The sequence below is a fragment of the Lynx rufus genome, unplaced genomic scaffold, assembly GCF_022079265.1.
Source record: "Lynx rufus isolate CCGP_SWC_20201006 ecotype Redwood Valley unplaced genomic scaffold, mLynRuf1.p SCAF_4, whole genome shotgun sequence".
Lineage (NCBI taxonomy): Eukaryota > Metazoa > Chordata > Mammalia > Carnivora > Felidae > Lynx > Lynx rufus.
The window spans coordinates 64791497-65038558 of record NW_025814856.1 but is presented as its reverse complement, the minus strand read 5'-3'; the positions used below and the strand labels follow the sequence as shown (position 1 = coordinate 65038558).

General features: G+C 45.1%; 1 protein-coding gene across 1 annotated transcript; it reads right to left on the bottom strand.

Moving 5' to 3' along the window:
- Positions 1-4270: 4270 nt before the first annotated feature.
- On the bottom strand, positions 4271-127948 carry VWC2 (von Willebrand factor C domain containing 2). The gene is made up of 3 exons (XM_047094608.1): positions 127238-127948; positions 104450-104579; positions 4271-4422 (listed from the first exon to the last, which is right to left on the bottom strand). Exons 1-3 carry the CDS (start codon positions 127946-127948, stop codon positions 4271-4273), a joined length of 993 nt encoding a protein of 330 aa, XP_046950564.1.
- Positions 127949-247062: the final 119114 nt, after the last annotated feature.

The following is a 247062-nucleotide window of genomic DNA, read 5'->3' as shown; positions in this document are numbered from 1 at the left end:
CTAGCACTTCTGGGAAATTATCCAAAGGCTACAGGAATGCTGATTCATAGGGCCACATGTACCACAATGTTTACAGCAGTGCTATCAACAATAGTCAAATTATGGAAAGAGCCCAAATGGCCATCAACTGATGAATGGATAGAGAAGATGTGGTTTATATATACAATGGAATACTACTCGGCGATGAAAAAGAATGAAATCTTGCCATTTTTAACAATGTGGATAGAGCTGGAGTGTATTATGCTAAGTGAAATAAGTCAGAGAAAGACAAATATCATATGATTTCACTCCTATATGAATTTGAGAAACTTAACAGATGAACAGAGGGGAAGGGAAGGAAAAATAAGTTACAAACAGAGAGGGAGGCAAACCATAAAAGACTCTTGAATACAGAGAACAAACTGAGAGTTTATGAGGGGTGGGGGTTTGAGGGGTGGGAGGTGGGTGATGGGCATTGAGGAGGGCACTAGTGGGGATGAGCACTGGGTGTTGTATGTAAGTGATAAGTCACGTTAATCTGCTCCTGACACCAAGACTACACTGTATGTTATTAACTTGACAATACATTTTTAAAAAATGGCTTGTGTCTTTAATTCTGTTTTCTAAATAGTTAAACTATATTTTAAACTAACAGGCATAGTTTTCAACAAGTCTCGGCTGTTGTGTGCATTGTGCACATTCCAAATAATGGACACATTAAACACAGTTCACTGCTCAAAATCAAAACAAAACCCAAAATATGAAAACACCTGAATTCCCTGAAATTTTTGGATTTTTTTAAACATTGTATATACATATAATGTTTGTATTAGGGGACTAGAGAGTTTCTATTTATTTATTTATTTATTTATTTATTCATTCATTCATTTAAGTTTATTTTTATTTTGAGAGAGAGAGAGAGTGTGCAAGCAGGGGAGGGGCAGAGAGAGAGGGAGAGAGAGAATCCCAAGCAGGCCCACACTGTCAGCGCAAAGCCCAACGAGGGGCTCGATTTCATGAACTGTGAGATCATGACCTGAGCTGAAGTCAAGAGTCAGAGCTTAACCGACTGAGCCACCCAGGTGCCCCAAAAGGAGATTTTCTTAAACATGTTCATGATGCTACAAATTTTAAAATGGGTAAGAAGTCGTCTCTTAAACATGTTCGACCACACAAAGGAGATGAAGAAATTGAAAGTCTCAAAAAGTCGAAAGAAAAATACTGAACCAAAAGATAGTTTTGAGGCATATCAACCCCTTGAGGTCAAGGATGCTCTCGCCTCCGCATTTGCTCTAGCCTCTGGCCCAGTACAGATGCATCTAAAGTGTGCTGTGTGCAAGAATAAAAGGCAAGGTTTTAAAATTACGCAAGCTTCTGTGGAATGTGGAAATATTGACATCCATCAATGGCACAGGAGGGATTCTGTGACTGAAAGAATGAATCTCAACAGAAAGTCAGATTAGATCACTTCCAGAATCATCCCGTTGTTTACATAGGTCACTTCCCTTTTGCAGACACGCAAGTTGGGTAATTTGGAACAAATTCATGTAATACATTTTAAGCACAGTTTCTTCTTTCAACGTGAATAAGTCCCCTAACAATTAACGGGACTCGTGGGGCAGGCTGATTGGAATACTAAGAATGACGGCTCTCCAAAAATGTCTGCACTTGAGCTTGGAGGCTCCTTGTTCAGGACTATGTCCAAACCAGAATATTTTGCAATCAGATAACTTGGACTTGTATTTCCCTCTTTATAATGCACGTATTAAGGTTATTAAACTCATTGAATAGTTTCATTGTTAAAATCTCTGTAAAATGTTCTATGGGAAAAAAGAAGAGGAAAATAAAATTTTGACCTGCTATAGCTTTATAGATGTGGAAGTCTATGCTAATGGCAAGAAATAACCTAAGCGTAATAAGCTTCTCTTAGACAAAAATGCAAATCATATCATTCCATATTAAGGATATGCAGTGTCGTCAACCCAGGTTCTGCCATGTTTGGTTTCCATATTGTTCTTACGTGGAAAAAGGACCGTGGTGTTGAAACCAGAGACAGAGTTACTCTAACAACAGCCACTGCCCTCCAGCTCTCCCAACTGTGCCGGGGACAAGGGTGGGTCACATGCCTTTACAGCAAGTGAGAGCCAGTTTCCCAAGATGGTCTCCTGTTCACTCTCTCTGCAACAAAGTACCAGGTTTCCTGAAATTCTCACAGCACTCAAGGTCCCCTTGCCATCACTTCAGAGCTCACCGCCCATCCGGGTAGGGGCTGCATCAACAAAGGAGGCAGGGAGGCTCTGGGCCTCATCCACTGAGTCTCTAACGGCTGCATGCCTGATGGGGAGAGAAGAGGCTGTTTGTGTAGCATTAGCGATAGCTAATGACCCACCTCCTCATGGGGACTGGTGCCCATTTGGCAAAACCATCACTTGTAGGACCCTGTCTCAAAAAAAAAAAAAATCTACCTTTGGATAATAGAATGCTGATGGCCAATGCCTAGTAGGCTTTAGTGGCAAAGGTTAGGTTTTGGAAAGCAACTAGCTAATACTTCCCCTGAGTATTTTCTTGAAAATCTATGTGTGTGGAGCCCATATGGCCCACGATGTTCTTGATAGACAAGATTAAAATTAAGTGTAAGCATACGGAAAGTTCTTGAGGCTTCGTTTAGGGCTGGCTTTGCATTTATTAAGGTGCACAGTGGCTCACGTTTTCACTAATGACAAATATATCAATTTTTCTTGATTATTCAACCTTTAATGATTGAATGATTTCTTAAGACACTGGATGATATTTTGGTATTCTCTGCTCTTTTTAGGAAAGCTTTCCAACCTCCCTTTGCTGACCTCTAACTGGGCTCCTGCCACAATGCAGTATAATTTCTTACTCATGTCATGCCAAGGGCCAAAAGCCCAGGAAGGCGAGAAGCCATGCTTTATTTCCTGTTTTTGTCATCAAATAATTTATACTATTAATATGTGCTTAATTCAAGCTCTGGGGGTAAATAAAAGTATGGGGGGAAAACTTTACAGATTTCAAATCGTGATTATAATTTTCCTTTTTCACCTTACACCTTTTCAGACTGACAACCTTTTCACTAGTGTGCCAAGTGTCAATGCTAATGGCAGAAATATTCTCTAATAGGCCCTGCACAAGGGTCAGGATTTGCGGCGGCAATTGAAGAGAAATCAAATTGGTTTTGAATTACATGTTAACAACACAAAAGTCACAGAGTGGACATAGCCTTTAGCACTGTTTGTTTTCACATCCTGGATGGGACTCCTTTCACTCTGCTTTCGAAATACAGGGCTATCTTCTGATTTTACTCTGTCTTGTATGGAGGGTAGCTGATCATTCCAGTGAGAAACATGTGTCCATCTAGTGGAGAGCTGGGATCCCTGCACCAGGTGTAGACTTGTCTGGGGTCTGTTTTCCTCCACTCTGCCCCAATCAAGAAATCCCCCTCTCTCCCTGCATGCTTCAGCTTTACAGAACAATGCAAACTGTCCAGCCTACCCTGTTGCTTAAGTTATGAGATGACTAAAGGGCACGCTCAGAAGAGAAAGTAATGAACAGAGGATGAACCGTATGTGTGTGTCCAAGTACGGTCCCCAACGCGGAGGCATCGAAAACATAGGAAAAGTGCATGCCTGTTGTCTTGGTATAATGATTCATCAGTGACTGAAAACGGAGGTGGTAAAACCTATAAGTCATCAGAAGAAGGAAATATATTTATGTGAAGTAGACTGGATCTCCTAAGGACACTAGATTGATCTCTGTGATGAAACAGAATGGGGGCAGGATTTCCGGATTTCATCATCGTATGGGCCATCGACGGGTGCAGTGTTCCGAGAGGTGAGGCAGAATCAGCCACCACAAACAACCTCGTGTGATGGAATCAGAAAGGAAGCAGATATGCAGGTACGCAGTGAAGGCGGTTGACAACACAGCATTTTTAATCTGTATCTATAGAAAACATTTATATAAGCTCTCTAATAGAGGGATTATAGAAATACATTTAATATATAATAGTGTACTTCGGTGTACTTACTGTGAAAATAGCACATTTATTTAGAGAGGGGGTTTTGTGCCCAAAGTTCTTGTGGACGTTTTGAAATAGACCCATTTCCTTCTTCTGCAGGAAACGGTTACCAAGAAGCGCAAAAGGTACGCACAACTTTGCACACTCCTCATCAAAAGTCTTCTCCTTTTGGATGACATTCCCCAGAGTCATCTAGAGTGTTCACGTCTGTAAAATATTCTAGAAAAACGTCTGTTTTTTATGGCCCCGTGTCTACACCTGCCGGCATTCGTGCCTCGTGCACATGGCCTGTCTTTCAATTCTCCACGTCCCTTCCTCGTAAGTACAGTGACATATGGTACACTCGTCCGTCTTCACTTCTCTTCCAGCTGGGATGACAGCAGTTTCTGCAAAGCAGTTTGGACCTGGAATGCAGAAAAACGTGTTATACTCGCAGCGAGCGTTAATCTATAATGTATTTGATTAGGCAGTCAGCTTCACAGGATATGTTGTGTTCACTGTCCCACGGATGACAGTGGGAAAGCTATGCTTTAAATAATACGAAGTACCCCCACCTTTTTTGTGTGTGAAATGAAACTGGCATTATTTACATGTTTTTACGAGTGGCAATACTGTGATTTTCACGAACGGTTCCGTTTTGGGGCCTTATATGTAAGTCACACCGGCTTACATATATTTTGTAATGGATGTAATTTTTGTAATATTTTGTAATATATGTATTATATGTAATCACACCATTTGATTTAATTCTAAGTAATCACAGGAAAAAGTTAGTGAAATGTAACTTTCAAAGAGCCAGGCTGAGTCTGATTCTCCAAGGCACCTTTACAAGAGAGAGCTTAAATAAGCAAGCGGCAGGTTTCTAGATGTCACCATACGAATCAATGACCTGAGGGGCTCCTGAAACACTGGCTGCTGGTCCCACCCCCAGAGTGTCTGACTCACGAAGTGTGGGATGGGGCCAGAGGATCTGCTTTGATGACAAGTTCTCAGGTGCTGCTGCCACGAATGGTGGTCTGGGGCCCACGCTTTTGAAAAGCACCGTCTTAGCGTTTACCAGCCTGTGCGTCTTCCCCAGGCTTCCACGCGGGCCAAAGATCCCTACAAATCTCAGCGTCAGCCGTAAGCTTCTCTGCCACCTGCATCATGCTCTATGGAAGGTCAGGGATATGAAGGAATGGTTGCCAACGTGAGTTGACACGAACCGTTTTTATGTTACGCTTCACGCAGCTGATCTGGATCTGAACAGCTGCCTCCAAACCTCCCTCCAGAGTGGAAATGTCAGGAGTTACCATGGCCTCAACAAGGGCTCCCAGCACTGAACTTCAGCAGCGAGTCACATTCTCATTCTCCCTTCCTTTGCTTCCACGGTCTTTGATAATATGCCCGCTACCAAAGTAGGCTGAACTGTGATGTGTGAAGTCATAAAAGAGACGAAAGACATTCATTCACCGACACCATTTGTAAAAATAAACTAATCCAAACAAGCTCCACGATGAAAACAGAATAATTCTAGGGGTTCCTGGGTGGCTCAGTTAAGTGGCTGTTGATTTCAGCTCAGGTCATGACCTCATGGTTCGTGAGTTCAAGCCCCACGTCAGGCTCCCTGCTGATGGTGTAGAGCCTGCTTGGGACTCTCTCCCTTCTCTCTCTCTTAAAATAAATAAACTTAAAAAAAAGAAAAAGAAAGTTGTAAAAAAAAACACACAACAGAATAATTCTAGGCAGAAAAACTCATGTTTTTATGGCTACTGTTTTTCACATTAGCCAAGCTGCAAAGTGTACTAGCTCCTAACTGTCACACACTGGAACCCGTGTCCCAGTGCACACAACCCCTTCTCCCTCCAGGGACTCTGCTCTCTTCTTGCCCTCAGCCTCCCCACCCAGTCCTAGGATTCATCTCTTGACTTCATTTTTTCTCCCGTGGAGACCTTGAAATGTTAGCAATCATCCATCTGGGGAGGAAGCCGTGTTGCAGCTCCAACCCTCTCTCTGCTGAGCGCTGGTCCTGTGTCTCCAGCCTGCTGGTGCTTCAGTCTTGCCAGGGGTGGTCAAGTCCCTCCCCTCTGTCAGCTCTGGTGAACTGCCATATTTTACTTTATTTTTATTTTTAAAAATTTTTTTAGTGTCTATTTTTGAGAGAGAGAGAGAGAGGATGAACAGGGGAAGGGCAGAGAGAGAGGGAGACACAGAATCTGAAGCAGGCTCCAGGCTCTGAGCTGTCAGCAGAGAGCTTGATGTGGGGCCCGAACTCATGAACCGCGAGATCATGACCTGAGCCGAAGCCAGACGCCCAACCGACTGAGCCACCCAGGTGCCCCTCTGTTTCTTTATTTTTAAAGTTTACTTATTTATTTTGAGAGAAAGAGAGATAGAACATGAGTGGGGAAGGGCAGAGAGAGGGGGAGAGAGAGAATCCCAAGCAGGCTCTGCACTGTCAGTGCAGAACCCGATGATGATCTCACAAACTGTGAGCTCGTGACCTGAGCTGAGATCAAGAGTTGGACGCTTAACCAACTGAGCCACCCAGGTGCCCCAAACTGCAATATTTTAAACACATACATACCCTTGCCCACCCAGTAGGCCATTGTCTCCGCACATTCCCACTAAACCCACTCAGGGCTGCCTTCCAAGCTCCTCAGGAAGGGATGGCTTCCTCAGCTCTGTGAGGTCAGAGCCGGCCAGTGCCATGGCCATGCTCTGGGAAGGACTCACTTTGTCAATACCTGCCCTACTCGGCAAGTGAAACACCCATGAATCTTATATTCTCACTCTCTTTGGCATGCTTTCTTTCCATTTGTCTCCTTTGCAGAGTTTAAGGACACCATCTCCTAATTTGTCCTAAACTCTGTCAGTGTGCTTTGCACATAGAAGACACACCATAATTGCCCAGAAAACCCGTACTCATAGGTATAGGTATTTACAGGTCTCTACTCCAGAAAAATCTGGATTCAAAGTCTGATACCACTGCTTGATAGTTATGTGATCTTGGAATAAGCAATATAGTTGTTTTGAGCTTTAATAGCCTGAATTACAGATGGGCAGAAGACCTGAATAGATACTTCTAATGAAGACAACAGACACATACAAAGATCCTCAACATCAACCATCATCAGTGCATATCAAAACCACAATGAGATATCACCTCACACCTCTCAGAATGGCCAAAATCAAAAAGACAAGAAATAACAAATGTTGGCAAAGATGTAGAGAAATGGGAACCCTTGTGCACTATTGGTGGGAATGCAAATTGGTGTAACCACTGTGGAAAACAGTATAGAGATTCCTCAGAAAATTAAAAATAGAACTACTGTACTGGGTATTCTGCTACTGGGTATTCACCCAAAAAAACAAAAACACTAATTTGAAAAGATATGTGCAGGGGCACCTGGGTGGCTCAGTTGGTTAAGCATCCAACTTCGGCTCAGGTCATGATCTTGTGGTCCATGACTTTGAGCCCCACATCGGGCTCTGTGCTGACAGCTCAGAGCCTGGAGCCCAGTTCAGATTCTGTGTCTGCCTCTCTCTCTCTCCCTCCCCAACTCATGCTCTGTCTCTGTCTCTGTCTCTCTCTCTCAAAAACTAAATGAACATTTAAAAAAAAGATATGTGAACCCCTATGTTGTTGCACCATTATTTCTAATCACCAAGATATGGAAGCTCTCTGAAAGTCCATTGATAGGTGAATGGATAAAAAAAGATGTGGAATATATACACAATGGAATACTACTCAGCCATCAAAAAGAATGAGATCTTGCTATTCGCAGCCACCTGGATGGACCTAAAAAGTATTAATTCTAAGTGAAATAAGTCATTCAGAGAAAGACAAATACTGTATGGTTATATATTTTTGCGTATGGATGCCTAATAGTTCTACCGCCATTTATTAAAAAGATAATCTTCATTGTCCTGTGTTGACTCCTTTGTCAAAGATCGGGTCACTATATGTGTGCAGGTTTATTTCTGGGTTCCCAATTCTGTTTATTGATCTAGTCATCATACCACACTGTCAGTTCATGTAGATTGTCTAATTTGTAGGCACAGAATTGTTCATTGTATCCCTTTATTATCTTTTTAATATCTGTGGGGTCTGGAGTGAGGTCTCCTATTTCACAATATTACTAATTTGTGTCCTCTCTCTTTTCTCTAAGCCTGGCTAGAGGCTTCTCAACTGTATTGACTTTTTTCAAAGAACCAAATCCTGATTTCTTTGACTTTCTCTATTAATTTCCCATTTTCAATTTAATTGATTTCTCCTCAAATTTTTATTAATTTTTTTCCTTCTGCTTATTTGGATTTAATTAGCTCGTCTCTTTCTAGTTTCCTTAGATGAAGTTTAGACTGATTTTAGTACTTTCTTATTTTCTAATATATGCATTCAATGCCATAAGTACTCCTCTAAGCACTGCTTTTGCTGCACCCCACAAATTCTGATTAAGTTGTGTTTTCATTTTAATGAAGTTCAAAATTCAGTTTTCAAATTTCTCTTGGGACTTCTTTTTTGATCCAGGTGTTATTTAGAAGTCTGTTGTCCATTGCCAAGTATCTGGATTTTCCAGGCATCTTTCTGTTGCTGATTCCTGCTTTAATTCCACTGTGGTCTGAGGGCAGACACCATAGGATTTCTATTCTTTTAAATGTATCACAGTGTGTTTTGTGGACTAGACTGTGGTTTATCTTGGCAAATAATCCATGTGAACTTGAGAAGAATGTGTATTGTGCCACTGTTGGATAAAATACTCAATAGATGTCAATTGTAACCAGTTGATTGAAGGTATTGAGTTCAACTATGTCCTTACTGATTTTCTGTCTGCTGGATCTGTCCACTTCTAATAGCAGATGTTGAAGTCTCCAACGTAATAGTGAATTCATGTGTTTCTTCTTGCATTTCTATTGGTTATTTTCCCTCATGTATTCTGACACTCTGTTGCTGGTGAATATCACATGTAGGATTATTATGTCTTCTTGGAGAACTGACCTGTTTATCTTTATGTTAATTACCTTCTTTTTTTAAGAAAAAAATTCATGGTTATTTATTTTTGAGAGAGAGAGAGAGACAGAGCATGAGCAGGGGAGGGGCAGAGAGAGAGGGAGACACAGAATCCGAAGCAGGCTCCAGGTTCTGAGATGTCAGCATAGAGCCTGATGCAGGGCTCGAACCCATGAACTGCAAGATCATGACTTGAGCTGAAGTTGGACAACCAACCGACTGAGCCACCCAGGCACCCCAGACCTTCTTTATCTGTGATATCTTTCTTTCCTCTGAAGTCTACTTTGAAATTAATATAGCTACTCCTGCTTTCTTTTAATTAGTGTTAAAATAATATATTTTTCTCCATCCACTTCCTTTAAATATATATGTGTTTTATGTTTAAATTGGGTTTCTCATGAACAATAGATAGCTGGGTCTTAAAGTTCTGATTCACTCTACTTCTATCTTTTAGGCCATTAATATTTAAAGTGGTTACTGAGGGGTGCCTGGGTGGCTCAGTTGGTTGAGCATCTTATTCTTGATTTTGGTTCAGATCATAATCTCACAGTCATGGGATTGAGGCCTGCATCTGGCTCTGTACTGTGTGTGCAGCCTGCTTGAGATTCTCTCTCTCTCTCTCTCTCTCTCTCTCTCTCTCTCTCTGTTCCTCTCCTCTGCTTGTGCATGCTGTCTCTCTGAAAAATAAAATTAAAGTGTTTATTGATATAATTAGATTTCTATCTACCAGATTTGTTGTTTTCTGTTCCCCTTATTCTTTGTTCTTACTCTTGTTTCCTTATCTTCTTGCCTTTTCTGGATTTAACTGAGCATTTATTATGATTACATTTTCTCCCTTTTTAAAACACATTTTATACTTCTTTTGTATTTTTTTAAACTTTTTTTTAACTGTTAATCCTAGAGTTTGCACTATACATTTACAAATGATCCAAGTCTGCTTTCAAATAATGCTATTGTGTCTCCAGAGTGGTGTGAATAATGACAAATAATAACAAATAATCCTAATTCCTCGCTCCCAGCCACTGCATCACTATTATTAATTTCACTTCTCCATAAACATAAATAAAGATAGCTATCCAACTACATACATCAGCATACATACCCGAACACATTGCCTCCTGAATCATTTGGAATGGACTATTATCTGGTAGATCATTTAAGAATATGAAAAATAGAAGTTTTTGTTTTGCCTTTACTTATTCATTCTCTGGTGCTCTTCCTTTATGTAGATCCAAGTTTCTGCATTTCCCTTCTCTCTAAAGAGCTTCTTTTAACATTTCTTGCCAGGGAGGTCCCTTGGCAGAAAGGCCCCTTAATTTTTGTTTGCCGGAGAAAGTCTTTATTTCTCTTTCACTTGTCAAGGATAATTTTGCAGGGCGCAGAATTCTCTCAACACCAACTATTTTTCTCTACTTGCTTGGATGGTTTCCTAGGAGAAGTCGAATGCAGTCCCTGTATTTGCTCCTCTGTAGGAAAGGTGCTTTTACCTCTGAATTCTTTCAAGATTCTTTGCTTATCTTTGATATTCTGAAGTTTGAATATGGTATGCCTAGGTGTAGGCAGTTTTCTGGTATTTATTCTGCATGGTATTCTCTAGGCTTCCTGGATCTGTGCTTGGTGTGTAACATTAATTTGGGGGAAATTCTTAGTCATTGTCTCAAATTTTGCTTCTGTTTTTTTTTAGGCATCTTCCCCTTCTGATGTCCCCGTCATGCATGTATTACACCTTATGTAGATGGTCTATGGATCTTGGATATTCTGCTTATGAGCCCATCAAAGGAATTCTTCATTTATGTTACTGTTTTTGATCTCTAGCATTCTTCTAGCATCCTGGCATTTCTTTTTGATTTTCAGAGCTTCCATCACTCAACTTACATTACCCATCCATTCTTGTGCATTGTCTGCTATTTCCATTAGAACCCTTAGCATACTAATCACAGTTATTTTAAAATCCTGGTTTGATAATTCTAACATGCCATGCCTGACTTGGATTCTGAGGGTTGCTCATCTCTGTGTTTTTGACCTTTGAGTATGCCTTGTAATTTTTTTTTTTTTTGACAGTTAAATACATAGTATATTGGGTAAAAGGAAGTGCTGTAAATAGAACTTTAGTAAGATGATGGTAAGGTAAGGGGTGGAGGGAGGGGAAGCATTCTGTATCCTATGACCAGGTCTCGGTCTTTCCATGAGCCTTTGCCTCTGGACTGTGAACTTTACAAGTGCTTCTTAGTCCCCACCCCCACTTTGGTTGTCCAGGATGGCTAGAATGGGCTGCACTTGGGTGCTTCCCTTCTCCCATGTGGAAGGCTGAAGTGAGGAGTTGGGTATTTCCCTTACTCTGGGTCAGTTATGTCCTGATAAAACTCCAGAGGGTTAAGCTGGCTCTGGTCAAATATTTTCCCTGGACGGCAGACCTTGTTAAAAAGAATAGAATGACCTGAAAGATTTCAAAATGGATACTTGGTCCCTCTACCTTCCATAAGACATCAGAGCGCATAAAATTATGGGAACCCTCTCCCAGGACCGGGTCCTGCTGGCATTTTTGACTGTCAGACTCATCCACACTGAACCTCCAGCAATTTGTCAGTTACAGGCTGTGACCTCAGATCTCTGGCGGGTCTAAGAAGAGTTACTGACTTTTCAGTTTGTTGAACTTTTTACGTTTTTAGGATAGAAAGGCACCTGGAAACAGCAATGATTGATTTTTGAAGACTGAACCAGTTTTACATACCTGGAATAAATCTCACTTGGTCACAGTGTAAACTTCTTTATATATATTAGAGTATTTTGTTTAATATTGTAGTAAGCAATTTTGTTTATATTTATGCGGGATATAACACGGACTTCATTGAATGGGTTCGAAAGTGTTCCCTCCTCTATTGTTGGAAGACATTGTGTTGAGGTGGTATCAATTTTTTAAATATTTGGTATTATTCTCCAATGAAACCACATAAGTGGTTTTGAGGGGAGTTTTAAAAATGATGAATTCAGGGGCGCCTGGGTGGCGCAGTCGGTTAAGCGTCCGACTTCAGCCAGGTCACGATCTCGCGGTCCGTGAGTTTGAGCCCCGCGTCGGGCTCTGGGCTGATGGCTCAGAGCCTGGAGCCTGTTTCCGATTCTGTGTCTCCCTCTCTCTCTGCCCCTCGCCCATTCATGGTCTGTCTCTCTCTGTCCCAAAAATAAGTAAACGTTGAAAAAAAAATGATGAATTCAATTTCCTGAATAGTTTTCATATAAGTTATCAATTTCCTATTCAGATGATTTGGGGTAGTTTTTATTTTTCAAGGAATTGGTTCATACCTTTTAATTTGTGAAATTCATGTACGTAGAGCTACTGACAGTATTCCTTTTAATGTCTGTTGAGTGTAGAGTGGAATCTCTTGTTTTCTTTCTTTTATTAGTAATTTGTCTTTTCTCCACCCCTAAAATCTTTTGTTTTGCTGGAGGCGTTTATCAATTTTGTGAATCTTTTCAAGGAATCAGTTTTTGTTTCACTGATTTTTCTCTAGTGATTTTCTGTTTTCAATTTTATTGATTTTTGTTCTCATCTTCATTATTTTTTCTTTCTACTACTTTCGGTTTATTTTGCCTTTCTTTTTCTAGCTTCTTGAAGTGACTTAATTGACTTGAGAATTTTCCTCTTTTTTTTTTTTAATTTTTTTTCAACGTTTATTTATTTTTGGGACAGAGAGAGACAGAGCATGAACGGGGGAGGGGCAGAGAGAGAGGGAGACACAGAATCGGAAACAGGCTCCAGGCTCTGAGCCATCAGCCCAGAGCCTGACGCGGGGCTCGAACTCACGGACCGCGAGATCGTGACCTGGCTGAAGTCGGACGCTTAACTGACTGCGCCACCCAGGCGCCCCAAGAATTTTCCTCTTTTTTAAAGTCAGCATTTAGTTTGATAAGTTTTCCTTCTAGAACTGCTTCAGCTGGTGTCTCGCAGGTGTGGATGGGTTGCATTTTTATTTTCATGAGACATTTAATTTTACAGACTTGTAACTCAAGAACTATTAAGGATCTTGAGGGGGAAAAATGCTCATGATAAGTTGGTACACTAAAATACAAATTACTGCAGAGAATCCTGATGACTAAAAATAGATTCTGGCCACTATCATCATTCACGGGCAAATAAACCTCCATATAGTTTACCTCCTTAGTAACTAGGGGAATAGAGAGAAACAGTTTTTAATCTTTATCAATTAATCTAATTATAAATTTAACTTTCATATTTATATGCTACTTTAACAGAAACATGAAGCACACTGAAAAATTTCACAAACATGGAAAACAAGATTTAGACCAAGTATGAGTCAAGTTACATGGCTCATGTTAATTACTGATACATTACATTATGTTCACCTGGCCTGGTTGTTATTAGAGGCCGCTGGCTAAAGATGGCTAATTTCATAATGAACACAGTACATAATGCTTTTCTTACCTCTGGGACAGCCATTTAAGTTAACAGCTGATAGACATTGATAAACTCAACCTCTCTGTGTTAATTTGATGTCAGGGCAAAGGATTTGCAATTGTGAAAGCTGTTGTTTATACCATCTGGACGCCATGAACAGGTGCACCCCCTTCTCTGTGGCTGATGCACAGAATCGGAATAGCTCAGAGCCAACGGGCATGGTGCCTGCTCATGGAGGGCCGTCCATGGGAAGGAGCGTCTCATTCCCTTCAGGGCCTCCACACTCCATCTCTTCAAGTGCAGTCTGTGTTGAGTTCCCCGTTTTACCCTGGTTACCAGCACAATTAGCCCATGACGGGTGTTCATTTAGGGTGTACCGAACTCACGATACTTTAGGCTGAAGCTCACAAATTCTAAATCAAGCTTGAACCTGCTGGGACATTTGTCATATGAAGGATCCCTCCTGGCTGCTCCTGGGTCTCCCACAGAACCGCCTTCCCCAGTGACAGCCTCAGTGCCCAGCGATGGGCTGGGAGCCCCTGGGGACAGGAGCCACAACTACGCTGCCATTTCATCCCAGGGTCAAGGACTTTAGGCAGCAGAGGGCTGGAGCTCAGGAAATACACAATCAGGTTACAGTTTTAGAATTAAATAATGAACGGACATGACTAAAATAAAACTAATACAGCCCTGCTGATGGGTAAGTTGCCAATATGCTTCAGATTTTGACAGCAAGCAATGGAAAGCAGCAATTAGACATGGAATTAATGAAGAAAGGTCTCCACAGGTGCCTGGAGGCATATCTCCTTCTCTTCCATCAAAGACCAAGCATTGAGGAACAGCCCAGCACACGAGAATGACAGGGCAACGGAGCAGAAATCCATGCGGTGTAGGAGCCCAGCGGGGCCAGCACTGGCTCAAGGCAGCTCATTTTATTTCATGCACTAGACTATTGGCATTCTTTCCTTTGGAGCCATGCATTAAAATAAGATTAATTCCCAAGTATACCAAACTCCACATCAGTTTCCCATCTTGAAACAGCTACGTCTTCCCTACCCTGTTGTAAATCGTGTTCCCTACCCCACAAATCTGACTTCTGAAGATGAAATCTCCCGCTGTTATTTGCACAGAGGAAGCAACATCTAACGCATTTCAATTTCCCTCTCATATATCTGGTGTATGTTAGATTCGTAGGGCATTGGTCTCAAAAAGCCAGGAAATACCGTTTTCCTAACATGCATTTTCATCTCCCCGCCAAGTCAAATGAAATAACCAAGTATATGTTCACGTGTTTGTGTGTGCATACATGATCACGGGCACATGCATGCTCTTCTGGGAAGGGTCTAGTACAAAATCATTTTTTAACCAGAAAGTGGGGAAAAAAAGAGCAATTAAAACAAGGAAAAAATTTAAATGGCACTAAATTATGCATGAAAACTAAACAGACTTGGTCTCTGTAGAAAACCTTCTTCTTCAAAAGAAACAGTTCTGGAAAATTAATATCCTGCCCTCGGGGTGGCTCCGGGCGCATGCTGTGAGGACACACAATGTTCCACACAGTTTATGCTTCCTTTCGGCTTCCTGGGAACCCGCCCTTATTCTGATTCCCGGACCTTAGGGGATAACTGCTGGGTCATCTTTCTCCTGTTCTTCCAAGTGGATCCAATTTATCATATACCACCCACTCTGCATTGAAATTCAAGAAACAAAATAGTTCTTCAATTTTTTTTTTTTTTTGAGAGAGCGAGCGAGCACACAATCGGGGGAGGGGACTTCAGGGGAGCGGCAGAGGGAGAGAGAGAATCCCAAGCAGGCTCCACGCTCAGCACAGACCTGGACGTGGGGCTCGATCCCACGACCCTGGGATCATGACCTGAGCTGAAATCATGAGTCAGACACTCAACCAACTGAGCCACCCAGGTGCCCCATTCCTTCATTTTTAAGTGAAGCAAAAGTTCTCAGAAAACGCTTTGGGGGAAATAATACGGCAGGCTCGAAGGAACGAGAGAAGTATCTTCCAAAGTTCTGAGAAATGGCGAAAGATTTGCTGTTTAAAAAAAGTCCCCACTGTTAAATAAATTGGGGTCAGGTTTCATTAAACAACTCAGATGGGGTTCCTCTCCTGAAGATCTTTCCGGAGGCTTCACTCTGCTAATAGGTGCTGATAAGCTCGGAGGAAGGGCTTGCGTGTGCCTGTTCTAAACTCACTTAACCATGAAGGCCTTTATGCACAGTTATTAATACCATGATGGCCATTTCTATTCTGCAGATCGGTGTCTGGAACGGGAGGCAATAAAATACGTGTGGAAAGGATGGCTGATCCCTTCGCATGGTGCATGCAGAGCCCCCAGGTGGACACTGGGGGGCACCACAGGACAATGTACCCATAAGGATGCCCCCCACAGGCCCATCTCCCAGCCCACACCGCCCCAAATGTCTCTAACACATTTTTACTGAACTTAGTTACAGAATTATAAATCGCATTAGCAACTGGTAAGAATCCATTAAAACCAGGAGAAGAAAACAGTTGACCTCAGTACTGGACATGTGTTTAAGGCTGTGTTAAAAGCAAGAGATTGGGGGGCACCTGGGTGGCTCAGTCGGTTAAGCGTCCCACTTCGGTTCAGGTCATGATCTAGCAGTCTGTGGGTTTGAGCCCCGCGTCGGGCTCTGTGCTGACAGCTCGGAGCCTGGACCCTGCTTCAGATTCTGTGACTCCCTCTCTCTCTGCCCCTCCCCCACTCATGCTCTACCTCTCTCTCTCTGTCAAAAATAAATAAACATTAAAAAATATTTAAGGGGCGCCTGGGTGGCGCAGTCGGTTAAGCGTCCGACTTCAGCCAGGTCACGATCTCGCGGTCCGTGAGTTCGAGCCCCGTGTCAGGCTCTGGGCTGATGGCTCAGAGCCTGGGGCCTGTTTCCGATTCTGTGTCTCCCTCTCTCTCTGCCCCTCCCCCGTTCATGCTCTGTCTCTCTCTGTCCCAAAAATAAATAAACGTTGAAAAAAAAAATTTAAAAAAAATATTTAAAAAAAAAAGCAAGAGATTGGGAATGTCCTGTCGCTGGTGAGCGTGTGAGGGGGACAGTCTACGGTGCATGCTGGAGGAGGACCTGCAGAGGAAAGGCCTCAGCGAAATCATACACGGCAGGTGCACAAGCAGGAGAGGGAGGGACAGAGCCTGTGCACCAGCGATCCAGCAAGCAGTAAAACGCTGATTAATTTTTTTTTAATGTTTTATTATCCATTTTTGAGAAACAGAATGTGAGCAGGGAAGGGGCAGCGAGAGAGGGAGTCACAGAACCCAAAGCAGGTTCCAGGCTCCAAAGCAGGCTCCAGGCTCTGAGCTGTCAGCACAGAGCCCAACGCAGGGCTCGAACCCATAAACTGTGAAATCATGACCTGAGCTGAAGTCTGACGCTTTACCGACTGAGCCACCCAGGTGCCCCTAATAAAACGCCGACTGCAGTGAAAAGAACACTCTACGTGCCTGTGAAGAAAAACGTGTCCCCAACACACACACAGACGACAGCAGGTAACCATTACTTGTTGAACATCGATACAGACCCACTGTTGTGTGAGAAGCTTGCTGGACCCTCACCTGGTAAGCTCCGGAAGGTACTGTCTTGTTGACCTTTTTACATACTTTTCATTGTCCAGAAAAATGCACACTTAGTTGTAGCGAACACAAGTCAACACACCCTGAACCTGCCACGCCAACCAAGGATCAGGACAGGACACTGCTGGGACCTGAGAAGCCCCTGGTGCCCGGGGCCTCGAGGCTCAGCAGAAGTTGTAAGGGTGTCCATGTCTGCACGTGGTAGGCTCAGAATCATTGCGTGCACACCCGTCCAGAGCATGCTGTCCCCAGTGCAATGCTCATGTGATTCACCCAGGCTGCTGCATGCAGCTGTATTTAGTTCATTCTGGTTTTTTTATTTTTTATTTTTGAGAGAGAGAGCACGAGTGGGAGGGGGGCAGACAGAGAAGGGGAGAGAGAGAATCTAAAGCAGGCTCTGTGCTCAGCATGGGGCCCGACTCGGGGCTCCATCCGGTGACGGTGAGATCATGAACTGAGCAGAAATCAAGGGTCGGAGGCTCAACTGTCTGAGCCACCCCGTCCATTGTACCGTGTTCCATTTTGTGAATATTCTATAGTTCATTTATCCTTTCTATTATTGATAGGTGTTTGCCTTCCAAATTTGTGTCAATAGTAGAGGCTAGAGTAGCATAGTGGTAGCTGTCATGGGACTATAAGCTGGTGTAAACATTCTTTTTTTCTTTTTAAACTATTTTACTTTAAGTTTATTTATTTTGAGAGAGAGAGAGAGAGAGAGAATCTCAAGCAGGATCCGTGTTGTCAGCACAGAGCCTGACACGGGGCTCGACCCCACAAACCATGTGATCATGGTCTGAGCTGAAGTCGGACACTTAACCGACTGAGCCACCCAGGCGCCCCTGCTGTCAACATTCTTAGACATGATGTTGGTAGTGCTCCCACCTCAGGAGTGGGGTGGTCAGGTATGTGACCTTTTAGTCGTAGCAGAAACGCATACATACACATTTTCCCAAAGCACCTGTGCCATTCAGACTCCCAGAATCAGCACGTGGTAATTCCCGTTCATCCGGATTCTTGGCAACATCTTTTACTGTTGGTTTTTATTCTATTTGATCAGGTCTGGTGGATGTGTCATAATATTGGATTGTGGTTTTAATTTGCATTTCCCTGATCACGGATGACTTCGATCTTCCCTTTCGAAGTGCACCATCCAAATCTTTTGTCATCAGTGTCCACTGGGTTGTCAAGATTTTCTTCTTCATTTGTAAGAGATCTTCACATCCCACGGGAGGGTCCTTTGTCTGATATGTGACTGCGAGTCAGATTTCCAGTTATAATTATGAAATTGCTGTCTTCCTTTCGGCTCTTCCAAATTTTGCTTCACATACTTTAAGGGTATGCAATTAGGTACATATACATTTAGATTCGTGACGTGTTCTTATTATAGTGATCCTTTTAGCGCTGGTCTCTCGTGACGGATCTTGCCTTAAAATCTAAGTCAGGGGCACCTGCGTGGCTCAGTCGGTTAAGCATCCCACTCCTGATTTCGGCTCGGTCATTATCTCACAGTTCGTGGGATTGAGCCCTGCATCGGGCTCCAAGCTGACAGTGTGGTGCCTGCTTGGGATTCTCTCTCTCTCCCTATCTCTTTGCCCCTCCCTTGCTCATGCATGCACGCTATCTCCCTTTCTCAAAAATAAATAAAGTTTTTAAAAAATGATACATTATCAGACATCAACGTAGCACCAACTGCTTCCACTGGTTAGCTTACAGGGTCCGTCTACATTCAACATTCAAAAAATTTTTAAGTTTATTTATTTTGAGAGAGAGAGAGAGAGAGACAGCATGGACAGGAGAGGGGTAGACAGAGAGAGAGTCCTAAGCAAGCTCTACACTGTCAGTGAAGAGCCCAAAGGCTTGAACTCGCAACTGTGAGATCATGACCTGAGCCAAAATCATGAGTTAGACACTTAACTGACTGAGCCACTCAGGTGCCCCAACATTTATTTTTTGTCTTATAGTTAAAATATCTTTTGAAAGCAGAAGATAGAGTTAAAAGAAAAAAAAAACACCTCTGTGAAAATCTTTATCTTTTAATCATACTGAATTTTTATTTGACACAATGCTGAATATATTTGGGCTGAAACGTATGGCCTTGGGACTTACTTTCATTTGTCCCATCTGTTTTGATTGCTTTTTCTTCCTCTGTTGTCTTCTTGGGGATTAATCCCACACTTCTCTTCCCTTTGATCTCCTCTCTTAGCTTGGATATTTTTCTGCCTGAAATGCTCCTTCGAGTAGCCTCTGTCGTGTGGGGCCCGCTGGCCACACCCCACGATTTCTCTTCTGCTGTGTTTTCAGGAGGACTAGAAGTATTTTTGTGGAGCCTTCATTTCCGGAGGATACTTCTGTGGCTCGTGGAGTTCTAGGTGTAAATTATTTTCGTACTTCAAGCCCCTGCTACACTTCCCTGCCCTCTAGAACCCTCGCTGAGCCATTGGTGCTGGATAGGGCTTTGTTCCCTCAAAGATAAAATGTCCCTCCTTCAGTTCGCTCCCAAGACTTCTGGGCTCTTTGGTTTTCGGTGGGTTTTTACTCTTTGTGTTGCTGCTGGATTTCTCTGGGTTTATTCTACTCCAGGTGAGTAAAGTTTCTGGACTTGTGACTTCTGTTGGACTTCCTTGACCAGCTTTTTTTCAGGGTTGCTTTTTTTTTTCCCCATTCCATTCTGTCCCTTTATTCCTTCTGCGATGAAAACAGTAGTACGTCAGACCTTCTGTCTTTCTATGAACCCTTTACATTACTTTTGTCCCCACTCTCTTTCCTCTGTCTACCTCATCTGGGTATTTTCTATGGTTGGACTTTCTTTCTTTCTTTCTTTCTTTCTTTCTTTCTTTCTTTCCTCTCTCTCCTTTTTTCTTTCTTTATTTTCTTTCTCTCTTTCTCTTTCTTTCTTTCTTTCTTTCTTTCTTTCTTTCTTTCTTTCTCTCTTTCTTTTCTTCAATGTTTATTTTTACGGGGAGAGGGGTCAGAGAGAGACAGAAAATCCCAAGCAGGTTCCATGGTGCTGTCTGCACACAGCCTGATTCAGGGCTCAAACTCACAAACCACGAGATCCTGACCGGAGCCAAAGTCAAGACACTTACTTAACCAGCTGAGCCACCCAGGTGCCCCGACGGATGCACGTTCTAGAGCATCTGCTCTCTGCTCTGCCTCCTCTTTTTAGTAAACCTTCTACTGAATTCGGAGTTTCTTTTTGCATTTTTCAATTTTACAACTTTTTCAATGCGATCCGGTTCTCAGGGACATTCTCCAGCTTTTCCTCTGTCTCCTTGAGCATTAACAGAGTTCTTCAAAAACCCCGTGTGATATTTAATATTTCTTGATAAACTGTGAGTCTGTTTCTTATTTCCTATTCTGTGGTGCTCTTCATCTGGGTCATTTGGTCTTTTTTCTTGGCCTGCCTGGCCATTTTTTATTAGATGTTAGGGCAACATTGTGAAGGCTGTGGGCGATGCCTTTGGCACGGGTGGCAGGGGACGGGAGTGGTGCCTTGATCCAGCTGACAGCAGACTGTCGGCATTGTTGGGGCTGGTTTGCTGGTCTCCCCGTCACTCCCTGGGATGTCTCAGTTGAAAGCCACTGCTGTCTGTGGGGGCTCCTCTGCCTTGGAGGGCCCTCGATGCCATCCCCATCTTCAGCCCTGCGATCCCCAGAAAGATCTCTGCCCAAGTCCCAGGCACCCGCCGCTGCTTTCTGCTTGGGTTCTGCTGGCCTGGCCTTGCACATGTGCGGCTCAGGAGTCTGGGAATGCTTAGGAGTCGGATGCTTATCCGACTGAGCTACCCAGGCACCCCTGTTTTGTTTTTGTTTTAAATGTGTGTATACTCAATCCAGCCTTAGAGCTGACCTCAGTGGGACTTTTCTGCATACACCCTGTTTCATCATGGCTAAGAACAGAGCACGGGTTTAGAATTTTGTTGTCCACGTGTATCTGACTCACCATTCTCAAAGGAGAAAGGAACAGATCATAGGTAGCCCGGGAAGGGGGCACGTTCACCTGCAGAGGCCGGTAAGGTGTTACCATCGTATAGGCCAGAGAAAGGAAACCCAGAAATATCAAGAGAGTAGAGCTGAGGTTAGATATTAGACTTTCTTTTGCAAAATGTATACTTGTCTCTGGAGTTTTCTGGAGGCCATCTACCTACCGTGCCAGATAGCCTCCCTGTTTCAAAATCTCAAGTAAGAATGAGTGATGGTGACACACAGGGACATGGGTGGGCTGTTGCTGAAGACCCTCAGAGGCTTCGGGAATTCAGTGGGCTATTTACAAGCCATGTTGATTGAGTCTGTCATTCCTTTCCAATTTGCACTTTTCCTTCCAGTAAAGGTTCAGCGGTCAACGTCAAAAGCCACGTGTGGGATCCCCGAGGAGGAGTTCCAGGTCCGCAGGGATGCCCTTGTGTGTTCAGAATTCTGCCCACCCCCGGGACCGGGGCTGCACTGAGACAGGGCTCCCAGCTTCAACCTGGCCTTCAAAGTCCCAGCGGTGCGTCCCTCCCTCCCCACTGCGGATGCCCCCCACCGAGCCCGCACAAAGGCTGAGGGACTTCACCAAATCTGAGCATCAAGCCTGGGATCAATCATAATGTTGTGAAATAGGAAAAAAAAAAAAACAACCCACTATAGTCCTAACAGAATAGCACATACCAGAACCGTAACTTTATAGCCTGATACCACACCTAAATTGTTATCTGAACAGGATCTCAATTTTGGAGGGGTGCCTGGGTAGCTCAGTTGAGCATCTGACTTCACAGTTCGTGAGTTCAAGCCCCGGGGTCAGGCTCTGTGATGACGGCTCAGAGCCTGGAGCCTGCTTTGGATTCTGTGTCTCCCTCCCTCTGTTTCTCCCCTGCTCACTCTCCGTGTCTCTCTCTCTCTCAAAAATAAACATTAATTTTTTTTTTAAAACAATGCACCTGCAGACAGACTCTGCCATGGACACAGAATAGTCCTGAAATTGAGGTGAAACTCCAAAGGGAACCAAAATCAGATACTTTTTAAATCACTGAAAGGATAAAAGCAAACAAAACATGTTGAAAGCAAAGTAAAACAAAACTGAACAAAACCCACAAAAACTAACCTAAAAAAAGACCCATAAAACATAAAGCAGCAAAGTCTCATGGGGTCCCACAGTCGTTAAGATGGAGATCTCTGTGTCTACTAAAAGCTGAATCTTTTTAGTTAAAAGCAAGGAAGAAAAACCAAAAGAAGAGAACCAAAGGGTGGCCGGCAGGGAACATAAATACAAATCGACCATCAGAAAATCTAAATAGAAGGATTAATTTTAAGCAATACCTCATTCCTACAGAAAGCAATTCATCATATTATACGGAGAAATGAAGAGGGAAATCTTATAATAGAAATGAAATGAAGAAAGAACATTTTAGCCTTTACGCATGCCAAAGAGCATGCCCGTGAAATACTTGAAGAAATACCCATTTGGAATCAAAATCAGAAAGTACAGTCACATCAGTTTAAATTGCCTCTATAACACGAGGCATTTTAACTCAAGGGTTTATGGCTACAGGAAACGCCATTATTGTTGCAGAGGTCAGGCTAAAACGGCGAACCCGCACCTTCAAGCACGAACATTCTTTATGTCTGAATTCTCCAGGGCTTTTACGAAAAGTGACTCAGAGCTGCGCAGACTCAAGCCCAGTTTGCCGGGGTTTCTTCTCCCATCACCACACGGTGGTGCCCGGGATGTACTTGGCATTCACCCAGCCTGGTAGCTTCAGACACCACCCAGCTCCCCACCCTCCATCCCCTGCGGCTCCCCAGCCTCTGGGCTCCAACCTGTCACGGTCCCCTCAGACACCCCTGGGGCCTTTTCGAATTTGCATCAGAAATTTAACTCTGATCTTCCCCAAACTTCCTTATTCTGCAGCTCTCCCTTTGGCGGGAGCCTCTGGTTGCACAGAGCTGAACCCAGAGGCATCTTGGACTCCTGTCTCTTTCTCAGATGCCGCCCCCAAGCACCAGCACCCCCACCTGCTTTACCCTGCAAAGCGTGGGATGACCACTGACTCCCCACAACCTCCAAGGCCTCCCGGGGTCCCAGTACTCCAAGCCTCAGGGCCTCTGGGCTCCCCCTGGGCCACCCTGGGCTTTCCGCTTGCCCCGCCCCTGTCCTTGCAGGTGAGAAGGGCAGAGGGATGCAGCCAGCAGCCAGCCAGTCCATCCCTCCTCTGTGCTGCCTGCCTCCTGCCCCCTTCCCATCTGTCCCCAGGAGAGGGTCCTCCCGCCCCCCCTTCCCATCTGTCCCCAGGAGAAAGGCACCTCGGCAGTTCCTGTGTACCGCGTTCACGCCGCACCCCCGTCCGGACGCATGCCTGGCCCACAGCAGCTGCACAGCATTTCTTTCCTTTGCTGGACGCGTATCTTTCCTTCCCTTCCCTAAAATTCCACTTTGTATAGTGTATCTTGGATCCAAAGAAACAACCGAATTCTATTATGTATTATGTTAGCTTCCCATTAATTTATTTTGGGGGCTGTGTAATTGAATAATTTAGGTTACTCTACAAGCATCCATTTTGCCCCCAGTGTTGTAACAGATAAAAGGACGAACAGGTATTATTTTCTTAAAAAGCGTATCTTGGCGTTTCACTCTTAGCGTTAGCCTGAGTAGAAACAGACATTTCTTGTAGTTAAAAAAAAAAAGTTTTTAGAAAAAATCCTAATTATTTCGGGAGCTATTACATTTCAGAATATATTTTGCTTATATTTAGTTCACTGTCATATCTCTATCGAAATATGGGATTTTTCTGCAGTTTGTCAGAGCAATTTTCTTTTTAATTTGGTTGTGGTGTAATGATCCTAATTTTATTAAATTTATCGAGACACTTTCTCTCCTTTTATGTGTTAATTTTAACTAGATACCTATTATTTGCTTCTTGAAAACTTGCAAAAAGTCACCATAAGAACTTTTCTGAAACTAAATTAACAATTACTTCAATTTCTTACAAGCTTTTAAGACCATTCTAGTTTTCTACTTCTGCTTTTGGGACATTTTTAGTAAGCCCAGAAGTATCCCACTTCTTTGAGATTTTATTTATATATTTATTTATTTATTTTTTAACTTCTTTGAGATTTTAATATTTTATTCAATAATCAACTATGTATTAAAACTTACAATTGTACAATGGATTCCTCAGTAATACAAATTCAGCCCCACAACTCATAGCTTGTATTTTTCTCCTAATTTTATAAATTAATGTTTTTCTTCTTTTTATCTGACTTGTTAGAAGTTAGACCTTTATCTTTGGTTTGGTCAAAGAGTTTGTTTTCTGAGTATCAATTTCTTTCTTTTTTTTTTCTTTCAATGTTTTTATTTATTTTCAAGAGAGAATGACAGAGTACAAGCAGCGGAGGGATAGAGAGAGAAAGAGACACAGAATCCGAAGCAGGCTCCAGGTTCTAAGCTGGAGAGCCCGATGTAGGGCCTGAATCCACAAACTGCGAGATCATGACCTGAGCTGAAGTCAGTAGCTTAACCGACTGAGCCACCCAGACGCCTCTGAGTGCCAATCTCTGATCTTGTCTTAGTTTCTCTGTCTCAGAGGGACAGCCTGGCGCACTGGGGCAGAGAAACCCTGGGCGACAGAGCAGCGGGGGACAGGCCAGAGGACACGTGGATCCCTGCCAGTCCTGTCGAAGGGCGGACTGAGCCTTGGGCTGGCTGCTGCTTCAGTAAGCAGGGATGAGGTGCAACAGAATTCAGCCAAGAAAAATACATAATTGCTTCTTAAAAATTGCCTTAATTCCCTTTTTAGGAATTAGAGCAGAGAATCCGATTCCGTTACGATAAGTTCTTTTCCCATGCTGCTTGAACGTGACATTTCCAAGCGTTCCACATTAATCTCTCCATCTGAAATCTGGGGGTGGGGAAGCCAAACATCAGTGTGGCAACACAACGCTTGGGTCTGTCTGTCTGTCTGTCTGTTGCTCTCCCTCCCCCCCACCTCCCCCACCCTCTTTTCCTACCCACCTTACACAGTTGTATCCAACCATTAGAGTGGAAATCTGAACTACACGATGTACACGGTTAAAGAATAAAAGAGAACAGGGTGATGAACACAGTGGCAGTTCATTGATATGGAAAAATAACGTTTTCCTCTCTCTTTTTCTAATCTGCTCCTTATTGCCGCAATGTTACAAGATGAGGTGGGGAGCCAGGGGGCAGGCTTTGCAGAACAGAGAGAAATATTCAGGAGTCGATGATCCTACTCCCGTTTGAAAGCGTTCGACAAATTCCCCGTCAGGAAGGGGTTACCACTCCGTTAGTTGTGTTTTCCGTGAATTTGATAAAAGAACAGAACGAATATTAATGATACCTCCAGTTTGTTAAGTTTTACGGCATGTGTAAATCCATTCTTAAATATTTAGGCACAATCATCTTCTGTTTTGAATAATTTTTAAAATGGGAAAAACAATCTGTGTGCAACAGTTAAGCAAGCAGGTGGTGCTTGGATGCTTATCGAGAAGCTGTGTTCATTTGCTCTTAGGCATATAAAATGATGTAAAAACATAATTTATTCTCAGGACTACTTTAAACAAAGAATAGCAAAACTTTACTCAGAGATTGACTATAGTGAATAATAAACATTTTTATTTTAATGGGTGTTCATTGCTTATAAATATATCCGTAAATTCAACTATAGGGCTGTAATAGTGCTAAACTAAATTACTAAAAATTGTTCTTATTAGATAAAAAGTAGTTTCAATCACTATTTTAAAAAGAGGGATGTTCTGACTTTTTTTAAAGTTTATTTATTTATTTTGAGAGAGACAGAGACAGACAGTACGAGTGGGGGAGGGGCAGAGAGAGAGGCAGACAGAATCCCAAGCAGGCTTCACACTGTCAGCACGGATCCCAATGCAGGGCTCGAACTCATGAAACTGTGAGGTGAAACCAAGAGCTGGATGCTTACCCTACTGAGCCAGTCAGGTGCTCCACAAAAAGAAAAACTTCCTTTCAAAAGCCTATCTGTAGTTATGTTAAAAGGAATTTAACCAAATCAAAGGCATATAGGGAAAATTAATATATCCTAGAATAATATTGTGATGTGTTTCACTGATACATCAAGGCATCAAAGAAGACATCCAGATGCCAACAGACATGAAAAAATGCTCAACATCACTCATCATCACGGAAATACAAATCAAAGCCACGATGAGATACCACCTCACAGCTGGGAGAATGGCTAAAATGAATGACTCAGGAAACAACAGATGTTAGCGAGGATGCAGAGAAAGGGGAGCCCTTGCACTGTTGGTGGGAATGCAGACTGGTGCAGCCACCACGGCAAACAGTATGCAGGTTCCTCTGAAAGTTAAAAGTAGAACTACCCTACAATCCAGAAACCACACCACCGGGTATTTACCCCCCAAAATACAAAACCACTAATTCAAAGGGACACATGCACCCCAATAGCCAAGATATGGAAACACCCCAAGTGACTGATGAATGGATAAAGACGTCGTATACATACAATGCAATATTATTCAGCCATAAAAAAGAATGATGTCTTGCCATTGGCAATAATGTGTATGGAGCTAGACAATAATGCTAAGTGAAATAAGCCAGTCAGAGAAAGACAATACCATGTGTTTCACTCATATGTGGAGTTTAAGAAACAAATGAGCCAAGGGGAGAAAAAAGAGAGACAAACCAAGAAACAGACTCTTAACTATAGAGAACAAACAGATGGTTACCAGAGGGGAGGTGGGTGGGGGATCGGGAAAATAGATGATGGGGATTAAGGAGTGCACTTGTTGTGATGAAAAAAATAAAAAAATAAAATGCTTTAAAAAAAGAAGTTCTCAAAGAAACTATGGCACACATTTTGCGGGTCTAATAACACATATCTTGAGTCTCCTTCTGATTATTTCCCAAGAGGACAGAAACAACTAAATCCACAGCAAATGAAGACAAAGAGATGTTTTGCCCACGGTTAGAGGTGTAGGGATGAGCTCTTTTAATTTTTTAAGCATTTTATGAGTTCACTGTCATCCAGACTTGATGTTACCCCCAACGTAATTTCAGGCCTGGTCTTTTGAAAGTCTCCATAGGAGAAGCTATCATACCAGATGGGGTGGAGTATCTCGTAGGCAGGCGGCACGCTCAAGACCTGAGCTGAGAAACAAAAGGGGAAGCCAACTGGGAGAGTAGGGCCCAGGCAGTGGAGCCAGGCTCTCCTCCTTCTGCTCAAGCATATTTATCGTCACCTCGTCACATCCTGGGCCAGTAACTCCTGAGGACAACTGAACGCAAGTGAGACACGGAACTGGCTTCTTCAGGAAAAAGAACTGCACCGGGATGGGTCTCAGGACAAGATCTTGGCTCCCGAGGATGGAACGGAGAACCCCAGAAAGGGCGAAACACCTGAATAGGCGAGTTACCATAGAAATGATTGAAATTCGACTATTCGATAAAGACACCAAGGCCAGGTAAACTGACATTTGATTTCAATGTAACCTCCAATCCTGCTGTTCTTTAAACTCCTCCGTCTTGAGAATAAATGAAGAGCCTCCCAGGAATAGCATGAAACCAGGAGGACTGAGTACCAAAGCCTGATAAAGACGGTAACCTGAAGGAAATCCAGATCCATCCATAAATAAAAATATAAAAGTTTATTTTATTTTACTTTATTTTACCGAAAGAGAGAGCATGATCTGGGGAGGGGCAGAGGGAGAGAGAGACAGAGAATCTTAAGCAGGCTCCACACCTGGCACAGAGCCTGACACGGGACTCGATCTCGCGACTGTGAGATCATGACCTGAAACTGAATTCAAGAGTTGGACACTTAATCAACTGAGCCACCCAGGTGCCCCGGAAATACAAAATTTTAAAAGCAAATATAAATATATAGAATTCAGCATTATATATTAACCAGTATAGGATGATGGACTGAGAAATAAAAGTGTGGTTCAACAGAAAATGTATCATCATGTTTTATATCAATACTTAGAACTGAAAAACCATTTTCATATGAAATTATTTAGCAGATACTCTTAGTAAAACATTGCAAAAGCAGAAAACCTTTAAATAAGAGAACGGTTTACTGAAATCTAATGGGAGTTATTCTCCTGAATGATGAGGCATAAAATTATTTCAATTAAAACCAAGGACTAGAAAAGGATGCCCCCCCCGTCATCACTGTTTGATTTAAACTTAGAGACAATGAAACAAAGGAATAAAACAGCTGTGCCAGACACCAGAAGCCACTAGGAGTCCATGGGGATGCTGTCAGCAAGAATGATACTCAGAAAACCAAGTAACTTTCTGAGGCTTTAAAATACGTACACAGAAAAGAGAGGGAGAGAAATATTCCACTGACAATAGCAGGCACACCTAAAAATTAGCAAAGATGGTAAAAAGCTTCCTTAAAAAAAAAAAACTAGTCAAAGAAATGAATCAAGAACCAAAGAGAGGTGTCTGGGTGGCTCAGTTGGTTAAGCATCTGACTTCAACTCAGGTCACGATCGCACAGTCTGTGAGTTCAAGCCCCATGTCGGGCTCTGTGCTGACAGCTCAGAGCTTGAAGCCTGCTTCTGATTCTGTGTCTCCTTCTCTTTCTGCCCCTCTCCTGCTCATGCTGTCTCTCTTTCTCTCCCTCAAAAATAAATAAACATTAAAAAAAAAAAAAGAACCAAAGAGAAAGACCTACTGTGTACCAGGAAGGGGACATTTCAGATCACAAAGATTGCAGCCCAGGGACTTCCCAACTGGGACTGGGACAGAGCTGTTGATGAACGCCACTCCCTTTGAGTCAGGCCCCGAATTACCTACTGTACCTGCAAGCAGGAGTAAAGCAGAAGCAGATGACGTCCACGGGACTAAGCCTCTGCCTGATCGGCCTGCCGTATGTGCAATCTGTCTACGCAAATACCAACCCTCTCTGGGTATGTTAACATCATCGTTAGTCCCAAGTTATTCCTACAAACTTCTGCAAAGAGACTATCCAGCAAACAGTAAAAAATGAATAAATACCGAGACCAGACAACGAGAATGAAAGGTACAGAATAGAAACATAATTGCTTCAGACATTGGAATTATCTGACACAGAATGTAAATGAAGTTTGCTGACTATATTAATGAAGGTAAAAGACGAAAATTGAGAATTTTGGAAGCAGAGTAGAAACTATTAAGAAAGAATCAAGTGGAAATTCTAAAACTGGAAATATAATAGTCAACATTAAGAAGGAAATGGGTAAGAATGACACAGAGTAGATACATCTGAAGACAGAATGAATGAGGTGGAACGCAGTTGGTTAAGCATCCGACTCTTGACTTCAGCTCAGGTCCCCCAGTTGTGAGATCGAGCCCCAAGCTGGGCCCTGTGCTGACAGCACAGAGCCTGCTTGGGATTCTTTCTTTCCCTCTGCCCCTCCCCTACTTGCATGCATATTCCCACTTTCTCAAAGTAAATAAATAAACATAAAAAAAATACACAGAGAGTATGTAATTGACATAAAGGAAATAACAAGAAGCTGAGACACTGGGAGTTAACAGACTTTTTCTGTAAAGGGCCAAAGAGCAGACATTCTAGGCTCTGTGGACTAAACAGTCCTAGCCAACTCAGTTTTATCATGGCAGCAAGAAAGCAGCCATACACAACATGTAGATGAGTAAGTGTAGCTGTGTAGCTGGGCAACGTCATTTATAGAAAGATGCAGTGGGTTGGACTCAGCCAGTCGGCCAGCTTGCCAGGTCCTGGTCTAACCTATGTGAAATTAAAGCACCAGCAGTTGATTAGAAAATAATGCCTGAGCAATTTTTTAAGAGATCGGGAAGAGAATTTTCAAAACTTATGAAAGAAAGGCTTTATGCCAGAGATTAAAAATATCTCCATCAAAGTAAAAGAGAATAAATAAAAAACAAACTAGAATCTTGGAATATCATTATGAAACTGCAGGAGAAAGAAAACAAAAACAAAAACAAACAGCCCAAGAAAAACCAAAAAACACAAAGACAAAATCTTAACATCAAACAGAGAAAAACAGAGCAAAAAGCAGCCCGTGAATAAAGCTGAACACGGAGAGTAAAAGAAAATGAAAAATATCTTCCATTTTCAAAGGAAATGACAGTAAAAGTAGAGGTACACATTGAGCAAACGTTCTTTAAGGATTCTTTCTATAAACTGAGGAAGACTTTTTGAGATTCTATATATAAGTGAACTCAGGCTGTATTTGTGTTGTTTTTTTTTTTAATTTATTTTTGAAGGATAGAGAGACTGAGCGTGAGCAGGGGAGGAGCAGAGAGAGAGGGAGACGTAGAATTTGAAGCAGGCTCCAGGCTCCAAGCTGTCAGCCCAGAGCCCGACACGGGGCTCGAACTCACCAACTGGGAGATCATGACCTGAGCCGAAGTCGGACGCCCAGCCGACCGAGCCACCCAGGTGCCCCTCTCAGGCTGTATTTGTAAACAGTTTCAAATGCACAGTGCTGAGGACATTCATTGCCACCAGACCCTTACTAAAGGGTAGTCTTCAGAAAGACTGTTATCATCACAAACACGTGAGTTAATATACACGAGTGCTGTCCAAGGAAAAGGACAATATTAATGCATCGCTATACATAGAACAACACTGGAGGCATCATGCTGCCTGACTTCAAATTATATTTCAAACCCATAGTAGTCAAAAAAGTATGGTGCTGGCAGAAAGATTCACATCTAGACCAATGGACTCAAAGGAGCCAACACATGAATGGTCAACTCATCTTCCACACAGGTGCCAAGGATTCACAGTGGGCAAGGATAATCGCTTCGGCAAATGGTGTTGGGGAAGCTGGATAGCCACATGCAAATGGATGAAATTGGACCCCATCTCACACCACACACAAAACTCAACTCAAAATGGATGAAAGACTTAAACATAAGATCTGAAATCATAAAACTCCTAGAAGGAAAGTTAGAGAAAAAGCTCCTTGACAGTGGTCTTGGAGATGATTTCTTGGATGTGACACCAAAAGAGAAGGAAAAGAAAAGAAAAAGCAAACATAAACAAGTAGGACCATATCAAATTTAAAAGTTTCTACAGAGTAAAGGAAATAATCAACAGAATGAAACACAACCTACAGGATGGAAGAAATATTCACAAGCCATGTAATCCAATTAGGGGTTAATATCCAAAATATATAAGCAACTCAACAACTATATAAAAAGCAAATCAGGGCACCTGGGTGGCTCCATCGGTTAAGTGTCCGACTGTGGCTCAGGTCATGATCTCACAGTGGGTTCAAGCCCCGCGTCAGGCTCTGTGCTGGCAGCTCAGAGCCTGGCACCTGCTTCGGATTCTGAGTCTCCCTCTCTCTCTACACCTCCCCCACTCACGCTATGTCTCTCTCTCTCAAAAATAAACAAACATTGTCAAAAAAAAGAAACTCAACAAAATATATAAACAGCTCAACGGCAAAAACGCACAAACAAATCGCCTGAATAAAAATCTGGCAGGAGACATGAACAGACTTTTTCCTAAAGAAAACATAGAGACGGCCAACAGGTACTCCTCATCATCCAGGAAATGCAAATCAAAACCACAGTGAGGTACGACCACACACCTGTTACGATGGCCACGGTTAGAACAAAACAAAAAAGAAAAGTGTCGGCAAAGACGTGGAGGAAAGCGAGCTCTTCCCCACGGTGGGTGGGAACGTAAGTTGGAGCAGCGGCTACGGAAAACGGTATGGAAGTTGCTGAAACAACGTAAAGTAGAACTACCGTATAACCCAGTCACACAAAGGAAACAAAATCACGGTCTCAAAGAGAGATCTGCACCTTCACGTGCACTGCAACAATAGCCAAGATACGGAAACAACCTAAATGTCTCTTGATGGGTTAACGGGCAAAGAAAATGTGATACAGGGGCACCTGGGTGGCTCAGTCGGTTGAGAGTCCAAGTTTGGCTCAGGTCATGATCTCACGGTTTGTAGGATCAAGCCCCACGTTGGGCTCTGTGCTGACAGCGTGGAGCCTGCTTGGGATTCTCTCCCTCTCCCTACCTCCCTCCCTGCCCCTCCCCTGCTCATTTGCTCGCTCTCTCAAAAAAATAAATAATAAACTTAAAACATGAAAAAAATAATAAAGGCTTAAATGAAAGCAGCTAGCTGATAGTGACTCTCCAGGGTATGAAAGTCATGACTCATAGATAGGAGGATGGTAACCCCTCAGTTCCTGGCTCTCTGTGTCCACCTCCTCCCCTCCCCCATACTAACAGATAAACCATAGCCATCGCAAACCAGGACCTGTCCACCCGCGAATCTGGGCAAAGCTGGACAAGATGAGTTAATGAACACGTGACTCAGGGGACACATCTGAGCACCAGCTCCGCGCCAGGAAAGCGTCTGTGTGTGCCCACGTATTTTTCTCATTTGACTTTCGCACCACCACTGATGGATCAGGCAGCAGCAGCCTTCCCCCCAAGTTTCTTCTGGCATCGTCTCTAATTCTGGAAGGGAACTGGCCTTCAAGGAGAGAGTCCTACAACACCAGTGCATGCTAAGGAATCAATGTGGTTAAAAGCACACCTTCCAAACCTGTCAAAAGGAATTCAGCAAAGGCACCAGGAAATGAGCCCATCGAGAGCACCGCGCTGATAAATTTAGACTTTGTGTTTTAAGTTGACTTGGCAGGTTGTGTCAAATTCCTCAGACGTGAAGACTTAGCAAATAAAGCAACTCTACAACAGTAATTAAGAGAATCGTTTTCAAGCTAATTATGCTGTGTTTCTGCATGCCAAATAAAACCGCCGTGACAGGTGACGATTGAACACAGATACTGACTGTCAGAAAAAAGGCAGGAGGAAGGGGATCTTAAAATAGGATGAAATGTCAAGGCTCATGAAAAGGAAACTTCTTCCCTTGACCCCTGTGCTGGGGAGGCTCTCAGTTACACTCATATAGTTTCGTCAAGTCAGTATTTGGCCCAAAGACTACATTAAGTATGAATTATGTAAAGAACGTATCCCTGAATGCACCTGAAGACTTATACGATACTTAGATGAGAGTCTGTGGTCTTAAACGAACTTTTGCATACATTTAGTTATTTTTAGAACTCTGTGAGACAAGATGCTATTTTCCCACTTTATAGATGTGAAAACTGAGGTGCACAGGTAATCCGTGACTTGCCCAAACTCGTCAGCCACGAGGTGGCAGACAGAAAATCAAAATCCAGTCTTTTAATGATTATTTATGTTTTTGAGAGAGAGACAGAGCATGAGCAGGGGAGGGGCAGAGAGAGAGAGGGAGACACAGAATCCAAAGCAGGCTCCAGACTCTGAGCTGTCAGCACAGAACCCTACGCACAAATTGCGAGATCATGACCTGAGCCAAAGTCGGACGCTTAACCGACGGAGCCACCCAGGTGCCCCCAAAATCCGGTCTTTTAAAATGGTGACGGGTATTGAGGAGGGCACCTGTTGGGGTGAGCACTGGGTGTTGTATGGAAACCAATTTGACAATAAATTTCATATTAAAAAAAATAAAAAATAAATGGAGGGCATATGTAGTCTCTACTGAACCAGCCATAACTGTTCCTCACGTGGAAAAATTCTCTGTATTTTCCAATCTCCTTGCATGATACATTTTAGTGCCCTACCACACAGTCGTGAATGACTCAGCTGTGGAGCAGAGGTCCTCACCAATTACTTACGTATCTGAGCCAGACTTCTGTAGGTCATGGCCTACAAAGTGGATTATTGCTTCTGGATAAGCTTCTAGAAGTACAACCCCCAGGTCACAAATTCTGAACATTTTTAACACTTGATACCTGTTGTCAAGTGGTTTTCTGGAAATATTACAGGACTTGCATTCGCTATAGAGAATGAGTGCGTTAGTGAAGCACTGACGCCTTCTGTTCATTCTTCGGCCACTGCCGACCACGTGCCCGCTACGTGTCGCCTACCGTACAGACGCCAAGGATACAGTGGCGAAAAGACCAGGCATGATTCCTCTCCTGGGGGGATAGAGCCTAGTGGGAGACACAGACACTACCCAACACCAACAGTAACAAGTAGCCACCCTCTGTGTGTACTTACTAAGGCTGGGAGTTGTCTTCTGCCCTAAATATATATGAAATAACACGACTCTCAAACAGTCCCTCACATACTATCACTGCCTCCTTGCAAGAGCAAAGTGGGGTGAAGCGGCTGACCCCGGGCCGCGGAGCTAGGAAGGAAAGGGGCGTGTGGCCCCCCGCAGACCGTGACCCCTCCCACCAACAGACTAACCACTCACGTGATGTCCAACCAGAGCGGGCAGCATCGAGGACACTCCCTCTCTGGTGCATCTCGCGCTCGGCACAGGGGGGCCCCCACCTTGTGAAAGGACGGGATCCAAACACTTGTATTTCTTCCCCTGTTATTTGTCTATTACAAACTCTTTTGTAGAAACAATATCATAAACCGTCTCTAGTCCCGTCTCCGAGACTTATTTTACCCATTTGGATCGACGACGACGTTATAAGGATAAAAGTACTTTAACTACACCTTTGCATCAGTTAAAACTAATCTCCAGGGGAAACTGGAAGTCCAGGAAATTCCCTCCTACAGGGAGGGACGGGTGGAAGGCAGGAATCTTCAGTGGTGGTTGGAGATGGATGCACAAAGGAGGTGAAGATCCACGGCCGACTGACTCCTGGCCCCACGGGGCTTAGAAGGAAGGCGGCCTGGCCTGGGGCTGCCGACAGCATTTTCCCATTTTTACAGCAAAGGTGTAAGTTCCAGAAAAGAAAAGGAAGAGCACGAACGCCCCCAGGCCTGCTGCCAGACCTAGCGGCTACATTACCTTCTAACTATTTTATCTGAATGTGTGTGGATGTGGGCAGGTGTGTGGTTTGCTGTTTCCAAACCTTGGCCCTGACACGCAGGGCAAGGGCTCACCGGGCCCTCCATCGGTCTCATTCTGTCCCCTGCCCCAGAGAAAACCTCCATCAATCTCGGCTGTGTGTGCTGTGGCTGCATTAATCCGCGTGCACACACACACACACACACACCCCAATCGAAATAATGCAGATTTTAATTTGGTTGATTTTTACATTTAAATGAATTTAAATTTAAAAAAATTCAATGCTTATTTAGTTTTGAGAGAGAGAGAGAGAGAGAGAGCAAAAGCAGGGGAGGGGCACAGAGAGAGGGAGACACAGAATCCAAAGCAGGCTCCAGGCTCTGAGCTGTGAGTACAGAGCCCGACGCGGGGCTCAAACTCACGAACTGTGAGATCATGACCTGAGCCGAAGTCGGACGCTTAACCGACTGAGCCACTCAGGTGCCCCTACATGAACTTGAATTTAAATACGAATGCCTCTTGCTTATTATATCGTTACTTAGCTACCACGTCTTATGACCTTCTCTCCCTGTTGACAGCAATACAAACGCTGGGGGCACCTGGGTGGCTCAGTCCACTAAGCGTCCAACTTTGGCTCAGGTCATGATCTCACAGTTTGTGAGTTTGAGCCCCGCATCACGCGCTCTGCTGTCAGCACAGCACTGTCCACTCACATCCACTGTCCCCTCTCTCTCTGCCCCCCCCCTCAAAAATAAATAAACATTTAAGAAAACACAAATGCTGCATATCAGTACATTACAGGAGTGTGGCATAATTCACTTCTCCGTCCGGCCGATGACCACTGTTTAGACGGTTTCCATTTTTTCCCCGTTATTAACAACAGTGATTTAACAAATACACATGTTCTAGTGTCCCTGTATGAAGTCCACTAGGGATTCTCTACCTACCCAGAATCAGAAACGCATGATCTCGGCACGTTGCCTTGCTGTGCACGCTCAGAATTTAAAACACGCCACCAGACTTGTTTCCAGAGCAGCCCTTTGGATTCAGGCTCACACCCGCTGTGCACAACATGGTCTGTCCACATCCTCGCCACTCACTGTCACCCTTCTTCCTCACAGTACTGGCTGAGAGTCCGCTTTCCCCCATATTGCTTCACAGTTCCGTGAAAACCACCAAGTTTCAACATTTTTTTCACAGCGCTGTTTTCATCAATATTCCCTGTACTGTATCTGCTCCTTCCTCAAATATTAAAAAAAAAAATTTTTTTTTTTAGTTTATTTATTTTGAGAGAGAGAGAGAACACATGAGTGGGGTAGGGGCAGAGAGAGAGAGAATCCCAAGCAGGGTCCACACTGTCAGCGCAGAGCCCAACGTGGGGCTCGAACTCGCAAACTGTGAGATCATGACTGGCACCAAAATCAAGAGTCAGGCAACCGACTGAGCCGCCCAGGCATCCCTCAAATATTTTTTATTAATTCACAGTTTTAAGTCTATTTGGATGCCAAATCCTTGCCTTTGTGGTCTTTATTGTATTTTATTGTAGAAAAATCTCATGTGGTATTTTTTTTTTGTATTTTAGTTTTTTGTATCTTGATGGAGAAAATTTTCATTCTCCTTGATATAAAATTCTTACAGATTCAATGACTTACTTTTCACACGTAGAGTTCTAAACCACCTGGGACTTACATTTGCACAAGGCGCGAGGCTGTCTGGGAAGCTGGCCTAATGGGCCTTTCTCCTCCAGGGTTCTGACGGGGACCCTGCCCTCTCTCTGGGTAGGGATGGGCTAACCCCCAAAGCTCCAGCTACCGCAGCATACCTACCGCCAGGCTTTTGAAAAGGATCACCTTGTAAATCGTTTCCTCTGGGGACATTCTCGGGTACGTTCCCTTCCTGCATGAGCAATGCTGCTCTTGCTGGCATGCACCTTCCCTGTGTCTTTCAGCAATAATGGGGTGGGGAGGAGTAAGCCCTCTTCGTTCTTGTGAATGTGAAAATGTCTCTGGCCTTAAATGTGAAAACGTCTCTGGCCTTATTCTGGAATGAGACTGTGATGACCTTCGAATTCTGGTTCAGAACTGTCTGCTCTTGGCACTTTTTTTAAGTACACCATACCCCCAATGCAGAGCCCAGGGCGGAGGCTTGAACTCACGACCCTGAGATCGAGACCTGAGCTGATATCAACAGCTGGAGGAGCTTAACTGGCTGAGCCACCCAAGCACCCCACTCTGCACTTTAAAATAGGTACAGTATGGGGGCACCTGGGGGGCTCAGTCAGTTAAGCATCTGACTTTTGATTTCAGTTCGGGTCAAGATCTTACGGTTGTGAGATTTAGCCCCACATTGGGCTCTGTGCTGACAACACAGAGCCTGTGTGGGGTTCTCTCTCTCCCTTTCTCTCTGCCCCTCCCCTGTTCACACACACACCTATGTGCTTGCTCTCTCTCTCTCAAAATAAATAAAGTAAAAAAAAATTAAAAAGATACCAACAAGAGATGTTATCACTCATCTTATTTTTACCAGTAAAGTTTTCCTATAAATGGATACTATAATCCTTTATCCCTTTATTTATTTCTAATACACTTGTCCGAGGTCCATGTTGGAATGCTCTATTAGCTCTATATCCTTAGGGGTAAACTCTCCAATGCATTGGGTTCCATGGCATATTTTCCATGGTTTTGTATTCTTTTTTTTAGTATGTGTCATCAATTTTGACTATCAACTCATCCTCCAAAGGATTTTCTTCTAAGAAAGTCTGACATATATCCTGGAGCGGGTACACAGGTGTTTCGCCTGGGCTCTGTGGAATTCACCCGTTCATTAGTCAGTTTTAAAAAAAATTTTTTTAAATGTTTATCTATTTTTGAGAGAGAGAGAAAGAGAGAGAGAGAGAGAGTGAGTGGGGCAGGGGCAGGGGCAGAGAGAGACAGAGACACAGATTCTGAAGCAGGCTCCAGGCTCCGAGCTGTCAGCATGGAGCCCAAGGCTCGAACTCCATGGAGCATGAGATCATGACCTGAGCCAGTCAGACAGTCAGCTGACTGAGCCACTCAGGCACCCTCATTAATCAGTTTTTTGATAGTTTCTTGAATTAGGATCCCCCCCACAATGATCAGTATAAAATGAGAGGGAAGAGCGACATTCCTCTCCTGTGAAGGACTTGATTGGAATCATGGTGTATTATCCCAGCCCAGGTTAATGGGGGAAATTTTCTGTTATCCACTCGTGATAATATCATGGCTTCCCAGCCCTTTCTTCCGAAGGGGGAGCCTAGTTTGGCATCCCTCGTGCACAAGGCACCCGCAACCTCAGCTCACTCGGGCAGATAAGAAAATCTCACCCCTCAAGACACTCCCTGTCCATTATTACCCAGGTAGCTATCACAACTATCATTTACGCATCTTTGAAAATTTTTAGTTGAATCAACAGTAAAAAAAATAGAAATCTTACAGGTTGGATGAAGATTTTCCACATGTACATACTTGTGCAGCTACTACCCAGTCTCCAACAGAAAATTTATTTCCCCAGAGAACCTCCCCATGCCCCCCACTGGCTTGAACTTCAAATATATAACGTCGTACAGTAGGTATTCTCTTATTCAGGGCTTGTTTTCCTCAGAACCTTATTTTTGAGATTCCACCATGTCTTGCCTATAAGAAGTAGTTCATTCCTTTTGACATCTGAGTGGTTCTGTGCGGTATGAACCTGTCATAGTTTGTTAATCCATTCTCCTCCTGATGGGCACCGAGGCTATTTCTAGTTTTGAGGTCCTATGACTAAAACAGATATGTATGTTTTGGTAAATGTCTTTTGGTGGACAGGTGCAATCGGCCCCCTTGGGTGAGTAACCAAGAGCAGACGTGCTTGGCCATGGGAGGCACAGGTGTAAGTTCGCAAGTCAGTTCCTCACCATCATCTACTATTGCCAGGCTCTTTCATTTTGGCCATTCTGGTGAGGAACATCGCCATTTTTAGGGCTCTTATTTTAATTACTTTGACCAAAGTATATCAAAATAAGGATCTAAAGTTTTGCAAAAGGATCAATATAGAAAGCTATGCTATTTATTTACTTACTTATTCATTCGAGAGAGAGTGCACATGTGTGTGTGAGTGGGGGAGAGAGGCAGAGGGAGAGAGAGAGAGAATCTTAAGCATGCTCTATGCTCAGGGTGGAGCCTGACACAGGGCTTGATCCCAAGATCCTGGGATCATGACCTGAGCCAAAATCAAGAGTCAGATCTTCAACTGATGGAGCCACCAAGGCGCCTATTTATAATATATATATACACATATACATATATATGTGTGTGTGTATATATACATATACATATACGTTATATATATACATATACATACACACACACACACACACACACACACACGCAAATATATACATTATATATACATATATATACATTATATATATATACGTATATATACACACACATGTATATATTTATATTTATATATATGCTTATATTATATATGTTTATAATATGTATTTATAAATATGTATTTACAGATATATTAACATAAAGTTATAAATATTAATATATATTTATATAGTATACATTAATATTTATAAATATATAAATACTAATATATATTATATATCAATATTTATAAATATTAATATATTAATATATTTATATATTAAGATTTATAAATATATATATTTTTTGCATGGACCTGATTTTTAAAATCTTTCATCTCTTGGACTACCGCTCTTCTACCTGGACTGACACCTGGACTGGTGAGCCACACACTTTCAGACCTGCTCCATATTAATTCCTACCATTCCCTCCCCAGAGCCTGGGTGAAAGAGTTTCTCCATTCACTGTGTACTTCGCACATGCTTAACCCACAACAATTATCGCACAGAACAGAATGGTCAATCAGTGTCCACCTCTTCTTCCAAACTTCAGGATGCCATGCATTACTCAAATATAACACCACAGCCTCCTTCAGGGGTTAACCGCATAGCTGGAGTTTCTAAATATTTAGAGACTGGAGCCTGCTCCAGGGATGAGCACTGGGTGTTGTATGTAAGTGATGAATTGCTGAATTCTACTTCTGAAACCAATATTGCATTGTATATTGACTAAAATATATAAAAAAATAAAACTAGGGGCGCCTGGGTGGCTCAGTGAGGTAAGTGTCTGAATTCGGCTCAGGTCAGGATCTCATGGTTCATGGGTTCAAGCCCTGTGTCGGACTCTGTGCTGACAGCTCAGAGCCTGGAGCCTGCTCTGGATTCTGTATTTCCATCTTTCTCTACCCCTCCCCTGCTCATGCTCTCTCAAAAATAAATAAATGTTAAAAATAATTTTAAAAAACGAAGGCTATTAACAATAACAACAAAAAAGAAATTCACTTGGCCAAAGAAGACCAAATCTGGTATCTGCCTAGAAACAATAAAAAACTTTTAGGGGCATCTGGGTGGGTCAGTCAGGTAAATGTCCGACTTTGGCTCAGGTCACAATCTCACAGTCTGTGGGTTCGAGCCCCGCGTCGGGCTCTGTGCTGACAGCTCAGAGCCTGGAGCTGGCTTCGGATTCTGTGTCTCCCTCACTCTCTGCCCCTCCCCTGTTCAAGCCCTGTCTCTCTGTCGCCCAAAAATGAATAAAGACATTAAAAAATTTTAGATAAAAACAGTAAAAAATTTTTTTAAAGTAAATAAAGCAGTGTATGCGTCCTGCTAATTAAACCTAATGTTTCCATGACCTCTAGGGAGGCAGTGTCATTAGTGTTACCTCCAAAGACAAGAACTCTGTTATTGTAGGGAAAATAGACTATCAGCTGACTCTTTCTCACCTAGGATGTAATTTTCCCGGAAAAAAAAAAAAAAACAAACACAGAAACAAAAAACCATGCTGCTAATGATTCCTAATACAAGAAACTGTCAGAAAACTGATTAATGAACATGGACCACCGGCACCTGGAAAGAGTCCACTGTCCCAACAGGTGTCTGGGGTTGGGGGAGGACATTCCCACTGCCAGTGCGTGGCAGACGGACAGGTGGTCTTTGGATCTTCAGCCCAGAGTCCCTCCCGGAGCCAGAGCTGGGAAGGGCGAGCTTCTCAGGCACCACACAGAACCTTCCCCTCTGCAGAGCGTCTAGGGAAGCCACTCATCCCTTCATTTTTAACAAATGAGTGTCAGTGCGCGGGACCTACTGTATTTAGCGTGGGCCACCGCTTCCTAGGCAGGGATGTGGTCGCCCTGCTGTGCCTTCCCGTCACACTCCTGTCTGCTCCTGTCCGGGTGCAAGTAACACATTCTGACGCTAAATGAATTCAGGAGAACGCAGCCCCCCTCGTTTTCTCATTTCCCGTCCTTTCCTGCAATCTTCAGGAGTGAAAAATCTCCAACTAGATCTTTCGGGCAGATTTTGGTCAACAGAAGCTCCTGTGGAATCGGTAAGTGATGTGGACAAATGAAGCCCGAATCCCTCCACAGCACGTTGGCTGAAATGGAAAGCTTTTCCTCACGCTCGACTCTATCCATTGGACTCCAGAGAGGCCGTCCTGACATATTTGCAGGACCACTGGGTGCTGCTATTTAAATTTCATGAGCCATCTGTCTCTCGACAGTGAGTTACAGGATAATGAGGGTCATCAGTTCTGGCTTAGCCCTGCTCCTGTTTGAAGTCTCACTCATGAGTCTCTTAGCAAGAAGAGGACACAGAAGGGCTTCTGGATCCTTCTCAGAGAAACGGGGCTTCGCTTGGTTGCTGTTCCTCACTGGAACCACTCGAGGCATGTCCCCATCTCTGAGTGGGAAGGAAGGACATGTGGATCCAGTGCAACAACACAGAGGCCCGTAGACCCTGACGCAGAGCTGCTCTGCCCAGAAGTCCAGCTACAAGCCAGTGTTCACGACCATCCCTTGAGGCAGCAGCTCACATCACCCCTTCCTTCCCACAAATGGGGAAACGACGGCTCGCCAGCATTCTCCAAGGGAGGCATCTGACCACCTCTTTGTGATGAGACTCGGGGGCCCCCTTCCAGGAAGAACTGGAGTCTGTCTCTCCACCTTTTGAGCCAGGCTGTGGCCATGTGACCTGCCACGGCCAGCAGAGCATGAGCAAATGTAACATGAGTGGACTTGCCAAGGGCTCACACACTGGGCTGGCCCTGTCACCTCCTCCTGCAACCCCAAGGCCACCACGGAACAGCTCCGAGCTGTTGTGGGGCATTAGGGTTAGAGTGCAGAAACTGCCGGTCAAAGCAGGTGAAAGGACAGCCAGCATCAGGTGACGATGACACTACTGGCACATGTCACATCTGGGGCAGCTCGAAAGGGAAAAAAGGCACCTCCTTTGCTCTGGGACGTGCCTGAGAGTCGGCCGCTCTCCCAGCTGTGTACAGCAAGGGACTCACATGAGGGTGAGGCGTGAGCCCGAGGAGGAACTATTTAGCTTTATAAGCAGAATTTACAGGAAACACAGGGAGCCAGGCATTTGTGGGTTGAAAAATGATGTTGCCAACTGGAGAAAGACTCTCAGAGGAAGAAACAGCCTCAGGAAAAACATACAGCAAGAAAAACTAAGACTAGAAAGATTTCAGGCGACTCCTAATGGAGTCCCTCGACTAGTCAAAATGGCTGCCAAGCATCATGAAGTCACTGCCCTCACAAAGGCACCGTGAGATGCTGTCTGGTGCCACCAGAACATGGAGACCAGTGGGGGATGGATAAGAATGGGGTGGGGGTGCTGGGAGCCAGCAGGTGAGGAAAATGAGGGCTGAAAGGCTGCGAGTTTAAGCAATTTATCAAAGATTACCAAATGGATGGGAGAGAATTCATGATTTGATCCAAGGGAATCTGATTTCAAGCACAACTCTGATCACAACCTGTCAAGAAGCTTCCAACCTCCCTGCCTTGCCCGTGGCCCCTCTTCCTGACCTCTGTGTTCTTTTTTTTTTAATGTTTTTTTATTTTTGAGGGGCGGGGGAGGGCAGAGAGAGGGGGAGACACAGAATCCGAAGCAGGCTCCAGGCTCTGAGCTGTCAGCACAGAGTCCGACGTGGGGCTCGAACTCACGAACCACAAGATCATGGCCTGAGCCAAAGTCGGACGCTCAACTGACTGAGCCACGCAAGCGCCCTGAATTCCATGTTCTTACAAAGTCAATATGCAAAATTACATGTCCACACAAGTTTCAGTCGGAAAACATGACACTCTCCATGTACCATTTACAACAGAAAACAGGACCTTTAAGAATAAATAGAGAGGTACCAGCAAAATGGCCTGGCAGGCGGCCCCACACTCCCATCCTCCTGCAGAAATGCTGAGAAACAAGCAGGAGCTGGATAGAACTGGAAGACTGTCAAAGGTTTACAGCAACCAAGTGGATTCCGTGCCAAGAAAAAGGCGGTGGAAAAATTAAAGTACCGCTCCTCCCCCCTTCCCTTATGCGCTCCCCAGTGGGCACCTGGCCCTGGTTGTGGGGGAGGCAGAACCCTGTGTATCTGCAAATTAGTGTGTATGTCTGTTAAAAGCTGCCTGAGGCTACCAGAAGGATCCTCACCAGCCTCTGCTTCTCCTAGCTCAGAACCCGCTCGCTCAGGGTCCCCAGAGACGGAGGGGGGAGTCTGGGGACAAGTGTACTGGGGATGTGGGGGCATTCAAAAGTACCCAGGTATATGAGGCGTGGGGTGGGAGCTAGAGATCCGTGAAGGCACCCAATGCAAGAGGCACAATCAGAAAAATTCTGGAAAGACCCTAAGCCTTCATCCCAGGCTCACAGATCCCAGGCTCAGCAGAGGCTCGGCACAGACGGGGCCAATCTGCGGACACTGGGAGCCGTCTCCTTTCCCACGTCTCTCCAAATAACAGCTAGCTTACAGAGACGTCAGTGACACGACGACAAGCGACGCATTCTCTGCAAAAGCAGCGGAGAAAAGCCCCCAAACAAACCGACGCGACAGCCTTCAAACACAGCATCCCAATCAACACACCGGGGGAAGCCGGGGGATCTGATCTCTGATTTTATCACATGATGGTCACCATACGTCCAGTCCTTCAGAATAAATTAATGAGAAAGTATGAAAACATGTTGCCAAAATGTATGGGATGCAGGGAAAGCAGTGGAAGAAGGAAATTTATAGCTATAAATGTATACATTATAAGAGAAAAAAATCTTGTGTCCGTCACCTAACTTATACCTGAAAGAACTAGAAAAAACGAGTACCCTAAACTCAGTGCCAACAGGAGGAAGGAAATGATGAAGATTAGAGCTGAGATAAAACAGAGAACAGAGAGACAATCGAGAATAAACAAAACCACGAGTTGGTTCTTTGTTGGTTTTAAGTTTTTATTTATTTATTTTTGAGAGAGACAGCATGGGCAGGGGAGGGGCAGAGAGGGAGAGACAGAATCCCAAGGAGGCTCTGTGTTGCCAGGATAGAGCCCAAAGTGGGGGCTCAAACTCTAGAAACCGTAAAATCATGACCTGAGCCAAAACCAAGAGTCTGATGCTTAACTGACTGAGCCACCCAGGCACCCCCAAGAGTTGGTTCTTTGTAAAGATCAACGCTACTGACAAATTTTAGCTAGAGAGATGAAGGAAAAAAAAGACAAAAGACACAGAAACTAAAGTCAGAAATGAAACTGAGAACCTACAGAAATAAGGATTGAAAGATGCTACCATGAATACTCGGCCCCCCAAATTAGATGAAATGCACAAATTCCTACAAACTAACTACTGAAGCTGACTCCATAGAAGTAGAAAATCTCCAGAGACCTAGAACAAGTGAAGATCCTGACTCAGTCATCAAAACCCTCCCAAGAAAGAAAAGTTCAGAACCCGATGGCTTCACATTGAAAGCACAATTTGCCCAAATCCTTATCAAATCTTTCTGTATAATACAAGAGGAAGAACGATTTCCAACCTCTTGGAAGAGGCCATCCTTGTCCTGATAACTGAAGCTGGACAGAGGGACTAAAAACAATACAGACAAATATTCCCAATGACTATATATGCAGAAATTCTCAATGAAATATCATCAAACCAACTCCAGGGGTGTATTGAAAGTATTACACATCGTGGCCACGTCAGATTTATCCCTAGAACACAAGGATGGTTACACATACAAAGATCAATCTGTGCGGTATGGATCACATTAACCAATGGGGCGTGGGAACATACGTGATCATCTCGACGTAGAAAAGCATTTGACAAAATCCAACGATTCGCCATAAAAAACCATTAATTAGCTAGGAAAAGAAGGCAACTTCCTCGATGTGATAAATGGTTTAATTGAAAAACTCAGTGCTAACGTTGTGCTCAATCACGAAAGACCGGCAGCTTCTTCCCTAAATCAGGGAAAAGACAACGATGTCTGCTTTTACCATGCTATTCAACATTGCACTGGAAGTCCTAGCCAAGGCAATCAGGCAAGAAAAAGAAATAGAAGACATCCAAGCTGAAAAGGAAGAAGTGAAACTATCTATTCTCAGATAACACGATCCTGTGTATGGGAAATTCTGAAGAAATCATAAGAAAGCTACTACAGCTAAACACTGAACTCAGCAAAAGTCACAGATCAGCATGCAAAAATCAGTTGTGTTTCTACACACCAGCAGTGAACAGTCCGAAAAGACATCTAAGAGAGCGATTCCCTTTGCAAGAGCATCGGAAAGCATAAACTGTCTGAGATTAAATTTAATGAAGGTGATGAAAATCTTGTACACAGAGGACTGCAAAACACTGCTGAAAGAAATGAAAGAATATACAAATAAGTAGGAAAAAAAATCCACATCCATGGCTTGGAAGACAGTATTGTTAATAAGGCAATATGCCCAAGGAAACCTACAGACTCAACACAATCCCCATCAAAACTCTAACACCCTTTCTTATAGAAATAGAAAAGCCGATTAACTTTTAAATTCCTCGGGAATTTGCAAGAGGCTCCAGAGAGCCAAAACAATCTTGAAAAAGGAAATCATTGGAGACGCACACTTGGCAATTTCAGAACGTACACTCTAAAGTGTTAACAGTCAAAAGGCTGTGGGGTACAAGAAAAATGAAACGAAACGGAGTTCAAGAATAAACCCAAATAGCGAGTCAAAATTGCAATGAGATAACCTTACAACTGTCAGGCTAGTTAGAATCAAAAAGGCAAGAAATAAGTGTTGGCCAGGATGTGGAGAAAAAAGAAACCCTCACGCACTGTTGGTGGGATTGTGAACTGGTGTAGCCACTGCAGAAAACAGTATACAGGTTCTTCAAAAAATCAGAAACAGAGGGGCACCAGGGTGGTTCAGTAGGTTAAGAGTCTAACTCTTGATTTCGGCTCAGGTCATGATTTCACGGTTCGTGAGTTCGAGCCCCCATGTCGGACTCTGTGCTGGCAGTGAGGGGCCTGCTTGGGATTCTCTCTCTCTTTCTCTCTCTCTCTCTCTCTCTCTGCCCTTCTCTGGCTCTCACTCTCTCAAAATAAAGTAAAATAAAATAAAATAAATAAATAAATAAATAAATAAATAAATAATTTTTTAAAAATGAGAAACAGAAATACCGTATGATCCAATAATTCCGCTACTCGGCATTTACCCAAAGAAAATGAAAACGTTCATTTGAAAAACATATGCACCCCTATGTTTATTGCAGTATCATTTACAACAGCCAAGGGAAATGGAAGCAACACAAGTATGCAATAATAGATGGATGGATAAAGCAGATGTGATTTACATACACAATGGAATAGTACCGAACCATGAACAAGAATGAGATTGTGCCACTTGCAGCGACATGGGTGGAGCTAGAAGGTATTATACTAAGTGAAATAAGTCAGCAGAGAAAGACAAATACCGTCTTATTTCACTTATATGTGGAATCTAAAAAATAAAACAAACGCACAAACGAAAAGCAGAAACAGACCCATAAATACCAAGGACAAACTTAATGATTGCCAGAGGGGAGATATGGTTGCTGGGGGGATAGAAAAAATGGGTGAAGGGGAGTGTGAAGGACTGACATGCGACTGTGGAATGAATAAGTCACAGGGTAAAATCTGTAGCTGCAAAAGCTACCGCATAGGCGATAAGTCATGGTACGTCACCATCGTATGGTGACAGATGGTTGCAACACTTGTGGTGAACACCGTGTGACATACAGACTTGTCGAATCACTAGGATGTATACCTGAAACTAATGTAGCATTGTGTGTCAACCTCATCTCAACATAAAAATGTTAAAATAAAAAGAATACATTCAAAGAAACAAATCTATAGCTAACTGATTTTTGACAAGGTACTGAACCCATTCAATAGCAAAGAACTGTGTCTTCGGCAGATGGCGTTGGGACAGGTGGACAACCATATGAAAAAGAATGAAGCCGGACTCCTACTTCACACACTATACAGAAATTAATTCAAAATGGATCTTTGGCCTAAATATAAGAGCTGAAGCCATAAAATTCGTACAAGAAAAGAAAGGCATACATCTTCATGACCCAACATTTGGCAAGAGTTTCTTGGCTGTGATGCCACAACACGAGCAACAGAAGAAAAGAAAAACAGAATTCCATGAAAATTAAAAACTTTCATGACATCAAAGGCCATTGCATGAAGACCATGAAAAAACAACCCACAAATGGGAGAGAATCTTGGCGAATCATCTACCTGATGAGGGCTTGCTATCCGGAGGAAAAGTTACTCCTACAAGTCAACCATGAAAAGACAAACAACCAACTTTCAAAAATGGGCAAAATATCCGAATAATCCTGTCTCCAAAGAGAGTGGCCAAGAAGCACACGAAAAGATGCTGCAGGGGCGCCTGGGGGGCTCAGTCGGTTAGGTGTCCGACTTCCGCTCAGGTCTTGATCTCGTAGTTCGTGGGCTCAAGCCCCACACCAGGCTCTCTGCTGTCAGTGCGGAGCCCGCTTTGGATCCTCTGCCCCTCCCCCACTAGTGCTCTCTCTCAAAAATAAACATTAAAAAAAAAAAAAGAAAAGATGCTCAACATCATTAGTCATTAGGTAAATGCAAATCAAACCACAATGAGATACTTCACATGTGCTAATTTGGCTGTGATTTTTTTTTTTAATATGAAGAATAACAGGTGTTATTGGAGAGAATACAGAGAAACCAAAACCCTTGCAAACTGGGAACCTCTGTCCACTGCTGGTGGAAATACAGATTGTGTAGCTGGTGTGGAAAAGTTTGGTGGTTCCTCAAAAAGTTCATCATAAAGTTATTGTGTTGCTTTGCTAGGATGGGTGTCCTCAACACCAGAGACTGGGTGCTCTGAACAACCGACATTGATTTCCTCACAGCTTTTGCGGCAGAAAGTCCAAGCTCAAAACGTGTCGACAGGTTTGGTTTCTCCCCAGCCCCCTCTCGGTTTGCAGATGTCTGCCTTCTCGCTAGGTCCTTGCATGTGAACTTGGCGGGTAGACAGTTCAGTCTGCAACGGTTACCGTATGACCCAACAGTTCCACCTGTGTGCACACGCCCAGAAGTGAAACCAGGGATTCAGAAAGATACTAGTTTATGCCAGCGTTCACTGCAGCATTCGTCACAGCGGCCAGAAGGCGTAAGTCACCCAACTGTCCACGAACAGATGAACGGATACACAGAACGTAGTATCAGCACCCGATGGAATATTACTCAGCCACCAAAAGGAATAATAAAATATAAGATGGGCGAGCCTTGGGAAAAGAACGCTAAATTAAATGAAACACAGAAGGACAAATATCGTATGACTCCAGTCATAGGAAATAAATAGAATATGCAAATTCTAAGAGTCAGAAATTAGATGAGAATTTACCAGGGTCTTGGAGAAGAGGAAAATCAGACTTATTACTTAAGGAGTACGTTGTTTCTGTTCGGGGTGATGAAAAGATTTTGGAAATAGATAGCGGTGATAGTTGCACAACACTGTGAATGTAAAATGCCACTAAACTGTACACTTAAAAAACCATCCAGGGGGTACATAGTCAGGTAAGCATCGGACTCTTGATTTTGGCTCAGGTCACGATCTCACGGCTTGTGAGATCGAGCCCCATGTCAGGCTCTGCACTGACAGGGTGGAGCCTGTTTGGGATTCTCTCTCCCCTCCTCCCAACCCTCGTTGCCCCTCCACCACTCACACGTGCCCCCCGCCTCTCTCTCAAAATAAATAAATTAGCATTTAAAAAATAGTCCTGGACATGAACAGCATAATGATCATAGACAAAAATACTGCATTATAAACCTCAAAGTTGCTAAGAGACTAGATCATAATTGTCCCCACCACCACTAAAAAAGAAGTGATAATTATGTGATGTGATAGAGGTGTTAGTAAATGCTACAGTAGCAATCATATTGCAATACATAAATGTATCAAGATGGGGGCACCTGGGTGGCTTAGTGGGTTAAGCATCCAACTTCGGCTCAGGTCATTATCTCAGGGTTCGTGAGTTTCAGTCCTGCATTGAGCTCTGTGCTGACAGCTCAGAGCCTGAAGCCTGCTTCAGATTCTGTGTCTCCCTCTCTTTCTGACCCTCCTCTGCTCACACTCTGTCTCTCTCTGTCTCTCTGTCTCTCAAGAATAAACATAAAAAAAAATTACATAAATGTATCCAGTCAATACATTCTACACCTTAAACTTACACAATTATATCACAATAAAAATAAGCTTAAAAATGGTTAAAATAGCAATTTTTACATCATGTATTTTACTATAAAAACTCTTTTAAAAATACAGCAAAGTGGCATAAAACTCTTCTACGTATAAAATCATGAAACTTGAAGAAAGCCATTGACGATTTATTACACGTATATACGTATATATGTGATCCATAGATAGGAAGCCTCAAAAAGGTGAAGTTCCTAACTTTCCCCAAACTAACCCACACATTCAATGCAACTATAGTGCAAATCTCAACAGAGTGTGTGTGTGTGTGTGTGTGTGTGTGTGTGTTGAGACATCACAAGGACACCTGTACGGAGGAACAAAAGGAGAGAACAGTCAAGATCATCTTGAGGGGGAACGACTAGCCTCACCAATTGTCAAGACTAGTGTAAATTTACAGTCATTCAGAAAGAGTATTGACACGGCAACAGACGCACGTGTCAGTGCGACAGAATCAAAGCCCAGTGTTGACCCTCCCATATGTAGAAAGCCGCGCCCTCACCGACTCACTGCGAATCAACGAGAATCAACACGGGGCTCTCCCCAGGGACAGTAACTTGGCCAGAGACCGCCACTGTTTGCTGCTGTGCCCATTAAGATGTTGTCCGCACATTCATGGGTGATTTCTCTCTCATCATATGAATCGAGACCACGGATACTGGCTATTTCAGGTGTGGACTGACATGAGATGGAAGGGGTGCCCTGACGCATCGGGAGGAGGAATCGGAAGGTTCTGGAAGGCCTGCGTGGTCTTCCCTCTGCCTGGAGCACGATCACCACAGGCCTGTGGAAACCAGAGCTCAGATGCCCACAGCACGGCCTCCACAGACCCTGGGGCAGACCCCCGGCTGGCATGACGTGAAGTCACGGAAGCTGGGGGTCCACCTGTGTGAGTGTGGCTCGTCTCTCAGCGGGGCGGTGTTTGTGGGGACAGAAGACTGCCGGCCCTCTACGTCCAAGCCAATCAGAGGTCAGCACTGCGCAGTCAGGTCACACACGTAAGTGAAGCAGTCTCGTCCATAAGGAGCAGCTGGGTCCCTGTCAAGTCAACGAACCCACGCACGGACGATGGGGCACCTGCTGCACCTGGGCTGTCAGGGACAGTAAGAAGGAGCATGAGGTTTCACTGAGAAAGAAAATCTACTGTCAGTTAACCGCGATCCAACGTCTTCAGCCACTCATTGCAAAGCATCCCAGTGTCAAAGGTAACGGCATGCAAAAAAGGAAGAAGGGCCTTTTAGGGGCCGTGAAACATGCTCGTTGCACTCACTGTCGAGAACTTGACGTGCGTGTGCTTCTTGCCGTCCCGTCCAGTCCCGACTTCACACTCTACTGAGAAACGTACTCATTTTTCTGTTTTAAAATATAGAGTCTGAGGGGGCGCCTAGGTGGCTCAGGCAATTAGCGTGTGACTTCTGCTCAGGTCATGACCTCACCGTTCATGAGTTCGAGCCCCAGGTCAGGCTCTGTGCTGACAGCTCGGAGCCTGGAGCCTGCTTTGGATTCTGTGTCTCCCTCTCTCTCTGCCCGCCCCCCCACACTCTGTCTCTGTCTTTCAAAAATGAATAAATGTTAAAAAAATTTTTTTTAAATAAATTTAAAAATGGGCAGGGGCGCCTGGGTGGCTCAGTCAGTTAAGCATCCAACTTTGGCTCAGGTCATTAACTCGCGGTTCCTGGGTTCGAACCCTGCATCAGGCTCTGTGCTGAGAGCTCGGAGCCTGGAGCTGGCTTCAGATTTTGTGTCTCCCTCTCTCTCTGCCCCGCCCCCCACTTGCACTCTGTCTCTCTCTCTCTCCCTCTGTCTCTCTCTCTCTCTTTCTCTCAAAAATACATAAATATCAAAACAGTTAAAATACGGAATCTGAGAAGTCCTGATCCCTCCCATACAGGGCAGTGTTCGGCCTCACATCTTTACAGACTTTCTAGTTTTCTTATGACGGAGACAAGTATGTCCCCTCACTCGCCCCAGAACCAGGCAGTTTCAGCATGTGGCATTGGCCAAAATTCCTGCAGCTTTTCCCTCTGAAGACATGTGGACAGCAACAGGGACCTCGCCAGGCATGGTGGTGAATGGGACCGTGCACCTGGAGCACACAGCTGGCTCGCCATATGGCTCTGATAACAAAAAGTAGGAACATAGATGCACCTGAAAGTACTGTACGTTCTACCATGTTCTACCAGGATCAGGAAACGTCAGCACCTGTCTTCTCCCGCTGCATCCTAGAACTGCCTGACACCTGACGACGACGCCCGGGTTTCTGGTGCCTCGATGTCCTCCCAGTGCCCCAAGGAGCACCTGCCACACACTGGCCACATGGCCACCCAGCGCAGCCCACAGTCAGTCGCCCATGGGAGGCCTGGTCTGCAGAGCGCAAGGTGCCCCTCCTCCCTGGGCAGTGATCCCCACTTCCAACAGGGGTCAGAGCAGACACCGTGGCCATCGCCAGTGGCTGTCCCCATTCCGAGGTCTCCCCATCACCCCTGTGATCCCATCGAGGCTGGGGCAAGGTCTGGGCCAGGTTGAGTGCCTGGGGCTTTTGCTTCCGTCCTGTGTCCCTGTTGTTTTTAGTGAGCGTGGCGAAGAGGAAGAGGGAAGAGAGCTGGGTCAGAGCAGATGTGTGGTCACGAAGGGCTGTATTTTTATGAAAGCTGATGACCCTCCACTTATTCTGGTCACCCCTGTCCTCAGCCCGCGGTGATTTTTGCAGATGGCGGCCTGAGCCTGCAGTTCAAGGATACCGCCACCAGATGGCGCCGCCATCCAGGGCACATTTGTTTCAGAACTGAGGGCAGTCAAGTTCGGGGAAGCCCTGGAAAGCCCAGGTCCCAAATGCCTGTGCCAGACCAGGCTCTGGAGGAAGTGAATTAAGCCAGAGACACTTACACCCCCCAGACATAGGTCTGGAGGAACGAGACCCAGCCCCGTCCGCTCACTGCAGGGTGACCAGGCTCCGACGGAGGACAGATGAGCCGTGTTGCCCTCAAACCATCATTTCCTCCGAAACAAAAGCGACAACCATACAAACAGGAACAACTGCTAAATATTGTGATCTCGGGGGTCTTCAGGCCTCTGCCCCCAGAGTTTAAGAGAATGATGAAGGTTTAAGGATGGAGTGAAATCATCTCCCTTTAAAGGGCTGGGCTGGGGGCGCCTGGGTGACTCAGTGGGTTAAGAGCCCACTCTTGGTTTCAGCTCAGGTCATGATCTCATGGGTTTGTGGGTTCGAGCCCCACATCGGGCCAGATCTGCGCTGACAGCACGGAACCTGCTTGGGATTCTCCCTCCCTCCTTCTACCTCTCTCTGCGTCTCCCCCAATCCCTTTCTCTCTCTGTCTCTCTCTCAAAATCCGTAAATAAAAACTTCAAAGAGAAAAAAGGGCTGGGCTGCGTGTCAGAGTGAAGCAGAGACAGGGGCCACTGTTTCAGTCAACCAGCAAATGCCACTGACAGCTGCTTGGCCGGGCGGAAAGTGATCTGCAAAGGTCATCCTTGATCCTCCAGGATCAGAGCAGCAGGCTGCCGTGCTGCCCCAAGACCAACTGGGCAGGTGACATCCTGGCAGCTGGGTCACTCACCTGGAAAAAGGCAGAGGCTCTGAGGTTGCCATGGGGGCCCCAGACTCCGCTGGGGAGGGTTGGGGACCAGGCCGGGGCCGAGGCGTGGAGAATTCCCGCGGGCCGGATGACCGGCTCCCTCCTTGGGGACACGGCTGTGCGGCCGGCCTCTGGCTGGCTTCCCGAGACCCTGACTCCCCAGGGTACTTGTGTTTCACTGCTCCAAAGCTCACGCAAGACTCGAAGCTGGGGCAAAGATGGGACGCAGGTGACAACCTATGGGGATGAACACGTCTTCCCCACTGAGCGTCCTGCGAATGGCAGTGGGGGTGGGGGGGAGAGCCAGCCTGACCTCAGTCCCTGTGTTGTGGCTGGGAAGCTGTACAGGGACCGGTGGTGTCACTGATGGGCTTTTTACCCCAGGCTTAGGTCCCAGGTTCCGGACTGTCAGCACAGAGCCCGATGCGAAGCTCAAACTCATGAATCGTGAGATCATGGTCTGAGCTGAAATCAAGAGTCAGACGCTTAACCCACTGAGGCATCCAGGCTCCCCAAAGCCACCAGGCACTTTTTTTTTTTAAGAGTTGACATAGTTCTTTAATGTCCAAATTTCCATGCAGAAGATCTCACCAATCCGCCAGCAAGTTGGTAGTCTCTGATCCTATATTCTATTTCCTGTTACAATGAAATACATTTCTCTATTAAACGCCAAAGGTAGTGAAGAATAATATAAATTGTCATCACCTTTTAGGTAATAACATAATGACTTTTACAGTGATGTGGCATTGAACTCACAATCTTTTGGTCTCAACTTGGTTTCTTCTCCTTTCCTTTTTTTTTTTTTTTGTTTCATGCATGTTAATTACATTAAAAATTTTTTAAATTTTTATTTTACTTTTGAGAGAGAGAGAGACAGAGTGCGAGAGGGGGAGGAACAGAGAGAGAGGGAGACACAGAATCCGAAGCAGGCCCTAGGCTCTAAGCTGTCAGCACAGAACTCAACGCGGGGCTCGAACCCACGAACTGTGAGATCATGACCTGAGCCAAAGTCGGACGCTTAACTGACTGAGCCACCCAGGGGCCCCTATTTTTTAAATTTATTTTTTTAATTTACATCCAGGTTAGTTAGCACATAGTGCAATAATGATTTCAGGAGTAGAACCCAGTGACTCATCCCCTACACGGAACACCCAGTGGTCATCCCAACAAGTGTCCTCCTTAATGCCCCCTGCCCATTTAGCCCATCCCCCCACCCGCAGCCCCTCCAGCAACCCTCAGTTTGTTCTCTGTATTTAGGGTCTCTTATGTTTTGTCCCCCCCCCCCGTTTTTATATTATTTTTGCTTCCCTTCCCTTGTGTTCATCTGTTCTGTGTCTTCAAGTCCTCGGATGACTTTCATTCTTTTTGATTGCCGAGTGATACTCCACTGTATATATATGTCACATCTTCTTTATCCATTCATCCATCGATGGACATGTGCGCTCTTTCCATACTTTGGCTATTGTCAATAATGCTGCTGTGTGGCGTGGCCCTTGGAATCAGCACTCCTGTGTCCTCTGGATAAACAGCCACTGGGCACTATTAACAGCAGTGTCAGCTGTCACTGCTCTGTTCCCGTAGTCAGGCCTCCGTAAATGCTGGTCTGCTATGAGCCAGGCCCTGTGGCACCAGTTCCGCGGTGGCCCGGAAGATGTACCCGCCTAGGACCTGTCAATGTGGCCTTTGTACATGTGACTAAGTTAAAAATCTTGAGATTGTTGAGGGGCTTCGAATCCAGCGACAAGCGTCCTCATGAGAGAAGAAGACGCACAGGGGGTAGGGTCACATGGAGGAGGAGGGCGGGGCTGGGGGAGGGTGTAAACCGCAGGACTGAAGCATTACGGTGACCGCAGGATGGCAGGATCGGGTCCGGCTAGTTCTCCCTCCAAACCCTGCGAAGGCACCAGCCCTGCCTGCAGCCTGGCTGGACTCTGGTCCCCAGAACTGTGACGGCGTGAGCTGGGCTGTTGGAGGCTGCCCGCCCCTGAGCACGGCTCCGCCGGCAGGTGGTCTGGAAACGCAGCCAGAGACGGCACGTCCGAGCCTGCGCCCTGGATCCCGTGGGAGGAGCACGGCTCCGGCTTCCTGTGCTCCGCGGGGGCAGGGCCGGGGTGCACGTGGTCGCGGGGAGGCTGCGAACCCCATACTGCGGGGAGCAGGACTGCTGGGAGGGGCGGGCCGCACCTCAACCTGTACCCCCGACCTAACACTCACACGACAGGCACAGGCACCCCGCTGGGCGCGTCAAGCAGCATCAGCCTGGATGCACAGAGGATCTATATCCTGTGTTAGGGGGTGGGGGTCGGGGGGGTCTATATCCTGTGTCCTGTACCTTGTGTTGGGAGGGAGGGAGCTATATCCTGTGTTCCGGGGGGGGGGGGCGATCTATTTCCCGTGTCCTGTACCCCGTGTTGGGGGAGAGCTATACCCATGTTTTTTTGGGGGATCTATATCCCATGTCTTGTACCCCGTGTTTGAGGGGATCTATATCCCGTGTCCTATACCTTCTGGGGTAATCTATATCAGGTGTCCTATATCCCATGTTCTAGGGAATCTATATCCCGTGTTCTGAGGGTGGAGTCTATATCCCGTGTCCTGTACCCTGTATTGGCAGGGGGGGTGAATCTATATCCCGTGTTTCGGGGGGGATAATCTATATCTTGTGTCTTGTACCCTGTGTTCCGAGGGAGGATCTATCTCCCGTGTCCTATACCCCATGTTCCGGGGGATCTATATCCTGTGTTGGGGGGGTCTATATCCAGTGTTCTGGGGGGGTCTATATCCTGTGTCCTGTACCCTGTGTTGGGGGAGAGCTATATCCTGTGTTCCTGGGTGGGGGGGAGCTATATCCCGTGTCCTGTACCCTGTATTGGGGGGGATCCATATCCCATGTTCCCGGGGGTGGGGTGGGGTGGCGGTCTATATCCCGCGTCCTGTACCCTGTGTTGGCAGGGGGGTGAATCTATATCCCGTGTTTCAGGGGGGATAATCTATATCTTGTGTCTTGTACCCCGTGTTCCCTGGAAGGATCTATATCCCGTGTCCTCTACCTTCTGGGGTAATCTATATCAGATGTCCTATATCCCATGTTCCAGGGAATCTATATCCCGTGTTCTGAGGGGGGAGTCTGTATCCCGTGTCCTGTACCCCGTGTTGCAGGGGGAGCTATATCCTGTGTTCCTGGGGGGGAATCTATATCTTGTGTTATGGGGTGAGGGGGCCTATATCCCATGTCCTGTACCCCGTGTTTGAGGGGATCTATATCCCGTGTCCTATACCCTGTATGGGGGGGGAATCTATATCCCATGTTCCTGGGAGTGGGGTGGGTGGCGATCTATATCCCGTGTCCTGTACCCCGTGTTGGGGAGGAGCTATATCCTGTGTTCCTGGGGGGGAATCTATATCTTGTGTTATGGGGTGAGGGGGCCTATATCCTGTGTCCTGTACCCCATGTTGGGGGGGAACTACATCCCGTGTTTCTTTGGGGGAATCTATATCCCGTGTCCTGTACCCCGTGTTTGAGGGGGATCTATATCCCATGTCCTGTACCGTGTTGGGGGAGGGATCTATAGCCCATGTTCCCGGGGGTGGGGTGGGATGGCGGTCTATATCCCGAGTCCTGTACTCCGTGTTGGCAGGGGGGGTGAATCTATATCCCGTGTTTCGGGGGGGATAATCTATATCTTGTGTCTTGCACCCTGTGTTCCCAGGGAGGATCTATCTCCCGTGTCCTATACCCCATGTTCCGGGGGATCTATATCCTGTGTTGGGGGGGTCTATATCCCATGTTCTGGGGAGGTGTCTATCCTGTGTCCTATATCCCGGGGGGATCTATATCCCGTTGTCTGGGGCTTTGTCCCCGTGACCTGGAGAGACCACTCTCCCAGGACTACACAGCTGCCTACATAGAGGTAGCAAACAAGTCCCATGGAGTGCTTTCCAGAAGCACAGCAGCCAGTCCGGAGCCACCCTCAACCCCTCCTCCACGGGGCTTCAGGTCACCCTACCGTGACACAGATCACATTAGTCCACCAGGTTAACAGACAATATATAATTTGTCAGAGGTCACATACCTGATCCCAGTCAGATAAGGAATTTATTGCCTGACTCAGTCATGATGTTATAAAATGCTGTCACTTACCACTTCCTTGTTTAAAATTTTTTTTACGTTCATTTATTTTTGAGAGAGCGAGAGAGGAAATGTGAGTGGGGGGGGGGCAGAGAGAGAGGGAGACACAGAATCCGAAGCAGGCTCCAGGCTCCGAGCTGTCAGCGCAAAGCCCGACGGGGGTCTCGAACCCACAAACCACGAGATCGTGACCTGAGCTGAAGTCAGATGCTTAACCCACTGAACCACCCAGGCGCAGGAGTGACCCCTTTAAAATCCGTCTAATCTTACAGCAAGACCATCCCCACAGCTCGCTGTCCTTTTAAAACACTTTGCAAATAAGAAGCCAACGTTTTCAAAGGCAGCCACAATTTGTAACACAGGCCTTCTGCTCCGTGCAAGCCAGAGCTGAATCCTGCATGCAGGAAATTCACAGCCTCACACTGAATAATTCACAGATGCAATCTGTCAAACTGCTAATTATTCTTCCAAAGACAAACAATCAGATATTTGTATCATAATATTTTACCTCAGCCAGGAGAAACTGCCAAGGTGTCAGGGTGATTAGGAAATGTACTTTTCTGTCTGTCAGACACCGCTCGGGAAATCTGCATACGTATCAATACACAAGGAGGGAAGGCGTATGCGTTGCTCTGCTGTGAAATCATGAATTAAGTCGCCAGATAGGCAGCGAGGGACGAACGGGGTCGGCAACCTTTTAGGCCCTGTGCGTGCGGAGATGATAAAGTCTGTGCGGTGCTACAGCTGCGTGCAGGAAACAAGTAAGGTGGTAACAACAACGTCACGAGGATAAAAGCGGAGAGTTGTCTTAGGCGCCAAGCGTTCTAAGGAGAGGCTGCATGAGCGGAGTCCTGAAGGGCCACCGCCAAATCGGGAAGGTGGGGAAGGGCACCGCGAGCACAGGGAACAGCAGGTGCAGAGACAGAGGTGAGGAAGTAGGTGAGGCCATTCTGCAGATGGCCCACAGGCCCGGGGTGCAGCATGGCCCGGGGGCAGCAGCAGAGGCTGAGGCCACCCAGTACAAGTGCTTGAGTGAGAAGCTGGTGCCATGTGCACGTTACGGCTGATGCCCCGGACATCAGGGAAGGACGAGCACCCGGCAGTGACATACGAACATTTTCACCTTAGATACTATTTCATCTGTCAATCCTGCAGTGGAAGGCAGAGGTGGGAGGCCAGTGTGGCAAGGTCCCGATGGATGGAGAAGAAAGGAAGGACATCAGGGATGGGAGGAGATAGGACAGAGACGCCGAGGGCTGATTTGACGGCAAGGGTTTCTGGGTTGGGCTGCGGAGCCCGCTGGATGGCGATGCGTGGACACGGGGAACTGGGGATCAGGACTAGAACCAGGGTCGTGTTGTTGCGAGCCTGGTTACGATGCTCTCTGTCTTCCTCTGCCCCTCTCCCCTGCTTGTGTGCTCTCTCTCTCTCTCTCTAAAAAAAATAAATAACAATAAAAAAAGACTGAAGCAAAAGTGAGCCAATGCATGAGAGAGAGAGAGAACACAGAGAAAGAGGCAGGCCACACATCTGAATGAAACCTGTCAGATGCTAACACAAGACAGAACCTTCAGGGCCAAGGACAGGGGTCAGTCTTCACAAACAGAAATCCCTAACTTCAAGATAACAACCCTCCGTGGTACTTTAGAGACCAATTATAATTCCTAATAGAAGGTTAACATGTTAACAAGATGAAACTCAAGGACACTTTCCCAGTACAAAACACTCCTCCTCTATGCGGGACCACAGTTCCAGAAGTCTGTCAGGCTGGAGCGGTGGACAGAAGCATCTAGGAGGGAAGGACTGTGTGTGTGTGTGTGTGTGTGTGTGCGCGCGTGTGCGTGCACGCGTGCGTGCACGCTCACACACATTTCTCTTCTAGTGTATTGACCAATGAAAACTTTTTACCCTTGTGTCTGGAAAACCTGTCCCTGCGGATATTTTGATCTGAGCGCTTCCTTGTGACACTCATTATAAATCACGGCTCTACTCTGCGGAGTTGATCTGGCATCCTCATTTCCAAAACATATCTGGGGTGGCTTCCCAAAACGAGCATCGCTTTGCTTGACAACATCGCACCATCTCAGAGGGGTCCTGGTCCCCAGATCTAGGCACGCCGAACGAGCCTGCAGGGGCACTGTCCCCCAGAACACGGGCCTGGTTCCGGGACCTCCCCTCGATGCTGGTGCAGAAGCCACCACTGCCCACGACTAGTCTCCTCGGCTCACGGCTGCCGCCTCTCTGGGAATCGGGCAACAACAACAACGAATGCAGGTAAAGTGCAGCCACTTGGGATGGGAAACCTTTTCTGTACCTACTGAAATCATTCACTGAAGGGTGATTCTTAGAGACTTTTTTGTTTTTCGGTTTTTTGGTTTTTGGGTTTTTTTTTTTTTGCTTTTTTTTTTTGACACAGAGAGAGACAGAGCAGGGGAGGGGCAGAGGGAAAGAGAGAGAGAGAGAGAGAGAGAGAGAGAGAGAGAGAATCTCAAGCAGCCTCCGTGCTCAGCACAGAGCCTGATGTGGGGCTCCATCCCACGACCCCGGGATCATGACCTGAGCCGAAATCAAGAGTCTGACGGAAAGTAGGAGAGTGCTCTGGGGCCAGTGGTCTGCTCTGCATCATGGTTGACTGAATTAATTAGCAGCAGGTCCCTTATTTCCTGAATGATAACAAAGGCACATGCGCAGAACCTCCAGAAATGTGCGCCTCATCAGTCGCTGGGCCTCCCTGAGCCACACCTCTTCTTGACCCAGGACTCTGGGTCAAGTCAGGGCTCTGATGGTTTCTGATCCGCAGCCTAAGACCTTCATGGACCTGGAGTTAGCAGGTATTAAGAAAAGTGGCTCATCCATTAAGAAAATGAAGCTTAAAGCACAACTTGAATCTGAACTTTCATGGATAGGGCCCAAGACTGGAAGTCCCATGCTGGCTATCTCTTATCGGTTATAGTCGTCAAGAAATTTTAAAGCAAAAGCCCATGAATCATCTCACGGGGGGTATCTATTGTTAAGCCGGAGAAACACGACTTTCCTGTAGGGTCACACCGGCCTCCACACTCTGGTGGCAACATGGCCAAATTCACTGAGACTTTCCTCTTTCGATTGGCAGGGTGCATTCTTCCATATTTCTTCCCAACAGCGTTAGTGACAGTTCATCAGTATGAAAGTGTACAGGCTATTCTGACGAGAACTTCTCGATTAAGCTCACTAACACAGGTCCAGGGTGAGCTTTTTCTGGAAGAATCCGATAGATGAGGGTCTGCGTTCATTTCATGTCCTCAAGTACCCCCGTGTAGACCTTCCCAACATTAGTACTTTGTTCTTATGTTATCTGAGTTTTTATGTTCTCCCGTATTGTTTTGTCTGAACTAGCATCTCTAACAGGCATCCGCTTAAAATTAAAACAGAATAAAATAAAATAAAACACAGTAAAGGAAAACAAAACAAAATGAAAACAAAACAAAATACAAGTAAGTCATGGCATGTTTTTTTTTTCCTGAGTGAAAGTGGACGGATAATAGATTTTTAAATATTTTTTTCATTTCCTGAATGATAGTATTCTCATGTAAGTTATGGTGTCATGATAGCTGTTTATTCATGCATGCATATGAACTAACATTTCGTGTCTATTTACTGTTTACAGAATGCTAACAACGTCCCCTAAAAGAGTGGCCTCTAAAAGGTTCTCCTCAGGGCGCCCGAGTGGCTCAGTCGGTAAGTATCCGACTTTGGCTCAGGTCATGATCTCACCGTTGGTGAGTTCGAGCCCCACGTTGGGCTCTGTGCTGACAGCTCAGAGCCTGGAGCCCACTTTGGATATTGTGTCTCCCTCTCTCTCTGCTCCTCCCCCACTCACACTCTGTCTCTCTCTCAAAAATAAGTAAACATTAAAAAATAAATAAAAAATAAAAGGTTCTCCTCATAACAGTGGCCCATTTTCTAATCCAGCAGAATTTGACACTTGTCCTGGCAATCACTAACGCCCCACAGACAGGTTCTGGCGCTCAGAAACGTGGAGAGGCGAGCACTGATTTCCCACAGAAGCGGGCTCTGTGCAAAACGTCCCCATGAATTATGACACATTATGAGACCTGTGGACAAGGATACTGACTAGGAAGAAAGAGGGGCAGAAAAGTGAGCCACGCTAAGTAAATCGGTACTGAAAATCTTCCCCCGTGTGCCACGCAGAACATCTCACCTACTAGAAGGTCCGAGGGAAAAGGCTCCATGTCCATATCATTTCAGGAAATTTGCTCTACCGGTTCTGGGAGATTTCTAATATGCACTGCCATATTGGTGCTCTGAGACGTGAAAGTCCCAGAGAAGAGACACTTGTTCATTTGCATTTAGGCAGAACTTTTACATCCACATTTAAGTGGTGAATCCCTCACTTAAATTACACCAACACGTTTCATTGCCTTTCTCCCCTCAAATCTTTTCTTTCCACTTGCCCACAGTACCTTGAGCTCATAATTCTGCTTATTGATTTTTGCCTGATTCTCTTACTTAAAAAAAAAATGCAATGTGTAATGTCTTAGGCCACCTAGCGTTCCTAAATGGCCATGAGCCTCCTCTGTGGTTGTCCGTGTCAACAGGGAACTGTCAGGGTCCTTTGGGGAGCTTGCACATAAAGACCACTTTCTCTGGAACTCTTCCCAGGCCTGAACAGACAGCTTCACTCCCACACGTATTATGTCTCATCAGAAAAAATCCCAAACCACACTCCTCCGTTCACTCAAAATAAGACCAAGTATTTCTAATTCCTCTCCTTTCGGGGGGGCGGGGAGTGGACCCACTCAAGAAGAAAATGTTCCTTCTAGTTCTCCTGATGCCTTTCCGGTCTGTCCTCCCCCAGGCCCTCTAGTGCATTCCTCCCCACTGATGATTGGTACCAGGAGCTGACCTGCCTGCGTGCAGAGGCTACACGTTGCCTCAGCGGCCAGAGAGAAGGTGGAGAGAAACAAACTAAGTATACGAGGGGCTTGGCTCCTTGTGAACCTGAGGTCTATTGAAGCTGGAGTTGAAAACTCATGAGAGTTTTCCAGAACAGCTGATCCACAAAAATCAGCAAAACAGTGAATACATAGCTTATGATGCATAGAGCTTTCCTTGGAGCTACATTGAAGCGCATGTCTTAGCTATTTGGGAAGAAAAAAAAATCTTCCAATACCCCTTCTCTTCTCAAAATAAATAAAAGCAAAGGTATTCCCAAACATGTACTTAATTTGGGCACCTAACTCTGATCGTGCTTAGTGACCCACAGCACCCCCTCCCGCTGCTGAACATTATCACACTGCACTGGAGTTTTACGAAGTGGCCCCCCACGAAGCTGGGGGCTAACAAGCAGCAGTAGCACTTCTGCCAAGCAGGTGGATGGGTAGAGAACTAGGCACTGATAAGGTCTGATGCCCCCATTAAGCAGCTGCTTCATGATGACCATAACTTCAATGCTGCCGTATATATTCTACTATATTCTACTATATATTCTACTATATATTCTATATATTCTACTCCCTACTCCCTGGGGTCTCACCATGACCTTGACTTTAGGAAGACACGATTTGACCCTGAGGATCATTCATCTGGGAAAACAATGGTGGATACTTAGCTCAGAAAACACTACACCTGCTTTGAATGTTTGTAACTTGACGTTCTAGAAACACATGAATTCACAATGAGAAACGTGGGGTCCATGAATATTAAACTTCAGTTCCGGTCCTTTTGTCAAGTGATTCTGTCTTTAGGCAGCTCTTTTTTCTCAGGATGTTTCCAGAGATCCCCAAGACCCCCACCTGCACGGATCTGGCACGTATCATCCCGGACCTCCCAACAAGGGGCATGACACAAGGAACCTTTGGCACCAGAAAAGGAAAGTGCACCTGGTTTCCATGTTACAGCCCTGCCTTATTGAAGTGGTCTCCTCCCCAGATCACGTCCAGGTGCAAGCTGCCAGGTGTCTCAACAATTATCATGCTGGTTTCTCCGCACATCTGTCCCAAAATGTGACACATAATTTAGTTCAAACAAGAATTTTGATGGGATTCCAGGCATATCCTAACAAGCAAAGCCTTGATTCCCCTTCAGTGCTGGGGGCCTTAGACCGTATGTGCCGGATGATGTTGCTTCTTGTGAGTTATCACCTTTGCCTGCGAGAGCTCAGGGCATCAGTTCAAGACGTCATGGGACGCAGAGTCCGAATTCCCATCCTGCCTTCGGGTTGGGCCGCCCTAACAAAACATCACTGACTGGGTGGTTTAAACAACAAAAATGTATTTCTCACAGTTCAGAAGGACAGAAAGTCCCGGATCAAGGTGCCGGTGACTCAGTTTCTGGGAAGAACCCTCTTCCCAGCTTGTGGACAGCCACCTTCTCGCTGTGTTTGCATCTGCAGAGAGAGCTCTGGTGTCTCTTTCTCTTCTCATAAGGACACCAGTCCTATCAGATTAGTGTCCCACCTTTATGACCTATTTAAGTTTTAACAATCCTCACAGGCCCTGTCTCCAAAATACAGTCATATTGGGGGTCAGGACTTCAACATGTGAATTTTGAAAGGACATAATTCAGTCTGTAGCACCCCGTAATAGTTGTGTGACAATGGGCACCTTCTACACTACTTCTAAGCTTTGTTTTTTAACTTACAAAATGCACATTACATTTCTCTTGTAGAGTCACCATCAGGCTTAAATGATACGATCCTGGGGCACCTGGTAGGCTTCGTCCGTGAACCAACTCCTGATTTCGGCTCAGGTCAGGATCTCACGGTCATGGGATTGAGTCCTGTGTCGGGCTCTGTGCTTAACGTGGAAAATGCTTGAGATTCTCTCTCATTCTCTCTCTTTCTCCCTCTGCCCCTCTCCCCTGCTCGCACACTCTCTCTCACTCTCTCTCTCTCAAATAACTTAACTTATAAAATAAAATAAAGTAAAATAAAACAAGGCAAAACAAAATAAAATAAAGTAAAATAAGTAAGACAAAACGAAATAGAAGAAAATAAAGTAAAATAAAATAAAGGAAGACAAAACAAAACAAAATAAAATAAAATACAATAAGTAAAGTAAGATAAAAAATAAAGTAAAATAAAATAAGTAAAGACAAAACAAAATAAACTAAAACAAAGTAAAATAAAATAAGTAAAGGAAGACAAAACAAAACAAAATAAAACAAAATACAGTGAGTAAAGTAAGATAAAAAATGAAATAAATAAAATAAAATAAAATAAAATAAAATAAAATAAAATAAAATAAAATAAAAATCTCCCAGAAAATCCTGGAAATTTTGGGGTCTTTAAAAAAACTTCAGTTATTATTATGACCATCATGACTTTAGGAAGATGTTAGTTCATCCCTCCCTCAGACCACTGCTTGCACACGGTACGGTCTACTCAAGGAGCAGCATACAACCAACCGCACAGTTTCCAGGCCAGAGCACCCGGGGGCCCCGCTGACGCAGACCCCCTCGCCCCTCAGCCACTGGAGGGATCATGAGCATCACACCCTCAGCACCTGTCCCTGGGCTGCACTTCCCCGCGGACGAGATGCCAAGAGACAAGAGTCTGCTTCCATTCCGCCCTCGCTCAGCTTGATGGCCTCTGCCAACAGCCAGACCCCCTCAAATGTCCAACCTATCACCCTAGGAGGTGAAACAGAGGGCCAACTTGCAGACCAAGACAGGATCTGAATAAGAGATTACAGGTAAATCACACTGTCAGCCTCTCGCACAACACCGCTCAGGAGCCTCCAGTGAGAAATGTGTCACACGCAGCACCCCAACTTTCCTGGTTGTGGACCTCCAGCACTTTCTCACCAAAGATGCTAACCCCAGGCTCTGTCTCCCAGTTCTTATCACGGGCTCACGCACAGGATGGGGATACAGAACAAAACCTTCGGGAGAGTCCCGCAATCCCACATCACGTGTACATTTAATACTTGGATTAACCAGACCCATGGACTGAGACTCCACGTCTGGGCTGGAGAGCTCGGGCTTGTCTTTGATTTGCTTCCACTGAGCCGTGCTTGGTCCTGACCCATCACAGATGCGGAAGAAGGCGGTAAACAGATTCTTGAACTTTGTGCTTGCCTTTTCCATAAGGATGCTTTTCATTATGTTCTACCATAAAGACCAACAGGAAACTTTCTCCGAGGTCTCAAAAAAATGAAGACATAGGATCCTCCTAAGCAATACATTTGGTCTTACGAGCGCCACGCATCACGTAATGGACTAGATCTCTCCCCCTTGGGTACTAGAAAATGCAAAACAAAATGTGTATCTCGTGTCTAATAAGTGTGTGTGACCTCTGGAAAGCATTCAGGGTCACAGCCTTGCTATTAGATTTATCTATTTTTCTCCTTTCTCCCAGATCACATCATTTCTTACATTTTAAATCTTTCCCACTTTGCATCTTGGGTGCATGTTGCCAGGTCTTCTAGTTTTTCTCGGTTTTATTGAGATACAATTGCAAGTCTTTTCTGAGGTGAGGTGGGGTGCAGAAAACAAAGCTCCTTTTTCAATGTACCTTTCCCAACTTGAGTTTCCATGCATTCCCCACGATGCCAGTGATTGCCCTGAGTTTGGATGTCTGGCGAGGTTCCTGTTCTGAGCAGGTGGGCTGGAGACACGTTCAGGACTTTTCCACGCCCCCACCCAGCCTTCGGGACCCCCAAGGCAATGCTTTGAGAGAAGGATCTTCATTTTTAACCAAGAAGAGGGGACCCAAAAGTCCTTCACAGGTGCTCTCACCTCACACAGTAAAGCACATGATCCGGTCACTTGTTATTGATTTCCCCACGTTGAATACCAGTTTTTTGCAAAAGACAGACACAATTTTCAGCCATTATTCGAAAAAATGTCTGAATTTAATTAAGTGTGATTACACAAGGCGGTGTGAAAAACGTTTGCATGGTTCATTGAGTTTCTCAGAGCGCCGGTTATTTAAATATTCTCTCACTGAATATCACAGTTGCAATTCTTAATTTAAAATCTTCACATCTCTATGGAATATGTTTAATAAAAATGTTTGAAAAGAACTGGGTCGTTTTCGTTACGTTTCCCAACTCACTTCAATGGTTGCCACATAATATCATCTCGAAAGCCAATTTTTCATGTCACACAAACCAAATAACTTAGACTTCAAAGACTCAAACTTCAAGTAATTACTGACTATATTCTTTAGCAATTAGTTGTGTGCACATTCGCATGTCCTTTGAATTTTGTTCAAGGGCAGGGACAAATGTAGTGTGAACCCCTGACCTGACTTCTCCCTGAGCAGAATGTATGATATAGATGTACCCACAACTAAATAGGCATTTTAGGGGCGTCTGGGTGGTTCAGTTAGGCGTCCGACTTTGGCTCAGGTAACCATCTCATGGCTTGTGAGTTCGAGCCGTGCGTTGGGCTCTGGGCTGACAGCTCAGAGGCTGGAGCCTGTTTCGGATTCTGTGTCTCCCTCTCTCTGCCCCTCCCTCCCCTGCTCACACTCTGTCTCTGTCTCTCTCAAAAATAAATGAACATTTAAAAAAACTTTTTTAAATAAACATTTGACTTCTCTTTGAAAGAACAGATACCCTTTTGCATATCAAAATTCTGAAATATTTTGCCAGACCCCAAGAAAGATATTTATAAGTTTTGTGCACGCTGAAGTGTAGGTTTTGGAGGTTGGAATAGAGCCATAGGCAAAAACATTACGTGTAAAAATATTAATGAAAGCCATCAAACCTATTCATTTATCTCTTCATTTTACTTCAAAAAGTTTTGCTGGTATGTTTCATACCAGTACACCTCTTGGGTGATCTGGCTAAAATAATGTGTCCAAATTAAAGTGATGGCTTAATGCCTGTATTAGCTTAATCTGGAAATAGCATCACAGGCTTTTGTTAAACCCTGAATGAAAACAAGCCACTTAACGAAGCCTCCTCCTGCAGTTTCTATTCATTATTATCTATAAATTATCACGTAATGTCCAGGAATGGAAAGCCAAGGAAAATGTATTTTCATCTAAAGCAACTTAATTCATCTTCAACTGTTTTGTATAAGGAACTTGCTCATAAAATGGAAAAGGCTTCAGCGTCTTCTTTCTTCTGACTTAAAAAATTATGGTCATTATAACAAATAGGAAAAAAATTGTAAAGAAGGAAACAAAAAGTTATTAATAATTGTCTAAGCCAGATAGCCAATGACAATAGTTTGTGTATGTCCTTCCAGGGACAATAAATCCATAACCCATTTATTTCACTTTCAATCAGTTGTTTTTTTTGGTGCATAGGAAAACCACTGATTTTTTTTTTTTTTTGTACTGAAAATTTAGTGAACCCTCTTACTAGTTCTGATGGTTTATCTCTAGAATCTTTGGATTTTCTACATTCTGTCTTCTGCAAATAGAACTGAAACCATGCCCCATAGGCTGAACGAGTTTAAATTAACAGAAAATTGACAGTTTGTTTTTTTAGAGAATTGTTTCTCCCTATTGGTTCTTTCCAGACCCCACTAACAAACTCACTAGGCTGTCTCTGGAGAAGCCTGGACTCAAGGTCAACTGATATGGTTCCAGCTCATGCACAAGCAAGGCCCTGCATCCCTAACCCAAATGGCCTCAGACCCCAGAAGATCCCCACAGTATCTATGGGCAAACCAAGAACTAGCCAGCCAAAGGCAGCCTAAACCAGCTTGAGCTCAGCCACTGAGTCAACATCAGCACAAACGAGCCAAGAAGTATCAACAGTTGCCTTGGCTTCCTTATAAAGTCTACCTTAGGAGAAGCACAAGTTTCATTAAACATACGATGCAGGGGCTCCTGGGTGGCTCGGTTGGTTAAGCGACCCACTCTTGATTTCAGCTCAGGTCATGATCTCATGGTTCGGGGGATTGAGTCCCGTATCGGGCTCTACGCTGAAAGCACAGAGCCTGTTTGGGATTCTCTCTCTTCCTGTCTCTCTCTCTGTCCCTCCCCCACATGCGCTCTCTCTCTCTCTCTCAAAATAAATAAATAAACTTAAAAAAAAAAAACCCAACATACGATGCGTGTACAGGCATGTTTTCCAAGTAAGCCCGTGCAACCTTATGCCCTGCTTCACATATGACAAAACTCTGCTTTCTGAGTATGCATTCATCCGAACCCTCTAAATAGAAGGAACCCACTCACTCCCACTCACGGAGACACAGCTTTGGAAGTTACTCCCTGTGATCTCTTCATTTGCCGCAAATAAAGTTTCCTTTGTGTGAGACTCCCCCTGGTGTGGTCACGAGCTGCAACTCACCACAGAACGGACTCACGCTGGTCCAGTTCCAACACCTTCCTCCCTTCCTATTACAATTCTTGTCCCCTCATGTCTACCTGTCTCATTGTATTTGTCAGGATTTCCACTAAAACTCTGAATGAAAAAATGAAGATGATGGGAATTCCTTTCTTTTCCCTGAAGAGGAGTCTTAACATCTTTCACCTTTAAGCATATTTGCTTTAGGTTTCTATTTTGTCTTCATAATGTATCAGATTTTAAACTTTGTTTTTATTCCTTATTTAAGGTGGATTTTTATTTTTATTTATTTGAGGGAAAGAGAGAGAGCGTACATGCCTGAGCAGGGGAGAGGAACAGAGGGAGAGACAGAGAATTCTAAGCAGGCTCCAGCTCAGTGAGAAGCCCTAGGGAGGACTCGATCCCACGACCCTGGGATCATGACCTGAGTGGAAGAGTCTGACGCTCAACCGACTGAGCCACCCAGGTGCCTCTGGATTTTATTTTTTAGTCATGAATATGAACTGTTTTGTCAGAAACTTCTTTTAAGCATGCTGAAGCAACCCCACATTCCCTCATTTTAATCCCTTAATGTGACTGATTATCTCAACGAATTTTCTTATCCTGGCCAATCTCTGAATTCATGAGGAAATGGTACCTGATCATCAAGGGGTTTTTGTTTCATTTTGATGGATTTGGTTTGATGATATTTTCTGTAACAATTGTTTTTGTCTGTGTTCGTGGGACTGAGTTTCAGACACTACTTTTTTCAAGGATTTTTTGCCTCATGAAGAGCTGAGTCACTTTCGTATCCTTTATTCAACCACGCACTTTATAGGAGCACAATAGATACCTGCTTCTTGAGAGTCTGTAAAACAACCTGGACCTATTATTTGTGAGCCAACTTTTAAAAACAAAATCACAGATTCCATGTTCTTTAATGTCTACATGGCTGTTTAGATTTTTATTCTTTTCTTGGATCAATTTTAGAAATTTATCTTTCTCAAAAAATGTTGATTTTGGGTGCCTAGGGGGCTCAGTGGGTTAAGCGTCCGGCTTTGGCTCACATCACGATCTCACGGTTCGTGAGTTTGAGCCCCGCGTCGGGCTCTGTGCTGATGGCTCGGAGCCTGGAACCTGCTTCGGATTTGTCTCACTCTCTTTGCTCCTCTCCTGCCTGTCTGCGCACACTCTCTCTGTCTCTCAAAAATAAACTTAAAAACAATCTTTAAAAAAATGTTGACTTCACTTACTTTTTCAGTATTTTTGCCTACAATTACTCACCGCGTTTACAACCTCGATTATAGTTGGTGCTAGGTCTCCTGTCTTTTGTCCATTTTAGGCTCCATCTTGTGAGTTCATTACCACTTTTCATTGTGATTCAGTTCAGTCTTACATTTTCAGGGGTTCCTTTGTTCCTGACTTGGGACAAAGTCCCTGGAGCGGTGTGAGCTTCCTTCCACCAGGGTTCCATGTGTCTAAACGTTAATTTGTGAGTCTTGAACTCCCAAGTGGGACAGGACCTCTGAGACTGTGCAGAGACCCACCTGTCTGTGGCCGGCTTCCACCTGTGCGGCCTACTGAGGCCACCCCAGCTCCCCCAGTCTTTGTGGAGTCTCTGCTCAAGGAAACTCGAAACTGCTCAACGCTACGCCATCCAACCCACAGCCAAGCCACGCTGGCCAACTCTCTACCACCCTTCTGTCACTTCCCATTTCCCCCAGGCCCCCTGACCTCCTCTTTGCTCCTCCTTTTTCACCTCCCTACAGCCCCTTTTGTTCCTTCTGTTCTCCGCTAGAAACCCTCTTACCTGTCTTGGCCCGGAGTTGAGTTCAGTCTACACTGGTCTCTCTCCCCGAGATGCACGGGGCCGAAGACAGTCGGTCTTGCCCCTTTCACAGGTGCCCACTGCTGCTGCCCCTGACAATTCTAACCCGGTTTCTTCCTGTCCCCACCACATACACAGAAAGATCTATACCCCAAGCCCATGTGTGTGAAGGGGAGCAGAATACGCCACCCCCAAAATAATGCCTTTTTGGCTCAAGGATTATTTGGAGCTGATCATTTTTGAAAGGATAGAGGCACAAGAGAGTCTCTGCAAGCAGAAGGTGCCCTTTCAAGAGGAAAATTTATATTTATAAACCATCATTTGCATCTACAAGAGATGGAAGGCTAAATCACAAGAAACTCTTTATCATTGGGGAAGGCAGTGCCTTAAATCTCAGATCAACCTTATGCTTGTTTACTGGGTTTTCCTAGTCACCTCCCATAACTGGGTCCCCTGCACCAGCATCTCTGTCTGTAGCTGAGGATGCTATTTAAGGTGGTGGCTTGGGCCATCCTGGGGAGTTACTCAGTTTTTCTGGGTCTCTCCAGGTAGATAGGAGATGTATAGTCTTCTCTCCTTTTCAATCTTTTGTTGTTACAGGGGCCTTGGGCAAGAACTCATAAAATTAGAGGGAGAATGATGTTTTCTCCCCTACAGGTGTCACCTATAGCCAAGTGCCCTGTCCCAAGGAGGTCAATTGTTGGGGCCTCTAGGCAGTCCCAAACTGCCAGGTCACTGTGGTACTGACTATCTGATATTAATCTGGGGATGTTACTTACCTTTTCTCTTTCACCTAAGCTACGTATTTTAAAAACAAAAAACACATATTTACCCAGCATTTTTTAAATGTTTATTTTTGAGACAGAGAGATGGAGAGATGGAGCACGAGCAGGGGAGGGGTAGAGAGAGAGGGAGACACAGGATCCGAAGCAGGCTCCAGGCTCTGAACTGTCAGTACAGAGCCCGACGCGAGGCTTGAACTCACAAATTGCAAGATCACGACCTGAGCCAAAGCTAGCACGTAACCGAGCCACCCGGCCACCTCTATCCAGCATTTCTTATGTGCAATTGTGGGGGTTTCATGAGCCTCAGCTCTGTCTGCCATGTTGCCAGAAACCCTTGTATTTTCTACTAATACTTCACATACATTGACATTTAGTAGGAATAATGAATCTGCTGAATAACCAACTTGCTCGTTAACTTGTTGCATGAATATCCATTTTCTAACTGGAATCCTACTCTTAAAGCTTTGTATGAGCTTCCAGCATGAGCTTCCTAATGTGTGATGAAAGTTCTCTGCTTAGCTTCAGTCTCCATATAATTGAACTCTTTGATTCCCATGGAGTCCCTCCTGGAAATGAATTAGCCACTGGGGATGAGGAACGGAGGACAGAGCAACATACAAATGAACTGCATCAAGTCAACCTTGAAGTTTGCCCCAAGGCCCACATAACCCAAAAAATGTCATTCAGCTAATCACAACAGCCCTGCTCAAGGATCAGAGGGGATTGTCTGGCAAAATAGGAACCCTACCTCACCCCCAAATCCAGGACTCCTGGGGACCTCTGCTAGTCTTGCCCAATCAATATACTGTCCCCAAGGTGCAAGGCCAACTTTCCAGCCCCTGTATATGATCATGCAAAGGCCACTTCCACATCCTCCTCTCTGGCCTGGATGCCTCCTGTGGGTTCCAGACTCCCCATTCCCTACGGGACAAAACCACTTGGATCTCTAACTGGCTTGCCAAGCTTAACTCATCTACAACTGGACTCCTAACCCATCCCCGACCATCTTGATGCATCCACATTCTTCTCAGCATCAACAAATATCAATCCCATTCTTCCAGCTGCTCAGGCTGAACTTGTTGCAGTTCGCCTGGACGCCTTTCTTTCATGCCCCAATCCAATCCATCAGCAAATCGTGCTGGCCCCACCTTCCTGGCATGCTTTTAGTCCTGGCTCTGCTCATCCTGATTTCCTGGATTTTGTGCATTTCCAACTTAAGACATACATAGTCTATAGGTGCAATTCTGGAAATGGCTTTTTCCCTGGAGCACTTTTAGCGTGATCTCCTTGGGGCAGGGTCAATTTATGAGCCACACCTTTAACCCCAGGGCTAGTGGAACACCTGATGGGCATTTGGTAAATGGCTTAGGAAAGGAAAATGACTCCTGGGCACAGCTCATTGCCAAGAAGCTAAGAACACTTGAGAAATCTTGACAACGTTCAATTTTATCTGAAGGTCAAGGAATCCCCACACCCTTCTGCGTTCTGGAAAATGGCTGACAGCAAAGGATTACCTCTCCCCCACATGACTTCAGTGAATTTCACAGATACTCCTGGTTTACCCATGATGAAACCAGACACAGAGCCTCCAAATCCGCATTCTTGCCTCATGAAGAATTAGCCGAACTGCTTCATCCCCAGTGACCAATCAGAAGGAAATGCATATCAACCTCTCTCCAGGGTCCTGAATTTGGGGCCAGAGTCAGCCCGAGCAGCAGCAGACAGCAATGCCTCCACCCACACCACGCTGGCCATGTTCTTGGATGGACTATCCAATCATTCCTCCCCTTCATCCCATGGTCCCACACCCAGTTCTCTCTGCCTTGCTTCCTCTCCACCATCAAACAAAACCTATGTGGCCTAACTGGGGACATGTGCCGCTCTTATGGCCACAGCATTTTGGCCTATTGCAATGGTCCCGCCCCCCACCTGGCAGTAATCCTTTCGAATGAAAGTCTATTCTTCCTAAGTTGGAATTTTTAAATTTTTTTATTTTAATTCCATTACAGTTATCGTAGCGTTGTATTAGTTTCAGGTGTACAATATAATGATTCAACAATTCTGCACTCAGTGCCCATCATGACAAGTGCACTCTTAGTCGCCTTAGTCGCCTTCACCTGTTTAACCCATGCCCCCCCCCCACACCGAACAGGTTGTTGCTGTAGTCAGAATTTCTTCTCAGTGTCAGAAAGACACAGGCACCCAGTCTTTGACCACCTACTTCCAACAGTTGGAGATCACCACCCCCTCAGTGTCCATTTCAATGGGGAGCAGCTCTCATTATGACAAGTCTCACTTTACACTGAGCCCAAATCTGTCATCTGTGCATTCATTCTACCCACAAGGATCCTCTAAGCTACACGGAATAAAACCAGTTCCTTCCCCAGGAGTACTTGGTTATTACATTTCTTCCTCAAAACCTCAAAACCTTCTCCTCTCCAGATTAAATAATTACATTAAAGGAATACAACACTCATCCTCTCGTCCCTGAGTCCTGGTGTCCACGCAGTAGCAAATGGTCCTTTCTATGACTGTGGGTGACAAAATTTCAAACGTTAAAGTATCAACAATCAAAAGCACAGAGTAATATTTCACAACAGAGAATAATATTTCACTCAGAATTAATTAGAACAACTCCAAAGAACCACTACGATGAACAAGTTTGTTAAGAATAACAGGAGAAGGGGCACCTGGGTGGCTTGGTCGGTTAAGTGTCTAACTTCAGCTCAGGCCATGACCTCACGGTTCATGGGTTCAAGCCCTGTGTCCGGCTCTGTGTTGACAGCTCAGAGCCTGGAGCCCCTTTTGGATTCTGTGTCTCCCTCTCTCTCTGCTCCTCCCCACTCGTACTCTGTCTCTTTCTATCTTTCAAAAATGAATAAATATTACAAAAAAATTTTAAAAAGTAACAGAAGAGTGGGTGGCTGGGGACAGGTATCCTCCACTTGGGACCCATGGGCAGACTCCCGACACAAAAGAAGAGTCACTCCCTACAGGAGGTGACAACACATGTTATTGCATCACTCATGTTAATACATGAATTCTGGGGCACCCGGGGGTGGCTCAGTCAGTTGAGGGTCTGACTTTGGCTCAGGTCATAATCTCACAGTTGGTGAGTTTGAGCCCCAGGTTGGGCTCACTGCTATCAGCACAGAGCCCACTTCGGATCCTCTGTCTCCCTCTTTCTCTGCCCCTCCCCAGCCCGCTCTAAAAAATAAATAAATATTAAAAAAAAAAAAAAACATGGATTCAGGAGACATGGAGATTAATGAACTTTCCAGGTTAAAACCACCGACTAGAGAGGAACCATGAAAAATTAATGTTAGATATACGCTAGTCCAGGAAAACTATCACCAGGCGAATGGGCAGGAAGGCAAGAGTAACACAAAGCGAATTCACAAATTCTGCAATCGCATCCAGTGAACTCCACCTATGATGAAATCATGATGTCAGAGGTCAGAGAACTCTAACCACACGGGGCACCTAGCACCCCATGGGGGAAGCGGTTCTGATGGAAATGGCTTCACTTCTACTCTGGGACTTCTACTAGCTAAAGACATTTTCTTACACTTTAAAGAAAAAAAAAAACCACGAAGATCTACAACTTGCAAGAACAGAGAGGAAGAGAATACCTCCGATTCACTCCCAGGGACTTTGAAGAAGGGGGGCCCTGCAGGGAAGAGCTGAACACAGTCAGGAGACGGAGGAGTCCCCACTGCAAACCCCACACCCCGTTGTGTTGACTGCTCTTTCGAAGGCGGAAGAAAAACATCTCGGTAGCTGGAGGACAATCTGTAAAACACACCCCCCTGGCTGTAAAAATCATCACAAGCAGCAACAGAGATCTGAGAGCAGATTAACCGGAGGGAATAACAATAATGAAAAAGATAGCTGCCGATCTGCAAATGAGCCGCTAGAAAGCTCGGCTTCCAGTTAGCACACAAAATCTCAGGACACCACCCTTCCCACCAAAATAAGGAGCTGGATCCGCTATATAACCATAGGGGGTTTCTTGTTGTTGTTTAATGTGTTACTCATTTCAGAGGCAAGGGCCCCAGGTGACAAAAGACATGAGCCTCGATGGGAGAAAAGATGTCTTCGTGGCGGAAGAGTGACTGGCCAGGAGGGGGTGGCTTATGCGGTCACCAACTTTAATGGCCGCCAGGGACGGCCTGATTCTTTACACCAGCTCGGAAGCAGGTCTGCACCCAACACCTGCCCCTTTCCACAGGTTCGTCAGTGGCACAGGGGAAGTTTGGGGCAGGGCTGCAGAGCTAAGAGACCCTACGAGGCTGTCTGGGCCCTAACCGGGTGCTGTGTATGCCCTCCTGGGCACAGAGCAGACAGGAACCGCCAAAGCCAAGGAAGCCAGGAGCACAGCTGCAGGGGGAGGGGAGCCCCTCAGGGACCAAAAAGCCAGCAGCCAGGTTGTAAATGGAAAGAGACCCTGATGGTTCAGAAAGCTGGCCACGGGAATATAACACTTAAAAAAAAAAAAAATCTCAGGTCAAACTGGGCTAAAAGGATCACCGTGGCCAAGCCCTGAGGACGTGATGCTGGTGGGGAATTGACTCCACCGAGGAGGCACCACGGTGCAGACATCAGGGAGATACCACCGCACAGACACCAAGGAGGCTGAAGGTTCTAAGTGACAACACCAAGCCCTGGTGAAGAAGTTTAGCAACGAGGAGTCTCATACGTTGTTGGCAGGAGTGTGAAGGGGTACGAAATGCTAGAAAACCGCCCATTTCTTGTGACTTTAAAATTCTTTTTAATGTTTATTTTTGAGAGAGAGACAGACAGACAGACAGACAGAGGCAGAGTGTGAGCTGGGGAGAGGGGCAGAGAGAGAGGAAGACAGAATCGAAGCAGGCTCCAGGCTCCGAGTTGTCAGCACAGAGCCCGACACGGGGCTCCTCGAACTGTGAGATCATGACCTGAGCTGAACTCAGATGCTTCACCAACTGAGCCACCCAGGTGCCCCAATTTCTTGTGACCTTGAACACAGACCTAATGCGTGGCCCACTCCTCACTGCTCACCTAATAGCCACAGAAGTTGAATGTCCGTGCAAAGACTGGTACAAAACCGTTCATGGGACTGAATTCATTACAGCTGGAACTGGAAGAGACCCGCATGTCCGTCAGCAAAGAAATGCATCTACAGACTATAGTATACCTGTACAACAGAGCACTACTTAGCAAGAAAAAGGAGCTGATATACAAATAAGCACGGAACCATGGAAGAACGTCAGAAATACTGGTTGAGTGAAAGAAGCCAGACACAAAACATCTCACGTCTGACTCCCCTTATACGGAGTCTATAAACAGGCAAAAATTACCTACAAAGATAGACACGAGAAAGTAGGTTCCTCTGTGAATGGAGTGGGAGTTCAATGGCATGTACACGAAGGGATTTTCCGGGGTGATGGGTAGGTGGATGCCTAGGGCTCTGATTTTTGAAACTATCACTCAGAAGATACCTCCAGATCACCTAGGCGAGAGGCCAGCGGGCATTACGATTGTGGTCTCATAGGATTGAGTATGTTCGCCTACTTTATAATCTGCTGCCTGTTGGTCCTCTTACTTCCAGCCAGCCTGAAAGGGGGTGCCGAGATCCTTCCTTGTGAAACATGGACACCCTCAACACCTTGGAACTATCAAGAATCAATCAGGTCCCTTCAAAAATCACCAAGGTTAGAAAGACAACCAAGCGCTAGGGGAAGGTGGAATGATAAGATTCATCTTCTCCCCAAGGCCAATCCTTCAAGACTGGCAGCCGTTGAGTACATACCTCCCAATAATTACTTTACATTTAAATGGACTAAGTTCTTCAATCAAAAGACATAGGGTGGCTGAACAGATTTCTAAAACACAAGATCCGTCTATAAGTTTCCTACAAGAGACTCACTTCAGATGCGAGGACATCCACAGACTGTTAAGTAAAGGAATAAAAAAAGAATGCTTCATGCAAATGGAAGTGAAAGAAAGCTTGGGTAGCTATACTCGTATGAGACAAAACAGACTTTATTTTATTTTATTTTGTTAAGTTTTTTTTTTTTTAATTTTTTTTTCAACGTTTTTTATTTATTTTTGGGACAGATAGAGACAGAGCATGAACGGGGGAGGGGCAGAGAGAGAGGGAGACACAGAATCGGAAGCAGGCTCCAGGCTCTGAGCCATCAGCCCAGAGCCCGACGCGGGGCTCGAACTCACGGACCGCGAGATCGTGACCTGGCTGAAGTCGGACGCTTAACCGACTGCGCCACCCAGGCGCCTCAAGTTTTTAAGTTTATTTATTTTGAGAGGCAGGGACAGTGCGAGTGGGGGAGGGGTAGTGAGACAGGGAGACAGAGAATCCCAAGCAGGCTCCACGCTGCCAGTGCAGAGCCCGATGTGGGGCTTGAACCCACAAAACTATGAGACTGTGACCTGAGCTGAAACTAAGAGTCAGATGCTTAACCAACTGAGCCACCCAGGTGCCTTTGGATAAAACAGACTTCAAAACAAAGATCGTAATAAGAAACAAAGAAGGACTTTACAGAATGATTAAGTGGTCGATCCAACAAGGGGATATAATATTTGTAAATATTTATGGACCCTACATAGGTGCAGCTAAATATTTAAAGCAAATATTAACAGACCTAAAGAGAGAGGTTGACAGCAATACAGTAATATTGAGTTTTTAACACCTCACTTACATCAGTGGATAGATCATTCAGACAGAAAAATCAATAAGGAAACAGTGTGTCCTTGAACAACACGTTAGACCAGAGGGACTTAATAGATATATACAGAACATACCTTCTTCTCTAGGGCACAGGGATCAATCTCCAGGATAGGTCATATGTTAGGCCACAAAACAAGTCTCAATAAATTTCAGATTAAAAGCACACTGAACATCTTTTCCAACTACCATGAAAGTAGAAATCAATCAGAAGAAAAAAACTGGAAAAGTCACAAATACGTGGAGATTAAACAACATGCTAATGAACTTCTATAGGTCAACAGAGAAGTCAAAGGAGAAATCCAAAAATACACCAAGGCAAACAAAAAAGGAAATGCAACATATCAAAATCTATGGGGTGCAGCAATAGCAGTGCTATGGGAAAAGTTCACAGTGACACAAACCTACTTCAAGAAACGTGAAAAACCGAGGGGTGCCTGGGTGGCTCAATTAGTTGAGTGTCCAGCTCTTGATGTCAGCTCAGGTCCTGATCCCAAGCTCATGGGATCAGGCCCCACGTGGAGCTCTGTACTGTGCATGGAGCCTGCCCAAGATTCTCTCTCTCTCCCTCTGGTTCTTCTCCCATGCTTATTCTCTTGCCCCCCTCTCTCTGTCAAGCAAATTCCAATGGTATTTTTCACAGAAATAGAAAAAACAATCCTAAAATGTGTATGGAACCACAAAAGACCCAAAAGAGCTAAAGCAATCTTGAGAAAAAGGAACAAAGGTGGAGGTATCCTGCTCACTTATTTCCAATTATACCACAAAGCTACAGTAATCAAAACAATATGGTATTGACATAAAAATAGCCTCACAGATCAATGGAACAGAATAGAAAGCCCAGAAATGAATTCATAGACATATGGTCAATTAACTTATGAAAAAAGAATGAAGAATTCAAAATGGCAAAAGGAGAGTCTCTTCAATAAATGGTGTTGGAAAACTGGATGGCAACATACAAAAACACGAAACTAGATTACTATCTTATGCCGTTCACAAAAAGCAACTCAAAATGGATTAAAGGCTTGAATGTAAGACCTGAGACCACAGAACTTGTAGATGAAAACACAGGCAGCAAGTTCCTTGACATTGGTCTTGGTGATGATTTTTTGGATTGGAGTCCAAAAGTAAAGGCAGCAAAAGCAGAAATAAGCAAGTGGGACGACATCAAACTAAAAAGTGTCTGCACTGCAAAGGAAACCATCAACAAAGTGAAAAGGCAATCTACTTAATGGGAGAAATATTTGCAAATCATGTATCTGATAAGGGGTTAATATCCAAAATAAATAAAGAACTTACACAACTCAAGAGAAAAAATGATCTGATTAAAAATGGGCAGGGGCGCCTGGGTGGCGCAGTCGGTTAAGCGTCCGACTTCAGCCGGGTCACGATCTCGCGGTCCGTGAGTTCGAGCCCCGCGTCAGGCTCTGGGCTGACGGCTCGGAGCCTGGAGCCTGTTTCCAATTCTGTGTCTCCCTCTCTCTCTGCCCCTCCCCCGTTCATGCTCTGTCTCTCTCTGTCCCAAAATAAATAAAAAACGTTGGAAAAAAAAAATTTAAAAAAAAAAATGGGCAGAGGATCTGAATAGATATTTTTCCAAAGAATTCATCCAGATGGCCAACAGGCACATGAAAAGATGGTCAACATCACTCATCAGCAGGAAAACACAAATCAAAACCACTAAGATATATCACTTCACACCTATTTGAATGGCTGTTATCGAAAAAGACAGGAAATAACAACTATTGGCAAGAAAGAACGTGGAGGAAAGGGAACTTTTGTGCAGTGTTGGTGGGGATGTAAACTGGTACAGCCACTATGGAAAACAGTGTGGAGGTTCCTCAAATAATTAAAAATAAAACTACCATATAAGCCAGAAATTCTACTTCTGGGTATTTATCCAAAAGAGACCAAAACAATAATTTGAACAGAGATATACACTCCTATGTTTTCTCAGTAATTTTTACAAAAGCCAAGATAGAGAAACAACCTAAGTGTCTACTGATGGATGAACTAATAAAGAAGATGTGATGTATATATACAACTGAACACTACTGAGCCATAAAAAGAAGGAAATCATGCCATTTACAACAAAATGGATGGATCTGAAGTTATTATGCTAAGAAATATGTTGGACAGAGAAAGACAAAAAAAAGTATGATTTCACTTATATGTGGAGTCTAAAAAACAGAACAATTGAGCAAACACAACAGAACTCATAGAGACAGAGAAGAGAATGATGGTTGCCAGAGGGGGCAATGGTTGGGAGGTGGGTAAAATGGATGGGGGGGGGGGTCAAGAGATACAAAGTTTCAGTCATAAAATAAGTCATGGGGATGCATTATATGGAATTGTGACTATAATCAATAACATTGTGCATATTTGAAAGTCGCCAACAGAGTAAATCTTAACAGTTCTGACCCCAAGAAAAAAGTTGTAACTTTGTGTGGTGATGGATGTTACTTAGACTTATTACAAGTGATGTCTCCCAGTGTATACAAACGCTGAATTATTATGTTGTATGTCTGAAACTAGCGTGTCAATTATACCTCAATAAAAAAAAAGAGTCAATGAAAGACTAGCAACAGTGTTGAGCGTATGGGAAAATGGTATTCAGTATTAATAAAATACTAAAATGGGCTGGACTCTTGTGTAAAAAATTAGACACTGCTGCCTTTAAAATGAATAATAAAATTCAAAGCAGTTCAAACAACTTCTCAAACTATTAAAAGACACTGAAAATCAAAATACATACACTACAATTCTAGAATGTGCAAAGCTTCAACCAACCTGCATGAGTATAAATGTATGAGAACTGACTATTAAAACCCAAGAATGTTGAAAAACACATACAAATCTAAACATACAAAACTATAAGCCCTACTCAAAAACACAAGAGCAATCTGAGATATCTAATTGCATTATCAGAATATGAAACACCATGCTAAGCAAGAAATTATAAAAATAGTCGAAAATATATAATATTATATTTAAATAAGGGAAGGTTATAGGGATAACATGTACACACTTAGGTGTAAGTGTTCATAAGACAAGGAATAATTAATTGCGAATAAATTATTTTTCCCTGACTTGCTAAAGATGAAAAGCTTTGCCTAAGAAAATACACATGATTCATATAATATTAAATTTACCATAAGGCAAATAATATTTTGTACTTGCTAAAAAATACATATGGATATCTATACAGTACACCTACTATGTGCCAGACTATATTAAATATCTTAGGTCAGTTTTTGTGACAATGTTTTCCAAAGTTTCAAATATGCATTTAAATCTATCCAGATGTATAAGAGCTTTCCTAAAACTTAACACGTACCTGCTGAAAACTTCTGATGGTAGTGTACAAAAGTATTAATAATAAAAACTATCATTTTTTGGACAGGTAATATTTATTTCCACTCATTTTTTTTCATTTTCATTTTATTTTAGAGAGAGTGTGTGAGTGGGGGAGAGGGACAGATGGTGAGAGACAGAGAGAAGAGAGAGAGAGAGAGAGAGAGAGAGAAATCTTAAGCAGGTTCCATACCCAGTGGGGAACCCAATGTGGGGCTCAATCTCATGACTCTGAGATCATGACCTGAGCCGAAATCAAGAGTCAGACACTCAACCAACTGAGCCACTCAGGTGCCCCTATTTCCATTCATTTCTGAGCAGTGTTTAATTTCAGTATGATTATTTCTTTAAGCTAAAAATAATGGAGAGGATTTTTCTTTTTTAATTGGAATTGTTTAGGCCATATGTGTCTGCACCTCCAGACACACACCTGTCCGCACTTCCTTATCTGCCTACCCTATGTTTAGAACCACATCTGGTGTATTGTGGGTACACAACTGACAATCATCGATTCCCTCATTATGGGCTTTACCTTTTTGAATCCATAAATAATTTAGTAATGGCCTAGTATATGATTAATTTTTTAAAATGTCTTATGATGTTTAGCTATTTTTTTTTTTTGCTATAAGATTTTATGTGTGGATTATTGAATTTGTTAAAGAATTCTCACGTCTTCATTTTAAAAGCTAAAAGTACGGGGTGCTTGACTGGCTCAGTTGGTTAAGTGCCTGACTCTTGATTTCGGCTCAGCTCATGATTGCACAGTTTGTGGGTTCAAGCCCTGGATTGAGGTCCATGCTGGCAGTGCAGAGCCTGTTCTGGATTCTCTCTCTCTCTCTCTGTCTCTGCCCCTCTCCAGCTCATGTGAGTTCTCTCTCTTTCTCAAAATAAACAAACTTAATAAAAATAACTAAACTTAGACTCACTGTAATGGCAGCGTAGTTGAAAAACGCTCATACATTTGACAATGAGGAAAATGACATGAGAAGTAACTATTAGGAGGTACTGGAAAGCCACCCAAAGCAGGAAAAACCCCGAGTGTTTACTCTCAACAGACATGGACAACACAGCCAAAGAATGAGGACTTGTAGTTTTTTGCTTGAAGGTGCTCCAAACACCCCCTTTCTTCTCTAGTCACAGAAAGATCAGTCACTGCTCCAGGGACAGAGTCAGAGCTTGTAATTGACAGAATTGAAGTAAGAGAGCCACAAAAGGTATGCAAAATCCAAGTACAGATCTACCTGTGTTCCTAGCGAGCACATGGGCAGCACAGAGTCTGAGGAGCTAGCTAAAAGGAAGGTGCAGGTGAGGGAGAAGTCTATCCTTGAAAGACAGAGTATATCGACTACCATCTGCAAATATGCTGCTTTTGGACAACGTGCATTTCTCAGCACGTGTATAGCTCGTGCAAGAGAAAGCTGAAGCCTTATCGGCTGGAGGGATCAAAGGACACAGGTGGGATGGGCAGAGCAGCTGGAAATCTGGAGAGAAACTTGGAAGCAAGAACGCTGATAGATAGGTTGGACTTAATGGTAGTATGAAGTGAGTACGTGGTTGGCCGCTAAACTTCCCAGGCCCAGTGGGACCCAAGAGGGCCAGGCTGGAAAAGAACAGTCGTTAAGCACTAAGGACAGGGTGCGGCTACCGCACTCCTGGGGACGTCCACAGTTACGGTGTGAGTCCAGGTAAGCCTAGTGCCCACTGGAGCAGAAGAGCATCGACCCTCAGGAGAAACAACAGAACCCAGAGTTGTTGTGGCAGCATACCTACAATGTACAGGGGTTTTTTTGTTTTTGTTTTTTTTTAAGTTTTTTTATTTATCCTGAGAGACAGACAGAGCAAGAGGGGGAGGGGCAGAGAGAGAAAGAAAGAGAGAGAGAGAATCCCAAGCAGGCTCAGCACTGTCAGCACAGAGCCCAATGTGGGGCTCAAACTCACGAACCATGAGATCATGACCTGAGCTGAAACCAAGAGTCAGACGCTTAACCAACTGAGCCAGCCAGGTGCCCTTATGATGCACAGCTTTTAGACAAGAATTAGTAGCCACAGAAAGAAACAGTAACAAAAAATAGGTCTGCCCCAAGCAGAAGGAAAAACGCTCTAGAAACCAAGTCTGAGAGGATATAGGTGTTGGGTGCCACAGACAAAGTCATCAAAGGAGCTATTAAGAGATGTGCATGTTTTCTAAATATGGTCTTAATGAGTCTTAATGACTGGACACATAGAGAAACAAAATAGAGAGATGAAAACTGAAAATAATTTAGTGGAATTCCTGGAGATGAAAAGCACAATAACTAATATGAAAAAAATGCACTATGTAAACTTCTGCAGCGGACTGGAGACAGCTGAGGAAAGAACCGGTGAGCTTCAAGGCATTATCAATAGAAATTATTTAATTAAACGAAAGAAAATGAAAAACGATTATGCTCTCAAGGACTTATGGGACAATATAAGAAATTTTCATATTGAAGCTGGAATCCAAGGACAAAAGACAGAGAGAAAAAGGGGCGCCTGGGTGTCTCAGTCAGTTGAGCAACCGACTTCAGCTCAGGTCATGATCTTGCGGTCTGTGAGTTTGAGCCCCACATCGGGCTCTGTGTTGATGGCTCAGAGCCTGGAGCCTGCTTCGGAGTCTGTGTCTCCCTCTCTCTGGCCCTCCCCGCTCATGCTCTGTCTCTCTCTCTGTCTCTCTCTCTCTCAAAAATGAATAAACATTAAAAAACATTTTAAAAATAGCAGAAAAGTAACTTCAGAAATAATGGCTAAAAAACTCACAAATTTGTAGTGTATTTAGCAAGGTGGCAAGACGCAAGTGAAGAGACAAAAACCAAATTTACTTCTATACCAAAGCAACAAACAACTGGAAAATGAGATATAATAACACATTTTCATTTAATATTGGGAAAAAATAATACTAGGAACTGAGTTGTGCAAGACCTATACAATAAAGACTCTAAAACATCACTGAGGGAAATTAAAGAAGACCCAAATGGAGGGACAGACCATGTTCAAGGGCTAGAAGACTCCATCTAGCTAAGTTCTCTATTCTCCCTAATATTCACCTTTAAACTAAACACCTCTCAATCAAAATACAAATAGGCTCTTTGGACAAGCTGAAACTTGATTAAAATGCTTATGACAATGCAAAACCAAAGTAATTTAAAAGCAAAGTTGAAAATCTTGTTCCCAACTCCTGACTGTATCAGACTTAACGTTAATTCTACAGTCGTCCAGCGTCTGACATTGACATAAAGATAAACACATGGATCAGTGGAACAAAATAGATGATCCAGAATTAGGCCAAATTTCTACGAATCGGTTTTTGACCCAAAAATGTCAAGGTAATTCAACAGGGAGAAGATGTTCTTTTCAACAGATGGTGCTGGCATATCAATATGGGATTAAAGTAAGCATCACCCTTTCCCTTCCGCTATTTACTAGAAGTATGGACCACGGTCAATGAATCTGAGACCTAAAATCATAAGCCATCTGGAAGACAACACAAGAGGAACCTTCATAACCTTTAATTAGGCAAATATGTCATAGATCGGACACAGTGTAAACCATACCAGAAAAATCAATAATCAGACTGCACCAAAACTTAAAACTTCTGCTCTCTGAAAGATGCCATTAAGAAAAGAAAAAGGAAAGGCATGGACTGAGAGAAAATTTTCACTACGTATACCAATCGATGGTATCAACCTCTCTAAGCCAATTATAAAAATCAAACAGCTCCATAGAAAAATAAGCTGGAGGGGCGCCTGGGTGGCGCAGTCGGTTAAGTGTCTGACTTCAGCCAGGTCACGATCTCGTGGTCCGTGAGTTCGAGCCCCGCGTCAGGCTCTGGGCTGATGGCTCAGAGCCTGGAGCCTGTTTCCGATTCTGTGTCTCCCTCTCTCTCTGCCCCTCCCCCATTCATGCTCTGTCTCTCTCTGTCCCAAAAATAAATAAAAAACGTTGAAAAAAAAATTTTAAAAAAAAGAAAAATAAGCTGGAGATTTGAGCAGGCATTTCATGAAATAAGCAATACAAATGGGCATAAACCACGTGGAAAGATACTCAGCATCAGTCGGCCATAAGGGACAGTCACACGGAGGTCCACTAGAGACACCAGAATTTCTAAAATTAAACACTGCCCATGCCAAGTGTTGGCAAGGATGTGAAGTAAATGTATAATATATTTCACAAGTGCGCTGTTGACCCAGTTTTGAAGTCACGGCTGAGAACACTCAATCCCCCTTCGAAGGCAGTTGGCTAAGCTCCCATTCCAGCTCCTTCCCTTATCAGGCACTCACATTCTGGAGTTGGAATACGTACATTTCCAGCTGCCAAAGGCCCCAGTAACTCACACCCAGGAATGGCCACTCCTTATTTGGGACCATGGAATTATTCAAAATACCAACCCCCCAGGAAGCCCAGGTAGCTCCACCTAGCTAAGGGCATGCCACCTGCTGTCCACAAGGCACCTCCTGTGGCTCCAGTTTGCTGTCACCCTGTCCCTGGATGCAGCCTGCTGTGTGGCCCCACCCGGCAGCCTTCCCCTTTGGAGTTGTAAGAGTTCTGCCTTTCAACTATCTAAATTCCTTTGTGTTGTGTGTGACAGAAGTTAAACACTCACTCTTGGCAGTTCTGTTCCTGGGAATCTGAGAGAGCTTATATATGAATGTTTATAGCAGCACTATTCACACTAGTAAGAAACTGGAAACAACTCAAATATCCATCAAGCAGTCAATGGATAGACTGCAGTATATTTGTAACCGGAGTTCAATAAAATCTGATGTATCCATACAGTGGAATGTAATAAAATGTGGTATGTCCACACAGTGGATGCTACTCAGCAAGAAGAAGGACAGATTTGATGCGTGCAACAACAGTGTGATGAAATCTCAAAAACCTGGTAGGTGAAAGGAACCAGACACTACGACCCATACTCTATGATTCCATTCACATGAAATTCTATAAAAAGCAAGTGAAAGGAGCGCCTGGGTGGCTCAGTCGGTTGAACGTCTGACTTCGGCTCAGGTCAGGATCTCGCGGTTTGTGAGTTCGAGCCCCGCGTCGGGTCTGTGCTGACAGCTCGGAGCCTGGAGTCTGCTTGGGATTCTGTGTCTCCCTCTCTCTCTGCCCCTCCCCTGTTCACATGCTATCTCTCTCTCAAAAATAAATAAATATTTTTAAAAATATTAAAAAAAGAAAACTATTGTGACAGAAACCAGATCAACAGTTGCCTGGGAACGAGGTGTATGATGGGGACTGAGAAGTAAACTACTCAGTTAAAAAAAGGGGCTTTTAGTTACATGTAAACTAAAACCACTAAAACAATGTAAACACTAAAACTGAACTGAAAACACTACACAATCAATATGATAAAACAAAACTAATTTAACCAGGAAGGAATATCCATACAAGCCAGTATTTCTAAGCCACCATTTTCTTCCTAGTACTTTTTTTTTTTAATCTCTACATCCAACATGGGGCTTGAACTTACAACCCCGAGATCATGCTCTTTCAACTGATCGAGGCTGGTAGTACTTCTAGGACTTCTTCAACACTGACTACCCCAAGCCCAAATCTGCTTGTCAATTCTTCACAAATTTATTGTTTCATTTTTTTTAACGTTTATTTATTACTGAGAGACAGAGAGAAACCGAGCATGAGTGAGGGAGGGGCACAGAGAGAGGGGGAGACACAGAATCCGAAGCAGGCTCCAGGCTCTGAGCTGTGAGCACAGAGCCTGATGCGGGGCTCGAACTCACAAACCGTGAGATCATGACCTGAGCCATCCAGGAGACCCTATTGTTTGCTTAAAAGGTCAAAAGCTGCCTGCACTGGTCACGTCCTCAGATCTTCGTTCTCTTGTAAGACTCCCATAAATGTGTACAAATTTAATAAAATTTGTGTGCTTTTCTCTTGTTGATCGATCTCTGTTAGTTTTCATTTCAGACCCAGCCGGGGATCCTAAAAGGGGCAAGGAAAACGGTTTCCTCCCTTACACTAGGAATAATTATTTTTGGTATAGTTCACAAACTTCATTCTGTTAATGATATAATCTCGTTTGTGAGAGAATTTTTTAATAGTCTTACTATTTTAAATGTTTCCATAAAATTACCTGGAATTTTTGTCAAGTTACATTTTATGGCTTATAAATTTGGAATTATTAGCATATTGAATTGGCTCCTCTGAAGCGTATCTTTTTAGTTGAGAAAATTCTCTCCACAGATGCTGAGCTACGACACAACAAACCCAGAAAAATACGTTAAATGGAAAGACATGCTCATTTCTAATCATGGTTTGCATGGGTATGCCAAATATTTTCATAGGTACTATCTTTATAGTAACATAGAGCAACTTTCCTCAATACCTATGTTTTAAGACAAAATTCACCAAATTTTTGTTTCTCTTGACGATTTTTTTGAGTGCTCACTGAATTCAAATGTTAGAAAAATCACAGGGCTTCTTAACTTTGTGTCATTTCTGTACAGGGTATCAAGAGATCCAATTTAGCATATGAGCTCAATCAAAATAGTCTTCCCACACACTGATATATCCCAACACACAATGATTAGGTCTGAAAATTAAATCAAACACAGTGGCGGCCCCGTTGTGCAATTTGCTGTCTCTCCAGAGCCATCTAAGTACCGTCTGGATCACAGGTTTGGTTTTCACAACGGTAACTTTCTAAAGCGCCAAAAGATAAAGTTTTTTTTCTATTTTTTGAACACCGTGATTAAAGATTTTGAATGATTCTGAAAGAAATATACAGCCAAAATATAGACAATGCCGTTATTTAAAAAAAATACGTTGGGGCGCCTGGGTGGTTCAGTCAGTTAAGCGTCCGACTTCCGCTCAGGTCATGATCTCGCGGTTCGTGGGTTCGAGCCCCACGTCGGGCTCTGTGCTGACAGCTCAGAGCCCAGAGCCTGCTTTGGATTCTGTGTCTCCCTCTCTCTGCCCCTCCCCTGCTTGTGCTCTGTCTCTGTCTCTCTTTCAAAAATAAATAAACATTTAAAATATACATCAAAAAACACCATTAGGCACTTACATTGACTCTACAGATCTTCCGAGATTAAACTGTTTCTGAAGAAAATCCAACTGGTGAAAGAGGCACCAACGAATCTGCCAGGTTTTTTTTTTAATTCACAAAATGATGTGCTTAGATTATTTTTAAAATATTGGCAATTACAGCTTCCATATTTATTTCTAGGATATCACAGTTTGCTTGGACGCAATTACAAATATGTGTGCCACAACGAACTTCAAATGCATTTCGACTCTACTGGTTTATTAAGTTAACAATATTATTTTTCTTAATAATGCTCTGCTCTGCCAAGAACGTATTCATAATAGCAAACAATTATTCTACTTCCGACCTTGAACTTTTAAAAATACGTTTAGAACAGAATGAGCAATTGCTTTAGATGTTTTACCTTTGATGGAATTAATTTCCAGAAGTTTTGCTTTGATTCCAGGAACGGAATTTCAAACAAAACAAAATGAAACAAAACAAACAAACAAACAAAACCCTCACTTTGTTTTTGTTCTGAATTGATTTTCTATCTGAAGCATAGGAGAAACTGATAGAAAAGGGACGTTATTTAATTTTTTTTGGTGTGTTTTCCTTCTGCTATTGGAGACAACACATTGACAGCTGTTGGTTTACCTTTTGTACGACTATGAAAACCCTGCAATGGAAAATGGGTGGTGTTCACCCAGAGTAAGTGAGCTCTCCATGAGAATTCATGGTTCAGAGATGCACAGGTAAGCACACCTTCTATCATCACACATGTGAAATCACTGTCTTTGGACAGTCTTCTTAAACTTACTACTAACTTCTGAACTGGAAGCGATGGTTTCTTAAGCAGATTTATGTGTCCCAGTTTTTCTGTATCTGTTCAGTGAATTCACTGTGGCCCCATCAGCCAACTAGACAAAGTTTGTGAAAATTACAAGTCCATTATCAATAGTCTCGAGAAACAGAAAGTCAATACTATTTGCTAAATGCTCCCTTTCTTCATAATTTCATTCTTTTCCTTCCTCTCTCTCTCCCTCTCTCTTTTAGCTCATTGCTAATAAAATGATTAGTTGCAAAACAGGAGAGGTCCACGCTCAGCTCCAGGCTCTGGGATGGTTCATTTCTGTGCACATCAAGCACGTTCTCAGGATCTCCTATAGTGCCAGACTTCTACATGTACTTATGAGACTAGGCTTGTGTTGCTTCTTCGGGGTAGGGTTGTCAATTTTCATCTTTTTGGTAATTTCAAATTATTGATGTCTTCCAGTTGACTTAGAAACCGTAAAGGCACTGTCAGCTTAAGTCATGGAGAAGAGCTAATTCCAATGAGGTGAACTTTACTTGCATCTCAACATATGCATTAAACATACTTACATTCCTTCAGAACACAAAACAAAACCCAACTTCTCGTCAGGCTGGTTAGAATTTGTCAACATTTCACCAGTAGGTAAAAGACCCCTTTCTAACAGGCACTGGATTTCCTTTTAATTATTATTATTTTTTAAATACATTTACATTCTCTACAAAGTTCTTCTAATGTTAAGACTAGACTGGACAAAAATGGATTTCTTGAAAACAAGTATCTTTTTATTCTCCCCTGCTTATAAAATCTTAATGAATGAGCCCTTCCTTCAGGCTTTTCATTACTCATGGGGCCTGGAGGGAATAACTCAATATCTTCATTATTCTGCGGCTCTTATCTGAGATAATGAACGTCAGGCTGCCTGGGTGATAATCATTTCATGGAGCCTGGGGATTGAAGCTGTTTCATGAGAGATGTTTCTGGCATTCAAGATGGTTCAGAGCCCAGAGAAGACATGGGGTTGAGGGTCAGTAAAGTATTCACAAGAGCTAAAGAGACAAAATTTCCTCCCGGGGTTTCTAGAAGCATGGTATGGTCAGTAATTCTCTCAAAGCAAGGATGGGCAGCTGGTCTCCCTCAGTTTACTTTAGTTAGATGGGATCAAGACCTCGGGGATAATCAAGAAACGTTATATTTTACATTTTCGTCTGCCCAGCCATCCCCACCTGTGGGCACGGCAGGGGACAATGGAGTATGAAATGAGCAAGTTCTGTCCCCTAGCCCTGGGGCTGTCCACTGCCACTTGGGAAAGACCAGGCCAACAAAGGATGGCTCCTCAGGGTGGTGGATGCCGGGGGAGGGGTGCCTGAGAACAGGCCGGTAAGGAGCTTTGGCACTGGTCCTTGAAGACAGACGGGGCTTTGCTTCTTCCAGAAGGGCTGCAAGGCATTTCAGGTGAACTGAGCAACCAGGGAAAAGCAGGGGTAGGAATGTGCCCACAGGTCTGTGTACATTCACCACGGGGAAGGCAGGTAGAGGGAGACGGGGCGGGGGTGCTCTGTGGACAAGCTGGGAAGCTGTGTGGGCACTGAGCCTTTCCTTCCAAGGGGCCACTGAGAGGGCTCCAAAAATCTAACTGCTAGGAGATAAATGAATTTGCGGTTTTCAGGGGGAAATGTGCCACACTTTTTCTAAATACAGTTGACCCTTAAACAACATGGAGGTCATGGGCACGAACAATCCATACAGTCGAAAACCTGCATATAACTTTTGACTTTCCTGAAACTTGACTACAAAGAGCCTACTGTTGACCCAAAGCCTTACCAATGACATGAACAGTTGATGAATGCATATTTTGTATGTTATATGTAGTATATACTGTATTCTTATAATAAAGTAACCCAGGGAAAAGAAAACGTTTTTCAGAAAATTATAAGGAAGATGGGGCACCTGGGTGGCTGGGTCGGTTGAGCGTCCGACTTCGGCTCAGGTCACCATCTCGCGGTTTTTGTGTTCAAGCCCCGTGTCGGGCTCTGTGCTGACAGCTCAGAGCCTGGAACCTGCTTCGGATTCTGTGTCTCCCTCTCTCCCTGCCCTTCCCTTGTTCTCTCTCTGTTTCTCTCTCTCTCTCAAAAATAAACATTAAAAATTTAAAAAAAAAAGAAAATTAAAAGGAAGAGAAAAGGCATTAGAGTCCTGTACCATGTTTATTGAAAGAAAATCTCTGAAGTGTGCAGTTCAAACCCGTGTTGTTTAAGGGTCAACTGTATCAATCACATTTATTTTATGTGCTAAGGCATTTCCTCTGATTTAAATAATAGAAATTTTAAAATTTTCTAAAGGTACATGTGTGTGTATACATACCATTTGATCTGTTTCCTTTGTTAAGTTTATTTATTTGGAGAGAGACGAGACAGTGCAAGTGGGAGAGAGAGGAGCAGAGAGAGAATCTCAAGCAGGTTCCGCACTGCCAGCACAGAGCCTGATTCGGGGCTCGAGCCCATGAAGAAGCCATGAGATCGTGATCTGAGAGGAAACCAAGGGTCGGACGCTTAACCGATTCAGCCACCCAGGCACCCCTGATCTGGTTCCTTTTAGAGATGAGCAAAGTGAGGCCCAGATGTGTTCGGTGGAAACGTCAGCAGCCGCGGTGGCTGGAACCGAAGCCAGCAAGCCTGCCGAGGGCTCCAGGCTGTCTTGGGGATTCTCAGATCCCCCTGCCCGGCTTTTATGTGTCTCTCGGTCAGCATGAGTGGGAGGTGACAGGGGGCCTTCTGTCTGTGGATCTGCAAAGAATAACTGCGTACTTTTGTTTTAAGCGATTATCTTGTTAATTTACAAAATGACTTAACGCTAGAAAATGGGAAAGACAAGAAAACCTGTGAACTGACAGAGCAAAGAACACTGTTCTTTCTGTGCACCCAAGACGGACTGCTGAATAATGACCTCGGAGACATTTATGCATTAGTCCCAAAGAATAATCGAATGTTAGCCCTCTAGGGCCCTCTAAGTCACCTGGTCCGGTCCATACCTGAATTCAGCACCACGGACTCTGGATGCTTTTGAGGAACTGTTCCAACAGTCAGAAGCAACTCTGTCAGCCTTTCCGTGGCCACCCATGCACCGTAGCCTTTCTCGCAGAGGTGACCTGCATGCAAACGCAGCAGCATTTGGGGGTTCTCAAGGGTGGAATCTAAAATATACCTACCGTGGTCCGCTCCTCACGTGACCACAGAGTTGTTCAAACAATGGCTACTGTCCCCCCCCCCCCCCGACCCCGATGTTCGGAGCATTCGAGTCACAACACAGGTTAAAATACAGACCGTCTCTTCAGGGGCCTACATTTCTTATGATCTATGACATCTGATTGCTTCTCATTAAAGAATTGGTGATATTTTTCTCCCATCTGATAATGCTTTACTCCATGATGGGTGATGTGCTTTTAGTAGACTCTCCGCAAATGTGATTAAAGATAAATTCCGCACACAGCTGTCAGGGTTACCAAATTGCAACCCCTCTTAAGTGAAGGCATTTGTTTTGGAAAAGATGAGATACAATTTTCAGAACTGGTGGTTTATGGCTCCCTCCTGGGGTAATGGGCTCTTTTATACCTGAAGTTTATCTTCCTGAAAGACAAATAAAACGTGTGGGTTTTCTGTTAGCGAAAGAGCAGAATGTGTCTACTGATCAACAAAGAGAGTATTTTATATCCCCTCGTGCACCCGCTGGAAGTCCTCGCAGAGAATATTCATTGGCTCATTCTCCTGGAGACGGAGACGGATTAGGGAAGCCATCCACGGGGCTCCTTATCCTCACAATGTCAGCCTATTTCTACCAGAATGCATCCCATGTAAGCGTTCTGGATGCGGTTCAAGCTACCTCTGGTAATGGAGCCATTGATCACGCCATGGATGTGGTGAAGATATCTGCCTGCTTTGGAATGAATGGCTTTATTGTATATTGTGACAATTGATTTCCCTTTTGCTGAGGACACGGGCTGGGAATATTTTAGGCCACCGTATTAATGACCAAGCAGCTTTTAGCAGATGAATGATGGCCAAGGACTATGAATGGATCATCTTCTAGAGGGCAGAGGGCCCTGCATGTGAGGCACCACTGGAAACCTAACCTCTTCTAAGGCCGGGAAACTACCGCCGTGCTTGTGGTACAGCTTCCGGGGCTCCGTGCAAAACAATCTGGCGATGGCTTTACTTTTTAGAGTTACAACCGGACGTGGGGCTCTAGGAGGCCGCAAACAGTCCTGAGCCTTCGCTCCGCGGAACGTGTTGATGTGTTCAACCCTCACGCCAACCCTGCAGGGCACCTACGGGTTGTCCCCCCATCTGCAGGGGAAGAAACGGAAGTCGCTAAGAAAATTAAACAAGGGGACAGGGATTCACCTGGGAAGTCACATCTGCTTAGCTCCAAAGCCAGGATTTCCACACTGCGGCTTCAAAACATTTAGTCTCACTTGACCACTTGAAATGCCGAGCAAAGCCTTTGTCTTCCAATGGAGCCTACTACGTCCTTTTCCAAGGGTTCCCAGCCCCACACCCAGAATGAATGCTGCAGTTTAAATATATTTGTGCCAAATAAGTAAATAAATAAATAAATTTGTGCCACTTCCGTCCTAAAGACTCTTCTCGGGCGCCTCACTGCCTTGGGACTTAATCTGACCTCGCATGTGGCAGCAAGGTTCTTGGTGAGCTCGTGTGTGCCCCAGCTCTCTCCTACCTCCAAAGCTTGTGGGACTATCCCAGCCCCTAACCGGGTGCCTTGGCTCCTGCCCAGGACCCCAACTCTTGGTTCCCCCTGCTTCTAGAGCCCCCAGAGTGCTCCTCCCTTCTCTCCCATGTGCTTCTCAGCTCAGGAGCGGCAGGGGCGGCGGGGGGGTCCTGGTTCCCTCACAGGATCTGTGTTTCCAGAACTCTTCCCTTCTGCCAATGTATCTCCTGTAGCACACAGTGAGGATCAGTCAGTATTACGACCACTTCTAAACCCATCATGTGATGTAACTGTTACAAGATATCCACATATGTAGCCATGTGTCCATTACACAAGTACAAAAAGGGTGCAGAGAAATCAAGCTGCTTGATCAAGCTTCTACTCTGGACTCCTCACTGGATTACCGGGCAGGGCAAGAACTCCTTCTCACATCGATGACTTTCAGAACCATTTAAATCCTGTTCAAAGCGATCTTGTTAAGAAGGCAGCAAAGCATAACACGTTGCGGAAAAAAATGCCACGAGACATTTCAGGGTTTAGGTGCCCACTAATAAAAACAATAAGCAACGATTTCTATAAATTAAATTAACAAAAGGTTTAGCAAGGTTATCACAAAACCAGAAGCTTTTGCTCATGTGCACGACCTTCTGTAAAACAACGTGATGATACGCATCACAATCATAAAAATGTTCCAAACCTTTGACCTGATCATCTCACTGCTGGGAATTTATCCAAATGAAATGATTCAAAAACAAATAAGGGCCACACACACGGTCATGTTTACTGCAGTCTCACTCAGGTTTTCCCCTCTCCCTCGCCGTGGTCATCATCATAAATCCGAGCAAAGTAGCAGACGCAAGTTATTTACAGGACAACGTCCCCTCTACACTATGAGCTCATTACAGGCAGGCACCATAACTTGCCTCATCTTTGGGTCTACAGTAAAATAAATAGGAATTGACTCAAGGTTTTATAAAAGCAACACACGCAGGGGCACACACGCGCACATACACACACACACACACACACACACACACACACACGCTTCTCTCCAATAATCTGAAAGAAGAGCCAATTATTCAACAAAAGAACGTATTTAATTATGGTGTCTCCCCAATTCTTACATCAGACTTCAAGGTGATTAGGAGCTGTGGCTTTGGAAAAGCAACAGTGAAATTAACTTTCTGTAAGAAGCAGGCCAGAGAGGGGCGCCTGGGGGGGCTCAGTCGGTTAAGCATCCAACTTTGGCTCGGGTCATGGTCTCAAGGTTCTTGGGTTCATGCCCCGCGAAGAGCTCTGTGTGGACAGCTCGGAACCTGGAGCCTGTTTCAGATTCTGTGTCTCCCTCTCTCCGTCCCTCCCCTGCTCACACTCTGTCTCTCTCTCAAGAATAAATAAACATTAAAAAAAAACAAAACCAAAAATAAAAAAAGCAGGCCAGAGAAGGTTTTCCAGGTGAGGACAGTTGAACACATGTCTGCACCAAGAAGGGATACAAAAAAGGGACACCAGGTCTGGTCCTCAGCAAGATCAAAGGTCCCATGCAAAGGAGAAATGGCCAAACCTGGTGGACACTAGTTTGTGACCCGAGTCCCTGCTTTGTCTGAAACTGATGACCAAATGCAGTTCAGTCCGACTTTAGGAAACATACCAAAAATTAAAAAAATTTTTTTTAAAAATCTGCTATCACACACTTTCTGTCTAGAAGTTTACAAGTACCGCATACTTAACTCAGAAAAACAATTCTTCGTAATAATCAGGTAGCAACCACTGTGGGCCGGTCTGCGTCTGGCTTGGTTTATTCACCTTACAGATCAGATTCTGTCCCAATGTTTACAAACCAAAGTGTCCTTTTAAGCTGCTCGCAAATTTACAAAGAAGAGCTAATGCAAAGGTCTCAGGAGGAGTGGAAGCGAAGTAAGCTCCTGAAGTCAAGCACTCACCCCCTCTCCATCCCTCCTCTTTCCCTAACTTGTCAGAAAGGAGAAGACCCAGGAAGGATTGGGGTTTCTCTGATGACCCAGAGAATCTGAGCCTGGAAGGTACAACCTCAAACCCAGAGCGTTAGGTAGGGGAGTGAGGAGAAACGCCAGGGGACGTCCAAAAGCTTCCCTCCAGAATAAATAATTGATGCTCACTGGGCTTTATGAGGATTAATGGCATGCCATCCGACTCGTTATTCCCACAGCACCAGAATGTAGGCAAAACAGAAGGCATGTTGGCACTCTGTTCATTTTGATCTATGCTGGGAAATGCTGACGGAAGTTGAATGAAACTTGGACATTTGTAAAAAACAAAATTCACTTGTGGATCATTCTTTGAATGGAACTTGGACATTTGTAAAAAAAAATTCATTTATGGATCATTCTCCAGCAAATTGTTCACTAGGAAGTCACTTCCTCTGAAAAGCAGCATTGTGGCGTATCCCTCTTGGCGGTCAGATTTATTACCCTTCTCGCTCTTGCTTTGGCTGCTGGGAAGCTCAGAGTCGAACCTGCTGTCCACCTGCAGGGGCACATGTGTCGGCGGGTGGAGACCACAGATCGGGGCAGCCTTTTGACTTGCCATGCGGTCGTTTCTCTCTGCCCCGATGTTTCAATGTATAAAATATTCCTACGTGTTATATATTTCCAGAAACTCTAAAATGTCCAGAGAAACACCAAGTATAAAAGAATGCATCCGGAAATGCATCCAATTCTCCGAATGATCTCATTCGTGTCTAAAACCTCACAGGTCCTCTGTGTGCTTCTTTCTCCTTACCCTTGACCAGGAGGACATATCAAAGAAGAGAAAAGACCGTTGTGTCTGAAACAGGTGGTTCTCGAAGGGAGGTCCCCACACCGGCAGCAACAGAAACACCCAGGAGCATGGCGGCTCTTGATCTCTGGGTCGGGAGTTCAAGCCCCAGAATGGGTGTAAAGCTTTAAAAACATGCAAATTCTCACAATGCCTGGGTGGCTCAGTCGGTTAAGCATCAGACTCTTGATCTCCGCCCAGGTGGTGATGCCACGGTTTGTGAGTTTGAGCCCTGAGTCGGGCTCTGTGCTGACAGTGCAGAGGCTGCTTAGGATTCTCTCTCTCTCTGCCCCACCCTTGCTCATGCGCTCTCTCTCTCTCTCTCTCTCTCTCTCTCAAAATAAATAAAAACTTAAAAAAATTTTAAAAACAAATGCAAATTCTTAGACCCCAGGCCAAACCTTCCGGATCAGGAACTCTGGGGGTGGAGCCCAACTGGTCCATGTTTTAGCAAGTCCTGGAGGCAATTCTGATGCTCACCATGGTTTAGCTGGGTGAAAGGTGCATCCGGAGCCTGGGATCCCTGCAGAGCACGGTAGGTGCAGGAGACCCGCAGGCACCCAGTGACCTCTGTTCTCACATTCTCCCTGCATTCACAGCCCCAGGTCCCGGGAAGCTGAATCATCAAAAGGAAGAGTCTAGAATGACGAGGAGAAGCAACACTTGAAGGAGGCAGAGAGGTACCTATAGCACAAGCGAGGAAAAATCAAACGGCGGTTGTGTGTGGGGAGCTCGACTACGGACAGGGTAAGTGCATCCGAAGCCACCCGCCAGTTTCCTGGCTTTGTATTCCTCTGTTTCTCCCTGACTGCCTTTTTCGCGTTAGATAAATATTTTTAGTGGGCCATGTTGAGTTCCTTTGTTGATTTTAATTAGTGTTCGAAGAATTCAAATACGCACCCGAATTTATCACAGTCTACTGTGGATTCACACTAATTTAATTTCACTAAAACAGATCCAAGTTTTTTCCCCTCTCATGTCTGCTCTAGAAGTAGGCCCTGTCACACAGCTGCAATGTTATGGAAGTAGACGAGGGGGACAGCAGCTCAGTATGCAAGCCTCGAGGACAAGACTTGTCTCTGATCAGTGGAAGGAGGAGAAGGACACTGAGGTCCAAAGAGAGTTGCGAATCCCCATCACCTTTTTCCTCTCTTTTTTAATTCTCCACTTAGTTTCTATGTGTTGGAATTGTTTAGTTATTTATCAGAAAGATATATGCCATTTCCCCCCAAATATATGGGCTGCTTTGCCCTGGCTTAAGAAGTGTTGTTTGATGAACGGCGTTTCTTAATTTTAACAAAGTCCAATTTACCAATCCTTTCATCGTGGTGAATATTTTGAGTGTTCTCTTAAGTTAATCTTTCCCTACTCAAAATCATAAAGACGGTCTCCTATGTTTTCCTAAGAGTATTATTATTTTAACTTTCCTATCTAAATGCTATTTGGAATTTTTTTTTTCAACAGTGTGATGCGAAAGGCAAGGTACCCTCCTACCTTCTACACAATCAACCTAGCACCGTTTGTTGGAACGATTCCCCACAGTACTGCGGTATCAGCATAATCTCATGATCTTTATTTCTGGGTCTTTTCTGATTCTATCCTGCTCTCATTTGTCAGTCTTTTTATCTTTGGGATGTTCATTACATTCACAGTGTACCTGTTCCAGCTTTTGTGGTTCTCCTTCAGTATTTCCCTGGCTACTCTTTAACATTTACGTTCCCGTGTGGATTTGAGAATCGGTTTGGTAATATCCACACACGCGCACAGACACCACTGGGCCTTTTTACCGGAATTGTGCTGAACCGATAGCTAAATTTGAGGCAGGCTGACGTTTTTACATTACTGACTCTTCCAGTTATGAACATTGTACATCCTTCCACTTACTTAGGACTTTTTTCATTTCTTTCAATAAAGCTTTAAGGTTTTTAACGGTGGCGGGGTGCCTGGGGGGCTCAGTCGTTAAGCGTCTGACTCTTGATTTCAGCTCAGGTCACGGTTTCATGGTTCGTGAGATCAAGCACCATGTCAGACTCTGTGCTGTCAGCACGGAGTCAGCTGGGGATTCTCTCTCTTTGATTCTCTCCGCCCCTCCCTTGCTCTCTCTGTCTGTATCTCTCTCAAAATAAATAAAATTTTAAAAAATATTTCAAAAAAATTTTTAACATTTATTTTTGAGAGACCCAGAGAGAGACAGAACACAAGTCCGGGAGGGGCAGAGAGAGGAGGAGACACAGAATCTGAAGCAGGCTCCCAGCTCTGACCTTTCAGCACAGAGCCTGACGCGGGGCTTGAACTCATGAACCGTAGAGCCAAAGTCAGATGCTTAACCAACTGAGCCACCCAGGAGCCCCTAAAAAAATATTTTTAACCATGGCAATCTTGCCAAATTGTGTTAGATTTACTCCTAGGTATTTAATATTCATGATGTTACTTGAAAGACTACCTTTTAATTCATTTCTATTTGCTGCTGGTATATAGAAATACCACTGATTTTTACATATTTATTTTCTACAACAACTCTGTATCAAGTATTAATTCCGATATTTGTAGTTTCCTTTATATTTTTAATGGACAAAATCATTTATCTTTAAATAGTGAAACACTTTAAAAGTATTTCCGTAAGATTGGTGTTATTTTTTTGGTAAAGATTTTGGAAAGATTCAATGGTGAGGCCAAATGATAGTAGGTTTTTCCTACTTGTAAGAAGGATCTTGGTATGAGTATCTCTCTCTCTCTCTCTCTCTCTCTCTCACACACACACACACACACACACACACCATTCAGTTCTGTCCAACTCACTACATGCGGTTTAATCAAGATCTTTTCCTACTCTCTGAAATACATGGGAGAAAAAAAAAAACTAATTCTTAGTGCTTCTCACAACATTTTCACAAAAGTGCCTCCAATCATTTAAAGTCTCAGTATTTTTCTTAAAAATTTTATAAAAGTTTTCATTTCCTTCCCCCCCAAAAGCCATATTTATTTTCTCGTGGAAATACGGTTGCAAAAAACTAGTCGACCCTGGAACAGTGCAGGGGTTTAGGGCACTGACCCCTGTGCAGTCACAAATCTCTGTATGACTTTTGACTCCCCCCCAAAACTTAACCACTCACAGCCTACGGGGTTGACCAGAAGTCTTACTGATAGATCACACAAGGAGTTGATTAACACATATTTTGTATGCTGTATGTATTAAATGTCATACTCCTGAAGTTAGCTGGAGAAGAGAAAATGTTAAGAAAATCACGAGGAAGCAAAAACACATTTATAGAACTGTCCTATGTTTACTGGGAAAACATCTGTATGCAAGTGGACCCACAGTTTAAACCTGTGTCAGTCAAGGGTCAACTGTATTGTCAGAAGCACGGATACTCCAGCGAGATATACCACCTTTGTACTCAGGGCCTTATGCTCTTGTAAGTGTGTTGTACTACCTCGGATATGTTCTTCCCCTTCAGACAATCAGAGCTGATCCTAACAAGGCCCAGAGTCAAGGTCATGCCCCACTTGCATGCATGTAGGGGAGCACACAGGTGCAGAACAGAGTCTCCCCATCTCCAATGTGGCAAGTGTCTGAAACAAAGGGGTTTTACTGGAACGAGTGCTGTGAACCTCATCTGTGAAGTGCGCCTGTTACCAGAGCACACCTGACATCTTGAAAGTCCGTATAAATAATATTCACTGTTTGTATCACTGCGTAAAGGGGGGAGAAAAAAACACAGTGCCACCCAAACCATTTTATCAAAAGAAAATCCTTGGGAGATTGATCTACACAAGTCACCAAAGTGAATATATTAAGTGCACTTGATTTGTGATCATTTATTTATACCCCATGCATTCCAGGTTTCAAACTTTTGCTCCCTTGACTCAAGTGACTTTGACAGCTTGCAACTCAACTGTAATTTTCCTTCTGTCAGGAGAAGGAGGTATTTAAGGCGATAGGTCAAAACATTAGAGTATGCAGAGTAAAGGCCTGTTTACTGAGATCAAGACTTAAAACCTTCCTTATTCCATCCAAGCTATGTCTATCCAAGCATTGAATTTTTTATAAGGCGCTGTTTTTTTAATATATTTTTTTAATGTTTATTTTTGCGGGGGAGGGGCAAGCAGGGGAGGGGCAGAAAAGGAAAGGAAGAGAGGATCCTAAGTAGGCTCCGAGCTATCAGCGCAGAGCCTGATGCGGGGCTCGTACTCATAAACCATCAGATCACGACCTGAGCTGAAGTCAGATGCTGAACCAACTGAGCCACCTGGGAGCCCCACACATTGTTTTTGATGTCCTAGAATCTGGGATTCCACGTGTAATTTTTTCTTACAAAAACATTGTTTTATGTGTGTGCGTGGCAGGGATGAACTCTAAATTATTCACTAACCTCGGTCATTGATTACAGAGAACTCATGCTCACTAGAAACTCTTCATTTCTCAACTCAATTTTTTGCTAGGAATGTCAAACACCATTTGATCTGTGAAGGTCAGAATACCCTATGGCCATTGGCGGCTGAAAAACCACATTCTATCTGGAGAATATGGTGTAGCAAAATTTACTAGCGTTTATACGATCAGGCACATTTAAATTTCTTCCTACTTGTACGCCTGAAAATAAAAAAGTTGTTGATGTTCTGACATAATTGGATCAAAACCTTTTAATACAAATCCTTCTAGAATCTGTAATCCTTCTTGAATCTGGTTTTAAAAAGCATATTTCTGCTCCTTCTAAGACTCTCGAATACACCATCCCCAAATCCTGCTTTATTCCATTCCATGCTGTCTCTCAAAGTAAGAATCCTTCAAATTTTAACATACGCACACCAATAAGGAACTGGTTCAAGAACACACTGTGACTGCCACAGGGGCGGGGTGGGGAGTTGGGAGAGATAGGTGAAGGGGTTTCAAGAGGTACAAACTTTCAGTTATAAAATCCATGTCAAAGGGGCGCCTGGGGGGCTCAGTCGGTTAAGCATCCAACTTTGGCTCAGGTCATGATCTCACGGTTTGTGGGTTTGAGCCCCGTGTCGGGCTCTGTGCTGACAGCTCGGAGCCTGGAGCCTGCTTTAAATTCTGTGTCTCACTCTCTCTCTGCCCCTCCCCTGCTCATGCTCTGTCTCTCTCGGTCTCAAAAACAAAACAAACATTAAAAAAAATTAAAATCCATGTCATGGAGATGAAAAAAAAGATAATTTCTTTTGTTTAATGTGTATTTATTATTTTGAAAGAGAGAGATGCAAGCAGGGGAAGAGCAGAGAGAGAGGGACACACAGAATCCGAAACAGGCTCCAGGCTCTGAGTTGTCAGCACAGAGCCCAAGGCTGGGGCTCGAACCCACGGACTGCAAGATCACGACCTGAGGTGAAGTTCGACGCTCAACCGACTGAGCCACCCAGGCGCCCCCTGAAAAAAGATAATTTCTAAAGATAGTTCTCTGACTCTATACCTAACCGGGATAAATCCTAAGAGTAAAAAGAACTGCAAAGAAAGATCTTGAACTTTACTCAGTAGGCTTCATGCTGGTGATGGTATAAATAGAAGGTCTCCAGTGTACATTATGGGAAAGAACAAAGTAGGAGATGTATGGATGGCACGGGGTTACAGACAGACATGGGGAAAAGCAAGGATAAAGACAGAGGTCAAAAGAGATACAGCAAAATGGCAAAACGTTAGCCATAGGTAAATATCCTGAAAGGTATACACCTGTTCGTTGTGCCATTATAAATGGTTTTAAACCTTTATACAGTTTCATGGATTGGATGGAGTGTCTGGGTGGCTCAGTGGGTGAATTCAGCATCCGACTCTTGATTTCAGCTCAGGTCATGATCTCACAGTTCGTGGGATCAAGCCCCAAGTCGGGCTCTGTGCTGATAGCGCGGAGCCTGCTTGGGATTCTCTCTCTCTCTCCCTCTCTCTCTCTCTCTTTCTCTCTCTCTCTCTCTCTGCCCCTTACTCGCTCATGTGCCCATGTGTACTCTCTTTCCCTGTCAAAATAAACATTTTTTAATGTGTTTATTTTTGAGAGACAGAGAGAGAGAGCACGTGAGCAGGGGAGGATTGAAGAGAGAGGGAGACAGAGGATCTAAAGCAGGCTCTGTGCTGATGGCAGTGAGCCCGACACAGGGCTCAAATTCATGAACTGAGAGATCATGACCTGAGTTGAAGTCGGATGCCTAACTGACCCAGCCAGGCACCTTTAAATAAACTTATTTTTTTTAAGTTTCAGGGATTGAAAATTCTTCAGAGATTGAAATCACATATTCTCATCTTTCGGAAACATCCAAAGATTCCTTATCAAACTCCAAAACTTTGTTTCTGATCATGCGTGGCAAGAGAAATAACAGTATCTTAGATACTTAAGATACCAGATCTGTGGGCAACCCATATTTAAATCAATCACTAAACAGCACTGACTCAACAAGAGGTTACTTGTGCAGTACACAGCCCTGCACCCAGCCCCTGAGCTGGTGCTGCAGCCTAGAGATGAGCCGCCCTCATCTCTGACGGACCCCAGGCACCGACCCATGCCTCTGCAGGTTTCCTTCACTCCACACCCCAGCGAGGGCCGCCAGCCTCTCTAGCAGCCTCTCCTTCCCCACCCCGACTCCATTCCTGCCGGTTCTAACAGACCCTAGCAGAGAAAGCCACACTGATGCCCTTCCCACCCCACAGCTGTCCGTGTGACCTGATTTTGCAAAGAGCTTAGTCTGTGCTCAAACGCCCCCCCCCCCCCCGCTCGATCGCATGGAATCTCGTGGCATCATGCCCTGTGGTTTTCGTTCTTCACAATTAACACACGCAGAACAGCGACCCCACGGAAAGCGCGCTCTACAAGAGCTCTAACGCTGTCCGCTTATATTCAAAAGGCCGTGCAAACCACGCCTCCACAGGGTGGCCCTTTCCACCCCAAACGCAGCGAGCTTGGTCTTCCTGGACTATCCTTCTTCCCCAGAAACTCGACTCCCCCTCCTGCACGTGCATCATGGTGGTGAAGTCCGGTACCTGCGTCTACCTCTCGAAGGGCATCGCGGCGCCCCACCACCCACGCGGCTTTGACTGGCACGACTGCAGAACCTGAGCATCATCTCAAACACCGGCAACAGCCCCGTGTAACCACCGGCCACCTGCAAAGCCCGCATCGCACAGCTTCCAGCTTGGGCCTACAACCCCAGAGCGACGCCCCTCCCTTGAAACGCTCTGGCCCTGGCCGGGGAACTGCTTTCCCCTCTCTGAGCCAATATGCGGCTGTGGCCAGGAGCCCCCAGGCCACGCCCTGGGGCCCTGCAGACATCACCGGAGTCCTCTCGCAGGGGCGGGACTCGAACTCACGAAGATGTGGTCATGAAGCCAGAGTCCGCTCACTTCCAGCTCAACGGCTTTACCACGCTGTCCTCTTGAGCCATCTCTCTTCGGCCCACTCCCCCTGGGAACACCCTCCTGTCACATCCCCTCTCCCAGTGCGGCGCCCAGAACGGCGCTCAGTACTTCGGGTACAAAGTACTTGTCGTTATTCAGGATGAGGAAACGCTGTCCCTTCATAAATTATGATCAAGGACATCCTGCCGTTTCTTCTCCGTAAACCAGATGAGGCTTTTGATCTACCACAGGCTCTCACCGGAGAGGGGGTTTCTCTTCCTGCCTGATTTACTTATGAAAAATATTCAATTATGCTCCCGGTTTAATTCACTTAGTAATGAAAAGCAAATGAGCCCGGCCGGCCTGTTTGATTTGTCTTGGAAGGAGAGAAACTGCTTTGCAAGAACAAACAAAGTTAAATTAAAATGAATGACTCTCCTCACTCTGGAAATCGAAATTCTCCACAAAGCACTTCTCGATGCCCTAGAACACGGGGCCGACCCCAACTAGAGACAGCACGCCTCCTGACTGTCCCCTGGGGCCAGCGGTCACATGCTGGGCCCGCGAGGGTGCGTGGACACACATCCCAACTCATTCACGCACGCAGCTTTGTGTTTCACGGACCACGAAGCAGGCGGTAAACATGTGCAGGACGCGGCCCCGTCGACGGGCGTCTCACTTACCATTTTTGCAGATCGGGCAGCACTGGTCAGGCTCGTACACGGGGTCCACACACTCCGTCTGTGGACACGCGGACACTGTGCACAGCACCTCTCCGTTGGCTTCGCAGCGGCACCGCTCACACGGAGACACCTGGAACACAAGCCCACGGTCGGGTCAGACCTCCTGTCCTCCTTACCATACAGACTCGTGTCTTCCTTCCCCCCAGACTTCCTTGGAAGACCCCCCACCCCGCCATGGTTTAAGAATGTAAAAAATTATCCAGAGGCGCCTACGAGACTCAGTCGGTTAAGCGTCCAACTCTTGGTTTCGGCTCAGGTCGGGATCTCAAGGTTGGTGAGTTCAAGCCCCGAGCTGGGCTCTGTGATGACAGTGTGGAGCCTGCTTGGGATTCTCTCTCCCTCCCTCTCTCTCTCTCTCTCTCTTTGTTGCTGGCTCTCTGCTCCACTCCCACTTGGATGCTTTGTCTCTCTCAAAACAAATACATTTTTTTTTTAAGTTAAAAAAGAAGTATGCAGCCCAGTGGTTTGCAAAGTGGGAACAAAGCCAGAGTGCCACAGCAGAGACCGGCTCCTTCGGGGGCACCTGGCCTGTCCCTCTCAACCCTGTGCAGAGAGGCCGTGACTTAGTGACCCACACCTTGTGCCTTTTTACCAGCTTTCTTCTGAAGACAGGTCTTTCTTTCCACGTTGAACAAAAGATTCACCGTATCGAATTCTTGTCTCATCGTCATGCAGGTGAGCCGCGGTCCCCCACCCCTGCCAGGTGCCACCCGGCTAGCCTGGGACACTCCATGTTTGCACGGAGTAGACAGGAAGGGGAAGGGGCAAGGAGAGGAGGGACCTGGCCCGGCCCGGAGCTGTGTGGATATGACCTCACTTAACCCCCACGGCAGCACTAGGTGCCCGCTCCTGCACCACTGCCCCGAGTGCTGATCAGGAGGCTGAGGCTCAGGTGACAGGCAGTTGGCCAAGGACGGACCTTGTGTGAGAGTCCAGGTGCTCCCCCCTCCCCTCCCCTGCCCCGGGGCTCTCCATCCATCACCCAGGGCAGCTGCGGCCCTCTCTGTGCTGGGCTGGCGCTTGCCTCGCTGTACTTGTGGCCACTGGCCCAAATTCCTCCTTCTGGATCATTCCAATCAAGCACAACAGCATTCCTGGAAAGGCTGAACACCCCCAGCTCCCCATCCCGCCATAGCCACAGGCCACACCGTGATGGATTTTTTTCCTGGAAATCCCTGACACGGGGATCTGTCACCTGGGTTGACCCAAGACAAAGCAGAAACAGCAGATGCAGACTCAGCAGTGGGATGCAGAAACAGACGCAACGTGGAAACGTGCCTTAAAGGATCGTGGAGCGGGAAGGTGACACACACACACGGAGCGTCCCGGGGCGGGGGCCCCAGGTGACCGACCGTGCTGCACCCACCACCCAGCCGGCGCACGTGACGTGGACAATGCCAACGATGCTCACGGATGCGCCTCTGTCTATCCAATGCCAGAAATAAAAGCTCAAATCTCCACCCAATGGCCTGGTTGGTGCACAAAGCAAACACTCAGTTCGTATTTAAGGCTTTTTTAATGTTTGTTTATCTATTTATCATGCACAAGCGTGCATGAACGGGGGCAGGGCAGGGAGAGAGGGAGAGAGAGAGGATCCCAAGCAGGCTCTGTGCTGTCAGCGCAGAGCCCGATGCAGGGCTCGATCTCATGAACTGTGAGGTCGTGACCTGAGCCGAAGTCAAGAGTAGGACGCTCAACCGACTGAGCCACCCAGGTGCCCCTGTATTTCAATTTAAAGGCTTTTCTCATGTGCTAGACAGACCACAGCCAGCCTGGCTGGAAGTCACGGGACATCTGTGTGAGCAGGAGTGTAAGTATGCGTATGTGTGAGTGTGTGTGAGTGTATGAGTGAGTGTGGGTGTGGGTATGTGTGTATGTGTGTGAGTGTATGAGTGTGTGTACAAGTGAGTGTGCGGGTGTGGAGGTGTGTGTGAGTGTATGAGTGAGTGTGGGTGTATGGGCGTGAGTGTGTGTGTATACGAGTGAGTGTGGGGGTGGGTGTGGGTGAGAGTGTATGTATGAGTGTATGAGTGTGTGTACGAGTGAGTGTGTGTATATGAGTGAGTGTATACGAGTAAGTATGTGTGTGTACGAGTGTGGGGGGTGTGGAGGTGTGTGTGAGTGTATGAGTGAGCGTGGGTGTAAGAGTGCGTGTGTATATGAGTGAGTGAGTGTGGGGGTGGGTGAGAGTGTATGAGTATGTGTGAATGTATGAGTGTGTGTACGAATGAGTGTGTGTGTACGAGTGAATGTGGGGTGTGTGCGTACGAGTGTGTGTGTACGAGTATGTATGTGTGTGTGTACGAGTGTGTGTGTGTGTGCGAGTGTGTGTGGTGTGTGTGTACGGGTATGTGTGTGTATGAGTGAGTGTGTGTGTACAAGTGAGTGTGTATGTGGGGTGCGTGTGTATGAATGAGTGTGTGTGTGTACGGGTGTGTGTGTACAAGTGTGGGGTGTGTGTGTGTATGAGTGAGTGGGGGTGGATGTAGGTGAGAGTGTGTGTATGTCTGAATGTATGAGTGTGTGTATGAGTGAGTGTACAAGTGAGTGTGTATGTGGGGTGTGTGTGTACAAGTGTGTATGTGGAGGTGTGTGTACGAGTGAGTGTGTGTGTTTATGAGTGTGTGTGTATGAGTGAGTGTCGGGGGTGTGAAGGTGTGTGTGAGTGTATGAGTGAGTGTGGGTGTGAGAGTGTGTGTGTATGTGAGTGAGTGTGGGGGTGGGTGAGAGTGTGTATGAGTGTGTGTACGAATGAGTGTGTGTGCACAAGTGTGTGTGCACAAGTGAGTGTGGGGTGTATGTGTGTACCAGTGAGTGTGTGGGGGATGAAACCTCAGAGCCGCCAGGACACAATCTGACCTGGGCTGCACGACAGCCCTGAAAGCCACAACCAGTCTGGCAACAACATAAGGGCACGTTTTCCAGGAGGCTGTTGGCACCACAAGGCCCTCTTGTACGAGGACGGACTTTGCTCTTTGCTACGGCTGCTGTCCGCATGACTTTCTGTCTCCCACTAATTCCCCTTTCAGCCGGTAGCATCCTCCCATCAAGGGTAGATTTACTCAGCCAGCGGGATGAGAGAAGGGTCTGGCGTTTTAAAAGCAGAGACCATGAGTTGCAAGAGACAGGTCACGGTTCATCGCGTGTCGGAGCCGTCAGCGGGAGGGCTGGGACGAAAGCCATAAGAAAGCAAACAGGGTGGAGTAGATAGTGGGGAGCCAGGCTCCCTGCCCCCAGAAGCGGCCAGGACGGTCCCATCTTAAGGGCAGGATAGTCCGAGAGGAACAAGAGGGTCAGGAATCACGGGAGCCTGTCCTCAAGAGACGGGCCCGACCTGGGCCCCACGGCCACCCAGGCTGCACTGCGGGGACGCAGGACACAGCCCATTTGGTTCCGGAATTTGAAAGAAGGGGAGATCAAGCCTCCCGTCTGTCCCCAAGGAGAGCTCCGTGAAAGACCACCGACGTACAAATGAGGGTCACAGAGGCTGCAGGACCGGAGCCGGCCTTCCCGCACAAGGGAGCACACCCCGGGTGAGGCAGGTCTGGAAGTGAAGTATTTCTTCCTGCTCCTTGTTCCACAACCTCACCGGGTCCCCAGTGTCCCCACGCCTGAGCCCATGGTCGCCCACAGTCTGGGCTGCTACTTTCCTTTTGATTGATTGACTGATTGACTGATTGATTTTTAAGTGTATTTATTTATTGTGAGAGAGAGAGAAAGCACGAGCAGGGGGAGGGGTGGAGACAGAGGGAGAGAGAGAGAGAATCCCAAGCAGGCTCTGCATGGTCAGCACAGAGTGCACAGAGCCCCACTCGGGGCTCGACCTCACGAACCGTGAGATCATGACCTGAGCTGAAGTCAGACCCCCAACCGACTGAGCCCCCCAGGCGCCCGACTGCAACTTTATCAAAAATTTAACTGTGAGTTTTGCTATCACAGAATACTTAGAAATCCTGGCTCGACTCCTGGGAGATTCGCTCGTGTCTCAAACATATGAGTTGAGGCTCAGAGGCAGGATCACCGGGAAGTGAGTGGGTCACACTCAGGCCTCACCTCCTACACTGCTTGCCCTTCCCAAGCCCCAGGCCGAGGTTTGCACAGGGGGCACAACCCCCCCGAGCCCCACCCAGAGCCAGGCTGGCCAGAGCAGATGGCCAAGCCCCACCGGCACCCCCAGGGGACCCTGTGCCCGCTGCTGTCCCACCTGGGCCAAGAGCCCCTGCACGCCGTTTGAGTCAGAGCTCCCCATCCAACCCCAGTCCCTGGGACCCTGCCCGGGACTGGGGTCACCTCACAGAACTCTCCGGCGTCCCACAGATGTCCTGCTGGGCCCCTCCACCCTTCTCTGGGTGTGTGGCCCTGATCACTGATGCTCAGACTTCACGGCACCGACGGCCCGGCCCGCCTCGACCCTGCACACTGACGTACTGACAGCTCCCAGGCCTCAACCGACCGAGTCCGTTGCTTTGCATGTCGATGCCTCACTAGCACAGTCCTGCCACCCAAGAAAGGCTCCCCGTTGTATGAACTCCACCTGTTCTAGCCCCAGCGCGCACGTCCTCCTCTAGGAAGGACAGCACAGGAGGACCAGGCTTCTCCTCTCATTACACCTGTCACAGCGCTCAGGTGGCCCAGGAAAGGTTGCTAAGTTGCAAACCACAAAAACCCACCTGCCCGCGTGAACTCAGCAGCCAGGAGCAGAAGATGCAGCCACACAAGTTCAGGGTCACCGGGTCATGGAGGAAGGGTGTGACGGGACCCAGCTGGACTCAGACCAGCTGTTCTCCCTGTTGCCAGTCCCACCAGCACCCCCCACCCACACAAAGACACGGCCCCGCCTCTGCACCCCCCCAACCCAAACCAGGCACCGCCCCGCCTCTGCAACCCCCACCCACACGCAGGCACCACCGGGGGGTCTGTCGTATCCTAATGAGAGCACCTCTGCTCAGGATCCTTTGTGCTGGAAACACGGGACCCTCCACCGACAGAGAAGGGGACAGGCCGCCAAGAAGACCGGAAGCTACAGCCCGTGATCCCAAGAACCTCAACACTGGGCTTGGCTCAGCAGTCATCGGGGCCCATCGGGCATTCTGGGTGACAGTGACCCTCTTTCTGGCTCATCTCACCGTGCCACATGCACGGTTGGCCCCTCCCCCACCCTGCCACTAGCAGGCGCGCGCGGCTGATCCCAGCATCTGGGGGAGGTTTGCCTGCCCCTTGGCGCCACTATATTCCAAGCAGCTGTTCTGACTCTAGCCACCAGGTCTGAGCACCCCCAAAGCTGCAGTGTCCCCACCTGCCATCCCCTGTTCTATGTCCCACTGCAGAAACCAGAAGTCAGCCCACCCAGTGCATGACTGCATCTGTGACCCGCAACACAGACTGCCAAGGCACGCTTCTGCAGTCAAAGGTGGCAACCCTTTCTCCCCTTCCAAAGTTGTCCTTGCCCTGAAAGACAATTCGCCAGGGCCAACCTAACTGTAAAACAACAGTACCTCTACTTAGCAAATCACAACCTACATACAGTATCCCATGCCTTGTGACAGAAATACTCTTCTTTGCAACGTTAACGGTTACAAATCCGAGAGAATCCCAAGCAGGCTCCATGTTCGGCTCAGAGCCTGATGCAGGGATTGATCCCATAACCCTGTGATCATGACCTGAGCTGAAATCAAGAGCTGGATGCTTAAACGACTGAGCCACCCAGGAGCCCCATGAACACATGCAATTTAGACGCATCGCCTAGAAGAACATGTGGGCGTTTGAGGAAAAGTCTCCATCCTCCAGGCAGCTGCTATGTGCCAGGAGTGGACAGAACATGGGTTGGATAAGGACAACAGGAACTGGGCTTGAGACTAAAGATAAGCTCTGTGGCATTCCTTCATTTGTCCGAGCCCTGAACCCAGATGGACCAATACCATTTCCACCATTTTCCTGGAAGGTAAGAGCACATGTGAGAGCTGGGACTAGTTTAGAAGACTGTTAGCCGGCCACGCACCCTGGGGCCGGCCTCAGATCCAGGGTCTCCAGTCTGGGAATGCCGTCCTGGCTTCCTCGGCCAACACTGCTCACGCAAATGACACGTCTCAAAGTGGATCTAAGAAACTTACCCTGACACCTGAAGCAGAGCAAGGAGGGACGGACCTGTCTGAGCACGTTCTCAACAAAGCGACCATAAATACAACGTGCACAGCAGAGGCTCCAGAGAGAGATTAACTTGAGACTAACTGATAATTAGTTAGACCCTCTTAATGCTCAGTAATGACACACGTGTCTGCGTCACACGTACACGGGCATGAAGGACGGTGAACTAAAGACTGAACCTATTTCTATACACGCAAGTAGGAACAGGAACCATGATTTATAGGTGGGACAATTCTTACAGGTGAAATGATGCCGACACAAGTGGATAGTGCTTCAATCAAGTGCCCTGTACATAAAGATCTAGACCAGACGGGTACAGAAGTGGAGTGGAGAACTTCTGTACGAGTTGTGCATAAGCAGCCGTGTATTTTAGCGCATGTATGTATCTTACGTTAATGAACTCGGTGCCAATTAGGCGCTGATCTGTACGAAGCGCTGCCTTGTGTGATCTGTAACTGCGATTATAACCACTGTAACCACGAGAAGGACCAGGATCCGAAATACTGCAGAAAGCACATTGATTATGAATCTTGGTCCTGCCCGTGTCCCAAATCGCTTCCCACTCTGGGAGGCAGAAACTCACTTCAGGCCCCTCCTCCTACTCCTGCCCGCACGGCAGATTCGTTCACCATCCACTGGCAGGCACCTGTTTTCCTCAAATCTGGCCTAAACGCATCCTCCTGTTCCGTGCTGCCAAAGAGAGCCACTGGCTGGGTGAGAGGCAGACAGTGCTGTGTGTCACCTGAATCCCATCGCCTGGATGGCGACCACCGCTATATTCCAATCTGGAACTTTCTACCGCGACTGCTAGAGAAGGTGCCATGAAACCCCACTGCCACCAAATAAATGCACTGGCTCCTGGTGGTCAGGGAGCAACTCTGGGATAAACACAGATGCTTCCTTAGGAGCAGACAAATGGGAGGCAGCAGCCTCCCCGAACGATTTCCCCTGTTTTCCTACATGGAATTAATTTCAACACAGAGAAGACAGAGAAGCTGAGCTGAGTATAGATCTTTCTCATTGAAAGCCATTCAACATCAAATAACCTCTTCTCCCCACTTCTCTGTTTCCTCATCAGCAGAGGTGCTCCAGTAATAACCCCCAAACTTCTGGGTTCTGCAATGACGCAAAGTGAGATTAACATGAAAACAAAGAGGGACGTTGAAATCTGGATTTCCCTCTACTTTCCTCTCTCCCGGTCCTTCCCGTCCTTCCAACACCCCTTGAATTCTTCCAGGAGCACTGGCTTGGAGCAGAGTCTCTGGTACCAAGAACCCCAATCCCAGGCTGCTGGTGAGTAATCAACTCATCCCAGGGTGACTCAAGAGCAGGGCAGTGTCCCCATTACATCTGGGATTGTAACGGAGCCGGTGCAAATATCCAGGCTCACTAGATACTGACTGAGTCAAGAAAGTGACGGTTAGGGGTGCCTGAGTGGCTCAGTCAGTTAAGCGTCCGACTCTTGATTTCAACTCCGGTCACGATCTCACAGATCATGAGTTCGAGCCCTAGGTCAGGCTCTGTGCTCAAGTACCAGGGATTCTCTCTCTCCCTCTCTCTGCCCCTCCTCTGCTTGCTCTCTCTTTCTCAAAAAAAATAAATAAACCTTAAAAATTTCAAGAAAGAGCTGAAATGAACGTGGACAGCACATTATGAAAAACATAAAAAAAACAAAATCTACAGCATTGCCTCAGGAAGAGTCAGTCGGCGCCTTATGAACAGGCGCTCAGGGATCAGACACCCACACCCGAGAACAAGGAAATAAAGGTGAATCTCTCTACAGAGAGGAATCAAGATTCGGATTCCACATCTAATCCACTAATGGAAGAGAAGACACAGTCACTAGAATGAGTTGAACACTAAGGCAGTGACTTTACAGAAGGGATCCCAGGGCTTGTAAAGGAATGTTTGGAAACCAAAAGACAAAGTGCATGGCCGGAGCTGAGAAAACACAGCCTCCAGATTCTGGAGCGATCGAGTCCCAGACTTAGGGCACAGATGTCACACCACACTCTTCCTCTTGCATATTTTCTTACCATTCTCTTCTCTTGCCTTTAAATAGCTACGATTTGTGCCGAGTAGCTGGGGATCCAGGCCCCCTTACTCACCCAAGGGACAAACTTCTTTTCAAATCCAACTATGGAAGATGTAAGATCTGGACGTGTCCAACCTGCAGATTTGGGGCGATGCACACACGGGTCCTGGGGCTGCGACACCAGGTCCCATCGCCAGCCCCTCGGGCTCCCTGCCCTCTGGACTCCTGCACTCTCAAGGGGAGGTATGAAGAAAATCCCACCACTCACCCCATGCTCAGTCTGGCTAGGGAGCTAGGGCATAAACACACGGGAGAGAAGCTAACAGAATGGCAGACAGTGCCAGATGCTAAGTGAGCTGGGTGCATATTAAGAATTTTTAAGGCAGGGGCGCCGGGGGGCTCAGTCGGTTTAAGCGTCTGACTCTTGACTTTGGCTCAGGTCATGATCTCACAGTTCACAAGTTCGAGCCCTGCATCGGGCTCTGGGCTGAAAATGCAGGGTCTGCTTGGGTTCTCTCCCTCCCTCCCTCTCTCTCTCTTTCTCTCTGCCCCTCGCCCACTTGCGTGGTCTCTCTCTCAAAATAAACGAACATAAAAAAAAAAAAAAAGAATTTTCCAGGCAAAGTTGTGGGTTTTGGCTGGAACGAGAGCGAAGAGAGAAAACTCCAATATGCAGAGGATGCCATAGGGACAAGGTGCCCTTCCCAACGTCCTAAGGCCAACGGGAGCTTTCCTGCGTGTCTTAGGAAGAATGAAAGTAGAGGAGAATGTCTTTCAAGAGGGAGAAATCCTCAGATGCTGAGTAATTACCCAGAAGAGATGAGATTCCTAAGACCTCAAAGGACAGAGATACCCCTAAGACACTTCGCAACTGAACTGATACAGAACCACGTTTTCCACCATCGGCAGGTGCGGGGAGCCCCGGAGCGGAAGGAATCATCCTAAAACTAAGGAGCATTACTTCTTCAGCGTTTGCGCACCTGAATTGTGTTTGCACATCCTGACCCTGTCACGGAATTTATCTGACGACCCTGTTGAATTCAGCAACAAGTTGCCAGAGGCACCAACTAAAAACTTTGCTGGGGATGACCGGCAGCTTCCCCAAAGTCACTGTCACATTTTTGTCACCAGATGGCGAAAGCGTCCTTTCCAGCTGCCGTGCTTGCTTTCAAAGTGCCAGGCAGCCACACTTGTTAACTTGTGATGCACTCGGAGGGAAATCACAAAGTCCCCTTCTATTTAAACCACCGGGTCTTATTAGCTTCCGACTGCCGGGAGCTGTGTTATTTGGGAGCTGGAGAAAAATGCTGGAGCGCTGCCTTTCAACTCTGCTTCCCCCCCCCCCCCGGAGTGAAACACACCCCCGAGTCTGGTGAATTGCCAAGAACCTCCGGGGAAGCAGCCTGATCTGGGGGTCTGGTTGGACCACCGCGCCTCTCCTGTACAAGCCTCATGCATGCGTCCCGGGCCTCCCCAGGTCTCCCTGCAAGAAGCCGGGAGATGCTATGCAGGGCACGGCTTTCTTTCCACAGTCCCCTCGAAGCAGATCTCTCCCCAAGGCTACGTCAGGTCGCTTACCTGAAACCGTCTTATTAAACTAGGCAAGGCACCTGCGAAGCTCCATTTCCACACAGGAAAACAGCAGGGTCCTTCAGGGACACCGATGCACCTGCCTGCCAGCCTGCATCCTCCAGGCCTTCCATCGGTCAGGACCAGCACGGAGCGCTCGGACCTGCGTGCCCCTCTGCCCTGCCTTCTGTTCCCCAAAGTGAAATGGGCTTGATCCTTGGCCACCTTCCAGCCTCCAACACAAGCCACTGGCCACCCAGCGACAGAACACTGCTGCTCCCCAGGCCCTGCAGGAGAGATTATTTTTGTTGTTGTTGTTCTCTTTGTCTTTCCACTCTCTGTCAGACAACGGATTTGCACACAAAGGGACTTAATTAAGAACTGTCCCCAGAAGCTGTCAGCTTTTCAGTGAGGGGAAGAAAACCACCCCGCCCACCACACGACAGACTAACAGTACAACAGTCTGACACCCCAACGCCACATCAGAGAGTGGCTTTTCCTTCTTCGTGGTTTAGCTTGTGGTGAGACTGTCTAATCACGTCCTTCAAATCCCCTCGTGACGGATTCCCTCAGATTAACACAAATGACGAGGAAACTCACTTAAGAGAAAGGAAAAAAATGCTGGCCATGTTTACGTGGTGCATTCTGCTTGGTGGCAAACAGCTGAGAAGCTTGGCTAGAAGAACACTGGTGAACATTCTGGAATGTTCTGACCTGACAGATCACACGGTCAGATGAGATGTGAAAAAGACCATGCGGGCTTCCTGTCATGGAGTGCATGTTTGGGTCCCCCCAAAATTAAAGTTGGAGCCTTAACCCCCCCAGTGGGATGGGAGCTGAGGTCAGGAGGGTGGGGCCCCAAGGTTTGATTCCTGTGCTTCAAATACAAGGAAGAGCCTGGCGATCACGGTCAGCTTTCTCCCCATAATATGAGGACCTGGGGAGAAGGTGGCCATCTTGAGCCTCAACAGAACCAGACCTTGCTGGCACCATGATGTCGGACTCCCAGCCTCCAGAACTGTGAGAAGTAAATGTCTGTAAACTTCTGCAGTGGGGGCAGACATGTGCCCACAGTGGGCCAGCCCCTGGCCCCCAGACCCTGGCCCGCTGCACACAGAGCAGGGCAGGGAGAGAGGAGAGCCCGTGATCACAGGCAGCCAGACCGGGACCCCCACTGCTGGGATACTGGGTCTGCACAGAGCCCCTCTCCTCTGACCCTGGGAGCAGGGTGCCATTGAGATTTGGGGGGTTGGTTTACATTAATAGATGCTCTGCTCATTCAGATTCCTAAACTAAGCCCTGAATGGAAAGGACACATTGCCAACTGGGCACTGCCAGCCTGGGGCCAGACTGGGGCAGTAAGGGCCCCAGGGAAAGATGTTGTTAAAGCCAAACTTCACTGTTTTAAAAATGGGAAAATCTACAGCCTCTTGTGTTAGAATAAAGAGTGAAACATAAGTAATCCCTGGAGAGAAGGAAACAGGGCTTGTTCCTCATTTTATACCTAAATGACTAAAATGAAAAATCTCTCAAAGATGGGGCACCTGTGGGGGACTCAGCCGGTTGAACGTCTGACTCTTGATTTCCGCTCAGGTCATGATCTCATAGTTTGTGAGTTCAAGCCCTGCGTGGGGCTCCGTGTTGACAGCATGGAACCTGCCTGGGATTCTCTCTCTCTCTCTCTCTCTCTCTCTCTCTCTCTCTCTCTCTCTTCCCCTCTCCAGCTTGTGCTTTCTCTCTCTAAATAAATCAACATTGAAAAAAAAAAGCCTTCCAAGGAGTAGGCTTTTAAAAGGTGGGTATGAGGGCGGGATGTGGGATTGGTTCTCTCTGAAGGATCACAAATTCAAAATTTTTTCAGGGGCCCGTCGTGTAAGAAAACAAGGTGGTGAACCAGGTGCATGAAAGCGAGTGGTGGGGACTGGGGCACGCTAGGAAACTTAACACGCTGAAACCCATAGGCACATCTCATCCTAACCCATAGGCACATCTCATCCTAACAACACACACACACACACACACACACACACACACACAAACACACACACACACACACCAGACGAAAACAGAACCATGCCACTCCGTGTTGGCATTCTTCCTTCGAGACGGCAGGAATAAGGCTCGTCCTCGGCAGGGAGGAACAAAGACGACCCAAAAAGCACGTCTGTCTCCTCTGCCCAGAGCTGGCCAGGCTCCAGGAACAGGGCCCACGCTTCCCAGCTATCAGGTGGCCACGCAGACACCCGTCTGGACGACATGTGAGGTCAGAGTCTGACTGTCCTGAAGCTCCGTTCTGTGCACAGCAGTTGCTGATTCCCGGGAAGGTGCTGGACCGCGGCCCAAGCCCAGGGTTCACGCCATTGGCCCTGCGCTCCTTTCCAAAGCTGAGCCTCTTCCAGAGCGTCCTGGAATTACAACAGGACGCTGCCAGCCTGTTCCTCTCCAGATAGGGAAGTCCCCATCCGCGGTGGAGAAGACACGACAGGGCTCACTCACAAAGACATCCTCTTGGCTCTTAGGTCCCTGAGAGCCGACCCTGGCAGTCACCAGGTGCAAGATGAGCTTTCTTCCTTGGCTTCCTGGAGGGCATGGGGACCAGAGGGGATCTCCGCCCTCAGCCGGAGGTGACGTGAGCCGAGTTGATCCCTCAGGCTGCCTGCGTCCCTGGCTCTTCACAGGCCCAGGGGAAGCCAGTGGCCTTGTCTGATTTCTTTCTCTTCCAGTCTACCCACCCCTGAAATGTCTGCATGCGTGACATGGCTAAGCCACCAGCGGGTCAAAGAACACGTGTGCAGGGCATCCTGGCCACTGAGGACTCCCTGCCCCATGGCTGTGGGGACAGAGATGCCCCCGTGACAACCTGTCCACTGGCCCAGGGCCGAGTGTCGCTCAGAATATAACCATCAATGATTCAAGAGTGGGACCAGGAGCCCAGCTATAGCTTCTGATACCTTCACGGGAATTAATAAGTAAGAGTCGTGGCTTGTTTGAAACTAAGTTTGTGTTTTCTCTGCCCTAAGCCTCCTACTGAGATACTGAAGGACCGCTTTCAAAAGTCACACGACATTCAAAAGTAAAATATGAGAAGTTGTTTTTAAAGCTGAACAAGGGAGATACATTTGTGTAGCATGTCAACCTTTGAGGAAAGCAAAAAGGCAAAACGGGAGGACCAATCGTTCTGGTACACTTTGGTAGAGACATTACTATTTATGTCTGAGCTGCCTCACGGACAACAGGTACCGAGAGCCAAGAAGGAGGGGCATATCATCTTGAAGTGATCTGAAGTTTAAAAAAATTTTTTTCCCAATGTTTTTATTTTTGAGAGACAGAGAGGCAGAGAAAGAGCGGGGGAGGCAGAGAGAGAGAGAGGAGACACAGAATCTGAAGCAGGCTCCAGGCTCCAAGCTGTCAGTACAAAGCCCGACGCCGGGCTCGAACTCACGAACCCGTAAGATCATGACCTGAGCTGAAGTCAGACGCTTAACCAACTGAGCCACCCAGGCGCCCTGAAACGATCTGAATTTTATTACAGGAGGGACAGGAATGATCACCCACAGGCAAAGGGAGCTTGGTGGCGTCTGTGATCAGCAGTCCTGGAAAGCAGGAGGGCTTTTGCAACTGCTTACCTATGGCATGATTTGGCCTAAAGCTGAGCTAGCTGCCCCCCACCCCCTGCCCTGGTAATAACTTTTTTCCAAGAACATTTACCAGTTGTATCTGATGGCATTTCCTGTTTGTTTAAGGATAAAGTTGGAACTCAAAATCCCTATCTGTAGTCCAGGTGTTCAATTCTAGCACTCTGGACGTTGGTTAGCAGGGGCCGTTCTCCACCCTGTAGGATTTTGGCAGCATGTCTGGCCTCCACTCATTGGATGTCAGTAGCATCCCACCCCACCCCAGTTTTGACCACCAAAAATGTCTGCACCCATTGAACAAGTCCCCACCGGGGCAACATGACCCTCAGCTGAGAACCACTGGTCTATGCTTCAGTGAACAGTAACTTTTCTTCCATTCCTTCTTGACTCTGTGACTTGGCTTCCCAGGTCATGTTCTCCTTCCTGAGTTTCATCCTTTACACTGCATTTTGAAGTTGCCTTACTTATGGTTCTTTGGTGGCGTGCTCTATTTTTGTTTAAAAATATCTTCATTCGGCCTCCTTCCTGAAGGATAGTTTTGCTGGATACGTAAATTCGATTAACTCTTCTTTTCTCTTTGTTCTTTAAACACGTTCTTCTACTGTTTGGGGTCTTTCTACCAGTGATAAGAAGTCAGCTGTCGGCCTAGTTACTGCTATTTTGAAGGTAAAGTCTGTTTTCTCTGGATGCTCTTAAAATCTTTTGCCTTCAGTGCTCTGCAGTCTCACTATGATATGGCTACGGGTGAATGTATTTTTGTTTATCTTTCTTTTTTTAAATATTTTTTAATGTTTATTTTTGAGAGAGAGAGACAGAATCGAGCAGGAGAGGGGGAGAGACAGAGGGAGACACAGAATCTGAAGCAGGCTCCAGGCTCTGAGCTGTCAGCACAGAGCCCGATGCAGGGCTGGAACCCAGGAACCTCGAGATCATGACCTGATCCGAAGTCAGATGCTTAACCAACTGACCCACCCAGGTGCTCCTGTTTACCTTTCTTTAAATTCCTAGGGATTCATTAATTGGAAAATCAAGGTCTTTCAACTAGAATGTCTGGCATTCCATCCCTTCATTTTTCCTGTATTTTCTACTACCTCTTCCAGAATTCTGATCTGATCCATGTTAACTCTTCTCTGTCCTCCATGTAACAAAGCATCTCCTTCCTATGTTCCATCCGTGTGTCCATATTTCACTCTGGGTGACTTCTCCAAATCTTTCTGCTAGTTCGTTGAATTAGCTTATAACCTGTACCTGATGTAAAGCCGACCCCTCCCATTGATTATCAATTCAAACTATTATATACTGCTGTATACAAGTTCTACCTGATTCTTCTTCAAAACCAATCAGTATTGGGAATATACTTGTTTTGTCTACCTATGCATTTTATTTCAACATAGAGTTTTTGCATATTAAATAGTCTCATTTTTATTCCAACATCTGGGTCTCATTGGATTACTTTAGTCTCAGCAAACTCTTGCTTACGATGCCCCTTCTTGTGTGTAATTTTAATTTTGCTATCACATTCTTTGGAACGCTACTTGTGGGGATTCTTTGCGGCCCCGGGGGGAGGGTGCATTCCTCCTGGGGACATTTGTTTCTATCGGACACCTGTCGGCATTGCCTGCCAGGGACACCCCCCCCCACCCCGCCTTTAAGCACAAATACCCCACCTGGATTTTCTGGACCATCCAGGGAAGCAGCTTCATGCTCATAAGACAGCACACGCACTAGATACAGCAAATGTTCAGAGAAAACCTGTCAGCTCAACTTAGCCCTGAGGCCCATCCAGGGGGGTCTGTCTGCACTCCTCCTTTGCAGGACATGCTTTTGGGGGGAGCATGGCCTTATGAGATACACCCTGGTGTGACGTTCTCTCTCCCTGGGGCCATGGGCTTGTCAGGTACCCCAGCCTCGATCCCAGGCATCAGATGATGCTCTCAGATGGTCACCACTGCAAGATTGACTTTCCTGTCTGGATTTTACCTCTAGGGATTAATTTTTCTCAATTTTTTTTTCCCATTTCAGCTGTGCTTTTAAGAAGATGAGTGGGTTTTTTTTTTTAATGTTTATTTATTTTTGAGAGAGAGAGAGAGACAGAGACAGAGCACGAGTGGGGGAGGGGCAGAGAGAGAGGGAAACACAGAATCCAAAGCAGGTTCCAGGCTCTGAGCCATCAGCACAGAGCCGGACGTGGGGCTCGAACCCACAAACTGTGAGATCATGATCTGAGCAAAGTCGGGCGCTCAACCGACTGAGCCACGCAGGCACCCCAAGATGTGTTTTCTATGATATCTGGGATTTCACGAGTTTTGTTAAGTGCTGGGTTTTCGGGCTATTAGTTTTCTCTATTCCTGGGCAAAGGGTGGTCTCAACATGTTTAAAGCAAAATCCTTTCCGCCATAACCAGAGATTATGGCACAGAGCCACACGGCTTCTTAATTTTCCATCCCTATGCTTCTCCATGGGCCTCGGGCTTCTGAGAGAACTCACAGGGCCATGGGCAGATGCCTGACATCATCCTTTTCTGCAGATTCGAAAGGCACTCCGTGTCCTGGCCGCACCCCAGTGCCCGACAGAAATAGAATGAGAAGTGAAATCCAGCTGGCAGGATCTCAGGCTTGGAACAGAAACAGCAAAAAAAGGATTTCCAGCTATGTGGTCAGAAGCATACCACAAAGGATGGCTGTAGGGCACACAGGCTAGGTGGAAAAGCATCATCTTCCACCCAAACTCACAATTGTGCTCTTTGAGACAAACTCTTCTCCTCTTCCCCCTAGAAACCTGTCCCAGGCTTGCCCTGTCATTTAAAAACAAACCTTCGACAAGAGTCTAGATGGGCAGCTTCCAGCTGGGTGCCTTGCAGAGCCCCATGATGCTTCTCACAGCACATCACACACCTTGTGGTCACTGCCTGCGACGTTGGGGTCACTGCCCGTTTACTGGGGGCACTTCAAGGTTTGGCGTTATGTCTCCAGGATCGTGTCCAAAGCCTGGCAAATATTTACCCCCCAAAATATATTTAAAAATGTTTTCTTTAGAGGTTTGTTTTTGAAAGAGAGACAGACTGTGAGTGGGGGAGGGGCAGAGAGAGAGAGGGAGACACAGAATCCGAAACAGCCTCCAGGCTCTGAGCTGTCGGCACAGAGTCTGACATGGGGCTCGAACTCACGAAGTGTGAGATCGTGGCCTGAGCCGAGGTTGGACGCTTAACCGACTGACCACCCAGGCACCCGCAAAAAAATATTTTTGAATTAAAAAATGCAAGAAGAAATTCTTGTTGGGATTGATCAGATTTGGAGATACCTTCCACCAAAGGAAATATTTATGGGAAAACCCCGGAGAGGCCCGCCCTAATGCTGAACCTCCACAGTCAGTCTTCCCAGGGACTAAAAACCCTCCAGGGGGGTAGTCACCTCCCACAAGAGGCACGCTCACCAGGGAAGCCCCCAGAAACCACCTTCACCTGGCTGCAGGCTTATTCTCTCTCTCTCTCTCTCTTTTTTTTTAGTTTGTTCAGAGCTTTGTAGATTTAAATTGCCTTCACGTATATCTCATTTACTTCTCATAAACTGAGAGATAAGCAGGATACTCTTTACTTTGGACCACTGGAAAGTAGGAGGCTCTGAGAATTGTTCAGGGGCACGAGAATGAAACAGAACAAGGGCTGACACAGACATCTTTAGAGGGTTAAGCGCTCTGTCCTAGAGGACGCTGAGACCCTCCACTCACACTGAAGGAGGTGGACACTCAAGATGTCCTACTCAGAAGGACACAGATACTTATTTTGTTCTAGATGGCCTGAGTCAAACCCACAAAAATAACCCCTTGGCCAAGTTGGCCCAGCACTGGACACAAATGTGGGGCAGGTGTCCCAAACCTGTTCGAGCTTTCCCTTCTCCACGTACCTGGGATTCTCGTGGTCACACACAAGATGCCACTTCATGACCATATGGTCACAGGCATAAGATGGCATAGTTGGAAGGGCAACAGTCTAGGACTCAGATCCTGGTTCCATCATTTACTAGCTCCATAACTTGGATCAAGTCACTTAACCATGTTGAATCTTAAAGGTCAACACCTGGCCACATCTGAAAGTTTCAGAGAAAGCATATGGACTTCCCCCTTTAAAACAATTGTTACTCTTAGGGAGCCTGGGTGGCTCAGTCAGCTGAGCATCTGACTTCAGCTCCGGTCATGATCTCGCAGTTCATGAGTTTGAGCCCCACCTCGGGCTCTGTGCTGACAGCTCAGTGCCTGGAGCCTGCTTTGGATTCTGTGTCTCCCTCTCTCTCTCTCTCTCTGCCCCTCCCCTGCTAGTGCTCTGTCTCCCTCTCTCTCAAAAATAAATAAGCATTAAAAAAATTTTAAAACAAACTGCTACTGTTTAAATGGCTTTGGGCAAGAAAGGCAGAAACTGACAGGTCCAGAATTGAGAAAATCTTACTCAGAACCCAAGCAAACTCAGGCTTAGCAACAACACAAGCATCCGGCCGACTAGAGAACATTAGCTTTACGCAGCTTGATTCATTATACTTTGCAAAGGAAAATAATAATAGTATTGTTTTATGTTAAGTAACATCAACTGGACGAACGGAAATAAATACCATGCAACTGAAAAATATGATGAATGTGTCTCTCTCCTGGCACCTTTTCATAATTGCAATAGAGATCTACTTGGGGCTTTTGATTCCAGATTTCATGGAGGAAGTTTTTTCATTACTAAACTTCTGGAAAGGAGATTCTGCAGCAGGGTTAATCATGGGTCAGACACTGACGCCCTGGGAGAGCCTGGGCTCCCCGGCGGCCCCACATCCCCGTGCCTGCGAATCTCTGTCCAGCTGCCTCTGGTTCAACAGGCCTCTCGCTCTGAAAAACAGGCGAGCAAGCAGTACTTATTAATAATGCAGCGTCTCTTTTTCTTCAAAGACTTCCACAATTGCTAATCAGAGTTCCTGATCACTACGAGAGCCACCGCGGACAGGCGGAACTGGCATCACACGACCCAGAAGCCAAGACGCGAGCAGTGTTCGTGTTCCTGGAGGGCCTTATCCACAGGCGGGGGTTGTATAAATTGCTTAGATGCTACAAAGCACCGGGACAATCTTGCAGACCCCCGCTTCTAACCTCACAGTCCCCCAGGGCATCAGGAGACCCCGTGAGGGTGAACAACTTAATTTTGCGGCTCAAACTGCAATCGTTTTCTGTTGGTAAACTCCAAATCTGACCTGCTGCCTGCCTTTCTGCCTGGTAGTCATCGGGGCAGATCTGAAACTGCTCCAGGGAGCCCCCACCGGAGAGCTGCTCATTAGTTGTGTCTGGCTCACAGATCTACCGCCATAAACAGTACAGTAGGTCCTAACAGCGCTCGGAATGGAATAGGCACAGAACGACAGTGGTTTAGGTGGTCTGCCTGCCTGGCTATGCTTCTCGGGCAGTGAGTTTATCACCAATCACCCCTGCACCTTCTTTGTAAATTCTTTCTTCAATCGTACTTGCCAGGGAGGCTTCCCCTGGCCACAGTCCTTGTATCTCCTTGGGCTCGTCCATGTGAGGTCAACTCTGGCCTCCGACACCTGTTATGGCTATGTTACAGCCTGGACTGTGCCCTCCCTCCCAAATTCTCAGGTTCAGGTGCCAACCCCCAGTACCTCCAACTATGACCGTATTTCGAGACAAAATCTTTACAGAGGCAATTAAGTTAAAATGAGGTCATCCAGGTGGGCCCCAATCTAATATGACCTGTGTGAGGAGACTGGACGCAGACGCACACAGATCATGAACTTGGTGAGGACACAGGGAGAAGACGGCCATCTACAACGCCAAGGAGAGAGGCCTCCGAAGAAACCAACCCTGCCCCCACCTTGATCTCGGACGCCCAGCCTCCAGAACTGTGAAACAATAAATCTCTATGGTTTAAGCTGCTTGGTCTGTGGTCCTTTATGACGGCAACGCCAGCAAATGAGCATGTCCCCAGGAAGCAGAGAACACGTGAAAATGCCACTCGTTTAAAAAAAAAAAAAAATACAAACCAGCAGACCAGGCTTCCTTCTCCAAAGTTGGATACCTGCTCGTGTAAGTTGAAGAACAAGCCACTTGGTGGAATTTGAGAGGCAGTGGAGAAAACTCCACCAGCAACTACATTTTTACGTGGCTACACAAATTAAGTTGCAAACATCCCTAGAGACATGAGAATGTTACTCTAGTCATTATCAGCGTAAGGGGATTTCGTGGGCGCGTCGAGTAAGGTCTTCCGCAGACATCTGGCCGAGATTATCAGCCAGGCTGCGAAGAAGAGGGATTGTGATGGCGTCTGTAGGGAGCAGGGAGAGGAGGGAAAAGACGAAACTGTGAAAATTGGGCAAAGAGCCACGTGCCCAAGAAAGAGCAGCCCAGGAAGACGGAGGGAAGCCGCCTCGCAGGGGCCAGATGCACAGCATCACAGGCACCAGGCAGGATCTGTTTCCCAGACAGATGCCCAGAGTGAGCCCCCAGCCTTCATCACTACCTCCCTCTCTCTGGAGAAGCACCGAGCAGACGCCTCAGACGCCCGTGTGCCTCCCAGGGAAGGAGGCCCAGCACTGGCCTCCCTTTCCCCTCCTTCCTTGCTGCGGTGACCAGCACTCCAAGCAAGACACACACGGACCACAACCCCCGTTTCCTTAACCTTTTCTTGGGAGAAGAGCAAAGCGCTTCAGACAGAACGTGCTCTCCTTTTCCACTGCCCGCACACGGTGCTGTGAAAACTACAGACCACACTAGCAGAGCTCTCGCTGAAAGCCCAGAACCTCCAGAGCAGAGAGGTGGACAGTGGTCGTGCCCGGGCACTCGGCACCGCAGCTGGGCGTAACTGCAACCCCTAGTCACAGAAACGAGCATGACATACACATCGTGCAGAATGAAATCATTAGGGGGTTGTATGTGTTAGGGGAGCAAGCGCATCACCGAACGCGTAGAAGCTTTGCAACATTCATGCACGTGTCCATCCTGGCAGCCGCTGATGACTGGATGAAAGTTGAGAATGAAGTACCACTTGGAGACGAGAGATGTACTTAACACTCAAAAGAGAGGTTCACGGGTACCTTAATTCTTCCCAAGATTATCATCTCTCCAATCTCCCGTTTGTTGCCAACATCCCCCATCTCCAGAGGCTGCAACACGTTCTGCTTCCTGACTACCGATTTTTGAATCACATAAGAGTCCCCCCCACCCCCACCCCCTCCCCGGCTCGCAAAGGCAGCTCCGTGGCACCCAGCACTTAGCGATGAATTACTACAACACAAGTTTGAATTCTTCTCTCTGTCTGTCATCTCAGGCAGATGACTGGCCACCCTGTGATGTGTCTGGGATTTTTAGATCGAAATGCAGCTGACTTCGTGAGACTCTTTTAGGAAATGACTATAAAACAAGATACAATGCAACCAACAAATGCAATCGATAAAAACTAACGACTTGCCTTTGTTCTTATAACCCTGAGAGATTTTTCTCATGAGCCTAAAACTCAAGAGAATTATTTTGTTGGGCCCATGCCTACAGCCCCGGCCCAGGCCAACATGGAAGGTACCTCTGGGTAGGGAAGATACCTCTTCCGAGGGTAGATACCTACCTCTGGGTAGGGAAGGTACCTCTGGGTAGGTACCTGGGAAGGTACCTGGGTTTTGCCAGGACCTTTGCTTCAGCACCAACACACCTGGGGAGACGTGTGCCCGACTTCCCACTAGCAAGGGAGCCTTGTGAGGGCAGGCGCCTACCTAACTCCTGGTGTATGGTCAGGGTCTGGTTCATAGGAGTTTCTCGACAAAGTTGTCTTTGTTTCTTCGAAGGGCTGGAGTGAACAACTGTGCTAAACAGGCTGGCCTGGGGATGCATCCTGGGCATGAGGCCGGTAGAGCTCCAACCAGCCTTAGCTAACAGATGAGGAAAACAACCTCAGAGGAAAGATGCGATTTGTCCTTGTCGTGCTGGTTAGTGGCAAGGCCAGGATGGACACCTGTGTTTCCCTACTCTAAATCCCAGCACTCCTTCCACACTTGCTACCTTATCTACAGATCAGTCCTTCCTGGCTTTCTATTTCTACCACACCAGGGATTGATTCTTCAAATTCTTTAGGGGCCATCACATCCTGGGCATATCCTGAATGTGTGGATCTCCGAGGCTGGGCTCCGGGGGCCTCCAGCAGGATTCCTTCCCCCCTGCCTTCCCTCCCTGCTCAGTGCTGAGGGCTGCAGGCCCCAGGACGCCCCCTGTCACCCAGGAAACCCTCTCTCTGCCCAGTCAACAGGCCACGTGTCCAGACAGGCCTCTCTTGGGGGGTCTGGATGAAGATCTGTGTAGTTCTGCCCAGGCCACGGAGTGAGGGAGAGGCAGGGCTGTTAGAGTTCCCCAAGGGACCAGCACGTGCAAGGGGCCAGCATCTCCATCCAAACCTGTGCCCCAGCGGGGCTGGGCTTCTGTTTCACATAACAGCATGTAAGGGGAAAAGCAGACAATGTGCATTAGCACAGCTCGGCCTGACTCATGAGTCTGCTTCTTAACGGCAACCTTGTCTTCACCCTGTTATTTAAATATTCTGTGCCTCAGTTTCCTCTTCCCCATCAACCGGAGATCACAGGTAAGCATCTGTTTCACAGTATGTTATGAGGTTTAACCAAGTTAACACACGGGAAAAGCGCGGCCTGCAGCCTGACGCACAGTAGGCGCTCAGGAGACGGCCAGCGCTGTAAACACTGTTACTAGTATGCCCCTAAAATAATAACAATGATGATGATAATAATAACAATAATAATAACCCTAAACCGCACTTTCTGGTTTTTGCCATCCACTGTGTTTTGGCATCCAATGAGCAAGCATTTTCTTTTCCTTTTGAGGACATTTGCGTGATACTCCACCCCATAATCTGGGGAGATGGCTTATTTATAGGAATGGTCTCCCTTAATCAGCTATTAGCAGAAAACTATACCCCAAATGGCACGCCGAATTACCCCGTGTTTGGAAACAGGTTGAGCATTTCAGCGGCCACGCTTTTTAAATTAGAAGCAGCGGATTACCAGGGACAGCACAGCCAGTAAGTGCTGGGGGGGGGGCGGCCGTCCCCTCAATGCCGTGGGCCTCACCCTCTCCAAACCCTTTCACGGCGAAGACCCGAGGAATTAATGTGGATCGGCCACTTTGCCTTAAAGATTACCTCCGCTCTGAAAAGACAGATCGTGTTGAGGGGACGCGAGCACAGCGCTGTCCGCCTCTGGGAACCAGAACGCGCCTCTTCTTCAAAGTGGGGGCGCCTAGCGCGCGGGGAGGTTTCACCCCGCGGCGGGAGGTGCAAAGTGGCCCCGGCGGGCGCTCGCCTCTTACCACGAACTCCTCCAGAGTCTGGTAGGTCTTGCCCCGGAACTCGCAGTAGTTCTTCCTCTCCTTGCACTGCGGACAGCACTGGCTCGTGTCGACGTGGATGCAGCGCGGGTGCAGCCGCGGGCACTCGGGCTGCGCGCACAGCGGCCCCTCCTCGGTGCACAGGCACGGGCAGGCCGAGGGGCCCGGCGCGAACTTCTCCCCGATGGCGTACACGAAGCCGCTCTCGTCCACGCAGCCCTTTCCGCGGTAGTCCGGGTACGCGTACTCCTCCGGCGGTTCCGGCGTGGGCGCCAGGTCCGGGCCGGCCGCGTCCTGGGCGGCGGCGGCAGCGGCGGCGGCGGCCGGGGGCTCCCCCTGCGGGGTGTCCCCGCGGGCCCGGCCCTGCAGGTCCCCGGCCTTGGCGCCCCCGCCCTGGGCGGCCCAGGCCTGCTTCTGCTTGCTCCACGCCTCCCGGCCGGCGAGCCCGCGGCCGCCCTTGCTCTTCCAGTCCCGGCCGCCGCCGCCCTCGTCCCTCGCGGGGCGCCCGAGCTCGCTCACCCGCCCCGGGCCGTCCCGAGACGCGTGCTCGCGCTTCTCTTGGCCCGGCTGCTCCGGCGCCTGGGCCAGCTTCTCCAGCGGGATGCTCGGACTGCACAGAGCCACCATCAGGCAGCAGGTGACCAGGAGGGAACTGGACAGCGCGCCAACTGCCATCGCAGTGGAGCTGGGCATCCCCTACCACGTCCCGGCGGGCGGGCGGGCGGGGAGCGCGGCCGAGGGGCGAGTCGCATTCACAGCCCGGGGGCGCGCCGCCGCCAGCCGGGAGCCGCCGTCCCTGCGGAGAGAACAGCAGCACAGCTGAGCCCCGCGGCCCGCGCGCGCCCGGCCCCCACCCGGCCCCGCGCCGCCCGGCCCCGGCAGCGCTCTAGAGGAACGAGCCGCGCGGCGCGGGCGGGGGCAGCATGCCCAGCGTCGGGGCCCCGCCGGCCCCCCAGACCTCACAGATGGGGCACGCGGACGTGGCGGCGGGGTCCCCGAGAGACGCCGGCCGGCGGCGTTTCTCCCGCGGCCGCGGCTAGCGGTGGGGACGGCCCTGGGCGGGTGGCGGAGCCGCGGCTGCCGGAATGCAGCGAGCCGGTCCCGCGCCCCCCTGCGAAACTCGGATGGAGCCACATAATCCGGGAGCCCGGGGTGTGCCCCCTGGGGTGCCAGCCACGCGGTCTCAAAGGTTACTCAATGGAGAATTCCGCAGTGGAGTTGGGCACGGGAGACCGTGCGGGAGGATATGGGGGGACCCCCCTGGCTCTCCTTAGGGCCTTTGGGGAACGGGGAGGGAGGGGGTTAACAGAGCTCCCAGGACCCCGTGATTCATTTCCCAACAACTTTTTAAATGCCTGCTGGACAGGGAGCAGAAGCCACATCCCCGCCCTCCTCCCGTGGCCCAGAAGCTCGGGAGGATGTCCCTGACCGCCCCCGGCGGCGGGCTCGGGGGTCCCGGAGGCTTCGGCTCCCCCACGGGTCCCCCCGCGCCCTGCCAGCCGCTCAGCGACTCGGAGCGTTGGCGAGAGATCCCCGAGCGGGCCGCAGCGCTGGGTTCGTGATCGCTTTCACCCGGGGGGGGGGGTTCGTAGCGGTGGAACCCGAAGTGCCCAGGCAGCACCAAGCAGTGCGTTGGGGGAGCTGGGGGTGCAGGGCGGGAGCGAGTCCCTTTCACTCTCCCCATCTCCCATAGCCTCTCTGGATCCCAAAGTTTCTGCCGCCCTAAGGGGCCACGAGAACCCTAGACGCGCCGCAGGGTGCGGGCAACCCAGCCTCTCCCCACCTCGCCGTCCATCCTCCACCCCTCCACCCGGCGCGCTCCAGGGGGTCTTTACCCCGCCCCCTCCCACCGCCCAAACCCCCCTCCAGGAGACCTGGAACGACCGTGCCCTGTGCTCACTCCCAGCCCCGGCTCGATGGACCGCAGCCCAGGGCGAGCCACCAGATTACAAACTTGGGGTCGGGGGTTCGGGAAGATGGGGTCCTCCCGAGCAGCCAGAGGGCGGAGCAGTGCCCCGGGCGCGTCCCGGCGCGCTGGGCGCCGACACCCCACATGCACCCTAGGGCCCCGGGGGCAGGCGTGCAGCCTACATACATGAGCGCAGGGCGCGGGCCGGACGCCGGGCTCGCGGCGGGCTCCGGGGCGGCAGCGGCGGGCGCGGTCCCGGGGCGCCGGCGCCCATCCTCCTGCCGGCGGGGGAGCCGCGCGGGGCGCAGCGCGGTGAGGGCAGCCCCACCTGCGCGCTCCGCCCGGCGCGTGCACCCGGCTAGGGCGGCTCCGCGGGCTTGCCCGGCGCGCTGCCCAACTCGCGTCCGCGCCCGCGCCGCCCTCCGCCGCTCCGCCCCGGGTCTCGTCCCCGCGGCTCCGCCGCCGAGCGCGCCCTGGGGCCGCCGGACTCGGCCTCGCCTTCTCCAGCCGCGGGGCGCGGGGAGGTCGCCGCGCCAGGTGACCGGAGGCCGGGCCGCCGAGGCGCGTCGGAGGGAGCCAGGAGAAGCCCGGAGCGCGGCGGGCGGGCGGCCGGGCGAGTGGCACCGGGCCGGCCAGGGAGCCCGCGCGCCCGCCTCCCGCCGCCTCCCGCCCCGCGCGCTCCCCGCTCCCTCCGCGGCGGCCCCCGCTTTCTCGCCAGACGTCGCTGCGGCGGCCTGGCGCCGCGGGGAGTCGGGGACCTCCCGCCCCCTCCCTCCCGCGCCCGGCAGCGCGACCCACCTGTCAGTCCCCCGCGCGGCCGCCTGCCCACCCCGGCTGCCATTCTCCTGCCTCGTCACTCACTCTCCACTGCGCCTTTCATCCGCGCCTTTTTCTTTCCTTGATTCTTTTCTTCAATTTCTTCCTTCCTAATTACCCCCCACCCCGGCCTTCCTGCCTGTGGACAGCTTGGTTTGGCCCCTGTTGAAAACCCCCCAAACTGTTCGATTTGGAATTCGAAGGCCGCGTTAGCTTAGCCGACTGTCGCGAGTTATTTTCCTCTTTACATGCGGAGACACAGAGGTGTATAGACGGGTGAGAGTAAGAAACGCATAAAAATCCGGACAGCGTCCCTTCTGAATCTCTGCCAACCTCTCTCCCGCCCCTCAGTGTCCCTTTCCCTGCTCGCTCTCTGTCCGCCACAAGTAGAAACGTCTCGGGTTAATTTTGTAAGGATGCTCAACTGCTAAGCAGAGAGCCCCGTGCGGTGCAGACTTGGATTTGCTCTTTGATCCTGGGCACCGGATAGTAATGTTACTTTTCTTGGATAAAGGAGAAAAAAGGTACCTGTTCAAATTAACTCCAAAAATGGAATTTTTGTAAGGCTGTGCATTCCCCGGGCCACGTCACCAGAGAATCCCTGAGAACGCTCTGGTGCAGAACACCCCTCTTCCCCGCCAAGGTCAGGCTCTGAGGGGTGGGAGAGGGGAGGAGGACACTGAGACAAATTCCTGTTCTCCCACACCAGATGAACATGGAGTGCCACAAAGGACAGGGGGCCACAGGAAGCCTGGGGGCACGCTGCTTCCCCTTAACCACACAAACAAAAACAAAACTAAACTAAACTAACAACCAAAAAAAAAAAAAAAAAAAGAACAAAAAAGAAAACCCGACAACCCAAACCAAAAAAACACAAAAAACAAAACAAAAAATAAATAGAAATTAAAAACCACTTCCAAAATGATTTGAGCCTTTCTGCCTTAGAGTCCCTAACGTCCCTTCTTCCTGTCACCTCACCTGGAGAGGCAGGTCACATTGTCCCAGGCTAATTCTTCTGCAGTCTTTAACTATCACATTTGTTTTGCCAACTGCTGTCATGTGGTTGCACTGGGGGTGGTCCCAGGTACAGGTGACTAATAATAAAATCCTACAAGTATGTGCCCAAGATTCTACTTCTAGCTGAAAAATTGGTTGGGGGTCCGATTGAGGGAATCATGATGTCTCTATATCGATCCCGCCTCAATCAGTGTTCTCCTGGAATCAGAAAGCCTTTGTCCCAGCCTCCTGGGCACAGTGGAGAGCCACAATTATGAGACAGTGAGGCTCGCAGGAAGAAGCCTGACAAAATTAGGAGCTAATTGTGCGACCCAGCATCCAAACCACTTTCTGTCAGATGCTCTCAGAGGTGGTGGGATGGAATGAAGGGGGGGTGGGGGGGGGAGGAAGCAGTTTTAGAAGGATTTCTGCCCTTAGTGAAGAAAAACAATACCCGTGCAGCCTTGATTAGCTGAGAAATTCAAGGAAGTACTGGGACTTTGCAGGCTTCAGAAGAATTTATTGCATTGGCAATAAATTGTTCAGTTCCTTCCTTTCTTCCTCCCTCCCTCCCTCCCTCCCTCCCTTCCTTCCTTCCTTTCTACCTCCCTCCTTCCCTCCCTCCCTTCCTTCGTCCTTCCTTTCTCCTTTTCTATTCTTTCTTTCCTTCTGTTTTTGTCTACTGCCTCCTCAGGCTACAGATTAAGAGGCAGCAGCAGACAGATCACTTGGTGTCTCAGGAGCTTGCTTTTCCCATCTTCAAAAGGAAGAAAAGAAAATCTGCAAATGGATAGGAAGCCTGGCGTGCTCTGGGACTGTGGCATATTTCTGCCCCCAGTATGTTCCTTCCGTCTTTCCTTCTGGGTGCTGGACTTAAACCCATCGGCAGAAGCACAGCCTTGCTTACTTAGCAGTGAGTCTGAGAGTAAGTGCCCATCCATCCTGAGCAACAGACAGAGGAGATTGGTTCCAGGCCAAGGTCAAGGTTGACTCTTCAGTTGTCTCTTCTATTTTGATTTTTTTAAGTTTATTTATTTATTTTGAGAGAGAGAGAATTCCAGGCAGGTTCCTGCCAGCGCAGAGTCTGACACAGGGCTTGAACTCAGGAACCACAAGTTCATGACCTCAGCCGAAATCAAGAGTGGGACACCTAACCAACGGAGCCACCCAGGCGCCCCGTCTCTTCTGTGCTAAATAAGAATAGGATACAGTTTTATATGCCTATAATGAAAATTACCTTCCTCTCCAGGCAAGACTCAGTTTGTGTCTCTGTGACAGACCTTGTGGCAGCTGACTTTCTCACAGCTCTTGGGTGGCTGTACCCTCTTCCTAAATGAGGGGCTCATTTGAGCCATATTTGGGTCATATTTCTGTGCTTAGTCTGGGACCTATGTGGCCTATGTGGAGGAAGGAAAGAAGGAAGGAAGGAAGGAAGGAAGGAAGGAAGGAAGGAAGGAAGGACAGGAGGAAAGGAGGAAAGGAGGGAGAGAGAGAGAGAGAGGAAGAAAGAAAGGAGGGAGGGAGAAAGAGAAGAGGAAAGAAAGGAAAGAAAGAAAGAAAGAAAGAAAGAAAGAAAGAAAGAAAAGAAAGAAAGAAAAGAAGAAAGAGAAAAAGGAAAGAGAGAGAGGAGGGTAGGAGGGAGGAGGAAGGAAGGAAGGAAAGGAGGAGAGAGGGAGGTTGGAAGACAAGGAGGTTGAGAACAAGGGAGGAAAACGCCAGAAGAAACACACTCCTCCCTCATACGATGCTGGGCATGGTCACACTGCATCATTAACATCCATACAGTACCCCCAGTCCCGGGGAAACCGTTATTGTTTTCCATTTTGCCAATGGGAAGCCACAGAGGTCCTGAGTTCACTAAGGTCCTGATTTCACTAAGGTCCTGAGTTCACTAAGGTCGCAGCCAACTCGGCTCAAGCCAAGTTAAGGTGGGAACCTCAGTCTCTAATGGGTTCTCTTGTCCCGGCGCAGCACCACTGGTGGCCTCCAAGGAGGCCTCTGTGGGTCACTTAGTGCTAAGTACTTAGCACACCGCTTCTCCCCAGCCCCCTACTCAGCCACTCCTGAGATGTAATCACTGGGCCCTACAACCCCGAGGACATGGAAGGGACTAAACCAGACTGTGCGCCCTTGAGGCCAGTTCCTGGCCCTCCCGAGTGTCTCATGCTTTAGAATTATGCCGGGAACTCAGATGACATCTGCCAAGGAATCAGGGCACAGATTGGTGAGTGCCTAACTGAAAGGGGGTAACTTGATGAAGTGTCTCCAACCTGGAGCAAGAGTGGTGAGGATCAGGCTCGTCTTGGGGGGGACAGACAGGACAAGAAACAGGTGCGTGGGGATGGGGGGCACATCCGAGGTTCCAGTCGGATGTCAAGTCGAGGAGATGGTCCTCGAAAAGAGGGACAAAGCCACCTTCTGGAATGGGGGTGGCCAGGTGTCTGTGTCTTGAGAGTGGATAAGAGACTGCGTGAAATACGATATGGGAAGACGTTTAGGATGACTTCACACGAGGCCAGGGCCTGTGGGGACTGGAGTTCACCAGCACAGAGGGGGCAAGCGCCCTGTGCATTTTCTCTGCTGGGGATGCAGGCCCCGGAGCCGGCTCCAGATGTGGGCGGTGCACCCAGCCCTTGCCAGGGGAGGAGCTGCGGAGCGGGGTCCTGGAACGGATAGCTTTCCTCAAGCTCAAGTCTGGCCCAGGCCACAGGGCGGGCTGTGACTGCAACACTGTTTACCAAAAATGCGGAGCCCTCACTGTCTCCCACTGATTGCCGGGGACCCCATACTCAAGCGTTTCCTTTCATTTCGCACAAATCCTGGGCACAGCTGCCTTTGACTTGAATTCTGGACTCTGGCCAGCAAAGAGGAGGAACGATAAAACTGTCACCTTTCAAGGGTTCGAAGGAGTAAAAGCTACTTCCCCAGGCCGTCGAGGGTGAGCAGGACCTTTTCGGTCCAGACAGAAGGGTGACTACTAGTAACTCAGCTTAATGAGTGGGGGAAGCCACCTTTGGTCCTCTGCTGGCTTTTTAAGGGTGTGCACAGAGCAAGCCTGGTGGTGAAGGGAGCCACTAATTAAAGCTCTGCTCTGGATTGGGCTACCGGTCAGCTCCTGCTTACCCTTTGATACATGCCTGAGGTTGAGAGTTACTGCTCCTGGGGCCAGCCCGTGGCACAGACCGTTCGATCACGCTGCACTTCGGAGACTCACCCTTCTGCTGTCGTGCCAAAAGTCAGGAGCATCTGTTCAGAGAATCGAGTGAATGACTCACAAATTTTCTTCTAAAATCAGGGGCAAAACCTGAAAGGAGGCTTCCAGGGATCCGGTATTAATACACGCTAAAGTCGTGCACTGCATTAACATCGCACACCGTAGACACCTTGACCACTGAGAAGGTTTCAGAAACAATCGTTATGAAACGGGCCCATCAGCGGGTATTGGTCTAAGGAGGAAGTTGATGGCAGGTGCTGGGTGCCTTATGCGGACTCTGGGCAGGATTTCCTTGGGGTTCATCCCAAGAATCTGGAATCCAGTCTGGAGCACTTCTGATACAGGGTATGTTTTCTTTCTTTCTTTTTTTTTTTCATGTTTATTTATTTTGAGAGAGAGAGAGAGAAAGAGCAGGGGAGGGGCAGAGAGAGGAGGAGACAGAATCCCAAGCTGACAGCACAGAGCCCGGCATGGGGCTCGATCTTACGAACTGTGAGATCATGACCTGAGCCAAAATCAAGAGTTGGAGGCTTAACTGACTGAGCCACCCAGGTGCCCCCAGGATATGTTTTCTCATGACTGCTTCTCTGGCCCATGGTCCTCCACGGAGTCAAGCATCAGGCCTGGACATGGCACGTCCAGAGGCCTGGCACTACTTATACTCTGTTCCCAGCACCCCCAAAGCGGGCTGTGCAGACATGCCTGGCTGGGCTGATAGCCGTATGAGGGGAAGGGTGTTTCCATACGGACTGAGAACACAAATGGGCGGTACTTGTGTCTTTGGTGGAGAGTCAGGCAATGCATCTTCCTGGGATGACTTCTCTCCCAGGCCCCAAGCTGCTTGGTTTCTGGAACCTTCCATGGTATACCAAGGGGACTTTGAAATCCTCTGGAGCATCTCAGCATTCTCCCTGAGGTGACGGCAACCCTACAGGAGTTAGTTCAGAAGATGGTCAGTCAGGGACACTCCTTGGGCTCAGACATGAGCAAATGATTGGTAACAATCCTGACCCCATTCACATGAGCCTCCTGGTCCCCAGACGGCTTCTGCGCAGACACTGAACATGGGCCCGCCCGGGCGTCTGGGCCTTAGATGAACACAGCATGAGTGAATCATAAATCTCAGATCGAAGTGGAAGGGACAGGCTGTTCAGGAAATGGCCATCGGTTGGCACTTAAACCAGGAGAAACAGAGGACCAAGGGAAGTGTGGAAAGCACGTGATGGGTGCCCAACACTACCCTGGCGCACTCCCAGGCACACCTGAACAGGTTTCCTCCCCACACAGAAACTTCGGTGGAACCCACCTGTATGGGATCCACCTGCCAGACTGGGGCAGACACCAGCAAACTGCCCAAGGAGCCTCCTCCAACAGTCTTTTCTTCCCTCCCAAATCTACCCCCCTCAGCCTTCGTAAGATGATGCTACACATACCTGTTCAATCGTGTCTCTCCCCTCCCATGCTCCAGTGTCATTACCACGAGTCGCTTGTGTATTTCTAGCGCCGAGCTCCAGGGGCATCGGTGGCTCGTGGCCGAGCCGTGGCGACTGTTTATCGAGTGAATTAACGAAAAAATGCAAAGGACAGGACACCAAGTGCTCTTTGTGATCTTTGCCTCCATCCCCTTCTACTGCCCCTCCCCCACGCTGGGCTGGATCCTGAGAACAGCCAGGCGCCTGCGTGCTCCCTTAGAGGCCTCCTGACTTTTCTGTGCCCTTCGCTGGGCTCTCCCAGGCACCCACTCTTCTTCCTCTCACCCAGGAGCATGCAAGTTAGGTTTTATCTCCAGCTGTGAAGAGACGCTCCTTCCTTTTAGCGCCAAGCTCCAGGAGGCCTGGGATGTCCCCACAGCCCTGGGCCAAGAGGAATTTTTTTCCGTTGCTCTGCCTATGCCTTCTGCATCCTGGTCATACCTTAACTCTCTTACAATATTCAGGAAAGAAATCTGTTGAGGGTTGGATGGAGGGTTGAGGGATTCAACACCTGGTCCCTACCGCGGGTCAGTGGAGAGTGACCGAGGTGTCCCCCGGGACATTAGGCACAGGGTCCCTGGCACACGCTTGAGGCATTGGTCTTCAGAATCAAGCCATGAGCCTTCTTTATCTTATTCTTTACATCCAGTTGTTCAGTTTGGCCCCTGAGTCTGCTGGTGCTCGTTCGGTCTGCCTGGAAATGAACTCCCCAGCTAACGTGTGTTTCATCTAGAAATTGGATGAGCGCCGCTTGGAGGTTCTGTCGTCAAGCTTGGGACTTTCGGCACACCGTTGCTTGTTTGCTTCAGGTTGAAACCCATCCACTAATCAGTATTCTTGGATAAAGCTTTCTAACGATTGCAAAGCCACTGTAGGGGCCAACGGCAGCCTGCCCCCAAACGTGCCACTTGGACAGAAGTTACGTAAGAGCCCGTCTATGGAAGGACCCTGAGACCCCCGTCTCCCCCGGGAAGCAAGAAATAAATCTCTCACGTGAAAGGCACTGCCCCCTGTACCAGGAGGTACAGGGACATCCTCATCACCACACACAGGAAGTTTAGAGCCAAGAAGGCTGTAAAACTAACTCTTGTTACTTTTTATGAATGGATTACCCCAGCCCAATTTCTGGTTAGAATTCCTCACTCACTGAAGCTCTCAAAGGTAAGTTGTCTGTGTTCAGTCAACTCCTCGCAGACATATGGTCTCCTTGTCTAAAAGGTATCAAAAGCGCCTGCCTCAGTCGTTTCTTTAGGTCGTGACTTAGACACACGTGATAAAAGTTCTGATTTCCTCTCCTGCTAATGTGTCTCATGCAAATTTGATTCTTAGTCCATCCGGATGACCTTGAAAGGTAGAGGAAGAATTTTTCCTTCCTTTCCTTCAATCTATATTTCCATGCAAATCGGAAATATGCATTTCTTCCTCGGGCCCCAGAGGTATTGTCACTGTTCATCCATTTGAAGTTTACTTATTCGTGCTGATTATTGGAGATTGTAGGCAGGTACAGATACTTCCATGCTATAGATTTATAACTATTTGCCACCCATCCAGTGTCTCCCTGCCCCCTCTTTTTTTTTTTTTTTTTTTTTACTGGCAACTAACACTAACCTGATTTTCCTGCAGAGAACCAAGCCCTACTCCCTTCTCAGCCACCTGCTTCTCAAGCAGAGCTGGGGAGCACAGTCCCTGGTCCACAGTGGGAGGCCAGGAGTGCTCGTGCGGTCCCAGTGAGGACCATGACAGTCATGCTTGAACCATCTGAAAACAAAAACTTTTCCCTTTCCCACCGGACTCGAGTCTTATAACCATCAAGGCCGGATCTGCCAGGTGCTTCACAAGCCATAGATTCGACCTGACACGGAGACAGCACCGAAGAAAATCAAAGCAAGAAAAGAAGACAAACGAAGTCCTGAAAATGTCACATGAGGTCCTCACAACCTGGAGAAGGCTCCACCTGATGTCTCCAGTCGCCAAGGCCAACGTCTCCCTCTTTTGCCCCCAGGGGGATTTGAGTTGGAGTTTTCTATCACTGGCAAATTCAAAAGCCCTGATAAATCAAATGGTTCAGGGACTGGATTCACTGATATCCCAATTCAGACAGCGGCCCCAAACATATCTGCAGACCCCCAAAACCCACCACAATGGTTAGACTGTACATGGCTTCAGTCCTGCCCTCAGCATCCTCAAAAATGCCCCCTCACTTGGAAATTAAGCCCCCGCTTCCTTTAGCACAAGAATGCCTTTCATGCTGTTCCAGCAAATCGGTCTCTGTGTGCTCAGAGGCAGAATTGTTCCTGAATTGTGCAAAGAGTCCCCCTTGCCAGCTCCACTAGATTTTTTTTCTGGCAGCCCCAGCATCCAATCAAGATTTCTGGATCTCTTCCAATTATAACACCATTTAGAAATACTCAGCATTTCCCAGCCTTGAATAATGTATTGATCCCTTTAAAAGGAGAAAATATTCTCACAGACCCCCGATGTTTACTTACATTCTCTTTATTGTAATTCTACTTAAATATATGCAAACGTAAAACACTACAGACTCTTAGGCTTACAGCTTTTAAGCAAGTATAAAAATGAATTTACAGATCAGATATAAAAGAAACTACAAAACCAATGAAATGGAAATGAACCACCTTTGGTGAAGGGGACAGACAGACGAGAGGGCCCTCCTGAAGTCCCATAGCTGATCACAGTGTGGGAGGCTCGTGTCCCTGGTTAGTCCTGTTCTTCTGAGCTCAGCATCAGGACAAGACTCGGGCATGGTGGGGTCTGGATTCTCCAGCATTCTTCTCTATTCAGATTGCTTCAAAGCTTCATTAGCATGACTTCTTGCAAAGTCACTGGCCTCCACTCAACACAGCTAACACATTGACGTACAAAGGCTCGTTGTTGTTCTTTATTAAGTCTGTGAGTATCAGAGTTGCGCCAAGCATGGTATCAGCCTAATCATCAACATAAGTGAACCACGCGCGGGACATGAAATCACATCACGCTCCTCCATAAGGTGGTCATCTGAGGGTCTCGAACGTACACTGTGGTTTCTAACCAACTTTACTGAGGAACTGTTTATACACAATGCGTGGCAGGGATTTTATTTACTCTGATGAATGTTGACAAGTGTATATACATGGGTGACCACCATACCAATCAAGATATATATTGTTACCATGGCTCCTGGGTGGCTCTGTCTTTTAAGCATCCCACGTCAGCTTTGGCTCAGGTCTTGATCTCACGGTTTGTGAGTTCAAGCCCTGCTTTGGGGCTCTCTGCTGTCAGCGAGAGCAGCGTAGAGGCTACTTGGAATTTTCTGTCTCCCTCTCTCTCTCTGCCCCTCCGCAGCTTATGTTCTCTCTCTGTGGCTTTCTCTCTCTCTCTCAAAAATAAACATAAAAAAAGATATACATCGTTACCGCTCAGTTCCTGCTCAGGGGTCCCTTCTCTGACTGCTAACCTCTTCCTTAACATCGGCAGGCCCGGGAAAACTGCTTTCCTTCTGCTAGGTTAGCGCTTCCCATACATGGCATTCTGTGGTACCATAGAGCCTTCTGGATCTGGATCTTTCACTCACTCTGATGTTTTTGAGATGTTAACGTGTGTTATGTGCACTGGGAAACCGTTCATTCTTCTTGGTGAGTAGTTTTCTGCTGTCTGCTGTCTGGCTTTACCATAGTTTGCTTTTCTTTTCCTTTTTTTAAATTTATATTCGTGTTAGTTAACATACAGTGTAGTCTGGGCTTCAGGAGTAGAACTCAGTGATTCATCTCTTACATATGGCACCCGGTGCTTATCCCGAAAAGTGCCCTCCTTAATGCCCATCACCCATTTAACCCACCCCCAAGCCCCCACTCCAACACCCTTTGGCTTGTTCTCTGTATTTAAGAGTCTCTCATGGTTTGCCTCCCTCTCTGTTTTTATCTTATTTTTCCTTCCCTTCCCCATTCATCTACTAAGGGATGTTTGGGTTGTTTCTGGCACTTAGGATAATAACCCATATGATCATTCTTGTACAAGTCTTCTTTGAATATTTGTTTCCATTTTTCTGAGAAGGAGAATTGATGAACCTGTTTTTATTTGATTACTGTTAATCGGGTTAAGTTCACTTATTCTGATGATTATTTGTTATATTCTTCGAGATTTTCTAAGCAAAAATTATATGGGCTTCAAATAAAGCCAGCTTTAATTATTCTTCAGTCCTTATTAGTTTTTATCTCTTAATGACTCACTACATTCTTTGGGGATCACCAAAAAATGTGGAAGAAAAGACTCAGAGCTTTATCTCCGATCATACATGGGAAGCATTCAAAATAACATGATTAAATGCAGTCCTGGCTATAGGTTTTATATCTGATATCCTTTATTGGCTTGAAGAAATTCCTTTCTATTTTTTCTTTGCTGATTTTTTTTATGATGAACAAGTGTTGAATTTTGTCCATCTGTTCTGCATCTGTTAACCTGATCATAAGATTTTCTCTTAATGTGTGAATTACATGGATGGAGTTTTGGATGTTGAACAAATGTTGCATTCCTGGGATGAACCCCATTAGGTCATGATGCCGGATCCAATCTGCTAATATTTAATGAGGACTTTTATGTTTGCAGGAACGAGAAATATTAGTCGGTAATTTTTTTTTTCTTGTAAGATCTCTATCAGGTTTTGCTATTAGGCTGGCTTCACAGAAGAAACTGCAACACAGTTTCTCATCCTCTCTGTTCTGAAAGAGCTTAACGTGATGTCTTCATTAAGTGTTTGATGTAACTCACCAGGGAAGCCATCCACCCCTGGAAGTTTTGGGAGGAGGTCGTCAGGAGGACGTGACTGCAGGCTGACCCAAGAGCCAGAACTGGGCAATCAGCAGCTCCTCACCCGCCCTGTTCTGGGAACGTGAGCCCCACTTGCCTTCCCTGCTCCCAGAATCTGCCCCAAGGACATAGCCTTAACAGTGATGTGGGTCCAGTGAATGAGCCCAGTTAACGCCTCTGTAGAAGCTTTCAGATGTGGGGGTGTGGCAGAAAGGCCCCCATCTCACGGCACCCCATGCTAGCCTTCTGCGTAAGTTCCCTGGCTTATGACACCTGCTGCTTCCCCATCCCGGGGCGGCTGCCCGTCTTCATCTCTCTCTGCCCTCCGGGGACGGGGCCGGTTTCAGATGTCACCCAGGAAGCTCCCGAGGCTGTGAACCAACACTTGTGAGTAGGTTTTTAATTATAAATTACCTTTTAAAAACAAATACATAACAATTCAGATCTTCTAGTTTGCGCCACTCTGGTTAAGATATTTTCAAGGAATTTGGTCATTCTATTTAAGCTGGCAAATTATTTTGGCATGGTGTTGCTCACGATGTGCCTTTGTCATCCTTCTAATACCTGGAAAATCCAATCCGTAGTTGTCACAACAATTTCATCCTTCTCACGTGTGTTTTCTTTCTGTTCTCTTGAAATTTCATCAATCTTTTGAAAACACGAAAGTTGGGCTCCATTGATAGGCTCTATAATTTGTTTTCCATTTCCCTGCATATATGTTGCTCTCTTTTCTTCCTAGTGTTTTTATACTGGAAGCTTAGATAATTGATTTTCTATTAAAGTATAACTATTTAAAGGGGCTCTTGGGTGGCTCAGTCAGTTAAGCCTCTGACTTTAGCTCAGGTCATGATCTCCCAGTTCGTGGGTTTGAGCCCTGTGTTGGGTTCTGTGCCGACAGCTCAGAGCCTGGAGCCTGCTTCAGATTCTGTGTCTCTTCTCTCTGCCCCTTCCTCGCTTGCTCTCTGTCTCTCAAATATAAATAAACATTAAAAAATATTTGTAACTACTTAAAGCTCTTAATTTTACTTTAAAAAACACTATACCTACATCCTATAAATGTCTTGTCATCATTCAGTTCAAAGTGTTTCCTAATTTTTCTGGGGATTTTGAGGACCCATTTCTTACTTAAAGTCTGCTGCAAATTTTCCAAATATTTGGATTTTTAAAACCTATTTTATAATTACCAATACAGAATTTTAATTGGATTGCAATGTCAGAGAATGTAGTATTTACTATTTGAGTCCTTTGAAATGTACCAAAGCCTTGTTTCATGGCCCAGCATGATCTCTCTTGCTCAATATCCATTGAGGCCTGGAAAACATTTTGCATCCTGCAGATATCAGGCGTAGTGTTTTACAAATGCCAATTATGTTGATAATATTATTCCTATCTTCTATATTCTTAGTGAGTTTTTGTTTGCAAAAATACTCTGTCATTTACGGGGCACTAAAATCTCCAACGAGGACTGTGTTTGCTGTTAACACTTGGCAGTTGTGTCCATTTTTGCCTCATCTATTTCCGAATTGTTATGTATTTTCATACACATTTATAACTTCTTGATTGTTCGCCCTTTCTGTCATCACGCAGAGATTCTCCTCCTATCGGGTGTCAACCTAAAAGAGGCTGTGAAGCAACCCAAACGGGTTTATTTGGGGTCTTAGGGATTGCAATCAGGGAGACACAGAGTTGACCCAAATTGAGACTGTGCTCCGAATTCCAAGTGGGGAATGCAGGCTTACAAAGGCAAAAAAAAAAAAAACAAACCAAAAAAAACCCCACAAGGTTACATAACTTGTTTTGAAAGAATTATGATTGGTGCTGGCAGAATTAAACTGACAATCTAATACATGATGGGCTATTTAGCTAACAGATGCTGCATTATCTCTGTTTCAGTCCAGGGTGGAAGGATGTGTTCCCGGAGGTGGGCCAGGTGCAACTGACAAGTTGCAATTAACACAAGTCAAAAGTTCATGGTGTTTGGGTAATTGAAACAGGAGACCTGCCCAGGACCAGGCTTCCTCCATACCCTCTGGACACAAATTTGCCTGACTCTTAGCAAAGCTTGCTTCCCTTTGGAATCTTCTTTCGTGTGTACAGTACTCCTGGTCTGAAATTCTATTTTGTCTGATACAGTCACATCAATCTGCTTATGCTTACTGCTGGTCCAGTCTTTTTCTCTTCTTTCAATCTTTCTCCACACCTTTGTATTTAACGTTCATCTCTTGGAAACAGCGTAACAGTGGGCAAGGCCATCCTGGCCATCCCCAGACATGAGCATCTGGTCCTTCTTGAATGCCTTTTAAATGAAAATCTCTGCCTTTTATTGAAAGGGTTTAGTGCATTTTCATTTACTGTAATTGTTGATATGATCAGGTTTACAGCTACCATCTTGGTATTTGTTTTGTATTTGTCTCTTATGTTTTTCATTCCTTTGTTCCTCCCTGTGTTTTTCTGGATTGATTGTTTTTTTTTTTTATTATTATGTCATTACATGTCTTTTATGGGGTGGTTTTAGCTAAATGTCAGTATTACTTGGTCACAGTTGCCCCAGGGATTATAATAGGTGCCCTTAACTTCATCACAGTCTGCTTCGATTACTGTTATAGCATTTCATATGTAGTGCAAGAACTTTACAGCATTATAATTCCATGTACACCCCACCCCATTCTTCATGCTACTGTGGTTATATAGCTTACTTCTACCTGTGTTATAAACCCCAAAAAACTATAGTTATTATTTTTTTACTTTGACCAGTCATAAAATGTTTTTAAATGAGAAAAGAAAAAACCCAAAGTAATATTTCTATTTACTTACATCCTTACTCTTTCCAGTGCTCTTAATTTCTTTCTATAGATACCACTTTCCACTTGGTATCCTGTTTTTTTCCAACCTGAAACATGTCAAGTAGCTGGTCTTCCAGCAAAGTGACAAAATCAGCCTTCATTCATTGGAGTCATTGACTTTATTATCAAAGATTCTTATTGCTGGATGTTGAAGTGTAGGGTGATAGCTTTTCATTTTCCACAGGACTTTAAAGTTTCAATACTTTTGACATTCCGTTGTTTTGAGTGAGAAGTCCAGTGTTTTTTGAGATAATTTTTTAAGTGTTTATGTATTTCTGAGAAAGAGAGAGAGAGCACAAAGAGGGGAGAGGCAGAGAGAGAGGGAGGCAGCACAGAGCCCGATGTGGGGCTCGAACTCACAAACTGTGAGATCATGACCTGAGCCAAAGTTGGAAGCTCAAATGACGGAGCCCCCTGGGTGTCCCAGGAAGTCCAACATTTAAAAAAAAAAACAACAACATTGTTTCCCTGGATCTATTCTGGATTTTTCTTTGGCTTCATTTAAGATTTTCTATGTATCATTGGTTTTAAGCCATTTAAGTAGGCTGTTACTAGTTATCCTTTCATTTGTATTGATCCTGATTAAATTCATGGGGCTTTCTGTATATCTGGGTTGCTGTTTTTTTTTTTATTTTTTTTTTTTAAATTTTTTTTTTTCAACGTTTATTTATTTTTGGGACAGAGAGAGACAGAGCATGAACGGGGGAGGGGCAGAGAGAGAGGGAGACACAGAGTCGGAAACAGGCTCCAGGCTCTGAGCCATCAGCCCAGAGCCCGACGCGGGGCTCGAACTCACGGACCGCGAGATCGTGACCTGGCTGAAGTCGGACGCTTAACCGACTGCGCCACCCAGGCGCCCCTATGGGTTGCTGTTTTTGATAAAGTTTGACAACATTTTGGCCAACATTTAAAAAAAATTATTCTTCCTTCTTGGCCTGTCTCTCCCTCCTGTTCTTCTACTGGGGCTCCAATCACACGCATTTCAAATGCTTGACAACCCGCGTCACTGGGGCACTCTTCATTTTACTTTAAATTATTTTTTCCCCAGGTTTACTGAGATTTAACTGACATACAACATCGTATTCGTTTTGGGTGTACGGCATGATGCTTTGATATATGTATGTATTGGAAAATGATTACCACAATGAATTTAGTTAACATTCATCACTTTGTATAGTTGCAGATATTTTTCTTGTGATGTGAATTTTTAAGATCTACTCACTTAGCAACTTTAAAATATACTATATAGTGTCGTTGACTGTGGCCACCACACTGTACATGACATGCCCAGAACTTACTTACCCTATAGGTTTGTCCCGGGAAGTCTGTACGTTTTGATCACACACCTTCACCCATGTCACCTGCCTGCAACTCTCTGCCTCTTGTGACATGAATCTCTTCTCTGTGCCTATACACTTGGCATTTTTAGATTCTACATATGAGTGAAACACAGTGTTTGTGTTTCTCTGTGTGACTTATTTCACTCAGCAGAATACCCTCAATGTGCAACTCTTTAGTCACAAACGGCAGAGTTTCTTTCTCTTTCCATGGCTGAATAATAATCCATTTGTGTATATAAACCACATATTCTTTTCTTTTAATATAATTTATGATCAAATTGGTTTCCATACAATACCCAGTGCTCACCCCAATAAGTGCCCTCCTCCCTGCCCATCACCCACTTTCCCCTCTCCTCCACCCCCATCTACCCTTGTAAACCACATATTCTTTATTCACCTGCTAGTAGATAACTTAGGTTGTCTCTTTGTCTTGGCCATTGTAAATGATGCTGCAATGAACATCAGGGTGCATGTATCACTTCAACATAGTGACTGTTTCCTTCCACCGTGTGTGTAGAAGTAGAACAGCAGAGGAAGCTCCACACTGTTTTCTGTAGTGATGGTACCAATTTACGTTTCCACCAGCAGTGCACATGGTTCCTTTCTCTCCACATCTTCGCCAGCATTTCTCATCTCTGAGCTTTTTGATAATAGCCATTCTAATGGGTGTGAGGTGATATCTTGTTGTGGTTTTTACTTGCATTGCCCTGATGATTGGTAATGTTGACACCGTTTTATTTCTTGTTGACCATCTGTGTGTCTTCATTGAAAAAATTTCTGTTCAGTTTCCCTGCCCATTTTTAAAAATTTTTTCTTTCTTTCTTTCTTTCTTTCTTTCTTTCTTTCTTTCTTTCTTTCTTTTGTTGATTTATTATTTTCTTTTAAATATTTATTTTTAAGATAGAGAGATAGAGAGTGAATGGGGAAGGGGCAGAGAGAGGAGGAGACAGAGAATCCCAAGCAGGCTCCATGTTGTCAGTGAGAAGCCCAACACGAGGGTCAATCTCACGAACTGTGAGATTGAGCCAAATATGCAGCTTGATCTCATGAAGTGCAAAACATGGCCTGAGCTGAAATCAAGAGTTGGATGCTTAACTGACTGAGTCAGCCAGGTGCCTCTATTTTTTTGTTTTAGAGAGAAAGAGAGAGTGTGTGAGCAAGGGAGAGGGGCAGAGGGAGAAAGGGAGAGAATCTTAAGCAGGCTCCACACTGTCAGCATGACGCCTGACTCAGGGCTCAATCCCAGGACCCAGGAATCATGACCTGAGCTGAAATCAAGAGTTGGCCGCTCAACTGACTGAGCCACCCAGGTGCTCCCATTTTTTTAAAGTTTATTTATTTTGAGAGAGAGAGAGTAAAAAAAGAGTGAAAAAAGAGAGAGCAAGAAAAGAGGAGGGGCAGAGAGAGGGAGAGAGAGAATCCCAAGCAGTCTCTGTACTGTCAGCACAGAGCCCCAAGCAGGGCTTGAACTCACAAACCATGAGATCATGACCTGAGCCAAAATCAACAGCTGGACGCTTAACTGAACCACCAAGGCACCCCTTATTTTATTTTATTTTTATTTCCTTAAGTAATCTCTACAACCAACACATGGCTCGAACTCACAACCTGAGATCAAGAGTTGCATAGTCTACCAACTGAACAGACCATGCACCCCTATGATCATACTATTTTTATGTTTAATTTTGGTAATGTAATGTATTACATTGTTTGATCTGCATATCTTGAACCATCTTTGCATCCCTGGAATAAACCCCACTTGATCATTGTGTGTGATCCTTTTAATGTATTGTTATATTTGGTTTGCTAATATTTTGTTGAGGGTTTTTGTACCTATGCTTATCAGGGATGTTGGCCCGTAATGTGTGTGTGTGTGTGTGTGTGTGTGTGTGTGTGTGTGGTGTCCTTGTTTGGTTTTGGTATCAGGGTAACACTGGCCTCATAAAATAAATTTGGAGGTGTTCCCTCCTTATATATCTTTTAGAAGAGTTTGCAAAATTCTTCTTTAAATGTTTGGTAGAATTCACCAGTGAAGCCATCTGGTCCTGGACATTTTTTTTTTTTTGATTACTCATTCAATATCCTTACTCATTATTGATCTGTTCAAATTTTCTATTTTTTCATGATTCAGTATTGGTAAGTTAGATGTTTCTAGGATTTATCCATTTCTTGTAGGTTGTCCAATTGATTGGTTGTCTAATTGTTCATAGTATTATTTGTATTTCTCTTGTATCTATTATGATGTCTCCTCTTTCATTTCTGATTTTATTTGAGTCATCTCTCTTTTCCTTGATGTGTCTAGCTAAAGTTTTTTCTGTTTTGTCTATCTTTTCAAAAAACCAGCTCTTAGTTTCATTGATCTTTTGTAGTGTCTTTTTAGTCTCTACTTCATTTATTTTCTCTATTCAATTAAAAAATATTTCCCCAGCCTATAATTCAATTTGGATGATTTATATTAACTTTTCTTCCAATTCATTTTTCATTTTTTCTCTGTGTCTAATCTGCTGTTAATACTATACAGTTAAGAGTTTATTTCTGATAGTGCATGATTTGGTTCTATGATGTCACTTATGTAGTTTTTTTTAATTCCTCCTAAGAGTCTTCATCTCTACCCTTTTCTTATACTTAAAAAATATATTCATTTAATAGTTATTTTAAAGTACTTACCTGCTGGGGCACCTATGTGGCTCAGTTGGTTAAGCGTCTGACTTTGGCTCAGGTCATGATCTCTTGGCTCATGAGTTTGAGCCTCACATTGGGCTCTGTGCTGACAGCTCAGAATCTGGAGCCTGCTTCAGGTTCTGTCTCTGTCTCTGTCTGCCCTTTCCCTGCTTATGCTCTGTCTTTCTCTCTCTCTCTTTCAAAAAATAAATTAAAAAAACATAAAGTACTTACCTGCTGATTCTAAAATCTGAGCCATCTGCTGACTTCATTTCTGTTGATTGATATTTCTCCAGAGTGTGGTTCGTGGTCATTTATTTCATTGCATATTTATTTATTATGGCATGCTGATGTGCTGAACATTTTCTAAGAGAATAATATATGCTGGAAAAAAGTATACTTCTATGCGTAGACAGATGCAGTTTAGATATAGGCAAATATTGATACACATACAGATATAGATATATTCTCTTTATTTTAGGCAACTATTTTGTCTAGTTTGGCAACTAGACTATTTGGACTGATCAGTGTGATCTAATCATGAGTTGAACTGGTCAGATGGAGTTTCTACCTGTAACAGCAAGTCAAGCACCAAGAGCTACTTCGTTGATCAGCTTGGCCTCCAAATTCCTGAAACACCAAGGGATGTCTACCTTCGATTTTAACACAAGTGGACTTGGGTTGATGTTTGCATCTTTGTTGAGATTCAGCTCATCTGCCACTTCAGATTTTGGAGGGGAGTCCAGGCTTCTTCCTCTTGCTGTGCTCCAGGGCTCTGGAGTCACACAGGAAGGCGGCCACACCTCAAAGATGTGAGACTGCCAGACTGCAGTGTCTCACATCTGGAACACCCCGAGACTTCCAGCCATAGAAACTGAGGCCAGGAGGCTGAGGTCCAGATGCTGCAGGAGTGAGACTCACAGACGGAGATCTCATGGTCTCTTTCTGCTCTCTAACCTCACCCTGACCCTCTACCACCCTCAGCAAAATTCATGGGTTACAGAATTAGGGTGGAAAGGACCCTTGTGTCTTCCCAAGATTCTGGGGTGGTATGCCAGCCCAGCGGTGTATCGGCACATTTCATGGTTTCCTCTTACCCTAGCATGCTTTCTCCAGTTGAGTTATACCACCACCGTTCCTGCCACCAAGCTCAGTAGTGATAGGAAAGGGTGCTACAGTCCTGGATCACCAAGACAGGCTTGTCCTTCTAGACTTTCATTCTGTCAGGTTTCTTTGCATCCAAAGTGCCTCTAGGAAGTTGCCTTTGCCTTTTTGTTGGTGCAATGGGCGTGATTTTCTTTTTAACATCCTTCTGAATACTAACTGGAAGTGGAACCTGCTTATGTGATTTTTAAAAAGAAATATTAGAACAGTGAAACCACAATTTTAAATCTATGAAACAGGTACAAATATGTCAAAGCTTATGTCCCAAAACACTCTGGCCCAAATTTGGCAAAAAAATATTTTAGTCAATGACAGCCTTTGGGAGGTGAGCTTCCTAAGGGACATGACCTCACCCTGTAAACCTCTACATAGAACATCAAGACAGTCAGTAGCCAGCAGTCCTATTTAATACAGAAAACTGAATTCCAGGTCCTAGGAACAGGATGAGAGTCTAACATTAAAAAGTAAGGCTTCTTGGATACTAACCCTTTATCCCATATGTTATTTGCAAATATCTTTTCCCATTCCATAGGTTGTCTTTTAGTTTTGTTTGTTTCCTTCACTGTGAAGAAGCTTTTTATCAAACTCAACACCCAAAAAACAAATCATCCAGTGAAGAAATGGGCAAAAGACATGAATAGACACTTTTCCAAAGAAGACATCCAGATGGACAACAGATACATGAAAAGATGCTCAACATCACTCATCATCAAGGAAATACAAATCAAAACCACAATGAGATACCACTTCACACCTGTCAGAGTGGCTAACATTAACAACAAGGAAACGACAGATGCCGGCGAGGATGCAGAGAAAGGGGAACCCTCGTGCACTATTGGTGGGAATGCAAATTTGTGTAGCCACTCTGGAAAACAGTGTAGAGGGTCCTCAAGAAATTGAAAATAGAACTACCCTATGACCCAGCAGTTTCACTCTAGGTATTTATCCAAAGGATACAAAAAAGTAGATTCAAAGGAGCACATGCGCCCCAATGTTTATAGCAGCACTATCAACAATAGCCAAAGTATGGAAGGAGCCCAATGGCCATCAATGGATGAATGCATAAAGAATATGTGCTATATATGTGTTATACATATATATGTATGTGTGTATATATATATTATAAACACACACACACACACACAATAGAATACTACTTGGCGATCAAAAAGAACATCTTGCCCTTTGCAACAGTGTGGTTGGAACTAAAGTGTATTATGCTAAGCGAAATAAGTCAGGCAGAAAAAGACAAAAACCACATGATTTCACTCATATGTGGAATTTAAGAAACAAAACAGATGAACATAGGGGAAGGGAAAGAAAAATAAGATAAAAACAGAGAGGGAGGCAAACTATAAGAGACTCTGAAACACAGAGAACAAGCTGAGGGCTTCTGGAGGCAGGGGTGGGGGTGATGGGCTAAATGGATGATGGGCATTTAGGAGGGTGCTTGTTGGGATGACCACCGGGTGTTGCATGTAAGTGATGAATCACCGGGTTCTACTCCTGAGACCAGTACTATACTCGATGTTAACTAACCTGGATTTAAATAAATCATTTTTTTTTTTTAAAGTAAGGCTTCTTATCCTGGACCCTTTCCACTTGGGATTGCCAGAAAAAAGCCATAAATACCTCCGAAGACATACTTCTACTAAAAATATTGTGTGTTGTTTAATCAGAAATTCAAATTTAACTGAGAATCCTGCATTTTTATTTGCCAAACCTACAACCCTATTTCTATTTCTATTGCATAATACTGACTCTTTATGTTAGCAGTTTCTACAAGAAGACATGATCATGAAACTCTCCCCTTTTTTTTTTCCAAATCAAAAGGTAAAAACAACCAAATGACTTTTTGACCTTCTTTCTTCTGTGTGAACAAAGTTTTGCTGATAGAGATTTTTGACATCCAGTGAAATCACTTACGATCCTGGGATTTGTAGAAAGGATCGTAGCAAATGTTTTAGGGAAGTAACATCTCTTTCATTCCACTGTAATTTCCTTGAGGGAAGGGACACACTCGTTTTACTGATATTAACAATGATACGAAGGGCATTTAATACCAAAAAAATATGTTCATTTGAGGACATTTGGAAAATTATAACCTTGCCTTAGAAAATACATTTAAAACAATTCACCACCCAAGAGAGGCTCTTTTTACATTCTGATAGATTCTTTTTACTCTTTATATAAATATAAGAAGTGTGTGTGTGTGTGTGTGTGTGAGTGTGTGTGTGCAATATTTGTAGATTCACTCTGCCTCAGCCTTAAGCTGCCAGCCTATACCCCTACACATAGTTACAGAAATAGCCTGAAAAGATCACTTTAAACGCTGACTACATACATGTTTAAACATACATTTGCATTCCGAAGCCCTAACATGCCATTCTTCTCTTTGTCCTGGTAAACCAGACTCCTGGCTTCTCTGAGTGATGCGTGCGATCGTAGATCTCCCAGTTAGAATCTCCCGGTTTCCCTTTGCTGAATGCCCATCTGTTCCTGTAACAGCAGCTAATTGCTTGCTTGCTTTTTTGTTTTGTTTTGTTTTTGTAGCTTTGAGTCCAGGGAGTATTTGGCTTTCCTTCCCCTTGTCACTTGCTGGCAGATGGAAAAGCTGTTCCCACCCCACGCCAGAGCGGGCAAGGGCCATCTTGGGTGGTGGCCGTTCATTGCTGAAGGAACTATAAAACTGACCCAAACATGGAAGATATCTTGGAATTCTTAGAGGTAGGGCTAGGCCATCTCCGTGGCCTAGAAATAGCTTTTGATGCCTCTTTATTGGAAGATGAATCTTACCTGCAGCAAGTTTACTGCAGTGACAGATAAGAACTCTTGGGGACTCTGTGATCATCTGTGCAGTTAGTATATGTGGCCTTCCTGATGGTTGGTACATGGAGTATTTCTGTTGTGCTATGTTGCGTAAAGTTAAGGGGCGACTGGGTGGCTCAGTCGGTGAAGCGTCTGACTCGTGATTTTGGCTCAGGTCATGATCTCACGGTTGGTGGGTTCCAGCCCCGCGTTGGGCTCCGCACCAGCAGCCACAGAGCCTGCTTGGGATTCTTTCCCTCCCTTCCCTGCCTGTGTTCTTTCTCTCTCTCTCTCTCTCTCTCTCAAAATACCTAAATAAAAACTTAAAATTTTTTTTAAAAAGTTAATACGTTTATGTGACAGGTGACTGGGGATATTCCTTTGCTTTGCAAAAACCCACCATGAGGCAGCCAGTCTACCAAGAGATCATGGAGAGGGGGCAGGGGTTGGCCTGTGAGCTCCCTGCCCCAGCGCTCAGTTCCTGTGGCAGATCCCGACCCAGACGGGTCCGTGCTTTGTAAGCCATGGATGTGGGCAGCCTCCACCTCTCACCCCTGCAGATCCCGGCTGGCCCCTGTCCGTGGTGGTAGCTCTGTGCTGCCTGGAGTGTGGCCAGCGTAGGAGAGCAGAGGTCCTGCTGAAACTCGGGCACCTCACAGGCCTCATCTAGACAGCGGGGTCAGGAAGAAGCAGCAGTCAGCGGGCCACGCTGCTGCCCAGACGCCGTCTTCGCGCTTCCCTTCTGCCTTCCCCAGTGGTCCTCACCTCCACCCTGGACTCCTGCACCGATGGGAGCCTTGCTTTTATTTCAAAGTCCATTCCAGGTTTCTGCTTGCATTTAACCACATTCAGGGCAGCAGTGAGGTGATCGAAGGGGATGGTTTTGAAAGCTAATTAACGTGGGTTTGCACCGGCCTCCCTCACTTCCCCAGGTTGGATGTTCTGAGCCTCAGTTTCTCACTATTTACAAGACAGAGCCAGTAATGTCCACTTCAGACAGGTGGGCGTCTGGGTTCAGGGCTTCCTGAGTATGTTTTCTCCTGCAAGGAAAGCCCCCACAGGGGGATGCTTTCTATCCTCCCTTTAACTGACCCTGGAAATCTGTCTTAAGCACTGGGGATTTTTGTTCACAGAACTCCTGATTAATTTCACTGCAAGCTCTGATCCGGGCAAACCCGTCCCCTCTGCTGTCTGGAAGTCCCCCAGTGCACTCTGCATAGACAGTTCTTTCCCAGTGGAATCGGGGAACCCCTCTAGTTGATGTTGACCCGAGGCTCTTAGGTTTGAAGCACCAAGTAGGTGCCATCTTTTTCACGAAGCCTTCTCCAGCCGCCCAGCCGTGGATAGCTGTTTCCCTGTGTCACACTTTTCCGCGCCCAGTTCTGTCACCATAAAGTGCTCCTGGCGTGTGATGTTGCTTGTTGAGTGAATGTTTACCCGAGGAGCTTGTCCTTTCCCCCTTACAGAGTAAACCCTGTGAGATCAGAATCTTTATCTGCCTCATCTTTATTTCTTTCCCAGACCCTGGAAAACTGCCATGTGGTGCAGAAGATTCGCAGCAAATGGTTTTTAGGAAATTGATTCATTTATTAAAACATAAAGTGCTTGCCCACACAGTCTCCCAAGATCTTTTGCCATTTTATGTCCTTAAAAGTCCATCCTTATTGATAAAGCTTCTTCTCTGGTCTCTAGCGAAAAAATTTTCAGTAAATTATGGCATACTCAAAGCATATTTAAAATGGTAATGCCATTTTACTGATTACATGGAAAGCCTTGCATTCTAAGAGAAAAGGTCGATTGGGGAAGACGGCATTATTACACATGTGTATGCATGTCAACCCAGAAGAGCATAAGCCAATAGGTTAATGGTGGTTCCTTCTAGAATATGGGACTCTATGTGACTTTTTTCATGTTTTTTAAATCTGTGTTTCCTATTCTCCTATGATGACCATATTAGAGTTTATTTATTAATTTATTTAAAAAAATTTTTTTAACGTTTTTATTTATTTTTGAGACAGGGAGAGACAGAGCATGAACAGGGGAGGGTCAGAGAGAGGGAGACACAGAATCTGAAATAGGCTCCAGGCTCTGAGCTGTCAGCACAGAGCCCGACGCGGGGGCTCGAACTCACGGACCGCGAGATCATGACCTGAGCCGAAGTCGGCCGCTTAACCGACTGAGCCACCCAGGCGCCCCAAGAGTTTATTAAGAAAAAAAGAAACAAATGAAATGTCACAGCTAAAATAAAAAAAAAATGGAAATGCCGTAATTTGGGGACATCCATCTGGTTTTCAAGGTGTGAGGCACTCTTGTTTTGAGGGGCCTGGTAAGCCTTGGGTACAGCCACAGCTGGCTTTGCTCACAGAGGGTTGGACTCTTATTTTTGGTTTTTTTTTTTTTTTTTTTTTTTTTTTTTTTACATTTTTAAATGTTTATTTTTTAAAAATTTTTTTTTTTCAACGTTTATTTATTTTTGGGACAGAGAGAGACAGAGCATGAACGGGGGAGGGGCAGAGAGAGAGGGAGACACAGACTCGGAAACAGGCTCCAGGCTCTGAGCCATCAGCCCAGAGCCTGACGCGGGGCTCGAACTCACGGACCGCGAGATCGTGACCTGGCTGAAGTCGGACGCTTAACCGACTGCGCCACCCAGGCGCCCCAAATGTTTATTTATTTTTGAGAGAGAGAAAGTGTAAGCGGGGTAGGAGCAGAGAGAGGAGGACTGAGGATCTAAAGCAGGCTCTGCACTGACAGCAGAGAGCCTGACACGGGATTTGAACTCATGAACCGTGAGATCACGACCTGAGCCAAAGTCAGACACTCAACCTACTGAGCCACCCAGGTACCCCTGGACTTTTGTTAGTTAGTTACATAGATTTTTTTTTAATGTTTATTTATTATTGAGAGAGAGAGAGAGAGAGAGAGAGGGAGACAGAGCATGAGCAGGGGAGGGACAGAGAGAGAGGGAGACACAGAACCCAAAGCAGGCTCCAGGCTCCGAGCTGTCAGCCCAGAGCCTGACACAGGGCTCGAACCCACAAACCAAGAGATCACGACCTGAGCTGAAGTTGGATGCTTAACCTACTGGGCCACCCAGGCGCCCCAGGACTCCTGTTTTTAAAGCTGTATCTTCTCAAGGACAGTCTCCAACCTGCAAGACTTTTCTCAGTTGAAGTAAAGCCCTGCAAAGGAGGGCTGTCGTCTGCTTAAATGCTGTACCAACATACAAGGAAAATTACGAATACCAATCCATACCAAATTTAATATTGTGAGCAAGGAAAACTCTGACCTTTGAAAATCTATAGAAGTCAACAATTTATGAGCCCTACGTGTTTTTCAGTGTAAAACACAGTTGGCGTGAGACAAACAAAAGCGTTGCATTTTCCAAGCAGAAAATATCCAGGTAACTACTGGAACGGTGCTTATTAGAATGCCATTTTCCAGAAATCTCTATCATTTTGTTGCCACCTCCGACTGTGCCCCTGTGACGTCCCCTTCCAAGGGGGCTTGGTGCAGAGCAGAACAGCTATCGACAATCATGAGCTCCAGGTCAGAGATCAGACGCACGTTCACACAACTTTTATCCTCTATAATTTACATAACCAAGGGCAATAACTATTTAATACTTGGTTTTAATTAAAACCTGTATTATGGGCGCGACTGGGTGGCTCAGTTGGTTAAATGTCCGACTCTTGGTTTCCGCTCGGGCCATGATGTCACGGTTTTGTGAGTTCGAGCCCCTGCGCGGGTCATGCTCTGTGCGGACACTATGGAGCCTGCTTGGGATTCTCTGTCTCCCTCTCTCCTTGCTCCTCCCCTACTCACACGCTCTCTCTCTCTCTCTTTCAGAATAAATAAATAATTTTTTAATTAAAAAATAAAAACTGTATTCTGGACTATTTGAGACCCTACTCCCCTAAATATAAGTAGATGCCTTGGAATCCTCATTAACAAGACCATGTGGGGAGGTCTGTGCTTCTGTTCGTTGATTTTCCAGGAAAAGAATGTGTGTGGGAACAACCCAGAGTCTTCAGATTGGTAAAATGCCCCACGATTTGCCTTCCCTTCTAAATTTTAATTTAGAAGATAGAGGCATACCTTGGAGATATTACCGGTATGGTTCCAAACCACTGCAATAAAGCAAGTATTGCAAGAAAGCAAGTCAAATGAATCTTTTGTTTTCCCAGTGCATATAGAAGCTGTGTTTACACTCTACTATAACCTATTAAGTGTGCACTAGCACTGTATCTAAAAAACGTACCCGCCTGGGGCACCTGGGTGGCTCAGTCTGTTAAGCGCCCAACGTTGCTCAGGCCATGATCTCACAGTTGGTGAGTTCAAGCCCTGCGTCCGGCTCTGTTCTGACAGCTCAGAGCCTGGAGCCTGCTTCAGATTCTGTGTCTCCCTCTCTCTCTGCCCCTTCCCCACTCATGCTCTGTCTCTCTCTCTCTCAAAAATAAACAAACATTAAAAAAATTAAAAGAAAAACAAAATAAACGTACATGCCTTAGTTCAAAATACTTTGTTTCCGAAAAATGCTAACCATCATGCGAGCTTTCAGCGATCTGTAATCACTGATCACGGATCGCCATAACAAATAGACTGATAATGAAAAAGGTTGCAATGATGTGAGAATTACCAAAAGGTGACACAGAGACACGAGTGAGCAAATGTTGGGAAAATGGCACCAACAGCCTTGCCACAAACCTTCAATGTGTAAAAGCCCACAATGTCGGTTTAGCACAATAAAGCAAAGCACAGTAAAACAAGGTGTGCCCATAAATGCTCACCTGTCCCCTCTCCTCATTTTAATTCCTGTAGTTATTCTTACTTGGCCCATTGATGCGGGACATAAATGCAGCAGCTCTACTCTTTGTTCTAAACCTTGTTTCGCAGATGAGGAAATTCACCCGGGAGATAGTGCGGTTTCTCCTTGGTCCCACAAAGGGCCACCATCACAGGAACATCCCCCTGGGATGTCCATTCCTATTCCCCAGCAACACAAACAGTAGGCCTTCCCTCAGATTTCCCAGTGACATGCTGCTCTCAAACAGTCAAATGCTTTTAAGAAATTGTTTTATTTTACTACGGAGAAAATACTTTACATGAGATCTATAATACATGATGAATTACATCGACTCTCAAATGTCGAGGCAGTTTGCATTCTAGAGGAACACGAACTTGGTCGTGACGTAAGATCCTTTGTACATATTTTCTGGATGTTATTTGCGAGAATTTACTGAGGACTTATGCATCTAGGTTCGCAAGTGATATTATGTGGTTTTCTTTCTTGGTACTGTCTTCGTTCTGGTATCAGAGTAAGGCTTGCATCTTAAAATATGTTCTCCCTTTTTGCGCTCTGGATGAATTTGATTCCTTTTGGTATTTTTTCGTCCTTAAGTGTTTGTCCGAATTGGACAATAGAGGCACGTGTACTGTCAAATTAATTAAAAAAAAAATTTTTTTTTTACTTTTATTTATTTTTGAGACAGTGAGACAGAGCATGAACAGGGGAGGGTCAGAGAGAGAGGGAGACACAGAATCTGAAACAGACTCCAGGCTCTGAGCTGTCAGCACAGAGCCCGATGCGGGGCTCGAACTCACAGACTGCAAGATCATGACCTGAGCCGAAGTTGGTTGCCCAAGCGACTGAGCCACCCAGGCGCCCCAAATTAATTTCTTTAATAGGTATCAGACAATTCAGACTATTCTTTTATGTTTTTATTATTTTTTTAAAGTTTATTTATTTTTAAATTTGTTTTTAATGTTTATTTATTTTTGAAAGAGCGAGCGAGAAAGAGAGTGAGGGTGACAGAGAATCCCAAGCAGGCTCTGCACTGACAGCAGAGAGCCCAATGCAGTCAGTCTCACGAACCATGAGATCATGACCTGAGCTGAAATCAAGAGTTGGACGCTTAACCAACTGAGCCACCCAGGTGCCCCTCAGACAACTCTTTTAAAGAATTTCTATTCCTGGCTAGAGAGTTATTTGTACTTTTCCCTTATTACCCCTTTAAGGTATATGGAGTCTGTACAGTGATGTCACCACTCTTACTCCTAATGTCTATATTTCTTTCATATTGTTTTTATTGCTCAATCTGATTAGATGTTTTATAATTTTATTGATTTTTCTCAAAGAACCAGTTTTTTGTTTCACCATTTTTTTTCCCTATTGCTTTTCTATTTCAATTTAATTGACTTTGGTTCTTATTTTCTTCTTCCTCCTTCCTTTGGATTTAATTTGTTCTTCATTTCCTGTTTTCTCAAAATGACCATTTAGATAGATAACTGAGTTGAGACTACCCTTCCCCTGTAATATAAGCATTTGATGTTATAAATTTTCCCATAAGTGCTGATTTAGCTGCATTCCACAAATTTTGATGTGTTGTGGTTTTATTTTTGTTATATTAAAAATATTTCCTATTAATTATCTTGTTATGGGTTAAGTATTTTGTTTAATTTCCGAATATTTGGGGGGTTTTCCAGATACATTTGTCTGTTTGTTTCCATTCTATTCCCACTCTGATCCAAGAACATTTTTAGTATAATTTCAATATCTTCAATTTGTTAAGAGTTGGGGTGTTTTTTCGCCAGGAATAAAGTCTATTTTGGTGATTGTACTATAGGCACTTAAATCCATGGTTGGAAGTGTTCCATAAATATCAATTAGGTCCAATTGGTAGATAGTGTTTTTCAGTTCCTCTATATCTACACACTTTCTATTATATTGATTATTGAGAAAGGAGTGTAGAAGTCTCCAATTATAATTGTGGATTTCTATATTTCTTCTTTCATTTTGTATATTTTGAAGCATAGTTGCTATGAGGGAAATTATGCAATGACCCTCTTTATCCCTGGCCATACTACCTGTTTTAAAGTTAATATTCATATAGAAGCTCCATTTTTAAATTTGAATAACGTATCTTTTTATGTCCTTTAACTTTTGCCCATCTATGTCTGTTTATGTATGTATGTATGTATGTATGTATGTACATAGGTATGTATGTATGTAATCTCTATTCCCAACATGGGGCTTAGACTCATGATCCCAAGATCAAAGAGTCATATGCTGTACTGACTGAGCCAGCCAGGTGCCCCTATGTCTTTATGTTTAAAGTGGATCTCTCATAGATATCAAATATTTGGGTCTTCCTATTCTATCCATTCTGGTCATCTCTTCTTATAAATGCTGTGTTTAGATCATTTATATTTAATGTGGTTTTTGATATGGTTGCATTAGGATCTATTGTCTTGCTAATCATTTTTTCTTTGTTCTGTCTCTTTATAATTTTTTCCTCTTTTTTCCCTTTTTGTGCATTAATTTAGTATTTTTTTTAAAGATTTTATTTGTCAGTAATCTCTACACCCAATGTGGGGCTCAAACTTATAAACTCTAGATCAAGAGATGCATGCTGCACTGACCGAGCCAGCCAGGTGCCCTTAATTATTTTTTAGGGTTCCCTTTTATACCCACTTTTGGATTATAATTTGGTCCTCTTTTTTAATATGTAGTTTTGGGTGGTTTGAGGGGAGATTTAGATTATACATCTTGAATTAATCACATCCAAGCTTCTAATATTATACCACCTTTTCTGAAACGTAAAGATATCTCAACTGAATTCACCCAATTTCTTCCTCCCGTTATTTGTGATGTTTTGTCATACATTTTACTTTTAACATGTGCTATAAACATAGAATGTGTTGTTCCTATGTTGGTTTTTCACAACAAATCATATTTTAAAGCAACTAAAACTAAGAAAAAATAGCTCTGTGTACCTTCAAAGGTAACATGCTCATTCACATGAGCATGTGAATTTCTTCCTAACATCCTGGACCCATGTCTGAACAGCTTCTTTTACCAATTCTTACAGTGTAAGTCCACTGTTAATGGCTTCCCAAAGCTTTTGCTCACCTGAACAAGTCTTTATTTTGCCTTTTATTAAAAGCTATTTTCAGTAGGGATAGAATTCTGTGTTCACCATTTTTGCATTTAGTACTTTAAGTGTGTCCTTTACTACCCTTTCATTGGAAAGGTTTCTGGTGAGAAGTCTGTCTTCCAGATTTTATCTTGCAATCTCGGCTCTCTGATAGGTTCAAGAACAAGTCTGATTTTGTAGATTATCCAATTTTTTTCCCTTGGAGGCAGGTTTGGAGTAATGCTTCCCAGCTTCCTAGATCTTAATTGGAAACCAGAAACAAGGCCTTTTAATTGAACCCTTCATGTCCTTTTCTTCTTGGAGGGCTCCTTGAATTATTTCATTGGTGGTTGTCTTGGCTTTGTTTTCTTGGTTATCTTTTTCTGGAACTACTTTTACTGGGAGCTTCTGTCTTGAACCTAAAATTCTTACCTTTTATATTTCCCATTTTTTAGTCTTTCAAATAATTTTTCACAGATTTCTTTGACCTTTGTACATTCTGCTATTCAGCTTTATATTCATGCTATCATATCTTCAATGCTTATGAATTCTTTACTTGTTGCTGAATGCAATATATATGACATAAATATATGGTATATATATGTCAAATGTGTATTTACATATAATTCATATTTATTAAGAATTATATATACGATTTATATTCTTCTGTATTAAGAATTCTTGGGTTCCTGGGTGGCTCTGTTGGTTAAGTGTCGACTTTGGCTTAAGTCATGATCTCACAGTTCGTGGGTTCAAGCCCCACATCAGGCTCTGTCTCTCTCTCAAAAATAAATAAACATTAAAAAATTTTAAAAAAGAGAATTCTTACGTATTAAGAATTATGTATCTATAACTCTTATTTATTAAGAATTCTTATTTACTAAGAATTATATGCAATTAATAATAGGTCAGAATATGTAGCAATATATAGTACATATAATATATAATGTATATATGAGATAATATCTCATATATAATAATCACATGAACCTCTTAATTGTATAAATTATTTAAATTATTTAAAGAATACTGAAGAATACTTTCTTAAGTTTATTTATTTATTTTGAGAGAGAGAGAGAAAGAGCATGAGCAGGGAAGGGGCAGAGAGAGAAGAGAATCCTAAGCAAGCTCTGTGATGTTGAGTGGGACACTTAACCTACTGAACCACCCAGGCGCCCCAATTTTTGTTTTGTTTTACTTTTCTTCTGCCAGCATGGTCTCTATTTCCTCCGAATTGTTTTTTTTCTATTATTTCAAATAGGAAGCCTCTCTTTTCCCTGATCAGAGCTTTCTTCAGATATATGATAATACATGGCTATCTTCTCATAATTAAGAGTAGGGGATTGAAAAGCTAATTGGAAGCTCTGAAATGAGTAGGGCTCATTAGTTTTGACCTCAACTAGTTAGAGCTGTTTGTGAGGGTAATTACTGACACTATCTTTAGGCCTTTCCTATTGGGTTAGTTGAATTACCCCGGAGGAGAGTATTTCCATCTCCTGCGAGGGGGCAAGGCCTTATTTCCATTAGTTATTCTGGGAGCTCCTTGTGCGAAGTGAGGGGTGGGTTCTCTGATCCCGCAGTCAGCCTGTAGGGTCACTGGGCTCTCCCCTAGTGGTGAGCACAGCCTCTGCCCTCCAGTTGAGCTAGAAATTACCCACTGCCTTTCCAGGCTCCTGGCAGGTGCCCAGCCATGTAGAGAATGGGAACGTCCATGCTGCACTGGTTTTGTTTCACATCTTGCCTTCACACAGTTGTAGAATTCCCCTCCTGCTCCCCCTCCCTCCCCTCCTCCTCCTCCTCCTCCCCCTTCCTCCCCTCCTCTTCCCCTTCCCTCCCCTCCTCCTCCCCTCCTCTCTTCCCTTCCTCCCCCTCCTGCCTTCGTCTCCCCCTCCTCCTCCCTTCCTCCCCCTCCCTTCCTCCCCCTCCCTTCCTCCCCTTCCCACCTTCCTCTTCCTCCTCCTATACCCCCTTCTTCCTCCTCCTTCTTTTAATTTAAAAACGTTATTTTTTTATTCTGAATAACACAGCCTTTGTAAGTTTAAAGACACTCAGCCACAGGAAGCTGTTTTCCTGGGGTCATCACCAAGAGGGAGGGAGGCCTGGCGGATTCAGGAGCATGCGCAGGAAGCCGTGGACACACACGGGGTTTGCACTTTCACTCCCACGTGCAGCAAACACACATACAAACACCACAAGGCAGTGTGTGCGAGATCGGGGACGCACAGACGATGACTCTTTGACTGAAGTCCCTTGGTTTCCAGAATTGTTTCCCTAGGCTACTCTCCTCATATTTTCTTCCATTGGCCAGTTTATTTGTGCATTTTGTGAGCATTTCTGTGACTTATTTACTGCACCCACCTTACGTCTATAACTGATACGTTGTTTGGCATATTGAATTGATGAAAATCACTGAAGTTCTATATGACATTGCAGGGGGCGGGGTGGGGGGAGGCCTAAAACACTGAAAGAAACAATCCCCGTGGCAGGGCTCTGGCCAATAACCAATGACTCACGGTGCTTCTGTAAACGCCAAAAAACAAAAGACAAAAACAAACAAACAAAAAACCTTTTCAAATCTGAAATTAAATATTCATGTATTTTCCGTGTTAGTAGCAGTTATAAATCCTCTGTAAGCTTACTTAACTGTGTGTTGTTGGCACCAATCTTGACCAGAATCTCATAAAATACATGAGCTCACCAGTTCCATACATATGATAATTTTTATCTGATGGATTTCTGGCAAATACTTTTCAAATGCAGGTTAACTTGATTTTCGATTCATGTTTTATAAGTAAGTTAATGAGGTGGACGCATGATTTGCAAATGCTCGGAGCATTCCAAGAAACAGACTCATCCTCGTTTTTTTCCAAATACTGAAATGCATAGTTACGAAGTAGGAGAGTGATATCAAAAAACCCCACAAATTACTTAAAATGACCTCTGAATTGCATCTGGTGAATCCTTAAGTGTGCAAACATGTGACAGCTGTATGGAAAGGCACTGCACCTGCAACCCCAGCCCTCACTCCCCCTACCCCCACCCCAGGCACTGAGTCCCGTACTCCCATCTTCCCTTTTTAAAAACAAAAATGTTTTTAATGTTTATTCACTTTTTGAGAGAGACAGAGCACAAGCAGGGGAGGGGCAGAGAGAGAGAGAGAGAGAGAGAGAGAGAGAATCCAAAGCCGGCTCCAGGCTGTCAGCACAGAGCCCGACGTGGGGCTCGAACTCATGGACCTTGAGATCCTGAACTGAGCTGAGGTTGGATGTTTAACCGACCGAGCCACCCAGGTGCCCCTCGTTCACTTCGCTGTCCCCGCGGCATGTCGGTGACTTCAGACGACTGGGCATCACGCCAGCAAACTTCCTGGGTCTCTCTGAATGCTGTCCATCGATGGCGATCTCATGGCGCTGCGTGGGGGTGCCTGTCGTAACTGCACTCCTGAGCCCGTTTTTCAGGGCTCTGCAGGGCTCTGCAGGGGTAGGTGTTGTGTTCAGAGCATAACTCTGTCTCTGGTGTGGGGGCTGGGGCTGGGGCGGGTACTTGCCCTCTGCAGATTCCTTGCACCTGCTGAGTCTGGGGTGTCCCGGGTCCTGGTTCGGGATGCAGAGCTGGGTCTGTACTAGGTCCTCTGTTCAGCTGCAGGACTGACTTGCCAAGTGGGACACCAGACAGAGGACGGCTCCCCTCAGGAGGACAGAGGAGGACGGCTCCCCTAAGGAGGATGGCTAGCTCCCCTAAGGAGAATGGCTGGCTCCCTAAGGAGGATAGATGGTTCCCCGAAGGAGGACTGATGGCTCCCCTAAGGAGGATGGAGAAGGACGGCTCCCCTAAGGAGGATGGCTCCCCTAAGTAGGACGGAGGGCTCCCCTAAGAAGGATGGAGGAGGATGGCTCCCCTAAGGAGGATGGCTCCTCTAAGGAGGACGGAGGAGGATGGCTCCCCTAAGGAGGATGACGGCTCCCCTAAGGAGAATGGCTGACTCCCCTAAGGACTGATGGCTCCCCTAAGGAGGATGGAGAAGGACAACTCCCCTAAGGAGGACGGCTGGCTCCCTTAAGGAGGATGGAGAAGGACAACTCCCCTAAGGAGGACGGCTCCCCTAAGGAGGATGGAGAAGGACAACTCCCCTAAGGAGGACGGCTGGCTCCCTTAAGGAGGATGGAGAAGGACAACTCCCCTAAGGAGGACGGCTGGCTCCCCTAAGGAGGACAGACGGCTCCCTTAAGGATGGAGGACAGCTCCCCTAAGCTGGCCTTGAGGACCAGCACAGGGACTCTGCAAAACTGCCAGGCCAGCTGGCCAGTGTGGAACCATCTTCTGGTCAATGTCGTACTGCGGCCCCATGTCGTGAACAGTCCTTGTGGTGAAGGTCTCAGATGTTGTGGTCTGGTGGTCATCCCTGAGCGTGGGTGGCGGAGGACCCCTCCGGCCCTCGCCTGGAGGAAGCACCTGGAGTCTGTCCATCCAGCACATCAGCAGGGACCCCCCTCTGGCTGGGTATCCAGAGCTACTCCATTGGGATTGGAGGTCCCTGGGGGGGGTGACTGACCCTACCCCACGTCCGCCCACGGAGGAGATGGGTCACTGCGGACGAGCTCGAGGCTCTCTGCCTCCCTCCTCTATGTTTAGCCCCATCACTATAGTAGGTCCAGTTAGGGACGGAGGAAGGTATCACTTTCAGGACTTTGCATGTAAATCAAACCCACTTCCTACTTGCCTCCTGGCTAGAGACTCCCTTCCTTCAGGTCTGCTGGGCCCGTTCCCACCTCACCAACTCCCCCTTAGCTTAGGAGACCTCCTGTTTTTGTCCCTTCCCCTTGTCCCACTGTTCCTGTGAGTTTATGTCTCTTCAAATTAACCTTTATTTTTAAAGTGTATCTGGGGCGCCTGGGTGGCTCAGTCAGTGAAGCCACTAACTCTTGATTTCTGCTCAGGTCATGATCTCTGGGTTGTGAGATCAAGCCCAGTGTTTGGCTCTGTGCTGACAGTGCAGAGCCCGCTTGGGATTTTTCCCTCTCTCTCTACCCCTCTCCAACTTGTGCACACGCTCGTGCTCTCTCTCTCTCTCTCTCTCTCTCTCAAAATAAATAAACTTAAAAAAACAACAAAAAAAGAAACCATCAAACTCCCTTCCGAAGTGGCTGCACCATTTTGCATTTGCACTGGCAACACACAAGAGTTCCCGTTGCTCCACACTCTCGCCAGCACTGGCTGGTGTCCGTGTTCCGGATTTTGGCCGTTCCCATAGCTGTGCAGTGGTGTCTCACTGGGGTTTTAATTTGCATTTCCCTGATGACGCGTGGAGCGTCTTCCCCTATGTTTATTTGCCACCCGCGTGTCTTTGGTGAGGTGTCTGTTAAGGTTTTCCGACCCACTTTTCAATTGAATTGTTTGTTTTCTTATTATTGCGTTCTAAAACTTTCTTTGTATATTTCGAGTAACAGCCTCCTCTCGGATGTGTCTCGTGGAAATATTTTCTCCCCGTCTGTGGTTTGTCTGCCCATTCTTTTGACATTGTCTTGCACAGGGCAGACATTTTAATGAGGTTCAACTTCACGACAGCTTCTTTCACAGATTGTGCGTTCAGAGGAAAACCCTCTAAGGGGCTGACATACAAGAGAGGACATTATGGATTTCTTTCTAAGTCAACACGACTATCCATGAACATGAAAAGGATTCTATTTGAAATATAAAATAATTACATATTAGAAAAGGTACGTGAAGGGGCGCCTGGGTGGCTCAGTCGGTTAAGCTTCTGACTTCAGCTCAGGTCATGATCTTGCGGTGTGTGGGTTCGAGCTCCGTGTCAAGTTCTGTGCTGACAGCTCAGAGCCTGCAACCTGCTTCAGATTCTGTGTCTCCCTCTCTCTCTCTCTGCCCCTCCCCTGCTCGTGCTGTGTCTCTCTCTATCTCTCAAAAATAAATAAACATGAAAAAAAATTAAAACTACCCCTTCGAGCCATCAGGACCGCAAGACCCCGCTCATAATTGACCCCAAGACAATGATGGACTTGACCTTCACTGACTACCTGCATGCTGTACCCACCGACCTCTGTTCCACATTGTCCTTATTTAAACCTGGAAGTTATTTTCAGCACTTTGGAGACACGTTGAGACGTGAACCCACTGTCTTCCTGGTGTTTGCCTCCCTGAAATATCTTCCTTTCCTTTCTTCCACCACCTAATTTCTCTGCCTTTGGATTTTGTGAGCGGCGAGTGGCCGAACCTGGTCTGTCTGGGACCGCGGAGCCAACTGCTCTCACACCCCTGTGCCCTGGCTACAGTTCTGTGGTTTGAAACCTTGTTTTTCACTGAGAAATCCATACCAGGATTTTTTTTCTTCCTATAGGAGCGTTCTGGTTTCCACACAATGTTATCTGGAAAGCCCCGTTTTATAGATGGGCTAGCGTGAACTGTAAATCGTTTCCCTTCCAAAGCGGAGATGGGAAGTGTCTGCACAGCTGCCATTGTGGCAGTGCCATAAAACGTCCCTGCTCTCTTAATTGTCTTCCTGTCGAGGAAAAGATAAAAGAAAGACATCAAGCACAGATCATCCTTAAATACCTTAGGTGCTTGTGGGAGCTAACAACCTTACTCTCGTTTTTTTAACTAGTAAACTCCAGAGCTTATTAGCAGTTCGGATGGGCTTTTGGAATGGTGGGGGTTCAGGGCTGGCGGCCAGGAAGAATTCTGGAGTCATCTTTGGTACAAAAAAGGTGATTTTATTAAAGCACGGGGACAGGACCTGGGGGCAGAAAGAGCTGCGCTGGGCTTGTGAGGAGTGACTGGTTCTATAGAGGCCTCTGGAAGGACTTCCATGTGCTAAACGGGACTCATAACATCCCTGAGGCCTTCCTGTTGTCAGGCTAAGGCTGTTTTCCCTCCAGGAAGGCATTAACTTCAGGGAGGTAGTGAAAGAGCAGACCTAGGCCGGCCAACTAGTACCTATGTCCCCGACATGGCCTCAGAAAGAAGTTCCTGCTCAAACCTCAGACCACGCCTCCTCCCCTTGAGTAACTTATGTTTTCTAAGAAAGCAGGCTACCGATTGATGCATTCTTCCAAAGTCTAAGGGGGGAGTGTGAGAGGCATGGAAAGTGTGAGCAGAAGAGGGAGAGCTTCTCTCAGGTAGGGGCCAGAGGCAGGAGTCCTCAACCCTGTCCAGGCTTAGAATGACCTGGGAGCATTTTACCCCTCCTCAAACCAATTAATCAGAGTCTCTGGGGATGGTGTTTGGTGCTAGGTATTTATATAGCACAGCAAGGCTGACAGCCAATGGTTAATAGGTGACCAGTGAGAAACGTTCTGTATACACTGAGGCCAAACATGTTAGAGATCCTCAGACACAGTGGTTCTTAAACTTCAGGTGCATCAGAATCTCCTGGAAGACTTGTTCAAACACAGATTGCTGAGCCCCGCCCCCAGAGTTTCTGATTCAGTGGGTCTATGACCACCAGGCCCAACATTTGCATTTTTAACAAGTTCCAGGTGATGCAGATAATTGCTGATCTGGGACCACACTTGGGCAGCCAATCGGCTGAGGCCACGACCCTTCCCCAGCCAATCGGCTAAGGCCATGATCCCTATAAAACCTTTGTGCTTTTGAAACTCGCTCTCTCTCTCCCCGGTATCTCACCGCTGCGTCGGTGCAGGTAGGGGATTGAGCTCGAGCTAACTCAAATAAAGGCTCTTTGCTTTTGCATCGGACTCGGCTCCCTGGTGGTCTTTGGGGATCACGAATTCTGGGCATAACAGTAGGAGGTTCCTGGAGAAATGTTCTGCTCTGTACTTGCCTCGAATATTTGTCAATGGGCTGCAGGTTTTCAGGAAATATAATGTCACCTGCCATTTCCTTCTGGCCTGTGTTCCCCACATCACTACGGTGGGGGGGGGGGTGATGCTGGGGCTCCGGGAAACTAAGTCTATAGGTTTCTGGAGATGAGGCTATGGGTAAGATTGCCATTTTTTGTAATTTCCTAAGATATTTGTAAACTGATGGAGACCCACATCCCATAGGACCATGATCTCTATCAGTTTATCTTTTGTTTTCTTTCCTCTCCTTTGTTCTTGCGCAGTGGGGAGTGTCCGAGTAATATCACACATTTCCCACCTGGGAGGGAGCGGGTTCTCCCTTGTCCCTCAGTTGGCCCTACGCTCCCTTATCAGTTCACATTTATTCTGGGAATTATGGTTGGTACAGGAACAAGGAGGAAAACGAGAGTCAGCCACTGTCTTCAGATGGTGTATATCAGCAGGAGTGTGGGACTACTAGATGGAGAAATAGATTTTCACCCAGTGGATGCGGTGATAAGGTTTGGATTTGTTGTCAGAGGTCTGGTCTCATATGGATAGAGGGGCCTAAGGGACTGTTGGGGCCAAGGCTTGGGAATTCCCAGATCTGTAGATGCCTTTGAACACGGGAGCTCCTCCAAGGCCGTGGCGACAAGTGGAAACAGCACAGTGGCTCACGTATCTGAGGGTTGGGTTGGGTGCATTTCCGAGCAAGCGATTTGCTGGCACTTCGCGCAGCTGAGCAAAGCGTTCATGATCAGGCCTCAGCAAAATCCACAGATGTTTGCAGGACACACAGTTTTGATGACACCTACAAAGAACATACTTAGATGCAAGCCTATTACCATGTCAGTATTTTGCCTTCTGTCTGTCTGTCTCTCTCTCTCTCTTTTTTTTAATATAATTTATTGTCCTATTGGTTTCCATACGACACCCAGTGCTCATCCCAACAGTATTTTGCCTTCTCGACTACACCTGCTTCGCACCAGGGCTGAAATGCAGTTCGTTCAGTGGGCTTGGCTAGGACAGTTGTTTGTGTTGTGGACAGCGTCTGGTCCGACTGATTGCGGTGTCCATTCTAAACGGTCACTGTCTGCTCCACAGCAGGGTTGAAGCCTGTGAATGTTGCCTTTGTGATGCATTTGAATACCTAGGAGCGGGCTTGGAAATGGGTTTGCCCTTGGGAATGCTGGAAAGCTCTTAACGACTTTGCATGATAAAGTAAAGGGAGGAAAAGCTATTAAATGTAAAAAGCAAGCGGTGGGAGCCAGATATGCGGCGAATGAGGGCATATAGGGTACCCGGTGCCCATCCCCTTGAGTGGGGAGATGACCAAATGACTGGAGAGGTTAACTTGTTGCACTGAGATTATTATTTTTTAAACACTATCCAGTGTGTTCAGAGGAGATCTAAATGATGAAAAGGGTGCAATAATCCAAACACCCCTATTTTCATCACCTGACTTAAGAGCAGGAGCAGAACCAGGTCCCTGCGAAGTCTGTTTCCCCTTGAACTCCCGTCTCCTTCTTGGTCTGCAACCCCAGGAATGAGTCCTCTATCCCGGACACCGTGTATCTTAGTCTTTCTGTATGGCTTTGTCTCCGTCCCTCTACATTTTACTTAGGTTAGCATGTTTTGAAACTTTATAGGACAGTGTTACTCTGTGGATATTTTTCAAAGATTGTTTATTTATTTATTTAGGAGGGGGTGAGGGGTAGAGAGAGAGAATCCCAAGCAGGCTCCACGCTGTCAGCACAAAGCCTGACGCGGGGCTCATACTCACAAACGCTGATATCATGGCCTGAGCTGAAACCAAGAGTCGGTCACTGAACTGAAGGAGCCACCCAGGCACCCCAGTCTGTGTGTTTTTGTTTTTTTTCTTTCGCTATTTTTTTCCTCCCAGGAAGCATCCACGGTTGTAAAATGTAATCATTCAGTTTTAGTCCTTCCCCACAATTTTGTTGTATGAAAATACCAAACATCATTCCTCCAGATTCTCCTGTGGTGGGACATTTTGTTTATTTCCACTTTTTTGTTTTTCTTTCCTATGACCATCAACTATGAATGGTTTTGTGCTCTCCCCTGTTGCACACACGCAAGAGGTTCTCTAAGGTGTACAATTGGGAAGGAAAACGCTAGATCATGGGATAGGCAAGAAATGGTCCCAATGACCGACCGTGGCTGTCACCTTGCTTTGTTCTGTGTCTCCCTCCATCACTAGGGGTTATAAATGGCTTCATCATGGCTTAATTAATTCGTACCGAATTCTAATAAAGTTGAGTTTATATTCACATGTATATTTTTTTGTCATTTATGTTTTCTCCCCACTGAAATAGCTATCTAAGTAGTTTGCTCAGTTTCTTTTAGGTTGTTGTTCTGATTATTACTGAGTTTCAAGCTTTTCTAATATGTGTTTCCTATGGTCCCTTGTTGATTACAGATGTGGCAATATCTTTACCAAATTCTGGGTTCAACTTTTCACTCTTTGGGTTTTTTTTTTAAACTTTTTAGTAAAAGATCTTAATTTTAATGTAGTCCATGCATCAAACTCTTTTTCTAACCTTTTGAAGCAATTACAGATTCATTGGAAGTTAACAGATACAGTACAGGTAGGTCCCCATGTACCTTTCCCACAGTTGTTCCAATGGTTACATTTTATGTAACTGTAGAAAAATATCAAACCCTGGGAGCTAACATTGATGTAGTGTGCGGTTCTCTGCCATTTTATCACATTGTAGATTTATGTAACAACCACAGTGAAGACAGACGCTCCTGCTGTTCCTTTACAGTCAGAGAAACACCCCCGCTTCCTGCAACTAACCCTCACCTTGACAACTACTAATTCTTTTCTTTAAAATTTTTTTTTTCTAAAAAATGTTTATTTATTTTTGAGAGATAGAGACAGAGCACGAGTGGGAGAAGGGCAGAGAGAGAGAGGGAGAAACAGAATCTGAAACAGGCTCCAGGTTCTGAGCTGTCAGCACGGAGACTGACACAGGGCTCAAACCCACAAACCCCGAGATCATGACCTGAGCCCAAGTCAGACATTTAACTGACTGAGCCACCCAACTGCTCTTAATCTTAAACCATTTTTAAGGGTGCAGTTCTCTGGTATTAAGCATGGGCGTTTACTGTAACTGTGACTATATTATTAATATATTTAAACAAACAGCTTTTTGTGTCAGTGAGTCTGTTTGTTTCTATTTCTCTAATTTCTGCTCTGACCTACTTCTGTTCATTTCCTTTTACTTTCCTTAGGCTGTTCTCCTGTACTTTTTTGTGTTCCTAAGTTAGATGCTTCACCTTTTTTGGCAGGCTTTCTTTTACCTGTAATGCAAGCATTAATGACTCTGAGTGTTCCTTCACAGTTCATTGGGTAGGGATTAATGTTCATTATTTTTCAAATATAAACATTTTCAAATTGCTTTTTGATTTCTTCTTTGACTTATGAATCGGTGAATACAGTATTCAAAATGTTCCAATGTGTATGTAGTTTTTATCTGTTTGTTATTGATTTCTAACTTAATAGTAGTTTCTTTTCTTTTTAATTTTATTGTTTTTCAATTTACATCCAAATTAGTTAGCATATAGTGCAACAATGATTTCAGGAGTAGATTCATTAATGCCCCTTACCCATTTAGCCCACCCCCCCTCCCCCATCCCAGTAACCCTCTGTTTGTTCTCAATATTTATGAGTCTCTTATGTTTTGTCGCCCTCCCTGTTTTATATTATTTTTGTTTCCCATCCCTTATGTTCATCTGTTTTGTCTTTTAAAGTCATCATATGAGTGAAGTCATATGATATTTGTCTTTCTCTGACTGACTAATTTCACTTAGCATAATACCCTCCAGTTCCATCCACGTAGTTGCAAATGGCAAGATTTCATTCTTTTTGATCACCAAGTAATACTCCACTGTATATATATGCCACATCTTCTTTACCCATTCATCCATTGATGGACATTTGGGCTTTTTCCATACTTTGGCTATTGTTGATAGTGCTGCTATAAACATGGGGGTGCATGTGCCCCTTCAAAACAGCACCCCTGTATCCTGTGGGTAAATGCCTAGTAGTGCAATTGCTGGGTTGTAGGGTAGTTCTATTTTTAGTTTTTTGAGGAAGCTCCATACTGTTTTCCAGAGTGGCTGTACCAGCTTGCCTTCCCACCAACAATGCAAAAGAGATCCTCTTTCTCCGCATCCTCGCCAACATCTGTTGTTGCCTGAGTTGTTAATGTGAGCCATTCTGACAGGTGTAAGGTGATATCTCATTGTGGTTTTGATTTGTATTTCCCTGATGATGAGTAATGTGGAGCATTTTTTCATGCGTTGGTTGGCCATCTGGATGTCTTCTTTGGAGAAGTGTCTATTCAAGTCTTTTGCCCATTTCTTCGCTGGGTTATTTGTTTTTTGGGCATTGAGTTTGATAAGTTTTTTTTTTTTTTTATAGATTTTGGATACTGACCCTTTATCTGATATGTCATTTGCAAATATCTTCTCCCATTCTGTTGGTTGCCTTTTAGTTTTGCTGATTGTTTCCTTCGTTGTGCAGAAACTTTTTATTTTGATGAGGTCCTGGTAGTTCATTTTTGCTTTTGTTTCCCTTTCCTCTGGAGATGTGTTGAGTAAGAAGTTGCTATGGCCAAGGTCAAAGAGGTTTTTGCCTGCTTTCTCCTCAAAGATTTTGATGGCTTTCTGTCTTACATTTAGGTCTTTCATCCATTTTGAGTTTTTTTGTGTGTGTATGGTGTGAAAAAGTGGTCTGGGCTCATTCGTCTGCATGTCGCTGTCCAGTTTTCCCAGCACCACTTGCTGAGGAGACTGTCTTTCTTCCATTGGATGTTCTTTCCTGCTTTGTCAAAGATTAGTTGGCCATACATTTGTGGGTCCATTTCTGGGTTCTCTATTCTGTTCCATTGATCCGAGTGTCTGTTCTTGTGCCAGTACCATACTGTCTTGATGATTACAGCTTTGTAGTACAGCTTGAAGTCCGGGATTGTGATGCCTCCTCCTGCTTTGGTTTTCTTGTTCAAGATTGCTTTGGCTATTTGGGGTCTTTTCTGGTTCCATACAAATTTTAGGATTCTTTGTTCTAGCTCTGTGAAAAATGCTGGCGTTATTTTCATAGGGATTGTAATGAATATGTGGATTGCTTTGGGTAGTATTGACATTTTAACAATATTTGTTCTTCCTATCCAGGGGCATGGAATCTTTTTCTATTTTTTTGTGTCTTCTTCAATTTCTTTCATAAGTTTTCTATAGTTTTCAGTGTATAGATTTTTCACGTCTTTGGTTAGATTTATTCCTTGGTACTTTATGGTTTTTGGTGCAACTGTAAATGGGATCGATTCCTTGATTTCTCTTTCTGTCACTTCATCATTGATGTATAGGAATGCAACCGATTTCTGTGCATTGATTTTATATCCTACAACTTTGCTGAATTCATGAGCCAATTCTAGCAGTTTTTTGGTGGGATCTTTTGGGCTTTCCATATAGAGTATCATGTCATCTGCGAAGAGTGAAAGTTTGACCTCCTCCTGGCTGATTTGGATGCCTTTTATTTCTTTGTGTTGTCTGATTGCAGAGGCTAAGACTTACAATACTATGTTAAATAACAGTGGCGAGAGTGGACATCCCTGTCTTGTTCCTGACCTTAGGGGGAAAGCTCTCCGTTTTTCCCCATTGAGGATGATATTAGCATTGGGTCATTCATATATGGCTTTTATGATCTCGAGGTATGATCTTTCTACCCCTACTTTCTTGAAGGTTTCTATCAAGAAAGATGCTGTATTTTCTCAAATGCTTTCTCTGCATCTAGTGAGAGGATCATATGGTTCTTGTCCTTTCTTTTATTGATGTGATCAATCACATTAATTGTTTTGCAGATATTGAACCAGCCCTGCCTCCCAGGTCTAAATCCCACTTGGTCGTGGTGAATATATTTTTCATGTATTGTTGGGTCTGGTTGGCTAATATGTTGTGGAGGTTTTTTGCATCTATGTTCATCAGGGAAATTTGTCTATAGTTCTCCTTGTTAGTAGGGTCTCTGTCTGGTTTTGGAATCAAGGTAATGCTGGCTTCATGGAAGGAGTTTGGAAGTTTTCCTTCCATTTCTATTTTGGAACAGCTTCAAGAGAATAGGTGTTAACTTTTCCTTAAATGTTTGGCAGAATTCCCCTGGAAAGCCATCAGGCCCTGGACTCTTGGTTTTTTTTGGGAGAGTTTTGATTACTAATTCAGTTTCCTTACTGGTTATGGGTCTGTTCAAATTTTCTATTTCTTCCTGTTTCAGTTTTGGTAGTGTATATATTTCTAGGAATTTGTCCATTTCTTCTAGAATGCCCATTTTGTTGGCATATAATTGCTCATAATATTCTCTTACTATTGTTTTTATTTCTGCTGTGTTGGTTGTTATGTCTCCTCTTTCATTCTTGATTTTATTTATTTGGGTCCTTTCCTTTTTCTTTTTGATCAAACTGGCTAGTGGTTTATCAACTTTGTTAATTCTTCCAAAGAACCAGCTTCTGGTTTCATTGATCTGTTCTACTGGTTTTTTTTTTTTTTTTTTTTTGGTTTCAATAGCATTAATTTCTACTCTAATCTTTATTATTTCCTGTCTTCTGCTGGTTTTGGGTTTTATTTTCTGTTCTTTTTCCAGCTCCTTAAGGTCTAAGGTTAGGTTGTGTATCTGAGATCTTTCTTCCTTCTTTAGGAAGGCCTTCATTGCTATATACTTTCCTCTTATGACTGCCTTTGCTGTGTCCCAGAGGTTTTGGGTTGTGGTGTTATCATTTTCATTGACTTCCATATACTTTTTAATTTCCTTTTTAACTTCTTGGTTAGCCCATTCATTCTTTAGTAAGATGTTCTTCAGTCTCCAAGTACTTGTTACCTTTCCAAATTTTTTTCTTGTGGTTGATTTCGAGTTTCATGGAGTTGTGGTCTGAAAATATGCGCAGTATGATCTCAATCTTTTTGTATTTACTTAGGACTGATTTATGTCTCACTATATGGTCTATTCTGGAGAACGTTCCGTGTGCACTGGAGAAGAATGTATATTTTGCTGCTTTAGGATGAGATGTTCTGAATATACCTGTTAAGCTCATCTGGTCCAGTGTGTCATTCAAAGCCATTGTTTCCTTGTTAATTTTTGTTTACATGATGTGTCCATTGTTGTGAGTGGGGTGTTGAAGTCTCCTATTATGGTATTACTATTGATGCGTTTATGTTTGTGATTAATTGATTTATCTATTTGGGTGCTCTCACATTTGGTGCATAAATGTTTACAATTGTTAGGTCTTCTTGGTGAATGGACCCCTTAATTATCATATAACGCCCTTCTTCGTCTCTTGATACAGTCTTTATTTTAAAGTCTAGATTGTCTGATATAAGTGTGGCTGCTCTGGCTTTCTTTTGTTGACCATTAGCATGATAGATGGTTCTCCATCCCCTTACTTGCAGTTTGAAGGTGTCTTTAAGTCTACAGCGGGTCTCTTGTAAATAGCATATAGATGGATCTTGTTTTCTTATCCACTCTGTTACCCTATGTCTTTTGATTGGAGCATTGAGTCCACTGATGTTTAGAGTGAGTACTGAAAGATATGAATTTATTGCCATTATGTTGCTTGTAGAGTTGGGAGTTTCTGGTGGTGTTCTCTGGTCCTTTCTAATCTTTGTTGCTTTTGGTATTTATTTATTTATTTATTTATTTATTTATTTATTTATATTTTCATCTTTTCTCCCCTCAGAGAGCCCCACTTAAAATTTCTTGCAGGGCTGGTTTAGTGGTCACAAACTCCTTTAATTTTTGTTTGGGAAACATTTTATCTCTTCTTCTATTTTGAATGACAGCCTTGCTGGATAAAGAATTCTTGGCTGCATATTTTTCTGATTCAGCACACTGAATATATCCTGCCACTCCTTTCTGGCCTACTAAGTTTCTGTGGATAGGTCTGCTGCAAACCTGATCTGTCTTCCCTTGTAGGTTAGGGACTTTTTTTCCCTTGCTGCTTTCACGATTCTCTCCTTGAGTGTTTTGTGAATTTGACTATGGTATGCCTTGTTGATAGTCGGTTTTTGTTGAATCTAATGGGGGTCCTCTGTGCTTCTTGGATTTTGATGTCTGTGTCTTTCCCGAGGTTAAGAAAGTTTTCTGCTATGATTTGCTCACATAACCCTTCTGCCTCTATTTGTCTTATTTGTCTCTCTTCCTCTCCTGGGACCCCTATGATTCTGATGTTGTTCCCTTTTAATGAGTCACTGATTTCTCTAATTCTTAAATCGTCCTCTTTTGCCTTAATCTCCCTCTTTTTTTCTGCTTCATTATTCTCCATAAGTTTGTCCTGTATATCACTGATTCTCTGTTCTGTCTCATGCATCCTTGTCACTGTGGCATCCATCTGTGATTGCAGCTCGGTTATAGCAATTTTTATTTCATCCTGACTAGTTTTTACTTCTTTTATCCCCACAGAAAGGGATTCTAATCTATTTTCGACTCCAGCTAGTATTCTTATTATCGTGATTCTAAATTCTGGTTCAGACATCTTGCTTGTATCTGTGTTAGTTAAATCCCTGGATGTCGTTCTTCCTGCTCTTTCTTTTGGGATGAATTCCTTTGTTTTGTCATTTTTTTTTTACGTTTTTATTTATTTTTGAGACAGAGAGAGACAGAGCATGAACGGGGGAGGGTCAGAGAGAGAGGGAGACACCGAATCTGAAACAGGCTCCAGGCTCTGAGCGGTCAGCACAGAGCCCGATGCGGGGCTCGAACTCACGGACTGCGAGATCGTGACCTGAGCTGAAGTCGGATGCCCAACCGACTGAGCCACCCAGGCGTCCCTGTTTTGTCATTTTGAAAAGAGAAAAGGAATTAATGAGGAAAAAAAATTATAATTAAAATATTAAAATTAAAAAAAATATTAAAACTAAAAAATTAAAAGCACACACACACACACACACAAAATCGAATAAATGATGCTAGATCCTAGGTGTGTTCTGGTCTGGCTGTTGAAAGTGGCTTGATAGATTAGAGAAAAAAGGGGGGGAAGGCAAAAAGGAAATCATTTGAAAATTTGAAAAAATGATTACACTGAAGTAGAGTAAAATGAAATCATGGAAGTAAAATAGAATTTTATTTTTTTATTTGTTTTTTAAAATAGAATTTAAAAAATTTACACAAAAGTAAAGAATATAGAATATAGAAAAAATTAAAGAAAAATATTTTTAATAAGTTAAAAATAAAATTTTTTTTCTCTTTCTGTATTCAAGAGAAAGAAGAAACGAAAAAGAAAAAAAATGGTTTGAAAATTTGAAAACATGAATACACTGTAGTAGACTAAAATAAAATGATGGAAGTGAAATAGAATTTGAAAAAATTTACACAAAAATAAAAAATATAGTAAAAAAATTAAAGAAAAATATTTTAACAAAAATTGAAAATAGAAATGAATTTTTCTCTTTCTGTATTCAAGAAAAAGAAAAAAAGAGAAAAAAGAAAAAGGAAAAAGAAGAAAGAAAAAAAGGAAATCGTTTGAAAATTTGTAAAAGTGAATACACTGTAGTAGAATAAAATAAAATGATGGAAGTAAAGTAGAATTTGAAAAAATTTACACAAAAGTTAAAAATACAGTAAAAAATTTTAATGAAAAATATTTTTAATAAAAATTAAAAATAAAAATGAATTTTTTCTCTTCCTGTATTCAAGAAAAAAAGAGGTGAGAAAGAGGAAAAAAAGAAAGAAAATTGAATAGGTGGACCTGCTAACAGACTGAAATACTACTGAAATTACTTCATTTTCCCCTAAAAGTCAGACTATGTAATGCTTTATAGTCCATAAACTAAGTAGGCGGTGAGACTTGAGTTCATGAAGAGTGAGGTTGGCCCAGTTGGGTGGGGCTCGGTGTAACAGCTCTGCTTTCCACTAGATGGCGCTCCCAGCCTACTGGGGTGGATTGCTGCGGTGCTCCTAGGTGCATATGCGCATGCGCGGTAGCGGTGAAAATGGCGCCACCCAGCTACCCAGTCTGTTCTCCGGGATCGGCAATTGTGCACCCGTGCTCTGTCTTCAGCTTTCATCCACTCCACTCCTTGCTTCTTCACTGTCCGTGACCAAGCCCCAGGCAGTACGCCTGTCCTGAGTTCTGTCTTAGATGCGGCTGTTTTCCCTGGCCCCCTACTTCCAAAGGACTTCGGCTTTGACCCAATCCTCCCTTCTGCGGGAGGGTCTCACTGAGCAATGGCCGGGTGCCGGCTGTACCCAGGAACATTTGTGGGTCCATGCTGCTGCTGATGACCAGAGACTACGGCCAGGTGCCAGCCCGTTCCAGAAAACGTTCGCGACACAGTGTAGCAGCTGCGTTTCAGGGATTATGGAAAATCACAACACACATCTGGCACCAGGCTTCACCCTTAATGACCTTGTTCCAGCACCAGTGAGTGTGGCTGCCCTCTGGGGTCTGCCGAGACCAGGTGGCCTCAACAGTCTCCACCAAATGGCCTTCCAGCAGTGGAACCGCTTTTCCCCGTGTGGCCCGAGAACCTCCCGGACCCCACTCTGTTCCTGGGGATTCGCCCTTCCCACCAGAGCACCGCCAGGTATGGAGCTGCGGGGTTGCAGCCTTTGTGCTCCCCTTGCTTACAGTCTTAATGGAATTTAAACCCTCTCCTTTCTCCTTTCTCTTTCTCCCTTTTTAGTTCAGTCCCTGCGGCCATTTCCAATCTTCCACTTTCTCTCCAGCTGCTTTTGGGGAGGGGTGCTTTTCCCCTCCTCCCCCCTACCCCTGGCTCCATCCTCTCTGCACCCACAAAAGCGGCTCCCTGCCCTCCGTGGCTTCTCTCTCCCCAAGTTCACCTCTCCGCGCCGCATACCTGCTGAATTCTGTGGTTCAGGTTGTGCAAATTGTGTTAATCCTCAGATCAGTTTTCTAGGTGTGCAGGATGGTTTAGTGTTGGTCTGGCTGTATTTCATGGATGTGAGACCCACACAAAACTTCCATGCTGTTCCGCCATCTTGGCGCCCTACTCCCTAACTGTAGCTTCTTATGTATCTATGATTTGTCTTTTGTATCTATGACAAATTTGTATCTATGATTCAAAGCTTTGAAATGTGTTGTAGGGGCGGTATGCCTGGATGGCTCAGTTGGTTACATGTCTGACTTTGGCTCAGGTCATGATCTCGCAGTCTGTGAGTTCAAGCCCCATGTCGGGCTCTGTGCTGACAGCTCAGAGCCTGGAGCCTGCTTCGGGTTCTGTGTCTCCCTCTGTCTCTCTGCCCCTCCCCTGTTCACACTCTGTTTCTCTCTCCCTCTCAAAAATAAATAAACATTTCTTAAAAATTAAAAAGAAATGTGTCAAAGTGGCAGATAAGGAATGAGCATTCTTCCATGGTTCGATGTGTTCATTAGGTCAGGTTGGTTCTCCTTTAGATCTTCTGTGGCCTTAAATGTTTCTTTTTGTGTGCTTGGTCTATTATGACTAGATAAGGTATGCCAAAACCTCCAATTAGAGCAGAGCTGGTTGGGGCACCTGGGGGGCTCAGTCAGTTAAGCCTCTCACTCTTTGTTTGGGCTCAGGTCATGATCTCACGGTTCATGAGTTTGAGCCCCGCATCAGGCTCTGTGCTGACAGTGTGGAGTCTGCTTGGGATTCTCTCTCATCCTCTCTCTGCCCTCCCCCCACTCAAAATAAATAAATAAACTTAAAAAAACGATCAAAGAAAAGATCGTCCCTTTTTTGCATTAAGGTTCAGCCTACCTCTCACCTCACTGTTTTCGTGTAAATATTTATAAATATTTTTAAAAGTTGAAAGCATTTTATGGGGGATCCCTGTAAAACCACCACCTAAACATTTCAGGTGACAGTTTGCTCTCCCTTTCTCCATATGTTAATCCAGCTTATTCTTTTGACATATTTCAAAGTAAACAGTGGTATCCTTCCCTTTCCCTTTAATATTTCAGCATGCATAACTTTAACAAAAATTGCTTATGCGTTAACTTTTTTTGGCGGTAAAAGTTACTTACAATAAACACATATTTAAAAACAATTTTTTAATGTTTATTTAGTTTTGAGAGAGAGAGAGAGAGAGAACAGAGTGCGAGCAGGGGAGGGGCACAGAGAGAGGGAGACAGAATCCGAAGCAGGCTCCAAGCTCTGAGCTCTCAGCGCAGAGCCTGACATGGGGCTCGAACTCACGAACGGTGAGATCATGACCGGAGCCGAAGTTGAATGCTTAACCGACTGAGCCAGCCAGGCGCCCCTAAACTGAATACATTTTAAATATATCTTCTGGTGTATTTCACAGAATGCACACACCTGTGCAACCAAAATCTCTACAAACATACAGGCTGTCACCCCTACTTAATGTCTCTCCCTGGTAGATCCCTGCCTACCCCAAGACAGCTATCTCTCTAATTTTTTTTTTCTAGCATAGATTAGTTTTTCCTACTTGTAACTCTTTTAGGTGTAATCATAAGGCATCCTTTATTTTAAGGCTTCCTTCATACAGTGTAGTGATTTTGATATTTATCCATGTCGTTGTGTGTTTCTTTCTTTTTATTGCTTTTATGTACAAATGAAATAGGTTTCCTTTGTACATATGGATGCACCATAGTTATTTTATTTATTTCCCTGTGGATGGAATCATGGGCTGTTTACACATCTTGGATTATTGTGTGAATAAAGCTAGTAAGAACATTCTAGTACAATCTTTTTTTTTTTTTTTTTTTTTTTTTTTTGGCGGACATACCTGGGAGCAGAATTATTGGAATACACACACACACACACACACACACACACACACACACACAGCAGCCAGTCGTTTGTTTTTTTTTTTTTTCCAGAGTAGTTGCACCATTTTGTATTTCAGTCAGCAACGGATGACAATCCTAGCGTTCCATGCCCTTGCCAACATTAGATATTTTCTCGTCTTTTTAAATCTTAGTATTGTGGTGGGTATGTTGTGATGAATAATATTAGTTTTTATCATTGTTTCCTGGATGATTAATGATGGAGAACAATGTTTTATATGCATCTGGGACATATGGGCATATATTTTCCTCTTTGAAATGGCTACTCAAAGCTTTCGTTCATTTTTTTTATTGGCTATCTTCTTTCGTTATTGTGTTGTAAGCTTACTTTATAAGGGGTGCATATAATCCTCTGTCAGATATATTTTTTGCTAAAATATCCTCCCAGGATATGGCTGAACCTATTCTTTTTCTTAGATTATATCTTTTGATGAGTATTTAAAAAATTTTCATGAAGTCTCTTTTGTCAATTTTTTTCTCTTATTGGTCAGGCTTACTTTTGATTTATATAACTTGAGGCTATAATATTTGGTGAATTCACAATCAACTATTTGATTATTTTTGGTGAAGTGTACTTTTTAATAAGTATATAGTAACCTTATTTGTCTCTTGAAATGTTCTCTGCCACGTCTCTTTCCCTATGTAATAATGATTTTTCCATGTAATAATGATAATCGTAGTTTTGGTCAATATAGCTAGCAATCTTTTTCTACCATTGCATTTTGATCTCTCCGGATTTTTAAATCTTGCATGAAAATCTGTCACTTAATAAGAATCATTAATTCTTTTACACTAATTTTAATTCTGATATATTTGAATTTCTTTCTATCATTTTGTGCTTAACTCTTTGTCCTTTAGACTGGATATTAGTCTGTTTTATGGACTAATATTTAATATTAATCAGCATTTTTATGGTTTTCATGAACAAAATATGATTTCCATGTGGATGACTTAACTTGGGTCATTTTCTTTCTAATTTCTGTGCTATTTTTGTTCACTATTTTGGTTTTACCTTGTTTTGTTTGACTCCACGAATTGAACAGAAGTATTACTGCTCTAGTTAGTAGATTATAGTACTAATGTGTTATTAAAATAGTTACTCATGCTGTTTTCTTATTTTTCTGACTTTTCAGTTCGGGTTATTGGTCCCTATTGGGAATGTTGTTAGAAGTTACTTAAGCATTTCTTGATAGGAAACTCTTTTTTTTTTTTTCCCCAGTAAAACACCTTTATTCCTGTAGCTGATTTTAAGAATCATTGTGCTTCTGGGGAGCCTGGGTGACTCAGTCAGTTAAGTGTCCCACTTCAGCTCAGGTCATGATCTCACAGTTCGTGGGTCTGAGCCCCACGTTGGGCTCTGTGCTGAAGGCTCAGAGCCTGGAGCCTGGTTCTGATTCTGTGTCTCCCTCTGTCTCTGCCCCTTCCCCACTTGTGCTCTGTCTCCTGTCTCAAAAATAAATAATAAAAAAAGCATTAAGAAAAAGATTCATTGTGTTTCTGATTCTGAGGATTGGTGTTTTTCAGCCATTCTTAAAAATTCTCAACCATTACCATAACCAATATTACCTCTTGCCCAACCCTTTTACAGTCTCTTTATTGGATTTTTATTAATAATCTTCTGTATGTATCAAGCTCTTCTTTATGTTTTTTATGTTGCCTATGTTTCTAAATATTTTATACTCTTTTCTCTATGCTGCATTCTAAATAATTTTTCATACTTTGTATTCTTATTTACTAATTTCATCTTTAGCTGTATCTAATCAGATCTAAATATGTCACTGAGTCTCCAGTTTTAATAGTTATTTCCTAGGGGCGCCTGGGTGGCCCAGTCGGTTAAGCGTCTGACTGGCTCAGGTCACGATCCCACAGTTCGTGGGTTTGAGCCCCGTGTCAGGCTCCAAGCTGACAGCTCAGAGCCTGGAGCCTGCTTCAGATTCTGTGTCTCACTCTCTCTCTGCCCCTCCCCTGCTCACACTCTGCCCTCCCCTCCCCCATCTCTCTCTCAAAAATAAACATTAAAACAATCAAAAATGTTATTTCCTCAGTTTTGAAAAGTTCTATTATTTCTTTATTTTCCTCTGAATCTATCTGTTCCCTTGCTCCTTGCTTATATTTCAGAATACTCCTTCTCTCTTGTGACATTTGCTAAGCATAACCTATGTTCTGTATTCATTCTGATAACTTCATTGTGAGACTCTTCTTGGTTGGTCTTATTCATACTGCTTGTTTCTTTAAATGTTTTTTTTTTACCATTTATATTATTTTTATTTTGTTATTATTTATTTATTATTTTCATTATTTATTTATTGTTTCTCTGAATGATTATCTTTGAGAGAAACCATTTGTGGAAATTTATCGCTGGTGGGGGCTGAAATGATTTTCCTTCAGAGATTTCCTTTTGTTGTTGATATATGATACCATCGACCAAAGACTATATTAAGTTAAATTTTTCCTTTGAGGTTTCTCAGGCAACGGTGGTAGCACAGATTTAGTCTACAAACTCTAGTTAGGTTTGATGAGGGAGATTTAAAAAAAAAATTTCTTCACCCAGATTTTAGCTACAAACAAACATGTTTCCTAGTGTTTTGTCGATTTTTCAGCATTTTTCCCCCATCGACCCTCAACCTGAGGGTGTGATGCTCAACCTGAGGGTGTGAACCTCCAAACAGGGGTCATGTTTAGACTCCCAGCTGTGAGCCTGTCCTCACTTTGAACACCTGGTCCTTACAGAGATACTTTTCAGAACAAGCCTGTTTAAATGAAAATTCTTCATGTTGCTAAGACATAAACTCCTCCGCCCTTCCTAAAACGTCTTTAGGACAGTCGGTTTTCTAGCTATTTTAATTTCTTTGTTTTGTGCCTGTGTGTAACCTGAGATTCTTTCTATCAGTGTAGCAGACAAGAGAGGACATTTGTAGAATTTCTAGACAATTGATACATTACATTCATCGTTTCAGTGGAAATGGTAGTTTAGACTGAGAGATAACCTCAACAATGTAAGAACACATGAAAAGATGCTCAACATCACTCATCATCAAAATGCAAATGAAAACCACAATGCGGTACCACCTCACACCTGTCAGAATGGCTAAAACCAACTACACAAGAAACGACAGGGCTTGGCGAGGATGTGGAGAAAAAGGAACCCTCGAGCACTGATGTGGGAATGCAAACTGGTGCAGCCACTCTGGAAAAGAGTATGGAGGGTCCTGAAACAGTTTAACTATCCTAGGATCCAGTAACTGCCCCACTGGGTACTGCCCAAAGAATAGGAAAACACTGATTTAAAGGGATATATGCACCCCAATTTTTATGGCAACATTAGCTGCAATAATCAAATCATGGAGGCAGCCCAAGTGTCCATCGATAGATGAATGGATACACAGATGTGGTGTATATCTATATATATCTATATAGATATAATTATATCTATGTATCTATTTATCTATCTATCTATATATATGTAATGGAATATTAGTCAGCCGTAAGAAAGAATGAAATCTCGCCTTTTGCGACAGCATGGGTGTATCTGGAGAGTATAATGCTAAGCAAAATAAGCCAGTCAGAGAAAGACAAATGCTGTATGATTTCACTCATATGTGGAATTAAAAAACAACAAAGCAAATGAGCAAGGAAAGAGAGAGAGAAACCAAGAAATAGACTCTTAACTATAGAGAACACATAGATGGTCGTCAGAAAAGAGGTGGGTAGGGGGATGGGTAAAACAGGTGATAGAGATTGAGGAGTGCACTTGCCATGATGAGCACCGGGTGTTGTATGGAATTGTTGAATCACTATACCGTATACGTGAAACTAATACAACACTGTAGGTTATCTACACTGGAATTAAAAAAAAGAAGTGTGATCTCCGAGAAATTGTCAAAAATGTTGTGAAGAGTTTTGATTGTTATAGGCTATGAATTATGTACAATAAAACTTCTCTTTTGGGGCGCCTGGGTGCCTCAGTTGGTTAAGCATCCAACTCTTCATTTCGGCTAAGGTTATGATCTTGTGGTTCGTGAGTTTGAGCCCCGCGTCGGGCTCTGCCCTGACAGCATGAAGCCTGCTTGGGATTCTCTCTCTCCCCCCGCTCTCTCTCTGCCCCTCCCCACCTCGTGCTCACTCTCTCTGTCTCTCTCTCTCTCTCAAAATAAACTTAAAAAAATACTTTTTCATGAAGTAGGGACCCCATCAGACTTTTGACAAAAATTAAAAAAAAATCATTTCTTCAATGTCAAGTTTAACTTTCTCTCTTTTCTTTGGATTTATGTCCCCATGGAATATCTCCTGCAAGTGTTATGTTTTCTTCTAGACTACTTCTCTATTGAAACCAACTGTGACACTTTAGAAGACATTGTTTTTCTTTAACTCCTTGTTTTCCTTGATCTCATGGGTACCACATTTAATGACAATGATCATCAGATGAAAAGCCCAGCAGGGATTGTTGGATGGGTTGAGATTGAGTTTGTCATTGAGCCATCTTTCTGTCTTCTGTGGATTTGAAAAAGGGCGGCCCCTTTATGCAACTCAGCATAATCGTATTTCAAAATAATTTTCTGAACATGAGCATATCATGGACAGTAATTCCTGGGGTAAAGAACAAACTAAAGGAAATAATTACTTTCAAGAATGAAAACATAATTTAGTGTTAAATAGTTCACGTCCGAACATTTGTTTGGATCTTTATTATAAATTGCAGTGTGTTCCATAAATGCTCAATTCGATTTAATTCAGATACTAATTTGGCCTTTTTACCAAGCCTGCTGTTAATTGCTTTAGGAGAACCAAATGCCTGCCATCAAAAAGAAAATATAAGCAATCAGGCACTGTGTGAGCATAGCAGGTGCAGGGAACAAAAAATAATAGATGATTCCCACCCCTGAGCTCCTTCCTGCAAAGACAGACTTGGTGATGGTGCAGTTATCTGTGTGGCTCGGCTTTGTCGCTGCTGTGCCCAGCTCAGGAGCAGATTTGCTTAATTGGGATCATGTATCGATTGTCTTAAACCCTGCCTCTGGAGAAAGCACTAATGCTACAGGCAAATAAAATAACATATGTGAAAGTGATTTTAAAAACTAGTCACTCATTATGCAAATGTAAATTATTATTGTAATTATTACTTTCAAAACCGTTTTTGTTCCCGAACTCTGTCTCCAGATTCTTCTTTGTAACATCCACATTTAAAACCCAACGGTTGAAATTGAGTAATTGAACTGTGTTACAGTTTCTGGTCATTGACCACACCACGGTTTTTTGGTTCACATTTTCATGGTAATAGAATCGCCACTTAAAGCAATAATAGTTGTTTTTAACTGCAGAAAAATTCTGTAATTATTCTCTGCTCTGTCGTAAAAGCAGCCAGTAGATAATATTGTGGTGGGGCTCCTGCTTTGGTTTCTTCTTGTCCTCCAAAGGTCACAGCCTGGGTTGCGTACTTAGATTCTACTTCAAGTAATAGATTCTGAGGAAATTATAGGACACGTGGAGAGAGGTTTACGGGTCAAAGATTTGTGGGAAAACAGTTTTGTGTGTCACAAAACTGTTCATAATAGCAAAGTATCAGAAGCAACCTCTTTATCTGGTTTATATAGATTGAATAAAACTTGATGTATCCATATGGTAGAATATTATACGGTGATCCAAATATTTATGGGAATTTTTATGAGATTATATACATGGTATGATTTTCAGTGAAATAGTGGCAGTCGGGATTATTCATATGTTAGGATTTCAATTTCGTATAAAAGTTTGGCAAAAATACTGGGTGGAATGCATATAAAGATATTTCAGTGGTTCCCTGGCGATATGTAGGTGATTTAAGATTTTTTTACACTTTTTGATTTTTCCTAAATTGTAAACAATGATGGCTTTTTTTTTTTTAATCATGAGGACAAAAGATTAATGTTCTATTAAACATGCAAAGACTGTCCTTTAAGACAGGCATCAAACAACTACCCCCAAATCTAGCTGGCAACCCGAATTTGTAAAACTGTGGTTGGGACACAGCCACACTCACTCGCTGATATATCTTCCGATAACGCTTCGCGCACAACTGCAGGGCTGAGTGGGTGCAGCTGAGACCACGTGGTCCGCAAAGCCCAAAGTATTTACCACGTGGACCTTTGCTGGGGAAGTGTGTTGTTCCCAGTTCTATGTTGTCATCTTGCTATTAATCTCTCCCAGCCACTCTCATGGTCACGTCTGAGAAACCGTCAGCCAGAACCACTGCCCGAACTCTTACTTATTCAAAGCAGGGGCTCTTCTCCATGCACGTCTCACTGTCGACTTGTCAGGAGCCCAGATCACACTGCTGCTCTGTCACCTCTCAGGGCTTTCTGAAAGCTTGGACACCAGGAGCGCATGGCTGGTAGCCATGACTGTTTCTTGTGGTCTTACGTTTGCCACTGTGTGGTTGACATTGTGTCTGGAATTGCCGTCAATGCTTCTGCTGGTACTGAAGCTGATGCGGACCCATTTACCTCCCCCCCAACCCCCCAGGCTATCATTTCCCCACGGCAGCCACTACGTTGACTTCCCCACATCCTGATGAGTTGTATGAGCTTCTTCAGTTCTCTTGAAGCCCTTACGCACACTTTTGGGGGCCCAGTCTATCTTGAGACAACCCCACTTGTGTGTCCTTGACTGTACTCCCTACTCATGGGCAGTGGGAAAGAAAATTGATTTTCCCATTCACAAGGAATGCACGCAGATAGTCCCTGTCCTTTAGTTAAAAAAAAAAAAAATTAAAAATAAAAACAACAAAGCCACAAACCAAAAAGCAAAGTTCATGCCATCACCCACCTACATAGTTCAAGCATGTTTCAAGAACTTTCTATACATTATTTGTTTTAATTGTCCTGAAGAATCTGGTAAGTTTGAGGCTATATTATGGATTTCCTCACTTGCTGGTGATAAATCAAATCTCTGAATGTTAACGTCGTTAAGTCAAGAGCTTACCTTGTCTGCTGACACAGAGATTCACGTCTCACATGAATGAGCTCAGGGCTGCAGCCTGAGAGGGGCCTCTCCCGGCCCGCCTTCCTGCCTCACGAGCTCATCTTTCTGGATCAAAGATCTCTGTGTTCTGTGTGACTCTAGCTCAGTCCTTAACAACCAGGAACCCTGACCTTTCCCATTTGACTTACGCAAGCTTGTGTTTAACGCGTGTCCAGAAATTCCCATTTCATTCCACATGGACCTTCTTGGGTCTCTCATGGCCATGGGTCCCTACTGTTAAGTTCTTACATCAGATTTTTATAACTGGCATCCGGTTGAATACTTTGGATATTGACTCGTTGATTAGGATGTGATGAGGCTGTCACTCTATTTCAGACTGAGTTTTGAATGTTGTGTCTTTCCAACTCAAACCCATACAGCCTGGGAAGGGAGGTGTTGCTGGGGCCTTTGTCTTCTCTTGCGGGCATCAGTTCTGAAGGGTTCTTGTCTTATCAGAGCCCCTCCTGCCAGTACATAGTTCCATCAGAATTTTGCTTACGCACTCAAGATCCTCCAAGATGTTGCATTGTAGTTATTATTCATCAGGTAAAATGGAGCTGAGCACATATATTTTTTAAAGTGTTTATTTTTAAGAGAGAGACAGAGAGACAGAGAGACAGAGAGAGAGAGGGAGACACAGAATCCAAAGCAAGCTCCATGCTCCCAGCTGTCACACAGAGCCCGACCCGGGGCTCGAACTCACGAACTGTGAGATCATGACCTGAGTCGAAGCTGGACATTCAACTGACTGAGCCACCCAGGGGCCCCAAATATATTTTGAGCTTTGTCAATGTTATCTGAAGAAGAATCAGAGGAAGCTATCAGAAGAAAGTGGAAAAGGCTCAGAAGAGCTCAGTAACACCCCACCAGGCAGTCTAAGCTAATGCCAATGCCCGAGGAAGACGTGTGACAAGTTGTAGCTGCTGAGTCTCGGGTCCTCTTATGGTGGCTTTTCCTTCCACCCAGCCCTTCAGATACCAAGAAAGTTTCCTTCCCCAAGGACAGCAGACTTTTTAAGCACCCTAACCACAGCTAACACTATCACAGGTCTCCCTTGGGAAGAGAATAGAAACACCACTGAATATGTATTTTATTTCCAGATTGAATGCAATTCACTCACCTACACTCCTAAGCCATTAATCACATTTATGTGAATTTTTTTCTTCGTCTTCTTCTTCTTTTTTTTTTTTTTTCCTGCAAGAAGGGATATGGCTGCATCCATCTTTTAAAGTCAGCCTTCATAAATCTGAACATGGACATCATGTTCAGAGACAAACGTCCCGACTACCATGCAGAGTGGAGGCATCATTTATCCGGAGTCAGGGGACACCAGATCGCCTGCTGTTTGCCGTGCCTGCAGTGGGCGAGATCGCATATACCTCCTTCTCGAGCACTGAGCTGAAGTCATGTTTTTGTCACATTAGTCACTCACTCTTTTAGGCTATTTTCTGCCTACCTGCCCCCACCATAGGCATGGCCCTCTTTAAGAAGGCACATCGGGGTCTGTGGACTGCACCATGCAAGGGCCTTCTCTGTGTGCACTTCCATTGCAATGTGTAACTAACCAAGGGTTCCTTTCTGAGGTTCGCGTCGGGAGAGGGTTGGGTGGTCTGTTCAGCCTCAGATGGAACAGATGGAGGGGCATGGCCCCTGGGGGAAAAGAAAAACTAGTTATTCCTTGAGGGGAAGACTCCTTCCCTGGAAGGAACCAGTCTAGGATGTCATTTTATTATCCCTGACTTAACCCTTTTAAACTTTGTGGAATAAAAATATTGTCGGTGGGGTTATTGACATTTTTAGGAAGGTGGTGTGGCTGGAATGGACACAGAAGGCTGGCTGAGATGGGCATATGATGGCAATATGAGCTGTGACTCGAGTACTCACTGAGCACAGGGCCTGGCCCTTGAACATCGCCCATGAGTCACTCAGTATTGTCAGAACCCTAAAACTGACCGAGCTTAAGGGAGGTCGAATTAACTCAACTCTTGACAAGAAGAATTTTATATGGCAGACACCAGTTTGTGTGCAATGAGGAATAAACTGGTCAAGGGATCCCATTTTCTTATGAAATGCAATGTTGGTGCCTTCACTCTTTGAAGACAGTGGGCCACTTGGGGAAGCTTGTGAGACCAGAAAGCTGCTTCTGGAGTTCAGAACTGAGCTGGTTTTATTGGCTGAGCTCACTTGATGCTTCCACATTCACCGTATGTTTTTGTCCAGCCCCAGGGCACCCTCAGCTACAAGGCCAAGTACCTCCTCCCATAGAAAGAGAGAGGCGTGATATCTACAAAGTCTGCTTTCCTGGCCCTGCATTTCCCATGCTTTTGTTGCTAACCCACCTGGCTTAAAAAAAATATTTATTTTGGGGCGCCTGGGTGGCGCAGTCGGTTAAGCGTCCGACTTCAGCCAGGTCACGATCTCGCGGTCTGTGAGTTCGAGCCCCGCGTCAGGCTCTGGGCTGATGGCTCAGAGCCTGGAGCCTGTTTCCGACTCTGTGTCTCCCTCTCTCTCTGCCCCTCCCCCGTTCATGCTCTGTCTCTCTCTGTCCCAAAAATAAATAAACGTTGAAAAAAAAAATAAAAAAAAAATATTTATTTTGAGAGCAAGAGAAAGCATGAGAGGGGAAGGGCAGAGGAAGAGGGAGAGAGCTCATGCTAAGCACAGAGCCCAGTGCGGGGCTTGATCTCAAGACTGCAATGTCATGCCCTGAGCCAGTATCAAGAGTAGGATGCTTAACCAACTGAACCACCCAGGCGTCCCTCACCCACCTGCCTTTTAATGGATCCCTATTCCTAACTAAATTCAGTAACATCTCAGTCAGGTATTGTTTTCTTTGGACTCAGTTTCATTATATGACTGTGTTGCTGCCCTGATCTCCCATAATTTCACTTACAGTAATTCTCAAACGACAGTCTTAGGATATGTTAAAGATCATCAAGTGGGGGGTAGGCAGGGGAAAGGTTTACGGCTGCCTCAAATTAGAAGCTTCTTCCACAGCAGAGAGGGAAAAATGCACACCTGGGTTCTTCACTCCTCCAACCCAAGCAAAGTTTAAAATGTGTGCATATTGTCTTCTCTGTTATTTAATTTTTCTTTCTATACTGCCTCTTGTTTCTTAGTTCCTAAGTTCCTCCCACTCAAATCTTTTCTCTTATATCCTGATTATTCCAGCTGTCCCTCAGATCCTTAGCTTCTAAAATTATTTCTTCCTCTTTCTTTAGGAATTTTTAGGAAGGTGGTGTGGCTGGACTTGACAAGGAAGGCTGGCTGAGATAGGCATACGATGGCAATGTGAGCTGTGACTCAAGTACTCACTGAGCTCAGAGCTTGGCTCTTGGAGTTGTTCCTTCCCTTAATAGAGTATTAGAAAAAAAAGGTCAGTTTGATAGTGATGACATAGGGTAAGCATAGGGTAAGTTCAAGTTGATCAGCTATATTCAACCTAAGATTTAATGGGAAAGATACAGACAGTGGGCCAGTGGAAGGGCTGACGAGGTAGATTTAGAAAGCGTGATTTTTTTGATTACTTGGTAAATTGTTATTAATACACTTCTCGCTGTGTACTAACATGAGGTGATGCAATGGATCTTGTAAAAACGAAAAAAACTGTTCATGTTCAACATCATAGGGGGGGTCCCACCTAGTACAGTAAGACAAGAATAGGAAATAAAAGGCTTGCAATTGGAAAGGAAGAAACAAAAGTGTCTTTATTCTTAGCTTATCGGATTGTCTACATAGAATTGATCAAAAAGTTCTTAGAACTGTAAGTGTTTATAGCAAGGTGGGAGGATACAAGGATAATGCATCCAAATAAATTAATTTTCTATATACTGGCAATGAACAATTGGGATTTGAAATACAAAATACAATGGTACCCACAATGGAAATATTTGGGATTAGGTCTTACAAAATATGTACAGGATCTATATGCAGAAATCTTCAAAACTCTGATGAAAGAAATCAAATAAGATCTAAGTAAGTGGATAAATATCTGATGTTCACTGATTGGAAGACTCAGGATTAACATGCCAGTTGTTCCAGACTTGATCTATAGAGTCAATGCTATCATAATTAAAATTCCATGAAGCTATTTTGCAGATATTGACAAACAAAAATGAAGGTTTATTGGAAGATACAAAAAGCCTGTAATAGCCAATGCATGACCGAATAAGAACAGAGTCAAAAGATTGACACTACTTGACTTAAACACTTACTATAAAGCTACAATAATTAATACGGAGTAGACAGATAGATCAATGAGCAGAATAGAGGGCCTCAAAACAAACATAAATAAATACAGTCAACATATCTTTGACAAGGGAGCAAAAGCAATACAATGGAGTAAAGGCAGTGTTTTCAACAAATGGTGCTGGAACAACGGGACCCCCGTGAATCTGCACATAGACCTTACACTTCTCACAAAAGCTAGCTGAGAATGGGATCATATATCTATATGGAAAATGCAAAACCGTAATATATCAAGAACACACAGGAGAAAATCTATGTGGTCTTGGGCTTGGTGATGAGCATTTGTTGTGTGTGTGTGTGTGTGTGTGTGTGTGTTAGAGTTTATTTATTTATTTTGAAAGAGAAAGAGTGTGAGCAGGGGAGAGGCATAGAGAGAGGGAGAGAGAGAATCCCAAGCAGGCTCCAGTGTGGAGCCCCATGTGGGACTTGATCCCATGAGATCTTGAGATCGAGACCTGAGCTGAGACCAAGAGTCAGACACTTAATTGACTGAGCCACCCAGGTGCCCCTGTGTGTGTGTTTTTTTTCATAAATAAGATGAAAAGCACAATCCACAAAGACAGTATGGTTGGTTGGATGCTATTAACATTGCGAACTTCAGTTCTATGAAAAAACACTTTCTAAAAGAATGAAAAGGCAAGCCACTGTTCAGGTGAAAATATTTGCAAAACACATATATGGTAATGTCTTGTAGCCAAAATATATAAAAAGTTCTTAAAAACTCAGCAACAAGAAATCAAACAACCTACTTAAATAACAGACAAAAAACTTGAGCAGACATCTAACCAAAGACAACATATAGATGACAAATAACCATAAGAAGAGATGCTCAAAATCAATTGTCCTTGGAGAATTGCAAGGTAAAATACCACTATGATACCACCCCCACTCAGTAGAATAGCTAAAACCCAAAAAACTGACAACACCAAATGTTATTTAGGATGTGGAGCAACAGGAACTCTCATTCATTTCTGGCGGAAAAGCACATGGTGTGGCTACTTGGCAAGACAGTTTTGCAGTTTCTTACCCAGCTAAACATAGCTTTCCCGTACAAGCCAGCAGTCACACCCAGATGTTTATCCAAGTGACCTGAACACTTATGTTCATGCAAAAACTTAAATGAGAATGTTTATAGCAACTTTATTTATAATCACCTAAAACTGGAGACAATCAAGATGTCTTCCAGTAGGAGAATGGGTAAAAATCAGTTGTCCCTCCATACAGTAGAATATAGTGCAACAAAAAAAGAGAATTAGCTGTCAGGCAATTAAAAGACATGGATGAATCCTAAATGCACATTGCTCAGTAAAAAGAAAAGCCAATCTGGAAAGCTTCATGCTACATGACTGAAATATACAACATTAAGGAATCAACAGTATAGAGGCAGTAAACAGATCAGTGGTTGTTTGAGATATTCGAGCAAGTGAAAGTGGGGGAAAATGGGGGAAAGTGAGAAGGAAAGTGTTGACTAGATGGAACACTGGGGATGGTGGCACTATTCTGTCTGATACTGTAATGGTGGGTACATGACGTTATGCCTTGTGAAACTTACAGGTATGTACAGCACGATGAGTGACCCGTAATATATGAAAAAAATCAAACAATCACTTAGAAGGTCAGGGAACGCAGGACTGATGCAGAATCCCACAAAGCAATCTAATTGTATTACAAATGCATGAAACCATCTGACTGAAGGAGGAAGGAGAACAAGGGGCTGACCTGTTATTTTGGAAATGAATGGGGTCCGTAAGACTAAAGGCAAGAGTAATTTTATATAAGCATCATACTCTAGTGGCTAAGGTTGTTGCTCACAGGGGTATGCTTTAATAATCCTGATCCTGTTACATATGTATGCTGGAATTAAATAAGTAGTAATGGGATGGTAGATGGTTGGAGCCAGCTGTCTCTCTGTTGGAGTTGGTGTTACAGGGAAGCAAGGAGAAGGGGCCAGAATGATCCATGGATTAGATGTTGTAATGGATCAAAGGTGAAGACATCAGTAGGAGCTCAAAGTTGAGATTATAGATACAATATTTCTATGGAGAAATATTTATAGATATGTGTGTATAGATCTATGTATATATGTGGGTTTGTACAGACACAGCTCTGTCAGCTGAGTGGGGCTAGAAGCAGCAACAGCCCAGTTGAAGTGAACACACCTAACACCTGAATCCTGGCTTCTAAATACCGTTCTCCAATAAAAGGAAGCAAGGATCCTGGGAGAAATGGCTAATTCCAGGATTGGAGAAGGAAATACATAAAAATGAGTCAGAATTGTCTTGTTGGCTCAAAAAGTTGGGAAGTGCTCAGAACAAAGTAAAACAACAACAACACACACAAAGCAAAAGCAAACCAATTAAACCCCAACACAATGAAAACATTTCAAAGGGACACAAGAGACAACCGAAAATCTCCAATAGTGAAAGCTGGAAAATTTGAGCAAACAAAGACATAAAATAGTATTGGATTATAATCAAAAGTATGAAATAAACATCTAGCAACCCACACTTACATAAATGATTGAATAAAGAAATAAGTGAGGGTGAGCAGTCAAATCTTCTGTATAGAAGGATTTCTAAAACTTTATGTTGGTTCTCTGCTCTCAAACAGGTGCAATGTAACTCCTCGCTTCTTAAATGTAGGTTGTACATAGTGACTTCCTCCTTCCAAAGAGCACACTGGCAAAAGGGGCGAAAATTGTAAATCCTAAGTGGAGAAACCTGAGAAACAGTTATCTAGAGCTCCAGTGGTAGCTCGTGTTGCTAATGTGCACCCTTGATACCATGGGATGGAGATAGCAACTTACCTCTGTGGTCTTCCTCCCCAAAGCCCACATCTCCAGTATAATCATGATCACACAGCTGAGGAGCCCAAGGAGACAGGACAACCAACCCTGGTACCCTGATTAGGGCACTAGAACGGAAAAAAAGACATTAAATAAAAATCAAAGAAATCAGCTCATTGCAAGAAGTGTACCAGAGTTATGCACAAAATATTAGACTATTAGTTATTATTAATAATAGTATTATACTATAGACTATTATACTATTAATAATATCCTCTACTATTGTAAAGTAACAGAATATATATACACTCTACTGTTATTATAATACTATAAATTATACAATTTTTACAGTTTTTCTGTAAATCTAAAACTGTTCTAAAATGAAAAGATTTTTTTTTTTTAAACAACTAAGAGTCGTTTCACGGAAGTTTCAGCTAAACCACCTTGGATCTGCAGCCTTTTTAGAAAATGATTTGTACCGTCCACACTGAGGTGACTTGGAATGAATTGGAGCATGAGCAGGGACCTGGCCAACCTGTCATCTTGTAGGGAAGGTAGAAAAGAAGCCATCATTGGATCCCTTTATCACAGGCATTAGTAGCATCGGCATATTTAATGGAAACCTTTTTGGAGGGTCTGCCCTCCCAAATCCTAAATCTCTTTAGGCTTCTTCTTTTTCTCTTTCGTGTTAATACAGGTGTATCTGCAGTGAGTGGTGGCTAAAATAAAGGAACTTTGCAGATACTGGAAACCCCGCCAAAGTCTAGAGAGATATTTCATGAGACTTACACACTCCCATCAGGTATTAGCCCTGGGCTCTTTGGGAATGTTCTTCTCCAACCCAGTAATGGAACAATCCACAGACTGCTAGTTTTGGGTGGGCCCAGAAGGAAAGACAGCTTTGGGGGCAGGTCCAGGCCATGCTATGAGCATTCCTGCCCTTTAGTCCAGTGGATTTAATGGGGCTCAACTAGAAAAATCTATAGTAATTAAGACTGCCTTCAGGGCCCCTGGCCATCCCTAAAAGGAGAATCACAGGGAAGATCCTGAGGGGTAGAGCAGAGCCATGCCTTCCTCTGTGGACAGTTGTACCCCTTTTAATAGTTCGCTTCTTGCTTGCTAGTGAGTCCTGGGAGAGATTACCACTTGCTATGAGGTAGACTATAAGACTTGAGGTTTCCATGATGAACTGGTCAATATCCAATCACAAAACTGTAGGCTGAAGAGTACAGCAGCAATATATTTTAAAATGGAGTGGTATATACATACAATCAGGCAGACCTAGAAGGCACTGACAGTCTGAATGAGAAGGCGACTAAGACTTTTTATTCTTTCTTAACCTTCTCTCAGCCCAAATCTATGGCCTCAAGGGAAATTCTCTTTGGCCAGTTACCAAGGAGGAACAAAATCTCAGTCCTGGTTTTCAAAAGATGCTGTGGAAATATACTGGCATCAGCCTGAAGTGAATTGCTGTCCCCAGTAAAACCCCACTCAGGAATGTCCCTGAAAATTAGTGGTGATGGGCAGTCCTTCCAAAGTATAGGACTTCCAGAAGTAATGTCAGGCTCTTCATTTGGAATGGAAGAAGAAATGGCCAGAGATGTAGATATAACTTAATCATGGAAAGTGACCTCTGGTTTGGACAGTTAATCAAGGATTTGGAATTCATTGGGCTGGTGATTTCCAGCACCAACAACCAATTCTCCAGATACCAATTGGGTGTCCAACAGTTCAGGTCAACTCTGATGCTACCTGGAGTTAGCGTCAGGTTTCACGGATTTAAGAGACTGGTCCCATAAGACTGTCTTCCCTTTAGACACCAGCTGTGAGTCCTGGGCCCACATACTTACAAACTGACTGGCTAGAAATTGAGGGTTGCCACGAGCCTCTTCTCAGGTATGAGAATTTTAGAACGGTTCATAGAACTCGGAGAAACACTTTACTTACATTTACTGGTTATTATAAAGGATATGTTCAGGAGCGACCAGATGGAAGAGACGCATAGGGTATGGGGGAGGTGTGGAGCTTCCCTGCCCTCGCTGTTCCTGTTCGAGCCACCCTCCTAGACACCCTCCCAGCCTGTCCATATGTTCGCCAACCCAGAGGCTCTCCAAATCTCATTGTTCAAGACTGTTTATAGAGTCCAATCTTAACTCCCCCACCTCCTTTCCTGAGGTAAGAGGTGGGGCTGAGAGTTCCAGCCTTCTGATCACTTTGCCCTCTGGTGACCAGCCCCATCCGGAGGCTGTCCAGAGACTCTGCCCTAAAGCAATTCATCGGCATAAAGTGGTATGATCTCCAAGGCCTCAGGATAAATCAGACACTCCTCTGCTCAGAAAACTCCTGGAGTTTTAGGAGCTCTGTGCCAGGAAGCAAGGACAAGAACAAATACATTATTACACCGCAATTAGCGAGAAGGAATTTTAGGGAGACGGGAGTTTGGGACTGTTGCAATGGAGGGAGAGGTGAGGATGTTTGTGTCTCATACAAATGTTCAAGAAGGTCATATGCTACAGGAAAAGTTCTTGGCAATGGAAGTGATCAAGAAAAACCATCCTGTGGATATGAGCCAGCTGCTGTCTGCAGCCACATGGCACTTGCTCACTGGCCCATGTGTAGTAGTCATTGTGCCGGAAGTGGGGGCTCTGCTTGGGGTCAATGTACGGACTGAGGCTGATCTCACGAATGCCATGCTGGGCCAACATTGGGCTCCTCTGGATTCTTCCAGAAGGATGCCAGTTCCCTCGGAACAGAGATTATGCTCACATCGTAAGCTTCCTAGAATGGATTGGGAGACACAGCGATCTCACTTCCCTGGTGTAGATTCATTTTGTATGCTCAGAATGCTTCTATCAGCTGCACTGGTCTTGATATTTGCTCTATCATCTAGGAACAACTAGCCTGATAAATTCATGTTACATGTCCATTGATGGTTTAGGTACTGTTGGAGATAGCCACCCATCAGACTGGATTGCTGTTCTATAGGATGGGGTATATGATGGGTCAGGGCCAGCATGCGGATAACTTTGACAGGGTCTTTGCCTCCTGTCCCTCCAATCCTGACATCTGTTGATCTAGAGATCTTGGTTTCCAAGGAAGGAATGCTTGCATCTGGGATACCACATCAGTTCCTTTCAGTTGGAAACCGAGAGGGCCACTTGGCTAGTTGTGGTTCCTTGGGATTTTGAACCAATTGGCACATGGGATTCCTGAACTCTTTGGGATGATGGATCCTGATTATCAAGGGGATACTGGGTTGCTACTCACAATGAGAGTAGGGATTATCCAGCTAGAAACTAGGGGATTTTCTTACTTAGAGTGCCTTTTAGTAATTCCAGGTTCAATGGTAGGAGTCATATGCCAAGGTAATGACTCCGTAAAGTGAGGACCATTAAGCACTCTGCCAGGGGAAGAATGCGAATCAGTCAAAGTGCTAATTGAGGGCAAGAGGGCCCAGTAATGGGTGTGAGTGAGAGAAGTGATAAAGATTAATGACTACCTCTTGACCAGTTAGAGAAAAGGGGAGTGAACCAGTTGTAGATTCTTGCTGTGTGCACAACAGCCTGACCCCTGTTCCACACGAGCCGTATTGGTGGTGGTTCAGAGGTTATCAGACCCAGTAGAGTCACAGCCACACGTCAGCAGGAGAACTGCAGATCCATGGGCTCCTGGATTTGGAATGGATGTGATAAGCAAGGGGAGAGGGTGAGAGCCTTGTCCTTGGACTGTTGTTGGTTCTAGACGCATGGAAGCATGCTGTTGTTCCTCAATGGTAAGTGGGTGAGAACAGATGCTGAGTAGCAGAGTCAAAGGGCTGTGCTGGTCCTGAGCTTGGCTCTGGGACAGAGTGAAGGAAACTTCATTAAAAATGGAGTCAAGAAGCCCTGAAGGGGGCGCTCTCACACAGGTTCCACCCCTTGCCACCCGCATTGCCAGCAGGAGGAAGGAAAGTCATTCCCACCTTGACAAGGGAGGACACTGTTCACATAGGAATTTTATCTCCTGCGTTCAAGAAAGAGAAGGAAGAATCTCTCCCTGCTCCAGCAACACCACACTAGCAGCCCCTTCCAGCCAACGAGAAACTGTCACAACCTCAAACTCTTGTTCTTCTCCGGTGCACTTTTGTTCAAAACAGCCCTCCCCAGTTTCCTCCTGAAACCTAATAAAAGCTGACCTTCCCTTTGACTCTTTGGACTTGCCTGTGTCTTGCCAAAGTTTGCCTGTCACGAATTGCAATTCCTCTGCTCTTCTCAAACTACTTTTTCTAGTAAAATAACTGGCTACTGGGGCGCCTGGCTGGCTCGGTCGGTGAAGCCTGTGACTCCTGATCTCGAGGTCGTGAGTTTGAGCCCCGCACTGGGCATGGAGCTTACTTTAAAAAAAAAATGTCATGAATCAAAGATGTACTTGGGTTAAAAATAAATAAATGGCTATTATATTTTTAAGGTTGATGCCTCTTTGAGATTGTCATCTCATCTTTCTCCTTCTTTGCTCTGTCTCACAGGGGGTGCTCCTCTATGCAGGCTGAACAATCGGGCTCTTGTGTCAGCTGCCTCCCAGCAGGGTTGGGTCAGTAGGAGGCACTGAAGGGAGCAAAGGGGAAAGGAAGGGAGAGCAGACAGACCCACTGGGATGCCTCTAGCTGCTGGGCTCTGGACACCCTCTTCCTTTTTCCCCTCTGTCTAGGGCTCATTGATGATGGCTTCCTGATACGGCCAATCTCTGGCTTCATTGTCTGCCTTTGTCTTCTCAGGTCTCCCATGTCTGAGGAACCCACTCCCTGAATTCAGTTGTCTCCCTTTCAGATACCACAGGGGGCTCTGGGTTCCCGGTTGGACCTCCTTCATGGGTGTGCACCCCATGCAGGTGCACAGGGTCCCGCTCTTTGAAGGGCCCTCTGCTCGTTTCAGTGCTATCACCAGATTGAGACATTTCGCTTTGTCCTGGGCCACACAGATAACGTGGCCAGGCTTGCTGACTAACACACACAGCAACTCAGAACTACTGGCGGTCCAAGCCCAGAGCGGGGTCTTGTCCTTAACAGGACTGCCTGTCTAGGGCTCTAGACACGGGGTGGGATATTCACTCAGACACATAGACTGAAGGGCAACCTCTAGCTCCATCAAGGAGAGAAGCAATGCTGTTGGGAGAAAGTGCCATAAAGCATAATGACGGAGGCGGTGAGGTAAGATTATAAACAAGATCGTGAATGACAAAGTCAGAAGCCGGGAGAACTGGCTGTCCATTGTCGAGGACTCAGTGGTCTGCTGTGACACCATGAGCAGGGTTGGGGTCCCAGTGTCGGGGGGCCTGAAAGCCCCAAATGGCCCATCCAGGTTCACACATTTTGTGCCCAGACGGTTTTCCTTTCTCAAGACCCAGTTTCCCTTCATAACACATTAATGCTGTTATTGGGTCATCTTGGAGACCCAGATAGTTTCTTCATTTTGTAGCCCACGTGTCCTAGATACCCTGAAAGAAGGCACCCATGCCAAGAAAATGTCGTTAACAAATTCAGTCTTTTGCAAGTAGAAGTCCAGCACGGCTGCCGTCCCCAAGAGACTGCATTCTGAGCCGAAAGCCATCTTGCCCCATTGAGTCTTTGAAGGAGGTTCCTATCCAGAAGATTACGAGGTTTATAAACCCGTAATGGAGGGAACGGATGCAAGTCTTTGCATCTTGTTTATAAGGACAATCATTGCCAACGTTTATATAAGGCACGCTATGTTTCGGGTAGCGTGTTAAGCACGTGTATCTCTGGCGACGTCCATGAAAAACACCGTGAGATAACGATTATTGGTGTGCTCATTTCACTGCTGAGAAAACTGGGGCTTGGAAAATTTAAATACTGGTTCAAAGTCGCATAGGTAAGGACTGTTAAAGTTGGGGTTCACGTGTAGCCAGTCTGCCTGCAGGGACTTGGCCTCCTTGTGCAACGGGAAACTAAATTCTGGCTCCATTAACGCACCTAATTATATTGACGATGCTTAAGAAGGCTATTCATGCTGTCATTGCTTGGCTGGAACCAGTCCTTCCATGTAACCACGGGACGGCACCCTCTTCTCTGCAATCATGTTGCCCTGGGAAATGGCCCACCATTAAAATGTTTAGAACATTGGGTCTGGTCACTGACTTGCTGGCTTGCCCCCTCCATCAGTCCTGTGTCTCTTGAAAAAAACAAAAAGTAATGCTGTATTTCTGATGTCAGCATTTAGAGTTATGCCTCACACTTAAAGTGCCTAACACACATCAGGGGCTAGGTGTGGATGAAGGGGTGGATGAAGGAGTATGGATAATTCTAGAATTGGATTTGGGAGATCGGGGGGAGGTGCAAACTTGGCCACTCCATCTCGCTGTTCTTCTGATGCTTAACTTCTGCCCACCTCACCTTCTGTGGCCTCTCTGCTGTCATGGTAACTGCTGATACTCTCTTGTTATCCTCCCCTTGCCAAGTGCTTGGCAATTTGCAGTTTTTATGAACATGGCTAAAGGGAAATTCTTGTCTTCCTGTAGACCTTTCTTCTTCTTCTTTTTTGCTAGTCTTGACAACTCCTCCAGAAATCAAGAAGTCCATCAGGGGGATTTAGGGAATCTCCAAAGCCTCTCCAGCCAGCAGAGCCCATATCATACTTCTCAAGGAAATTTTAATTTCTGCCTTCAAGGAAGCCCTTGGATTTGTAGAGTTCGGCAGAGAGAGTCTTTGTTGATGCTGGAAGAACATAGATATTTGGTAATTCTTCTGTGTTCCTACCCCTGCTTCAGGATAAAACTTTTTATTTTGCGCATTTCTCCTCCCAGCTCCTACCAAGTTAGCATCTTTTTTTTTTTTTTTTTTTGACTTAGGAAGAGCTGGGAGCCAGGAAAAGGTACCAGTTTTATTTAGGTAGTGCAATATTTTATTTCTATCTTCAAAGCTGTTTTTACAGCTTCTGCTTTTCTCATTCTCCTCCAGCCAAGCCATGGTGAGGAGACGGTTCTACAGAAGCAACTCTTTTTTGCTTTCCTTTCTGACTCATAGGGTAATGTGATTAGTCATGAAAGAAAAAGACGAGACTCCATCAAATTCACATTGTGATCAAGCACAAATGTCGCGCATACAGGGCAATATGGTAGTGTTGTGAGGCGAAGCAACACAAAACCTCTCCTATGAAATAAAATGAAAAGCCCAACAAGCTCTGGTTAGGTCCCAGCTCTGACATTCTCTAGATACAGAATCTTGGAAAAGTTCCTTTTGTTCTCTGAGTCATATTTCCTTTTTTTATGAAATGGAGGTGATAGGGAGTTGTGCTATCATTTAATGAAAAAAACCAAAAGCCTACGTAAAGCATCTATAATAGTGTCTGGCAAATAGCAGGTGTTCAACTCTTTTCCAATTTTCTCCATTGGAAACTGGATATCAAGTGTTTGTATAGTGGAACCCATGTGTCATCCTTTCCCGGGATCCTAACCAACCAGCTGTTCTACCACTGCTTGGAACCCCCAGTGGTCACCCACCCCCTTCCTTGGAGCCTGGTCTAAGCCCTCGTCTGAGTCACTGCCCTCCACGGATCCTGTTCTAAGTCCTTAGAAAGGGTAGAAGAGAGAGTGACATAGAATAGAGGCGGCCTGAAGTTTTGGGTTTTCTTTGTCTATTGCATCGTTTCCTTGCCCCATGCCCCCCTGGTCAGAAAGGCCAGCGTGGCTGACAGGCTATGTCATAGCTCCTAAAGATCCCCACCTCCTGGGTCTCACTCCTGTTGTCTTCCCACCTCGAAGGTAGGCAGGGTCCGCGGCTTGCTTTTCTCCAATACGGCAACGGTGATGTCCTTTCATGATTACGTGCGGTGAGATCGTGTGTCTTTCTAGAAGACTCTATGGTACCCTCACATAGCGGCATTCAAACTAATTGCTTGTTCACAACCACTCAGCAGAACAGAGCCCCTTTGGAGCCTGACCTCAGTTTGGTGTGAGCCTTTCACACGTGGGATACTGCGAGACGGAGACCATGTGCACAGGCTTGGCCTGAACCAAGGTGCGCCTCCTCACCCTTAGCTCTGGCTTCATTCCTTCGCCTGCTCATTCCTTGTCTCCAGCTTTGGACCCCAGTTAACTGATGCTTTCAAAGCTGACTTACAGCTTTACCTGAAGACTCCTGACCCGCTTTCTGACTTTTTATTGAGCACTTCTTGGACAGACTGTCTGGAATTCAGAACTCCTTGGCTTGACCATCTACTGCCCTCTTAGTGATCTGTTGCATGGGCTGCCTCAGTGGACCTGACCTAGCATTGCCCACCTGCGTTCCTGTACTGCAAGAATAGAAATATCGTAGTTGTTTCTTTCTTTTTTTGTTTTTGAACAACAAGGTACAAGAAAAAACTCTGGTTCTTCCCCCCTTTCCTAAACCAGTAGAGGGAATTTTATCCTCATTAATCATCATGTTGGCTTTGCCACTGCCTATTAAGGTCATTTGGATGCCGACATCCAGTAAATTTGCTAATTATCCTGGCTTTTGTCCACTTCAAAAAATGATGAATGCGTTGCCGAAATAGTCATCCATATCAATGATACGTTTGTAGGACAAATCTGGACAAAAGGTAGAGTCTTACTCTCTGATGTAGTTGGAGAAAAAACAACCCACATATTTTCTTCACAGAAGGTAAAGTAAATACAAGGAGAGTATTTGTTGTAACATTTCAGAAGAGATCTTAAGAGAAATTTAAGACTCTTGTGCTTATGAGGTTGAACCCAACTACACTGATTCATTTCCTTCATGGTTCCTTTTACGTTATAGCATATACAACATGCGAGTGTGTTGGATGAAAACTTTTGTCAAATGTGGGCCACGCTTAATTACCATGGGCTCTCCTTTAGCATCGTATGATTCTAAAGCCCAGAATTCACCTCAAATGTTGATGTTCTGGAGGGAGATGCCCAGTTTGCTCTCCAAAAACAAGGGAGTGAGGCAGAAAAGTCCGGCGTCTCCTTGCTGCCTCCTGCTGTGTCTCGAAGCCCCAGCAGAAGATGCCATGACCACACATCACTGTGCCTCGTGGGTTCTTCGTCTGTCTCAGGATCTTTGTGGAGTGCTGGCAATTACAGGCATGCATTTTACTGTGCCAGGAACGTGTGCCCGCAGCCCCCGATGGAGACTCCCACCTTCTCCACGGCAGCCCACCAGGCAGTAATAACTCTCAGTCTTAGTCCAGGGCTACGTTCAAACTGACCACGAAGGAGGAAATGCTATAGCTTTTTCTGTTTGTTTGAAACCTATTCCTTGAGTCATGGATTTTTAAGAAACACTTTTCCCCTCGACTGTTGTGTTTTCAGAAGGATTGGCGGTGGTCTTTGATGTGTTGTGACCGTGTGTCCGCTTTGAACTGAGTGGTGGTAATTGTGGTTCCCTTTTAAAGGAGGCATTTCACCAGGCACCCTGCTGGCTACACATTTTCATTATCACCCACCATGTCTTTATAGTGCAGGTAGTAGTATTTCTCTTTGAAACATGAGGAAACTGAGGCTCAGAAAAGTTAAGTGCTCAGAAACGTGACTTCTCAGTCCTGCCCGCCCCCCCCCCAAAAAAAAACAAGAAAAAGAAAAAGAGAAGAGAAGAACATCGGTTTTCAAACAGGGAGGCTCACACATATTTTGGTGAGCAGAGCAAGCTCAAATGGTAGGTGAGGTTTGGCACAGCCTATAAAAATGCTCACATCAATTTAAAAACACGACACCAGGATTGCATACTTACTGAATAGAAAGGTATATATACTCAATAAGAATTAGTCAGGTGGTAACTTAAACTGCTGTCTAGTGAATAAGAGTATAAAAACTGAACTTATATGGGTTCCTGGGTGGCTCAGTTGGTTAAGTGCCCGACTCTTGATTTCAGCTCAGGTCATGATGCCAGGGTCGTGGGATCGAGCCCCATGTCGGGCTCTGTGCTTAGTGTGGAGGCTGCTTGGGATTCTGTCTCTCCCTCTCTCTCTGCCCCTCCCTTGCCTGTGCATGCTCCCTCTCTCTCTCTCTCTCTCTCTCAAAATAAATAAATGAACTCAAAAAAAAAAACTACACTTATAAAGATGTAAGTATGTTGCTTAATTCTGAGCAGGCTTGAAATCTGATCCCTGCTCCCTTCTGGTACCTTTTTTCTTTGAACAAGTGTATATGAAAACTGTAGGGAAATGCACACATTCATGTATATGCAGGAGGCAGATCTGACAAGTGTTCAGATTCCAGAGGTCTCCTGCTTGATTCAGGCATGTAGATAGATCCCACCCACCCTTCTCAGCCAAGGTGGAACCTGTCCTGTTTTGTACATTCTTCAGGAAAGAGGAAGAGTTATTCCCTCACCAGGCGTCCCAAGATTTCTTCTTCCAGAGATTTTTTTCTCCCTAAAACAAATCTATTTCACAGTCGCAAGTAAGAGCTGGCTGTGCTTCCCCAGAAGCTTCCTGTTGAAGTCAAATTCCTTTCAATGCTGGGGCTGGTTGATTTATTGGCCCCTATTCTTCACGCCTCGCTGTATCCACACGTTTTGCCTTTGTTGCTTTGGTAATCCTACCACAAAGTCAAAATGGACTTCCTCATCCGTCAGCCATGGGCTGTGTCTTGTTGCCTTGTTTTGGCCACTGGGGTAGGAGATGATGGTACCTAGGGCTTCCATTGGGTGAATTCCCTTGAGCTTCTGTCATTGATCTGGAAGTAACAGAGTCCTGTAGCCTGTTGGTGCTGTGTGGAGGAGGAAGGACATGTGGAAGGGAGTTGCCCCTGTGATACCCTAACATGCGAGCAAGAGATAGACGCTTCGACTTATAGGCCACTGAGATTCTGAGGTTGTCTGTTACGCAGCCAGAGGTGACTGTTACAGATCCCTCCTAGCACTTCCCGGGATCCAGACCCTCCTGATTCTTTTGCTTCACCCCCCACCACTTGAGCCCCGGTGACTTCCCCAATGACTTCCATAGGCTGGCATCTCCTTGAGTGCGACATGTCAGCTCCTGTTGTTTTTCTGTTGGCCCGAGTGCCTGTGATGATTGGTCTCAGCCTTTGGTCTGCCTACAACTCCAAGAGAAGGTAATGCCCACAAGGATAGGGAGGCTGGCTTTGGGAGCTGGAGGGCTCTGCATGGTGGGTACAGACCAGCTAAGCCTGAGTGCATATAACCACTCTAACCTCAGTTTTCTCATCTGGAAAATCTGGACAATGGTATCTTGCAGGGTTCTTACGAATATTACCCTCGTATAGATCGCTTGTTACACTAGGTCAACCCGCTCAGTAAGATGAGCTAATGTGAAACATTTTTCCTTTTTATGTGAGGTCCATATAAGAGTACTTTACCGAGGGCGCCCGGTGGCTTTGTCGGTTGAGCGTCCGACTTCAGCTCGGGTTATGATGTCACAGTTTGTGGGTTTGAGCCCTGCATCGGTCTCTGTGCTGATGGCTCAGAGCCTGGAGCCTGCTCCGGGTTCTGTGTCTCCCTCTCTCTCTGCCCCTCCCCTGCTCACGCTCTGCCTCTGTCTCTCTCAAAAATAAACTTAAAAAAAATCTTTTAAAAAATGTGGATTTCACTTACTCCGTCTCTTTCTGCCCCTCCCCCACTCACACTCTGTCTCTCTCAAAAATAAACAAACATAAAAAAAATTTGTTTAAGTTACTTTATCTTAGGAATTACTTATTCCCATCTCCCAGGCTTCTGTCTCCCTGTTGCCCCAAAAGGAAGCTCACTTTACTGAACCGAGATTAGGAAGACCTTACACTCTCCGAGGGGGAAAATATTTCTCGTTCAATGCCGGTTGGTGCATAACAGGGATCACATCTCTCTTCTACTGACTTGAGCTCCCCTCCTGGATTACCACCGCTTGCTGCCTTCATCTGCTGACCCAAACTTTCTGAATCACCCTCCACTATCCATGTCCCGTTTCAACACCCCACCCGCGTCCCTCCGATGGTGCATTCTGTTTACTTCTTATAACCAGGAACATTCAATATTCTTGCATGTTTCTTTCAACAGAACATGATGGACATGATTATTCATATGGAGGAGTAAACAAAGTCAGCTTGTTTCCTTCTGGGGACCAGTAACCCTAGAAGCTATTAATTTAGACTGGCAAATAGGAGTTTGAAAAGCATTTCCCTTTTTAATGATGCATTCCTTGTAATTCTATTGTGTTACATTTGGGATATAACGAGAGAGTCCTCTTGTGGCTAATTGAACACCTGTTGTAGGATGGAAAGATCTTTTTTTGTTGTTGTGCTCTAACCACGAGTGCATTAATTACGTTGCTTTTTTAAAGAGGAAAAAAAATCAGGCTAAACACGTTTCACAAGAATTAAAGAAAAGCAAGTGAAATGTAGGTTGCATGTAGTGCTGTGCTGTTTACACATTTTCGGGAGCACCAGATTAAAATTGGAATGAAGGTCATCATTCACACACACTGCATTTACTTCTGACAATTTTTGTAGTCCTTTGGTGCCTATTTCTTTGTGCAAGTTAAGGAAATAACTTTGTTTTCCGTAACTTTTTGATAGCTTTGAAGCAAGTAATTAACTATTAGGGATTTGTACTTCTAAAGAAGCATAATGTACAAAGAAGGAAAGAGTTCCCATTTGGAAGTCAAGGAAATGTGCGTTTGGGAAACTTACGACACGTGTGAAATTTAGAAATGTCTTCTCTGTGTCTCTGTTTCCTCAACTGTAAAACAGAAATCATAACAGAGACAGCAAAAAGAAGTGGTGAGATTAAATGCCGTCTCCCAAACATATTGGGTCCTGACAGTGGAATAATATTTCTTTGTTTAAAAACATGATGGAGCTCTTTTCCTCATCACGGGGGGTACAGACCCAGTTGAGGTTGCTGCTGTCGACCTGGATCTGGTGTAGACACCATCTACTAGTTCACTGTGTGGCTCTGACAGTCACCTGCTCTCTGCAGTCTCAGGCTGGTCAACCGTGGACGGGAGTTATTATTACACAAAATTTTAGAGTTATAGAGTAGGAGAGCATGTCAGAGGGCATAATTATCAACTGGCTTCATAGCATTCCTTTTCTCATGGACAGCTTTATTGAGATAAAAATTATACACCACAAAGTTCACCTACCTAGAACAAATAATGCTTCTTGGAATATTTACTGAGAACTCATCTCTGTAATCTATTTTAAAATTGGGTTGTCTTTATTATTGAGTTGTAAGAGCTCTAAGTATTCTGGATATACATTCTTTATCAGATATCATTTGTGAATATTTTATCCCATTTCCTTCCTTCCTTCCTTCCTTCCTTCCTTCCTTCCTTCCTTCCATCTTTCTTTCCCTTTCTTCTTTCTTTCTTCTTTCTTTCTTTCTTTCTTTCTTTCTTTCTTTCTTTCAACACTGGACAGATACAAGTAACACGGGTTCTATCGCTGTAGGATATTAGGAGTCATTTGCTACTAATACAGTAAAACCCTAAAAGAAGCTTCCATTTTCTTAATTTGCTCTGCCATGCTACCCCTCTTTCTGCACAAGCTGTTAGCTGACATTTATCACAGATAACCAAACTCACTGTCTCTGGTGTAACTGTAGTTTGGAGAAACTACCGGAAGGAAGGGTGTGTGGCTTGGGAGTCAGGCAAACACGGATGGTTTCTGTGTCATTTGCAAATCACCTGTCTTTCCTGGGCCTTGGTTCCTGTTTCTGGAAACTGGGAAAATAACGCCATCCTTACACGGATACTAAGCTTAGAGGAGATGGTATATATAAAAGGGTGTGTATAAAAGCACAAGACAGGGGCGCCTGGGGGGCTCAGTCGGCTAAGCATCTGATTCTTGATGTCAGCTCAGATCATGGTCTCCTGGTTTGTGGGATCAAGCCCTGCATTGGGCTCTGCAAGGACAGTGTGGAGCCTGCTGGGGATTCTCTCTCTCCCTCTCTGTCTGCTCCTCCCCCCTTGCGTGTGCACTCTCTCTCTCTCAGAATAAATAAACGTTAAGAAAATTAAAAGCACAAGACAAAGACACAGTGGATATAAATAGATGGCTGCTTTTTTTCCTTTCTTACTTGGTTCAAGGGCTGTGAATATAAACAAAATAGAAGAGTTTCAGTTCCCAGGAAACCCACATTGACAAATATCCACCATATAAGCCTAGGTTTCAGGGGGAGGTCAGGTGTGTCCAGTGGGTGGGTGAAGAAATGAGTGAAATGGTTATACTCTCATATAAATCATTACAGAAATAAATATTCATTACATAAAGGCAATTAAGCCATTTGGCTTCCTTAGAGTTGTACATTCAATGGCATGAAGCTGACATTTTTGTCTCTTCCTACATTGTCATGGCTTTAGTTTCTCGGGGCTCACTGAAAAGGGAACTTTCAGTGACTGAAGGAAGAGATCCTTCTGTGGACTTGAAATTCTGTCTTTGGCACAGGATGCAGGTTTCTAGGTGATAATGTGAGATGGCCTCGCGTGCTCCCCATGGCCACGCGTCTGCCTCTCCCGTCATCTGCTCTTGTAATCAGTACCTACCTGGCTTGTCTGTCCCTGGCCCTATCCTGTCCACACTCAACACAATGGTCAGAATGGCCTGCTCACAAGACACAGCTACACGCCCTTCCCCAGGACCCCTTTTCCCATCTCTTCCTGGTTAATTCCTACTTCTTTCTCCAGGACCCACCTGCTCCGATCAAATGAAGCCTCTCCTGATGTCTCTTATCCATGTGTCCATTATAGCTTTTCAATCACTTGTGTGTGTAGATTCTTCTCCCTTAAATTATCAGTTCCCCAGAGGCTGAAAATCACTCGTTACTCCCCGTGTCTCTGGTGGGCGCACCCCAACGGAGTGTGTGGCTCCTAACACACATTTGGTTTGGGTGTATTGAATCCAGTAATTAACTCCCACCAAGGACAGCGTGAGTAGCTGTCAGGCCAACCACTCAGAATGCTGCTGTCCAGGGAGGGACTCTTGCCAGCCTGCTGGGTCCCTTGGTCTATTTTAGACGCCGCAAACAACAGAGTAATTTGGCAGTCCGAGGATAATTTTCCACCAAAGAGTCTTCTAATTCTTCCTTTCTGCTTTCCTGTAAACATTTGCACTTGCTGACACAACTTCTACTTAGCATTTATTTCTCTTTTTAGCGAATTAGGCTCGTTATTGCCTCATTTGCATACAAGGCTCCCTGCTTAAGAAGGGTTCACAAATCACAATAATTAATACTTCCTCGCACTCGATATCACCTATCTCCAAAGCAATTTAAATTTATTAACTAAGGCAGCTAATTGGTAAACAAGTATAAGCCACCGCCACCGTGACAGAGAGTGGGGAATGGAGATATGGAGGTTCGAAGTGATTTGTCTAAGCCATTCAGCAAATGAATTGCAGAGAGAGTTTGCACTAGCCAGTGATTGGCTCCCAGCCCTGCATCTAGACTGCTGGCAATGTCTGTGGGCACGAGCAATGGAGGGCAATTAGCTATGCAAATCAGGTAATTACATACATAAATACTCCTCGCCTCACGCCACGTCTCTTGGCCGGGGACAGCCCGGTTAAAGCCAGGTCTTGAAGGACCGTATTCACAAACTCAGCAGGACTTTGAGCTCAACCTCGGTGGGAGAAGAAACTATTATCCAGTGAATCTTGTCTGCCATTTGGGTTGTGTAAGGAAATGTCTGAATTCTCCAGTTCAGTACTGTCTGCAATGAAACTCTCCTGCCATGTGGATAGGGCATGTGCTGTCTCCTTGAGAAAAAGGTAAGTTAATCCCATCATCATTAATTCAAGGAAGACATTCGTCAAGATGTTCCGCGATGGGCGTTTGGGAGAAAAGGTGGTGAAAAAGACACCGTCTCTTCCCTTGTGAGAATTATCCAGGGGAGCATCTGTGTTCCGGATATTTCTATGTGTGTGGAACTCTTATATTCTCCCAGGAACACTCTGTGTGTGTGGGGGGGGAGGGGGGTTGATTGGTTTTGTTTATAAATGGAAGCCGGGAAAGGTGAGGAGACTTGCCCAGCATTGAAGAAGGTGGGAGTGAGTGCCTGCAGATTTACACTCAGTCTGTGTGACTTCAGATCTCATGTATCGTAGCGCGTTTATTCGGGGACAGAGCAAAGTGCACAAATCAAAAGTGATAAACTTTTGTAAAGTGAAATCACCTAAGCAACCGACATTGGATTAAACCTCACTCATTAATAACCAGAAGGACCGTTTTGAACACTTGCTGTGAGGTAGTTGCTGCTCTAGAGACTGTATCCTCTTCCTTTCTTTTTTTTTAATGTTTATTTATTTTTGAGAGAGAGAGAGAGAGGGTGTGTGTGTGCAAGAGGAGCAGAGAGAGAGAGAGACAGAGGATCCCAAGCAGGCTCTGCGCTAACAACAGATAACCTGATGCGGGGCTCGAACTCAAGAACCAGGAGATCATGACCCGAGCCGAAATCGGATGCTTAACCGACTGAGCCACCCAGGTGCCCCTAGAGACTGTAGCCTGTGAATCACCATCTTACAATGAGGGCATGCAGGCCAAGAGAACAGCATAGCTCATACTGGGTGGAGCACAGAGGACCGTGGACTCCTCTCTGCTCAGCCAGTGCTCACGTCTTGTGCTACACTTCGCTTTCCTATTCCTCTACTAGTCTGTCATTTTAGAGACTCCCAGCTGTGTTCAGAGTGTAACTCATATTTTGGGTACATTTTGATCTTCTCGGGGGCTCCAGGAGGCCGGCTCCTTGCTTACAGGTGATGGGCACATCTGGGGTGAGCCATCACGCTGCACGTGGGGGATCTGGACACTGTGTGAGGAGCCTTGATGGCCCGTGGTGCCTGTTGTCGAGACGTGAGACGTGGAAGGTACACACACAGGGTATATTGGGAGACATAGAGAGGCAGGGAGATGAGCCAAGAGGGAGAGGCTGAAATTAAAATATAAACAGCACTGCTCAAATGCATTCATTCTGCTCGGTGCATGCCAGGGAAGGTGGGGGCGGGGGGCGATGCAGTTAGAGTGGACCACCTCCATGCCTTTAGGCAGTCTTGCATGAGGGAAGGTCGCATGACACATGGGGACATGGTCTGACTGCGTGTTCTCTCAGCAACCCTCCCTGGGCTTTGGTGTCCTGACTCCAAAGCTCTAGAAGTTTCCACAAGATGACCTTGACTTCTGGCCTTGAAGATCCTGTAATTTTGTCTCGTGGTGAGTGGGTGAGTGTTGAGGTTAGCAGGGCCATCGATACAGCTGCCGGGGTGGCTCCCGCCTGCGCCCGGATCCCAGCTCTGCAAAAATTGGGGCAGCGATAGTAACCTCCATACAGTGTCGTTGTGAGTTGAAAGAAGGAATATCTGGGGAACTTCCAGAACGATGGCTGGCACCTCACGAGGCTCTGTGAGAATGTGCGCTGTTAATGGACTCGTGGATAGCGTCTGCCAGGAGGGCAGGGTTGTGAGCGCATGGTTCACAGCTGCGTTCCAGGGCGTGACCTGTGGTTGGTTCCTGGCACGTGCTGGTGGAGGCTGAAGGGTTCGTTGAAGAAAAGATACAGGGGCGCCTGGGTGGCTCAGTCGGTTGAGCGTCTGACTTTGGCTCAGGTCACGATCTCACAGGTTCGAGCCCCGCGTCGGGCTCTGTGCTGACAGTGTGGAGCCTGCTGCAGATTCTCTGTCTCCCTCTCTCTCTCTGTCCCTACCTCCTGCCCCCCTCAAAAATAAATAAACATTAAAAAAATTGTTTTAATAAAAAAAAAAAAGGAAAGATGCAGGAGCAAGGCTTAATCTCAGGGCTATGTTAATGTTGCTGCCATGACCCCCTCATCTCCTCTATTTATTCCTTTGAGCGTAGATGTAAAGAAAGACCCAGATCTTTTCCGCGACTTCTCTTAAGCTTAAAGTCACTGTATGTATCTGCTCTCCTGCGACACGTGGGCCTGACTTCTCGGTAAGCGTAATCCCGAACTAATTAGAATCGGGTCTCCTATTTTAGGCTTACGTGGATGTGCTCCCTGCTTCTCCCTGGCATTTATGAATGAGCACGTCTTCCCACATCCACACTGTAGACTGGGAAGGAGGAAGGTGGCTGGGGTGAGCCATGATGAGGGACTTATCAGGAAGGGGCCGCACCCAGCAGGTGGGAGGGAAGAGGGTTCCGAGGACCAGAGTGTCTCTTTGCAATATTTGCTTCTGGTGTGGGTGTTACATCTGTGGTCCTAAATAGGGATGCTGGGGGGTGGGGTGGGGTGTTGGCTTAAAAGTGGAAATCAGGAGGTGCTTTTCAGCATTCCTGCCAGCATGCTGTTCCTGTCTCAATGAGGTCTGGAGTGAATCTGATGCGTGTTCTGGGAATAATGTTAAAAACATAAAGTCCAGAAAGCAATCACATTTAAATAAAATCACGGCTACCCAGAAATAAATACGAGGAAGCAAATGTTACTCTCAGTGAGAACATCAGACCGCTTCATCTCTCGCAGTGGAGAACAGACCATCTTCTTTGATGTATCTTTGGCAGATTAATTTTTTTTTATTAAGAAGATAAATAGTACACAATCAACACTCCAATCTGGATAATGTTGAAAGCAGCCGATTAATCTGAAATGAGAGAATTGCACCCAAATGAACTTACTCTGCAAGGAGGGCCTCATGTATCATGAAGAAAGAATCAGATTAAAATGGGCAAGCTTTGTAATAAAACTAAAGCAGCAGGCATCTGGGAATTCAGCCAAGGAGATGCTTGTGGCTCCAGTTTTTCATGAGGAAAAAAATAGAATTTTAGGGTGTCCTGGGATAGGTGTTTTTGTTAGGTGGTACTCTATTGGTGGATGACAATGAGATTTCATAAAGATACGGACGTTTGTACTATTTGTATTTATTTGCAAAGTTTTGAAATTTATTAAGATATATATATATATATGTATGTATTTGGAGAGAGAGACAGAGAGAGAGCGAGCATGTTTGCTAGTTTTTCTGAGGGATGGTGTGCATGCTGGGGGCTTAATAGAACATTCTGAAAGTGTGAGAGATGACAAATAACTCAGTATGAACTAGTTTTGAGTAGGACCATCTTGGATGACGGGTACCATCTTGGATGTATTAGATATTCGGTATAGGCATTTTAAAAAACTAAACATAACAGATATTATTCATGAAGCAGTCAGTGTATGCTCTGATTTAAAAACTTACCTGGGGGCACCTGGGTGGCACGCAGTTGGTTAAGCATCTGACTTCAACTCAGGTCATGATCTCACCACTCATGGGTTCTAGTCCTGCGTTGGGCTCTGTGCTGACAGCTCGGAGCCTGGAGCCAGCTTCAGATTCTGTGTCTCCCTCTCTCTTGCCCCTCCCCTGCTCATGCTCTGTCTCTTTCTCTCAAAAATGAATAAACATTAAAATAAAAACTTATCTGTATTCTCCTTTTCCACTATTAAAAATGTATCCCTTGTCCCAACGATGGACACGCCTAATTTTTTCATGCTTTCCTTTGTCTTCACCTCCCCACATACATTGTTTTTGTTTATTTCACATAAATATCATCACACTGTAAACAGACTTTACATTAAAACATATCAATTTAGGGCACCTGGGTGGCTCAGTTGGTTAAGCATCTGACTCTTGATTTCAGCTCAGGTCATTATCAAATGGTTTGTAGGATTGAGCCCTGCATAGGCTCTATGATGGGCAAGAAGCTTGCTTGGGATTCTCTCTCTCTCTCTCTCTCTCTGCCTCCCCCCCGCCCCCACACATGTGTTCTCACTCTCTCTCAAAATAAATACACTTGAAAGAATGTCAATTTAATGTAAATAATTAGTAAATTCCATGACACTATGCATTTTGGACACCTTTGTGGTCATTGCAGTAAACTGAGTGAGTCATAAACCAAAGTTAAATGAATGATTCTTCTGCTATTGGACTTTCTTCCTAATTTCCTCTCTCATAGAGCAGTGTCTCCTCACCTGTATGCATGTCTGTTTCTGTAGATGAGTTTTACATTGGAGCGGCCAGAAAACTTTCTCAGTCAGGTATGTTTTATAAAACATTTTTACGGTTTTAGCAAAGCCTCTACCAATTACTGGGCAGCCAAGAAGGTGGCCTTCTTCTGGAAACACATCCAGCACACTGTTGTCTGGCATCAGGTCCCTAGAAATGGACCACCGGGATTGGGTTGGATTGCAATGGCACGGCATGAGAGCCAAGGAAACGGCGACAGGGAATTAGGTAGAAGGCAATGGTGACGGTGAGGAGAATGAGTTTTATTCTCTTTCTCCAGAGCCATGCCAGCCCTGTCTTGGCATGTGGCAGGCTTGTGTGCTGGGTGGGTGTTTAGTCTGGGCCAATCAGGGCCATCCAGTACCCCAGCCTTAGTGGTTGGTTGGGGAGTGGACTCATGGCTTGAGATGGTCCCAACAGAGTGAAGCGGAAGACATTGTTAGGAGGGCTGTGAGGAGACATTCGTGGTTTCCCTAGATGGAACATAAGAAGCCCCAGCATACTGACAGCCATCTTTCTGGAAGCTAGGGCAGCACCTGCAAGGGTCTGGGGCCCATGGAATCCCAGAGAAGCAGCCAAGGGTGTCAAGAAGACTATGCATGAAGCCTACAGACCCTCACACTTCTCAGTTACCGGCTGGATAAAACTCCCTTATGATGTAGGATAGTTGAGGTGCTTTGTCTTTCTTCCATATGGACAGATCGCAATGACTTAGGATCCTGGGTTACGCTGGAATGAGAAGGGGAGGGAGCCACCAGTATGGAAGAAGATCAGGAGCCGGAGTTGTAGGAGAGCAGGCAGGAGCTACGCAGGACAGAGAAACAGAAGAGTAAGAGCATTCTGTGGGTCTGGTCTCGCGATCGATCTCTTTTAAGAGACGAAGGCTCAGATGAGTTATTTTGTGAATCAGTCCAGTTTGGAGCATTAGGTAGGGAAGTCAGAATTGAGCTGAGATCTGGCTGATCCAGCGCTTCCCCCCCCCCCCATTTTATTTTTGTCTTATCACCCTTCACAGAAAACCCAAATAGGGCCAGCTCTGAGGTATGATATAAAAGATTCCTCTGTGATGGGTGGGTTCACACCCTGAATATTCCGTAAGGACTTTCTCTTTCACTGCCAACATTGGAACGTTTGTAGCCAGAAACAAACGAAAGTTGGACTTCATCTGTTCAGGAACCTGATTCGGCTAGGCATTGGGGATTTGGTACACACGTATAAACATGGCTGAGTCACATTCATTTGCACGGATCTTGTCTTGCCTTTTGAGTTCCAAACTATAAACAGCCTCATAAGGAAGAACACGATGGACAAATGTTCGATCTAATGCAATGCAAGCTTGCTAAATACTTTATGGGGGAAAAAAACGGAATTTTATATTCTTTCATGGGACCCAGTGGAAACTCTGGGGTGGGCTCGATGGCCTTGACATCAGTGGGATGTCAGTGGGATTTTTTGGGAGAAAAAAATCTTCATTTCACATTTCAATTGTATCACTATTGTTGACATACAATTATCGACTTGGATTGATTCATTAAAGAGAGTTGAGATTGGGGCCCCCGAGTGGATCAGTTGGCTTAGCATCTGACTTCAGCTCACGTCATGATCTCACGGTTCGTGGGCTCGAGCCCCACATCAGGCTCTGTGTTGACAGTGTGGAGCCTACTTCAGATCCTCTGTCCCTCTCTCTCTCTCGGACCCTTCATGACTTGTGCTTTCCTTCTCTCTTCAAATAAATAAATAAACTTAAAAAATGTTTAAAGAGAGTTGAGAAATTTTCCCTGTTGTCAGTTTCAACCCCTACTCGATGGATGAGTCACCCATGAGGCAAGGGGTCAGGGGAAGTAGACTCCCTGAGTAACGTGGGGGGTTAGCTAAACAAACTTGAAATATTTGTATGTATGATTAAGAGGGCAGAAAAGGAACCAAGAACAATTTAGCATTTATGATGTGCCAGTCACAGTGCAAAAGGATTTATAGGCATTACCTCACTGTGTCCTCACAATAATCTCATAAAGAAAGCGATGTAATCACCATTTTCCAGATGAGGAAAAGGAGCTTCTGAGAAGACAAACAATACAGCTAAGGAACGACCACATTGGATTTAAACTCCCATATCTGGATCTAAAGCCACTGCCCATGCCTCTTACGTCAGGAAAACCTTGGACATAAATCTAGTTCTTGAGATTTCAAAATATGGAGTGTTTAGTTAACAAATAGAAATTAAAGAGTACACAATAGAAGAAAATGATGTACCAACAATATATTTCGGCAAAGTGGAGCTCATATTATTAAAATATTTGTGGTATTCAACTCGTAACACTTAGAAAATCAATTCCTAATTTTAGCATTGATAAAAAAAAAGGCCGTATTATTGTGTCCAAAACATAATTACAAATCAACCACAAAACATTCAGAGTGAAGGTGGGAAGGAGCAAGGGAATACAAATATTTGAGTGTTCTAATTTTTCCTTTGTGAGGTAGGAATAATGCACCTACTTTTTAGGTGATTTAACAAAGGCCTCGTACATTCCCGATCCATAGTTTTCAGAATATCGAGCAATTTTTTAAAATGTTTGTTTATTTTAGAGAAATAGAGAAAATGAGTGGGAGAGGGACAGAGAGAGGGGAACAGAGGGTTCAAAACAGGCTCTGTGCTGTTAGTGGGGCTTGAACTCACAAACTGTGAGATCATGACCTGAGCCGAAGTCAGTTGCTTAACCAACTGAGCCACCCAGGTGCCCCCCGCATATTGAGCATCTTAATATCTGAGTGGTGATGTGGCTCTATTGCAAGATGTTAAATAAAACAAGCCGTGGGGGCTAGGTCCTACAAAATAAACTGAAGCGAATCTCAAAAGCCACCTATAAAACCATCATTTTATTTTAGTAATCCATCTTAATTATGGTTTTTCAATAAGCAGGATATGTTTGGACTAAAGTTTAAAAAATTCAGCTAAGAAAAACTCTAAAAGTCACCAGCAGGGTGCCAGGCTGGTTCAGTCGGTTGAGTGTCCGACTCGGCTCAGGTCATGATCAATCGTTTCGTGAGTTCTAGACCTGCGTCGGGCTTGGAGCCTGGAGCCTGCTTCAGATCCTGTGTCTCCCTCTCTCTCTGCCCTCCCTTGCTCACGCTCTGCCTCTTAAAAAAATAAACGCTAAAAAAATTTTTTAAAAAAGTCACCAGCAATCGGAACCTTTACAAATAAAAAATAAAAGGGATTCTAGTAATAATCTGAACCTCAACCTATTTCCTCTTGGATCCCACACCTGATCGGCAGCTAGCCAAAGAGTTGGGGGCAGACCCAAGCTGCTGTCCGTGTTGACCACGGACTGCGGGGGGCTGAGGCGGCTTCCCTGTGATTCCAGGGCAGTGACCGTCCGGGGCCTGCCAGTGGGGTGTTTGATCCCTCCCCTCTTTGCTGTTGTGGGGCCAGGCTCCGCTCCAGGCAGACAGGAAGAGCCTTCCTTCTCCTCTCTGTGTTGGGCACAGGGCCCGCCTGGGCCCGAGAAGCGTGCATGGCTGGACCTGGGGGGGCATCATCTGTGCAGCCTCTGCCCCCTGAGCCGTGGGCCGAGGCATCATCCTGACGCTTCATGCCCCCAGGAGCCCACGGTCCTGTGGGTTTATATCCACCAACCTCCCTGTCTCACCCATTCTGCACCAATGGAGTCTGGGGCCAGGGGGGAATGCAAATATCTGAAGGACTAGCCAGCGGGGCAGCTGCAGACGGCGAGCTTTGGAGGTACAAACGGGTTTTCTTCGGGGTCTCCTGAAGTGCCAGCCATAAGCCCTGCCACGCACCTTCCTTTCAGGACCTGCCCTGGCCGCTTCCTCGCTCATTGCAGAGACAGGGAAGAGACTAGAAGCAGAGCCAGGCGCGGGCCTGGTGCCCAGCAGAGCTGTCCCAGGAGAACCGACGAAGGACGATGGACAGAGGGCAGGGAGATGTGAATTTACACAGCGTTGCTAGAGAGAAATGCAATCCAGCGCAGCCTGGACGGAGGAGGGAACCCTCCCAGAAACAGGCTTGTCCTCGTGGAAAGTGCCAGGCCTTGCCTGGGTGGCACCTGGCTGCCTGTGGCAATGGCCTGAGCAGAGTTTGAAACAGCTGACATCTGGGCCTAGCCAACAGACACACTGATTGAATTTGTCTGGATGTCGATGGCACTGTAGCATCTTTGAGATTCTCCCCAGGTGATGCTAATGCCTAGCCAAGGTGGAGAGAGCCAACAGGACCCTCAACATGATGCCACTGTTCCTGGATATTCTTCACGTCTACTTGATTAGAGATCACGTCTGGGCGCCACAAAGGCACGAGGCATCGAATAGATGAACCAAAAGGAAATGTCCCGGGTGGCAGCCAGAGCTGATGTTCAAGGTCTCACACTGAGCGGGTCAGGGGGCCCGTCCTTCCGCCGCGTGGGAGAAGGGCCTTTCTTAGGGCCGACAGCAGCCAGACACACACGGGGTCGCGGTGAGAATAGAACACGCCAGTCCATCTGCTGAGGGCTAACCGCTGGCCATGGTGGTTAGGAAAGAACATCAGAGACTCACGTTATAAACTGTGAAGAAAGGAAGAGCAATCGGGTCTGGGGGTTAGAAGTAGTTGTAGACGGGGCGCCTGGGGGGCTCAGTCGGTTAGGCATGTGACTCTTGATTTCGGCTCAGGTCATGATGGCAAGGTCGTGGGATCGAGCCCCCCATCTGCTCTGCACTGAGCAAGGAGCCTGGTTGGGGTTCTCTCTCCCCCTCTCTCTGCCCCTCTACCCCTTCACAAGCTCTCTGTCTCTAAGATAATGGTTAAAAACAATAATAATTTCTGACAGACAGAAATTGGCATTTTCCTTCAGAATCCATCCGGGAGGAAAGGGCCTGTGATCCTCTTCCCCTCTTTCAGGGCGGTGTCCCGAGCAACTCTGGCGTTTCCTGGCAGGTAGTTGGGAGCAAACAGCTGGGTCCCTGCCTTCTTTCACTAGAGCAGCCCGGCTTTGTACTTTGTACTGTTCTATAGACTGGGGTTTTGAATCAGATTTTTTTTTTAGGGAAAAAAATGCTGAAGTGCTGGGGGAAAAAAAAAAAAGCAGCTGAGAAGCCATGGCCTTAATGTTAAATACATACCGTGATCATTCCAAAGAGTGGGCCCAATGGCCCTAGACCAGTCCTTTATTTGTCACCCCTTATTAAATCACACGGTTCCTGTGCTCTCGCTAGATAGACAAGCGGGGCTGGGGTCACCCCATCCTGTTTGCTGGGCTCCAAGGGCAAAGCAAGTTACAAAGACGGACTTTTGACACAGTTACTTCTGGCCAAGTATGTGGCCTGCTGTACATAACAACATGGGTTTCAACTCTCTGGGTCCACTTCCACTTGGGGTTTTTGACTGGGGATGGGTGCGCTCTTAATCTTCATTTTGCTAGAGAGTCAACTTATTTTTACGACACATATGAAATCCATTTTCAAATACTGTTTTGTAAACTAACGATTTGGGCCCCAAAATAATACAGGGAAAAAAAAAGGCATGAACGCAAGCCTCTTAGTTAATATTTACGGATAACACAGTGGGAATGTGCGCATCAAGCTCCCAGCCCCCCAAAAAGGACATGCAAATGAAATGAATTTGTTTATGTAAACAATAAGAGACAGATGAAGGCGACTGGGCTTTCTTCTTGCACTACATCAGCTTTTCTAAATTGGTAGGTAGTTCACACTCCAGCAAGGAAACAGGGGCTGCAAACTTCTGAGCGAATGCGGAGGGGTTAGCAGCTCCCAGCGTTTGAATCAGGACAAGGGGAAATGGGGACAGGGGCACATCCGAGAAAGGGTGCACACACGAATGCTGGGCTCAGGCGTGCACGGTCACATGCACGGTCACACACCTGCATACCCTAGCTGGGCAACAGGAGATATTCAGCATGAAAGCAGGGGGCTGAGCCCTGGGTGAACAGGCATGGCTGTATCCAGTTCTTTCCTTCCTTGGCTGGAACTTAGTATCTCATTTAAGCCTCTCTGAAGCCTTACAGTGGCTTTTAGAGACCAGAAGTGAAGCTCATCATCTGTGCTGGCTCCTGTTGGTTTGTTTTTTAAAATAAAAAACAAAAACAAACAAACAAACAAAAAAGAAAAAACCTCCAAAAAAACAAAACAAAAAAACAAACAAAAAACCAAAAAAATGTTCCCTGAACAATAATGGCTGTACACCCCAGAGGGGGCCCCACTTGGCTGAAAAAAGAATCATGTTGGTCCCATGCCTGGGAATCTGGATGAATCAATCCATCTGGAGGGGTCTCGAGGATCTGATTAAAGTTTTGGGTGTGTAAGCAGGTTTAGAGGCACAGCTATATGGTTTTCATAGCTGGGTTGAAAATGTTGGAGGTTGCGATATTTGATTCTAATTTTATGCTGCATAATGTGCTCTGCTGAGGATTCTTCGAAGCCTAATGAACCAGCACAAATAAGTTATTTCACATAGGTTAACGCCACAAAGGATAAGAATTATCTTTCTTGTTTTTCTAACCTTTAATTTGAATCTCTGTTGTGATTGTATTAATTCAAGTATTTTTTGTAACTCTTATCGCCTCTTTTTCAACAGTTGTCTTCATGTTACCTTATTTTTTAAAAAAATGTATATTTAGTTATGTATATGTATATATGAGTTATGCTTTATAAAGAACAGCTTTGATGATCCGAGTTTTAGCAAAAAAAGAAAAGAGGAAAAAAAAAAAAAGAAACCTGAAAAGGTAATTAGCAAACTCACAGATATCTGCATCAAAAAGTAGACTTGGCCTTAAGAGGTCTGACAAGGCAGAAGGCTGCTTTCTCTGGGTGTCCCCCAGAAGCCTGAACTCCCTCCCTGGGCTTCAAGATTCCTCCTTCCCTCCTTCCTTCCCTGCCTCCCACTCACTTTGTCTTGCTCCCAATGTTTTCTTGTTTTCATGCACTGGGCTGCCCCAGACTCAGACTTAAGCAGCCTCTCAGTTGAAACGATTAATGGGCTCATTGTAGAGTTTGTGTCCCAATTTTCAACGACTGAAAGAAGAAAGGGACTTCTGCAGCCTGCGCTCACAGTGTGTTCCTGTGGCAGGTCAAGGACAGCCTGGCCGGCAGGTCTGGAGGGATGGTGTCCATATGCAGCCACGGGAGCCAGTCTCTAAGGGATGGGGATGCGAACGGAACTGTGGATGACAGACTGTGCCCAGAGGACACACGAGTCAGATAAATGTTTTCCAAGGGCCTAGTGTTGAGTTAACAACATTCACTTGTAATGTAAGAGTTGCAGAAAAAAGGTAAGGAGAGAAGCCTTGAAGTGTGAAATTTTAGTAGAAAATTTCCCCCACTCACTCTCTGTCTGTCTTTCTCTCTCTAAAAAAAAAAAAACAAAACAAAAAACAAAAAACCAAACATTTAAATAAATAAATAAATAAATAAATAAACAAATAAAGGACAGGATGGATACCATGGAAGATCTACTGGGAGACATAGAGGAAAAAGTGAGAAAAGTAAACAAAAGAAATTGGAAATAAAAACATGTTGAGGGGCACCTGGGAAGCTCAGTCTGTTAAGCACCTGACTCTTGATCTCAGCTCAGGTCTTGATCTCAGGGTCATGAGTTCAAGCCCCATGTTGGGTTCCATGCTGGGCATGAAGCCTTCTTTTTGTCTGTCGAGCATGAGTGGGCAAGGGGCAGAGAGAGAGGGAGACACAGAATCCGAAGCAGGCTCCAGGCTCCGAGCTGTCAGCACAGAGCCCGATGCGGGGCTCAACCCACGAACGGCGAGATCACGACCTGAGCCGAAGTCGGATGCTTAACCGACGGAACCCCCAGGCACCCCTGGGCAAGAAGCCTTCTCAAAAAAAATTTATATACAGGAAGAATAGAGAGAAAATGAAAAACATAGTACAGAAGGAAAGGTGATCCAACACGTATACAGTGGATTTGCCAAAGAACAAAACCAAACCAATAAAATGGAAAGATATTTAAAGACAATTGAAGAAATATTGAGATTGCAGCTTATGCCCTGAAAATTATACCAGATGCCAAGCAAAACTTTACCTAAAATGTTAAAGATTCAGGCATAGAATAGCGATGTTAGTGGAACTCATGTATAGATAAATACTTGGAGGGCGCCTGGGTGGTTCAGTTGGTTAAGAGTCCAACTTTGGCTCAGGTCATGATCTCGCAGCATGTGAGTTCGAGCTCCACTTTGGGCTCTGTGCTGACAGCTCCGAGCCTGGAGCCTGCTTCACATTCTGTGTCTCCCTCTCCCTCTGCCCCTCTACTGCTCACTCTCTGACTCTCTCTGTCTTTCAATAATAAATAAACGTTAAAAAAATAATAAAATAAATAAATACTTGTGTATTCACACAAAAAAGAGCAAGTCATTTATAATGGAAAACAAAATCAGTCCCAGACTCTCCACAGCAACATGCAACGCATTCAGTGCAAGATGGTAAAGTTACACCAAAATATGTGCAAGGAAAGAAACAATGAGGCACGTATTTTAAATTCAGCAGTTGTTCCTCTAGAGTAAAGGCTACAAAACAGGACTTTTCAACATTCAAGGACTCAGGGACTACTTTTTCTTGAGAAACTTCCAGGAAGACACTGTTGAACCACCTAAAACATTCTTGGAAAAACTATGGTAAAAAACTGGCAGTGGGTACTGAACACAGTTACTAGCTGATGAGGACGAAAGTTGTCGATAGTGACCAGAGAGAATGGAGACGTCGTATAACACTACAAGGAAGTTGAAACAGGATGGGAGGTACAAGGTGGGCAGGATGCTCTCTGATCACCTCACCTTACAAAGCGAGAGTGGAAGGAAAACTATGAGTTTACAAATCCTCCAATAAAAGGTTAGTGTAGGGGACAGTACATAGGGGAACGCTAAGAAAGAGAATACGGTTAAATTGGATGGGACAGAAGACCATGACGGGAGAAGGCGAAAGGGGGTAAGCCAGCTTTATCATGGCTCATGGTTAGAAGTAATGCAAACAGGGAAACCTGGGTGGCTCAGGCGGTTAAGCATCCAACTCTTGATTTCAGCTCAGGTCATGATCTCATGGTTTGTGAGTTTGAGCCCCGTGTCGGGCTGTGTGCTGGCAGCACGGAGCCTCCTTAGGACTCTCTCTCTCCCTCTCTCTCTGCACTTTCTATGCTCACACTGTCTCCTTTCTCAGAATAAATAAACAAAACTTTAAAAAAAAGATAGTTACAAAAAGAATAGAAACACCAAATAATCAGAGGTAAGGAGAGCATATCACTTATAGTTACACAGGTAAACACTAGGCAAAAATTATAGGACCTCACCACACACACACACACACACACACACCTGAGGCACATAATAAAAGACTTAAGGTAAAAACCCCAGGGGCGCCTGGGTGGCGCAGTCGGTTAAGCGTCCGACTTCAGCCAGGTCACGATCTCGCGGTCCGTGAGTTCGAGCCCCGCGTCGGGCTCTGGGCTGATGGCTCAGAGCCTGGAGCCTGTTTCCGATTCTGTGTCTCCCTCTCTCTCTGCCCCTCCCCCGTTCATGCTCTGTCTCTCTCTGTCCCAAAAATAAATAAACGTTGAAAAAAATTATAAAAAAAAAAAACAAAAAAACCCCAGAGAATAACATTAAAAGACATGAGAACTTTAGAACCTGCATATGTGCCATGTGTAAAAATGTAAACAGGCTTAGCCCACAAGAGGAAAAGGAATAAAACTTTTTCATGTTGGCTCACAAAACAACACGCAACTCTGTGCTGAATGTAAGAGTCATAGACCCAAAAGGATTCCAAAGCTTAGCAATGACATGCTATTCAAAGACAGGAAAATGAAGCAAAGGTAGAGAAAGGACAATTCATGATGTTACATCTGATGAAATGGGCTCCAATGAGAAATTTTTACACGAGACAAAGAAGGACACTTAATCATGTTAAAGGACATAATTGCCAATGAATATATCATCTAAGTGTCTGTAAGGCAAAAGGTAGATTACAGCCTTTTAAAAAGCAGATGTTCTGAGAGATTAGATGAGAAACAGAAATTCACTAGGAGTAGGAGAAATTAATTCACTTTTGTCAGTAGAAAAGGATTGGAATCACCCCAAATAAGTGAAACTGTGGGATTCCAAAACACTATAATTAACAAGGCTTATCTGATTGGTATTTATTAAAATATGTGCACTGAAAACAATATATCTCCTTTTCATTTAGTGCCTCTGCAACATTCACAAAATTCGACCATACATTAAATGCAGAATATGGCTAGGAATTCACTGTAAAAATCAGAAGCCAACCAAATTTTTTCCTCCTGGAACTTGAAGTAAACTCACTTATCTCCTTGGTCAAAGAGGAAACAAGCACAAGTAGAAATTATATGCCAGGGAAGAAAAACTAATAACGAGAACAAAACTCAAACCGTGGGTCTAGAGCTGAAGACTGCTGACAGAAAAGCTTAGCCTTAAATACTTCCACCAACAAAACACAGGACAAAAAAACAAAGATGAAATGTCTGACCCAGAAGATTTGGGACAGAATGAAAAAAAGGAAAGAAAAGGAAGGAATTACTAGAAATAAAAGCAGAAAACAATGAGGTATAGGATGGAAAATGCTGAATTAAATACATCTAGAGTTGATTTGTGATAAGGACAAAAAGATGAACAATTTACTGATGTGGTCAGGAAAATGCTCAGAATTAGAAATGAAGACAGCATCACCACAAAGAGTAAGTCTATGGAATGATGCGTTTACTTTGCTCAATCCCATTTATTTGTAGCCCTGGGGGGCGGAAATGAACATAATCGCGTGAACATCTCTACATGTTCTGAAAAGCCATTGGGAAACAATTTTGAAAAGTCTGGAAGCAATCAACTTAGTAAGTTAAAATAGGTAGATCCCTGGGTGGCAGGATTAGAATGTATCTGCTTCAGCCCAGATCCTGGATTCTGGCATCATTTCTGTAAGAGCCACGAACCATGTAGTGATGATAACTGTCAGCTTCTATTATTTTATGCTGTATTGGAGATACTAGCAAAAATATTTAGCAAAGAGAAAAACGGATGTACAAAAATTAAACAGAAATTAAGATAGGTGCTATGTGAAACTTATTTGAATGAAACCCAGGAGAACCAACTGGAAAAGAAAAACAGATAATCCAAGAATTCAAGCTTATTATAAATAAATCAATAGCTTTCGTAAGTAGACCCCACACCCAATTAACGCATATTAATAGAAAAACCATGCCATTTACCACAATAATGGATAGAGTAAGTACTTAGGAATTGACTCTACACAAAATGTGCAAGACCAATGAAAAGAGAACAATAAAAAAATTAAAAAGATAAAAAATAAAATAAGTATAACAATCGAAATACTTTGAAAAGGATACTTGAAAAATAGAAATATCTACTATTTTGTGGATGGGAAGTTCAACTTGATAAAGGTATCTATTCAAACATAAATAAACATTAAAAATTAAAAAAATAAATGTATCAGTTATATCTAAGTCAAGTTATAAATTTAATGAATTATAAATAACATCAATTACAAATTCTATGTCATATGGTTATGAATTGTAAATAAAATGTCAGTAAGTTCTTTTTTGATGTGAATTATATAAGATGTTTAAAACTATATTGAAAAAGAAATTTAAACAAACTAGACAGGGATGGAAAATCGATGCAGGTAGATGAGTCGTAACAGATTATTAAATACTTCTGTAGAAACATAGCAATTAAACTAGCGTAGCCCTGGTCTACTAATATGTGGACTAAAGAAAAGATCAAAATGCATTATACATATATATATTTAACATAAATTAAAGTTGGTGTCTCGAATCAGTGGGGACAAATAAGGACTATTCAATAAATATTATTGATAAAATGAGGCTAGCCATCTGGAAAGAAATTAATTTGGATTGCCATCTCACACTGAACAGCTGGAAAGATTCTATGTGGGTCAAAGACTTAAATATAATTAATTGAAATTAGAATTTATTTATAAACTTTCAGTGGAGAAGTTCTTTTAAGCATAATTTAAAATCCCCAAACCACGAAAAGACAGTCTCGAAAACTCTAGTACATTAAAGGCAGGAATCACAACCATAAGACATGTACTTGGCAAAAACAAATAAACTAGGCATAGTCAAAATGCAAAGGATTGGGGAGAAATGTTCCTATTCGTATCACAAATAGCTGATTTACTTGGTATATAAAGAGATACATCAGATAACGTGGTTAAGCTCCCTCAAACTCTTGTCGGATTGGCATAAGCAAAAAACAAATGGAAAATTTGTTAATATTCTCTATTACTAGCCTGTAGACAACTGAGAATCACACATATTGCTAGTAGAGCTATGATCTGAAAAATTTCTATAGGAGAATATTCTACCAATATTGATCCAAATTACCAATGCTTATACCTTTTGGCCCACCGATGCTACATATAGGAATTTATCCTCTGAATATATTTACACATTAAAAAAACAGTGTATTATTGTATTATTCATTGCAACATTCCTTTTAATTTTTTTTAATGTTTATATTTATTTTTGAGACAGAGAGAGACAGAGAATAAGTGGGGGAGGGGCAGATCGAGAGGGAGACACAGAAACCCAAGCAGTCTCCAGGCTCTGAGCTGTCAGCACAGAGCCTGAAGCGGGGCTCGAACTTGTCAACCGTGGGATCATGACCTGAGCCGAAGTCGGACGCTTAAGCGACTGAGCCACCCAGGCGCCCCTGCAACATTGCTTTTAATAGCAAAACAAAAAATCCTGCATTTTCATCACAACAGAATGGAAAAATTAATTCGGATCCTTTTTTCCCCTATAAACTGAAACATTAAAAAAAAAGGAAAGAAAAAAAAAAAGGAACTCTCGGTGTAGTAAGTGGAAATTTCTCCAGCGTGTGCAGTTAATAAACCAAGATGCAGCAAGCTGGGGATCACATGCTACCCTTTGTGTCAAAAAAGCTGGAAACTGAGGCGACATCGTCATTTTTGTTTGTACGTTCATGATGTATGTCCACAAGGATATACAAGAAAGAGTAATAATGGTGGTTAGCGATTGGTCACCTCGTTGAAGGTGAAATGGATGATAATTTTATCAATACCGAGCAGAAGCACTGGCGACATTTCTCACTCCTCTCTTGGACTATTTGGTTTTGAACCACTTGAATATATTCTTTCCAAAAATCGAGTGACTACTGTGAATATAAAAGTTACTATATGTCTTTGTATCTGGCTGCAGGGGAACCGTTCTGGATGGATCCCAGTGCGATTCGGTGATGAGATTTTCCTTGTATGTTAATTTCTTAATAACTAATTATGCTTGAGAGCTCAATATCAATGATTTTAAAACAGTTGGCCTTGAACAACGTGGGGGTTGGAGGTGCTGACTACTCCCTCCACCCATGCAGCTGAAAATCCACATATAAGTTTTGAATCTCCAAAAACTTAAGTACTTATAGCCTAATGTTGACTGTAAGCCTTACTGATAACATACACAGTCTAGTAACACATATTTTGTATATGTATCACATACTGTATTCTCATAATAAAGGAAGCTCAAGCAAAGAAGAGGTTACCAAGAAAATCATAAGGAAGAGAAAATACATTTACAGTGCTGTGCTGGATTTATTGAAAAAAATAATCCTTGTATAAGTGGATCCGTGCAGTTTTGTTTAAGAGTCAACTGTAGTTTAAACAGCAACGAAAATTGCTCTTTAGGAAATATGGCAAGAACTGTGTTATAAGTGCACATCATTTATAGCACTGATATTATATGGGATAGATTATGGAATCAGTGTGGTTATAGTTTGTTTATGGTCTTATTAAATTTGAGATAGGAAAATTTATTGTTTGATTATATTTCTGGTTGACGTTAATTAGAGTGACCCCTGACCTACAAATAGAGATTCTTTTTACATTACATTACATTACATTACATTACATTACATTACATTACAGGGCGCCTGGGTGGCTCAGTTGGTTAAGCTTCTGATTTCAGCTCAGGTCATGATCTCAGTTCGAGCCCCACCTTGGGCTCTGTGCTGACAGCTCAGAGCCTGGAGCCTATTTCCGATTCTGTGTCTCCCTCTCTGTGCCCCTCCCCTGCTCACACTGTGTCTTTCTCTCTCAACGATAAACAAACATTAAAATGTTTGCAATTAAAAATTTTTATTTTGTATTTTTTTATTTTGTATTTTTTAAAGTTTTTACTTAAATTCCAGTTAGTTAACGTACAGTGTCGTCTTAGCTTCAGGGGTACAATGTCATGACTCAACACACACAGCCCCCCGGTGCCCATCACAAGCGCACCCCTAGGCTCCCATGGCTGAGCTGAGGTTTGTGGCAGCACCAGACACAGTGAGAAAAGACGTGTGCACAGCTGGACAACCCAGGTGTCCCGTGGGGACACAGGTGTGGTGCACCCATCACCGGTTCAATGGTCTGTGTGGACTCGCCGCCTAAGTCCAGGCAACGTTTTCCAATTTTCCTCGCTTTTGCTCTTTGATCCACGGTTCGTGTAAGGATGTGTTCTTTCATTTGCTCGTGGTTTCGGAGGCCCCACATTCCCTTCTGACCTTGATTTCTCCCTCGATGCCACTGTGGTTGGAGAGCACGCTTTGTGTGATCTCTGTTCTTTCACATTTACGGATCCTTGTGTTCAGGTCTCGCAGAGGGTCCATGCTGGAGAATGTTCCAGGTGTGTTTGAGAGGCGCGTCCCCCCGGCTGTTGCTGGGTGGGGTGTTCTGTAGACATCCGCCAGGTCTCCTTGGTTTACGGTGTGGTTCAGCCTTCTCCCTTCTTGTCCACTTGTGATTTATCATTTCTATGTGTCTGCCTCAAGAAATGATGGCATAGAAGAATCTAGCATTTCTACGATATTTGAAAAATAAGCCGTTGTGTATCACTGAGACTTATCCCACCAGGAACCCTTTAAAAGACCAAACTGAAAGTATCAGGACTTTGGAAATACGGCATAACGTAGAAATTAGGCCGCCGAAATGGAAAAGCATCTGAAAATATGAATGTATGTTGTTTCTCTCAGTGTAGGATGGGTGTTTCCAGACTGTCCACTCCCCTGTTAGGTAAAATAATGAGCTGTGCGTCAGCTTCACGGGTTCTATTGCTTTTTCCTGGTCCACCAGGCTTTTCTGTAGGAAATAACCCAGAACAGTTTTGGTTGATTTACACTCTATCACAGATGCTTGCTGTTGTCTTTCCTCAGATAGCTGTGATTTTCACAACGGAGAATTCTATGTGGAGAGATGAATTCTGGAATGTTTGCAGCAGAGACATAATGCAGTCACCAAAACCCATTTTCCTTTCTTCTCTGGCTTGCTTCCAGACTGGTGGTCTGCTAATTTTGCATCTCAGGGTCCCTTGACGCTTCGACAAATTGTTGGTGACCTTACGAATGCTTTTGTGTGCATGCCTTCTGTGCGTTGGTATTTGCTGCATGAGAAATTAGAGACATTTAAAATAGTCTATTTTAAAATAACAAAGATACCATGTTAACATAAGTAAACATAAATAACATATTTCTCTTGAAAAATAACTATATACCCCCCTAAAGAAAAGATGAGAAAAGTGGCATTAAATGTTTGGGAACCTCTGTAATGTCTAACTTAACATGGTGTAGCTGAGTTCACACACCTGTGTCTATATTCAATCTGTTGCAATCTGTTGTTTTGGCTGAAGTATATGGAAAAGAAATATGACTTCACACAGATACATAGTCGCCAAATGGAGTAGCAGTTTGATCAGCTTCTCGTTGTAGACATTAACTGTTGCTAAAATTATAGATATTCTTATTTGATTCTATAGTAAATCTGGACAAGAAGTAATTTCTTCTTTTTTTAAATGTTTATTTATTTTAGAGAGAGAGAGAGAGAGAGAGAGAGAGACAGAGTGTGAGCATGGGAGGGGCAGAGAGAGGGAGACACAGAATCCTAAGCAGGCTCCAGGCTCTGAGCTGTCAGCACAGAGCTGGACATGGGGCTTGAACTCGTGAACAGTGAGATTATGACCTGAGCCAAAGATGCTTAACCAACTGAGCCACCCAGGTGCCCCAAGAAGTAATTTCTTAAAGGGTAAAAGTTAGTTGCAATCAGTTCCACATACAAGGATGCGTTAAAATCCTTTTGTCTATCTTGTACTTTGGATAAATTTTTCATCCATGCATGATTTTTGGTGCATGAAGTATTGATCATTTGGAGAGAATTGGTTCACTTGTTTCTACAAATCTTCCTTTAACTGTTAGAAATGTAAAAGGCCCAAGGGGCGTACATTTTCACCAACCGCACAGTGTAAGAAAGGAGGAAACTCTAAATTTGTGGGGCTACGAGGCATGAAGAATAATGGACTGTAGACATTCTTCCCCCAAAACAAAATCAGGAGCTGATTAAGGAAACTCTCCCAATCCTGGGAAGGTAGATGCCTCACGGGCTTGTGAGCACTGGTTCCCCACATGCTGACGGAGAGCACACTGGGTGCCCGGTGCCTGGTCTCCCCGCATATTGCACATGTGTGACGATCACATAACAGACTTGGTCTTCAAGTTATCAAACCCTTAGGGAGCCGTCTGTACCTGAAGGTGGATGTTGTATCACCCAGACGTTGTGATGTTTGAGCTGGTTGTGGTACTGAGATGGGAACTGAACTCAGTATCTTCTGTGGGGTAAGAGTGAACGCTTCTTCATAGGAGAAAGAGAATGGAACGGATGTCCAGGCACAAGAAGAGTTGACTGTGGCAGAGACTGTTCTGGATTCCTCACATCCCGTTTCCTTTCCCCCCGAGTACAGAGTTGGGTTCCATTTTGGAATATTTCTTATAGTTACATGGGGTTATGTAGGAACTGACTGTGTGAAAGGGTTGCCATGAGGCCAGAAACATTAATATTGGTCCATTCTTTTTTAATTTATTTTTTTGTTTTAAAATTCATTTATTGACTTTGAGAGAGACAGAGACAGTGTGAGTGGGGGAGGGGGAGAGAGAGGGAGAGAGGGAGAGAGAGAGAGAGGATCCCAAGCAGGCTCTGCATGACACGGGGCTCAAACTCACAAACCATGATCATGACTGGAGCCGAAATCAAGAATTGGACACTTAACCGGCTGAGCCACCCAGGTGCCCCAATATTGTGCCTTTCTTGAGTGAAATGGTATTCTGTTGTGTTAAATAACAGATTTATTTATTGTTGTTATGGTAACACTAGTCTTACTTAGCTAATATAATAGTATTCCCCTTTATTTAAAAAAAAAAAAGTTTATTTAATTTGAGAAAGAGCAGGGAGGGGCAGAGAGAAAAAGAGAGAGAATCCCAAGCAGTCTCTGCACTGACAGATGCGGGGCTTGAACCCATGAACCGTGAGATCATGACCTGAGCCGTCATCAAGAGTCGGATGCTTAACCCACTGAGCCATCCCCGTATCCTGGTGTTCCATTTTTTGAAGCTTATGATCTGCTTATTTCATATTTCATAGTTTCTGTGAGCCATAGGGTGGCTGATTTGATAGCAGTTCAGTGAAACATGTCGTGGGGAAGTGTTTGATTACTAGCCCAGTGCCACCCAGAGTAGGACACGGCAGCTGAAAGCCTAGTGAAAATATCTTTATTAGATTGTGATGGTGTCAGAGGAATGCTCATGATTCCATAAAAATCATCCAAAGGAAAGAACATTTGCAGCTATAACATCATCAAAAATAACGACCTTTTCTAGAAAAGACACTAGGGCTATCTACATTCAGTAACTTCAGAAATATAAGCTGCTTTCTGTTTCCCCATTTTGTCATCTCATAATTTTGAGCCTATGTGATTTCTGTATGTTTGCTCAATCCTTATGCATGGGGGGTTGATCATATCCAATAATATCACCTTAAATCCAGTGAGGACTATCCCTTAGCATTAAGAGTCCGGGGACGATTTACTTCTATGGGTACCCTTTGAGCTGAATCAGTATCTCTATTACAACAGGCATCTCTGGTTAGATTTTACTTTTTTTGAAAGAGAGAGAGAGAGAGAGAGAGAGAGAGAGAGAGAGAAATCGCATAGCAGGACAGAGGGGCAGAGGGAGACAGAGAATCTTAAGCAGGCTCCATGCGCAGTGCAGAGCCAGATGGGGGGCTTGAACCCATGACCTTGGGATCATGACCTGAGCCAAAATCAAGAGTCAGACACTCGACCAACTGAGCCACCCAACTGCCCCTCTAGTTAGATTTTGAAGTCAACTCTTAGAAATGAATTGGTCTCTCTAACCATAAAGGGTCAAATTTAATAATCTATGTATAGAAAATCATCTGAAATAATCCAGTGATTGGTGTTTAGGCATGTGAGGAAAATTCTCTACTTGAAAGTATTTCATAAAGGAAAACAAGGCTATAAAGTGGCTGTTATTGATTTTCGATTTGATTAGAGAGTACTTTATGTACCAGATAAATAGACAGAAAAAGAATGTCTTGAAAGGGAGACCTCAACTAACTAAATTGGATTTGGAAGCAATTAAAGAGTAGAATTAAGCTTGCAGAAAGGTTAATCAGTAATACTTAAGATAAAATTGAGAAACAGTGGATCAAAACAATTTTAGAAAATAAAATGAAATCGAAAATAGAATAATGTAACTTAATGTAGGAAAGAAGGGGGCTCCTGATGACAATGAATGAAGCAAATGGTAATACTGTATATTATGAAAGGTAAACCAGGAGAAAGCAAATAAGAAAGCCTCCAGCATTTCCTAATAAGAGGATGTATCCTTGGGGGGCCTGGGTGGCTCAGTCGGTTAAGCATCCAACTCTTGATTTTGGCTCAGGTCATGATCTCACATTCGTGAGTTCAAACCCTGGGTTGGGGCTCTGCTCTGAGAGCATAAGCCTGCTTGGGATTCTCTCTCTCCCTCCCTCTCTTCCACTCTCTGCCATTTCCATGTTCATGCACACATGCACATTATCTCTCTCTCTCTGTCTCTCTCCCTCTCTCTCCCCCACCAACATAAATAAATAAATCAAAAAAAAAAAAAAAAGAAAGAAAACTCATCCATTTGTTCAATGAATGCAAAAATTTTATGTAATGAAGAAACATGCCGTCTTCAACAATGAAATGCAGAAGGGATTGTGATATGTCCAAACAATGGAAAATCATAAAGTGATAAATAATGAACGCCCCATACCCCAGGTGTAATTGAGGAAACAGAGCCAGACATAAAGAAATAAGTATTTTGTAATTTTATTCACGTGAAGACATTATCCTTAGGACCAGAGGATTTCTTTATTTTTTCCATTTTTGTATGTGAATACTTTTTATCATGTCCTATACTCATGCCTCAATAGGTGGTCTGTGCTAATGTTCTTGACTGTCATCAAAACATCATTACTCACTTGACTTTTGTTTTTTCTCCTTATAAACTTCTCAAAAATAAGAGTAGCCTGTGGAAAGTACTGGACTGATGTCAGGAGGATTGAACTGCTAGACTTCTCTCCATCCTACTAGCATTGTGTAATCTTGGGAATATCATGTAGTTTCTTTGGAGATCAGCTTCCTTGTTGGCATGCCAGGTAGTCGTTGACAGATTAAAAGCAATGATGTCCAACTCCTGGGCCAACATAATTGCAACTATATAATTTGATTTAAATAACAGGGGCGCCTGGGTGGCTCAGTCGGTGAGCGTCCGACTTCGGCTCGGGTCATGATCTCATGATTCGTGAGCTCGAGTCCCCACGTCGGGCTCTGTGCTGACAGCTCGGAGCCCGGAGCCTGCTTCGGATTCTGTGTGTGTCTCTCTCTCTCTGCCCCTCCCCTGGGTGGCTCTGTCTCTCCCTCTCTGAAAAATAAATAAACATTAAAAAAATATAACAGTATAGCACTGTTTGCTTTCCTAATTAGACAGGTGTTAACCTGATCCTTCACTACTTGACTTAACTGCTTCAAAACTTTTGATACGTAGCGGATAGTCTTACAAAGCTCCAGAGCAAATGGTGATATGACTGTAACCTATCAATAACAAGGAAATGCTTGTTTGCATCAAGCAGATACTGTGAATAGCACACATTTGTAAATATAAACCAGAGTTAACACTGTGGCTGGTGGTCTCTTCCAAACTAAAATGTACACATTCCTGAAGCAAATGGGAACTGCAGCAGCTGTAAACGCTGGACTTGCCAATTTGACAGTTGTTTGGAGACTGCAAATTAGTGGTGCTTGTGCTGTGCTTGGAAGCCATTTTTGCCAAAGAAAATAGGAAGCAATTTTACACGAACATGGATTTTAAAGCAAGTGCATAGGTTTGGAGAGCACGCAGGTCAGAGGTTTGCATCAAACTGACACTTTGGATAACGAGCATCGTGGGGAAACTTGGTGTCACTTGTCTCTTGGAAACTGTGACCAGGCTTTGACCTTAGAGGAGCAAAAAGAAAATTTCTTTTCTAACAAAATTGGGTATATAAGCGTGTGGCGTGGAGAAGCAAGATCTTAAAAAGGGCGAATTCCCCTAGCAGTGGATGAGTTATGTGCTCCTTTTATACCTTTTTTAAGACTGTAGGAGTAATAAAGAAAAAAAAAATCAAATCAAATTCCCATTTCTCAGAAAAAGAGTTATGATTTATTTTTACAAAATTGAAAGCATTTTGCAGAGTAATTCTCCATTCTGCTTTTCTTTATTTAATATTCAGTCATACAAATTTCCCAGGGCACCTGGGTGGCTCAGTCGGTTGAGCGTCCGACTTCAGCTCAGGTCATGATCTCACAGTCTGTGGGTTCGAGCCCCGCGTCGGGCTCTGTGCTTATGGCTCAAAGCCTGGAGCCTGCTTTGGATTCTGTGCCTCCCTCTCTCTCTCCCCTTCCCTGCTCATGCTCTGTCTCTCTCTCTCTTCCAAAAATAAAAATAAACATTAAAAAAACTTTAATCATTTGAATTTCCCTACATCATTACTTTTTTTTTAAGTTACATTTGGTGATTGCACTTTGTGGGTCCACTCTAGTTTCTTTGCTCATGATTCTGTGTTGGAGATTCCACTTTTCACTCTTATTTGCACAAGTGTGGTGAATATATAAATCTCTGCCTGTGTTTTTGATAGTTGTCTTAACATTTTTTTTTTAATTTTTTTTTAATGTTTATTTATTTTTGGGACAGAGAGAGACAGAGCATGAATGGGGGAGGGGCAGAGAGAGAGGGAGACACAGAATCGGAAACAGGCTCCAGGCTCCGAGCCATCAGCCCAGAGCCTGACGCGGGGCTCGAACTCACGGACCGCGAGATCGTGACCCGAGCTGAAGTCGGACGCTTAACCGACTGAGCCACCCAGGCGCCCCAGTTGTCTTAACATTTTTGCTGGAAACCAAACTATGGACCCAAAGGATGTCCTAACTTTAAGGTTCTGTAAACGTATTTTGAAATCGCTTTCTAGAAAATACTTTATCACTTGTATCCACAACAGTTGTCAACTCTTTATTCATCGTTAAGTTCTTATGGATTCATACATTTGAACAATGCCATGATTCCTTGACACTCTGACCTTAACACGGACTAGAGGGATTGTCTCTTGTATTCTGATTTCCCTCAACTGCCCTTGGGAGGTGAGAAGCCCAGGGATACACGGTCATGCCAATGCCTGCGGATAAGCAAAGTTTACTGGTCAAAGCACCTTCAAGAATTTGCTTTGGCCAGTTTGGGGATTTGCTCCAAGTAGTGGGGCCTGTCTGCGTCTTTGGAGTGCAAATAATTAGAATCTACTGGTCTACCAGTTGAAATATTTATTTCTCTGGAGATATTTCAAATTTTTGTTTTTTAATGTTTATTTGTTTTTAGAGAGCGAGAGAGACAGAGTGTGAGCTGGGGAGGGGCAGAGAGAGACTCTGGAGACACAGAATTGGAAGCAGGCTCCAGGCTCTGAGCTGTCAGCACAGAGGATCCTTTTTTTCTGGAAGCATTTTGTTTTCCTTGATTGTGTCTTCCTGTCAATCGAGTTCCCAGGACCCTGGCTGGAGCACTGGAAAATCTCATAACATTTGTTGACTGGAGGGATGGCTGTATCACTGAATGCTTACAAGAGTTTTACCCGGGTGAGAGTAGGTACCAGTTGAGGTTCAGGACAGGGAGCCAGTTTATTAGGTCCTTTTAGGCTAGGTTCTTTCCTCCTAAGCTATTTCAACAAAGGAGCATTATCTAATTCATATTCTATTTCATTTTTTCCAACCACTTTTGGGGTTGAATTGATTAGGCCATCAGTCTATAGAAGGGGGTTCAAGACTTGGAATACAAGGAGTAATGTAATTAAAGCATAAAATGGGGACACCTTCATGGGGTTGATAACCTTTAAATATAATTCAATGTAATAAAATACATAATCACTTTTATTTCAGGGGGACAGAAGTCATTTTAGCATTCCCAACTAGGAAGGATTTTTCCTCCTCCCCTCATACTTTCTTGGCACCTAAGAGCTATCACTTTGAACCCTTTGTGTCAAATTCTCCCGGGCGCTGATTGTATATCAGACAAGTATTTATTTGCTTTTTTACTCATTGTTTTTGTCTTTTTTAGTTAAAAAAATGTTTATATCTCATTTTAGTTCATGTATTTTTTAAAAATGTTTATTTATTTTGAGAGAGAAAGAGAGAGAGAGCGAGCAGAGGAGGGGCAGAGACAGAGGGAGAGAGAGAGTATCTGAACTGTCAGCACAGAGCCCAAAGCGGGGCTCGAAACTATGGACCATGAAATCATGACCTGAGCCGAAATCAAGAGTCAGATGCTTAACCAACTGAGCCACCAGAACGCCCCTTAAAAAATGTTTATATTTTAAAAATAAATGGCCAGCCAACTGAAAACCTATTCTTTAACTCCAATTTTCTCTTCTTTAAAGTTAAACATAAAGTTACTGATGGACTATTTATTTATTTATCTATTTTTGACAATTTTAAATGACTCCACACCCCATAGATTTTCCCTCTATTCCTGCTTATTTCCCAGCTTGTATCAACAGGTCCCGGCCTTACTCCTTTTACCAAAAAATGCAAAATACATTTCCGTCGTGGCTCTTAAGGGCTCCAGTGGTCAAAATGAGGGCAAGAAAGTCTTTAGAATAGCTAATTAAGTTGAATTAAAAGAAATCCCTGCCACTACTGTTTGATGGGGACAGGAATCCATTCCTATGTTCCTGGTAATCAGATCTGCTGGACGAATCCTTGTATTCATCTACCTTACGATTTGAATAAAGAACATCCATTCTAAGAGAAAACGAAGTAATTTGATGATGAAACATCCTGTGTTCCCACTGGACAGAGGACCACAGTCACACTGGTGCAGCTGGCATTTGGGAACTGGGGGGCGGAAATCCATTCTTCTTGCCTGAGAATTCCACCTGTGTGTCAGGTCCTCCCTGTTGTGGTGCTCCCTCGGTCACCACAGAGGTTACGACTTCCGGGGGGAGGCGTCTTCACACTGAATGGATTTGCGACCTTCAGATTTGGTAGCGCTTGAGCCTGTGGCCCTTTTGTGTTTCAACTGTTTTGTGAGAAACCCCCTTTTGTCGTTCTGAACTTTCAAATAGAGCAACCTATCCACAGACTTATAAAATAAGTAGTATTTAGCAGTTTATAATACGTGCGAGGGTCCCTTGCTTCTCTCTTCCCTGTCCTCTTTCTTTCCATTCAAGGGTCTTAATTTTGAACATATTTTTTCCAGATTCTTCTGGAAGCCAATTCTATATCTGATAAGTACTTATTTAATTGTTGATTGACTGCTTGATTGACTTCGCACATGTATGGTGACTTCCTGCCAGGGCGTCAAGGGCCACTAGTACATCTTGGGGTGAATTAACATGCACCCCTTCTTACCATGTATACATGTGTGGTGCCAGACCTCACTAAGGGATTGGAATTCAGCTCCCGCTCAGCCCCACTGGGTGACCCTCTGTGTACAGGCCACAACCACAACAGGTACAGGTGCATGTGGCACCCTTGCTCCTGACTCTTACAGACCAGGACTGGACCTTCCTGTCATCAGCGCCCCCATCTCCATCATCTTGCTTGTCCCTGACTGTCACTACCAGGCCTGGGTCTGATAGACGGGTGGCTTTCTCCTGTTAATTTCTGCTGACTTTGGCCCATCCAGCTTCTGTGTTAGTCTTCATGCCTGGATTAGGTTGACCCAGTCTTTTTTGAGTATTTAAACCTAACGTGCACCCAACATTTCATCTTGGAACTTCTATGCACCCACTAACAACTCAAAGAAATGCTTCCTTTAAAAAATGGCAAGATGTAAGTCCGAAAGCCTGCTGGTATATGGCTTCCAGGAAGTAATTTGTATCGTGTCAAACTTAGCGATGTGCCCAACATAGTCATCTGAGTCATGGATTTTGCCAGGTTTATGGTATAGGTATTAAAATAAAACTCTGTGTTATGCTGCTCAGGTTTAATTTATGACTCATGACCAGAAGTTGCATTGGATGAATGTATGTTAACAAGAGCTCAGCAGATGTTAAAAATAAGCCATCCTTGTAAAATATAAAATTTCCTCTGATCTGGCCCCAAACCCAATTAAGCAGGGTTATATTATGGAAAATCAAAAAAAAAAAAAATGAAACACTAGGGACAGCTGGGTGGCTCAGTCAGTTAAGTGTCAGACTCTTGATTTCGGCTCAGGTCATAATCTCATTCATGGTCGTGGGATCGAGCCCCATGTCGGGCTCCGCGCCGTCTGCACGGAGCCTGCTTGGTATGGTTTCTCTCCCTTTCTCTCTACCCTCTCCTGCTTGCTTTCTCGCTCCCAAAATAAATAAACTTAACAAAAAAAGAAAACGAAACACTGAAACTAATATGTGGCTGGAGATCAGTGGATCCTGAAAACAACCTTTGGGAGTATTTGATTCATTTGAACAATAAGTACCATTCACAATTCTCCAGATTCCAGGCAGTGAAGAGACATACTGTGCCTTGTAAGTTTGCAGTCTTTGGTAGTGGACCAGATGGGATCCACTTAAGTTGCTCTAATACATTTATTTTCCATCATTACAACAGACAATCTCATAGAAACCCAAAATAACGGTGGCCGACATTTACTGTGCACTGATGCTTGCTATGTGGTCTTCCCAAGCTTTTGTATGTATTGGCTCATTTAAGAAGTTCAGGCCAGCCATGCCACAAGAAAATTGGGATCTGAAACCCTCTTTTGTAATAATTTTTAGGAAAAAAAAATAATTTTTAGGGGCCACATAATCTCTTTCGGGTCCGTTCCTCAATAATTCCCCTCACCCATTTCCTCTCTTTGAACATGTTCAGAGATGACCTCTAAGGAGTCTGACTGGCTTAATTAGCTTTGCGATTATTCTTTATGAGTCAGATGTTGTCCTGTGTCCACTCAGCTGTGGTGATATCAGCATGGGTTGTGAGGTACAAACATTGCCGGAGGCCATCCTGACATGATTCCAGAAGTAGAGAACAGGCTGTCAGGTGCCCAGTTCACATCTGGGGACTGACTGACGAAGGGAGGGGCTTGCAACAGGGAGGTGGGCCTGAGCCCTGTTGGGTTTTGTGGCCAAGATGTGTGCACAGAGAGCGCTGCTGAGAGGCGGGAAGCCAGGGGCGGGAGCGAAGGAGGACATCTCAGCCCACTGCCGGGATGCCTTAGCTTCCTGGTGATTCTCCCTGTGAACGTTTCCCAGTATTCTCATCATCGCAATGGAAGTTCATCCTTCTACACCACAGACAAAATTACCCTTCATTCGTGTAAGTTGAGCCTGTGGATTTATTGCTAAAAATTCATCCAGCAATCCTATGGCTCCCAGGGCCCAAGTTTGTGGGATACCTGGTACACTGGTAACTGGGAGCCGGTGTTGAGAACTCGGGTGGAACTCAGCCTGGCAGGTGAACCACCTGCATGGTTGCCCAAGAAGGAACTGAGCACAGTCATGGAAATTTACCAATGGCGACATGGCGCCTGGGGGCTGCTCTCACTGCAGCAAACGAATGCCCTCGCGCACTAAGCCTCCCCTCCTCTTTCCACTGATCGGGCCTTGACATGTTGCACGAGCCCACCAGCCCACCCGCTTTCTGAGAGGCCCTTGTTCTTTCTTTCGTTCTGTCCTTCATGTATGGTCTTTTGTAGAACTTAAATATGCTCTTCTGCATCCTGCTTACCAGCCTGCAAAGTCCTCCTTCCTCATGGAGACTTGTCTTTGTGACTCTTTAGTCTCGGGCAGGTCCCTGAAGGGTTCCCCTGTCCCAGCTGCCGTGGCCAGTCCCTCCTTCTCCTGGCGTCCCCAGCACTGGGGACGTATCAGGTATAGTGCTTACCTGCTGCTCTACAGCTATGCACCTGTCCTTCCCATCTCTACTGTGAACGTCCCATAGATGGTGTCCATGGGGGCTGCTATAACCAAATACCATCAACCGGGCAGTTGAAACAGCTGTTTTGGAGGCCGGAAGTCCAAGCAAGGCTCCAGCAGATTTGGTGTCTGGTGAGAACCTTCTGGTTCATAGATGGCCGGATATTTGCTGTGTCCTGCCATAGTGGTAAAGAGGTAAAGAGCTCTCTGGGGGGTCTCTGGGACTCCACCCTCGTGACTTAATCACCTCCAAATGCCAGCACCCTGGGGACTGGGTTTCAGCATGTGAGTTTTGAGGGGGCACAAATATTCAGTCTATAGCAGATGGAGGGCATTTTCTTTCCTCTCCGTTTCCTTAGAGAATAGCATCGCCTTCAGCTGCATATAGACTTCCTGGTATGTTTTCCACACGGACGCCCAGGTGGTGGGGTGTCCAGACCCATATTGGTACTCCCAGCCCTCCAGCCTCCTTCCTGACTCTCCTCGACTGCCCCCGAATTCTGGCCACAGTCAGCCTGCAGATTCTGGACCATGTGAGGACGTCCTAAACACTCTAGGAATACCCCTGTTCAGCCGGTGACACCGTCATGATGATCTATCCACCTTTTAACTCTGTCAGGGGTGATCAGGTGTCCTGATCTGCCCAGGGCTTCCCTGGTTTTGAGACTAATAGGACCGAAGAAACATTGTGGTTCTGGGGCAAACCCAGACATGTGGTCACCCTCAATTATTATTTTTTTAAGTTAACGTATTTACTTTGAGAGAGAGAGAGAGAGAGCATGAGGAAGAGAGGAGCAGAGAGAGAGAGGGAGAGAGAGAATCCCAAACAGGCTCCGTGCTGTCAGCGCAGAGCCCGACGTGGTGCTCAAACAAATGAACCGTGAGATCATGACCCTAGCCAAAATCAAGAGCCAGATGCTTCATTGACTGAGCCGCTCAGGTGCCCCGGTCACCCTCAGTTATGTTGTGCGTTTTTCCATGGCATGGGCTCCGTCTCCCTCATTTCTAATCTCTACGAGTAGAGTGGCACTAAGGCAGAGGAAATGCTCAGTGAATGTTTGCAGAAAGAAAGAGTGAATGGATTAATTGCAAAAGGCTGAACATCAGCGAGGAAAAACAAACACACAAACGATGCAAGCTGCTGACTATGGGGGAGGCTTTCCCTGCAGCCCCCAGCGCAGCTGGGGCTGGCGCTGGGACCCAGAGGCATGCATTTCGACGCTAATGACTAGATGGTGGTGTACGATTCCCAGGGAACGGGGAGCATGATGCTGAGTAAGCTGCCCACTTTTGAATCTATTGCATTTTAAGTGGGAAGCCAGAGGACGGAGCAAGATGCTCTGAGGACACAGGCTAAGCCTGCTTCCAGCTCCTAGTTGACTCTGTAACTCACTCCTTGCCTGCTATCGATTTCGTTTATGTCACTCCCAGATTTGTGGCCATATCCTTTCAGCAGATAGTTTGCAATTCAGCCGTGGGCCTTGTAACCATAAACATCTCTATTTCATCGTCGATTTTTCCAGCCTCTTGGTTCGGGCTATGGATCCGACAACACAGTGTGTTATGGGAGGGGTTTGAGGATAATGCCTCGCCATGCCTGGACCCATCTGCACAACGGTATGTCATTTCCACCATTTGCCAGATGAACGGTTTGCCGGATTGTCTCCTGGTGCGTGTTCTGTGCAAGAAGCCATCTTTGGCTGTGTCCTCCTCCCCTGGGATCATCAAACAGTTAAGCGCTCCTGGCCCAGGCCGGATGGGGATCTGAGCCACCCAGATGAGCTGTGGGGGAGCACGGAGCCCTAGGGGCAGGGTCCTGGAGGTGGTGTGGGAGGCAAACATCAGCTCAGGAAAGCACGCGATGAAGTCATGTGTCTGAGGTGCCTGGCGGAGGATGAATCTAGAATGGGGAGATGGGGGGAGGGATTAGGGAAAGAATGTGCAAGTGGGGAGGTGGGGCACGGAAGGTGGGAAGCGGGACCTGGAGAGACTCCCTGAGCTGAAGACAGGAGTCCGAATAGTCGTTCCTCCCAGCCAGGCAGTCAGAGGATGCCAGCTTCAGTTCCGTCTCAAACCCTTTGGCAAACCATCGACTGTCATTAAGCCTCAGTTCCTCAGCTATAAAATGAGGCTGAGAATCATGCATTTCTGGCTGTGTGGGGGATAATTAAATGGCATGATGTGTGTAGGCCGAGGAGCACCAGCTTGGTGGTGTTTGTGTGCCGTGGCTCCTTCAAGAACCTCTTTGGCTGACTTCTCCACTTAGGGGCTTAGAAACGTACTTTGCACCTGCAAAGAGGCTCCTACTGCAAAGCACACCGGTTTCCTGCTCTCAGGGGCCGGCAGCTCAGGAGGCAGGGTAAGAAAAATATGCAATGAAAGCTAACACGTGTGAACCGCCAGTCGCTAAAAGTATAGCTAAAATGCCATGGGATTTCAGAGGGAGAGATTTTTTTTTTTTCTTTTGTATTCCAGCTGGTGAGGTCCGTGGGGGTCTCTGGAGAGCTAATAATTGGACCAGGGGTTCTCAACTTGGCCAGCACGGGTGAAACTCTTTGATGTTAAAGATGTCTGCCCCCCACCACGGCCCCCCCGACACCACGGTGGAGGTGGTGTCGTGGGCCAAGGAAACAGGGCTCCCACGTGGCTCTGTGGCCCGCTGGGAATGACAACATGGGTTGGGCCACATGGAAAAGAGGCAGGAAAAGGGCTCTGGTGGGAATTTGAGGGCATCCACAGCCAAGAGCTAGTAGCTGGGTTTGGGTGCAGGTAACTGGCAGTTAGGGAGAAGGACGTGTAGGTCGGGGCCACACTTTGGCCTCTGTGAAAGTTGTGCAAAGGGGTGTGAATGCCCGCTGGTGGTCTTTGAGCAGGGGAGTCATCTCTTAGACCCCAACCTTTAGAAAGTCCCACCTGGAAGCAGAGAGTACATTTTCGAGGCTTTGGCCATGTTGTAGGTGAGGCATGAAGAAGGTATTAGTAGGGGTGGATGCAGGAACCAGAGGTCCTTTTGCAGAAGCGGTTTGGACAAGCTCTTACTTGTCCATTCAAATCACAGATTTCAACTGTAGCTTAGCCAGCCTTCGGCAGGCTGGGGGCCTCTGCATGCTTAGAATAGCACAAAGTTATCATCTCACAGTTCTGAGGTTAGAAGCCTGAAATGGGTCTTACCTGACTCACATCAAGGTGTTGGCAGGGCCACATTCCTTCCGGAGGTTCCTAGGGGAGCCTGGTTGCCTTCCTTTCCCCAGCTTCCAGAAGCTGACTCCACCTTCAAAGTCAGCAATGGCTGCTTGAGTGCTTCTCATGCTGGGTCACTCTGAGGCTGACTCTTCTGTCTCTCCCCTTCCCACTTAAAGGATCCTTGAATTACACTGGCCCCACCAGGATAACGCTGGATCATCTTATCCCACGGTCAACTGATAGGCAACCTTAATTCCATCTGCTATCAAGCTTCACCCTTGCCAGGCTACATGATATATTCACAGGCTCCACGGGTTAGGAAGGGGTTATCTTTGGTGATGGCGGCGGGGAGGGCAGGCATTATTCTGCCTCCCACATACAGTACCGAAGAAAGTCAGATAAACAGATAAACAAAAGAAGCAAAATATGTGCATTGCTGTGCACATATGCATCTATGTACACCCATAATTTTACACTGAGGAATGTGACAGTCACCAGTAGCAGAGAAGATGTGATGGAGAATAAAATCGAGACCCAGAGACAGTCAGTCTACTGGAAGAGATGATAGCCATGTCGAGGACAGAGGAGAAACCTGTTCCCAGGATGGAGGCAGAACCTTCCACCTCATGGTGATGCCCAGGGCATGGCTTGGGAAGCCAGAACTTCTCATGTGAGCACTCCTGGGCAATCAACTTAGACTCTCTGCTCCTCCAGTTTCTCGTCTCTGGAAAAATAGACTAATGATTTATCTATACACGATTGTTTTGAGGACTGAATGATGTAGCATGTTTTACAAAACAGCTAGTGTCTCTGCTGACTCCCCAATACCCAGACTAAGAACTTCTGCACAGAGAAGGTCGTCAGTAAATACTTGCCGAATAAAAGAATTCATATTGTTTTTTCTGCTGGCTCAACAGGGATATTACTTTTGGATATTTTTCAGTGTATTTTCACGTTCTGACTTTTTTTGTTTTGTTTTTGTGTTTTGGGCCCGGGAGACTTCACGCTCATTAGAGAGAAGACATACCTGTTAAATCAATGAACTAGTTTCTCCAGTTTGACTGTCAAGTAGATTTTTTGTTTGTGTGAACCTATATCAGGATAGTCCGATTGTAAATCGGGCTTCGAGGGGGGGACACACAAGAGCCGTGGTACAAGGAGGGAGAGAGAGGAGTTCTTGAGGCCGCCGAGCATCCAAGAACGGGAGCTGGAGGCTGCATAGCACAGCGCCCCTTGAGGAAGTGCAGAGTGTTGCACCCGAGCTGCAAGAGAGTGAGCCTTGCTGCTTCCCAGCGGGAGGTGGAGGGGGTGCGGTGCAGGCTCTGGGCCTCCGGGCCCACCCCTGAAGCTGTGCAAGGTGGCAGGGAGGAAGGGGACAAGCCCCTTCTGAAAGCCTCGTTTTTCATCCACTACTTGGGATGGTGCCTCGGCAGGTGGATGGGTTTTAGAGACAGAGAGATTGATGGCACAGAGGATACAGCCATTCGGATCGAAGGGACCTTGGTGCAAGTGCCCGACGCGGTCAGTTCAGGGCAACACTCCTCAAACTTGAGGGAACATCCGCATCTCCCTGAGCGTGCTCCAAACCCTTTAACACGCAGATGGTTGCGCCCCGCGCGGTTTCTGAATCTGGGTGGGGTGGAAGAATTCGCTCTTCTGACAGCTTCTCAGATGCTGCTGGGGCTGGTGTTCTGGCAACCACTTGTGGGAGCCGATGCCGTGAGCGAACACTGCGGAGCAGGGAACCGTTGGCGCCTCTGGCAGCAGGTGGTGTCCCTTCAGATCCCTCGGCTTCCCGTGTCAGCCAAAGGCCCTGGAAGTCCTCATGTGCTCCATCAGACGTGCTGAGAATGCCGTGGCCCAGCCAGCCTTGGGCTTAGGATTAAGGGGACTCCGCAGGCACAGGGTTTGAGGGTGGATCCTGCAGGCAGTCATCCCAAGAAGGGACACTGCTCAAGGAGCAGGAAACCAAGTGAGAGGGCATTTTAAGCAAAGAATCTGAGATTTAGCTAAGAAAGGTGTTTCCATTTTGTAAACCGGCCTCAGCTTCGTGACGGGTACCGAAACGTGTTGAACTTTATGTTTTACGCACACTTCTGTAGATGGGAAATTATGTGGACAGTGGGTCATAAATGTAAAAACAAACATTTTCACTGTACACAGTTTGAGTATACTACCTGTAAATTTGGGGTCTCCATGCTTTTCTTCACTTGTTATCTTCTTCTGCGCCTTTGATTGTAAGCTCTTTGAGGACAGGGGCTTGTCTCGTCTGACTCATCTCAGTGCCCCGTCCAGTTTGGTGCTAAGCGCTCAGCAGATATTTGATAAATGAATACATAAACCAAAGAAGGATCGAAGTGTGGTAGCAATGGCCAACAATGATATGAAGGGGTGTAAAGACACAGTACACAGTCTTTAAATTTTTTTCCAGTAAAATCAAAGTTACGTAGACAGGGTGATATTATAATGTTAACAGTGAGACCCAGAACTCAGTATGTTCCCAATTTGCAAAGGGAGTACTCTGAGAAAAGCACATCAAATGGAGGCAGTAACTCTGGGAAGGGGGTTTGAGGTCATGTTTATTTTCTTTTTTATGCTCTTCTGTTTTTCCTAAATTCACCTACTTAGTGCTGGCACAGGCTCTTGGAAGAAAAAATGCGATGCAAGTAAGTGCACATGAATATTGGCCAACATGCCCCTATTAAAGAAACATTACTGTAAATGAAAGTTATTGCTTTAAGGAATGTAGCCACGAGAGCCGCAGTGATCAGAGCATGGGAAAGTGGGAATATAATTTAAAGGACCCAGCAAACCGTGGCTGCATTACACGAGCCAACGCCGGGGATGGGAAATAAAAGAGTTCCAAGTGTTGTTCTTGTCAACTGGAGAGGCCCTGCCTCCCCCAGTCCTGGCACGTCAGAGTGCAGGAAGCTGACAATGCGGGTGGGTGTCCAGGGTAATCGTGGAGGGATCACCTCATCCACAGTCATGATCTTCCCATCTCAAACACAGACGGGGTGTCCTCTCTGCGGCTGGTGCGGAGGGAATGGACGTGGCAACTCTTTAGAGACTTCGTCTTGCTCTCCTTACAGAGGCATGGGCGTGTTGGGAATATAGATAGGAATGTATGCTATATAGATGTGATACAGATGTACCTGTGGCTCTCGATACAGATGCGGATGTGGATGTAGGTACAGATGCGGATGTCGACATAGACGCAGATGAACATGTGAATCTAGATAGAGATGTAGAGATTACATGCAGGTCTAGATGTGGAGTGCACGAGGGTCTAGATATCCCATGATCTGTCCTGGTGTATGCGTCTTCCTCCTCCTCTCCCTGCTCTTGAATTACATTTTTTTTCTGTTTTGCGCAAACGCCATGCTATCTCTTGTCTGCTTGCTTTTTCTTATACTGTTTCCTCCTCCTGGAAGACCCTTCTCTTTGTGTACAGGCCAGCCTCTTCAAGAATGCACCCATGAGTCAGGGAAACTTTCCTATGCTCTTGGGGCAGATGGGGCGGTGCCCTCTGCAGGGTCATGGGTCCCGGCATTTTTCTCTGCCTTGGCACATGTCACACAGGGAGATCGGGCCTTTTTGGTTAGGAGGGACGTAGAAGAACATAGTAAAGTATTTCTTGAACCGGGGTCCCAGTGTCTGGACATTGCTAACTTCCACCTGATCACAGCCAGGAGATTTTAGTGGCCACATGTGGATTTGTGTTTATGTTTGAATAGGTGCCATTGAATTCTTTCACTGTCCCCAGCTGATGGGAGAAGCACGAGGTGGATTAACTCGTGAGTGATGTGCTTTCGCCCGGTGGTGGCCAGATGGCACCATGACACGCC

What these genes read in the sequence shown, in the direction of transcription:
- VWC2 (XM_047094608.1), bottom strand. Translation starts at nt 127,948, where the DNA reads ATGCCCAGCTCCACTGCGATGGCAGTTGGCGCGCTGTCCAGTTCCCTC. An exon ending in AGACTCTGGAGGAGTTCGTG is followed by an intron (nt 104,580 to 127,237) that starts GTAAGAGGCGAG and finishes CTTGTGTTCCAG; the next exon opens with GTGTCTCCGTGTGAGCGGTG. An exon ending in CTGCCCGATCTGCAAAAATG is followed by an intron (nt 4,423 to 104,449) that starts GTAAGTGAGACG and finishes TCTGCATTCCAG; the next exon opens with GTCCAAACTGCTTTGCAGAA.